This window comes from Siniperca chuatsi, linkage group LG7 (assembly GCF_020085105.1).
Source record: "Siniperca chuatsi isolate FFG_IHB_CAS linkage group LG7, ASM2008510v1, whole genome shotgun sequence".
Classification (NCBI taxonomy): domain Eukaryota; kingdom Metazoa; phylum Chordata; class Actinopteri; order Centrarchiformes; family Sinipercidae; genus Siniperca; species Siniperca chuatsi.
The window spans coordinates 10,937,761-11,226,118 of record NC_058048.1 but is presented as its reverse complement, the minus strand read 5'-3'; the positions used below and the strand labels follow the sequence as shown (position 1 = coordinate 11,226,118).

The 288,358-nt window shown below is 40.4% G+C and overlaps 9 protein-coding genes and 1 long non-coding RNA gene across 25 annotated transcripts in view; 5 read left to right on the top strand and 5 right to left on the bottom strand.

The window, feature by feature from the left end:
* slc33a1 (solute carrier family 33 member 1) overlaps positions 1-3,452 on the top strand; it is a 7,857-nt gene extending 4,405 nt beyond the window's left edge. For all 3 annotated transcript variants that reach the window (XM_044202079.1, XM_044202077.1, XM_044202078.1), the window contains 2 exons: positions 392-607; positions 709-3,452. In XM_044202079.1, coding sequence (XP_044058014.1) covers positions 392-607; positions 709-876 — 384 coding nt within the window. In that variant the 3' untranslated portion in view covers positions 877-3,452. The remainder of the gene's footprint in view (positions 1-391; positions 608-708) is intronic.
* Positions 3,453-3,523: 71 nt separating this feature from the next.
* rps6kb1b (ribosomal protein S6 kinase b, polypeptide 1b) lies at positions 3,524-15,094 on the bottom strand. Of its 2 annotated transcripts, XM_044202080.1 has the most exons (16): positions 14,899-15,094; positions 13,283-13,326; positions 13,063-13,183; positions 11,424-11,492; positions 9,215-9,362; positions 8,919-8,976; positions 8,609-8,709; positions 8,312-8,402; positions 8,054-8,144; positions 7,820-7,927; positions 7,654-7,716; positions 7,276-7,353; positions 6,843-6,950; positions 6,350-6,462; positions 5,232-5,294; positions 3,524-4,963 (listed from the first exon to the last, which is right to left on the bottom strand). In XM_044202080.1, exons 1-16 carry the CDS (start codon positions 14,965-14,967, stop codon positions 4,708-4,710), a joined length of 1,581 nt encoding a protein of 526 aa, XP_044058015.1. In that variant the 5' UTR covers positions 14,968-15,094; the 3' UTR covers positions 3,524-4,707. The 2 variants fall into 2 exon arrangements, with proteins under 2 accessions (XP_044058015.1, XP_044058016.1); XM_044202081.1 differs by lacking the exon at positions 5,232-5,294 and having other exon boundaries at positions 14,899-15,092.
* Positions 15,095-16,275: 1,181 nt separating this feature from the next.
* Positions 16,276-21,469, top strand: tubd1 (tubulin, delta 1). Its single transcript, XM_044201221.1, has 8 exons — positions 16,276-16,602; positions 16,681-16,828; positions 17,493-17,709; positions 17,799-18,030; positions 20,178-20,342; positions 20,529-20,657; positions 20,872-21,055; positions 21,250-21,469. Exons 1-8 carry the CDS (start codon positions 16,452-16,454, stop codon positions 21,353-21,355), a joined length of 1,332 nt encoding a protein of 443 aa, XP_044057156.1. The 5' UTR covers positions 16,276-16,451; the 3' UTR covers positions 21,356-21,469.
* A 1,118-nt stretch (positions 21,470-22,587) lies between these two features.
* On the bottom strand, positions 22,588-38,261 carry vmp1 (vacuole membrane protein 1). 4 transcript variants are annotated; one of them, XM_044201223.1, is made up of 12 exons: positions 38,117-38,261; positions 37,413-37,520; positions 36,936-37,068; positions 36,407-36,497; positions 35,602-35,712; positions 29,903-30,070; positions 29,432-29,563; positions 27,664-27,744; positions 27,345-27,461; positions 26,044-26,105; positions 24,172-24,271; positions 22,588-23,632 (listed from the first exon to the last, which is right to left on the bottom strand). In XM_044201223.1, exons 2-12 carry the CDS (start codon positions 37,489-37,491, stop codon positions 23,489-23,491), a joined length of 1,218 nt encoding a protein of 405 aa, XP_044057158.1. In that variant the 5' UTR covers positions 37,492-37,520; positions 38,117-38,261; the 3' UTR covers positions 22,588-23,488. The 4 variants fall into 4 exon arrangements, with proteins under 4 accessions (XP_044057158.1, XP_044057159.1, XP_044057160.1 ...); XM_044201224.1 differs by having other exon boundaries at positions 37,996-38,152; XM_044201225.1 differs by lacking the exon at positions 38,117-38,261 and adding an exon at positions 37,813-37,943.
* A 707-nt stretch (positions 38,262-38,968) lies between these two features.
* Positions 38,969-50,816, bottom strand: npat (nuclear protein, ataxia-telangiectasia locus). 3 transcript variants are annotated; one of them, XM_044201218.1, is made up of 19 exons: positions 50,716-50,816; positions 50,517-50,631; positions 50,339-50,381; positions 49,997-50,115; positions 49,826-49,886; positions 49,647-49,719; positions 49,440-49,480; positions 48,467-48,709; positions 47,967-48,042; positions 47,065-47,188; positions 46,474-46,565; positions 46,228-46,309; positions 45,968-46,064; positions 45,717-45,833; positions 43,733-45,088; positions 43,076-43,176; positions 42,448-42,541; positions 40,928-42,273; positions 38,969-39,745 (listed from the first exon to the last, which is right to left on the bottom strand). In XM_044201218.1, the coding sequence occupies exons 3-19, from the start codon at positions 50,373-50,375 to the stop codon at positions 39,665-39,667; spliced, it is 4,140 nt and encodes a 1,379-aa protein (XP_044057153.1). In that variant the 5' UTR covers positions 50,376-50,381; positions 50,517-50,631; positions 50,716-50,816; the 3' UTR covers positions 38,969-39,664. The 3 variants fall into 3 exon arrangements, with proteins under 3 accessions (XP_044057153.1, XP_044057154.1, XP_044057155.1); XM_044201219.1 differs by lacking the exon at positions 50,716-50,816 and having other exon boundaries at positions 50,517-50,669; XM_044201220.1 differs by lacking the exons at positions 49,826-49,886; positions 50,339-50,381; positions 50,517-50,631; positions 50,716-50,816.
* On the top strand, positions 50,815-77,957 carry atm (ATM serine/threonine kinase). 5 transcript variants are annotated; one of them, XM_044201214.1, is made up of 63 exons: positions 50,815-50,956; positions 51,280-51,403; positions 51,533-51,651; positions 52,132-52,277; positions 52,534-52,698; positions 52,869-53,034; positions 53,204-53,439; positions 53,936-54,105; positions 54,281-54,459; positions 54,562-54,933; positions 55,046-55,249; positions 55,601-55,702; positions 55,926-56,160; positions 56,243-56,374; positions 56,564-56,689; positions 56,910-56,999; positions 57,127-57,313; positions 58,136-58,329; positions 58,415-58,494; positions 58,581-58,736; positions 59,046-59,121; positions 59,389-59,531; positions 59,655-59,772; positions 59,877-60,047; positions 60,331-60,506; positions 60,682-60,925; positions 61,423-61,538; positions 61,693-61,819; positions 61,984-62,183; positions 62,313-62,487; positions 62,952-63,110; positions 63,263-63,395; positions 63,502-63,597; positions 63,691-63,862; positions 63,973-64,114; positions 64,217-64,393; positions 64,634-64,811; positions 65,012-65,117; positions 65,923-66,081; positions 66,372-66,480; positions 66,834-66,922; positions 67,030-67,132; positions 67,352-67,500; positions 67,630-67,734; positions 67,840-67,959; positions 68,169-68,403; positions 68,572-68,742; positions 68,927-69,046; positions 69,856-70,070; positions 70,269-70,476; positions 70,587-70,712; positions 70,870-71,010; positions 71,678-71,816; positions 72,037-72,119; positions 72,590-72,730; positions 74,363-74,479; positions 74,707-74,856; positions 75,045-75,210; positions 75,647-75,733; positions 76,063-76,177; positions 76,512-76,575; positions 76,676-76,818; positions 77,007-77,957. In XM_044201214.1, the coding sequence occupies exons 2-63, from the start codon at positions 51,332-51,334 to the stop codon at positions 77,185-77,187; spliced, it is 9,276 nt and encodes a 3,091-aa protein (XP_044057149.1). In that variant the 5' UTR covers positions 50,815-50,956; positions 51,280-51,331; the 3' UTR covers positions 77,188-77,957. The 5 variants fall into 5 exon arrangements, 4 of the variants coding, with proteins under 4 accessions (XP_044057149.1, XP_044057151.1, XP_044057152.1 ...); XM_044201215.1 differs by lacking the exons at positions 50,815-50,956; positions 51,280-51,403; positions 51,533-51,651; ... (5 more) ...; positions 54,281-54,459; positions 54,562-54,933 and having other exon boundaries at positions 55,064-55,249; positions 55,624-55,702; XR_006378489.1 differs by lacking the exons at positions 58,136-58,329; positions 58,415-58,494; positions 58,581-58,736; ... (41 more) ...; positions 76,676-76,818; positions 77,007-77,957 and having other exon boundaries at positions 56,564-56,688; positions 56,908-56,999; positions 57,127-57,143.
* A 4,448-nt stretch (positions 77,958-82,405) lies between these two features.
* Positions 82,406-85,182, top strand: LOC122879093. The gene is made up of 2 exons (XR_006378623.1): positions 82,406-82,494; positions 82,834-85,182. It is a non-coding gene; the product is annotated as an uncharacterized LOC122879093 (long non-coding RNA).
* On the bottom strand, positions 84,078-97,651 carry bace2 (beta-secretase 2). The gene is made up of 9 exons (XM_044202808.1): positions 97,057-97,651; positions 92,071-92,159; positions 91,431-91,647; positions 89,285-89,416; positions 88,554-88,688; positions 88,123-88,224; positions 87,549-87,698; positions 87,270-87,438; positions 84,078-86,142 (listed from the first exon to the last, which is right to left on the bottom strand). The coding sequence occupies exons 1-9, from the start codon at positions 97,348-97,350 to the stop codon at positions 85,901-85,903; spliced, it is 1,530 nt and encodes a 509-aa protein (XP_044058743.1). The 5' UTR covers positions 97,351-97,651; the 3' UTR covers positions 84,078-85,900.
* Positions 97,652-112,527: 14,876 nt separating this feature from the next.
* dscamb (Down syndrome cell adhesion molecule b) lies at positions 112,528-238,417 on the top strand. 4 transcript variants are annotated; one of them, XM_044201701.1, is made up of 33 exons: positions 112,528-113,393; positions 132,976-133,293; positions 134,161-134,307; positions 191,452-191,598; positions 192,346-192,624; positions 194,340-194,615; positions 196,154-196,450; positions 197,445-197,717; positions 199,330-199,608; positions 199,875-199,994; positions 202,914-203,093; positions 215,917-216,113; positions 216,523-216,619; positions 216,927-217,055; positions 217,209-217,376; positions 218,232-218,302; positions 218,833-219,076; positions 220,062-220,208; positions 221,253-221,408; positions 221,724-221,863; positions 222,104-222,257; positions 222,370-222,487; positions 222,635-222,801; positions 223,178-223,276; positions 224,203-224,391; positions 224,880-225,170; positions 227,026-227,202; positions 227,693-227,723; positions 227,970-228,085; positions 228,233-228,397; positions 230,482-230,682; positions 231,164-231,466; positions 237,049-238,417. In XM_044201701.1, the coding sequence occupies exons 1-33, from the start codon at positions 113,351-113,353 to the stop codon at positions 237,555-237,557; spliced, it is 6,228 nt and encodes a 2,075-aa protein (XP_044057636.1). In that variant the 5' UTR covers positions 112,528-113,350; the 3' UTR covers positions 237,558-238,417. The 4 variants fall into 4 exon arrangements, with proteins under 4 accessions (XP_044057636.1, XP_044057637.1, XP_044057638.1 ...); XM_044201702.1 differs by having other exon boundaries at positions 112,530-113,393; positions 221,724-221,857; XM_044201703.1 differs by having other exon boundaries at positions 112,530-113,393; positions 228,233-228,382.
* Positions 238,418-251,713: 13,296 nt separating this feature from the next.
* On the bottom strand, positions 251,714-288,039 carry pcp4b (Purkinje cell protein 4b). The gene is made up of 3 exons (XM_044201699.1): positions 287,887-288,039; positions 263,593-263,644; positions 251,714-252,411 (listed from the first exon to the last, which is right to left on the bottom strand). Exons 1-3 carry the CDS (start codon positions 287,893-287,895, stop codon positions 252,281-252,283), a joined length of 192 nt encoding a protein of 63 aa, XP_044057634.1. The 5' UTR covers positions 287,896-288,039; the 3' UTR covers positions 251,714-252,280.
* Positions 288,040-288,358: the final 319 nt, after the last annotated feature.

Genomic DNA, 288,358 nt, shown 5'->3' with positions numbered 1-288,358 from the left:
CACTAGTCTTGTTACTGTCTCATTTTTGTGTATGTACAGGTACATAAAGGCCAACAAGTGTTAACATGGTTTCCTTTTTCTGTCAACCATGTCTCATTTCCTATCTTCTTTTTGTTTTGTTTATATTTTCGGCATATTTTGAGTGAGGGAGGTTACGTTTTCATCTCTGTTAATTTGTCTTTCATTAGGATATGTAGTTTCATTTGGAGATGTAGTTCTTTGGCTCAGGAATAATTGATTATATATGTTCTTTTTCTGGACCATGGATTTTTGCCATCAGGTCATTAGGATCAATACATTAGTTAAAAAAAAAAATTGATGTGATGAGAATGAAGTCTAAATGTCATGGTAAGCATGGTAAAACAAATGTTTCCCATGTTGCTACCCCAAGGTGGCGTTGTACAGTATGTACGTGGCCTGCATGGCCTTCCATGCCAAAGTGAGTGACCCCCTCATCGGCGGGACGTACATGACTCTGCTGAACACAGTCACTAACCTCGGTGGAAACTGGCCCTCCACTGTGGCTCTGTGGATGGTGGATCCCCTGACCTCTAAGGAGTGTCAGGGGGCCGTCGGGCAGAGCTGCGGCTCTCCAGAGGAGACAGGGGTAAGTAAGCAGGGGGAGATGGGGAGAGTGAGGGGAAAATATGCACGTCGGTGTTATGTGATAAATTAACAAATCTTTTGTGTCCGTGTCCCCATCTCCAGCTGTGCGTTAAAGAGGGCGGCGCTTGTGTGACAACATTGGACGGCTACTACGTGGAGTCAGTGGTGTGTGTCGTGATTGGTTTAGCTTGGTGGGTGTGGTTAGGGAAGAAAATGAGGCGGCTGCAGGAACAGAGCCCTGCTGCATGGAGGTGCAGAGCTAATCAGTGATGACACTCTATCATCAGTACCACAGACTCTTTTTTTTTTCCCCCCTGCAGCTCTGCATACTCTGCTCCAACAACGACTGAATGGTGGACATGCTCTTATTTCACTCTCATCCGTCTGGTTTAGTCCCTCTGGTCCTGCTCTAGCTGCTACGTTAAAAACACTCGCTCTCACACTTTCTCACCCCTGTCACCTTGAAGTACATAAAGCTCATGAAAGACACCATTGTCTCTCCGGTGGTAACAAGCCGTCTAATCGTCACTCATGCTAACTGTAACAGTGCCCTGAAAACTGAAACAACCAGTCAGACTAGCAAAGAACTTTTGTAGAAAAATCTAAATATTTTTTTTGTTTTGTTCTGAAACCATATTCTGCTGCTCAAAACAGCCTTACCAAACCAGAGCTGGGTCAAAGAGTATGTTCAAATCGTTTTCTGGGTTTGTTTTAACCTGCTTGGATAGCCAGATTGTAGAATTCTGTGCAGGTTTTGCCTTTTGCCCCAAATAACTTTGAGCTTTAGTAAACTCAGCATTTCAGACTCTGACTTGTTTACCTTCCTGACCAGTCACCGTTTAAACTCTATTAAAAGGATACTTAAGGGAAAAAGGCAAAGCATACAAATGCACTCCTCCAAACTGACTGTATGCACTTGTGTGGACACGATTTCCTACTTGTCTCCAACTATCTGAACTGTCCTGATGCTGTTTAACTCAATCCATCTGTTAATCCAAGTGAGTTAAACCCAGCGTGAAGAATATCTTTCACTTCTCAGATGTGAACCAATTTTTTTTTAATGATAATTTTAAAATATTTTGTTCCTCTGAAGTGATTTGTGATTTGTGCCTTGTTTAGTTTTTCAAAGTCTGTAGAACAACAATTCAAAGCCAACCTTGTTCGAGCTATAGTTAAATAATCAAGGCAGGGAATATTACAGTCATTTGAAGATGAAGTTGTTAAACTGATGAATACTCATTGTGGAACACTGTTTCCGGTAATATACTGTATAGTTTGGTAGATTACACAAAACATGACTGCTTTCATTACTTTAGTTATTTCTCTGTTTTTACATAATTATGAACACATTCCTTATGAAGATTTCAATTTGCACAGTGATTTATGCATAATATAGTATATCCATATATAACAAATATCATCAATGGTTAAATTAACAGAGATGTCTAAAATATTAAAAGTTTTTTGTTGGAGCAATCTTTAATTTTTTTTCAAACTTGCCTTAAATCTGATAATTTTTACCCATTATAGGACTAATTCAAATCTTTAATAGCAATATTAAAAAGTGCAGCTTTTAACTGTTGGAACATCTTGGTTATCAGTGGCACCTGGTTGGTAAGGTATTTTTAAGTTGCAAGAAGAAAAGTAATATTCAAATTATATACATGCATATTTCTTTTTTTTTTTGCATATTTCGCAGCATTTTCCAGTTTTATAGATGCATTATTATTGAGACACATCATATGTGAAAGGCCAATATACTGTATACTTTTAACAAACTATTACAGGAGTCCTAATTTATACACGTTTGCAGTGTAGATCAGAGATCCCTTGGCAGAGCCCATCTGAGTGGGACATTAACACCGGCCTGAAAAGTATGCAAGTGAAAACATACAGTGGATTTCTGGCCCCCAGAACAATTCAGATCCCAGACCAGCAGCCTTGGTGATAAACTTGATAAGCAAATGCTCCGTTTATGTTTTCATATTGTACGTAGAACTTAATGTTACAGTATTTTCTCTAAAGCCAGCATTGAAAATCCAACTGCTCTGTCCAACGTAAATGCTGAAGCACACAATCAGGGTTCATGTAAGGATACGAGAGGATAAGACTTTTTAACTCATTTTGCATAGTTAGATTTCTTGTGCCGACTTTGTGAACTGCACATAAAAGGTCAAGCGTTTTCAGATTACTGTGGTAGCAGCTGTTTTTTTTCTCTTTTGGCCACTGATTCCTGTGAAATGCACAGAAGTCCCTTATGCTGTCATTAAGCTCACACACTGAGTAGCCTCCTACACCTACTAGACTTCATACTACATGACTTTGCTGTGATGTTCATTGGGCCTTTCATGTTAATTTGTGCCAGCACGTCACTGTAATATCACAACACTTCATCCTGAGAGCCTTTTTGCAGCACTACTATGTTTTCTTTGACAGATTAGACTGTGTGACAGTTCATCTCAGCAACATATGCGCTAGTTTTTATAATATTTTAGATTGGGGTTTCAGATCAGTTACTTAAAAAACTGGCTTTTAGGTGGTGAACTATTATTTCAGCTACAGAAGATTCAATGTTTTAAATCTATCGTACAATGTTACCTCAACACTTGAATTGAATTATTAGTGATTTACTTTAATTTTTTTTTTACATCACACAATGATGAGTCCAAATCCCCAGTCATATAAAGGAAAAGGACAGGGTGACCGTGTAGTGAGAAATTTACATATGCTAGCAGCGGTGCTCTATAATGTTCTGATGATGAACGTAATGAACTTAGACATTCATAAGATGCAATGTTGATGAGATTTAAAACAAATCTTATGTAATAAAAAAAGCACACTTCTGAGGTCTCTAGTTGTTTTTCCTGAAACTTTGAATACAGATGATTCTACACCAAAGACACGATGCACTGTTTTGTTTGTTTTTTTTACATTTTATTATAATTTTCCTTGCTTTTCAGGATTTCTAAAATTTCCCTCCTAAACAAGTGAACGCTGATGCAAGAGGCTGTAAGTGTTGTCCCAAGTTTTTGGAGCATTAAACCCCACAACTGCAGACAGTGTCCAGATCAACTGGTGCCACAGTCTCCAATATGAAGTCACTCCAGGGGTCAGGTGGGGTCTGACGTCCTGTCAGCGCCGAGGCCAACAGTCTCTTGGGCGGCCGGAGTGGGCTCACACAAAGCAGCACCGAGATCAGTTTGATGTTTTGGGTGGTGATGGGAAAGTGAGGCGCGTTGCATCAAGCTGAATTATGCCTGGTGATGTGTCGACTAATCCAGTGATACATCCCGCAGTGCAGTAGGCCTGAAGAGCAGATAATTGAAGTATGGTTCCAACATCAAACAAGCCATCCACAACACCAATGCTGAAATTTAAAAGTCAACATGTTTTATTTCTTGTTTAATTTAGGCTCTCTGATTCATCGTTGATTTATAGCACAGTTAATGCATCCATTTTGTAAAACATCGTAAGACATAAAGCTATATTTATCAATACCAGAACCTCTGCTTGTCCGCCGCTCACAATGATGATTTCTTTGATCTTTTTCAATAATAAACCTAATTCATATCATTTCATTCAGAGCCAGGAAGCATTTTTATCTAAGAAGAACTGTCAAAATCTCCCAATGGAAGTAATTTCCTCGCTGGCATTCATTCAAATAGCACAAAGCAGAACTTTGGACGTCATCTTGTACGGAGACTGACTGCATTTGAGAGTAAATCGCTTGCATACTGTGTGATACATTATCGCCTTTGATTTCCTGGTTGCACAAAGGCTATAGCTCCTCAAAAGATTTCCGGTCCTACTAGTCCAGTTCAGAAAGAGAGGTTCAGAAGACAAAGGTCATGAGACCTGAGGTGTCGGAGGAGGAGTGGTGAGACGGCGATGTCGTTGGCAGCACTGAACTGCAGCACGCTGGAGTCCCAGACCCACGCACAAACTCCAGGTTGTGACAGTATATGTAGTGTGCGGATGTGCAATTTTGGATTTTAATTGTCTCTAGCATCCATATCTTTTTGCTTTGTTTCTTAAAAAATATCAACAAAGAAAAAAAAAAAAAGAGTCAAGAAATAAACTCTCCTAAGGAGGCGCGGTGGGTCATAGGTTCATACGTAGATGCTCGGGCCGTTTGGCCACAACGGGATAGGCTTGCTGCTTCATGTGAGCCAGGTTGACCCCGGCAGGCTGACGGATGGGAAGAGGGGCCGAAGCCTCGGAGCTTGTTGTGACGTCCATCTGCTCTGGGGTGGACAGCTCCATGGCCTGGTCCTGAGGTGAATGGAGGACACTTGGTCCTCCGCCGGGGAGGAGGGGGCTCCGGGCCCAGCAGTCCCCCCCTGAGAATTTAACTGGGCTGAAAAGAGAGGAACAGAGGAGGCATTTGTAACATCACAGAAGATTTGTTTTCATGTGGTTTTTTTTTTTGGCTATATTACTGACTATTTCAACAGTCTTCAAGAACCAAAGTCAGCCATGGTGACCGGAACTGACATGTGAAATTTTAGGAGATTTTCAGGATGTGGATTTGAGACCGACAACTCCCCGTGCAGTGCTCGTAAATCCGGACACAACATGCAGGAGAACATGCGCATCTGGCTGTGGGCCAGGCGTCAAACTGTTACCCCTGCCTCTGTTCTTCTCCTCTGGCTCTGTGGACTTGGTCAGTGGCATTTAGCATGGATTTTCTATGAGAAATAAATATTAAGAAAGAATCTTCCATTAAATCACTTCAAATGAGGCGTCTTATTGTTCTGTTGTTACTGATCTCAGGGAATCCAATCCAGGCCCAGATTCTACTATAAGTTTTAACACACCTGCCGATTTTAATATAAGGACTGGTCTTGGCTTTATCCATTTGAATGTACGCAGTTTGATCGCTAAAATGGATACGATTCGTATCTGGGCCCACTCAACTGATGTAATCGTTTTATCTGAAACTTGGCTGAGCAAAACTGTTCTGAATAAGGATATCAGCATTCATGGTTATAATGTATATAGAACTGACCGACCCAAAAGGGGCGGGGGTGTCGCAATCTATATAAAAAATAAGTTTCACGTGAATATGCTTCTCTCTGCATCATTGAGGCAATTTGAGTTTTGAGTTTTTAGTTTTTGATCTTGAGGTCTCTAACACACATATTACTGTTGTTGTCCTTCGGCTGTCAGAGGTGCTCTACCCTCCTTAATGCAGCTGCTATCAGAATAAAATTTTAACGAAATTGTTGTTATTGGAGATCTAAACTGGAACTGGCTACAACCAGTATCTGATGATTTTAAAACCTATTGTGACTCGCTAAATCTCTTTCAGATTGTTGATAGTCTCATCAGGCCTAATCTGAAATGTCCTAAAAAAGCATTTCTAATTGATCTAATCTTAACCAATGTACCTCATAAATACACAGCTGCTTCTGTATTAGCAAATGGCCAGGACACTGTTGAAAAAGAGATTTTTAATCTCAATGAGTCTTTTATTCCTGGTTAAATAAAGATTAAATAAAAATAAAAAAGATGCCATAAGTGGTTGTTGTTAAGGGTGTAGTTGCTACTATGTAAACAAGCAACCCCTCTATGTAACAGATGAAGGCAGCGAATACGTAATTATCACAGCCAGTTTTCTCAATGTCAGGAATTAGACCAAGGCCCACTGTGGGAATATGGGGTTTAGCAGTAAAGGACGTCAACCAGTACGTCATTTCACACGTTTGTCTCTAAAGTGCCTGCTGCAGACACACCGACATACCTGAGAGGTGTTCTTGGGCTGCCCACGATCCGTCGAGGTGAGCGGATTTTTGGCTCAAATGAGAACTTCTCTTTGATGTTTTCCAGGACTGACGGAGCGACGTATGTGAAACCCTACAAGACAAAGGCATCAGAGACAAACACAGGTACGGTTGGTGCTGGTTCGCCTTTGAGGGACAGAGCTAGCGCGAGGAAGAAGTGATCGATTACGGAGTCAGAAGCAGCAGTGTGATCCAGATCTAACTGGCCACAGAGCTCCATCTGACTGGTTTGGTACTGAAAAGCAGATGGTAATAATGGGAAATGCAACATTTCAGTACAAGCTTATCAATCATTCATTTGCAAGAAAAAAGGTCCTGTGATTTCTCACCGTGTTCCTGAAAACATGAACTTTTTGGGACGTTTTCTTTTGTGATCAAGCGACACTGCCTATTTAAAATATCAACGAGTTGTCAAAATTAATAAAAACAAACTAAAGATGGGGAAATTGTTACCAGGAAGGCTTGATTGGCACTCTCACTGAGGGTTGAGTCATCCGGGCTGTCGACTGGTGTCTGACTGGTGAACTTCGAGTCAAACTGACTCACGTCTTCAGCTGATTGCTGCAAGGACAGAAGAGAAGGCAAACGCAGGTGAGGCGGGGCAGCAACATGAGTATATGTGTCAACTAACAACATGCAGGTCTGAAACAAGAGAAGACCTGGGTTCAGTTACTGAAACTTATTCAGTTGGTTTAATCTAGGCAGGCAACTAGAATCAAACCCTATCTGGGGCTCACAAAAAAAAGATTATTCAATTCAATTATGCATTATTTGAGTTGACAGAGATCTAATTTCAATATTTAACATCCTCAAATTTCCCACCTAAAACTACAAGTAGTCGTATCTAATTCAGAATTTCCTTGTGGTCTGCTCCTCTGTTACTCACCAGGAAAGGTTTGAAGGGAGGCTCTACTTTCCGAGCCAACAAATCCTCCCAGTTGATGTGTCGAAAGAAGGGATGAGCCTATGGGGTAACAAATACAAACAGAGTGCTACTGTATGAACAGCTGGTTGCAGCAAAAAAAACAAACAAGCATTACACCCACTTACTTAGCAAACTGCCATTCATAATGTTAAAACGTTGTCTTTTCCCCTCTGGTTATTTTAGCTGCACTGAATATCAGGTAATAACATTTGACTGTATTGCAAGTCATACTCTGTAGGGCATTGTAATTTTGGCATATGATATAAAAGCAGTATATTGGTGCTTAGTGCTCAGTGGTAGAGTTGGCGTGTTGTGTTGTGTCGTCCAGCATGTTCTCACCTGCACCTCTGTGGCATCTCCTGCTCCCGCTCCCAGCCGTGACGAGGCGTTTCTCTTCAGCAACTGTGCACCCAGCAGACAAATGTAAGGAGAATACTTACACAATAACCCCACATTTATTTTGGATAAACACAAGCAGTGTAAGCTTTAAACAAACAGATGATACCCGTTTGAGGAGATCTCTAGCTTCTTGTGTGAGGTAGGGCGGGAGGCTGAGCTTACACTTCAGGATTTTGTCAATGGTCTTTTTTCGGTTTTCACCAGTGAACGGTGGCTACAGCGGGAAGAGAGAGGAAGGGGTTACTCGAACGTTCCAAATCATGATTCATATTTTATAACAGCGCATAATAATAAGAGTGAAGTAGAAAGCTTTTTTATATGTTGTAAATGTTTAACTGACCGCTCCTGTGAGCATGTCGTACATCAGAGCGCCCAAACTCCACCAGTCCACGGCTCTGTTGTGTCCGCTTCTCATCAAGATCTCGGGGGCCCTGCAACAAAGTGAGTGCACATTTCTTACTAATGAACTAATGTTAACCAGTCAACAGTTAGCGTGAAAGAAGAAAGAGAAGCATATTTGTATGTAAGTGTTTCAGAGACATAGTACTGGTGTGATTGAAGGAGGAAGGGCTATATAAATAAAACTGACTTGACTTACATGTATTCGATGGTACCACAGAAAGTGTGGGTGACTGTGCCGTCGTGAATTGACTCTTTACACAGCCCAAAGTCTGTCAACTTTACATGGCCTGGAAGGAAAACAACACAAATTCTCACACCTCTTTGTGGCGGATATACTGTACAAAAACATCTGCATTAAATCATGACATTTGTGCATATGGATGGTTATGATTTAAGGTTAAATACAGAGACCTGTTTTTTTTTTTGGACAAATCATGCAGGAAATGTTTGAATTAATTTCTTCCCATGCACACATGTATACAAACACACACACCTTGGCTGTTGAGCATGATGTTCTCAGGCTTTAGGTCTCTGTAGATGATGCCCTTCTGGTGCAGGTGGCCCAGAGCCATGGAGATCTCTGCTAGGTAGAAACTACACAGAGGAACAAAGAAAATATTTAAATACAATCACCTTCATGCTAAGAAATAGCACTTTATTTCTAAATAAGGATCCACAAGTCTGATACCGATATGACAATTTTAACAGACACCTGCCAGCCAATCACAAACGAGTATTTTCCATGGTGATACTGCCAAGATGACTGCGCATCCCTGTTTGATATGAAGATGAACACCGCTCACCAGGCTGTGTCTTCCATGAAGATGCCCTCCCTCTCCAGCTGCATGAAAAGTTCCCCTCCTGCACAGGTGAACACGTTTATGCCGTTAACATGGGTGACACACATGCAGCACACACACATACATACATTCCTACCACCCCCAAAGGTTAGGCTGTGTAGCTGACCCTCACTACTGACCTCCCTGGAGGAGACAAGCAGAAAGAAGAGGTGCGTATCTAGTCATCATGTTGATGAAAGGTGAGATGCGCGTATTTGGGACCTACTACGTATGTGTATGTGCGCATTTCTTGTACTGACCACTCAGGTACTCCAGGATGAGATACAGCTTTCCTCCAGTCTGGAAGGCGTAGATAAGATCAACTATGAAGGGATGCTTCACTTCCTCCAGGATGTTCCTCTCTGCCTTGGTATGGGCCGTGTCCTTGGCGTTGCGTACAATCATAGCCTGGTGCCCCCCCACCCCGAAGAAGCATAGCAACATTAGTCAAGAGTGGTGAAACACTGGGCATGTTTTGACCAACGCAGATGTGAAATGCTCCAAACAACATTTCCTGTCAACAGGCTGTTTGTCACTGCCTTACGAGCTGCTTGCCTGTTTGTCCTGCATGACTAATAGAGACGTATTCCACTATACAACATTTGAGAGCTGGACTGGGCAATTTAGGCAACTATGTCATGGAGATAGAGGAGTGACAATTCTTAATTATTGCTAAACTAGTTTAATGAATAAATAAAGTTTAACAAGGCAGCTCAAGCTACTTCTACATTTTTATTAGAAGTTATGCTCTGACAGTGACAGTCCTTAATTATTACTCACTCAAAGACATGTAAAGCTTTAAAGCTTTGAAACCATGTTTTTAAAATATATACACATGTGGATTACAATTCTATAGAGTATAATGGTGTCAACAGACTGAGCACTATTGTGGTTATATATGTACAGTGCCCTCTGTTCCTCTCCTCTCTACTGCTCCTGGTTCTGTTTTCTAACCACGTCTGTCAGAGAGCTAACGAGCTGCCTGTCATCAACAATGTTGTCTCAGCTTTGAGTGTTAGAACTACGACAACAGATGGAGCCCAAACAGGCAGACTGCGGCTGTGACAAGACCTTTGATTTCAAGAGTGCAGTAGAAGTCTTTACATTTCTTGATCACTTATTGTTATTATGAATGAGGCATTGTATTCAGCCCCTTCTCACTCGCAAACTGGGATTTTGTTCACTTTTCTGGACGACCAAAAACTGTCAAAAGTAAACTGATTGTCATCCACTACTGCAAAGCCTGTAACTGCTCTAGTATGCTATTGGCCATTACTTCTGTTGTATAATCTGAGCCTGTTTATCAAGCTTCTCAGAATCACTGCAGTTCAACCTCAGAGTAGTTATTTATGAGCCTTCCCACACACGCACACACATCATCAAAGTTCTCATTTAAGAGTAAATGACGTGACTGGTTTATGACACACATAATAATTAAAGATGACTTCTTGTTGTTTTTCTGAAGCAGGAAAAACTAAATTAATTACAGAATACAGTATTATGTCACTTGTATTACAAGATAGTTGCGTGCACAGAAAGACTAAGAATATATCTGACCTAAACGTGTAAATTACACACAATTTACACGTTAGTGAATAATTACATTTTGAGGTAGTATAATGCCAAACATAGCCGTTAAATCCTACATCATTGCTGTTGTCGTTATAGTTGTTCTTAATTAAGTGTGAACTGCAATAACATTTAACCTTGCAGTGGGCCCATTTTTGGACAAAATCTAAATATGAAGAAGTTTTAGTCCTATTCGATCTTTACATTTAAATGTTCTACGTTCTGTATTTGTACAGCTTCTGGAACGTATACTGCATATTTGTCTTATCACTAACCACCTGCTGGAACTCCAAACAGGTTAGGACAGTTCTGCAGCTCTCTGGAAAAGACATGAATAATTTCCTCTTTTGAGATAGTTGATAAAGTGCTCCTAAGCCTAAATGCTGGGCAGCATATGTGTGACTCGGAGAATTTTAAGCAAGTCAGCAGTGATTTCGTACTCTGAGATGCTTCATAAATACGGGCCCTGGGCCTACAGGCATTTATCAAAGCCGTGCTGCACATACAGTAAACGCTTACCACTTTGAAGCTTAATGATTGAAATGACTGGTTGAAATCTGGCAGGTCTTCAACGAGTCACTGGGGTCTTTTTAGCCAATCAAGCAGAAGCAGTGTGAATATCAAGCGGAATCTAATGGGCTGAGGCAGAGAGTTTTAAGTGCCAAGGCTGCAGCAGTGCAACGCAGATGGCAATCTACCAACTAGCAGTGAAATCTTACCCCACCACTGGCTTCAAGGACGGCCATTATTGCAGACAGAAGCATCATAATGTTTATTTGTAATAACAAGCACGCAATTATGTTCATAGGATACAAACTGAGAGCAGCTGTACATCACTCTAATTGAAGTGATTTAAACAGGATTGTGTTTCGGCATTGATGAGGGCAAAAAATTAAGTACCTTTTTTAAAACTTTCATGGCAAATATTTTGCCCAATGCAGCTCCAACAACTTTTCGAACTTGAAAAACCTGCACAGAAGGGAAAATGGTATTTAAAACACTCAAATCAACAGTTGAAAGAATTACAAGTCAAAATAACTCAGTACTTCACATTGTAAAAGGAAATATTCCAAAGTGTGTATTTGTAGGTATGGAAGCGTATACGGGACTATATTCAAATGATAATTCAAATTTGAAAATGAAATACAAACAATGTAATCTGATGTCCATTTATGCAAGCAATGTTTAAATCAAAATGAAATTTTCTAACAATTTGAAAATGAAAACTGCATTTGACATTTCATTTTCAAAGACTTTACCTGCTGTACAGTGGACAAAATTCAAATGCAATAAGTCGTCAGAGTCCTGGTCGGAGCCGCTGTAAATCACCTCGGTACTGTATTCCATGTCGGCCCTGAAAATCTCCTCCTCTCAGCCGTCCGAAGCTCCTGCGCTAACGGTGTAAACAACATCACTCAGCCGGTGCTCTGCGCTCCCAGTCGGGGCAGAGTCAGCTAATGGGACCGCTAACTAGTTAAGCAGCAGTTAGAGGTTACTTTAGCAACAAGTAAGGCTAGCTGTCCATTAGGAAACTCCGTAAATCACCGAGAGCTGAGGCGGAGCAGCCGGGGGACATCAGAGGGAAAACCAGAAAATATTTTCTCCATAAAATATGATCTCTGTGATGCTGCCAATGGAGCTGCTGTGATGCAAGAAACATTTCAGACTCGATCTGACAATAAAGTATCATCATCATCCAGTTTCACCAAAATCAGTGAATAAAGTTATAAAAGTTGTGTGTTTTTGTACAGTAATCTGTGAGGCTTGGTCCCCAGAAACACTGCAGCGCCTATCGTTTTTCAAACCCAATTCTTGTCTCATTTGTGGCCTGATAAACAGTAAATTCATCAAATTCAGTGCACCATATCGCTAGTTTCACCAAAATCAGTGAATACAGTTATATGGTTGTGTTTTTGTACAGTAATGCAGTAGTCAGTGAGGCCCGGCCGCCTTCTCGCCTTTCTGCCACACGTGGACTACACACATGAACAAAGCAGCAGATGTTCAAAGAAGTGACATCCTAACTGAAGACCCGCCGTGATGAGAGCGCTGACAGTTTTCATTTCCATTTCGAGTAAATGCAAAGACTGGGGGCGCTGTTTTGCTTATTGCATTTGAATATTGTCCAAAGTACAGCAGGTTAAGTCTTTGAACGTGACATGTCAAATGCGGTTTTCATTTTCAAATTGTTAGAAAATTTCATTTTGAACAACATTTGAACATTGTCCACTGCACAGCGGGTTACAACTTTGAAAATTAAATGTCCAACAGCTTTTCCATTTTCATTTTAATATAGTCATAGAACGCCCATACAAGTATGTGAAAATGGAAATTGGATTACTGCATTTAAATTTTTTACTCAATTAACACGTACATATGAGCAAAATGATAATGCTGCTGTGGAATTAAATTTTCATTTTCAAGTTTACATTATCATTTGAATATAGTCCCGTATATGCTTCCATATGTAGGAGTATGTGCATGTTAAGTGTACTTTCTCGTTTCTCAAGACTTGCTGCTTCCTGGGTACAACAAGTACCTTTCCATAACCACCTTTCCCCAGGACCCGCAGCAGCTCAAAGCACTCCGGTCTAATGTTCTCCGTCCCCTGATTGACGTTGTCCTCTGATATCTCAATCTTCTCACAGTCGTCCATGTTGCTGCAGAGACACATTGAATGCATTGTGCTCACACTTTCATTTATTCAATCGCAAAATCATACATGAACACAAGCACAGGTGGACATATTGAATACTTACAACTCAAATCCGCTGCACTGGTCCATGATATCATTGATTTGAGCCTGAAAGGAAAAGTAAAAACACGACATAATCACAAGTTGTTAAGCGTTTTTGTTCTGATGAGGAACTGGAGGGACTGTATTAGAGAAAAGGTGCTGCTGAACATCGCTGCTGAACATCCACACCAGCGTCAGAAATTAGTTTGATTTAGCAACTTCTTTTTGTCACTCTTTCCTCAATTTTTTTTTTAAATTTTGATTCAATAAGTCTGTAGGACATTCTGTAATTCCTTTTCTTTCTTGAGTTTAAACACTGAACTACAATGATAGTAAAGCATTTATAATATTTGACATCCTGTACAAATAAATTGCTATAAAACAGGTTAACGACTGCAAATAAATATAGCATCAAGCTTATTCAAATCTCATAAATAAATTTTCTTTAGATGATATCATATAACTACTGAAATAGCTATAACTGCATTACAGTCAATCGACAGAAGATTAATTGGCGACTATTTTAAAAATCCATTAATGATTTGAGTCATTTTTCAAGCAAAAAAGCCAAATATTGTGCTGCTTTTCTCTGTTTTGATGTCATAGTAAACTGAATATTTCTGGGTTTTGGACTGTCTAACAAAACAAGACATCACCTTGGATCCAGGAAAATGTGAAGGGCATTTTTCATTTTCATTTCATAAGCCAAACTAATTGATAAACGGAGAAAATAATTGTCAGATTAATCGATAATGAAAATAACTGTTAATTGGAGCCCAACTTACATTATATCCTACGGTACAATAAGTTTAGCCAAACTATCCGGCTGTTTACGAAAGTGTTTGGCTTCACATTCACACAGGAGCTGTGCTACTAACAAACAACTGCTGCTGTGGTGTAAGAGTCGCCCAATCCATGCAACATGAACATCAACATGATGCAAGATATTTAGCATAAATTGTTTATCTTGATGAAAAATATGTACATGTGTGCGCGCAGATAATTACTGTACACTGAACTGTATGTATCACCTATTCGGTCACTGTACCACTCCTATAATAGCAGCTGATGATGCCCAGAGTTTGACACGCGCATAAAGCTGTGTTTACACATCAGTTAAAGAAGTGTTATTTTATGGTAAATGCAGTGTAAATCTGCAGTAGTGTTGTGCGGCTGCATTTGAGACTCGGTGTGAACAGAAACACACAGGCAGCAGCTTTAGACTCCATACAGTCTCACTCTGTAACAGTCTTGCCAAAATAAACTGTTGCACACCGAGCCACATTTATCACTGCAGCGGCTTTGGCCAAGTAAGACTCTGCTTGCACAACCCCAACATGACAGCGCTGGTGTTTAAGCGTAACACCGTTAACAACGCATGCATTTCATCACTAGCTATCGCTGCTAGTAAAATAAAGACGGAACAAGTGACAGCTCTGTCATGATCGCTCTCAGGCTAACGGCGGCGAGCTAGCATTAGCCTCGGCTAACCCTGTTTGAAAAGGCCCGAGAGCTCCGGCTGCAGGAGAAGGCCCGCGGTGGCTGGCAGGCTACCAGGCTAACAGCTAGCTACTCTGCATGAGGAGTTTCTGCTGTGACAACTCTCGCAGTTACGTTCAACATCTTCCATCAAAGTACCTCCTCAATCTCATCGTCGGAGACATTTTCCTCCGGTTGGTCCAAATCAATGTCAAACACTCCAGCCATGGCAACGCTTCGCTCGGATCGCTCTGTCACAGACCGCAAGAATAGCAAGCGTCCCCCACCTCATGGACAAGCACACACCGCCGCCATAACCGGCTACTACACGGAGCATGCGCACTGCAACACTCCACAAAGGGGCGGTGACCTGAGCGATTTGGTTTTATTTTGTGATAAAACAACAGCGCACACTATATTCACTACAAATAACATATTAAATAAACATCCTCCAATATATTATTCCAAATCCTGGCCCCTATCAAAAGACCTGTATCCAGAATAACTGCCTTACTCTGACTGAGCTACTCCGGTCTCTGGAAACACCTGTAAATACTCAGGGCAGGGCATGCATTCATGCCATATACTGTATAACACAGGTTTCTGCACATACTCTGCTACTACATATCGGAATGTGTTATGTTTGGATGGGTTCTGTTTTGTACTAAAACCATCGTAAAAATACAATTAAATCCACGTTGAGGAAAACAGCTGTTACGTTGTTGACGTTATGTTTTTGATGACATTGTAATCACAAACATCCAAATAACATAATAAAACCAACATTAATAATATTACTACTACTAATAATAATAATAACCCAAAAAAACAGAAAACTAAATAACGAATAATAATAAGAATACTATATCCAATGTAAAGTTATGTATTTACTCATTTTCTTTTGGGAATCAAAAAAGTTGCAACAATTCACCAGATGTGAATAGGAGTTTTATTTAGAAGGTTTTATTTATTTATTTATTGTTTTATTTACGGCGGCAGACAGACAACAGTACGGGCAATCAGGAAATCTGGAATAACGACATTAAGGATAGAATAATAATAATCTAATCCAAAAATCTGTCAGAGTCAGAAATAATCAAGGTAAATGTAGGAAAGAAGATGTTATCTTTTATTGGCTAAGACTAGGACACACAGGACTCAATGCTACCTTGCATACCATGAAAAAGTCAGTGTCAGATAAATGTGGGAAACTCGTAATTGCAAGGAAACTGTTGAACACGTGCTGATGGGATGCAGGAGGCTCAGTGTAGAAAGAGAAAGACTGAAGGCCGGGGAGTGGAGCATCAGAGGTCTGTTAGAGACAGGGGATGAACAGTTACGGGTTCAAAGGGCTTTATTCAAATATGCAAAAGAAACAGGTTTAATATCTAGAATATAAATTCTTTATAGTTAGATTTTGGTTAAAATCATGATGTTACACACTCCGATACAGTAGGTGGCGGCATGCAGGACTTACCTTTAACATTGGTTTGTAGCCCGCCAGTAAAATTAAAGAAGAAGAAGAGGAAGCGGAAGACGAAGAGTATGGGCACCTCTTTCAAACAACATACCATCAGCTCCGTGGACGCAGTCATGAAACCGGACACCCGCAGCGTGAATTCACCGGTGCAGTTCAGACGGTATGCTCTCATACTCTGATCGGAAAACTATCGATCCTTCTGCAAAGTCCTCACCCTTTGCATGCGTGAAAAATGTCCATAGTAACAGTTCAGCTCGGTCAGTGTGGTAACCAGGTGGGTCATGAGCTGTTTGACATCATCTGCAACGATGCTCACGAGGGACAGAGGAAAGCGTACAGCGCTGCCAGCTGTGAGCGGTTCTTCTACCAAACCACACATGGAGGTAAGACACCTGTTCTCTGTTCCCCTTTTCTGGATTAAATATGTTTGCACACCTGTTTACCTGTCTATTATTAACCAGACCCTGTAGCCAGGGCGGTGCTGGTCGACATGGAGCCCAAAGTGATCAACCAGAGTATCAGCAGGGCTGCAAAATCCGGCAGGTGGAGGTATGGAGAAACTTCACACTTCAGCCAGAAGCAGGGCTCTGGAAACAACTGGGCTAGTGGGTAAGGACCATTTAGACTGCTGTTGCTATAGTAACAGGAGCATCACAGTTAAGTGTGTCATTTTGTAATCATGTCAAATCAGTCCCAACTCAATGCCCCCCCCCTCAACCATATCAGGGTTGGTTTGCTCAGTTGTCATGGAGACGGCTCTGTTGCCTTGCAAACTCAGTAGCTGTCATTATTTCATCCATAGCACTTTAAGGACTTATCGTCTCATTATGGATTAATCTGCAGATACTGTCTCTATCAATCGATTTAATCATTTTGTCTAATAAATGCTAGAAAATTGTTTAAAAAAAGAAAAGCCTATTATATTCTGTCAGAGCTCATGTCTTCAAATGTCTTGTTTTGGCTGACCAACAGTCCAACACCCAAAGATATTCAGTTTATTATCTATTTATGACAAAGAAAAGCATCAAATCCTCACATTTGAGAATCTGGAAGCAGCGAAAGTTGTTGCTTGAAAAATAACTGAAAGGACTGCGCTCTGAAATTATGCATCAAAGTTAATTCTTGGGATTGTTTTGTCAAACTTCTATTTCCAGGGTTAAGAATGAACTTTCATGCTTAAATCATGTTAAATGTAACTTGTAATGTGAATGTAGTCATATTGTTTAGAAATAAATGGAAATGGAAGCTGTGCTTCTTGTATCACTGTCATCAGGTTCTGTGTACACGGCCCTCGTCACAGAGATGTGGTGGAGGAACTGGTGAGGCGAGAGGTGGAGCGCTGTGACAGACTGGCTGGACTCATGGCCATGATGAGTGTCGCGGGGGGAACGGGGTCCGGGGTCGGTACCTACGTCACCCAGTGTCTCCGAGACATCTACCCCAAGTCCTTCATCCTCAACCACCTTACCTGGCCGTACGGGACTGGCGAGGTACGGAGACTGCTGTCAAGCGGCTAGTGTTTAATGTTAGTACAGAATAATGTGCTGTTAAACCTTTATTCCTCGTCCCGTCCTTTCAGGTGATCGTTCAGAACTACAACTCTGTGCTGACGCTGGCTCATCTCTACCAGCTGTCAGACGCCATCCTGGTGCACGAGAACGACACGGTGCACAGGATCTGCAGCCAGCTGCTCAACATCAAGCACATCTCTTTCGGGGATGTCAACAGGGTTATTGCTCACCAGCTGGGCAGCGTCCTGCAGCCCGCACTCACTGCTGACTCCCACGGAGTCTACAGCAGAAATCCTGTAGGTGAGAGAGGCCAAGACACACACGCACACACACGGCAGGTTTCCCACAGAGCATGGATTTCCTGGAATATCATTGGATTAGTGGTAGGTGTAGTCTATTTACCAACTTTCAAGAGGCCACATTTTTAAGCCATAGAAGGAACCCTGACACACACACATACACAATGGTCTTCTAGGGTTACATACCATGCACTGAAGTCTCAGGTAAGTTCAAGTAAACTCAGTTAAAAAACAGTGTTAATTAAGTTTTTGTTAACCAGCAATATTACCATGGCGATGATGAAGACGTGATCACTGAAAATTAAGAATATGATCAAATCTACCAGACAAAATTATGAAAAGAAAAGCCACTATGGAAAAAGCTAACAACTTGACTAAAATCACAAAAATCCCTTTAGTCCAACATATAACAATAAGGAAAGTTATTAATAACATGGTTAACGATGCCACTAGTCCCCTTGACATTGTACCAACTTCCTTGTTATTGGTTCCATTGGTCCATACCTGCTCTGGTCTGTGTCTTGGTCCATGTCCCAGCTTATTTCAAAAAGGCTGCTGTTCAACCACTCCTCATAAAACCAAATCTGGACCTTTCTTTGCCCCAGGACTACAAGCCGATTTCTAAGTTACCATTTATAGCTATGGTCTTAGAAAAAGTGGTTGGTGATCAGCTCACAGCTGTCCTAGATGAGCACAGCATTTTTGACAAGTTTCAGTGTGATTTCTGTCGGTTGCATTCAGAAACAGAAACAATGACCTGTTAATGCAGGGTGATGCAGGAGAATGTTCTTTATTGGTATTATTAAATCTCAGTGCATTATATTGTTTGAGAGGCTCTGGCAGTGGGTGGGTATCTCTGGATCAGCTTTGGAGTGGTTATCCTTCTACGTGTCAGACTCATAACTATGTCTCATCAACTGACTCTCTGTTGTGTGTTGTTCCCCAAGGTTCTGTCCTGGGCCCAATGCTGTTTGCATTGTACTTGCTTCCTCTCAGGCAGATAATAAGTAATTTTAAAAGCATCTCCTACCATTGTTATGTAGATCATATTCAATTATACATATCGTTTAAGCCTCAGAATGTTTCAAAGCTGTCTGTTCTACTGAATTGCCTCAACTCTATAATTGGATGGCGGATCATTTTCTACAGAAAAGCACTGACAAAACAGAAGTTCTTATTTCTGCCCCAGATGGCTTTGTCCCAAAGGTGATGGAAAGTCTTGGCCCTTTATCCTCTTCTGTTAAACCTACCCTCCATAATCTAGGTGTTTCCATGGGCCAGACTTTGAGTCGTGACCAGCATGTCAATTGTTTGGTGCGCTCCTGTTTATCTCAGCTGAGAAACATCACTAAACTCAGGCACATTGTGTCGACAGCTGATGATGCCGTGATGGAAATGATTATACACGTGTTTATTTCCTCCCGTCTTGATTACTGCAATTCCCTTTTTACCTGTCTTAGCAAGACTTCCCTGAACCGCTTACAAGTGGTCCCAAATCCTGCTGCCCAGCTTCTGACCAAGATTCTTGTGGTCCCGTTTAGAGCCTTGCATGGTAAGGCACCTGCCTACATTAAAGAGCTACTGCAGCCTTACAATACCAGTAGGAACCTGAGGTCCTCTGATCAGGGTCTGTTGGTTGTTCCTCGCTCCAGGCTCAAGACAAAAGGAGACTGTGCTTTTGAGGTTGTAACTCCTAAACTTTGGAACTCTCTCCCATTGGACTTAAGATCTGTGGACACTGTGGACTCTTAAAAAGCAGCTCAAGACCCATTTGTTTAGATTTTTTTTCGTATAATATTATTATTATTATTATGATGAATGGACATGTTAAATTCCTGAGCTGTCATCTAATCAAAATGCACATCCTGTTGGACAATTCCCATTTTAAGTTAACCTGGATGGACATGGTTTGCCCACTGGTCAATCAAGTTCAAGTCAGCTGCACACCGGGAAATTGAACTCAAGGCACATGTCCTCATTATCTTGGCGTCAAATCATTCTGCCACTGATCCAGCCACACCGATAGGTAGAAAAAGAGTAAAACTGCCAACATCATCACATCAAACCTTCATACGTTCAGTCTTTGCATTGCATGTACTCTGTCGCATCTCAACCCTAATGGTAGCATTATTCTTTAATGTCTCTCAGGTGAGTTGGTGAGCGCCCTTGCATGCCACCCAGAGTACAAGCTCCTCAGTGTGTGTACTATCCCTCAGATGCCCAGTTCCTCCATAGCCTACAGCACGTTCAACTGGCCAGGCCCGCTCAGACACCTGCGACAGATGCTCATCTCCAACACCAAGATGGAGGAAGGCAAGTTTTTTCAAAATCTAATCCATGCACTTCACTTTCAGTTTAGTTTATTATGAGAAGATAATGGCATGTTTATTAAGTTATTGTATGTTCTGAAAGTGGAAGTTGAATCACCCTCACCTGTAATAAGTCACTAATGAAATCGTAAAGCACTTCTGAGGATCCTTGGTGTTCGTCCTGTGTCAGGTATAGACTGGCAGGTGCGAGCACCTGCAGGCTCTGGGGGGACCAGGAGTCTCACAGGACCCAGCTTTAACACCTCTCTGGCCAACCTGCTGATACTGAGAGGGAAAGACGTCTACAGCGCAGAGACAGGTCAGAGAACTGGTTGAAATGTATGGATTTTATTTAAAAAAATAAATAATGGTTTAATCCCTCATTGATTTGACACCTGATAAATCCGTCATGAAGATGCTGTGATGCATATCACACAGAAAATGTCTTAGAATAGCATCGGCAGCTTTCAGTTTTTAATATTCGTAACTCATCAGATGCAGAACAAGGGATGTGAATTATGTCCTGTCCACAGGTGGTTTTGAGGACGCAGCCCTGTACACTTCCTGGCTCTCATCAGAAGCAGCTTTCAGCTTGTGGAAATCCCCAGTGCCTTTTAATAAGTATGAAAAATCTGCCACGCTGGTCAGTAACAGTCAGGCTCTGCTCAGACCTCTGGATAACATGGTGGGAAAAGCCTGGAATATGTTTGCATCCAGGTGAGTCAGTCCTGTTACTCAGAGAAATGCTTAAATATCACTTTCAGGAAAAGGTAAAAAGCATCATAATTTCTTTTTAATACCCTTAGGTTGATGAAGAAATGTTCACCTGGAAACCAGTTATTCAGTTGTTTTGTTTCTGGATTAAATGTCTTAGTCACTTTCCATTCCCATTTTGTTTTCCTCTGTGACAGGGCCTACATCCATCAGTACGTTAAATTTGGGATCTCAGAGGAGGACTTTCTAGACAGCTTTACATCTCTTGAGCAAGTCATCTCCAGCTACAGTCAACTGAGCTAGAAATGGGGAAAAACAAGCACCACCTGGCCTTTGGACTGTATGTAGACAAGAGAATACCATTATAGGGGGACATAAAAAATTAACATGTAAATAAAACAAATTCCTTGCCTTTGACATCTGCAGTGGCAAAGACTGTGGCAATTTCTTTACACCAAAAGTATCATTGGGACACAAGTTCAGTGCCTCTTCAAGAGAAAAATGTAGGCACTATTTTATTAAATTATTATGGACTTTGAGATTTTTTTTGTCAACTGCTGTTTCCAAGGTCAAGAATGAACTGACTCCTTGAAAGTGCTCAGAAAAATGGAAATTTCAACAGTTCCAATTCCATGACAAGTGAGCTTCTTCATCTGCTGAGAAAGATCACGTGATGAAATCGAAAGCGCCAGAACAGCTACTAAATGGACCTTGGGGTTGAGATCAACTGGAGCCATTATAGTTTGAAAATGGGAAAGTGTGTTCAGCAATTTTTAGGAATAGCAGCACTGCACAAAAGTAAAGTGACAAGGACATCAGTCAACATACTTTTCATCACTTTATTGTTCATTCATTTTACATCATAGTATTTCCAGAACTGGGATGATCGGCATAAAATCATAGTGTAACTAAAGAAAGGTCGTCGCATCCACAAATGGACCAGCTGAAGTGCAGTCTTGGCAAGAGCCAAGCAGCACAACTGAAATGCTGAGGACCCACAACTTCAGCCAGCCTACAGACCGCTGTTGCCGTGCTAATGTAACAGCCAACACCAGTCTGATAAGCTAGCTGATGGGGTGGGAAAGTAGTGTTGAGGAGTACACTACCGAGAAGATAGAAGGGGACCTCTATCCATAAAGCTGGAGTCCACCAGAATCTGCCAAGTTATGTTTCAGGCAGGACTTGGGAATCAGGAAGGTAGTCAAATTGTAAAGTCTGAATCAGATTATGAACATTCAGATGAACACCAAAAGGCAAATTTAGCTGCAACTATTAACATAATGCAGATTTTCTTCCAAGATTTGCTAAAAAGTAGTAAAATTAAAAATATGAGTGCTGAGCTGTTCACTTACCTGAAAGATCATTTCTGAGAGAAAATTAAGCATTAGCTCTGTCGTGATGGTTAAATTTTTTTTTACAACAATCCGTAAACATCACAAGATCACAACAGAGCTCATCAGGATCACCATTTAAAAGTTAATTTTGTCCTATAAGAGAATACGAAAAATGACAGACTCAGACTTGGAAACAAGTGCCATGATTTACATGTTTTATAGATGATCTGATCCAAAGTTCAACCTAAATGTACAGAATAGAAATGGGACTAGTTAGCTGAGAGTACAGTGTCACTTTACAAATGATATCACCTGTCCTTTTTTTGTTTTGGTTCAAATTAACTCATGTCCACACAGACCATTGGAATAGAAATACATCTGCGCATTCTGTCAAAAAGATATTAAGATATTTACACAATGTGCAAACCATCAATACCACACCATTTTAAGTTGATATTGCTTTTTTTCTCCACCATTTTAAACTGACAATTCCAGAAACAAAACAAAAAGACAAATTGGTCTTACTGTTTAACACACAAACATGAGGAAAATTAAACCCTGAAAAGAAAGACCATCCATAGCAGTTATCTTGGCAGCACACTGCACAAACAAATCAAGATCCATCCACACATAAATGTTACAAAATTAAATAAAAATCAAGTTTATAAGTCAAGAACTATATTTAAAGGAAGTCAGACCTTCCAGTCTTGCATAAGGCATAACATCTGATGGGCACTGCCCGTACACAGCAGTCACCACCAAACCGCTGTTTTACTTCTGAGGTCAATGAATGGGTTAAATTTAACGTTAAAGTAAAATGTTAAGACCAGCAAGAGAACCAATCGCACTACACACACTTACAGAGTGAGATGAGAGGAAGAACTACAAAACCTGAAGAGGGACAAACAGTAAACAACACATACATCCTCAAAAGCACACACACCAACAAATAGTGCCTGGTGTTTTTGAGCGTTCAGCCTCTGAGAATGGATGGGGGTGAGGTTTGTTGTTAAGTTGTGAGTGGCTGGGGCTGAGTGGAGGGCTCTCAGCAGCAGCAGAACAAACACAGTCACTTGGATGTTTGTACCGCTTTGTCTCGTCATCACTTGGTTTTCTCCTCCGAGTGCCTCTGCTGCTGCAGGCGCTTGGCGTAACTCTGAGCCATGGAGTTGACGATGGAAATGACAAAGTAGCAGACCATGACCAGCACTACCTTCTCAAACACCCACGACAGCCAGTTCTCATCCTGGAAACCCAAAATTAGGGCGCATACATATGTTATTAATTACATCATAAAAGCATACTGTAATATTACTGTTCATGAGCACACAAATCCAGGTATGACAAAAAGGAAATAGAAATATTGTGAATATTGTTGGCATTCTGCATACATGGTATTGAAATATAAAGACAAACTTAACCCATTTGCAGAATTTTAGCTGTGGAGTCTGTGTTTTTTAGCAGACAAAGACTGAAAACTACAGCTAGACTGGTAAAATCCTCTGATATTAGCTTATCGTTAATATGTTTGTATTGGCGCATAAATAAGAAATTGCAGTACAGAAATGCCAAAGATATGTTTGAGGTAACTTAGAAACAGTTTCTCAGTTACATAGTAGGCAATTATATTTTTCAACTAAAATGTCCCACTCAGTACATATCCAATAACCATTTTTGATTTTATGAAACCTTTAAAGTATGACAAAAAGCTTACATACATACATACAGTTGTTAATCTTAACAAATAAATACATTAATAAAGCTAGTAAAGATAACCGCTCTTACCGCTGGTGCACTTCCTCCAGCATGGTGCAGCTTGTTCCTCTGTGCTTCCAGGTACTGACTGAAGGGCTTCTGGAGTGATGGTCCTACTTTGGGCACAGACCTGACATCGCAGCCCCACATACATCCACACAGAATGACAAAGAAAAGAGACAAAAGAGACAGGGAGGAAGAACATTAATTCACTTACCGTTTACGCACCCTTCCTTTGACATGGAACCCAAAACTGAAGCTTTAGACTCTGAACACTAATTCCCTATAAGTGCCTTCATGAAGACTTCTTTCCCTGAACCAAATGTCCTCACTGCAACCAGCATCCTTGCAACAGCTGCTGAAGGCCCCATCCTACATGTGGGTCCCATCTTGGAGCTTCCACCTCCTCTAGTTAGTGCTGTGAGCAGGAGCAGGCAGCAGAGAGGAATGAAGCAGAATCCTTTCAGCCCTCCTTTTATACTAGTTAGCTCTCTATAGGCGACTGTGTCAGCCCCTTCAATCAGGAAGTGAGTCGACATGATGTCATCACCTTTACCACCATTGCTGCCTTCTGGGTGGAAAGCAATCTTATCAGGGCGTGCTCATGTCCTTTTTAGGCAGTGTGGATTAGCTCACCAGGGGGGCAATCATAATGGATACCATTTTATCAATTCATGTCATATAGAGGCCTTGGTGTTGTAGTTTTACCATTTGGTCAGCAGTGGTGCAGATTTCTACATGATGCGAAGTTTATCATTACCATGAAAAGAAAAATATACTGCGGGCTGTAGGCCGTCCCACTGCATAAATTATATTCTGTCCCTGGTCAGGACAAACATGTTGTCTAGACTTGACAAGACTAAAAAAAAAAAAAAAAAAGAAAGAAAAAAGAAAGACAATTTACTAAACAAACGTCAAAAGGGAAGTGGGTAATTGCTGATTTAAAATAAGCCTAACTAGTTTTGACTCATTCTTGTTATCTCTTGCACTACACATGAATATACACACAGCAACTTCCAAAAAAACATCCTCTATCAGAACTGATGCACTGTTTGCACTCATCATAGCGAGTCACCGAGGGCCCTCTGAATTTCATGGGAAAGAACCTTGACTTTTATTTCTAATCAAAATACATGACACTCAGTATGACCATAGAGTCACATCCAAATATGGTCAAAGTTACCACCTGGACATTATATACATGTGAGTGAACATTTAACATTCAATAGATCAATAAAAACTAAGGAGCTCCTATGGACATGTTAGTAGACCATTAAATTAGCATGAAGTCTGACTAAACTCTTTGCTGGCTTTCTTAACATTTTGCCTAATGGCAATTCATGACTTGACTCACAATAAATATTAAGAAATACATTTTTTTTTTTTTTTACTGTGCATAGCTAATTTTACCATCTCAAATCTTTAGTTAAAACCAACAATTGGGATATTACCTCTAATTAAATTGGCTAAATCTGGCATTAGTTAGACATTCAGAGAATTTTTTTTTTGTACATCTATGATTGTTCTTCCCGCCTCAGGGGAGCAATTCTGTCAGTCAAAGCTGAACTTGGTGAGTCAGATCAACATGTTCGGATGGGACCTCACATGCCTGACCACCAATGCTGCAGTGATGGATTGCATTGCGTGTGTGTGTGTGTGTGTGTGTGGGTTGGTGGGTGGGTGGTGGTGGGGGGGCTTTGTGTGGATAATGCATGCATGTAAACCCCTGCAGTGAAAACATTTATTCATACAGGATCCCCAATCAGCGGTCAAAATGCATCTGAGAATGTTTACAAATGCGTTGCCAACCACAAAACCAGGGGAAAGACAATGACTCCACAAAGTACCTGATTAATGCAGTCTCTCTCTCTCTCTCTCTCACACACACACACACACACTTACCCGATGAGTGACACCATTTGCTCCACTATATGCTTGCTGAAGGTAATGATAACAAATAGTTTCTGTAGGAAAACAAGGGAGAGATTAATAAGCTTTAAATGCAGAGGTATACAACACACACAATTTTTGTGTAAAAGTGTTTTACAGGAGGAACAAATAACAAAACAACAAAGTGTCTCTAAGAAACACATATGACAAACAGATAAATCGATAGACATATATTGTGATTTTTAATTTAGCGGCACAGCTGTGGGAAATTGGGGCCACATCTGCCACTGTCCACAGACACACTAATTACAAAACTCAAACCTGGCACTAAGCTAAATTTTGGGCTGCGAGGGGCTTTGTGTGGTTTGCAAAGCGCCAAAGTGGGGGGCAAAACCACAATTTAGTTCTCCGGTCCTGAAACCGATCAGCTTTAAACAGCATGACACATGGCCCCCTGGACAAAATCAGACAGGATATGACACGTGATGTCCAAGAGGTTCAAGGTACAAAAAAGAAAAACATAGGACAAAAAGTCCCCCCTGCAGCCTCTTACCGTCTACTCAATTTCCTTCTCTCATGTCTACCTTCTCACGTCCACTCTACATCCTCCATAACCCCCGCTGCCTGCCGGGTGTGAGATCACTGGCTGATACCACCAAGACATGGATAGGTTCAGACACTCAGCAACTCACCCACAGATGCCTCTCTTACTATAGGCTTATATTAGTCACTAGTGTGGCAGACTCAACAATACACTCCATAATTAACAAGTTTTTTTGAACGAGTGGATTTAAAAAAAAAAAAAAAAAAATCCAAACTCTTGTTAAAGACGCCTTAAAAGCTTCCCTCCTTTCATCTGGAGCCTGTTTATATGGTCTGGATGCATCCCAAAGCTAAAACCAGGATAAGGAATCCCCAAAGGACCAGAGCACCATCAGAAAGAGTTAATGCACAATTAGGAGTTTCTCACAGTCACCAACTCATGATCTAAGCACTAGGTTTGATCTTAGCTCTCCCACATGTTTTGAGGTTGTGGGGATTGAATTAGTGAAGTGAATCAGTCACGAGTGCATATGTACCCTATTTTCTTAAGAGTGGATTTTTTGACATGCATTATTACAATGTGGACAGAGAATTGTGATGACATGAAACTAAAATTGAGTCATATTAGAAGCAAAGACGTTGCAAGTATGGTATGTGCCTGCACGGTTTGTGTTAAAAATGGAAAAACCTTGTGTAATTTGAGGTGAACTGGTCTAGTCCTTTGCTAGTTTCTAACCACCTCTGGTAACCCGTTTAGTTGAGCTACTGACCTGTATATGCATCTTGATGATGGCTTTCCCAATTAGAGTTGCTCCAAAGAAGGTCCAGAAGGGAACCATAAAGTGACCGCAAGTTATTCCAGCCAGGTCGAAGAGAGGATTAGGGATCTGAAACACACAAATGAGACAATATTACTCATTCATAGTCTTATTATAGTCTTAATTTTCTACAATGTACATTTGCATCCACAGTGACAAATGTTTGTGACAAATGAGGAAAGACATCCTGAAGCAACGTTAATCTTTGATCATGCATGTATAAAAATTGCAGGGACATTATAAACAATCTCCAATAAATAAATAAACTTACAGAGGCACAAGCCAAGATCCCAAAAAATCCCACTTTCTGCACCATATGCTGGACTCCCAGTTTTGCTCTTGTGACAAAATCCTGCAAACAGATTTTAGAAAACAATTTAAACACATATTACTGTCGTCAGATATGAATGGGTATGAATTTTTTTTTTTCCCTGAGTTAAAATCCTAAATTTGACTTTCATGACCCATAGTTTGTAAAACCTGCTATACCACACTTCAACACAAATGTTTAAAATACATGGGTGTCTCTAAATACGTCACCCTTTTATTCTTTTCTTAAAATAACATGCTTCCTGCAGATGTGTGGTTTTTAACCAAACACAAGCGTTGTCTGCAATGTTATTACAAGAACCGAGAACCTTGGTGCGAGTACTGTCATAACATACCTGCTATTTCTGAGAACCGTAAAATGCTTTTTTGGTTTGATGACTTGGTGGCATTACAACTGAAAACTGTGGTACAAAAGTGGGTGGGGGCGAAATGTCTATGGTTACATGGTTAAGATCACAGCCGATGCAGGAGTGAGATTAAGAGGCAGTTTCAAAAGATGGCCTCTCATCAATCTCAGTTTTAGAAGCAATTTAAATTTCAGTTTAGTCTTGTCTCCACAATTAAAATACACTTTAGTTTGGATCTTTAAAGCCAACTCATTTTTAGTTAGGTCAATTATTTTTGTAGTCGATATTTGTGGTGACTTATTTTTTTATTCAGAATTTTGTTTTCCTCACGTAGGTATCACAAATTATATATATATATATATATATATATATATATATATATATATATATATATATATATATATATATATATATATATATATATATATAAATCTCATTGAGATTTACTAGTGATAAGTTCTGATTAGTTTTTTTTCATACATCCTGAATACATGAATACATTCCCATGATGATAGATATGTGATGTGAGGCTCCTTAGCCCATTCAGCTGAGGACCAGTGAAGCGAGAATAGGTGATGGAGACAATGTACACAATGTCTCTCATGTCTGTTCTGCTGACTCAGCATCTGATCTCAGTCGTCTCCAGTCATGTGAACTTGGTTCCTGACAGAACTGCCTGTCATTAAAATTAGAGGCCAGTGAAAAGAGAGAAGGAGGGAGACAGAGAGAGAGCGAAGCCCGAGGGATGATTAAAGGGGGAGCTGTGCTCAGGGTGACTCACCCATGAACAGACAGATTTACTGGAAGTGTAAGGAGGGAGGGGCTTCACTGAAGTCACATGGCACTATAAGACCAATCACAGGACAGTGGCTCCATGGTCAGTTGTGCATTATGAAGATGAGCCAAAATCAGATATGATCATATCATACTGGACGGGTGGCAAAGTGTAAACACCTATGTGAATATGGAACCAAATAGAGGTATAGAAACTTCAATATTTGCTGTAGTTGCTGTGTGTTTTCAGTGGAAGGCAGGGGGTTGAATCTGGGCTTAACCTTTCCCACTATATATGACAAAACTGGGGATTTAAAAAAAACAAAAACAAAAACAGTTGCTGTTTTCTTGTGCTTGTGTTCTTTGGAAATTCTTAAACCGAATGAAGTGAAGAATGATACACCATATGTTAAGGTGTCACCTTTTGCCACTTTAAAATCAAATGAAAAGCACATATGAGGTGGGTAATGCTTTTTCAATCTTTATACAAAATATTCTTTGTATTTATGTGTCCATGTACCTGCTAAAAAAAGGAGTTAATATTAGAAATGTTCTTATAACATCTGTGTATGTGTGTGCAACTCTGACCTGAGCATCCTCTGCCTGCTCCAGCATCTCCTCAAACTCCTCATAGTCTTCATCCTCTGGATCAGCTCCTGACTGACGAGCCGCTCTGGCCATGAAATAGGGAGGCAGCTCTCCGATGGCAGTGCCTGCCCCCTACACCAACACAATTTAAAATTTTACATGTCAGCATTTGCTTATTTATTTCCCACATTCACACACAGGCAACTAGTCGTGCCACCATGAACTTTTGAATTTGGTACATGCAACTGCTTTGTGTAAAATAACGCATGCTTCAGCTAAGTGTAAGATACAAGAAGAGCTTTTTAAATTCTATAAGCAATAAAACTTCTCCCCCCCTGGCATAAACATGTTAAAATGAGGGAGTCCCGATTGGACAAGTTTCCAGCTGCCACACTGCTGGCAATGCCAAACATTCTTGCCATTTTTCAGTGTGGATCACTGTATTGTCTGTTTATTCAAACTACTACTCACCCACATGCAGGCCTCCAGGCGAACCTTTGACATGATTGAGAAGAGGGAGATGCTTCCCTCCACCCCTCCACCTTGGGGACAGACAAGCTGGTCAGGGTACGGAGGCTCTGGGAAGTCTGTGGAGCTGCACTCGTATGCTGCCAAGGTTACTGATGCTATGTGAGGTCCCTAAGAGAGAGGTGGGAGAGATGGATAGGATGAGCTGTGTTAATGGACTGGAAAACACTGGGACATATACTGGCACATGCAATAATTTTATCCAACATTTACCATGAAACACTTGTGCCTACATGTGATTGTAAATGTGGCAAATACTGTAGCTTGTGGGAGCTGAGCAATGAGATACAAAATACAAAATCAATCTGCAATTGTCACAGGTAAAATTATATTTTAGATTTTTCTATATATTACAATTATTAGTCTTGGATCTTAACATCTTGAATATTCTCAACAGCAGCAGGAATTTTAAAAGGAGAAAGGTTTAAATATTGTCAGTACCATATGTCATTATTTACTATACTCAGTTGCCAGTTTATTAAGTACACCTAGCCAAAACCAATGAAGTTTGTGGTGCTGTTGAATTGTATTGGAATGACAGGTATTACTAATATTTAGTCTACCCTCATTGATATAAACATGGTGTTGGAAACACTTCTCAGTATACTCAACAACTCAACAGCACCCCAATCTGCAGATTTCAATATGATCATAAAGTTGAATCAACACCTCTCTAAAACATGATAACATTCCTAAACGTATAATTTATTGCAGGGTTGTTGTACTGGGTTAATTTTAGATAGGTGTACCTAATAAATTGGCAACTGAGTGTATATACGCATTTAGTAACTGTGGAACCTTTAACAATGATGTATGATTATATTGCACAGCCCTACATAAGTATTTGTGTTAAATTGAACCTGCTGTTGCACGGTTAAACTAAACTCGTGTGCTAACAGTCATCTGCCCACAGGTACAAACACACACCAACAGTAGCCGAGTCACAGTCTCCCTGACAGGTAGGTATGTCATCATTTATCAGCCACCTGGCCTCAGTAACACTTGGCACACCTGTAACTACAGCACAGCTACTCCATTATGCCTACTTAAGGTGATACAGGCAACACTGACAGTAGATTGACAGCACACAATTAGTCTGTATTGACTGCAACTGCTCCCCCATAGTAACTCTCCACCCCACTCTGAGTATGAGCACACAGGAGGTTTCTTTAGATTACAAAACATAGTCTGTTTCAAACCAAATACAACTTTACTTAATGGAATTTCTTCATGACACGACAAGTCAGCGTTAACAAGAAAAAATTAAGCTATGACTCAAACTCTGAAACCAGGTTCTGATCAGACAGGCAATACTGTGGCCCTGCAGTCAACTTCACTAAAGTCAGCAAAGGAGAACTCTTTGCATACAGAGCAGATAAACCGCTTCTTTGCTAAGTAACTATTCAGCAAGTGGATTTCATCAAATGAAAAAAAAAAAGGTTTATCCCCTTAACAGCATTAAAGAGCTCAGGAAATTTCTCTGCAATCTGCTTTGACATTTTGATCTGTGGATGGCGCAAGAGGGAAAGTTTGTGGGTGTGGTTCCTGTGTGTCACCAAAAATGTTACGATTAATCCTCTAGGGACCATGAACAACCACTGCAAATTTCATGGAAATACAACACTTACTTTTCAAAATACCTTGTGTTGGTTGAGGTTAAATTCTGACCTGATAGTGGCATGCAGTTATCAAAATTAGGAATCATCCTCTGGGCATCGAACAAAATTCATGACGAACTGGGCAGTAATAGTCCAGATATCTTGTTCTAAACCAAAGAGATGGATGGAGAAAAGGGTGGACTGACAGAGTGGTGGATCTACATCATCATCTTTAGCTCCCATCATTACCTAAAAATAAAGTATTTCTGATTCTGATTACAGGGGGGGGGGACTGCAAGAAGCTTTAAATGATTGGTGAGCTTATCAAATAGACAAATCTACAAGTAAAAGCAACAATATATGAGCATGTATTTTCTCTTATTTTACCAACAATACAATGACTAGAGTCCAGCAATTAAGATGCAAGGCATTGACCTCCAAAACACCATGATGAATCATTAAGATCATTCTGGTGAGTGAATCCCCTTTCCAATGAGCCCAATGATCTCATGCTCTCTAAGGAGCTACCTATTAATACTTCAGACTTGAGGTAAATTCAGTGTAACTCTGATGGTGGGACATTTGGTTTTTCTTTCAAACTTAACACTGGGAGTTTCCTGTATATGGCTAACATCAACACTGAGTAGACAGCTGTGATAGGAGCTGGTGCACTGTGAACATGAACTAAGTTTTAGTGAGTAGGGAAACAGGAAATAGTCTCCTAATGAGCAGAGGGCTTACATCATGTGGCCAATTTAAGGCTTTTACTTTTCTGTGAAAAATAAGAGATGGTCACAGGAGCTTAGGAATGCTTTGCGTGGTGCTCTGGATGCAACTGCTCGGGATATGCAGAGTCACACGAAGGGGGAACATTGGCAGCTTGACAGACTGTGTCACTCCATGTATCAACTTTTGTATGGACAACACCATTCTCATTGGAGAGGTATGCTGTTTCCTTAACACCCACACCCTGGATTAACAGCACCCTTGGCCCTTAATAAGAAACATGCCCTTATGGCTTGGGACAGGGAGGGGTTAAGTGGGTCTAAAATGGAAGCTAGAGGCTCCAACAAGAGGATGTTGGAATATAAACTACAGGGGTATAAGATAAAGGATGCCTGGATCGCTAGCTTTGGGCAGATGGCAGGAGAAGTAACAGAGAGGACCTGGGAAAAGACAAGTGAGCTGAACCACATTTTCAACAGGTCTGACTCTGAGTCCTCAACCTCTTCAAAAGCATTGCCCTGCAGCTACAACCCCTTGAACATGCTCATATCGTTGGTCAATTAATAATGTAAAGTTAATGAATATTCAAAGCACCACATTCTCGCTGCTCAGGACACTAGAACCCTCTCATCTTCAACGGCAAAAATGAGACATATGATCTTAAATTTCAAAAGAATGGTTTCTGCTGTAATATGAAGCAGAAAATGAAAAATGATTAGCTTAGACTGGAGGTGGGAGCCAATAAAATTTTGGGAAGAATGATTTCCAATTTAATTGTCTAGACAAAATATTTCCGATTTGAATCATTTCCAAGTGTGCAATGTCAGGTTGAGTAACATCTGACTTTATCATATGAGCCTCCAATAGGCCATCAAATGCTTATAGGACACAAAGGGAAGTTGTTATCAAAAAAGTGGCTTTTAAAATAGTCTCCATTGCAACAGTAAAAGCTGGTTATTGCCAAAAAGAGAGAAAAAAACTGTCTTAACAGATGCCAGGTTGTTCCATGTGGGGGTGATGACAGCGCCTACTCATAGAAAGAAACCTCCCTCACACAGAGAGGGGAGAGAGGATGAGGTCACACCCTCTCAGTATTATCAAACACAAAGAAACACAAGAGTGCACACAAGTACATAGACACACAATATATACAGTATGAGCCACTATTACTATTGCATTACTGTTGGACACAGTATATAAAGTAACTGAAGACTACTAGACAGTCGAAGACAGTGAAACTACTCAAACAAACACATGGTGAGCTGGAAAGCATTAATGAAGGAGTTCACATCAGCTCTGAAAAACAGGAAGGTCGCAGTTACATATTTTTCCATTATTTCATTATAATGGAAATAGTTGACTCAGCTGGACATCTGCACATGTTCTACAAAACAGAAGCCACATCATCATCTTAAACTGGACTATGGTGCAGAATTTCTTCCTCTCTTTCATTTTGCTATGTTCTACTTTTTAACCACAACCAAGACAAATCACACACATTTTGGTGACTGAGTCATACAGTCATTCTGTGATTGCCTGTCAGGGAAAAAGTACTCTTAACTTTTGGTCAGCCTTAGACAAAATGGAACAAGTTTTAAAGAAGCAATGAATATGGAGTATGATGCCATCCTCTAGCAAGTACAGGAATAGACACACATGGGCTTTGAAGAAATGCTGTGAACTAAAGTAAGAGGTAGGGTTGGGTAACTTTCCCTTTTAAACCGATACCAGTACCGGTACCCAACGGTATCTTTTTTCAGTACTTTACTCTCTCCCTAATAACAAATTAAAAAATATAATTTCAGTTGTAAATAATCCAAACTTCTCAATTTCAACATTGTTATTTATGTAGAACATTTTACCTCACTGCCTCACTTAAAGTTTAGTTATTCATGGAGGGTAAGTTAACTTCTCCCTGCGGGCTGCAGGCGTGCCAACGTTAGCTGCGGCTGCTGTGGTGGACTTTCAGAGAATCAAACACAGCACCCTCTTCAGGTTTTAGATATATTTTGTGTTTGACCAGGTGTTTCCTCGGGTTAGACGTGTTGCCCTGGACAGCTTATGCAGTGAGTGTTTTCTACCTCGAGTTTTGAAAAGTGTAAAAAATACTGCCGTAAAGAAGAGCTATCATTAAGTCAGCTTTGATTTTTTACACTGAACCAAACATGGCGGCATAATGCTGCCCCAGTGTGTGATTTAGAGAAAGTACCCCCTCAACGTAGGCGGAGATGATCGTCATAGCGACGCTATTCCAGCAGTTAGGAAACGACCTACGGGAGCTTTACTTTGGTCGTGAGAAGCTGCAGCCTTTATTTGCGGACAAAACCTGTAACCTACACGGTACATTTACTGCAGGACTGACAGCTTCACTGCTCACCTTTTCCTCGGCACCGCTGCATCCACCTTCACTCTGCCGCTCGCTCTCTTGTTCAACCACACGTGTGTCCCTGTGACTTGAACAAGCAGCAGGGATGACGTTGTCTCTCTCTCTCTCTCTCTCTTTCTTTCTTTCTTTCTATACTTTACTCTCTCACCCAGATGCGACATTTGGTACCGATTGCTTTAACGTGAAACGGTACTCGGTATTACCGACGTAATTTGGTCGGTACCCATTAAAAGTACCGAGTTCGGTACCCAATCCTAGTAAGAGGTTTATTTCATACCGGTATGTCTAGAAAAAATAGCTTGTGGTGAATTAGATGTAATTTACATCTGAAAAAACAGCCTGTATATTGTAGATACACACAGGACATCCTGACCCATGCTGAATACAGCCGACTAGATAAGGTGTTTACCAGTTTCTCTTTACAGCGTTATCATTTTGCAGCCTCTTAACTGTTGAGACATGGGCCACATGTGGTACCACCATGACAAAAACAAGTGGATGATTAGATCTGAATGTGGTTTAAGTGGAAATGTACATGTATTTATTGTGTCTACTTTGTATAGCTCCACTATTTCCTGCTCCTTTTTCTGCTATTACAATTACATGCTGCTCATTCAAATTACATTTCAAGACACCCAACTAGGGACACATTTGCATCAACATATGCTCAAAGTTGAGTTAAAATTTATTTAGAGCCAGCATAGTAGATAGCTTCACATTTTTACAAAGATGTGTTAGTTTTTCTTTTTCATCACTTGAGTCTTTTGCTATGTTGCTAATTTCAAAATGGAATATTTGGTGTCTATCTTATTTGAATATTTTTACATGTAAGAATGTTGCTTGTGCATTTTAAATATGTTTATTCTGACTGGAAATAATCAGTGTGTACTGTGTGTACACTTTTGCCAAACCATAAAAATGTGAGCTCTTACCAGATAGAGGAGGAAGGTGTGCAGGCCGGTCCCAAGGCCTACTGAGGACAGGATCCCAAGGCCTACCCAGTAGGCACACCATAGGAACTTCTTCTCCAAGTACTCAACATACTTCAGTGAAGAAAGTAAAATAAAACAGATTAGAAGGCGGAGGACACAGGAAATGCTCATTGAATTGTGTCTGTTTTTTAAAGGCACTTTTTAATTGCTGATAATTACAGTTTGAGTCTTTCATTGTCTGTTTTGGATATAATGTTGCAATGCATTCATATTTATTACACTTTTTACTTATGAGCTCTTTCTCAGTTGTAGTCATAGTATGATTATGGCCAAAAGAATAACTTAACTTTTTCTTTTTTTTTTTTACATTTTTAACCAATATCAGATGTTTTTAGAGGGAAAGATTTTAGTGACATTTTTTAAAATTTCAATTTGCGTTTGTTCTTTCATCTCATCGTATACTTTATATAAATTACCTGTAGTGGGTTTAACATTAGTTCATCATTACAAATGTGAGTAATCTAGGAAGATGTTTATTATATATTGAAGACTGGTGACGCTTTAACTGAACTGTCACACTGCACAGAGGAATTTATAAACTAAACTCTAAGCTAACTGACTGTATGATCAAGGGTTGCTTGACAACAGTGCAGACCTCATTATCTCTCAACACTGCTTTCTTCTAGGAAAGTTTTTAGGTGGACAAAGAGTGACTTATCATTAACCTTTAAACAGGCTGGTTGGTGATGGAGCAATGGTGTTGATTATTAACATCACCAGAAAAAACTAATCAGTCCAGCCTTACTTGTTGGTGTGCTCCCTCAGTGGAGTAGGCGATGGAGAACAGAGAACATAACACCAAAACTAAGAACACTGTGCCTCGTCGTTGCCAAAGCCTGAACAGGAAGGCAAGAAAACAAAATGTCAGTAATGAAACAAGTTCCAAACATACAAACAAAAAAATGTGACATGCTTTCTTATCTCTGTTAACTTTTATTGGAGGGGCATGACATCACAAATGCCAAATATAAGAGAATCCCTAGTGGTTTATGATCACTGCATTTCCCCCGAAAATGTAAATGTTTTCAAACTGCCTATAGTATAAAAGTATGCTCACTATAAGCTTCACAACTCCAGCTTCTCAGGTACAGAGAAATTACTTTCTTATACTTATTTAGGTCAGAGGGTATTGTCTGCTTCACAATTGGAGAGTAATACAGTGTCACAGGAAAAACAAATAGGCCAAAAGGTCACAAGCCTGTGTAAGCACAAACACCCTCGCAAAAGTTGTGCACCAACAAAGGCAGACTAGAAAAACCTGTTTAACTTCATACTTAAACGTCCACTCCTTTAGCTTGATGAGGGTTTCCAGCAGAAAATAATGTAGTGTGGTCACAGGCCTCCTCCATACCACCAGAGACAGGCGATCCTCCTTATCTTTCTGTCGCCGCTCTCTTAGTGAGGAGTCTGGAGTACAAACAGAATTGCAATCACCCTGACACACTGTAATACTTGTATCTACATCAATGATTGCACCCTGTTGAATTGGTAATGCTAAATACATGATACAAGTTTGACATCAGCAAGCTGGTTCTATTATAGGCCAAGTTGTTTGCGCCTCTGAAAACCGAAAGTTACCTAAAATGAATCAGCTTGAGGTTTTTTATGACTTGTTCAAACCATGTGGTGGCAGTTATCATTCTGTGCCATCAGAGATTACCGTTACACAACCTTAACTTTACAGGGACACTTCAGAGATGAGTTAACTTCGACCTGTACATTTAAAAAGTTGAAAGTTTACCAAAACTAACCTGTAGACTTGCCATTCTGTTTGTCTTTAACTCCTGCACGTTTCTGAGGCTGTTCACAGCTTGCTCCATTGGCTGCCATGTCAATCAAGATTTGGCAGGTCAGGCAGTCTAAGGACGAAAGAGAGAGAATGACAAGTTGGTGTCTCTCGTTCAACAGTGTCCTTCCCGCTGTTGTTTCGCTTCCTACTGACCAAGAGAATATGACAGACACTGTGGGACTCAGACAAGTCATGAAATCCTTATCAGTGGCTCTTAAGCAATAAAATATCAGACTGTCAGTGCCAACATTTCGTCAATAAGCCGGCTAACATTCAAATTACTTGGTGAATACAAAGAGAAAATATTATACAAAGAAATAAGGCGAAGGCTTATTACCGACTGCATCACAACAATAACGTACACAGTTAACTGAAATAACCGTTGTTCTGTAGGTCAATCTGTAATAAGATATGATGCCAAATACGTGCACATCATCATCCTCAACATGCTAACCGGTTAGCCAACATGTTAATGGCTAAGCTAGGGACGTTGGCAGTCTCTAAATAAAGATAAAGGCTTTAAAATCAATAACGAGTCGCCTTACTTGTGGGAAGATATGTAAATATGTTCCTTATCGTTGTGCTGTTATAGTAATGAGAAAATACACGCTACACAGAAGGGGGAAAAAAAAGCGATGTTTGTTAAAATGAAATTGGCAGTCGTACCTCTTTCCTGTCCTCTTCACCCGGAAATAAACGCTGGGGGTGTCAAAGTAAAAACTATGTTGCGCCTCAGTCGTGAATAATTTTCTTCAGACAAGTTTGTCAATAACCTGGTATGGTGAGATAATCAGTTGTATAAAAGTACATTTTCTTACGTTGAGGTTCGATTTTTAAGGTTCAACTTATAAACGAGATACTTTTATTGCGAAATTGAAGAGAAGACGTATTTCCGTAAGTTGTTTTGTGGTCCAATCAGAGGTTGCCAGATTTGCCAACAAACTGTGACAATTGCAACACGCTAACCTTGGACTTGCCATATTACTTTATTTTACCACATAATTATAACAGATGTTTTCATCTTTATGGAAATTTCGTATCCTGCATTCATTGAGAATATTAAAGGACAGGGGGACATGAAAGCTAAGAGTTAAAGGGGCAATAGGTTAATTTCCAGCTTGAGTAGTTTTATAAAATCTGCTGAAAATAGCATTGCTCCCAAGTTCCTATGTCAATTCCTAAAAGTGTTGCTCAGTTGTAGTGTCTGCCTTTATATCCATCAGGGGTCAGGGCTGTCTAACTGTGAAATAGGCAAGCATACTTGAAGCACGTTTTGACTTTACTTCACACAGTTGGAAGACAGAGAGCAACAAACACTCAATATATTAAACTACACATGAAATATAAGCCTGGACACAAAAAATATTAGTTTCCATGATCTGTAAGTATAGACGTATCGTTTGTTTTTGTCCCACCCCCCACCCCCACAGAACATATTGGGCTTTTGCACCGACATTCACACATGTGACATTAAATAAAGCCTCTAGGCCTCAGTGCACACTGAGGAAAAACACAAAAGACTGTTTCTTTGTTTTATTACAACATTTGAACAGTTGCAGCCATTTTCACACAGTGTGTCTGATTCTACCAACATCAAAAACACAAAAAACTATAGACATGTATACCACAAAATAGAATCTTCACATTAATTTTTTTATTAACCAGCCTTTTCTGAACATGAAAAACTAAAATAAATGAGAGCTCTTCATTCAGTGTTACTAAAATTACTGGTAGAGACATATTCCAAAATGTATTTTTACATACCAACCAATCAGTCAGTGTAACCTGGATATATCAAACTAGAGTCAAATATTGACCAAGGAAATACTTTGAGTCACCCATTTTAACAACATGCAGCCATTATGTCAAAGTGCCTCAAAACAAATTGTGTTTGTTTTGTTAAGGTACAAAACAATGATGATTAATTAAAACAGAAGTGAGCATGAGAATGAAAAAAAATATATAACAAAGTGCCATGGTTGCTCTACTACTGCTGCATCTAATAGGATTTTATGCAGATCACCCACACTGGAAACTAGTCAACCAAATCAAAGTCTGTCATTGGCTGAAGGACACATTACAGCTTATAAGGTCTCAGGCAAGGTTACTAATAGGAACCATAGGCACTGGTTTAGCAGATGGCTTGTTCTATTCCTGGATAGTAACCTAAGCAGGTAGTGATATCGTAGACCTTTCCTGTTGGTATGTCCAGTTTCACTCATCATAGTGAAGTGAAGACAAGAACTTATCCACGTCCAAGTCATGGGGAAAGCAATCAACAAGTTTCTTCCTTTCCTGCAAATTTAAATCAAAAGTCAGAATTACATGACAAAATATGTATCAAAATTCCTCTTCATTTAATGAGGTAAACTACTTTGATTTTTCATCAGACAGGCAGTCTTCGCATAAACACTTCATTACCATCTAAGTGAAAAGTACTGATACCAAAAGGCAGCTCTGCTGATAAAATCACCACAATTTCTGATCAAGAGAAAAACTACACACTTGTGGCCCCGTGTGGCTGTGATGTTTATTACACACCGAAACACAAAAGTGTTGGATGGATGCAAAATAGAGAGACAACTCAGCTATTCTTAGTTCCTTATGAGTGGGGCAAAAAAAAAAAAAAAAAAAAAAAAAAAAAAAGATTTCCCTGATGGTGGCACCAGAGTAAAGGCCATGTTGTTAACTATGTAAACTGCTTATCCTGTTCAGCGCACCCTGGACAGACTGCCAGTCTATTACAGGACTAACACATATAGACATCCAAACACATTTACACCTACAGGCAACAGAGTTTCCAATGCACCTAACCTTCATGCCTTCAAAAAGGTACTGTGGTCATTTTTAGGACATCTCAGACTCAGCTTGTCAGGCTCAGTTCTAAATTGAAAGACTCAACTTTCATCAGTCTATGCTGTTTTGTCAGGCGTGGAATATTATTAGAATGCTGAACGGAGCGAGTAGTCTCGTAGGTTTGTGGGAGTTGTAAGAACTGTCTGCTTATAATTACAGCTACACCAGCAAGAAATCTAAGTAGAACTGAAACAATTACTCCATTAATTGATTAGCCAAAAGCAGAAAATGAATCGGCAACTATTTTGATAATCGATTAAGCGTTGAAGTAATCTTTCAGTCAAAAATATCAAACATTCTGTTGTTCCAGCTTTTCAAATGTGAAGATATTCAGCTTTCCTTTGTCATATTTGATGGTAAATTGAATATCTTTGGGTTTTAGATAAAATAAGCAATTTGAAGACGTCACCTTGAGCTTTTCAAAATTGTAACAGGCATTTTCCTGACAATTTACAGACCAAACAATTAATCGGAAAAAAATAAGCCCTACATCTAACTGCATCTGAAAACAGAATACTGCTGAAGCACAACTTGTCTATTACAGAAAATCGGGATAGTTTTAACACTGTAATACATTTTAAAAACATACGTCTACTGAATGGCAAATACTTGTGTACTCACCCGGTCTTTCTTTGCTGGTGGACTGGTTGTGGGAGAAGACTGTTTACGTTTCTTCGAGTTCTTTGAGCTTGTGGGCGACTTTTCTCCTACTCCCTCCTGACGCAAACTGTCCTTGAGTGGAGTGCCTGTCCTGGCGATGGCAGCACGTGAAAGAATCATGAGTGTGTGAGCAGCCATGTTGATGCTGTTTTCACTGCCAGCCTCACTGGCTGGGCTGCAGGAGGGGACATCTGGGGTGGTGGGAGGCATTAGATGCTTAGGAGTCCCCTCTCCATCTTTACCCTTCTTCTGTCGGGAAGGAGTCCTGGGACAGTCAGCTGACTCCTCCTGGTTACGGCCAGTCCCAGGGGTCCAGGGAAGACTAAGGTCTGAACTGCCTGCTCCAGGCCTCTTGACTGGGGTGGAAGGAGAGCTGAGCCCCTGGATGTCCTGCAGCATCTCAGCTGCCTGTTTAGCCAGAGAGCTGGTCTTTGAGGGGGCTTTTGTAGCTTTAGAATGAGGATTAGATGTAGGCTGGGTGACAGCTGGAGGGCTAAAGTCTCTTGTTGCTGAAGATGAAGGTGTTGACTGCTGTTGCTGCTCTTGCATGCTACCCTTCATTTCATTCTCCTTGTTAGCGGTCACATTTGGCACCTCCTGAGAGGGAGTCCTCTTTTCTGTACGCCCCTCACGTGATTTGGCAGGAGCTTTTTCTGCAACTTCTTTCCTGCTGCTCTCCTCTTTCTCCTTTCTAGTTCCTGATTTCAGTGCAGAATCAGGGGACAACGATCTAGAACTATGAGAATCCTTAGCTTTTGCTCCATCACCATCCTTATCATGATTTTGTTTCCTGTCAACAGATTGTGATCGCCTTCCTGATTCTGACTTTTTCAAAGTCTCAGGCTGTGAGGCATTAACGCTGCTGGTACTTGCACTTTGAGACTCTTGGTTATGGATGCTATGATCCTGTTTGCGAGAGTCCTTTGTAATAGGATCTTTCTGGTGCTGTTGTGGAGGCATGGACTTCTCTGCCTCCCTCACCAAGACTCCTCCAGTCTGGGGACCTGCTGAGCATCTGACAGGCTGTACCCTCCTCTTGGGCTTGTTGCCACCCAAGATAGTAGGCTTTGTTTGAGTGATCAACTGTGTATTATCTTTCTCAGTCTGCTGGACAGATTGCGATGTAGATGTGTCTGTAGCCAGAGGTTTAGTGGTTCTGATTGTTTTAGCAGTTTGTGGTTTAACTTCTGCAGAAGAGTCAAAACATAAAATTCTTCTATGTCTAGGAACCTTTGCTGCATCCTGCTGGCTTGTGTTTTCAGCTGACACAGGTTGAACCAACTTACCAACCAGATGTTGCTCAGTGCCTGGAATTCAGAGAAATAAGGTCAGAGAAGTAAAGCAGTGGCATTAAAACATTAAGCAGACCAACACCGAGGAAATCCTATCGTAACATTAAGTAAAATGATATTAGATCATGTTCAACCATTATATACTTCTAGCTAGCGGTTAGCAATGCTCCAAGTTAACCTGTAACTTACCAGCAGTTGTAGACCGTTTGATTGCCACTGTGGGAGATTTGGACTTGAAAGTTTCTGACTGCTGTACCGGTACTGGGTTTGGTATGGCAACAAGCTGTAAATATAACAATGTTGATATGTTTTATTTTTCTGGACATTGCTAAAAGTCTACAGCCAATGTGGGTCCCTAGAGGTGGCAATGTTCATTATACCACACACTACACAATTATAAAATCTGGGATGGATTGAAAAACGTACTTACAATTTTGCTACTGTTGGAGCCTTAACAATAGTGGGACTATAAATGCAATGTTTGTTCCGAGAGTGGCACATATTTTTTTGGAAACCAAATTTCATAAATGCTGCCATTAGTTTAGACTTCTTCGTTTAATAAGGTGAAAGCAAGGGTATCCTTCGGGCAGAATGTGCTTATTAAATGTCATGGAAATCTGCCCATTAGATCTCCACATACTTTGTCATGGACCAAAGTGTTGGTGAAAAAGAAATTTTCTCCAAGGGGCAGAATGGTAGATGAAAAGTTGGAGGGTCACCGGAATGATCAGGAATCGTCTTATTATTCTGGTGAAAATGGTAAGAAGGAAATACTTTTTGACTACCAATTTACAAACTGCAGATTAAGTTAGGTTACCTGATTGGACACCATCTGGACATTCCCCAGAGTATTTTGCCCCATAACAGAAACAGGAAGCATCATGGGCTTAACAGGCGATGGTAAAATGAGTGCTGGCCCTGCATGTAAAGAACACACATTTCTTTAATAATACCACCACTAATAAAGCTAATAGTAATGGGCTTGACAGATGGTAGGCAATGAACAACAAAGATGAACACAACATGCCATCTCCTCTGCACCAGGGACAACACACAATGATAATAATAATAATAATAATAAGAAGAAGAAAACAAATCTTGGCTCGGCAGTAGGAAATAACCTGGTGCCAATATATTTATATATAATATACGTTGCAAATGTAAATTAATAGATTTAATGCTTCTGTAATTTTTTTATTAGTTTGTGTATTGCATCATAGAAACAGAACTCCACATTATCACCTGTTCACAAATGGGGCAGAAGCAACACTGTGTAGTGTTTGTCAAGCCCGAAGCCAATCAGAGTGTCCCCTTCACAGTAAGTTTAGAAGACTACGAGTCCAAATAAAATGACAAAACTAAACATTAAAAGCTGCAACTACAAAAATCACAGCCAGCCAGTGATACTAGAGAGAGATTGAGATTAACTTTTGTGTATTAAGATGACCCACTGTTGTAGTCTGTTGTCTCTTACCACTGGAGTAGCTTTGAGGGCGGGTTGGTGTAGTCACCCCATACTGATTGGTGAGCAAAGGCTGTCCCTTTGAGACACCAGCAGACAGTAGCACCTGCCTGGTTTGAGCATCTGTAGTCGGGGGTTCAGTCACAAGGAAATAGCTGGCAGTGGCTCCTTGGAGGGCAGGGTTAGTGGTGTCCAGGGGTAGTTGAATGATGTAGTTTTGCTGGGCCTGTGATGTCCCTATTAATGGGGATGCGACTACAGCCCCAGCCTTACTGCTGAGAGGACTGGCATGTGCCTCAGAGCTTTGTAAGCCACTAACTGCCTGTGCCACCTCATCCAAGTTGGCCTTTGGTGTGCCAGGGCCTCCAAAGGACTTAGCTGGAGAGGAAAGATAGATGGTAGGTATCTTGTTTCCGGAAATGCTAGAAACTGCCTGATTCAAGGCAGTGTCACTGGAAGAAGTGTCATCCTGGTTATCGCTTATGATGATCTTCAAAGAAACTATATTGGAATCAGGTGCAGCCTTGCCTGGGGCGGTGTGGTTGGTGGATGGAGGATCAGGTATTGCATCAACTGGGACACAAGTGGAGAAGGAAGCGGGTGAGGCGGGTGTGGATGAGGCAGGTGTAGCTGTAAGCGTTGCAGAGGTAGAAGCAGATGTGGGTGAGCCAGGTGTTGCTGTCAATGGTGCAGCAGTGGAAGCAGATGTGGAAGAGGCAGATTCAGATGTTACTGAGAGAGTAAACACTGGTTGAGTGTCTCCTCCAGAGTTTGAAATTGACATATGAGGTAGGTCAGCAGTCGGCAGTGGAGTGTTGTTCAGTTCAACTTGTAAAGGGGACAAAAAAGCAGATGGATTACTGGCTGAAGAGGGGGCTGTAGCAGGTTGCTCTTTAGATCCTTGTGCTTGTTTACACCCCTGTTTTTTGTCCACATTAGAGGTCGATGTTGCTTCTGACGCAGCAAATACAGCAGTTGATGAGGGAACTGTGGTTGATTCACTAAGGGCAGTTGTGGTGGAGGTGCTGTCCTTTGTGGCATGCTCCTGAGTGGCCATACTGTCTGAAGGAGGGGGAGGTGTATTCAGCGGTTCATCAATATCTATTGGTGTCACAAAAACACTGAGTGAGGCTTTTTCTTTTCTGTTCGAGTCCACTGCAGCAGATGAGACACCTCGGTGCTCCCCATGACTCACTAATAATCTGGCTGAACTATTTTCAATTCTGGATGCTCTGCCGCTGGGGCCGAGAACCGTTTTCTTTAACAAGGTGGGAGCAGTAGACTTTCTGGTCTTTCGCTCTTGTCCAGCTCTCATCTTCACTGTCATTGGTGTTGTATCCGAAGTATTAGCATCTGTGTGTGTAGTGCCTGAAAAAAAACAACAACATAATAATAATTTGATGAGTATGAAACTTGTGAGAATTAGAATTTGTCGTGCTCTCAACATGCACTACAAAATAGACAAGGAGGAAGCCAAGTGCTAAGTTATGTTGAGATATCAGCAAAAATGATACCTATGTGACTGATTTAAGTATGATACTATGACTGCATACACACATACCTCACATGGAAAGTTGTTTAAACTGGAAAAAGTAATTGCTTTTTGAGAACAAAATCGTAAGTGAATAATTGATTTCGTGAACCTTTAAGCTGCTAGTATGCCTCTTCAGAAGTGCTTGTCGGATGGTCAAATAGCTTTGCCTTCCAGTGTGGCTATGGAACAATTAATTTTGATTTTAGAGTTACTCGGACAACATGTCAAACTAGTTTTGTTCAAAGATAACCAAACCCTTACACCCCTTTCGCCCTCCTTCAGACTTTGAAATTATAAATCTGACAGTATCTGCACTGTTTTCAATGAACATGAAGGTTTTTCTCCCTTCCAAAGTTTGAATTCAAGAAACCTGCCTTGAACTGTGTGAGATGGAAGACAACAATCAAAGGTGACATCTGTGTTTTCTTCTTATGATAGCCTACTATTAGATTGTAAGAATACCTGGATCATCACTCTGAAGGGGTCTGACTGCAGATGAAGGTCCAGCAGTGTCACTCTCTTCTGGACTACTACTAATATCTCCATCCCCTTGTTCTCCATCAGTGAATCTGGTTTTATCTGCAAATAAACATTTATAAAAAGTCTGTTATGAAATGGCTTTCCATTGTGCTTTCATACACAAGTGAAAAGAACAGTTATTCGGAAGCACTCTGCACAACAAACAAAATAAAAGCAAAGTGGGCCATAGTTACTGTAATCAAAGAGGTCATAGAGGGCCTGAAAAGCTGGGTCAGACTCTGTTTGCTCCAAAATGTCATGGATGGCATCGTCACTCATATGGATTTCCCCCTGTAGCGGAGGATATATAGGTCAGGAAATAATGTAACAACACACAGGGGAAATAAGCACAGCTTAATGAAATGATCATGATAAATGTTTATGAGGATCATTTTTGAGGGAAAAAGAAATAAATTATACTGTTATGATATTAGTGTTTATAGTTTTTCAGCACCTGTAATCCCAGGATTTCATCTATTGATGGGTCTGCCTCCATTGTACTTGTAGAGGCCTTTGATGTTTGGGGCAATGGATCACTGATATTAGAGGTGAAACAGAGGAGAAAAATAGTACAGCTTTGTTATAACATACTTCCAGTCATGTTGCAACTTGATTGCCACTGACAAACTCATAAATCATCTATCACAACAACTTAATACTTACGCAGTGAGGCAATGCAGAGTCCAAACTCAACACTTACCTGGCGAGGATTTTGTTGATGTTTTCAGCAAGCTTCTCTTGTAATGATCTGTCCCCCAATATCTTGTCACGTGCATTTTGTATCACAAGTTGCTGTGGAGATTAGCATGTGTTGTGAAGTCACAAAATTTATGAATCATGAAGTTCTACTATCACGTATTGCTTCTAGGAACACAGAGAGGTAATGCTGAAAATAGTCACCTACTATTCTCAGGGCTGAGAGACAACAGATCCTTTTAGCCCTTCCACCCCTGAACTCACATACATACATACATACATACATACATAATATAAATATTAGATTCATGTCCCAGGGAAGCTGACCCTGAACAATGAACCAAAACCAGCTTGAAAAACCAGATCAAACTCTTTAAACATTCTGTGTTAAAGCCTTATTGATCCGTGTCTGAAACATCTTGTCTTTCACCACACTTCATCAAAAATGAAAACACATTTATTTCAGGTGTCCTCCAAAGGTGACAGTCTATAGGTAATTACAGTAAGTCATCATTACATGAGTGATAACGCTTCTTATTTGTTCAAAATGTCTCTGTGTTAAGGAAACCAACACCAAACATTCAGATCTACATACAGGAAAGTTCTCATCGACGGCCTCTTCAGGTTGGGGTTCTGCATTGAGGCCACTGGCCATCATGGCACATCTGCCAGGGCCACTGGATCCACTCGGAGCACCACCTCTCTTCCTGGGCGTGTCCCTGAAAGCAGAAGAAAAGATTATAGAGTTGGCAGCCAACATGCAGATGGCATGGGCAAAAAGTGCAATCTCAAACAAAAACACCACAAACTAAAGCCTCAACATATCATTCAACACATCTCTGACATAAAAACAGAATCAAACATTGAGTTTCACAAAACTTCTTATTGTATTAAATAATAATGTTCTAAGTGTATATGTATATCCATTTTCTTTAAGGATTTTGAATAATCTTCAGTGCCAACATGCTGCTCTATTTAGGTAGATTTTATTGTCATTTGGCCAAGTGCAATCTGACGAGCCAATCAACATTTCTCTCAGTGGACTTTTTATTATGGATGCTGCCATGCTGGTTCACCTAAATGGAACAGAGCTATCATTAAAGTTATTAGTTACACCTGTGCTTTCCCTGCAATCACTTGTCAAAATGTCTGCTGTGAAACTAAGGCCCTGTCCCTGGCACACCTAAACAGAACTGAGCCACTGTAGTTGTTATTAGTTACACCTGTGTTTGACAGATTTAAAGATCAATAGCTGAGTAAAAAGATCACCTCCAACCAAATGTGACAGTTTTTTGTGTTTTATGATACTCAGTCATACAGATACATTGATTACAGCAGATATTTTGACTTGTCATAGTAGGAAAAGTACAGGTGTTACTATAACATTAACGCTGGCTTTGTTCTAGTCAGGTGCCCCAGTAGGTAAGTCATGACAGTGTGACAGTGGACCAGCATGCACAATAACTGTAACATAGCAATAATAATAATCACCCTTACCATTTCCGACGTCCAGGAGACAGTGGGCCTGGATTTAGCCGATGTTCTGAAACAATTATCTGTATAGGGGAATCCCCTGTAATGGACACATTATGTCACACATTATACAAAAGCAAATTTTTTGTCATTGATAATAGCTTGCAAGCATGCAAAGAGCTAATAGAGCCTTGCTAATTCTTTCAAGAGCCATACACAAAATGAAGACAGCTATGGGCTTCAACAGGGAAACTTTTTTTGTTCCAAAGAAAATAGCTCTAACATGACATGGCTTGTTTCAACATATCTACTGTATTAAATCAGCGATGCTATGTCAGCACAGTAGCGAAATGACCACCACTGGTAAGAATGTAAAATAAAAATGAATATTTGTTTTAAATCATAGTGAAATTCTGCCCTTTTTTAAGAAGTAAAAACAAACACAACCTTCTAAACTACCATCTCAACTACCCTATAAATAAAAGAAAAAATATATAGAGTACTGCATGTTTTTTTATACTGACTGGGTGTAGTTAGTAATCGGCTGACATCATGGGTCTGCTGGTGTGGGCCACCGCCAATAGTTGGTCGGGTGTGCGGGGCAGTGTAGCTCATGGGGGTGGAGTGGCTGAGCATGCTGTGGGAGGTGTGTGCAGGGCTCAGGATGGAGCTCGTTTCAGAAACTGATGAGCAGACGACACCACCAGCTGAAGCCATGGTCAAGACCCGCTGTCTGGCCATGTTTGCCACTCCAATGCGTGAACGTGCTGCAATGGAAAAAGGCTGGTAAATAAAAAGGCCTATGTATAAACCCTGAGCAAACACAGAACTCAGACAACCTAAGTATTTCTTTCTTTCTTTCTTTTTTTTTTTTTTTGGCATTTTCATCCTTATTTGCACAGCTGACAGTGACATGGCAGACAGGAAAAAAAAAGAGGGGGCACGCCATGCAAACACAAAGGTCCCCGGCTGGAATAGAACCGGCGATGTTGTGGTTATGTAGAATGTGCTGTAACCATTCGGCTACCATAGCGCTCCCATAAAATATTTCTTAAATCATTGTTTGACTAATGTGTTTAAGAGTGGGTGATAATTTGCACACTCAATGTATTAACAACAGTGTTTCCCACATTTTGCTGGTTGAGGTCTATATGCTGAGACATGAATCACAATAAGCTTCTGATTAGGAAAGCCATTTTTCCAGATTTTTCCAATATGTAGAGCTGCATATGCTGTAAATGCATCATCCTAACAGAATCTTGAAACTTTCAACTGCATCTCCACACATACATTTGAAAGGTACAAATCATAATGCAAAAATCTTGATGGCTGGGTCAAATCTACTTGGGTGGGTGTCGATAAAAATGTATGGGAAACATTGCTATATACTCTGTATATGTTTATGTACCAGTAATGTGCCTTTTGCCGGCAAAGATTTTAGTGAGAGTAAACCACAGAATATTAAATTCAAATGGAAAAAAACAATAGCAGACTTACTTCTTTGAGATGCTGATAATGCGGGGGAGTTCTGCAATGACCTAACGAAAGATAATAAAGGTAGAAAAAAAATGGAACAATATCACTAGTGATGAAGATTCCCCTCAAAGTCAGCTTTGAATAGGAAACACTGAGAATTGAGATTGTGGTCAGTTTCAACTTTAAACAGTAGCAGTGATTTAGATGATGAAACTTGAAGCTCATTACTTGATCTGGTTCAGTGTAAAATCCAGCTTTTTCCACAACGAAGTCATCATGGCAGGTACCTCATGACAAGACTCTGTTGAAGACACTGACAAATTACCAACAGCACAAGCATGACACATGAATAATAATATATCATAAATGGTGCACTTTGTAATAGGAACAATGTCAGATTATCTCACCTTTTGTTTTGGCAGCCACATACTCATTTAAGATGGTTGTTAAGCCTTTCCCAAAGACAGACTGTGTGGAGGGGGGGGGCAATGAATCATAGATGCAACTTGTACCTTTATGTGCATGACATATGCGTAACAGTTTGTGAGAGGGCCTATTAGAGAAAAAGGCATACTTACAAACACACATGCAGGAATAGTCCCATCTTCTGTGGTGTGGTCGGCATACTCTTTCAGGTTTGGGCTTTCATGAATGAAAGCTTGGCTTGTGGAGGACAGTCCCTCTTCTTGGAGGTACCCTGGGGAAGGACATTTACCAACATCCAGTTAGAGAGGAATAGGGGCACAACAAAGTTCAAACGGCAAATGGATAGCTACCCCAAATGCATGTTTATCGTTGGCTTGTCAACAATTAACGACTGTAAGCTTTGAGCCGCCTGTTTACAGTTATAACTAGCTAAGTATCATTGTTGGCTAACGCTACAGCTACAGCTTTGCTTCGTCCGACAACAGTAGACTTACCCAAAACAAGCCGGGCGACGTCGGACGGTAGCAACATGTCTGCCTGTTGGTTGATATAAAGCGCGTAATAGTGAAGAGTTAGTTAACTACATGTCTCAGGAAATGTCTCTACGAAATCAATTAAAAAGCGTCAGCTGTATTATTGTGAGGGAGACGTCCTGAGGACACTGATGCTTACTCAAAAGGCGGGGAACTCAAGCACGCATAACCCGGAAGTTTCAAATAATCTGCCGATTGAAATGTCGGTAGTTGTAGTCCAATCCGAAACGTCAAGCTCCACTACACCCGACAGGCTGTTATATACATATATAAGTTTAATATATTGAATACTTTAATAATAATGCACCCGACAAAACAGTAAGTTTGTTTTAACTCACGTTAACGGACACATCCGGTCCTAGCTATGACCAGGAAGTGATGTGGCCTCTACTGCTGCTGCTGGGGCGGGAAATCCCTGCGAGCTCTACGTGTGCGTGTGTCTGTTAACGCACATTAAGAAAGATGGCAAAGTTGTGAGGAGCCAAGCTGCAGGCTCCACCCTGCATTGTAGCACCTCAGTCAACATCTGCACCTGCATGTGTGACAGCTCCGTAACTACAATCAATACAGCCATCAGAGGTCAGTGAACAGACTGAGAGCTACAGATCGTTCTGTTTGAATGGACGTTTGTGAATCAAGCTCAAAGCTAGTCTTGCACTGTTGTGTTGCTAAAGTAGCTCGTCTAAGTTACGAGGCCAGGCTGACTATAGAGTGATTTGCAGTAGTTAGGTTCACTGATTGGTAGCTACTTAAACTGTCATTTCATGTAAATAGTTTGTCAGGAGTGCTTTGGAGAGGAGAGCTGATATGAGCTCAACCTATATGATTGCTGATTAATTGTAGTGTAGGCATAATGTGGACGAATAACAACATCCTCTCTTGTCAACATCCTGTCGTTGTAGGAAGAATAGTCTACATTGATGAAAGCTGTGCCCTCATGCGCTGTGAAGCACAATGAGTCTGGCTTTTCATGAGCTCCTGGTGTGCTGCAGGGGGCTGGAGAATGACAAAGCTACAGAGAGGAAGGTAATCACAGCTGCATATAAACTGCATTTAAACTATGAAATGAGATGTATTGCACCAAGCCTTTGTCAGCCTCACTGTAGCCAAGTCCTACACTTGTGTGACAGTTGTGTCCTCTCTTCACGCCTCCAGAAAGAAGCTGAACGCTTCAGACGGCTCCTTCGATCTCCAGAGGTTGTGCAGGAGTTGGATCGTACCTCAGGACCCAAAGCTAAAGGCTCCAAGCAACTCACATGGGATGCTGTTTTCAGGTAGTCTGTCTCTGCATATTTGCATTTTTGTACATGCGCAACAGAATGCATATAATGTTATCTAGTGTAATACAGGTCATGTCTTGGTTCGGTGTGATTTTATGCACATTTCTTGCTAATCTTTACTTAAGCTTGAAACCTTGGTGTTAATGTTTGTTTCCATCTTATCAATTTAGTTTCACTTTTGTTTCTTACAAATGAATACCAGCTGACTGCTGGAAACCTCACTGTGCTCAGCAATCAAATAGAAATTTTCCATATTGTTCTTAACAATATAGTGAACATGATGGCTTTCTATATTTAGAATTGCTGATTTATTTCAAGTTTGTTGTGCACGATACTTGCAAATGGTCCTCATGCTAATTGTGTAGTTTATTTTAGTTTTAGTTTTATTAGGTTCAGTTACCTGCCAGAAGAAATGGCCTTGGTAATTAAGCAGTTTCTATTCTGTTTTGCATACTCTCATTTTGTCCATGTCAGATTTCTGCAGCGTTATGTCCAGAAGGAAACAGAAAGCATGCAATCAAGTAAATCCAACGTCACAGCAACGACGCTGGCCACGCGTCAGAAGAAGATGGCTGAAATGTGCAGCTTGATCAAATACTTCATTCGCTACGCAAACAAACGTAAGGACACTGTCTTTGCAAGAACCAGTAGAAGGTTACAATACAGTACAATTTTAGGTTAAATGATTAATGTCATATTACATTAAGGGATGGGGTTTTTTTTCGTACATATGTTTAAATGATATCTTTCGTTACTTCACCTGACTCCTTCATCAGAGTAGAAAACAACAAAAATTGGATCTAACAAAACTTAGTTGAAACATATTGTAGAGAGTGTAGTTACAGTGTCTCTCTCTCTCTCTCTCTCTCTCTGTAGGCGGGCCCCGTCTGAAGTGCAGTGAGCTGCTGAAACATGTGATGGAGGTCCTGCAGAGTTCATACAGCTGTACAGCCTACGGAGAAGATTACACCAGCCTCCTAGTAAAGGACATCCTCTCTGTCCGCAAGTACTGGTGTGACATCACTCTACAGCAGTGGCACAGTCAGTGGGATATTCATCTAAATTAGATACATTTTATATAAATGATATATAGCAACATTTCTATTTGTCATTTTGCATTACACAGTGTTATTACTGTTGTCTGACATTGTAATACCATCTTGCTTAATCACTTTACTGAATCCCCGTTTGTTTATTTGTGTAATCCTTAGGTCTTTTGGACTTGTACTGTGGCTTCTTCAACTCTTCGTCCAAGTCCATCAACCGCGTTTTGGTGAGCAGAGTCATCCACACGGTTGTGCAGGGCTGCTGCATGCAGACTGATGGATTCAACAACACTCTGTTCAGCTTCTTCTCCAAAGCACTGCTAAATGCCAGGTGAAGATTTAAAATTGACTGGATCTGATAATCCCTGTCAACACTATTTTGGTGCTATCATGAAAATTCATCCCAATTAGTTGTGAACACAATGTACACCAGTTAAATAATTAAATGCAGACATGATGCACTTATTGTTTTCTTTTTCGAAATCATATGATCCTGTTAGGCAGGAACACCTGACTGTTCTGGAGCACCTCGTCTCGGCTCTCAACATCTTCTTGAGATCCGCGGCCATGAACTGTCGGATGAGGGTTTGTCACCTGGGAGAGGAGCTTCTGCCTTCTATACTGTATGTCTGGGCGGATATGAGGCCCAGTGCGGCTCTCAAAGAGGAGATTGTGGATTTCTTTAACCTGCAGATTTGTGCCCACCACCCCAAAGGAGCCAAGACGCAAGATACAGGTAGAATGATCTTTCCTTTTTCTTTAAAATTTTTTTGTATCTAGTGGTGCTGACACCTTTGGTTGTCCTTGTATGGTATACAGGTTTTATTGTGGGTTGTATATGGTTCAATATACGGTTCCACTTATTTGACTCTTCAAGCGCTTAATCATCAAAGTTCAAATTGCTCCACCAAGGAAAGATTTCAAGAAGATCAACTGTGTTATCGAGTGATAACTGTGACAAAAATTAAAAATAAATAAAAGGTGACTAAAGATGAATTGTGATGGATTACCTATCTCAAGTAATCTTCGCAAATTTCATTAGCTAAAACACCATAAAACACAATATTATACCATGAAATGATTGAAAACCAGTGGCTGAACCTGGGGTTTGCTTTGGAAAATTGTTGGCAATAATGTAAACGTTTACAGGTAATGAACTAAACCATTTTAAACCACAGGTATGTCCTTAAACAAACAACCAATAGCTAGTTGTTCCCTCTCTCAAATGTTAGGTGCTCATGCTGAGGACTGGACCAGGTGGCGGAATCTGCTGTACAACCTGTATGATGCCTCAATCAGAGAAATTAGCAATATAGGCAGCAGAGGGAAGTACGTCACAGGGGCCCGACACATAGCTGTCAAAGACAATCTCATTGAGCTCACAGCTGACATCTGTCACCAGGTAAAAGAGATCAAGTCTCAAGTATGCATACAGATTTCAAAGTGTTTTTGGATGGATGGATGTACATTTTTATGCAATAATATAGCCAATTTTAGCTAGTTAGCTAATATAAAATGCTGTACATCTCTATACGAATTTTCTGTCTTGAAAACATTATTTCCTTTCTTGCATGTAGCTGTTCAGTGACGATAATGACACCCATGTCTTGGAGGTGACCCAGGCCTCCCTCAGAGCCACCCACATGGGCAGTCCCACTCATGGAACAGCCAGCAAGCGACGGCGAATCGAACTAGGCTGGGAGGTCCTCCGGGACCATCTGCAGCCTCAGCAAAATGATTTTGATGTCATACCATGGTATGAAAATCACAACACAATTGATTTAAGAACACTTTATAGGTAAACAAGTTAGTAAAAATGGCTTGATTGATTTACGTGTAAAGATATTCCTCCCCTCAGGCTGCAGATCACCGCAGTGCTCACCTCTAAGTACCCGTCCATGGTGCCCAGCCAGGAGCTCGTCCTGCTGCTGTCGGTGTTGTACCAGCTCCTGACAGAGCAGCGGAAAGGAGAGAGGGGGCCATATGTGCTGCGCTGTCTGAGGGAGGTGGCCCGGTGTCAGGCCCGCTACCCAGAGAGGGCCCAAATCCACAGGATGGAGCTGGGCAGGCTGTGGGGTCGGGTGTGGGCCCTGGCACTGCGAGGGGTCAGCTCACCCCAGACAGAGGCCCTCAGCCTGGACCTGCTGAGCTCTATTGTCCACGGTGGCCTAATCAATATGGACAGAGAATTTTGGAAGCTCTTCTCTGCATCAGCATGTAAACCATCTCAGTGAGTCTCCGCCATAAATGTAATCTTTGTTACTACTGAAAATGTCTCATCATAATGAATGAGTATGTTTTTGTGTTTACATTTCGTACCTCTTTTTCTCTCTTATCCACAGGGGTGCTGCTCTCTGTCTAGCCCAGGCCCTGCTGAAGTGTCCGGTCCCTAAAAGTCTAATCTCGAGCTCAGGCTGGGACCATGTGGGGGTCACAGAGGGATCTGCATCACCTAACCTGAAGGAGACCCTCATAGCCTGGCTGCTGATGACCGATCAGAGCGATGAGATGGAGGATAGCTCCAGACCTCACCCCATCATTTGCAGGTTGGCACCCTGTTGCATTTCCATGTTAACTGTGTATTTATCTGACTTTGACTGTAGATACCTTTATCCTGATTCAGTACTTGCTTATTTAGGGATGAAAATTGTAATGTCTTGAGACTGTCTGCTTTCATCTTTAAATGATGGGAAGCTCCAGTTACAGACTGGTGTTCTCTGGGAGATGCACTTTGTGCTTCATGTACAGAAGCAAATAATATAAGCTCCAAACATGAATTACACTACTTACTTATTTTTTTTTCTTTTTTAAGCTTTTCTCTTTGTTAAGATATATTTATTTTGCCTTTGATTTTAAGATGAAGTTAAAAAAAAGTTAAATGTATGTCTTGTGTACAGAGACTTTCCTTACAATCTAATAGGGAACATCCTGGTCTCCATGACCTTGAAAGACACGAGAACTGGCCTGAAGTTTCTTCTGGGTACTGAAGGAGTAGAAAGGTGAGGGAAATTATCCTGAGTTCCAAAACCTGCATGATAACGAATCGACCCCCTTACACCCCTTTTTTTGCACAATCCGTGTATCACTTGTTTTTTTGGCATCATTATTAATACACAGCCAGTTAAATTCATGCTACATAATCAACTCCCCCTGTCTTCTATGTACTTAATGCCATACCATTTTGGAATAAAAATAATTCAGTTTTCAATTACTTTTTTAAAGTGCCTTTTTCCAAGAAAAAAACTCATCCAATGTCAAAGACAACCTGGAAGAGATCGAGAGGCTGTACTTGCAGTTCAGCTTCAACACACTGCCCTCAGCGACGCGAGGGACTGACGAGTCAGTGAAGATGACTTCAGCCGATGGCCAATTTTCTGCCGTCCCCGGCCTCAGAAACAAGCTGGAGCAATCCCTGCTTTGTGTTGCGGACAACCTACTCAACTGCTACTCTCCTGATGTGAGTGGAAGATAATGCTTGTGCGTTCATGTGTCTGTGAAGTCGTCACAGTGACGAACTGGTATTTATTTCCCCTCCACAGTCTCAGTCCACCCCTCCAGAGTGTTTGGTGCGCTGTTTCAGTCTGCTGATCGGTGTTCTAGCAGGTTACGTCTCCACTGGGTTTCTGACTGAGGAGGAGGCCTGCTGCTCACAGCTCTTCACTAAAGCCAAGGTATTATTCAGACATCTTTTGGTGTTTAATCATCCCACCCTCTTAAACATTAAAAACATTTCATATATTAGTAATGTTGAAATGTACCCCTACTCCATATTACATACACACACGCGCCCTAAATTACAGTTGAAATGAAATACAGTAAACTTTTAAAATTTAAGGTTGTTTGTGTGTTCTGGTTACCAGGCCCTGGCCCAGGACTTCAGCGGTTTTGTTTCTAGTGTGAAAGTGAAGATGACAGAGGAAGGAGCCATGAGCACACTGAGATCCGTCATGAAGCTCTGCACACAGTCAGCAAGCAGGGAAAAAAAGGTGACAAAAGGCTCCATCATGACAGTATGCATAATTCTGAAAGCATACAGCATTTAGACGAATCTAATCAATTTATGGATAATCCAACCATTTATTCTCTCTGAACTACAGGCTGAACCAACCACGAGGCCAACCATCTGACCACATCCTCTACAGTCCTTGCACAGATTCAAAATGTAGTCTTGTTTTTGGAGTAAATCCCTTCTCCTTTCTTCTGCAGGATAATGTTTGTCCCATCTCCTCCAGTCTGTTCATTATGATTCTGCCGGCCAGTCTCCTCAGTGAACTGGCTGAGATCTGCAAACTGTTAGTAAGTGACATATATAGTACATAGGAGATTTGAGACGTTTGTGGCCTGCGGATAAAAAAGTGAAAATCTTCATTTCAAGAACAGAGAGCTGACTCGCTGAATTAGTTTTGCTTCCTTGTCTCTTCAGTTAAGCAGTGTTTCTAAGAGAGTCAGTGTTGTGGATGAAGACGATCATATGGATGATGACTGGGACATGAGCAGAACTCAACAAGGGGACAACATTGACCTGTTTGACGATGGCGAAGAGTCCCACTGCAGCACCAATGGGACCCAGAGACAGAAGGGAGACAACAGTGACACTTCCTGTGGACCAGGTAAGAAGGGGTCACATGCTCTTTAAATCACAGCACTTTCTTGGGATTAGAAAAAAACTATATAATTTATAGAAACAAAAAGAAAAAAATACCACATAAATTGGACCATTTCCTAAAATCATGTGTCTTATGTTCCTGGCTCCATTTTGTCATTTGGTGTTTTGTTTTCTTAATTTGCATTTAATAGAGTTACTGGTCAAATGTAGAGACACCACACCACATAACTTCAGGATATTTAGCTCACAGCCTCGAACATTTAAAGGCATAACAACTTCAACAATCTAAAACATCAGCAGTAAAGATCAGGTTTTGCTGCTCTTAAGAATCAAAGAGTGGGAGAGTGGCTTCTGTTTTCTACAGTTGCAATTTTGGATGTTTAATAGCCACAGGGGGAGAAATCCATCATATGAGGGCCACCAATATCTCCACTGACAGTAGCTCCAGTAGACTAAAATGCAATTTAGCCACAATCTACAGCTTTGCAGAGTTTTAGTTTTGTAGCGTAACTTCTACTTTGATCAACTGAGCATGACACACCTAGAGCTCGTTTATGTCCACTATATTACACTATGCATTAAGCACCTGTTTTAATATTATCAATGTAGTAAGCAATGGTAGAATCAGTGTGTTTGTTTGATGGTTGTGCTAATACATGTTGATCCAAGACTGCTTACATCAAACAGAGGAAGTTAAAGAAAAAAATGTATGATGTATTGTTTAGGTTGTATAAACCAGACACCAACACAGCCATTTTACGTTAAGTTGCTGATGATCCTATCAGTGCATAACAGGTAAACGAATCATGGTTCTGTCCTCCATCAGGTGCAAAAAGTCTGTTAGCAGACGATCATCTGGCCCACCAGGACCTGGCTCTCCTTGCAGTCTTGGAGTTCCTGTGTGAGTGCGGCTCTGTCCAGCCCATCCACGGCCTTCTCTTCAAACCACAGGAGGTGCGGCGCAGGCTGCTGCTGCTGGTGGAGCAGATCGACTTCAGCAAAGCCCTGCACCTCAGCATGGTGGGTAGCAGCTGCTGTGGAGAGTCATGGTTGCAGTGGCAGTGATGGTTCAGCTGATGAACACTAATATCTGGTTCTCTTCCAGTATCTTGTCCTGTTGAAGAAGCTTCCTGCTGAGGACTCGCTCTCTCCAGAGGAATTCGATTCACTGCTTCGTCCTCTAGCGTAGGGAAATCTTTCCATGACACAAATTAAATCTAATAATGTTTTAATGTATTTCACCTAATCTGTTTGTTGTCCTGTATTTACAGGGACCTGTGTTCCTTGTACCGTCAGGACCAAGACATCTGTGCTGCTGTTCTGCTGGGTTTGTTACCCTCCATCAGGAACCTGGGGAAAACCCACCATGTGCCGGAGGAAATGCGACATGTTCAGGGATCTCTGCTACAAGTGGTGTCTGGATTCTGGTTAGTAGTATATTTTTACAACAGGAACTGATGCAGGGTTTGTCTATAAGAGATTACGTAAACCTAAAATGGAGCCTCAGTCTTCAATGAAGGATGATCACGTGTAAAATGTGCCTCCTCTGGTAGTCGAAGGAAAGCAAAGTCTTGTCAAAAAGTTATTTTGAATTCCATTTTTGAAGATATAGCTATAGTATTAGGCTTTGAAAACATGAATCATGGTTTTCTGTATCCACTCTCAGTCATAATCTATCTACAATTTGTGTGTGATTTACTCTCTGATACTAACTCGACCACTGTGCTGTGTTTCAGTTTCCTGATCCAAACGGGGAAATGCATGGCAGCTGTACGAGCTGCTTTAGTGCAATGTCTGGTTGCCCTGCTGGAGGTAAGCTCTCACAGAGGTTTTCCTGCCTGCAGTTAGGGAATACAGTTGCTATTGTTATTGTATGTATCTGCACAACAATGAAATCATGCATTTTTATCTTTTATATCTCATTCTGAATAAATGACATAAGCCAGGCTCGAGAATAAAAAATGTACCACAAAGTTTCACCCTCTTCTCAGCTTTTCTTTATATCCAGTTGAATATCAATATACTGTTCTTTCTGTTAGCAACTCTTTTTGTATTTTTGACATCTCTCCCCTCTGACAGGCTGACCCGTGTTGTAAGTGGGCAGTCCTAAGCATCAGAGGGCCTGACAGAGAGGAAGATCATCCAGTGTCGGCCATCCTTCCGTCTCACCTCGCAGATGCCCACCACCAAGTCCGCATGCTGGTAGCCATGTCCATAGAGAGGTACGCTTTAGCTGGGAGGCTGACTTTGCACCGCTGATAATGTATCAGAATAAATGTTATAGAAAGTGGATCATTAAGTGGATCATAGATCTGATTGTCCCTATTATTCTCTTGTGTATCCAGGTTGTTTCTGGAGATGAGACCAGAGCAGCCGGATAAGAGAAAGATGCTGCCGCTTAAACACCAGCAGGCAGCTTTTGAGACCATTTACCTGAAGGCTCAGGAAGGAATGAGGCTCCCAGTAAGTTCATTAGGTGTTGTCATAAATCAGGAATAGTTTATTATGTGTGTGTTTTCTGCCTCTGTTTGACTTCCCTAATGCTTCTTTGTGTGGTCCTTTCACAGAAAAGTAGCTCTTCAGAGGACCAGCAGGACGAGTCATTTAACCGCAAGGCCACCCTGTTGAAGAGTTTGTCTGTGATACTGCGCTGTAGCCCAGTCTGTGAAAAACAGTCTCTGTTTGCCCTCTTCCAGTCCTACAAGGAGAACAATATAGAGGAACAGCTCATCAAAAAGGTAACATTCAGGGCCTCGTGCATTGTGGAAATGGAGGTTCAAAATGCTGAATGCAGCTCTAACAATAGAATTTAGACAGGATCAGTGAATCAATGAATACAGTGACATTTTTGTAACGTCCGAAAGCATCGTCCAAATTGCTTGACAAGTGACGCTCGCTATGCATCACTAATCTAATACTTGAGTGAGCTTTTGTGCTTCAGTTGCCCTTTTCCTTGTAAAACGACGAACTACAGAAAGAGTGATGTGAGATGAACTGTTTCTGTCCTTCTTTATGTCACAGATGTTGTGCTGTGTATCCAGAGCGCTGGGCTACAGGAGCGTGAAAACATTTGTCAGTTCCCACCTGTACTACCTGGTAGCTGAGTGGCTCGCGCAGAGACAGTCTGACGATCGCTACACTCTTGGATCTTTCCCCTACACCCTCCTAGACCACAACACAGTCAAAGATTTCTATAAGTAAGGAAATAAACTTCTTCTATTATTTTCATTTCATGTTATTTGATGTTGTGTTGTGGCAACCTTTATTATCCACTCCACTTTCACCATTATGCAGTGATCTTACAGTGAGTAAAACACAATGAAGATTATGTTAACATCCAACATCCCCCCGTTGTCTTGTGTCCCCTTGAAGCTCTTCCTACCAGGTATTGATCCCCCACCTGGTCTTCCTGGATGATTTTGAGCAAGTGAAGTCTATCGGCAGGTATCTTGAGAAGGACTGGAGAGGGTTATTGGCTGACTGTTTCCCCAAGATCATGGTCAACATCCTGCCATACTTTGCCTTGTCTGGCCAGGATGCACAGGTTGCACAGCAGAGAGAGAAGGCCCACAGAGTGTACGACCTGCTCAAAGACGCCAACTGTCTGGGCAAACAGGTAAACACAACTGTATAACATCTGGGGTTAGACTTGTTATTTCATGCATCTTTCTACAGTGAAAAGAGACAGCAAGGGAAAGCAAATTAATGTAGCCACTCTGGGCACATAAAAGTCATTTTGTGTGGACATACAGTACACCTATCTAAATCACATTACAATTATCAGTGTAAGCTACATCTGCAGTGCAAAAGATCAGAGACTTTTGTGACTGTTGTGAGGTTTCCATAATGTACTGTAACATGACATTTGTTGGAGGCCTTTTGCACAATTGTCTCACATATCTTACATTTTCAGAATGTGTTGCCCCTGTCTGAATAAGTTGCTAACCTGTGCGTTGTACATACTAAGATCTGAACAACAAGCTACAGGATCGCAGGCTCAAATGAGTGTGCAGTGTGTGCCACATATGAGTAAAGATACAGTAATTGAATGGCATATTTGCTTTTGTCAACACAAATTGTACTATGTCTGTCCCCATGTTGTCATGTCCCCAGCAAATTGACAACCTGATCCACAGTAACCTGGCAGACATAGTGGTGGAACTGCTGATGACTCTGTATGAAGAAAGTGGAGCTGAAGGGGACAGAGAAGACCTGAAACGCTTTATAGGGTAATGGTAGTGGAAATCTTCCAAGTTTTTTTCTTCATATTAGTTTTCATTTTATTTATTTGTTCATTCATTAATTTCTTTCTTTTCTTTCTATCCATCTGGATTCCAAAGAAAAATGACAGAAAATGACTTAAAACTGTTTAATGCCCCTCAGGGAACTGGACCCCGCACCAAACCCACCATACTTCAGCTCTTATGTCATTAAAGCTACACTGGACTACCTTAGCAAGTGCCACAGTGCAAACCACAAGTCTTTGGTAGCCATTCTGTCAAAAACTCCGGTAAGATGTTTGCGTTATTCCCTGTGTGAAACTACTTTTCTTATCATTGATCAACATTTTTTTGCTCTTGCGTAGTTTTGACTATTATAACCTGTGTAACTGTTTGCGTTTTCCCTATTCTGTCTGATATTGTCATCATTGTCATCCCTTTTTTTGTGCTGTAGATTTCTATCCAGAGGATTCTGCTGGCGGTGTGTGAAAGAGCGGCAGAGACGACCAACAGCTATGAACGTCATCGCATCCTTCTCATGTATCACCTGTTTGTCAACCTGCTGCTCAGAGAGGTGAAGGACAGTCTGGGAGGAGCCTGGGCCTTTGTCCTCAGAGACATCATCTACACACTCATTCACCATATCAACAGCAGGTTGGTGCACACAAATACTCACAGGTAACATACATGTATACATGCAGTATTACACGTACTATGAAGACACAAACCACTCCCATCTTCCCTAGACAAAGTCAAACCAGTTTGTGTTTCTCTCATCCTCAGATCAGTTCAGTGTGATGAGGTCTCTAACCGAAGCCTCTCTCTGTGCTGCGACCTGTTGACCTCTGTGTGTCAGGTGGCTCTGCGGTTCTGTGATGATGCTCTAGACTGCCACCTTCAGGCCATTGTTGGGACTCTCACGGCTCAGGTGGCCAGCCGGCCCGCCATCTCACAGCAGGTAAGTGACAGGGAGTCAATTCATGAATGTTCTGTTTTTCAAGTTTGCAGATTCAATATGAATTATGTCTAATTTATGGAAAATGCAGACAAATGCAACAAAATGATGCATTCAAGACGGTATGCATTATTACAGGTATGTTACCTAGTGTACAAAAGCACCCACTTCCTTGGTTGTAAGAGGACATTGGCTTCTTGAATAAGCATTGTTCTAAATACGATATCCAGACACAAGGTTGGACTGGTTGATAAAACTGTTGAACCAAATGCAGTATGATGTACTTTACATCATTTAAAAAAAAATAAAAAATCTGGGATTTATAGACTCTAGAACTAATTGTTTTCATTATCAAGCTCCCTTAAGACATATAGGTTTTGCATTATTTCTGTTTGAGATAAATATCTGCCTCCTTTCAGCATTTGTGAGCCACACATTTTCATTTTTACTCCTCTCTGGCCCGCTAGGTGCTCAGTCTGTTGCAGTTTCTCGTGATAGAAAATCAACAGAAGTTAAAAGGAGCCATCAGCAGGTTGGAGCCTTTTCCTGACCTTCCTGAATTCAGAGAGCTGCGGTCTGTACGGCACATTCTCAAATATATCACTGGGACCTTTACGCTGAGACAGGTAATGGCCTAACTAATATCCATGTATTATGTATCCAAATAATTTTTTTTGGATGCATATGTAGCTCTGATTCCTCAGTGAATCAGAGGGGTGGAAATTAACAATCCTAAATTTCATTGCTGACCTACATCCTCCATGTTTCCCTTTTACAGGAGATAACCCATTTCCTGTCAGTGACGTCCTGTGACTCCTTACCTCTGACCAGACTTGAGGGGTTGAAGGAGCTGACCAGACAGCTGCACGTGAACAAGGGACAGTTTAGAGAGCTGCTCAAAGAGTGCCACGGTATGATGCCAGATGAGGGAAAAATGGTCTACGCGAACAAAGTTGTGGCATGTTAAATGTCTAATGAGCTTGTTCTAAATGTTCTGTCTCTTTGTCCTCCTTGTAGCTGACCCCACTGACAGTGTGCTGGTGAAGCTGGTTCTCAGCCTGCTGCAGCTCTGTAAGCTAGCAGCCAACCACCCCGGAGGAGCCGACATCCTAGGTATGAAATCAAATAACTACTACGCCGTGTTCTCGGCCATGTCTGGGCAGTTTCATCATATTCAGTTTTTCAATCACAAATCTTTTCCTGCAGAGGCAGCAGGCAGCTGTCTGGGAGAACTGGGTCCTGTGGATTTCTCCACCATCGCCCTGCTTCATGGCAGAGACCCCTTATATGAAAAGGCAGTGTCTCTCTTTGCCTCCACTGAGTCACAGTGTCTTTACATCATCCTCAACTGCATGAACGACGCACTCACTCAACAGCGGTACGGTGAATCCTGGATCTCTGTTTATAAAAGTATGTTGTACATGACTACGGTGGAGGGAGCGGTTTGTATTGATGTTTACTGTGTTCTGTGCTGTGGTTGTCTGCCAGCATTGAGGTGAGGAAGGCAGCCGCTGAGTGTGTGACGAGCATCCTCGCCACTCAGTCTGGAGTGGACTTCTGGGAGCAACACAAAGACAACAGAGACCCCATGCTGGCCTACCTCAATCCCTTTAGAAAGGCCAAGAAGAATGTGGGTTAAGCATGTTTTTGTATCCAAACATTGATTTTGGTGTCGTATTTACAGTATGTATACCACTTATCCAAACAGTAAACAATTTTGATCCTTGATTAGGTGGCAGCTGTGGCTGCTGAGGAGAGTTCAGAGGCCAGGGAGAAGCTGGAGAGTCAGGAGTTTTGGATTCCCCAGGCAGGCAGCCACAAGGCCTGGCTGAAGGCTCTGTGCACCGCCCTGCTCGACAGTGGAGGAGTCAGGAGTGAGGCTCTGCTACTGTCACGACCTCTGTGTCTGGTGAGCACATGGAAGTTACCTTAAGAACGTGTAGTCTTCATAACTGGACTGCCTACATCAGTCGTACTCTGCCTTTCATTTCATTTCTTAAGAGCACGCAGTCCATGTGCTTAAAGTATCCACTTCTTGGATTGTGTTTAATTTCTATATGTGCTTTAGAGCATTTTGTAGCCTTTGTGGTCCATATACTGTACATCAACTAGTTCCGGTCTGCACCTTATTTCCTCCATCTGTCTCAAGGTGTGGGTGGACTGCTGTCAGAGGCTGCTGCCCCTTATCATTCACTCCATCCTTCTGGATGACTCTAATGGTTCGTGGAGGGATTTGCTCTCCTCCCACATTCAGAACTTCTTCAGCTTTTGTTCCAGAAGCGCTCAGGCCTCCAGTCGGTCTGCCACACCTCTCAACTCTGATTCTGGTGAGTTTGAGAGTATGACAAATGATAATGATAATTTATTGTTCTCTTCATCTACTTAACTCCAGTTCAGGGCATTTCTCTGTGGTTTGTGTTCACAATCATATGCCTACATTTCAACAGTGGATGGTAGTGATACCTGTCATCACATTCAGGAATCTGTATGTTTTTGTTTGGGATTTAACATTTATTATTCTTTACAGAGTCAGACACTGCCAGCCAGGGCTTGCACGACAAGACCTCTCTGCGCACCATGCTTGCTGTTATTGACTATCTGAGACACCAGCAGAGACCACTGGAAGCTGATAGGTTTGCAATGTTATTGTAATCAAATATGTGTTAGATAAAAGTAAAATGTGCATTTTCTATTTGGACCTGCTATTTATCTGATTTTCTCATCCTATAGCAGACTGATGTGTCTTCGTTAATGTAGGTGCTAGAGCCCGACCGATATGGGATTTTTGAGATCGATACCGATTTTAGAGAGGAAAAATTCGCCGATTACCAATATGGCCAATATAGTGAATTTCTGAGCCAGAATAAAAATAGTCCTTTTCTTTGTGGATTGTGCAATGATTTTGCACCGATATGACTATGCAAAGGTACTCAGAAGGCTGCGTTCTTAAACATATAACTTTATTAAAGAATATTTAAGTTAAATATTCTTTTAGCATGTTAAATATTTATTATATGTTAAAGTATTTCACAAACTAGTTAGCAACTTACTGTGAAGACATTGCTTGACTCCGTCCGCACCACCGTCTGCTCAGCTGTGATGCACTCTGCTACATGTGCTGCAGTCAGTGCTGACTGAGAGTATTGTAAACAATGGAGTCGGAGCGCCCTCTGCTGGACAAACTACATGATGATGCCATTTCTAAATCACCCAAAGCATCATTTTCTCCATTATATGTTCTGTAAAAAAAAGTTTTCATATCGGTGCATGTCGGAAAACATATACACCGATACCTATATATCTGTGATAGGTCCATATCAGGCCCCACATCTGCCAATAAAATCAGCCAGCCGATAATTCGGTCTAGCTCTAGGTGCATGTAAACTGATATGCAGTGTCTGGAGTGTCTGTGAAATAAACACTGTATCCTTCTTCCAGCAACTCCTGTGGTACGGTATGTGACTCAAATTTCTGGCTGGAGCTGAACTACCTGGAGGTGGCCAAAGCTGCTCAGTCCTGCTCAGCACATTTCACCGCCCTGCTGTACACTGAGATCTATGTCGATAAGATTAAATCTAACATGGAGGAAAGTCGCAGGTATGCAAGGAATGAACCGGAGGACATTTTCCTGCATGGGATTTTAATTCATGTTTAGTTAAGTGTCATTTACATAAGGTTATTTTAATTTCATTACACCTTAAATGTTGAATCTGCACTCTACAATTTTTTTTGCAGTTTTAATGTTTTTTAAATGGGTAATAATCATAATAGCATGCAAAGAATCTCAAAAACTAAATGTATAGATCACTTTTTAACTTTTTTTTAAAAACATTTTTAAATAACAAAAATGTTTCTTTTTGTGATCCATGTATTTACCAAATCTGCAGAACCAAGTCCCGAGCAACACGTAGGATCAATTTTGAAGAGAACAGCCAAAACTTCACCATCTCCAGCCTGACTGAGAAAAGTATGGAAGACACCAAAATCAGTCTGCAGGTCAGTTCTTCATGTCAGATACGTTTTTGCATTAACAAAATTGTTAATCCAAAAATTTAGTAAATTAACAGAAACAAAGCAATTTGCTAATTCAGATTTCTCCTTGATATGTTTCTGAAAAATGTTCGCCCAAAAATAACACAGATTGTTTCTTGCCAAATGTGAGTCCAGTGCAATGATCACCAACTTCAAAACTTGTGACAAATGTGAGTTAGCATGTAAGCTAAATATGCACTGTAATGTACAGGGGTTGGGCACAACAATGTAAATGGCTGTAAAATAGTATACAATCCAGTGCAAAGTCATTCCATCATGTATTAAAATAACTATTTCCACTCATTTTGTCTTTGTAGGAGCTGCTGATTGAGGTGTATCGGAGCATCGGAGAGCCTGATAGTTTGTATGGCTGTGGCGGGGAGACGATGACCAGTCCACTGACAAGGTAGATTAATGAGACCTGCGGACCTGCTCACCATCTTTCACACTGTCACTCGTTCCCTGTGGTCATTATCAGAACTACAAAGCTTGTTTTATCATACTAATTTATAGGATTCGAACATATGAGCATGAAGCTATGTGGGGGAAGGCCCTCACCTCATACGACCTTTACTCCACTCTGCCTGAGGTCACTCGACAAGTGGGAATTGTTGAGGTAAAGTAATGAAAGCTTTTGTTGAAATACACCTGTCTCATCTGAATGATCAGAAAGTGGAGATAGTACGATAAAAAGCATCCCATCCGCTTGATGACGCACTGCAGATTTGCCCTGTTTGCCCAAATAAAATTCTTATGTCTTACATAAGGTATTAATGCTTTCAGTGCAGTGTAATGCAGCCTCTTCAGTGCTGATGTTCCCTCTCCCCATCAACAGGGCCTGCAGAACTTTGGTCTGAGCAGCATCCTTGCCACATACATGAGGGGTCTAGAGAGTGAAGGGGTGGAGTGGGGAGCTGAGCTGAGAGAGCTCCGCTTCCAGGCCGCCTGGAGGAACACGCAGTGGGACTGCGAGCTGCCAGAGAGGTGAGGCCAAGGGGGCATAAACATAGAGCTCTGCAGTGCCTGCTACACAAAACACAACTGTAACCCATCAGAGAATCAGAGGCAATCTCTCACTTAATACCTCTTTTTCCTGCTAATTTGTTGTGTCAGGAGTGAGAAATCCATACCTGGCTACCATGAATCAGTGTTTTGTGCCATGCAAGCACTGAGGGACAAAGAGTTCTCCATATTTGATGAAACTATGAAACAGGCCAGGTATGGTAGACATTTAGAGACTCATAAAATGTCAAGTTTTAACTCTAATTCAGTGCTCCACTGGCAGAGTCATTCACCCATCTATGTGCTTGTGTGTTTCCACAGGGGTGCAGAGGTGGAAGAGCTGTGCAGAGGCAGTCTAGAGGCTGTGTCTTCTCTGTACCCAGCTCTCAGGAACCTGCAGAGCATCAGGGAGCTGGAGAGTGTTAAACAGCTCTTTTCCAGGTAATATCAGTAGTGAAACACACAATAACAATATACAACATAATCATTAACACAGGAAAGAGTGTTGAGGATTTATCGGCAGAGCCAAACTTTTTAAGGCTTTTTTTGCGTGGAAGTCTTGTTCGCTGCCATCTTGGGTTAGGCTGATGGAGATGTCTACTGTAGTGAATTTATTCACATCATTCCTAGTAAATATTTGTTTCTATCAGGCCCTTTTCAGATGTGACTCTGAGGGAAGTTTGCAGCCATTGGCGGCAGCACTCCCAGCTGCTCGCTGACAGTGACTTTGCTTTGGTGGAGCCCATTCTGGCCATCCGCTCTGTGTCGCAGCACACCCTGATGTCGAGGGTGGGAGACCCCGACAGCATCCAGTACCTCAGCTCCATGCTCACCGACCACCTCATGGAGCTCTGCCGGCTGGCTTGCAAGGCTGGGAATACACAGGTAGCGCGTGTGTGTGTGTGTGTGTGTGTGTGTGTGTGTGTGTGTGTGTGTGTGTGTGTGTGTGTGTGTGTGTGGTCAGATTTAAGGCAATGTTTCCTTTTATTTTCCAAGTGAATATGGTCAGACGGGTAACTACAAAGTGCTCACAGTGTTGTGATTCCTGTCCAGCTGGCAGAGCGGGCAGTCTTCCAGATGAAGCAGCAAGGTGGTGGAGGGTCCTGGGCGCCATCCCCTGTGTCGTCATGGCAACTGGAGGAAGCCCAAGTGTTCTGGGCAAAAGGAGAGCAGGGACTGGCCCTGGGCCTGCTGAGACAGATGATAAACAACCTAGAGGAAAAGGTGAGACACAAACACGCAGACTCAACAGCTCTAAAAAAATATGTATATATTGAGCACCTTTGTTGTGTTAAAAAGCTTACTTTAATTATGGAACATCCCTAAATGTTATAATGCTATAATGCAAAATCCAAAACGTCAAGAGGCTTCATTGAATTATTTTCTGTTTTATCTATTTGTTGACCAGGTGGACTTAAATCCTGCTCTGGCCCCGGTCTACACCGAGTGCCTCAGGCTGTGTGGTAACTGGCTGGCTGAGACCTGCCTTGAAAGCCCTGGAGTTATACTGGAGAAGTACCTGGAGAGGGTAAGAGGAAACTAAAAGATAATGTACCAGTTTAACGGACAAGGATTAAGCCTTGTTGCAGTATTTCAGTGGATATCTGCTCAGGAAAACAGCCCAATATATCTGTTTTCATACAAACCGAGGTGTCCAGTTCCTGGAAAACTTGTAAAATGACATAAATGGAGTTGTACATATTTCAGAAAAAAATGGTTTTGTCAGTGCAGAACTAGTGGCAAAAGTCTGTCTCATTCTAACAGGCAAACAGGAATCTAAAAGATCTCAAAATATCTAATATATGTAACTATATGAATCTCTCAAGCACCCTGAAGTACACACACATTCGTGCACATACATCAGGACTCCCTCAGAAAAATGAATGAGTTATTACCCATCAGCCAGGCGGTGTCCGGCCACCGGCGCTCATATACACACACTCACACATGAATTATTTATTTATGTCCAAATAAATAAGGAGTAGGCCCAAAGATATAAATATGAAACTTCTGCACGTTTACAGTTTGTGTCCTCGGGCTACAGCAGATTCATATGGACAAATTTAAATTATTCATGTGTGTGTGTGTGTGTGTGTGTGTGTGTTTGCCTGTACCTGTGTGCTCTGTGGCACCTAATGTAGCGAATGAGGCCACACTGTTTTGTAGTGATGTTTCTTGAGCTTTACTGCATCTAGTGGAACTAGTCCTCTTACATTTTTGCATTGACACCTTTACTTTATATTTTTAATTTCACTGCTTGACTCTAACTTCCTTTTGTCAGAGAAGCTGTTAACTTTTCAAATCTGTAAAAAAATCTTTTCTGTGTTCTTCTACCAGGCAGTGGAGGTGATCAAGGGGGAATCAGGAGTTCAGGACTCCAGGCTGCAGAGTCAGCGGACGGAGGCATTCCTTTCTCTGGCCCGCTTCTCTGACGCTCAGTACCAGAGCATCGACAAATACATGAACTCCTCTGAGTTTGAGAACAAGCAGGCGCTGCTGGAGAAGGCCAAAAAAGAAGTGGACTTGATTAAGGAGCATAATGTGTCCAACAGGTCTGTGTTTTAAAAGCACTGATTTTTCTTACACGACAGGAGGGGAAAACTGGATCCTTCACGTATAAAGATGCCCTTCGTTACTCTACCCCAAAAAACCAATTGGGAGACTTTAGATGGCTAAATAGATACTGTAGATGTGCAGACAGAAAATCCCAGCAAGTCTTTATTCTACTTTCTCTTCCTCTGACTTCACAGGTACACAATAAAGGTGAAGAAAGAGCTGCAGCTGGATGAGACGGCTCTGTCCAACCTGCAGGAAGACAGACAGCGTTTCCTGTGTAAGGCGGTGGAGAATTACATCCAGTGTCTTGAGCAAGGTGAGGAGCACGACACCTGGGTGTTCCGCCTGGCTTCGCTCTGGCTGGAGAATGCCAACGTTAAGGCCGTAAATGACATGATGAAGGTCAGTAAAACAAACCTGAATTTGCTTATTTTTGCATCAGATTTTTGGGTAAAATGGAAAGTCAATGCTTTTAATTTTCTCAGAGCGCCTTCACTTATTTTGTGTTCCAGAAAGGGGTGAAGCAGATCCCTTCCTACAAGTTTCTGCCTCTCATGTATCAGCTGGCCGCTCGCATGGGGACCAAGATGGCAAATGGCATCGCTGAGGATACGGGCTTCCATGATGTCCTCATCGACGTAATGCAACACTTTTTTAATACACATAAACATCAGAATATCATTGGTCCATCTACAAGCCAACTCTAGCAAATACAAAATTTTTGCCTGATACAGTTTACTGCCTTTTCAAGGGAAAAAAACCCACTGCTGCTTCGGTTGTTTTCTCTACTCACAGCTGATCTACCAAGCGTCTCTGCAACACCCTCACCACACACTCTTCATCATCCTCGCCCTGGTGAACGCCAACAAAGATGAGAACTTTTGCAGCAGCCGGCTGTCTAAGAGCGCTCCGCGGCTGACCTCGCAGTTTGACCTGGTGAGCCTTTCACTAGATTACTGTCAGTTTCATGTGTAGCTTGAACGTGACACATTTTCATGATGCAGGAATACAAAGGAAAGTGCATGAGTAGGGCTGGATGATTTGCACAAAGTCCAATATCAGTAATATTTTTGTCCAAAGTGATCGTAAGGTTGGTCTGCTTATTGCTTATCGCCATAGAATTTGTTACCATGAGCTGAGGTGTTCCTGTCTACCTGAGTATTGATTAGTTGCATTACTGTATATATTCAACAAAGACAACATAGTTCAGTTATTAGTAAATGTAATTTCCTCTAGCTTTTATTGCACATATTTATACTGAAATGTTTTGAAATAGATGTTTACTCAGTGTGATTCTGGACTGTAAGGCTCCTACAGGCTGGCAGGCTCTTTGCTGTGTCTTGTTTGCACAAAGCTGCAATTGCAAAGTCTGTTTGTGAATTTCATCACTGGACCCCGGGAATATAAGAGCAGCATTATGAATGTTGCTTTTATAGTCTGTAACAGTTTCGAAATGAACAATTTCCTCTTAAATTAACAATTTAAAGTGCTCTCCTGGATAAAATCATGACATTCATAATGTTTTTATAGCCATTAGTTTCATTCTACAGTGGTTTTATTCTATACAAGTTCTGTTTTACAAGGAAAGCTTTTCGTCGTGCAGGAGCGTTCAGATGTGGCTCGGAAGATCATTAGTGCGATCAGGAAAAAGAGAGGCGAGATGATCCGAGGGATCGAGCGTCTGTGTGATGCCTACATCACTCTGGCCTATATGGACGTCAGCAAGCACAAGACTGAGAAGAGTGAGTAGTCGGACCACAGTGACTTCACAGCATTTCAAGGATTCAGGGATTTCTATCCTTGAAATGTCAAGAAACTTAGGCAGTTAGTTTGCCGGTGTAAAAATCATTTATAGTTTTTTTTTTTTTAGTGCTTTACATGGACAACTCTCTTCTTCTACCCCTAAATGTTGGTATTATATGCCCAGCTGATGTCATCCTTTGTGTCTTTGTTTCATTATAGAGGCTATTCCCATCCCTGCTGATCAGCCCATCATGCAAATCAAAGATCTGGATGAGGTTGTCATCCCCACAATGGAGATCAAGGTGAAAAATTATGGGCATTTTTCAGTTTTCATTATCCTTAATAATTTTAGTTTGGAAGATGAGGATGATGGAGGTGGGATGATCAACTGCAAGAGGAGATTGATTTGATTTAATTTGATTGACCCATTGGATTTTATTTAAAATTAAAATAATGTGGAGATTTCCCTCTGAAAAGCAGGTTTTTATTTCTTTATTTTCGTGTGAAAAAACAAAGATCTGAGATTTTGTGTGTCGGAGTTGCTTGAGCATTGTTGGGAGTAAATGACACATCGTGTGCAGACATCACAAAGTGTGGAACTTTAACTTCACTTCTTGTGATATCAAATCAGTTTTTGATCATTTTGTTCCTGTGCCACACGTTAAACAACAGTTTAACACAAAACTCCTCCAGACCAAATCTGCTCCAATAATGGCACCACATGTACATTTAAATATTTAGCACTCTTTAACAACTGTCTCTGTATAAATAGGTGGATCCATCCGGTTGCTATGACAACCTGGTGACTGTCAGATCCTTCATGCCCCAATATCACCTGGCCGGAGGAGTCAACCTGCCCAAGATCATCGACTGTGTCGGCTCTGACGGCAAGAGCAGGAGACAGCTGGTCAAGGTAAGTGTGCCTCTTATGTGTGTCTTGTTAGAAGCATGCCTTTGATTCTTTGAATAAGTGAGGTCAAGTTTATGTTACAAACATGTGCAAACACACTTGTTTCTGTCAAATATGTGTGTTTTTGACTTTAACAAATCCCCTCTCTTTGAAGCTAAAGCTGCTGTCATGTGTTTCTGACCGGCCCTGGAGGAACCTGCTCACTTTTAACTTCAGTTCTTTTACTTTTCAGTTTGGCTGTTGGTAATAATTAATCTTGTTTCCGTACCAGGACAAATGGCTAACATGCTTTCTTCAAGAGACAGTGTGGGTGTACTTGTACGTGCTACATAGTGAGGACTGAAACACGTTTTTTACCTACAGAGTGAGGACATTTTGGCCGGTCCTCACAACTTCAAAGGGCTGTTTGAAGGTTAAGACTTAACCTTCAAAAGGGTGTGTGTGTGTGTGTGTGTGTGTCTGTGTGTGCGTGTGCGTGTGTGCGTGCGTGTATTAGTGCGTGTATTAGTGCGTGTATTAGTGCAAGTGCAGGAACACTTGTCAGCCACTTAAAGGCTAATAATTCACCATTTAGACACTTGGGAGAGTGTCTAAATGGTGAGATGGAGAGAAATAATGTTTTTTCCGATCATTCACCTCAGTGAATTATATTTTTAGATCAATATTCTATCAATGTGACCCACTGTACATTTTATTAAGCTCACAATTGACACCTACTGAGTCTGTCTTGTGGTTGCTCAATTGTGGGAAAATATTGCCTGCACACTTACTCCATGCCGCAAACGTTTAACAATGACAACGTTTCGATCCTACTCGGATCTTCTTGGGATCAGAATGTTTGAAAAATGAAAATCACACCCATATTTATACGTCATGCACACCAATAGGCTGACAAGCTCTATGATGGCAGGTGTGGTTAACCATCCAAACCGCCAAGGGTGATAAACATCCAAAAACAACAAAGTACATAGAAGGTAACATATAAAAAAACAGCAATACAAAAGCCATACTTCAAAATATCAAACATATATCTTATCTTATAAACATTATATCAGATTCATCATCCCATATGTAATGAATCTATAATGAATCTGTAATGAATCCCCTACGTTCAAAAGTATATTGTATTAAGTTCGAGGAAAAAGAGAAGAAGTCTTAATTTCATGTACAGAAATAGGGTCTTAACCCCTTTCAGAAAAAGTTAGCTAGATCAAATCACAGTAAGGAAAAAACATTTCAAACATTCTGACCCAACGGAGATCCAAGTCGGATCGAAACGTTGTCGTTTTTAAACTTTTGTGACATGGAGTAAGTGTGCATGCTTTGCCTTTTTTCATTGAGGCAGTTTTCTTTTGACTTTGCACCCACATGATGCGCGTATAATTACTCTCCTTCAACTGATATTTTACGGCCCTGAAAAATAGTTGGGAATGCAATGTATCAAAACTAATATAGATTTGAAAAATGGACATAATTTGACAGGATAAGACACTTTAAAAAAAATGACTTTACTGTTGGTAAAAAATGTAAATGGCTAAATATTAAAATGAGGCTCAAAATGAGCTCCTCAATGCTCCTTGGTGCTACAGTATACTACATGTTCTCCAGTGACCTTTGCCCTCTCGGTGTGAACAGGGTCGGGACGACTTGCGGCAGGATGCAGTGATGCAGCAGGTCTTCAGCATGTGCTCCATGCTGCTGCAGCGCAACACGGACACTCGCAAGAGAAAGCTCAACATCAGACGATACAAGGTTACACACATTATTTATTTACTCTGTTACTCTGTTTTTGTATTTAAACCTTTGCTCTTTAATTCAAAGAGAATAATAAATCAGGACTGAGTTGTTCTGTTGCATATTTTCTTTGATCTTTGTGTCATCAACTTGTAATTCCCTTACTTTCATCATCATCAAAGCGGTAAAAAAAACAAAAAAAACTTGCATCACCTGCTTTCTGTCTGACTCATACTTCATCCCAGGTGGTGCCGTTCTCGCAGCGTAGCGGTGTGTTAGAGTGGTGTTCTGGCACGGTGCCTATTGGGGAGTTTCTGGTGGATCCCAATAAAGGAGCCCACAAACGCTTCAGACCCCGGGACTGGACCAACCTAACATGCCGCAAGAAGATGATGGTACTGGTCTTTGTGTTTGAACTGATTTGGCTAAACTGGTCTTAGCCCTGTTTTGTTTAATTTTCTGCACAACTGCAGATCCAATCAGAACTGCGTGTTGAAATTGCACTCTTCATCCCTAAAAAAAAAAAAATAAAGTCAACTAAAAACCTTGTCCTGTTAATCCTTCTGTCATGCTGTCATCACAGGAGGCTCAGAGGCTGCCTTTTGATGAGAAGCTCCAGGCCTACAGCGAGGTGTGCAAGAGCTTCAGGCCGGTCTTCAGGTATTTCTGCATGGAGCGATTCCTGGACCCCGCGGTGTGGATGGAGAAACGGCTGGCTTACACTCGCAGCGTGGCCACCTCCTCTATAGGTACAGCCAGTACTGCATGTTCACCCCAGGTCTTGTACTATAAATACAATACGTCACATACAACATCATATTTTGACACAAAATGAAATCTTTGGGTTTTTAAGTGGGTGTTTGGTTGAAGCAAGACAAGCACGGAGGCAGGCCTGCATTCAGTTAGAAAAGTATGTCTCCTCAAACAATGAACATTTTGTTACCGGAGGTAATTATGTTAATTCTTTACCAGGCTGCCCCTCAGGCCATTTTACGGTATAAAACAGTAGAAATTATGACATGGAGACTTAACAAATTATAACAGTTATGAAAGTCATTTTTCATTTCATTTTAACAAATAATGGTGATATAATGAAACATCTTGGGGATTTGAAATCGTAGATGACCTATCGACTTTCTCCTTTTGATTCAGCCAATGAATTACTTTTCTGTTTTGTGCCCGCAGTTGGCTACATCGTGGGCCTGGGTGACCGACACATCCAGAATATTCTGATCGATGAGCAGACTGCTGAACTGGTGCACATCGATTTAGGTAAAATCTCATTAGTTTTATTTATGTAAGCAGAGAAAGTTTACTCTTCTCTTCAGATAAGGTGAGGCTGTGTAAACAGTTGCTGTGTGTACTGAGCTTTCTGCAACTGTTCTCAAGCAACATGAAGCAGTAAAGTGAGACCTGTTCTACATCTAGAAAAGTTTGATCAAAGTGCATTTGTTGACTTGACAATTAAGGATTCAAATGGAATCATAAATGGACTCTTTAAAGCTCTAAATTCAAAGATCAAGACATTGTGAATAACATGATATAACATGCATCCTAACACGTCCCTCTCTCTGTTTCCTTTTCATGTGTTTGGCGTTCAGGTGTGGCCTTTGAGCAGGGGAAGATCCTCCCCACCCCCGAGACTGTCCCCTTCAGACTGTCCAGAGACATTGTGGACGGGATGGGCATCACTGGAGTGGAGGGAGTTTTCAGGAGGTGAGGAGGAGATCATGGTTGTTCTCTGAAATTGTCAAAAACGTCATTAAATATTTAGAAACAAAGACCAACAGGAAGTCAAGCCTGAGAATGTTTTCATGTGGTGTCCAAAACATACCACACATTTTAAGATTTTTCTACCTTCTGGTCAGCCACTATTTCATGTTTGTGTCATTACAGTGTAAAAATAAACTTGCAGGACCAGTTTTTAAAACATTTTGGTTTGTGGTGCCTTCAAGGACTGAATACATACAATTAAATAAATGTAATTAAATACCACTGCAGTATTTGCTTAACCTTATGTTTTATGGGCTGAACTGTTTTCTCTGGCCAGATGTTGTGAGAAGACTATGGAGGTGATGAGGAGCTCTCAAGAAGCTCTGCTGACTATTGTAGAGGTAAGAATATGCCTCTTAGCTGCTCTTAAATCACTGCCATAGCCATCACCTCATGTTAAGCATTGTTCTGTGTGTTTCTGCGTGTTTATGTGCTGTAAAGGTGCTGCTGTATGACCCTTTGTTCGACTGGACCATGAACCCGTTGAAGGCCTTCTACCTGCAGCATGACGAACAGCAAGAGCTCAACGCAACGCTCAACTCCACTATAGGGGGAGATGACATAGACAACCACCGTAAATCCAGGTGTGTGTGTGTGTGTGTGTGTTACTGTTCCTCCACAGGACTGGGCATGTATGAAAAATCAATTTGATGTAATGTAATTGGTTTTTAATGCTTTCATTTCAAAATAAGAGCCCTTTCAGTGATGTTGTAGAGCTGTTTCCGTCTCTCTTAATGCTCTGTCTCATCACCTTACACTCGTCCTCCTGCAGTGACAGTCAGAGCTTCAACAAAGTGGCGGAGCGGGTGCTGCTGAGGCTGCAGGAGAAGCTGAAGGGGGTGGAGGAGGGTACGGTGCTCAGCGTGGGGGGGCAGGTCAACCTTCTCATCCAACAAGCCATGGACCCCAAAAACCTCAGCAGCCTCTTCCCAGGCTGGCAGGCCTGGGTGTAGACCTGAGAGAAGCAGGTTTACATTCAGTTCCTGCCTCAGGCAACAAGTGTAATGGACTCATTTTCTTTTTCTCCTCTATATGATAAGTAGAGGCAGTTTCTTGGTCTTTGCTTGTGTCAGAGAAACCCCCTTTAACAAGTCAAACTATTTGAAAAAAATGCCACAGATGTTAAAAAATATTGCTTCTTTTTGTCTGTTGTTGAAGGCATAATATCACCACATGGTTTAAGAAAGAAAAATGGACAGACACTATGCAAATGAGCTTTAGAATATAAACATGATATATGATATTCTGGATCAAACTTGAAACAAGTTCCTTGGTTAGTCACCATCGTCAATAAAAGGAAGTTCTCTATTGTTAATTTTTATAAGCCTCAACACCAACAGATCAACAATGAATGTTGTTCCTTTTGAAGTATTCATTTCTGCTAACCATTGCACTTTAACATAAAGTTTGGCAAATTGCATGCAAAACAAACCATACGATCATCCATTTTTTTTGCTGCTGTAATCTGTGATCAGAATTTTAAAAGGCCAATAAATTGTGGCGCTGAAACGGATGAGCCTGGTTTACTGTAAAGAGAATGTGTCTGTATTTTATCCAATGAGATGTGAATGTTTTCAGACTGTTGACTGTTGTAAGAAGTGATTAATTATTGGCAATGAATAACCGACACTCAAAGTTTTGTTATAAATGTCTCAGTTGATATCAGAGTTGTATTTTATCTGACTACTTATTCATTACAAGTTTATTTACAGATATAACTGTGCTCTCTGTCTTCTCTGTCAATCATTGACTCGAGTATTGAAGTTTAATGTGTTTGCCTGTATACAGTTCGTGTAGTGAAGCACCTTTACGTTACATACTCAATGTAACAGTACTCACTCACTCACCCCGCTGACAGTTCAGCACACAACGCTTGTGGGATGTTTATACGAGGTGACGTTCGTTATCGTGCGCAGCAGGGAAACTTTAAACCGATGTGGTGTGAGGATGCAGAGAGCAGAACAGGGCAAACGTGAGAGGAGATGCTAGAGATCTGAATTTGATCTTTCCAGAGAGCAGAGCTGTGAAAAATCTCTCATATAACTTCAATTACTCTTAGAGTGGACATTGATATTGACCAGATTATTTACCTGCAAGACTGATGTTTGAATTATCTCAGGAGGACATTTTGTTCCACTGCATCTGTCAGTCCATTGTAAGATATTGTTGGTTAAATGAACATTAATTTAAAAAAGAAAATGACCACCAATCCGGTAAGTTTTCATTTAAATTGTATTATATTAAAATCACTTCAACAGTATGAATTGCTAATTAAATGACAGGGAGACTGGACTACCTTTGTGTTTGGGAGTGGAGTGGAGGGGATTTTGGGGCCAGATGATGAACATACTGAGGGTTAACATCTGATCGGCTGGGTGGAGGGAGTTTCCTCTTGTCATCTTCACTGATGAAACAAGGACCTGAGTCCAGATACTGTCAGTAAAGCATATGTGGTGAGAATAAAGCTGCTTGTAATGGTGATGGTGATTTAAGGATTTGAGCTTTTTTTTTTCTTGTAAAGTGGTTTCAAACAAGCCAGAAAAATGCCTAAAATCTAAATGTACAGCATTTTAAATACAAAATCATACACAGTTTATTCACTCACATTTCTAAATTCATGATATTTTCAATACTGGTATTATTATAGTCCGAAAAGGAGTTACTCTATTTACATGTATATTTCTATTTTAAGAAGTTCTTCAAACTGATACGAATATAGTGAAGAACTTTGAATAGGAAAGAAAGATTAAGTTCAAGCAAAATATAACTGCATTTATGTTTCAGTGTTTACTGTAGACGTATCAGACGTATAAAATGACCCTTAATTTGGACATTTGTTGAAACAAAAGATGTTCACACACTCATAACTAAATACTTGTAGGCACACTGTAGAACTTTTAATGTTAGAGATACAGATAACATTGATAATTCTAATAAATGATTAATCAGATATACAGAATAAATGGGATAAACTCAGTACTTAATTTTGATTTCCATATTGAATACAAATGTTATTTCTTTAATAGATTCAACTTATTTTATTGTAAATCTCATGCAGCAGTAATTTCTGTCATTCACAGAGATACATTCATATGACTATTTTATATACAGAATTCCTTTTATAATAAAGAACAAAAAACATGTTTTTATATGATTACAATGAGATAAATCTGTCTCAAAAGGTGCGTTTAATAAACACATTCAACAAGTGGGTAAGCTGGGTGTAAATGGGTTTCCAGTCACAGTGTATAGTAGTATACTGTTAAAAATGAGGACTACAAGTACCTGGGAGTACACATGGACAATAAACTGGACTGGACTAAGAACACTCAGGCTGTTTACAGGACGGGCCAGAGCCGCCTCTATTTTCTGAGGAGGCTGAGGTCCTTCAACATCTGCCGGACAATGCTGAGGATGTTCTATGAGTCTGTGGTGGCCAGTGCTATCCTGTATGCTGTTGCATGCTGGGGCAGCAGACTGAGGTTAGCGGACGCCAACAGACTCAACAAATTGATCCGTAAGGCCAGTGACATTGTGGGGGTGGAGCTGGACTCTCTGGTGGTGGTGTCAGAGAGGAGGATGCTGGCCAAACTACATGCCATCTTGGACAGTGTCTCCCACCCGCTCCATGACGGGCCGGTCAAACAAAGGAGCACCTTCAGCGGAAGACTCATCCCACCAAAAAGCACCACAGGAAGTCATTCCTGCCTGCGGCCATCAAACTCTTTAACTCCTCCCACCCTAGGTCACTAAACTGGACATTGATCATTACATCTCTGCAATACTTGAATAACTGTGCAATATCCGTGTAATACTCATGTGCAATATTTAGTTGTTTTGTTTTTTTTCCTATTTATTATTCATACCTCCATTACTGCTGCTGCAATACTACTTATTACTTATATTATTACATTGCATTTATACCGTATTATCATCATCAACCGGTAAACCCACTTGGCACACTTATTTTATTTTATACTTATACCCACCTGGTACATAATTTATTTTCTGACCTGTTTTTAAAGTGTTTTTATAGTGTATTGTATTTTTTTTTTTTTTTTTGCTAGTACTTTCTCCTGTGTGCACTGACGTAAAGACGTTCTGCTGTAACAAAGAGTTTCCCTTCGGGGATCAATTAAGTATTTCTGATTCTGATTCTGAAATGTAAATAGTAATAATATGACAAGTGTAAGAAAATCTGTCAACTTACATCTAGGTACTTCAAGCGAAAGACTTCTTAGGATTTTGTTTTGTCAGTCATCTGTGTAGGCTTTGTTACACTGAGTTTGATCCGGCTGCCCTCTTCACCTGCTTGTAACAAAATGTCAAGTCATTGTTTGTTGTTTGTGCTCAGTGAGGCTGCACAGTTCCAGTTTCCAGTTTCTCCAGATCTACTCGACTTGTTCTCACAGCTGGAGCGACCAGCAGATGCGCGCAAGCTGCCAGCATATTGGATACAGCAGGTAAGATGCTCCCCTACTTAAGTAAAACTTTGAGGTACTTGACCTGATTATTTCCATCAGTTCAGAGGGAAATATTGTACTTTTCATTCCACTTCATTTATCTGAGAGCTTTAGTTACTAGTTACTTTGCCAGTTCAAATTAATAATACAAAATATAATCAACTAATAAATAAATTATGATGTATTATTATAGATCAAGCCACCCAGCAGTATATGAGTTACTGTAGTTACAATTAGCCCCACCTTTCATCAGTGAAGTGATGTGTACACATGAATGCATCTCTAGTTATAATCCAATGATATAATGTAAATAATTCTGAAATGGGCCATTCTGCATAATGAGTACTTTTACTTTTTTTGATGGTAATACTTTTGAATGCAGGACGTTTACTTGTAACAGAGTATTTTTACACTGTGGTACTGCTACTCAGTAAAACATCTGAGTGCTTCTTCCACCACTGCCTGTGTTTCACTGGATTGAAACTCAGACAGTTTTCTTTGTATTCTGACATATGAAGGATGTAAGTGTTTGAATGAAGTTGTATTTTCCATTATGTGTTTTGACAGGGCCACATATTTTAAATTAGGTCAACAGAAGACTGACTCTGATGATGGATTCTTAATAGTGAAGTCTGACTTCAACCCTGAGGCATCCACACAGCTTGTGCTCAGGTTAGTGAACTGGTAGATAGAAACCAGTATAAAATTGTTAATACTGAATCAATATGAACCTAATTCCACCTTTTTTTGCCATCTGCCTTGAAACCCAATAACAGTGCGGTGACATTGTGTTGTACTGGTATGTTATTGCGCATTCTGAAAAAAAGAAATCAACTTAAATCAAGTATTTTTTATTTTTGAAATACACGGGTGGGAATATTATAATAGCTTGAGTTTCCTAGTTAATTTTTGCTTATTTATTTATCTATTTATATTTTCTCCTTTGCAGTCAAGGGGTTACAGGTATATGCTAATAGTGCTTTTGATCTCCTTTATGTTGTGTTCTTGTGCCCACACCAAATTCCATGCAGAAATTAAATTAAATTAAAAAAGCCTTGTGTTCTTCAGATGTTTCCAGGTTTTTTCATGTAGGATACTGTTATCTGTTCCAATTGAACCTATATTTGTCAGTACATGTGAAGCTGTCCAGTCATTTCACCTTTTTAAATGAAACCATCAAAAAAGAGGTAGACCTTTTTAGTTGTCCAGTTAGCTCATAAAGGCCACTTTAATGTACATCTGCCAACATGACAAGACTATAATTATATCTCTCTGTAGGGGCCTGGCCGTGACAGGTCAGCCAGCAGGTTGTGGGCTCCCACCGCTGTGGAGGAGCCGTCATCTTTACTGGATTGTCTCTGCAGCACACTGTGTGGCCAGCTTGAGTCTACTCTCTCTCTCCTGCAGGGCCTCCAGCCCTGGAGACTGGGTAGCGTATGCTGGGATCTTGGATCCTTTAGGCCCTCTGTTTAACGGATTTATCGCACAACTGTTGTATTAGACTGCATTCATTTTAGCTATGTGGACCTAATAAACTGGCAACTGAGTTTGTATCCTTTATATTGTGTATACATCTGTGTTCAGAGAGCTCAGAAGCTGGAAGACTCAACACAATGATGCCTTTTTACAAGTCATAAAGAATCAGTATTTCCCTTTGTAGACTTGTAACAACAGACATATTGTTTTCTTTGGTAGAATCCAGTGATATCGGACCCGCGTGCCTCCCAAATGTTGGTCTGAACATCACTGTTCGTCAGAAGGGCTGGATAACACGATTTGGTCGCACAGCAAATGGAGGTGAGGCAGTTATGGTTATGTGTTGTGAACTGAACAACAAGACATTTGTGAATACAAGATATTTGAAATGAAAGTATTTAAAGATGAAAGCATTAGTGTTCACTGCTGTCTGCTACAGTGTCTACCACTGGGTGGCTCTCATTGACTTACAGTATTACTGTATTACTTGCTAGTGATCTGCCTGTTACCAAATGTATATGAGCAAATACTAAAATTACTTGTATTAAATGAATTCTTTTAATGTTATTTGACAGACTCTGGCTCTCCATACCTGATGGAGGCTCAGGTCTCTGTCATAGATAGTGCAGACTATAACAGCTCTATCTCTTACAATGGCAGGATATCACAGGACATGAGAGACGGAGGCAGTAGTCGACGTGCGCCGTGTAAGATAAACCAGTGAGACACACACTCACAGTCTTTTCTCTTAGAAGTGTGAAAGTGAAATTTAAATACTGAAACCAACACAAATAAAATTATTTTTAATTGATAATGACATGATACACACCCTCATATTAAAACATGTCACAAAGTGCAGTTTGATTGTATAATGAATAAAAGATGGTTGTAATGTGACTGCCGCCACACTGGTCCACTGCCTGCAGGGCTAATATTAGGCATTAGCTGCAAATAGTGATCCTTTAGAACAATGTACTCAAAGAAGTCAGTGTTCACATAAGTAGCAACAAACACTCTTTATAATGAGATATGTTCTGGTACAATTCATTTTTTCTTGCACCAACTGAGCAGCGACATAAAAAGTGTTCCTGTTCTTGAAAGAATTCAAAGCACTTTCATGCTCTTATGTAGCTTGCTTTGAGGAGCAGTCAAACAAGACGTGCGCTTTGTTCTGTACATGGTAACAGCTTTAAACAAGCAGTTCCACTTTGTGACTTGCCACTTTATTAGGTACACCTGTTCAACTGCTCCACTGTGCCACTCCTGTCAGCTAACTGGAAACTGAGGCTGGATTTACAGTAACAATAGCCTACAAGTGTTTACACTGTAGTGTGTGCTTAATCTTAATTATGCCTGTAAAAATGTTAAATTCCATGAAAAGTTTTGACATTAATTGGCCTTTGACCTGTAAACTACATGGTTGGTTTCATTCTTAAGCTAAAAATAGTATTGTCTCGAGCTGAAAGAATTCATGATGTAGCCGACTGACAGAAAATTAATCAGTGACAGTTTTGATAATTGTGTATTTTTACTGTTGGCCAGTCAAAATAAGTTACTTTGGGCTTTGGTCATTTGAAATAGGAATGTTTTATTATTTAACATTGTCTTCATAATTTACAGCACTGATGTAGACTTTGGTTTTTGCCTAAATGCATGTAATAAGCTCCACTGAACAGTGTTTTCATATTATCTCTTAACAGATTTTATGTTTTGTATATTTATGTGGAACGCGTAGCCTTTGTTTTAATCTGTATAACTATGATGATAACATCTGAAGTTTTCATTTCATTAATAGTGATATTTGAGCCATTAAATGGAGATACCATGTGTCAACACAAGATGTCACTCACAAACCACATCAAGCTTGTTCCCACTGACTCCCAGATGATGCTTTGTTCCTGAGCAACCTTTCACAAAAAGAAATTTTATTAATTTAAAACGATTTACATCTTTCATTTGGTCACAAGTAAAGTACAATTTTGGCACGGAAAAATACACTTTTAAATAAGTGAACATTCAAAGATTCAAGTGTACCTTTAAACTTACAGTTTTGGCAGACAGTGACACATTAGACCGATACTCTTGTCAGAACCAACAAGCACATGTTTCAGATTGATTGTGCAGCACAGTCTCAGCAGAGGAGCATGTTTCAGGTACTGCATCACTGACTTTTACATATGAAGCTGTCACTAGTGTAAAGAGACTAACTTTTTATTGCTAACAGGTCAGTCAGCTTTGCTAGAAAGCTAACTGTAGTCCACAGGTACCCAGAAGGATCATGTGTTGTTTCCATTGTGTCAGTTTCAAAAATCCTTTGGCTTCTAATTTAGTGTTTGTATAAAATGTGCAGTATACATATGTACCATTCAACATCTAGTGTCTAAAAAGCAAAGATTTGGAATAATAACAATACAATCACCAATCACATTCAAAGAGATTTAAATATAAAGTTGGACGTATACAGAATTAGTAAAACTACATTAATACAACAAACTGCATAACAGATCGAGAAATACTGATCTTTAGATTTATTACACTTTTGATTGACTGCAAGTGCAATTCAGCAGAGTACGTCTCAAACTGCTGATACTGTATATCAATTTGTATTAGCAGTGAGCTGAGACTTAAGGCACTACAGGCACTGTAAACATGTGTGTAACCTAATATTCTTGCTCTTAACAGTGCTTGTTTGAGCAGCTTTTCCCCTTAACTTCAACACACAGGCATTCATTTCACTCCATAAAAAGACTGAAGTTGAACTTCAAAATATAAGAATGCACTAGAAACATTCCTTCACTGATAACAGTTAAATCTGTTGGTAGCAGATTATCAACTGTAAAGGCAAATTTTAAGATGTTGTATGCCCTTAGAAATTAATAATACAGTTTGCCTGGAAATGAAATCAGCAACTTATAAATTGTTCAAGAATGCACCAATGGTTGTTGAGCATGTGCTGTTTATGTCCTCCCCACCCGCTGTCCTGTGACCGTCTGTAAGGAAGAAACTCCACCCTTAGCTCTTCTCATACTTTTATACATCATTGCTGGTGTGATGTTTAGTGTGCGTCTGGAGTCATTTTGTGATTAAGTGTTTCATACTTCGGTTCAGCCTTCTGTTTGTGTTAGTGATGGCCTACATTTCCCAGAATACCTTTGACAGGCCTAAAAGGAAAAAGCCTGAACTTGATTTGAGCGCTCTCTCAAACGACACTTGAATTGAGTCGGTGTAGGCGGGGAGAGCAACACTGATAGCATACGAGTCTTTCCAGTCCAGAGAAAAGGTAAGTCATACCCATTAATAAAAACTGCCCTGTAGCTACATGGCATTATGGGCTTTTAAAGCTACAGTCATTGGAGAAAGTGCACCTGTTGTTCTTCTATACTGGATGTCTTTCTCTGTGTCACAATGTCTACATATGACATGATATGACCAATTATCAGTAAGAATAAGAAATATACGCTACCAAACAAGACACTGGAACCATAAATGCATCACCAACAGCTGTTTTTAAGAAGTGTTTTTAGGCTGGATTTTCCCTTCCAGAGGCAGTTGATCTGCCTGTGTCTACCTCCGTGGGGCAACCTGATGAGTGCAGTCTAGAGTCAGTCAGACATTCAGAGCCGAGTGTCCCTGTTCGGTGCCGGCCGAGCCTCACCCCTTTCTCCACCACTGTGGGTGGGCTCTGCTTGCTGTCCCCCTGCCTGTTCACCCGCCCATGTCCTCTCAGTCACTTGATGCGGTGGCGGACTAGCGAGGACTCGTCAGTTATCTCGCCGGAGTGGTCTCTGCGTCGGCAGGGCAGGACCAGCAGGAGCAACAGGATGATGAGGACCAAGGCGCAGACCGCCATCAGGGCGTAGGAGATGACCCAAATAAGAGGCTCCTTCAGCGTCCCGCCAGAGCAATTGGCCGCCACGTCTTCTGCAGAGAAGGGCCCTGCGATCTCTGACAGAGCCACTCCATCGCTCACTGCAGAGAAACAACACGGATAGTTGCAGACCTCAGTTAAGGACTGGCTGAATCACATCTGAAGTACAAAGTGCCTGAAAACCCACACCTGGTCATGTAATTATCAATGCACTGGCCAACCCCCCCCCAAAAAAAACAAATAAACCTCATGGCCCTTTAAAAAGTAGCACTAAAGTTTTTTGATTTAAGATTATGTCATATGAGAAAAGATGTTTATGCTTTTGTGACAATGAACAAATGCTTGTTTACAGATATAAATCGTCAACTGTATTACAATAAAGCAACTGAGCAGCAGCATTAAAGTAATTTAAGGTTATCTGCTTTAAATCAAGGACAACTCAACTCAGTTGAGAGTTTTCTCTGTCTAGATTTTACGACCCAGCTGAGGAATTAGAGCTGGCAACCCTACTGTCACAAGCCTGCATCCTTAACCTTCCGCCTACATCTGCTCCAAGTCCGTTTGGTTAATACGGAACAAAAGTGATCTTTGTACTCTAAGATGAGAGTGGGAGGCCTTGCCCAAGCTCATATTTACACAGAACTACAGGGAATTACGGTGTTTAAGGTTTAACATTTGCTGATATTCTCAAGGTCTTTGGTCAGTGAACCTGCAAGTAGTTAAATAGTACATTGCACTTTACGGTTTGCTTTTCTACAAGTTATCAATTAATCAAGGCACTTTACAGACTTCTGGACTGTGACTTTTCTTTCTCTGTTAAAAGTTAAATGTCTTGAAGTCTCGAAGCAATATCATCAGCAACATTTGCTTAGCTGAATATAGATGCAACCATACAAAAGAGATTCAACCTATAGCCCCTTCATAAAGGCTTTAATATTCGCTGCTCTAAACAACTATGAGGGATCCATCTTCCTCTGCATGTTTTACTTACACAAGAACCTTGTAAATAAGTAAATAAAAAAGGTAGAATATTAAGCACACACACAAAATTGTTTACGGAGATTGGCAACACACATTTTATCATAAGGCTAATAAAGATAATATGGGTATAATAATCTGTAGAACTTTATGCACAAATACTCTGTACAACATATCATATCATGTGTCCAAACATTGCAAGTTGACATACTTTTCTGTCTTAGTAACAGTCTTGTATATGCGCCCTCACCTGCACAGCTGCTGAGTGCGAAGCCCAGTCTCTGCTGGGCTCGGTCAAACACCACGTAGAATCCTTCCATAACAGTAGCGCCAATCACCAGGCCGTTAGCTGACGAAGACACTCCGAAACGGAAGCAGTCTAACGTGCCATCCACGTCTGTGATTGGCTGGATGTACAGCTGCAAGACGACAGAAGAATCAGGACCAATAAGTGTTTGTGTGTCTTAGGTTGATAGAGAAGCTCTGGAGAAAGGATGACTTGTTTTCATGTTTATGTTTATCCAGGTACCTGAGGCAGGATGGTGATGCGGAAGGACTGGCTGGTATTCGTGGCCCTTAGGTAGATGGACAACTTGGGGAAAAACCTCCAGGGGGTCTCTCCCTTCATCCAGCATGCAAGCTTAGTGCCTTCCCAGAACCCTGAAGAAAAATCCTGGATCTGAGCCAAAGAGGAAAAAAGACAGAGACAGAGGGAGACATGCAGGACGAAAGACAAACAGAAGGTCAGTACAGCACCAAAACAGGTTTTGCTGTTCTCTTTCATTTCCCCACTTGGGATTAATCTGCAAGGATGCGGGTACATTAATTGAAAATGTTGCTTCCAGGTTCAAATTAACCTTGAATACTGTTTGTGTGCACTTACAAAAGGTGAAAAATGTGTAAAGTAGAATCGGATAAAAAAAAAAAACAACAAAAAAAAAAAAAAAAAAAACATGGGCGCACACACATTTTACAGCAGAAAAACTCATGATCCTTCCTCTAAAAGCTACTACGTCCTTAAACAGTGAGTGTGCTATCCTCCCCTGCATCTCTTTGCTCTGACAACATGTTTCATCATTGTCTGTAGAAAAACGGCAGCATACCAGAGAGCTGCGTGTGATGGCTTCTACCACCGCATTGAAGACGTTGACAGGAAGACGCAGCAGTGTCGTGCCACTGTCAACAATAGCTTTATCCATGTTATACTGTAAGAAAGGGAGATAGAGTGAAGTGCAGTTTCTCAGTTCAACTGGATCCTATGGAGGACCTTGAGCAAACAACAATATAAAATGAGGAAGTCCTTTCACAAGCAGAAAAAAAAAAAACAGATTACATTCCCTTTCAGTCCTGCTACTCAGATTCAGTTTCATTTCTGTGTTGTAACAATCAACTCATCAAGAATGAATGTTATACGACCAGTATTGCTGTTCTGCTTCAAACTTAAAGATATAATTTCCATCCATCTTTGCATGGTGATGAGTGATGTTCAACACTTTGAGATAGTCAGGGAAGCAATGCAGAGTTTGACATTTACCTCTCTGCAGTCCAGGTCCAGATTCTGGTCTCCAACCTCCAGCTTCAAAACCTCCACTTGGTAGTACCACTCCTCTACTATAGGGGTGTACCACACTGACCCCCGGTACAGAGTTGGTTCAACCCCTCCCATGATCTGAGGAAGGAACAAAAATACTTCTTCACTCCTCTGTGGGTCAACAACAATACAGTGAATATCCAACAAGAGTCTAGCAAAGGTTTATCCCTCAAAAATTGTGGCAAGATACATAAACCCACATACACACAAGCACCCTGCCATCTTATCCATCTGTCTGTATCAGAGGGTCACATGATGATGAGATGCAGGGAGTGAGGCACTGAGGCCGTTCGTATAACAGTGACAGACCTGCTCTCAGCAGGATACTATCTTAGCTTAATTAGCTTTACTCTAACTAAACTGGGCCTCCAATGGAGAAACCACATTGACAAGGAGGATATCAGCTATTATGTTCCTAAAATGCACTCAGCTGCGATGTCTGATCCACTAGTGAAGTATTTTATTTTGTCTGAGAAGAGGATCTAAGACACTGCACATGTTAAATAACTATCCACAAACGGTATCACAAAAATGCACAATTAGAGGCAGAGATCATATAAAATATAAAAAGTGTCAAAAGACACTGTTTAGGTCCAACATCTTTACAACCAAACCTTATTTGCTATGTTCACTGGATCAAACTCCTCCCCGGGCAGCCCCTCCTGACTACTCACAAGACTGCCTCCCGCTGGGTCCGCCGTGCTGCTGGCTGACAGTCCAGCACCACACATCTGGAGGGAGAAGATGTCAGGAATTCCCAGCTGTCGCACCAAAGAGTCAAAGAAGGGCTCCATGGACGAATCGGGCTAATTGAGAGACAGGAGATGTGTAATCATTAACTCGTGTTAATCGATTTGAGCTTTTACATATTTATTTTAAACTTTTAGTTTGTGAGATTATCCAGACTGACTTAGTGTACATTTATTTTCTCTTTACCAAAGTATAGACAACCAATAACAAAAGTACAAGTTCAGAAAACAAAAGATCTAAAAGGATGAGAATGTTTTTCTTGATTAGGTAGGCATACATGTTAAAACACTTAAATCATTATCTGTGTGCCTGTGGAGCTCGACAAAGTTATAGACTCGCCTTTAAGATTTGTATTCTTTTACTCTTTTACTAATGTTGCACAGAAAACATATTTTTTTAATGATGTTTTAACACAGATAAAATGTTTTAAAAAAAAAACAAAAAAGGTTGTGATTGAAACAATAGTCTGACCACTGTGTATGAATGTGTGTGTGGACTGGTGTAAGTAGGGATGAGACTGCAGTATGTCCCTTGACAAAGGATGTTCTCTCTCGCCTGTTTTCCTCAGATAGGTTTTCATGTCAGTGCTGTATTATCATGTCATGCATGATAAACAGCCCTCAGGCAAGTTGAACCTGAACACTCAGGGGACACCAGCAACACAAAGTGGTCAGTGTGGCATATCTGCCCCTCAATCACTGGCATTTGAACCCTAAAGGTTGCTGCAGTCAGCACAGGATGAAAGAATGTATTGTGCCGGTTTACACTGACGTCACTCTTGTCCCACCAACAAATTATCAGTGATCATTTCTTTAAGAAAGCCGACACTGCGCGAAGCACCTTGGTGCCTCTGTCACTCAAATTACAAATTTCTTGTAACTGGACAATTTGAGAATGTGTAGTTTTAAAGTCCATTAATTAACCTATGACAAAATTAATTTATTGAATTGGTACAATATGTTGGGTAATGCTTTTGAGTTATTTAACTCTTGTCTAATATTCAGTGTAAAAATGAAATGAAGTAAATTAAACTGGGAAAAAAAAATAAAAAAATTTATTATATATATATATATATATATATATATATATATATATATATATATATATATATATATATATATATATATATATATATATATATAAAAATAAAACTTGATTATGCAAAAAGCATCACGCCCTTGGTTGCTGAAAATAAATCATGAACACGAAACTTCTGTTGTCATGTGAAATGTCCATGACTACATCCAGATAAGATCTCAGTTTGAAAAGTTATTCTGTGCAGTAAAAGAGATGGAACAGTAGGAAGTTATGCAGTACTGCATGATTCCCTTGATAAAATCTGATATTATCAAGTAACTTATTTTTTCCCCTCTGTGCACCCTGCTTTTTCTCATTTGTCTGTTTCTTGCATGTATCTAAACATTTTATAAACTTCATATAAGTTATACATTTACTATAAATATACTGCTTCTACTGTAGTTCTTTGTAGCAAAGAATAACCAACCTACCTTATGATATATTTCACAGCAATCAATACACAAATTCAAAAAACAAGTTATAAAAAGGCGAAGGACGGAATGGCAAAATTGAGTATTTTCCCCATTTCATGAGAAATACTGCATTTAATTTATTTTGGGTCTATAAAATATTTTTCTCCAGACATTTAAAGTAAAGTATGTGAGCCCTAAAACATCAGGGCTAGAGAGAGGTGATTGTATTTATTTATTTTTTTAAAATTGCTTATTAAATAAAAGAGGCTGTGGGAATAAAATAGTCCCCTTGATTTAATCATTGTTGAATTTTACTAATTACTAATCATAAATAAAAAACAAACAAAATTCCATAAATCAGTAATGTGCAGTAATCAGATATCACCACTGTCATATGAAACAGTGCTATTTCACAAATGATTACCCATTGTTCTGATATCTACATTTACTTCTTCACTATTTGAATATGAATATGCCTGGGTCCCAGAAATATTTTTTGTTCTTATTTTTCATTTTGTTTCTGCTTAAACTCCTCTAAGATTTAAGGTGAGATTTAAATCTTAAAAGGCATCTCTCTCACCCGTGCCAGCATGGGATAGGCCAGCCCCAGGATGCCCTGCCAGTTGACCCCAGGAAGGAAGAAGCCGTCAGATGACAGAATGGCAGCTATGTTGATGATGATGGTCCCATTTGGGCCTTTGGGGATGGAGACACGGTCGATGCCCAATTCACCTTCCCAGTTGCCCTGGGTGTACCTGACAGCCACAGTCCGGCCAGCTGACTGGTAGGTACTCGAGCTAAACACAGGGGAGGAAGCCAAGACATGTGAATAGTTACAAAGGCCTGTAGTAAGTAGATAAATAGCAAAATTTGTGTTAATTTAGGACTAGGACTGTAATAAAGGGGCTACATCAAAAGATATATGCAAGACAGGGGAGAACTCTGATAGGACAAAGTTACATTTTTAATGCTAAAACATATACATTTTTTTACATAGCAAATATCATGTAATTCATTCTTGAGTATAGAAATACTAGGAATAGCCATTTTTTCTGTGAAGCTACGATCTCTGATACATTTCATCAATAAATTCTGAGAGAGAGAGTGGGTGAAGAAGATCAGACAAGGTAAAACAAGAACTGAACTAAAGCTTTTTCTATCTATCTAAATATTGGCATGACATTTCCAAGTCGGATTACACAAAGTGTTCAGCCACTCACAGTTCAGTGTTGAAATAGTGAGTAATGAATGGGTGTGGAGCCGCAGCCACGGCAAAGTTACTGCTGCCTGTATCCACCAGGATGTTCAGCTGCAAAACACAAGGCAGAGTTTTCTTTAACACAGTTATCTGCTACAAGCTAACCCCACCCTAACCTACAGAACTCATAAGTCACAGAGTAAAACAATAAATAAAAATACAGCTGTTAAACAGTGTGATACTAAGAAGACTTTAAGCTTTTAAAATTCAACTAAGACATTAAAGACCAGACTTCCATGCCTATCTGAAAGATCCATTTTGGAGTTTTTCAAGACATGCTTAAATCCACTGGTGTGCCTTTTGTCACATATGCATCATAAATGGACATTATCCACAACTTAGCAATGTTGTTTGTGTTTTTTAAAGTCTACAAGCAGCTAAAATGTGTGCTGTGTGGAATTATTACAGTTCATTGGAAAATGAAAGCAACAGATACTGTTTTGTTTGGATGTGGTAGAAACAGGCACTTTTTTAGGCAGCGCTTTGTTGCAGGCTAATTATTCCTTTGAGCAAAGTATTTTACTTAAAACTGATTTAAAGTGTGCACTGTACCGCTGTATTATAATATCATATGTAAACATCATTTTGGGACTGGATTATGAACTTGGATCAGTTACAACAAACCCTGACTGGGGTTTCCCTAATTTCTATAGATACCAGTGTCACACAAACTGGTGTAAAGAGCCATTGAGCGAAAATGACTATGCACCTCTGATATAATTACTCTCTAATGTGTGATCTATGAGTCAAACATGACAGCCTCTAGCTAGTGACATGACCGTATGACCTATCCAGCCATTCTGGTATGTACCACGTGCACAGTGGGGACCAGCTAACAGCAGTTGAGATAATGTTGCCCTCCAGGCATCAAATCAACGAGCAGGAACTAATTAGCCAGCAGACTTCTGTCACCTCCACTACTGAGCAGGGGCAACATTAACACTCACTATCAAGCATTCCTCACCACGACGGGGTCATAAACCTAATGCCCCACAGCCACCTGATGACTCAACAACAAAGAGGTCTATACAGTGGCTCTTCAATGATGTCATATGACACCGTCTATGAAAATACCTCATATAATACATGTATATGTATATAATACATGTATATAATACGATAATAAGTGTTTACTGAGCATGCTCAACTGCACAGGCACAAACAGTAACTGCAACAATCAATCTATCATCACTCCTCTGTGGCTTCCATTGTTTTAGACAGACCAGCAGGAAGTTGCTTAGTTAAAATGTTAAAGTGTTTGACAGGCAAACAACGAATTCCAACAATCACATGAAGAAAGCCACTTCCTCAAGTTCGGTTCCTCGAGCTTATCACACCGAAATCATGTCTAACTGCCGCATGTTCATCAAGTACGTGAAGTCATTATGAAACAATTGGGAGGAAAAAAAATGGAATTATCAACAATGTGTTATCAACCGGTTCAGTCGGGCACGGGAAGCTCCAGTAGGCCCCTCCTTGGCAGTCAGGCTTATCAGTTCCTCCTCATTAAACAGGCCCTGGTCCCATCACTGTGACTGTGCCATCTAAAACACTGCTGCCTTGCAGATGGCATCAGTTATTTACACAAGGCCTGAACCGGCAAAACAGGCCAGATTGGAAAATACTGGAAGCTGTTGGAAGCTGGTGGTGAAGGAGGGGGAGAATGGGGCATTTCCTTATCCCCATACCAGCTATCTTTTCTAGTCACACTATCCTCCCTTAGCTCTGCTGCTGAGCCTCGGGCAAATCTCTTCCTCCCGCTGCTGCGGCAGCCTGCAGTCACCTGCAGTTGAGCGCTCATTGCCTAATTGGCAGTGGCTCCATGGCGGCAACGTACATCTGCTACCTGTTTGTACCAATTAGCAGATGTGAGGCTCTCCAGCCGACACCTCAGCCTGGCTGTGCCATATGCTAACAGATGCGGCAATTAGTGGCTCATTTGAATAGTGCCTCATTTAACACCATGGCCCTGTAATCACATCATCATTTAGTTGGAGTAATATTGAGAGTATAACTCAATAGTATTGAGTTACAGGACATTTTGGCACTGCATAACCCATCTGAACCAAGGCGGATTGAGCTCTGCTGGCATGAATAACTGACATGAAGGATTCACTGTAACTGTGCAGAGAGCACAGGAGTGTAACAGCTGGAATATCAGAGGAGGAATATCACCAGGTGGAACAGTTTCCTCTGTCTATACTGTGCCTTATAACTCATAACTCCCAAGCCATTTAAGAAATTGCAACATACAATTCTGATGCTGTGGTGTCTCTCTGTACCTATCATATCTATAGATATATGATATGATATGTAAATTACATTTTAACATAGCAGAAGATGTGATCGATAAAAACATAGACTGCAACATATTTTCCTCAGAAGCATCATCCATGGATGCAACGAACGTCAATGTTTACATCCTCTTGAGCTTCCTCAGGCTGTGTAGAAAGCACGTCACCTGACACCGGTCCCAAATAAACCTTTTTCACAGCTGTCATTTTGACACATTATTGCAGGAAACACACAGGTGTAACTTATTAACATCCCTCAATATATGTTAACTAAATTAGGCAGCTTGCGCACCTAGCTATGTGGCAAATAGCTGGCAAGCAAATGAAGCGAACAACCTGCGTTTATTTGTCAAAGCGTGTAGCCACACCCGGCCAGAAAAAGAGATCGGCGTCTAATTGGGGCTAGGCTTTTAATTGAAGTTTTGTGGTAGGTAGCTAATATTTATAGCTAATGTTCGCTAAATCTCTCTGGGTAAGGGGTGAAGAGATTTCTGAAGAGTTTTGGTGCAGAGGCAGATTACTAACATTAGCTAGCTTTGCTAATAATGTGCACTTAGAAAGGAAGCATAAAGAAAGGTAAGCTAAGTGCCGATAAAAGTTTGATGTGGTCCCAGCTGTCTCAGTAAGCGTTGCATTGCAGAATTTACATACTGATGTGTGTTTTCTTTTAGATGTTATTTTGCAGATGAACTCTTTGTGGTTTGGGTAGCCAATTTGTATTGCAGAAGATTTGGCTGACATCTCTTCCCAGACAGCCACAGCTTCTTCTCTTGTGCCCCACATTCACTTTCTTGGATACGTGTGAAGGGGGGCGGGGAGGGGTGACAGCCGTTAACAGTAACAAAAATTTCAAATTAGAAATGAGTCAAGTTATTGGCTGCATTTGAAGAAGGACATTTTACATCCAATTACAGTAATGATGTTAACAAATAATCAGACAATGCACAGGCAATTTAGTGATATCCCTACAGTTGTGGTCTTGAAATAAAATCCCTAGTCCTCTTTGTCTGAGACAGAGACAAGACTGAGTAAAAATGCGGTCAATTACGAGACGATACCGAGACCTTCAAAAAGTGGTCTTGAGTCTTGAGACCGGTGTCGAGACAAAGACCGATCTCGAGTACTACAACACTGGCCTGTTCCTTTCCTGCTATGACAAGTGAAAATGTCTGCTGTGACAAATGTGTATTATAAAATCAACAGGTGATGCACCTTTGACACTGTTATTGCTCCTTCCATAAAAAAGGTAATCACATATGTCTGACAAAATAGTGTAGTGTAGCTTAGTGTACCACTTGCTCTCTATGCAGCCTGAGGAAGTTCCACAGGAATAAATGTTGATTTGAATAAATTACAGTCTAAACAAACAACTGTGGTGTTCCATTAGAACAGCAGGTGTTTAGCATATTTTAACAGCTTTAGAGTGGTTGTAAAGTTGTGTGGGAACTATACTCTGACAAATGTTGCAACATTATCCTCTCAGAGGTTGACACAGGGCAGTGGCATGGCAGGCAGTACTGATAAGCGTCTGTGAGCCTGACAAACTGAGCTGTGCCACCCAAGAGTCTTAAAAGCTCTGATCTGTTTAACTTGAGAGGCCCAGGAACAACAGGTCAAGTCACTAATGAGATAATTCACCTTTGGTTTAAGCTCCATTTTAAACACATCTACTTACAACACAATGGCAAAGTGTATCCTTAAACCTACAACACCCTAAAGCATCATGTATTTTTAATAATGACAAGAGAATCCCTCTTCCAACCCTTCTGGGACCATTTAGTCCCCCTTAATCATTAATATGATCTTGTTAGGCACTTTACATAACGAGCAGTATAAAGTGATGCCAATAATTACACAGGCATATTTCCATGCAACCAAAAGAAAATAAGAACCAGGGCTAGTGCTGTTTTGTACAATACTGGGCTGCTCTTTGCTCCCTGAGAGCCTCATAATCCCTGTCAGCTGCCTGGTAAGAAACAGTGGTCTTCACAGGCAGCATCATGTGAGTGCATGTGAGCGGGGGTTTAGTCTACCTACAGACCCCAAGGCTGTAAAGACTTGAGCCAGCTGCTGTACCCCACAGCCATGATACTATCCTGCCATGATGGTCCCAGTCAGGCCTGGAACTAAACAGCTGATTTTATTTAAGGATAGTGATAGTAAAATATGACCCAAGTCGTTTTTTTGCTGTTGGTGTCATACCAAACTATCGTTAAGTATATTAAAAGATCAGATCTTGCATAGTCAAGGCCCTGGGGTGAAACCATAGACTGTATATGGGGGACCATATACACACACACACACACACACACACACAGCCCCTCAGTGGATCACATGGTGGACTGAGCGGCCCCTGTTCACACACAGCAGACACACCAGAGCTGTCTTTAGTGACAGGCAACACGTGACCCTGTGTAAATCCATTGACTAAAAAGTAAAGGTAGAAAACGAAAGAAAGGAAAGGCATGGAAAAGGAGAGGAAAGAAAGGGGTATTTTTAACTTAATTCTGCTCAAAAACCTTAACAATTATACTTAAAACAAACTAAGCCAAATTCTTTTGAATAACCCCTGTACAAATGATACAGATATCAAACCAAAACAACAGATAAACACAGTAACAGAGTCACAGATAAAGTTACATTAGCTACATTACCTTTTGACCAGGGGTACCAATTGACATTTCTATGTAGTAGCCTCTTCCAGAGTCCCCTTGCAAGTTATTTACCATGTCCAGAAAGCTCACTGTACCAGTCGGATCAGAGGCCAAAGAGAGGCCGTTTCCATCAGACGTTAACACGACTCGCCGAAGCGGAGTCAAATCCACATCCGAGGATAAATTGTACTTCCCAAAGTATATTTTGAGTGGTATAGAAAAGTAACAGTTGGACACGCCGAAGTATAAACTTAAAGCAAAAGCCCATATCGAAACAGAAGTAGTGTATGCCATGGTGGTGTCAGTTTCTATAGTGATAACAGGGAAAGTCTGGGACTCCAGCTCCTTGCTCAAAGTTTGCTAACGTTACTTAAGTTTTCAGTTTAGCCATCGTGGAAACGCCGGAGCCGCGGTAACCGCCATGATGGAAACGCTGCCTCTCCACCTTCAAAAAGAAGCTAAACATACTGACATGGTAACAAAGTACGACTGACACTGAAAATAACTATTTGTCTGTCTGCAGTCGATATGTACTTCTCCGAGATGTTTCGCCTCCATCCACTCCTCCAACGGTATCAAGCAAGCTAAAATAGAGAACCTGACTTCCGGTTATATACACTTTCAAATTAAAGGAAACCTAAACGGTTACTTTTTGTAACGTAAAAACAGAGTAGTCATTTTACATAGGCACACGAGCCACATACAGCATTATAGAAAATTAGAAAATCACAAAATGGAGTCACAGACTACACCAGGAAAATCAATGAGGATAAGTCAATGAATAAGTTAACTTTAACGCTTCTAACTCTTACTGAAATGCCTTGTGGTGCTTCCTTCATATTGTAGGGTATAGTGTGTGTTACGTTAACCCTACGCATTTTCTACAAGTTAAATGATACGACACAGTTAAAAAAAAAATTGTTGTTATTTTGACTCACGAAACTCTTTTATTTTGAAGGCAAAGCGGCATGGCCATTGGTGTTTTTTATATGGACTTGACGATGTTTAAAAACTTCCTGAGTGCCTGGTGATTTTAAAGGCAGATTGAGTAGGATTTTCCTAAAAATCAATGTATAGACCTCTCTATACAACCATGGTATAGACTCATACAAAATAATTCCTCTCATTCATCACTTATGACCCACTAGAAGTGTGTGTTGGTGTCTGTATCTGCAGAGAACCTGCCGTCTGCCTGTATTTTCTTATTTTGCTGTGTTCGGGAAGTTTATGGGCGTCAACCTTTGGGCAGTGGGTGTGTATATGGATGTACAATAAGAGAACTGGATAAGGTGCCCCGCTTAGCTGTGTAGCCAATTTTTCGGTATTACAATGACAACTTCCCCAGCGGCCCAAAAATCATTTTCTCCATAGGCCACCATTTGGACACCTCAAACTGCAAACAAGGTCAATTATGACTCTTTCTATTATGAATTTTTGACCCATGAAGGTTTTATATTTGTAAAACTTTCCTCGAGCCAATCCGTGACATCATCACAATGTATAGTCGGGCCGAGCGGGAACTCGTGGGCGGGGCTAGCGGGAGAAACGTCACTGTGCATATGCAATGAGACCGGGAGGTAAACCCGGAAGCTAGAAAATTTTTTGGCTTATGGCAGCAGGGAGCAATTCTAATTGGAAAGAATAGGCGCCATTTTGGGGTCCGGTATCCAGTTTTTACATCTAATACATCCATAGTGTGTAGCCCCCAGCCAATAACAGCGTGTGAGGAAGCTATGAAAATGGCGGACACAGAGCGGAAAAGGGAGGGGCGAACTTTGAACGTTGTGTTTACAAACCGCAATCGACTAATCCTACGCATTCTGCCTTTAACCAACCATGTATGTGAATGACTTCCAACCACAACTTGGATTGATGTGAACACGCTGGACAGATAAGCTTGGGGGTATGTGTCTATTCTTAAAACACTATGACAAAAATTCCACATTGTTCCACAGTTTTTGCTTCGCTTAATGTGTCTGAATTTACAGTGCAAATCCAATTTTCAATGTTGGCCATAGCCTTGTCTTGTTATGGTAGTCAAGTATTTAAAATGTGTTCAGTCACAGAAAAGGAAATTCCCTCATGCTTATATAAGAGATTTCATGTTGCAATCAGCAAACGTTATAATAAAATAACTCAGTTGAGAAGTTAGGTGGGATATTAATCAAGTTGATAGCCCAACAAGGCTGTGAATATTTAAACAACAGTCCTGCATGTTTTCTGTTCATCTCTCACCTGCATTGTACATGTTTTCCAGAAGTGTTTTTTTTTTGTCTTTGTCTTTGTATAGAGATCCTTAAAAGTGGGATTCCTGTGCAGCAGCAAATTTGGTATTTAATGAGATATCCCTGAAAAAGTTTTTAAATACACATTTCATGTTTCTCATACAATTTGCTAATGCTACCAAGACGATTCATGTGTCAAATATGCTATATGGTTTCTCCTTATTTATAATTGTTATACTTGTAGAGTTTTAAAATTGTAAAGACAATGCCCATAGACATCCAATGTATTTGTATTGCTATTGTATAGAGTACAAACCCATTGATATTTCAAAATGCTCAGTATTGCACATTGATTAACTACATAAGCCCATTATGGTGATATTTATAGTTTGTAAGTTATTGAGTTATACAATCCATTAAAATCTATAGAAGCCCATTTAATCGCAATGTATTTATAACACACTACCTGTATGAAGTACAAACTCCTTTTAAGTCTCAAAATGCTCAGATAAGCTCAGTTAAATACTGTAATTTAATTAAAGCCTAATGCAAAGGTGTTTTAACGCCCCCATTTACTCTCCTTGTATGTATAACTTAGCCAATATGAGGAATAATACCAGCTTTCGTATAGATTATAGGTTTAGAAAAGAGAGACCATTACATTTTCCAAGTTAGAAACTCAGAGGTTTTTGTTCTTTGCATGTTTCAGCCAGGACAGTCTCATTTGCTGCGTTGACAGTGCAGAGAAAGCGGTAGAAGATCCCAGTGGCGAGATCAATGTCACAGGCCTTCTCCATGCTGCCTGTTTCACACAGAGACAACCACTGTCTTGCTCTGAATTCCTCAGTCCACAGTTACACTGTCACATGTTCACCCCATCTCCCTCCCTCTCTCTCTGTCTCACTCTCTCATTGAAGTTAATCACTATAGTTACAATAACCTGAATAATGTGGGGAAAGGCTGTGACCACAAAAAAAATCCTCTTTCTGGTGTATTGCCTGTCATGCACTGGGTCTTGTGAATGACCCATTTAAGCACAATTCCTGTTTCTTCTTCCCTGTGACTTTGAAATACTTCCTTGGCCTGAGAGTATAAAAGCAGGGGGAAGCAGGAATGCATCGTTTACTTGTCTGTTATTACCCATGAAACGCTGCAAATCCATTTCATTTCATTTATTTATTTATAAGGATAACGCATATTAATCAACATTTCTGTAACTACAATCCTTTAGCGAGATGATTTGAAACCAATGAAATTTACAGACAGAAGACAACAAGACGCCATGAAGACAGCGACACAGTAAGTATTCTCAAGACAGTGCACAAGCCATGCAGAGCAACAGGAAACATCAAAACATTAGTACAATAATACAACAACAATAACCACAATTCAGTACACGTAACCATGCAAGCAACACATTATAACCATTTCTTGACACATGCAGACATGCAGAGCAGCAATAAGCAATATGACAATCATAATGTTGATCTTTATAAAATGTTAAAAGATGCAATTACAAGTTAGTAAAATGGTAATATCATACACCTATCACATACGCCATGCAGCACAGAGTTGTTAGTCACAACTATAGAAGATGCTAGATCCATTAGTTGATCATGTCTGTTATACTTCTGGGTTAGAGGCTCATGACCTCATTTTTAGGTACCAATAAAATTCTTATGAATCCAGCAACTAGAGGCCTGTGAAGTTGTACACATGTGTTTTCTTCTAGGACATACAGAGCTGCAAATGTGTTTTAAATGAGAATAGATGTCTAATCAATTTAATGTTTTTGTCAAGAAAATATTAATCAGATAGATCAAACAGATTGAATGTAACAGTTGATCCAAAGTGATTTGTCCAAGAAATGTGAAAAATGTCACAATTGCCCCTGCATGACTTTACTTAGTAGCATTTGTTGTTGGTAATATGTTAATAATGCGCCTGTGTTGTATCTGTTCAGTATTTCTAATGTGTCCATGCAGCTTCCTCCTGCAGTTCTTCTGCTGGCCACAACAAGGCACTCCACACCATCCCTGTGCCATTAATCCAATCTGAGGGCGCTGTAGCATCGTCTGTATGTGAGCAAATTAGGCAGCTTAGGAGAGCCAGTGGTCCTACATTTGGCTGTGCAAAGCTCCTTTACTGGGACATTGGTACTTAATCCTCACAGCTCTGATCATTACAGCTGATGAGAGAGAAGGAGAGCACTCCACATTATCTCATATGCACCCACCTTTGCCTTAACAACTGACACACATCTCCACTTGATCACATACATAAGTTCCGCATCTTTAGGTTTTTATTTTGCGGTCGCTCATTATTACAACTATGGATTAGAAATGAATTGTGTAATTTAACACCAGCAGTGTGAGTTGATTTTGAAGCTGCAAAATGAGATTCTACTACTTGATGCAATATCTGTTTTTGTTTGAGTAAGAAATAAGATAATCATGTCCACTAATTAACACAATAGCATGTCCAATGTATTTAACTGTAAAAGTTAAACACATGTCAGTTATTGTATTCCCCAAAAGATAATAGGAAAAACTCCAACAGTAATGAACACGACACTAGTCAACTAATGCTAATGTTGACCAGGCCAGCAACTAATGATTTTCGTTATTAATTAATCTCTTGTTTTTTTTTAGTTTCTGATTAATCTTTTATTCTAGAATGATAAAAAATAGTGAAAAAAGTCAATCACAATTTTCAAGAGCCCAAGGTGACATCTTTAAATGTCTTATTTTGTCCGACCAACAGTCCCAAACCCAAAGATATTCAGTTTACAATGATATAAATCACAGAAAAGCAGCAAGTACTCACATTTGAGTAGCTGGAACCAGAGACTGTTTTGTATTTTGTCTTGATAAATTTCTTAAGTGAATAATAGATTATCAAAACCGTTGCCGATTAATTGCCTGTTGATTGACTAACTGATTAATTGACAAATCATTTCAGCATTACTGCTGATGCGTTTCAGCATAAAGTGAGTTAATCTGTGATTTCTGTTTTAAAGGGCTCATCATGCAATACAATACAATTAGCAGGAAAACAATTACACCTGTACACCTGGAGGAAAAAAGATCCACAATACTAACAGCAAAATAAAACAAACAAAAAACCCCATTCAGAATGTATTTTGAAAACTTAAATGAAACAAAAAAGAAAGAAAGAAACACATACTGTATACAGTCAGTGTTGCTCAACATGAGCAATGCTCTACCAAAACAACAAACTTGATACAATGTAAGCCTGTGATGTCATAAAGATTTAAGTTAAAGAAATAGTTGGACGCTTATTTGCTTTTGCAGAGAGTTAGATGAGAAATACCACCACCGTACGGTAAATATGAAGCTACTGCCAGCAGCTGGTTAGCTTACCTTAGCATAAAGACTGGAAACGGGGGGAAACAAAATACACCCAGCAGCACCTCTAAAGCTCACTAATTACTAACACATTATAACTTGTTTTTGTAATTCATACAAAAACCAGTGTAAAAAAGTTTTTGTTTGTTATATTTTTAGCCAGATTAGCTGTCTCTCCGTTTGCAGTCTTTATGCTACATAAAGCTAAATGCTGGCTGTAACCTTCTATTTACTCTACAGATATGAGAGTGGTATCAATCTTCTCATTTAACTTGAGGCAAGAAAGCAAATGAGTGTATTTCCCAAGATGTCAAACTATTTTCTATCTTTTAAAGTGAGACCAGAAGAGAACACTGTACTACACTGCATTCAGGAAGTTCAGTCAAACATTAGCTAGGTTTACCATAGAAATAGTGTATTACCAAGTCTTGAATTAGCTATCTTGCCTATTCAATTACTCCCGCTCTCTGCCTTTTATAGCGTCACGCAGGGCTGTTACAAGTAGTCCCACAGACAGCCCCAATCACTATAAGGCTGATCAGACATTTGCTGAATCTGTTAGCATTTCCCTGCGATATCGGATGCAGTGTAATTACAGAACAGGCATGACAGAGCTGGATGAGCAGCAAATGGGGATTACATTGGGGCAGGTCATAATGATCAGGTCGGCCACTTGAAGCAAATCTCATTTTGAAATCCAGTCTACCATACTGTTTTATTAGCAGAATGGCTGAGGTCAATTAGCTTTTACTTCAGTACATTCAAATATTTAAAGTGATATAATGTAGCTTGCTTTATGAATTAATTTAGACTGAGCTGAAAAGATGATTTTAATGTTTTTTGTATTTTAAAGAAGATCTCTTGTTTAGTCTGTTTTTGTGTTTCCTCTCTCTCTCTGCATAGCAGGGATTGGCATATAGTTAGCCTGTTCTTCGTAACAAGCTACTTCCCTTGTCTCTCCCTCTGCCAGAGCTGTCAACCTCCAAACAAGGTGTACATATTCACAGCTGCTACTGCAGGAGAGCAGCCCAAATGAGGAGAGCCTGGATAAGATGAGAGGGACGAGCCAGACAACAGGTGCGTGGGTGCATCACTGCTCATTCACTGGTACCGCACTGCATGTTTCCAGCCATATAAAAGACAGCTGGTTTTGATTTATTTTGTTTTTTTTAGATCAATTACTTGTAACTGTATGGGAACTCTCACTGCTTAGACAGGCGGGAGTATGACTAAGGCTGGCTCATGCTAGTCTCGCAGGCTATTCACACTTACTCTTCTCCCCGTGGTGGTAGCGTTGCCTCTCTGCAGTGCATCTGTATCTGTTTGTTCATTCATAGGAAAAGCATTAGTGACACGTGGATGAGTCATAGAGGCTAGCGTCCAAACAGGCCGCAGTGGGAGTCAGGAACCCTGCCACCCTTCTGCTTCTCGCCTCAAGGCACTACTCATACCCTCACCAGTCTCCCTAGTTACTCCCTAGTAACGCTTACATACACACACATATGCTGTCTATGTTTGTTCAAATACCACGAGTCCCACCTGATGTGTTGGGTGCCACAGAGCAGATGTAGCTGTAATAGTCGGCAGGAGAGCAGTGGCTCTCCTCATTATTGAGATGCTGTTTGTCAACATGGTTATGGCACTCTGTACTGGTACCGGTTTAATGCAGGGGTTGTTATAATTATTCACCACATGAAAACTGTGGTGTGTCTTTCACCCTGTGAAAATCCATCTGAGGTCATCCATAACTATTATCTACGGTGGGCCTGAGAGCTCAACGCACTGCAACTTAAGAAAACATGCCAATAGACAAAACACAAGCAAATTAAGAAAAACTCTTCACCAATTTGACACTTGCACAGCATTTAGAAAAAATGCTGCAAATAGAGAAAACACAACCAAATACAAAAACGCTGCAAGTAGCACAGATGACAACAGAAACTGTTTAGTGTCCAGTGGACACTAAAAAAGGATGCACACGGCAGGGACACGGCTGTTGTCCCACCAAAAAGTCGTACTATTTAGCTCATTTTCCAAAATCACTTACAGATAGCTGTATAGCTGTTGTGTCTTGCAGGTGAGACTCCAGTTTGTAATAACTAAAAGAGTAGATGTAGATGTTTACTTTGGTGTAGACATTAGTTTTGTAATTTGGTAAGATATATTTAGGACAAATATACATTTAAGCAACCCATTTTGATGCTTTAGAGTTGATTTCATGCACAAAACTTATACATTGTTTTAATTGTAGAGCAGACAGATGGAGCAGGGTGTGTGTGTGTGTGTGTGTGTGTGTGTGTGTGTGTGTGTGTGTGTGTGTGTGTGTGTGTGTGTGTGTGTGTGTGAATGCAGTATGTGTCACACTCCCCCGGTGACTCCCAGGGGTTATATCAGGTGCAACACCTGGAGTTTGTTTCCTCATTAGGATAGGCATCTCCAAGGTGATAGCCAATTAGAAAAGCTGAACCTGGCTGTTAGGACTCATGAGTGGATAGAGATCAGATACATCTCATCTCTCACAAGCAAATTGCTCTCACAAAAACAGCACATTTGTGATGCTCATTGCAGAGGTAATCCTTATGTATTTCTGTCGTTTTCTCATACACAGAAGAACATTTTCTCACACTCTGCCATGTTTCTTTTTTTCCCACAGCCGGCAGAGTAGAAATTCCACTCTGAAGTAATATTCTCATGAAGGCTGGTGCGCCGATTCACCTTGCGGTGTGGTATTGAGTCTCCTTTGCGCTTGACTGTGTCCCTCTGTTCGTACAGCTATCTATCAGTTTCATAGCATGCAATCTGCATCCTTCCAGCCTCCCACTACCCGCCCACCAGCGCTGTATCTGTTGTGTTCTGCGTGCATGTACTCTGCACGTACAGTGTACACAAGCGCATTGTGTTTTTGCAAAAAGCTCGAGTGTGTGCATGTTTCCTGGCCCCCTCCGTAATAAAACAGAGGGGAGCTCCCAGGCAGATAACACCCACCGCAGAGCTGCCCTGGCAGGGGTAGGAGAGCGTGGAGGGTGCTTTCCTGCTGGCAAGATGCTACTCAGAGAGGGGGAGATAAGGGCCGTGAGGGTGGTAGTGTGGTTGTAGGAAGGACTGAACGAAGGCGGGGAGGAGGTTGGAAGGCGAAGAGGGGGGCCTTCTTCATACATTTTTATGACCACATAGATAAGGTCAGTAGTGTGCCATCGTTACTAGGCAACACTGCGACCCTGAGTTGGATTGAGTTGTGAAGCTGAGAAGTCAGATATTCTTATTACAACAGCCCTGCATCGGTTCTGCTGTGTGCATTTGTTAACAAGCAGCCTGTCTCTGTGTGCCATTCTGAGAGTCAAGGTTGAAAGACGGCTTTAACTGGACGATTAACTGAGGCACTGAAATAATTAGAAGGCCATTGATTGGGTTATTACATAGTTACAGCCATGTTGGATTTGTACCCATATCCGTGCCTGTTCAGATATGTGATGATGGTAATAGTGATGAAAAATGACGGTGGGGTGTTTGATTATATATTTTTAATGATCCAGTTCATGTGGGGATACACTAGACTGTCGGTGTATTGATTTTTCCAGTTTTCAAGCAGAGAATGGGGGAGATGGAGACCAGGCGCATATGCAGCCAGAGTACAAATCACCAAAGCCCACCCTATTCTCTCCCTCCACCTTCACTCCCTTACCCTCTCCACTGCTCCTTTCTCTATCCCCTCTCTTCCATCATCCTCTCAACTCTCCATCCTCACTTCCGTATTTCTGTTACTCCTCCAGCAGCCTTTCATTACGTGCCCCCCCCACTCTCTCTCCTCCTTTCGTTCACTCCCCTGCCTCTCCTCTTCTCTCCTCCCATTTCTGTCCCCTTCAGCGTCCTAGTTTAGCACGTCAAGGTTGGCTACAGATATGCTCCTCTGTGCCTTGGGGCTAACTAATGGGAAACTGGCTGGGGTTGCTGTAGCAGGCTGGGGTGTTGGTATCATGAATTGAGAGGGAGATGGGAAAAGGTTACTGTAGTGCATGTGCTGTGGTCCATTCTGCAGAGTGGAAGTCTTATAGGTTAAAATACAGCATTTAGGAAATGTGGGGCTGTATTACAGAAATGTCTTACCTCTGAAATCCTGTCATATCTGTTGATGGTACTTGAGTTAGGGTCTAAATTAGAATTAGCAATTCAGAGAAACAAATTAAATGCATAGACTTGTTTAATTTCTTGCTGCAAGTTTGATGAGAAGATACCACTAGTGAAGTGGTTGCATGCTCCTTGTGGAGGGCTTCACAAACATGCGCGCACCCACAAAGCCAGAGCGTGTCACTATAAAAGTTTTAACTAACAGCCGTCATATTGGCTTTTCCAGCTTTCTTCTTCTCCAGCAGCCTTTCTGTGTGCTTGCTGTAGACTGCTCCACAGCGCTGTCTACAGTGTCGGAGATCAATGGCAACTCCCATATGAACCAGAGTTTGGCTTGCACGAGTATGTTCACATTAATTGTTGTGGACAGTGCGCACACACGCAGAGGAGATTGCGCGCGTGTCGGTGCACGGAGCACGCTGGAGCCCTCATATGTAAAGCTACAGCCAGCAGCCAGTTAGTTTAGCTTAGCATAAAGACTGAAAACAGGAAGAAACAGCCAGCCTGAAGAAAAATCCACCTACCAGCACCTGTAAAGCTCAGACTTTCCAGACTTTGTGCTAAGCTAAAGTAACTGGCTGCTGGTGGTAGCTTCATATTTGCAAGTTTTCATGTTTCTGTAATATATGAAGACGAATTATGAAGCAGAACATTATTAAAATATTTTAACCACGCCACCAAACAGAGCATGAGTGCAAATTTGATGTGAAGCCAGTCAAACCTCTAACCCTTACTCCTTTCCAGTGACCTCCACAGAAACACATCTCCTCTATTAGTATTTTATCATTAGTCCCTTAAACCCTGTTATAGCAGTCCTAATTTAAAGAGTGTGCATGTGCCTCGATGCTGATTGACCTGCAGGTGTCTTTTTATCCCACTGGGACCAGTATAAGGTAAGAGTACACCACCCTGAACTCTGTTTAGGAGCCACATCACTCTTGCCCTGGCAACATGTAACCTTATACACACTTCTATCAGGAGCCACGAGCGTGGCTTGTCTCTTATCAATGTCATTGTCTTAGCAAACAAAGGGGATCATTATACCGGTGCTGAGAATGTTTCTATTCTGAGTTAATGGGTCGCATAGTGTAAAGGCAACCTGATCCTCCATTGGGTGACGAAGGAGTGAGGCGAGGGCTGACATTTTGCTGATGATAGGCCAGTCTGTGTTTTGTTGTAAGAGACACTGGGCTTCACAGGAGTTGTCAAAACAAGAGGCCCCATCCTGAGGGATTACCCAGCCTGTCTGCACACACGCCAGGGGCAGGGTCGGCCAGAGGGACAGGGAAGGGCGGCGGGGGGGGGACGACACTCTGTGTGGGTTTGTATGAACATGTGTGGTGCCTGAGTGCCCTGCAGAGAGGAAGGTGTTGCGTGGAAGAAGAGACATAGCTGAGGAAAAATGCACTCTATCTTTCTATCATTGTTAATATTTTACATTGACAATGGTTATTAATGGGAATACACGCAGACTTGACCACTGCAGTATTGGAATATGTTTCAATAAATCACAAGAAGCACTTGTGATTTGATTTAGCTTTTGATGTAATTAGTATGACCACTGAAGCACACTGTGTGTTGTTACCTATCTGATCTCAATTCATTAGCTAGGTAGAGCACAGCCCAGGATAAAGCGTATGGTGAAGCTGCATGGTAGCGGTGTTTTAAGCATTTTCTCTGATGTTTAATGGACATTAATGCCCAGGAACACTTAAAGGGACATTTAAAGTACTTCTCAACCTGGGTTACATTCTCATATTTTTGTCCATTATCTATTATTTGGTCATCACATTTTCGGCAAGAGCAACGTCGATGGAGGCAAGTGAGTGAATTCACCTGCAGACATCAACAGCCTTCACACAGACTGATCTGACAATCCAGACAACACACATTATAGTTCTTACATTGCTTTGTTGGGACAAATGAAAATACTACAACTTCCACTGGTATAACTGCTACCACTATTCTGATGAATATCTTTCGTCCTCTTTTTATCAGCCATGATGAAGTTGGCAGTAAAATAAAGAGCACCAAGCATAGATCCTATGCCAATGTGAGTATAACAGTCAGAGAAGTCACGACCTTGGGTGAGCAGTGTTCATGAATCGTCTCATATGTGCTCTACTTCCTTCCTTGTATCCACACACAGACATGGTGGCACATGCAAACACACCCACAGACAGACACGCATGCATGGCCACACAGCAAGGCCAAGACTGTCTGCAGCAGCCCAGGGGCCTCATTGTCACATTCACTTACCACTGTTTAGGCATCATGCTGGGGGGCTGAAATGAACTACACCATGTTCCTCCCCCCTACCCACACAGTAAACTCAAACCCCACCAAAAATCCACTCTACTCATATTCAAAACGTGGCTGTGGACAAACTGAATTATGGTATTTGGGCCATGTAGTTATATGATTATATCATGTAAGATATCTAAATGTTTTCATCCACATATAAATGCCTTATGTATGACCTATTGTTATGAGGATGTATTACACCATGATGGCAAACTATGCTATAAATACGATGAGTTTTACTACAGTATTTAATAGTTTTTCTACTTTGTAATGTTTGTTTAGAGTTCATGAATTATAAATCACAAGATTCTATATGATTTACTGAAGTGATTAAGATACGTGGCTTTCTTGTAATGCAGTTTTACTGTAAGTGTTCCTCCACACTCCACCAAACAGATGAATATCATAATGACATACTGATTAAAAAGCATTATGGGCTTCAGCTTTAACTTCATGTAAGTAAAAAATTTTTGCATTAGCCCTAAAAGGACATAAATATTGGTTTTGCGGTTAAAAAACATATGTGCCTCCTCTACATGCCTTAATATAATCTGTTAGGAGTTACCACTAAATACCTCAGACCACTGGTCACAAGGTCAAGGCTCTTGTCTTCAGATTGAAAATCGAGGTATTGTCTTTCACATCCCAAGTAGCCGGTTCAGTTGTACAGCTGTCTGCTGGGTGTAAGTGATAAACACCAGCACCTGTTTTCCACAAGGATGGAAGTCCCTGTGTGCCACCAACAGAAACATTTGATCTGTGTGTAGCACCACAGTCAGGAGCTATATTGTGCTATGATGCTAACACTGTATGTTTCTTTCTGTTCTTGTTATCTAGGCCTATGTGTCACAGGGATTAGGTTGTACCTTAATGCGTGTGTTATTAAACGCTTCCCTCATAGAGTTGGATATTTTTGGATACAGAGAGGAGGCAATTATTTTTTAATTACAGTTTTTAAGGTGAAAGGGCAATTAACCCTCCTTAACCAAATATTAGACACAATATGGAGATCAAATATGAGTCATGCATACAGTACTGTACTTACTAAGGCACAATTATATTAATTTTTCTCAACCTATAATATCACTAATTTGAGTATGGTATAAACTATCATACACACCTGCTGTCATTTGGTCGTTATAAGGTCATCTGGTCAGTGTTGATGTTACTCTGTGTTTGTTTGCTGTCAAACACACATTGTGAAACTGTGCTTATCCTGGGAAACTCCCACTTATGGAGTGTGTGTACAGTGGTGGGAGTGTGTATATACTGTACACACAATACATAGCCCCCCTGCCAATGTTACCATGGCCTATGTGCTGGGGTGAAAAGAGTCATCGCTCCTCTTTTCTGCTTAAATGACACCAGGCTTGATTTTTCCATTTGTGTTAGCGTTTGTTTTCACATCCCACACAAACAAATGTAACCTTTTGATTTGCATTTCTTTACTTATTCCATTTCTTTTCTCCATTTTTTTTTATTTCAGCTTCTCATAAAATCCTGTTTGCTGAGCTAGATTATACCAATGTCTCACTTCCCCTAAAATGTCAGATGGCACCCTCTAATTCCATGGATCCCCTCTCCCAATCCCTTGAGCCCACAGTCGGATCTTTTTTCCTCCCTTTTTGGGTTTTGTTTGTCTTTGCTGGCTATTAATGTCACCTTCAGTGACAAAAAATCTTCTACCATTTAACATTGCTGAAGGCTGAACCAAGGAAAACTACATGTAGTACTGGTGTGGTGTTTACCTGTAGGGCTTGAATTGGCTTTGCCTTCGGCATCATACTTACATGTAGTCCGTGAACTTGACACAGAAAATAAATTAAAAATGCAGAGGTGCCCTTGAGCAAGGCACTTTACTTTCCCCACTTAAATTGCTCAGTGGCAGTAGAAGATGAAGCCTTCGTAGTATAAATGTACAGTATATACCCAGTGCTGAGAAGCAGAATGTGCATCACAAAGGTCTGATACATTTGCAGCCATGCTGGTATTGCATCCTCCCTCTTAAATGATCATATCTCACAGTCTGCTGCTGCTAATGAACTTACTTGCCCGTCTATGCCAAGAATCCAGCGCTGAAACACAAGCACAGTGCTCCTAATCCACTCTAAATGACAGGCAGGATCTCTGACCCACTGCCCTGATTCACCCATGTTTTTTCCTCAGCGCTACAGAGACTTCAACTTATTTCGGTTTATCTCACGGCTTTGGGAAAAAAGTAAGTAAAATGATCCTCTTACTCAATTAAACACACATTTTGGTGTAACAATAGTTTTAAAAAAATGTCGGCTATTGTTGAATACATGAAACAGAAGTAAAAAAAAAAGAAAAGAGCCATACCATATGAAGGCAAGATAGAACAGTGTGTTCTGGTACAGACTTGTTTGTCTGCTGCACTGGAGTGAACACTGTAAGAGAGACAAGTGGACAGACACTGCAGACAAACAGAAAGACTGGTCAACAGGAAAATGGGCTGATCAAAACACCTGTTTTTAGAACCAGGAAAGGTATGCTTCCATCTTTCCCAAATGAACACACAGAGATTAGATTTATTAACTCATTTAGACAAACATAATTAAACCCAGATATAGACACCTGAACTGAGCATTTATATCACTGTGAATAAAATGAGGGCAGACAGAGTATGTGATCCACACACACCATGTATTATTCTTTCTTTTTTGTATTTATTTTCCTTTGTACACATTCAGAATTGTAAAGATAATTTCCTCAGTCCAGATATAAGCACAGAAAATTAGTATCCTGGGGTAAATAAACAGGATTTCACTTTCACTTTATTCTTTCAAGTGGAATAGAGAATGAGATGCAGACTGCCCTGCTGGTTATATCACGTTCAGTGTAACCCGGCTCTGTGGACAGGCCCACAGGCTTCCACTGCCTACTACAGCTACACCCTTGACTTCAAGGCAGGCATTAAAATGGAGTCGTGGTGGTGGTGGTGGGTGGATTATGGGGTTGACGGAGGCGGTATGGAGTGTGTATGTGTGTGTGCGGGTCTTTGGGGTGGGGGATGCTTTAGTTTAACCCTGTATTTTCTGCAACCACTGACAAAACGTTGCCTTTTATTTCTATTTCCTTTCCCCACAATAGTTGAAGTACTTAAATCAATGTAAAAGTGTGATTCAGTTAAACACTTTTGTAAAAACATGTTCCTCATTCATGCACTTTAATTAACACAAAATATGCGTCATTGGATGTCCTTGTAGATTCCCATTCCTACAGGGAAGTCTCCTCTGTTCTTTTCCATAGGAGAAATAGCCTATTGGCTTAATTCAAGCCAGATCTGATATATATTGCTGTATACTGAGTTCACCTGCAAACCGGCAGACAGCGCTTTCTGTTTGAGCCGGTACATCTCCGTGCGTAAAAATGTTGTCCTAGGTGCCTCGGTGCGTCAGGTGCAGCTCATTTCCTTAATGCAAATGAGACAGTCACTGAGTGCTCTCACACTCTCACCTCCAGTAGTACCTTGCCCTCAGGACCGACCAGTAGCCGCCTCTGCTCCTTTAAGGCAATGAGGAATTAAAGCGTCTGCAGGGGCAGGGAGAGGGTTATTCTGTGTAATGCTCAGAGAGTCAGTGTGGTGCGATTAGAGAGCGGCAGCGGGGAAGATGCGCTTGCTCGCCTCTTGCTGGACGCACAGAGGCGATGAAGATGATCTGACTTCGGAGTCTCAGAAAAAAACCTGTTTTTCATTCTTATTCTACCACCCTCTCCCCTATGTTTGCTTCTTTGCTCTTTTAGTTAAATAACATTTAAATGTTTTCCTCCCCAAGGGTGATCCGTCAGTCTTTTATTTAAGAAATCGGAGCTTCTGACATTTTGTTTTTAAAGATTTAGTTTAGCCATTTTTTTTTTTGCATTCATTTTTTTGTTTCAGGATCCGCTCGTACCCGGCTCTGACTCAGCATCACACACACCTGGGCTTCACCCCTTCAGCATCCTTTTGAATAACAGGGAGAAGCAGCAAGACGCGGAGCAGAGGAGGAGAGTCTGAGCACAGCTCTCCCCAAGACATTCACAGAGGCTCATTTATGTTCCAAGCGCAAAGAGAGGGCTCAGAAAAAAACACCAAGAGTGTAACGAAAAAGTAGATAAGGAGATATTAAAAGTAGAGGCTTGGACCGGTTTGCTTTAAGACAGTGGCAAATGTTTAACCTTACCCCAAGCGCACAGAAGAGAGAGCCAGGGAGGCACCGGTCGGAGGAAGAAGAGAAAGCATAGCTTGGGGGGGATTGAACGGAGCAGGGCATGTGGATATTGGCTTTTATCTTTTTCCAGAGCATCTTGAATGGTAAGTTTCACCGGCTCGTCTTTTTATTATTTTTTTTATTAGTGCTCATTACCTACTGCAGAAGGCAAATCACTGGTGGACAGCTAAGTGACTGGAGAGGGAGGATGGAGGTCACCTGTGACCCACATGAAATGGATTTTATATGGTTGTCAAAAGGCTGACACCCTTGATAGAGGGAGAGAGACGGGCGAGGCATGAATTGCGTTTTAAATCCTTCAAGCTCAAACCAATAGATAAATCTCTGGCCTTCAGATGTACATCCTGAGCCAGATGAAATAAAACGGATAAATTATGTTTGTTTGGGCCTGTATTTAATTAATTGGTTTGATTGTATTGGTTGGATGTGATTTTATAGGTTCAAGTTTTAATTGTTTTTATCCAATTTTTGGAAATTTTGTTTGCATCCAATTAAAATAATTTGTTCTTGTTTTTAGTTGATGCCTAACGATGCTTATTCTGTCACAACCATGTTCCACTGTGGCTCTTAGTAATAAGTGACGTATTTGATATAATGGACATTTGATTTAACCCCTTCACCCTCCCTCACAGAGAGCATGTTTTTCAAAGTTCAAAGTGGCCTAAATCAATATAATGCATTAAAATGATCAATTTATACACATATTTAAGAATCAGTAATTCATATTTTCATTTCGAACATATTTGATGTAAAATATTCAATTGTATATATGGCTCTGTCAGAATGTTTCCAACATCTCTACATCCAGTTTTGGCACACATTTGCAGCTTTATGTTATTTACCTTTAAATATAGTTTGTAGAGAGAAAATTAGCACCATTCTTACACATTGTTTGTGTTAGTTATAAAAAAAAAAAAGTAATGTTTTTAATGAGACGCATTCCACAGTTCCATTTGTCAGGATATGCAAAAGTAGTTCACAAACACACAAAAAATGTGAAATAAATTTTCCATTCAAATAGCTGAAAGTCCCATTCTCCATTCAAATACTGTATTCAAACACCCAGATTTGGTTGTGCGTCTTGTCTGTGTTTTCTTGTACACATGTGTATTTGCGTGAGTGCACAAATGCACCAGTGTACCAATGCACACATGCATGCGGCTGACACCGTGCACGCATATTTGTGTGCTCATATAGTGTATCTATAATCAATAGCAGAAAATTGATACAGTTTATTGCATTCACTTATTGGCCAGAGTCCCTACTACAGGGAGGGATTATGGCTGACTGGGTGTGTACGAAAACAGGGGAAGAAAAAAGGAGAGTCGAAAAAGGAGAGGTAGAAGGAAAAGAAAATGTCTGTAAGAAAACACATCAGGGTAACAAGATGGGGGCATACTGAAACAAAATCAAGCCCGCGGTTGGCTGCATTTCTATTAAAGGGTCAAGAAAAGCTGAATTCACAAAGCAAAAATTTGGGAAGTGGAGATTTACAGGTATGAATACATTAAACCACATCGACCGGCTATGATATGATATGGTGTGTCCCCAAAATGGATTTTCCCTTCTGGCTGGGATGATAAAATAAGGCTTCGAAATGGATTTTTGTTTCTGTGCCGTCGCTTTTTCAGTGCTGAGGCAACCCTCAGTCGGTACCATTTATTGACATTGACTCCATATAAAATGGTATCTCCCTCAGCCCAGCTTGTGCTGAAACTCATAAAGGAACAATAAGGAATCCTCATTAATCATAATCATTTGACTCTGACATTAGATCAACTGCCATGCAAGATTGTGTCCGTTTATTGCATAAGGGATTATTGAGGAGGCCTGTGGCAAACAACTGATAGGGATTAAGCAGTAGACAGCATTGGGTGCAGACATTACACTTTTTGTGTTTGTCATTTGCACTGCAATCATGGAGCTTTTGTCACTTGCTGTTTGCGTTGTCATTTTATTTGATTTCTCCATCACTGTGCAGGAGCAGAGCTATATGACTCTGTCCTCTGCGGTTGGATGTTTTGTTGATTATCATGAAAATGAGGTGTTCATCGGCTGAGCAGGCGTTGTCAGAATGAATGAATGACCTTGTAGATAGAAGCCCGCACAGCAATTGGATTGCAGACAATTCTTGCTGTTTCAGAGTTAGGCCTATCACATGCTCGCTGGCCTGTCTCTATGGTAACCTCCTTAATGGGTGTCAGGGGCTGCGTCCGAAAACGTTCACCCATTCACTCTTCACGAGATGTGTTGTTGTCTGGTGGCAAAAAACAACATCAGACACTCTTCAGATCATTGATAATCCACGGTGGTTATTGGTTAGTGTCTGCTGCTTGTTTACTACTTTCTGCATTGCATGGTGGGATCATTTTTGTCCACTATGTCGGATATAATAATGCTTCTAAGACAAATCGGACACCACTACAAAATGGCAGACCCAGGAAATAGTGGACTATATAGTGAATGATTCAGCACGTGGAATTGGGATTTTGGCTCTTGTCACAAACTGAGTTGACCCAGATGTACTTGATTAGGAGCTAATCACATCCTGTTACATCATTGTGTCCATAGGTGATAAGTGGCCAAATGGCAACCAAGCCTGACTTCAGGGTTTTCTTTTCCGCATTGCATTGTGGTCATGTCACTGTACTTATGTCCGCTTAATTAACTCAGCAACCGATTGAAAAACAAAAAAGGACAACACACACCTGCACAATGTTCACAAAATGTCAAATTTTAATTGCTTTCATCGTGGAAATCATTGCAATTGATTCATCGTTGCAAGTTATATCAAAAGGAAGCAAAAGACAACCACCTTCCTTAGATTACTCTTCTGTCATATTCCAGACATTCAAAAAAGCTTTTAAAAATGTTATATCTGACATGTTCAACAGCCAACAGGCACATTTATTTCTTGTATTCTATTTAATACTTTATGCTTTTGCTATTTCCTGTACCTATGAAAGAATCTATAAATCCAGTCATCAGTAAAGGAGAGGAAACATATTAAATATTTCTCCCTGAAAGCTGCCTCTAGGCAAAACCACAGCAAGCTAAACTGGCCTATTCAAATTCTCATTGCAAAGATATAACGAGACAAGGCTTCTCGCACAGTCCCCACGAAGGCTGCAATGATTTGTAGCCCTGCACGCAGCTTAACCTGATGCTCATGACTTAAAAGGACTTATCTCGTACATCTTCAATAAATGAACATTTACGCAGAGGTCAGAGGATCACGTAATCAAAATTTTATCTCAATTAGCTGTGACATTTCTCGTGGTAACGGCAAGTCCTCTCTGAAATAAGGAAGCTCTTCCAAAGCATCTAGCCGTGTAGCTTACAGTACAGTAAATAGCTGCCAACATCAGTTAGCCTGCCAATTTTACATGACCCCACATTATTAGCAACCTGAAACACTGGATGAAAATGCTACAGGGACTGGAGTGGATAGATAGATTGAACTTGGCTGCGAGTAGAACGGGGGAACCGGGTTTTTGCATGGCAATAAATCTACATGAAGGCAATGAAGGCAGTGCAGTGATGAGACCCCCATTTGTTGGCGCTGCAAGGTGATTCTCAAGCCTGTGTGAAGATGTCCAAAGAGGTGGCCATTCACAGGCTCCGTAAGCCAAAGGGGAGTGAAACCTGACTGGCTGTACGTTTAACAGCCATTAGTCTGTTTACTAATTACCAATTAGGGTTTGGTTGCAGAAGCGGTATCACGGCTCATGAAATTAAATTACCCCATGAAAACACGTAGCGTAGTCAAGTGATAGATCATCTTGTGCCGCCTTACTCTGATATGAATATCTAATGGGCTAAATTAAGTTTACAAACCCACTTAACTCTTGCACACTTGTGTGAGTTATAAGAGGATTTGTTGGGTTACATTCTGAACTCTGTGTGTGATTTCAGTTGAAAAGGCTGCTAATGTTGGGTAATGGATACCCTGATGTGTGATCATAATAGATATCCCCTGTATAATGAGGGCTACTCTACTGTACCCTACCTCCTCGAGCCTGTCTAGCTCTCTAATTAGGAGCAAGCTTTGGCGACTGGTGTGTGTGTGTGTGTGTGTGTGTGTGTGTGTGTGTGTGTGTGTGTGTGTGTGTGTGTGTGTGTGTGCTGCGTTTCACCCAATGTAAAATCTAATTACCGATCACACTGTGTCTGTCTGGATTCCACTGAATCAGAGGTGTAATTGTGCAAGCCCGCGTGTAAATGTCTCTTGCATTAAAATGTTAACGATATCATTTAGCATCTGCAGGGAAGAGCAGAAAAACCCTCAGCACCCAGATAGGTGTTTGATCATGCGTGCAAAGTGAGGGTGTAGTACATCTGGCGGGGGTTTCCCTCTCAGACAGGGTTCTCAGTAGTGAGGATGTTTTTAATTCACTCAGCACCTGTCAAAGTGACATGTTATATTACTGTGCTGCATTGCACAGGTACTGTAGAGGAGGAACAGGTGTAAAAGCTTTATTTGACAGTTTAAAACAGACTAAGTCAAGAATGAGGCACTTTTGCACGATTCTATCTTTCAAAGATTTCAGGAAGAAGAGCTTAGAAGTTTAGAAAATGCCTACTTAAGACATGAGAGATCTTGACCTACAACTTTCTGCAAAACAGTCCCTCAACTCTTTCATTTACCCAAAACTCAAGACTGTTATGTCAAGATGTATAGCCTGGTGTTGATCCATTTAATAAGAATGACTGACTAACCCTGCATGCAATGCTTGCTTAATCTATTGTTACTGAAATTAATTTATGGTATGTAGTGCTTCTTGTTTTGTTCTAACTGTAACAATGTCAAGATTGTGGCCAACCATTAAAAGGTCTGTACTGAGAATACAAAAGTTACAAAGCTTCAGTATCATTAGATTGAATAACACACTACTTACTTATATTCCACAGAAAACAACTTAATAGCAGTTAAAAACACTGTGACACAGGTTGATTATGTTAGGCTGAATTAGGGGTTGGTGATATGGATACAGTCCTCCATCATGGTGCATGGTTTATTTATGTTATCAGTACATACTGTATTGTGAGATAATACATTTTCAGTCTTCAGTTGAGAAAATGTGTACATCCAGAGATATTAAAGGGAAAGGAACATGGCAAAATCTCTGGTGGTTGACAAATATATATCGTTTCATGGTGTATTTCATCATATTGCCCCTGCCCCTAGGTTGAATTTATCATCTATAAAAGAGGTCAGGCCAACAGGACTTTAATATGTGAATTTTCAAATCAACATGAGACAACTCACAGAGCTCCAAAGAGTCCAAATCACCTGAGCCCTATCTGCAGGTGCATCGGTAAACTAACCGACAGGGATATGATTGACAGAATATAGGGGGTTGATAAATGCTGATATGACCCTTATAATGCCTTCTTTCTATTTTTTGCAGTGATGATGAGTTCACTTCAAAGTTCAAGTCATTTTCTTTATTTTGTCTTTCTGCTGTATAAGTAGATGCTTTAAATATGCAGCATTATAATGTTGCATAATGCTGCATGAGCTTTTGTAATTAAATCACACAACATTTAAAGTAGTCTGCAGTCAGTCATGATTACAATCAGAGCACCTGGTTAAGGTTAGGGAAAGATAGTGGTTAAATATTGAAAAGTCAACAGTGACTTAAAGTATGCGACAGTATTGCAGTTACATTTAACCAAAACCACAAGCTTTTCCTAAACTTAACCAAAACCCTTTCGTTATCTAAACCTAACCCCCCCGCAGGACTCAAGATGAATGCGCCGGTATGTCATGTGCTTTGTCCACCATCCACCCTGACCACCTTCCTACGAATTCAGCACAGTACATAAATGTAGCACTTCATTCAATAGAAGAAACTTTGTCACTGTCAATCTGGCCACCAATTACTTCGCCATTGAAACGTAACAGGCAAAACAAATTAGTACTATATAAATGTAATTTCTAGGAGACTGGGTTGCTTGTGAATTGTCTTACATTTAAGCTTCTGGATAGAGCGTAGAGTTTGTGCATGCACACAAGAACCTGTAGTCCATGCAGTGTACCCTCTGCTGGGTGTGTGTGTGTGTGTGTTGTACACTGTGCACTAGGCCCACAGTCCTTGTGGTGAGCTCCCCACCAGAGCTTTTGTTCATTGTGGAAGACAGGTGGCGGAGGTGTGATGAGTTTGCTATCCATCACCCACCAAGACAAACATTCAGCCTGGACCTCATAAATACTGCCTCTTAATCCAGTCCTCCACATACCAGGGCCAGTCTTTGAACTCTGAGGCCCAAGGCTGAATTGATCCCTGCGACTCTGGCCTGGGCATGATGCATGTGCCTGATGTATTGTGGCTCACTAACATGTCTACCACTCTGTCTTTTTCTCTTTCATGCTGCCTTTGAGCTTTGCTTTCTCCTCTCATATTTCATGGATTTCTCTTATTTATGCTGACCTTTTTAAAAAAAAATAATCATACAGCATGTCTCTTCGACCTCTCTGCAGTTTCCCAACCATATATTTTACATCCACATCTCAATCAGATTATTCAAGACTGCATTTCCAGGAGATATTTCACCCTCAAGTCTGCCCATGTTTCTGATGCTCCACAGTCTGAATATTAAAGTAGGCTGTGGGATAACAGAGGAGGCAAAGCTGGATAGACAGAGTGACAGAAAGACAAATGGGTCCAGCTTGGTTTCTTGACACTGCTCTTTATTTTTAAGCCTGGCACAGATGCTAAGATTTAAGACCAAGTTAGTGGCGGTTATTTTTAGCCAGCCATTTTTAAAGCGCTGCCATCTTGTTGGAGTTGAGGTAAGGTGTGTGAGAGTGTGTGTATGTGTATGTGAGATGTGTAAAGTGGGTGCTTTATTGTGTATTTGCGGGCCAGTGCCTATATATGTGGGGAGGCAGAGGGGTTTACAGAGTGTGTGTTCTTGTGTGCATATGTACTTGCCTGTGTGTGTGCATTTAATTGGAGAGCTGGGTTAGGGTGTGACATGGAGTGGAGCCACAGGAGTCTGATTTATGTCCTTCTAGCCACTCATCGATCCCCCGGCCCGGTGTGAGACTGAGTGCATTGTCAATAATCTTAGCACTTTGTGGTATTCCTAGAATTCCCAGGCCTCCTCTGCTCAGACCAAGGTGTGATGCTGCAGTAAGCCATCTTGTCCGAGATCAAATAAGAGGGCACAGGGCCTGGCAGCAGTGCATTTGATTGTAGGGTAGTCTAGTAGTGAATAGATCATTTTGCAGTGGCTGCGCTGTTGAAGGAAATAGAGAATTGGATGCATTGTTCATAAAAAGGGAGGTAATTTGGACAGAGCCCTGCATGGATCCCTAGAAGCATGTAGCTGTTTACATGTTGCTAAGTGTCCCCATAGACTGTTGCCAGGATGAGGTCTATTATGTGTTGCTCTGTGTCTCTCTATCTAGACCATCCATCCCCACAAGTGATTATGCTAATTAGTGTTTGATCAGATGATTAAATTAAAACTCGATTCATCCAAAGTACTAAATGCTCAGAATACATTTGTGTCTGCTTGGCTGCCTGGCTTCACACGGCACGAGTCCCCCGGTGGCCCAGCCACAGGAGCAAAGGATGACCAGAGTGGAGAGAAGACGAGAGGAAAGGGAAGAAACGTACAAAAATGCCCCTCTTTTTTATTCAGGCAGTGGCACAGAGAGAAGGAGGGTTGTAATAAAGCAAGCCAGGGGGCTGAGGAAGAGAGGAGGAGAGATGGAGAGAAACAAGGAAAAGGAGAAAAAAAGCTTGTGTGTGTGTGTGTGATGGGGGGGTACTGAAAGGAGCCTTGCTGTGGTCCCGTAAGTGTTGAATAAACATGCTTGGTTTAGGGAAATGGCTGCAATAAATGTTTAATATGATAAGTCCATAAAGACGGTTAAATGAGTCTGGAGTATTAAAATGAGCATGGCACGCAGCAGTAGCAGTTTTAAAGGGGGGGGGGGCTTATAATGGCAGGCAGAGCTAACAGGATGAGAGCAGCCAGCTGCTGTGACATCAACATTAACACACTCCACCAGCTGCTGGTCACAGACGTCTCCTGGACAAAACAGGGACAGTGGTATATCCTCAAAGGGCCGCTATGGCCTTATAATGGCATTATTAGCTGTACAACATTAGTAGTAAGTGCAGCATATTTGTATAGCTTTTTTTCAAAATAAAGTTCAAAAGTGCTGTAAAAAAGGTAGAAAAAACAACAGCTAGAATAAAAAGAGGACTTGCACTGGTGGCACAATTCAAACCAGTGGCTCATTAAACAGAAAATAGAAAAGGAAAAATGGGATTCAAGAAAAAGAAATTAGGAATATACAGTACAATATATACAACAAACTAAAAGCTGCAAAGCAAGATGCAATATTAAGTATTAATATCAAACAGCTAAATTACTGCGAAATGATCATAAAATGCTCAGTGATGCAACAAGAAAAACTAATACAAGTCAAATAGCAACCCTGTCTCTAGAAATTATTATTATGCAACAGCAAATACGTTTTGTAGGAAACATAATGCCACCTATGATTTCAATCAAACGTTTTTAATGAACGTATCTGACAAGTTCCAAAATGTTGATACTGAATGTATTTGTTTTTCCAACAATATCCGCTCTGGCAATACAAAATCTGCTCATAGTGACTAAAGCACGATTAGCGGTTGTTATAGTTATGTTCAGGCACTCACAGCACTTCACAGAAAAAGTCCAAAGTGACTTGATGTTGGAGACAGGAGATATTTACTTTATTAACATTTTACCAAAGCCACAATCTTTCTGTTACCTTAACCAAAGTGCTTTTGTTGCTGAAGCCTAACCACTCAGGACGCAAACCCCAAGCTCCTGTGTCAAAGTCCTGCATTTTGTACACCCATCATCCACCCAGACCACCTTGCTTGCAGTATTTAAGCGTAGCACTTCCTTCACTTGAAAAAAGGTTGCCAGCAATAACGTTTCCCTCAAAGCTAATAGCTACCACAACATATAAAGTAATTCTGTGGTCTGTCCTCCACTATTATCTATACTGTAGTTTTCAATGATTTATTTTACTTTTTAAAACCCTCTAAAAATATGTAGATTGCGTTGGCTAGTTGATTTTGCCATCGGTCATGTCGTGAAATGAAGAGTGATGCTGAGATTGAAAAGTGGCGGATGGTATGCTGCTCATGTTCCACATACCATTTCCTAATGGAAGGTGCCGCTTCATAGTGGTAGGCCACTGTCAGACTGTCACACCAAATCAAATCAAAACAAGTTCTGCAGTAAATGTATATTTTTACTGTCTTTATTGACAATGTATATATGTAGGCTATATATATATATATATATATATGCTGCTGGATCAAGAGTGGTATGCCGGTAGAAAAACGGCTTATGTCGGTTACTCATTCAAAGTGTTGACTTTGGCCTGTAAGCATGCAGGAGGATAAAATTCTGCGACCAATTGAGATGAGTCACCACCTAATAATCCAGAATATAAAGGCAGGATTTAAGGTGAAAAAGGTATTTTTGCCACCATTTCACAAAGGTGTGCCATGGCGAGCTAACAGGCTCAGGTAACACGAGTGAAATAAGATCCTTGGGGGCCAAAGTGCTGTCAGTGCCAGGTCATTCTCTTCGGCAGCCTCTCATGTCGCAGCTTGTGTACACTGAAACCTCCATGGACATTGCGTTACCTTAGCTGGCATACAGGTGGACAGCAGTCATGTTAAGACACCATCAACAGCAACACTTTTAAAGGCCCTTAACCTTAATATTTGGTGACATAATAAGGTTGGTTGTCCAAAATGTGCTATGTCTACTTGTTAAACTGACGTAAGACCTCCGCCAACAGGCATCTGTACAACGTGAATGCGGCTGCTTAATCGTGTTATCAAGAGAGACCACATATGCTGACCATTAGATTAGTTTGGAGGCGATTCGATTATGTCCACTCAAGTCTCAATCAGACATGTTTAAGTATAATAGTAAATAACAAAAAGCTTCTTTAAGCATAGACATGTCTGATGTCCATTGCTGACTGGCAAACTGGATCAGCAGCTGAACTAATGCTCGTCATCCAAAATATATCATATGATTAAATCATATAGAGAACTCCAGCCATTTAGAGGCAGATGACATTTGTGTTTACCATGTGATCAGTGGTACAACAAGCGTGGGCTGGGCGATGACTCTGTATTTTTGTGTATTTTCTGTTAGTGGAATCATATTGGGATGGTGCAACGAGAAAGTGACAATACATTTCTGTTATCTTAATTGATTACTTAACCTCTTAACCTTCAATTTTCTTGATTATTCCAACAAATTTTTCTTTAACCTTTTCAGCCCCTGTGGACTCACCAATTGTTTCCACACTCTGTGCAGCAAAGCATCGTTCAAATCTTCTCATCTTATTAAAGGTCCCAACATTTCTAAAGATAACAAATTTGTCAGGGTAAATTGCAGCAAAATGTGTAAAAAAAATCATGCAAGACATCTCCATTTGATGCAGAGGTGCATTTGTCTGGACGTAAGCATGATATACTAGCAAAAATGAAGTACTGGAACGAGCAGATGCAGGATATATACAGTATGTGACAAAAATAATATATTTTTATATTTATTTTAAACTTTGAAGCTTTTTAGGGTAAACTAAATTCAGAGTTCAAGGGGTTAAACACCCACATTTTATTGAAACACTCAAAACAAGTTATTAAATACATTTAAAATATCACAATCAGTTTGATTATTTAATGTGACTTTACAAATATAAATTTGATTGTGATAAAAACCAAAAAAGTAACTTCATGGTTGTTGAGATCTCCACCATACAAACATCAGACTGCATTCAAAAGCTACTGCTTTTCTCTTTGGCAGTCTGTGTGTTACTTTCTGTGGCAAACCACCAATGATGCACCTCACAAGAATAAATTAAACATAAAAAATATTTATAAATATATTCGCCTGCTACTGTTTGTCAAAAGGATTAGCATTAGCTTTCTATAAATACTTGGTTTTTAGTCTTGTAATTAGGTTGAAGAGAGGCAACACCACAGCGCTGCTCTCCTCAGTTCTTGGTAAAATTAGAAAATTATTTTAATTAATATGTAAGATTGCAGGTGTTGAAATTTTAAATAATCTGTAATAAGTTCCTTCTAATTGCAAAGGGTGCGGTGGATCAGCAGCAGTTTGAAACCCAAGTCATAGCAAACATACAGTGAATATATGCGACACTTGTAATACTTGTTTTATTGTCATTTATCTGTTATTACAGACATGGGTTTCCCTGCACTTTCTTGTGTGCTGTTAACATCATATTGCAATATCAGATTTGTACAAGTGGAAGTTTTTATTCATCATCAGCAGCAGCAGAGGGAGCTGCTATAGTTTTCTACAGTATAATCTCTCATCAGATCCTCTCTAATGCACTCATCATCAACAGCAGCAGCATAATTTAGACATCAATGTCTTTATCGCTCAGTTTTACTAAAGTAAGAAACAGTCCAGGGTTTCCGGATTCCCCTTGATGAGACAGGCAGCCACTCTGGCCCATTTAAGACATGAAAATAGACCGGGGAGGAGGAGGCTCATCTGCTGTGGGGGCCTCGTTTTAACGATTCCCGCCTCTCCTAGACATCAGAGGACAGATCTGTCGGTGTGGATCAGCAGCTTGCATACAGCCAACCCTTTCTACTGTCACAGTCCTGCTTAATATTCATGAGAGCAAATTGGAAGACAGACATTTAACTTCCGTGCATGGTGTATTGCCTCTGGGCAGATCAGTGGGAATGCTTACTCATACTGGACTGCCTGGCCCCAAATGGTTGTTGCCTGCCTGTCTCACAGCGGCTATATGTTATTTTCAGGTTCATGGCCTCTGGTAGATGGCTAAATTTACTTCAGGATTTTCAACAGTATAAATGAAAAAGAAAATACCTATTTTAGCTGCTGTGAACACAGCTTGATCACATGCTTTGGCACTGCATACATCATACCAATGCTGCTACCCATAAGTCCACAGAGAAGAAATAGGAATTTGTGGAAAATTGCTCTGGCTACTGTGAGTCTTGAATATGAGCGAGCCAGGTATGATCTCCACGTCTCAGGCAGACTTGCCCTGAGGGCACAGAGCAGAGAGCTGCTTTAATTACCCAGGGTTCCCGCTGTCACATTGTCACTGTGAAGCACCCGGTGCCACGCTGCCATACGGTGCTGAGTCCCCCTACCGCAGCGGCAATGACAAGATGCAACACGAGTGCCCTCTGAAATATGGGAAGCTGAATCAATCCCACTGTCTCTCTGATTCTCTCTTTGCCTCTTCTTGTTTGCTCTCTGCTGTTCTCTCTTCTTCCCGTGTCAGAGAGTGTTCAAGTAAAAAGCCAGCGGCTGCATGAAAGATAGAATAATGTAACTATGGAGTGAGAGTTAATAGGTTGTCACCAGTTTCCCGCGTGGTACTGGCACCATTCACTTAACACTGCAGGTACATGAGATGGTGAAAATCACACCAACTCTATGTGACTTATAAGCTTTGATCAGGTGTTCAAGCAGCAGTTTCCCCAAAAATAGTTCAGCTTGAAAATGTGATCTTATGGCAACTTCTTCCTTCTTGTGATTCAGCAAACAGCCAGTTAGTGAATTCATCTTTACCTGCGGTTTGCTCCCATCGGCATTGATTGCACGTTTACTTAAATGAAGCGCCCCAGTGGCTCTGAAAGCACACTGTCATGGTTGGTTACACCCTGTCAAATGATCAGCTCTATTGTGTGAAGGATCACGGTCCTGTGATGATACTGAACCATACATGTTGTTTGTCATATTGTACAGTAACTCTGTGGGAACATTACTGCGGCTGCTTTCCCAAATCGCATTTTAAATAATAAATCATTACAGTGTGAATACTGTGAAAAACAGCTTAATCGAGTTTACACTCGATTTTTGTGATCAATTTTCCAAAATAGTTAGTCTCTTAATATTGAAAAACAGACAACAGATATACTTTTGCCTTATTCTGGTACAAATGACATGATCTGCTTAGGTTTAAGTAATCATTCTGTTCAAAAATTCAGAAATGCCAAGCAGTTACAGTATGTATTTCCAGTACTTTACAGTTATGCACAGTTATGTAACGCATTGTAATGCAGCACTCAATTCAGACGATGTAAGGCCTAAGATTCTGATGCAGATCGCCATAACTGTTGTCTAAGAAATGTTTACATTTTACACACACATTTAATGTCACAAACAAGTACAGCTGCCTGTTGCCTTGTGGAGGATTGCTGGTTCAAACACTGTGCTCTGCAGATGTCAAAGTGCTATTAAGCAAGGCACTGGTTTTTCCAATATCTTCTTGAACTAGTCAACCCTGAACCGTGGATGTGTGTAACTGTATTAATACAGTATGTAGCACACACTCGTCAAAGCTTCAATGGTTAAAAGCTCAGAAGTAGGACTACACCAAGTATTTTATGTGGATAGACAAGAATTATACATTGTTTTTCAAACAAAATACTTGAAAAAAAGCTGTTCTAATCAATAGTTCTGTATGAACAATGGATCCATTGACTATGTGTAAAGTGAAAGGAGTCACTTGTAGTAATAAACCCAGACAACCTCAGCCGTTTATCTAATATGGGACAGGTTTGATATCATGATTGACAGAGGAGCGTTACCGGTCCAGAATAAAAGTAACATGTCACCCGTCACACGTTTCACTGCTCTGATTGGTTGATATAGGCACCAGTCTCACTGAACTCAGATCAAACTGTCAAACTAGGCGGTGCTGATCAAATATGAATCAAGATTCTGTTACTTCATTGCCTATTCCACTGCTTTCAGAAACACATTTTAGTGTACTGTTTAGCTGTAATTTGAGAATGTTTGTGACCAGGCCGTCATTTTTTTCCTGCTTGAAAACGGACCAAGCACCGCCCCAACGTGCATGTGTCGCTCCGTACGTATCGTTGCTCTGATTGGTTGTAGGTCTTTCCAATGGCGTCCAGGGGCATTTTGGTCTGCGCCTGTTGATAACAACCCTTAGAAATTGAAAATGAACTGAGAGGTTCTAGACTAATAAGCCTTTGTGAATTAGTCTGACGATGCCAGGCTACAGTGTTTTGTTTTTTTTGTCCCACAACTTTTGGTTTCGGTTCACTCTTATTGCTCACATCAGCGTTGTTTTCAGCCTCAGCAAGCAGCTGTTTTCAGCCCAAAAACCCACTGTACACTACTTGCTCAGCACCAAACGGCAGACAGACACAGTTAGCGACTAGCTGGTGAACATAGTGGAGCATTTAGCAGCTAAAGAGCCAGATATTTCCCTCAGGAGTTGGTGGAGACCAAAAACGGGGCTAACAGGAGAGTGAAAACTGGACTTACATTCATCAGGTGGCCAGAAACACGACTCCAAATGAATGCTAATGTTGCTCCGCAACTGTTGGATGTGTAAATAAACCACTGTTTGCTAGCAAGTGTGCCATATCGAGTTAAAAGGTAATGATATGTCCATGTTGTTTACAGCTTGTTGCGTTGCCTTGAAGTGACCAATAAAAAATTAAACCAAATTACTGTAGGTAACATTGACAGTACTTTTGTTTTGGAGATGTAGTCCTCTTTGATCTGTTTATGTCTGTCTTTTTTCTAGTATGGAAATAGTTAGCTTCAGATCTCAAAATTCATAAATCAAGGTTTGTGGTAGTTATTGTCTTGTGCTTTTTGTCAGTATATCTACAGTACCTTTGTACTCGCCTCATCACTGCAGAGATTGTGAAACACCACTAGTCTGGATGTAGCTTTGCATGTCCAACTGTGGTCTGAAAACAAACAAAAAAAAAACAATTTAAAAACAAAATACTGCATACATCTTAAGATCTTTAAGAATAAATGGAAAAAGTAATGTACTACGCTACTCGTAACAACATGACACAGAGTCATGCGTTATCCCCACAAATGTTTATACAGTTGGTATTTTTGGTTGGTTGTATTATTTTGAGCATACTAGGCCCCAGAAAAGAAAGATTTAAATGAAACAACTTTTTTCCTTCTTCCCTTCTCCCTGAAGATATCCCATCGGGGGAAAAAATCATAGTCAATTATAGATGCATATAATGCATTATTGAACAGTGTCATTTATTTCACCTTTACGGTTGAGCTCATGAAAAATTATGCCAATTACTTATTTTCTCCCGGGCAATGTAGTAAGTGGTTGGACCCTGAGGCCGTTTGTTGGGGCATGACATTGTGCTCTTTGTGAGGTCTGAGGGGGTGATGTACCTGCGTCACTGGACCATTTGTGGTCTGGCTCCTAAGCTTAGTCAATTAGGAAAACGAGTAGTGCAGTAATATGCACCCTTCCACCAGAGTACATTTCTGTTTTTAATTAAATCAATATCGCTATCACTCAGCCAGTCTAAATTGAGTTGCTCTCACGTACTTTTAATATGTGAAATAGACGAATATCAAAACAGCCATGACATAAATCCTAATCCAATTTCTCCGATGCTTGCACAGAATAGAAGCTTTCCAAGCAACCACACACTTCTTTGATCTACTTCTCTCAGCCATTTGCTATTGTGGCGCTAATGTTCAAAGTATCAATTAACGAAGTACCCAAATTATATTTGCTTAAAACTTTGATGTGTGCCAGTTGTGTCTGCCACTGTTTTTTAGGGGGAAAAAATATTATTTTGCTTTTTGAATTTGTGCAAATTATTTTTGCAAAACAGTCTTTGTCTTCACTTACTAAAATCCCCTCCATATGATCATACAATATCATCAAAGCAGATCTCAGGCAGTATTTTGCTGAGATATTACAATACTATCACATAAGTCAAATTTACAAAGTAAATCACCAGCTCATTTCATATTTCATACACAAAGAAAATGTCTGCTGAATGTAACATCAGTAAAGGTCGTGTGTTTAAATATATAGACATGAGTGATTTCAAAGTGTGTTCTCCTTCTCACTAACCTTGAGCTCTGTCCATGAACAGTCCCCTCATGGCTCCAGTCTGTATTATCAACAGAGCACTGTGAAGATTGATACTCCCTGTGCCAGCTGGAAAAAAGAGAATGAATCAGAATTTAATATGACTTTGATGTATTATTTTCATCTTGGCCGGTGCCACAGACCCACTGAGAACCGAGCAGCCTAACTCACGCATTTTAAAAGATTCAAATTGGCTAAAACTTTTTGATGTAACAGATTGTACAGGAGTGTATACAAAAGTTCCTTTGCTGGGAGCATACATATTGTACTTCTCTAAATTTTATTTAAGTCAAATACTTTAAAGAACCCTTTACTAGACTTTTTAGTAGAAAAAAGTCTAGTAAAATGTTCAGTTTTTCAGTGATTCATAAGAAAATGTTCTGTAAACACCTGTTTCTTCTGGCTGACATTCTTTGTATTGTAGCTGAAACTTATCAATCTGTAATAAACAGAATGATAATGGAAAGCAAAGGTGTCTGACAGACAAACAGACAGACAGATATATAGATAGATAGATAGATAGATAGATAGATAGATAGATAGATAGATAGATAGATAGATAGATAGATAGATAGATAGATAGATAGATAGATAGATAGATAGATAGATAGATAGATAGATAGATAGATAGATAGATAGATAGATAGATAGATAGATGTGGTGTAATGATGGGAAAACTTGCATCGAAGTGCATTCAGAATTGCTAATAAGCATTGCAAGCTGTTCACAGTATTATATCTGGAGACTGAACCTCTAACGTATGCACAGAAATATGTGCAGCAACAGAGGTGCTGATGCATTGTCATCACCTTGTACAATTCACAAATGGAAGTAACAAACAGTTCTGTACCGCAGTGAGTCAGGAATGTGCATTGTTAGCATTTACAAATGAAATCTGCATACACATGGAGACAGACAGCAAGCCGAGTCACATATAGGCAGGTAAACAAATGTGGATGGATTCAGTCATCAGACAGAACCCGCTACGTTTGCTATTCCCAGGCTGCCCTACAGGCCTCATCACAGCTGACATGTTGAAGAAGATGATTATATTCCACTACCAAATTCTGTTGTCGAAAATATAATCTTATATTGTATTATTTTTGCTTTGTAATTATTTTCCATATAACTCCATACAAGTATTGGCTCCACAGCAGCAAAATGTGACGATGACGATTATCTGTAGTGTTGGTTGGAGCTTCTACCAGTCACTCCTTGTGGACGTGTACATTTTTATGCTGCCTGAAACTCTCTTTATCAGTCAGGCCTGACACCTTGATACAAGCTGTACTGCGGTTGTTGACCATAGTGTATGCAGGCTGTAAATGCTGTGCTTGTTTCTTAATTTCTGGCATATAAAGTCAAATAATTTTTTGTTTATTTGAATATTTAAATCCCAGTCAAAGTGTAATTTTGTTACAGGGAGACCAGGTAGGCTACTAAAAACAGCTGTATAAGTAAACACAGTCTCAATGTCAATATAATGACTATATAAAAAAGATTTTATATTAAGTTAAAGTAGGCTATGCATCACTTACACAAATACATCTTAAAAATACATCATTATAATTCCAAGTTTTCATATAAGCAGTGTTATTGTACTGTATGTTAATAACTGCTTCATTGGTAAACGTCATCCCATTCAGGAGCTGCTAACTAGCTAAAACAAAAAGAAAAGCTTCTGGTTTGTTGGTCACTTTCACTTAGCTGACTAATGAATTATAAAATCTAGCAGACATTGTAACACCTGGGATGCTGAATAGAGGTAAAATGTATACACCATTTCTGTTTTTGAATTATTTGCTCGATGCTAATATTAATGTTAGCTAATAATTGCGTTTAAAAAATCCCTGACAAATTAGTATTAGCTAGGTTAAGCTAATGTTAGGCCAAAAAGGTAATTGCATCTAACGAAACAGTGGTGGAAGAAACACTCAGACCCTTTACTTAAGTAAAAGTAGTACTCCACAATGTAAAAATACTCTGTTAAAAGTAAAAGTTACGCATTCAAAACTTTACTTAAGTAAAAGCACAGAATTATTGTCAGCGCATAGATTAATTATCAGAATCACCCCTTTCAGAGGTGAAATTATTTTATATATTATATTACTGGATTATAATTATCATTATTGATGCATTAGCGTGTAAGCAGCATTTAATGTTGCAGCTGGTCCAAGTTCTGTTGGGTAGTTTACTGATTTATTGCACTCCTATAACATTGTTGAACTCACGATAGAGTAAAAATCACATTTCCCTCCAAAACGTGGTAGAGCTGAAAATGGAAATACTCAAGTAAAGTTCAAGTACCTCAAAATTGTACTTAAGTACAGTACTTAAGTAAATGTAGCCTACTATGTTACTTTCCTCCAATGCAGCTAAATATTGCCTTTTTGCTTGCAAAGCAACAAAAGTGGACACCCGCTAATTCAAACTGAGGAGAGGCACACCGAAATCTCAGATAATCATAAAGAAAACAATATAAATAAATGTTGTGTTATATGTTTTCATAGCCATCATTAAAATCTTTCACAACACAATAATGCATATGGCCAGACATCAATTATTGGACAATGCCCTCTCACTCCGCAGAATAGGTTTCTCAGTGCATGTGCCAGTGTCTGTAACACAGAGAGTACAGAGTTGTTTGCATTTCAGAAATGGTGCAAAACGCTGCAGTATTGATCTTTAGTGTGCTAATAATTTTGAATGAGCATTGCTAATTTGTAATAACAGATGAGTGTTGTGTGGATGTGCATGTGTACATGAGCAGGTCATTGGAGTGTCTCACTGCTCGTTGAGAGCCGCTGGAGCAGAGAAAAGGATGGAAACGTCTGCAATTTGAAACCTTGTTAGGAATTTATGAAGTGCTAAAATGTTTTCTCCCCAGGGAGGGTCCAAGCCAGCTGCCAGTGCCACTGTAAGCCACTTAGTGCAGAGCCTCTGGGCTTGTCACCAGGCTGAGATGGCAAGCGAGATACACACACACTAACAAACACTGTGCATACAAGCATTTTCCCCTGAAATAAAAAAATACAAACAGACTCTCTCTCTCAAACATAGAACTTCAGATTGCAAACATGTGCAGGCTTCATCACTCTGAAATCAAACAGCTGTAGATTACTGTGGAGCTAATTGGTCCAACATTGACATTTATTACCCTCCTCTCTCTTCTTTAGGGAATACTCCTGCACAAACTGCATTTAACGTCATTCTCTTTACTGTGATGTTGGCTTGAATTAAAGCTTCAACGTGATCAAGGCAACTGTCCTTATTTTATAATTGATAGTAGTTTATGTTAATTTAATTTTCCCAAGGTCCCAGGGATGGGAATACATTGATGAATCCAAAACTACTGATCACGATCCATAAATAGAAGCACTTACAGCGAATGACTTTAGAGGAATACTAATTGTGCTTTCTCATTTTTGACATTTGAAATAAACATTTTCATACTCAAATACCAGACAATCAAAATTCCTAAAAAGGGCAAAAAGTACAATTTTTGCAAATGTTTTTATCATCTCAAGGTCTTTTGTCCAGATTACATTCAATATGTTTTTTCCAAACTTTATTTACAGGAAAAGTGATCCATATACAATGAAATACCAATACAAAAAATGCACGGATCTTAAAAACAATGCTACAGCATATAAAATACAATACATAGTTGTAACAGTACACATTATGTGTTTCCTCTTTTGCAGTTTTCAGTGAGGATCTACATTCCAGCTTATACTTTGTCAATGCATCTTTGCAAGAGGTAGTATTTGCCAGCACCACAGGGACCTCGGTGCCCTGTCCTGCTGGTGGTGCCCCGCCTGCCTCTCTGCGCTGGTATCTGGCGACCGGAGAGGAGATCTACGATGTCCCGGGCATCCGCCATGTCCACCCCAATGGAACTCTCCAGATCTTCAACTTCCTGCCATCCAGCTTCAGCAAGCTGATCCACGACAACACGTACTACTGCACTGCCGAGAACCCTTCTGGCAAGATTAGGAGTCAGGATGTCCACATCAAAGCTGGTGAGTCCACAGAGAAGGGCTTGGTGTAGCAGGAGTACTTGTAATAATGGTGGTGAGAGCAAGAGAAAAATTGGTATTGGCTGCACTAGAAGAAGATTTGAAAGACACAGTTGTAGTAAAGGTAGTGGTAGTGCGTGTAGTTGTAATAGTACTAGCTTTTTGTAATAGTACAGTGGTTAAATTCAAACACTTGAAAGACAAATGAATGTGACCGTATAAATGTGTGTAATACAAATTAATTAAGTGTATAAGTCATGCATCTTTGACAAAGAGCAAAAGCTCAAAGCGACTGGAGCATGATTTTAATTAATGATCTCAGTCTGATGGATGGATGTCTTGCTCCAGGTAGGTGATCGGAAAGATCGCAGAGAGCATGTATGTTAAAAATATTGAAAGGCTTAAGGATGTCTGAGACACTGAATTCATTTTGACTACTTGAGTGAACTGTTCAAATTGCACTTAAATCACAATGATGGACAATGTGGTGGTTCTCACCACAACGTCCACTTTTAGCTTTATCACATGATCAGCAAACAGAGTTGTCATGGAATTGTAGATTTAAATTTTTTCAGAGGACTTTACATTTATGTAATAGACATTATCTTGCTTATCATTTTGTTTTTCCAGTATAATTTTGCATACACCAAAATGCAATCGTAGTATTGGTACTGATGCCAGAGTCAACTCCCTATGCCCCCTGGTGCTGTCAGGGAGTCAGTTTGCTCAGGGACACTTCTGCAGGTTTGAAGTTTTCCTAGATGAGAGCTTGATCTTGTCCCCCACAAAGAAAAAAAGTATACAGTAACGCAATTGGTCTCTTATGAATGAGACTTGTCATGTATGTCTTGTTTTTTTCTTGTTCAATAGTCTCACGGGAACCCTACACAGTCAGAGTGGCTGACCAGAAGGCTATGAGAGGCAGTGTAGCCGTCTTCAAGTGCATTATCCCTGCTTCTGTTGAGGCCTATGTCACTGTTGTATCATGGGAGAAGGACACAGTTTCACTCAGCTCAGGTAAGAGAAGTAATACTTCAATACTTTGTACACAGTATAACTGGGTACTTCAATACAGAGCTTTTAATGCTCAAATAAATCTGCAGACACAACCTGTTAAAAAACAAGTCTCTTGTAATATGTGAAGGTAAAATGCCAGTGTTAATGTTAAAATGACAGTGTTTGTAACTTTCTAAAAGGTATTTTAGTTATTATATTTGTTTTCATATTTGAAAACCCTTTTGTGTTAAAGACGAGATGAAATGTTTGACAGAGGGAAAGGTGTGTTGCTTTTTTTTGGCTATTTATCGCAGCCCCCTCCTTGCTCTGCTCTTTGGACACTATGTTCTGGTTCACTGTGAGTCATCTTCTTACCTGTTTACTGTCGTAGTCTGCTATTACCGGGGCTCTGCAGCTCTGCACAGCTCTGTCCTCTCACTAGATAGAGTATGTTGATAACTGTCACATTGAATCACTGAGCTTCTCTCTCCTATACACACCCATTTTGAGTCCAGCAAGGGGTAAAGTGGAACAGTTTACATAGCATCATTGACCTAGTTACCCTCCTTATTTGAATCCAGGGGCACAGCATGATAACGCAAGACACCAGAACATTCTGCGGGTTGGATTTTTTCTCAAGTTAAATGGAATGCTTATCTCTTGATTGCTCCATGTACTGCCCGCTGGCTGATTTCGCTTCATACTGGGGCGTTCAGGGACCTGTAAGTGAGCACTTGATGTAATTTGACTGAGGGCAGAATCTGGGACGGTGTTTTGGTGGCATTTTAAATGTGTCTGCTCGAGCATGAAGATGTGTCTTCTGATCCATGCCAGCGACTTATTTACTCGAGGTTACTCGAGGTTACTCGAGTTACTCGCTGTGAGCCGCTGGTTGAAGACATTGCCTAATGTCACAGAGAGCGGGCAAATATGCACTGTGCAGATATGATTACGTTCTGTAAATGAAATTAATCATGTAGACAAAACTCAGAGATGATGTTTATCTCAACTGTGGCTAAAAAAAGGGTCCATTATGAGGATAAAATGCTTTGACAAATCTCCTCTACATCTTTTTCAAAAGCAGAGTAAATACAGTAAAAACCATCTCTTCATGTATGGACTGTGAATTGTACGTGTGTGTGTGTGCCATTCCTGTATACTGAAAAACCAATCATTGCCAATCATTTCTTAAATCAGCTCTTATTGTACTGTCTACAATGATGTCTTTCATTTTTTTTACAGCAGGTCTGTCAGCATATAGAATATGCAGTGAAGTTTTGATGGATTATATTGTATGCTCTGTGTTCTTTTGAGTTCTTTCGCAAGCATTCAAAAGAACAACGATATTGGATTGTCCGTGTTTACTCCAATAAGTATTGCAGCAGGCGAGTGCTGTCAAAAGCATGAGCACACTGTCAAAATCACTGCTGCTCCCTGATAAATATTTGATGGTCGATTCTGATGCATGAGTGGATTCACCTCACACTGTTATGGAGAGGGTATGTTTACTCTAGGAGCGAGGGTTAGAAGGGTGTGTGTGCGAGTGTGTTTGTGCGTGAGCGAAAAGCGAGCACGTGCGGGAGAGAGACCACAACAGATACCAACAGGGCTTGACAATGGCAACTGGGTGCAGTTTGACCCAGCCTAGTTTTCCGACTCCTTCTCCATCCCCTCTTTTCTTTTTTGTCTTTTTTTTTGAATTTTTCATGAAAGAAGACTTGGTCTCAGTGGACACAAAATAAAGCTATCCCACAGCTGCACTGAATTATTAATCTCAGGTTTTTGTTGGGAACGGTAACATCAAGCGCACTTCCCTACCCTTGCATTGTGCATCAGAATGTGAGGAAGAACAGTCGAGGCTTGAGATATGTCTCTTAGTAGAGAAGCAAAATAACTAGGATGGTGTTCTTGAAAAATTTTGGTGGATGATGTCACTTGATTATTAAGCAAATGTTGATGAACATCCACATGTTTAGATACCCTGAAACATCTAAACCTTTGATCACTACTGATTATGTGTCGAGTGTGTCTGCTTGTTTAATGTCGCCAGGTGTAAATGTGCTTTTTAAGATCAGTAACTTGGGCATAGAGAGGACACTGGCTTAAATCACGGCTGCTGAAATCTTTGAATATCCAGTCATTCACATTAGGGTCAAAAATAGATGCATAATTACAGACTAGGGCCTGTCTTAATTAATCAGCTGTGATTGAAAAGTTAATTACAATATGAATTACCTCTCAGAATGAGGACTGCTTAGTAGTCATTTGAAGCGGCCTGTTTTCAATGTGAATGAGCATGACGCAAGCTCACTGGGTCTTAATGTTGCCACTAACATACCATTAACCTGTCATGAATTTTAAAATGGATCTCGCAGCACAAGCTTTCAAATGCCCGGCTCCGATCGCCTCCTCGCTGCTTTTGATAAACAATTGACAGAGCTAATAGAGAGATGAAAGAGGCAAAAAGAAAGAAAGTAGAGGAGGGAGGGGAGGAGTTGAGCTGTGTCCCACTGTGTTGTGCCAGGATTTCACATGGTGGGCCTTTATTTTAACACATGTGTGCACTGGTGTTGTCACATGTACCTTTGTGTATCAGTGTGCACATGCTCATGTCTGTGTAGTTTTTTTTAACATGCATCCTGTGTGTTTTGCGTGTCAAGTGGCCATGCTTTTGAAAAGGGATGGAGCTGGGATGGGGTGTGTTTTTGTGTTTCTCCATCTACCTTTTGTCTCTGATCATTCATGATATGAGGCAGCGTAATGAGCTGGGCCGCCTTGGTTGCAGAGAAGAGCTTCGACGAAACCAGGGCTTAGATATTGAATGAGCTGCACACAACATGTTGTCACTGAGACCTTGCACTCTACTTTAAGATGCGTGCAGTTGTATGTTGTAGAATCTGAGCATACATTCTGTGTCTACTTGCAGTGACATTTTGGCTGTTCGAGTTCTCCTAATGTCCAGCATTAGTTGCAATCTATCAGCTCAGAGCTGCCGCAGATTATTTTCCTCTGTATCTAGCATGTACAATTGTGTGTACATGTCCTACCCAGTGAGTTCTTATTGGCTTTTCTTACCTTCTATGGATGTAGAAGCAACATTTGCATGGAGTCAACATAATCTCTGTAGCAAATGATACACACAGTGCCTCTCTCAGAGCTTTTTATGCATGTGTCAACATTTGCATCCATTCAAATCTTGTTCTGTAAGTGTAGGCATCTTGCAAATACTGGAGACCAGTCAGAGATTTTGGCATGCCGGATGGCTTTATGTCAATTTGGGATTTTTATTGCAATATTTTTGCATCCATACTTTGATTTGTCTGGTATTTAGTTTGTTCGTTCAGCAAAAACAGACAATAACATGTCTGTGCATTTTATTTATGAACAATTTCTCAATTGATTTTCCAGAGAACATATTTTATCATGATATATATTGATATTGTGATATAAAATTACATATAACATGATATTGGATTTTATCCATATCGCCCACCACTAGTTGGACTTAACTCACTGTAAGTGTAGAGAGGTGAGTTTTCTATTTTTGTATGTACGGTACATAGGATATCTGTTTTGAATTACATGTTTTAACAACAATATCAGATGCTGACATGACTTGTTTATGTTGCATTCACATTGGAAACAGAGTCACAGTCAGATAGATCAGTAAGTGCCTCTTCTTCCCCCTTCTCTCTTCCACTTTTCCTTCTCACCATTTGCTTAGTTTTCTTATTTTGTTTCCTTTTATTTTCTCTTCTCTTCTCTTCTCTTCTCTTCTCTTCTCTTCTCTTCTCTTCTCTTCTCTTCTCTTCTCTTCTCTTCTCTTCTCTTCTCCGTCCTCCACTCCTTTCCATCCTCCTCCGCTGGCCTTGACTATCGGCCTTCTCTCCTCTCTTCTCATCTCATTGCATAACCTGCTTGGCAAAGCGCCCCAGTCAATTTCCTCCTGCGTGGAAAATGCTGTATTTTTTTTTTTTTGCTTTATGCAAATAAGTCCCTCCAATACTCACAACATCAGTAAAAAAAATCTCCATTACATTTTTCAGTCACATTCATGTCAGCCGCTTCCCAGCTGTGCGTTTAGCATTTAAGTGATGAAAGTGCCTCTGCACTCTCGCATTCTGCTCACTCCTCTCTCATGGGTTCTTGTGAGTGCTTATAGAGGCTAATTAAACAGTTTGCTTGCTAATAGAATCACAGTCTTAACCAGCCACCAGCTCAGTCGCTGGAATGTTAAGGATGTCTTCAAAAAGGCTACTGTAGGTGTTTGGTTTACAGGATCACTGCACAGCAGGACTTTATCATGCCAGTGATGTGCCACTGCCTCCATTTTTCACTGAGATTGACAGTGAGGGCACTGAGAGGCAGGCAGTGACAGCGCTGTAAATTCAACACGCCCAAAGTCAGGCCAACCTTGAAAGGAGGGCACAGTGGTAGAAATGAGCTTGGGAGGAAAGAAGATGCAAGGAAATGTAGAGGAGGAGAGGTTAGATTAGAGGAAAGGAAGTGAGCTGGATAGACAAGAGAATGAGAAGGAGGAGATTTGAAAGGTAGAGAGGAGGAGAGTGGGCAAGGCTTTTTCTTTGGTAAACAAGGGACTGCGTCACATTAGCCACATGATCTTGTCCCTGTCTTCTTCCCCTTCCCACTTTCCTTCCTCACTCATTCTCTCCAGATTTCTGCCTCTCCTTACACAAACATGGTTTGTTGGTATTGTTGTTCAGGGGCTGGAAAGCGCCTGGAGTTCGTGATCCCTGCATGTAACCACATAACAATTCAGAGGTAGATCTAGATATTAATATGTGCAAATGTACCATACACATATGTGTCTGAGTGTTTGTTTGTGGGTGCATGGATGTGTTTTAATGCACGCTACTCCACCCATCCTGCAGTGAAACCCTATGAAAACAACACAGCCTATCATTCCGCCCCTCACACACACACACACACACACAAATCAGCAGTTAGTGAAATGCTGACCCTTGTCTTTCACTGCACCCCTTTTCCCAGTCCACTCACACACAGCTGCCTGAAAGCTAAGGGAGATGGGGGTGCTTATTGTTTGTACAATGTGTTTGTGTGTCTGTACACATGCTGTAATTGTGCATTTATTTTAATTGAAATGTATATTCATTGTCTATACTTGTAAGTGACAGTGTGCAAAGTGTGATGCTGTCAAGTAGGAGGTGTTTTGGGAGTTGGGGGTGGGGGGCACTCTCCTGAAAGAAATAAAAAAAGGGCAAAGAAAAGAAAATCAATAGTTGTGTGCATTAATCATTCTGCTGCCACAGAGAATTATATGAACATGAGCTGAAGGATGCATTTTGTGCATTTGCAACATATGAGTGCTGTGTGAAGGGGAGTTTGGGGAATTGGAAGAGGACGAGACAAGACCCTTTTAGTGAGAAGTGAGGTTAGAGCAGAGATAGTTGGGGGGTGTTTTCTTCATCTATTGTGTGCACAGTGAGTCTCTGTTGCCTTTTGTAGAAGACTAAATCCACTGTCTTTTATAAAGCTCGTTTTAGGATAGAATTCGTTCTTCTGTGTTGTTTTGAAAGCTTTGATGTAACATCTTTTGAAATAGCTGAGATTGCATTTTTATTGTAAAGCTTTTATAATATTATGTGGTTTCGGGATGGTATGGCTCACATTTTTTGTCTTTTTACATTATTATTTTGGTTTCACATCTTCCCTCTGCTATGAGATTTGCCATTTTGAAAAAAGAAACCTAGCTCTCCTCTGACTTTCTGTTTGAGCTGTTTGAAGTCTCCATCTTAGCTGTGGTGAAGGCTTGAGGATGTGATACATATTTGATAAGGATCGATCGAAGGGTTACTGAGACAGAGATGGAGGGAAATCGATCTTGGACTGGGCTTCCCAAAAGCATCTTAAACCTAAGGTCATCTTTGGAGCGTCCTTCTGGCTCAGAGGCTGAGGCACAGACTTGTAATTTGTGTGAATATACAACGCACATTTTAATTTTGCCTTGCTTTCACATTCTCTTTTATAATACATCAGCAGAACAATCTAATGAAGTAGAAATACCAGAAGGAGGGCTGATCTCGGCTCTCAGATTTGTTTAATACTTTATCTAAGGTGTATGTATTATATTATGCTGTCTACTGACATCCTAATCACTATGCACATTAAACAATAAAGCAATGTGTTTAGTGACGGGAGACTGAACAGCAGACAACGTTCTGGCACGGTGGTTGTTATTCCCAGCTGATACTCCATACGGATAGACAAAATCAACAACTGTTGAAGCGGGCACTCTTCCATCAGTGTTTACTAATAAACAGTAGCAATATGGCAGCCATTAGGCTGTTTAGGCAGGGAATGATTAGGGTGGTGATGGCTGGGCGCATTGGGAGACTGAACATGCTCTCATCTTTAATAGGCAATTTGGCATTCCTGTGATGGGGATGCATTTTTGTTTTCGACTTGGATTGAAGGCAAAAGCTTAAAAAAGCACTGTTTTGTCATTATACTGCAGGAATCTGGTTTACAGTAATGTCCTGAATTTGTTTTATAGTTTTGGGGTGTCTGTGCATGACTCATGCATATGAAATCCATTCAAACTCCAAGTGTAGAATATCAAGACTACATTTAATTTAACTCTCTTGTGGATCTTACACAGTTTGTTATGAAAACAGTACATTACCGGGGGAAAATTAGGACTATACATTTATAGCCAATGTAATACAGTAATAGTTAGAGTTAATATGATGACTCGTTCACAGAAAAGTATGTAGAAGTAGAAATATGTGTGTATAGTTGAGTAAAGCCCAGTTAGCGGAACAGGTCCATCCTGCCAGAGTGTATGGATTACTGTAGCGCAACACTGTGTTGAAAATGGACTGGAGCCGGGCCAGAACTAGCCTGGCATCAGGCCAAGACACAGATTAGTAATAAGCATGGTGTGAGCTAATTACAGCCGGAACAAGCAATTAATTTCTGTTTATAAACTCTCCTGGATGTGTGCTGCTGGATGACTACGGCTGTGTAGCTGCAAACTCCCTCTCTTCATGTGTGTGTCTGCATGTGACAGGTGGCGTGGTTCGTGGAGGAACCTTCCCATATGTTCCCAGCTGAAGCGCTGGGGGAAATGGAGACAAACTGGTGTGCTCAATCAAATCCCATAATGCAACAGTGTCTGATCCCATCTTAAAAGTGACTGATTAGAGTAAAAAAGGCACTTAATAACTCAAATCACTCTGCTGACCTAATAGGGATTTTTCACTCCATTTTTTCTTTAATGTCTTCCATCCAATCAAGGATTAATTCATGGTCTTATTCTGCTCGCAGGGTGGTAAATCTGGAAAAATACAGTAAATCACAGTGAGCCTCTTTAAACTTTCACACAGAGCCTTGGTGCCTGTGCCCCCCTGCTGGGCATCTGTAACACTGATTAGACATGATCATGGTTTTAGAGCACCTGCTGGACACCAATCAGAAGAAGAGATCTAATTGAGTGCTTTTATCACAAAATACGTTATGGATCTATACATTATAGATGTGTCTCAGAACATGTTATCTTAAAATGGGAAAGCCACAATAAAGTTCAGTTTACTCATCACAAAGAGTACTATACAGCCTGTGCCTTTATAACAAAATGACATGCACTGAACAAGCAGGGACACTACTGAGTTGCCTTATGGAAATTGTAGGATCCAGTGTTTTGGGGGCTTGAACCATACTGGGAAGAACTAAAAGTGAGTGTAATTTTGACAAATAAAAAAAAATCTCCTATAAGTCCTCTGACTTTATGGAAAACCAAATACGTAATTGGAGTGGCCCTTTATTTGTACTATTTCATGATATAAATATAGTATATATCATTTTATATTTTGGAAGCAAAAAAATGCAGGAACTTGACTCAAACTTGACTGTATCATTTTTGTCAACCAGAAAAAGAAGAGAGAAAGAAAAGAAAAGAAGAAGAAGAGAAAAAGATTAAAATCCTACCAATGTTTGCTCCCAGATATTTGGAGAATATTATTTTTGTATGCTGGACTGCTCTTGTTGGTGAAATTAGCACTTTTAGTACAAAATGACAATGAAATATACTTAACTAAATTATTTCCTTTCGAGAGTACAGGTTGACTTTCTATATTTAAACTAAAATACCTGAATGGAAGACAAAACTGACCAGTGTACTCAAAGCCATCCCATCGGTTGGGTGAAATGGTTGAAATCAGTGTCAGGATATTAATAAAAATATTTTTCCAATATTGATATATATTATTAAATGTATGTATATATATATATATATATATATATATATATATATACATATATATATATATATATATATATATATATATATATATATATATATATATATAGAGAGAGAGAGAGAGAGAGAGTAATAATAAATAACATTTTTACACAGTCTTGCTACATCATATTTGTTTCACAATCCATCATCCAGATTGACTTCCTCAGTAGCAAATGACCAGCTGACTTCACTGCAAGGTGACCCTCTATCTTTTTCTTGATGTATGAGGCATCAAGCATCATTATTTTTCTTCAAGGCTCGTTTTCTCTCCTCTTGCCTCTTCTTTGGCATAAGCCTTGAGAACACACACAGACAAACGCAGTCACTGAGTACACTTGCAGCCTGTCTTTGACCTCACCTTGCCATTGCACAGCCAACGACTAAGATCCAAACAACACCCAGACTCCCTACAGGCTGCTGCTAAGTGGCTGTGGTGAAAACAAGGGGGCTGGATGGGCGACAGGCAGTCAGTTCCTGTCATCACCTGACTGTCTATTAGATGATCAGAGCTGATCATGTGAGGCTATATGTCTGATACATTTATGATTATGTTATTATGATGTTATTATAATGAACCTATAATAAAAATATCAGAATCAAGTATGTGAACACACACAAGGAATTTGACTCTGTGTTTTTGTTGCTGTGAATGTACTTACACAGAATAGAAATACAGCTAAAAAACAAGTACAAAACAAAGCAAAACAAAGCTAAACATATGTCATTTCATTTAATATGTCTATGAAATGTAAGAGGACGCGTCGTGCAGAAACATTAAAGGAGGAATGATGTAAATCTCAGGCTTTGCGCCGAGTGTGGCCAGTCGAACTGTCATTTGCGGCAGTGGCGTCACGAGGTGACAACCACGAGCAGAGTGGCCTTTTGACAGACGCAGCCTGCAATCTTCACATCAGCGTAGGAGTTGAGCCAGCCAATCAGAGCCGAGCGCCCATTGCTGCACACGCTTATCACCTGCGAACAGCTGCTGTTGCCCCTCCGAGGGAGCGAGTGAAGAGGGAAGGAAAGAAAGAGCAAGAATAAATGGTGTGGCTGAGACAGAGGGTTATTTGTGTTGAGTCGTAGCACATTCGTGCTTGCATCTTTCTTTTATACAATTTCAGAGGTGTGTGCGTGTTTGAAGACGTATTTTTCTGGTTACCATAATCCACATTTGTCATTTAAGGGAATGAGAATCATTGTGTTGTGATTAGTGCTGCATCAGCCCGGCAATAGTTAAAATGTGATTCAGAGTGGAAACATGCTTTGTAGCCCTTGTGAAACGAGAAGGGAGTGAGAGAGAGGGAGAGATAAGCTCAATCTGAATTGATTTTCCTGTTACTTTCTGCTGTACTTGAGTTTCCATAGCAACGTGGTCAGGTTCCCTCGGCCTCCTAGGGCAAGTGTAATTGTTGTCTGTTTCTCCCAGCCAAACTCTCTATTTCTCTCTCTTTCTCTCCTTTCCTTCCTCTGTCTATTTCCTCTCAACAATGGAAACATGGTGTAGATGAGATTCCTATTGGACCTTTATACAGATGGCTGAGATACTTTTAAGCACTTTCACCAACCAGCCACTTCAAAAGGCATAACAGATCTTAATGCTTATTGTTAAGCAATAGAAAGTTTATGTTTGTCCAACCAATGTGGTTGAAAAATATGGCTTGATTCTAGAAGAAGAAGATTTTTTTTTCTATTTTTATCTAATAGGTTAAGGGCTACAAGTAATGACTGTTTTCATTATTAATTAATCTACATTGAAACATGCACAATTCCCAAAGCTCAAAGTGACATATTCAAATATCTTGTTTTGTCCAACAAAACCCAAAGATATTCCGTTTACTATAATTTAAGCCAAGATAAAGTAGTAAATCGTCACATTTAAGAACCTGGAACTGGATACTGTTATTCTGGTATCTGGTAATGGTATTTTTGCTCAACTTGTGCTTTGATAAGTAATTAACTGATTATCAAAATAGTTGATAATGTCGACTAATTCATTGACTAATCGTTTCAGCTTTAAATAGGTTAAATTAAATTAATTAATTCATTCTGTGGAGGGAGTGGGTTTCTATTATTTATGATGCTTGTGATTTATGACTGTGTCTCAGTGCTAGTCACTGCATTACAGTTTTGGCCATATGCTAAAAAAATCTTTGCAGTTACAAAATATAATGCTGCTGTTGCCCCTGGCTGATTATCACAGCACAAGATCTGCTGAATCACATGAAACTGCCACGCTCTCACATAGTGTTATGCACATAGTGGCTTAGCACAAATGTACAGTATAACGAGGAAGAGTTGAACAATATTTAGCTCAAAATGTGTAAAATGTTCTTGGGCACATTTCAGAAGTCACAGATAGAGAATATCAGATCAAGGATAATGATACAGCAGAAATCCATTTTGGTTCTAATAAAACTGTATTGCAGAACTTTGGATATAATCAATGAAAACTGCTGTGTCACAGCTTTTGCAGGGATTTGATCGTAAGCACAAAATGTGTGTGGAAGAAGAGATTTTCAATAAGGCCTCCTGGCTGAGACGCAGACAGGAAGAGAGAGGAAAAGGAGGCTAGAATAATCCTAAATTGAGTTTGCCACACATATAAAGATGTCGGGTGGACCCTTTTTTTTATCTGAATTACCAGCTCTCTTCCTGACTCCAATGATACACTGCTGTGCGCATAACAAGGCATTCACAGCTGTTTGGAGCCTAATGGCTCAAAGAGGCCTTGCCTGCTCAGCAAGAAGAGATAGGATGCATCTTGGTTCTGCGATTAGGACTGCTGATCTAGAAATACTTACATTATGGCTTTCAGGTCATTACCGAAGAAAAATGGTCAAAAAGATCCAGGTGACAGAGCCTAGATCAGCACTATGACCCTGAGCAATGTGCAGTATATTAGAAAGAAAGGACTGGGGAGTATCTGAACAAGACAGAAAAAGGTTGATACTAAAATCTTATTCCTGAAAACATACTTGTTGATATCAAATTGAAAGTGGAATGTTTTGAGAAGTTAAAATAATTCTTCACTTGTAAAGCAAATATGGCAACATGTCTTAGTGTTTATATATGACTGCATAAAATGTAAGTGGATATCTTTACCTGGAAATTGTTCTACTGTTGCACTCACGGTGCATTTCTCTGGATCTGTCAGTTAGCTGCCTAAAATGTAAATGTATTCTGTGCTGTATTTCAAGTAAGCTCCTGTATCTGTGATAGCCTTGGACCTGTCCCAATCTGCTCTGTGTTTTCCTGCTCCAGATCAATGCTAATTAATACACATATCCCCCAGGGACAGCGGGGAGGCCATGCAGAGAATCAGAAATCGCCATCATAGGCTAGGCTTGATCTGGACTATATATGGGAAAGAAACCTTCTGAAATATTTGCATACAGGAAGTAGTCAAAGCTTCAACTCACGTGTGCCGGGCATCACTCATAAACTAAAGCTCTCTCATGGATGCTAGGTGGACGATCAGTGCTCGTCCAGTGGCATACTTGCATGCTGATTGGTTATTTAGGTGGTGGCAGTGCTTGTCTAAACATGTGCTTCAATGCAAATCCAGTTCAGCTGAAGTTCAGCTGCCCTCTTGTTTAAACAGCCATATTACAATAAAACATACACCTAAATACAGAGGTGAGGACACTTGTGGTTTACTGTCCAATAAGATGATTGATACAGAATGGCTGTGCCCATACATAGACTACAGTGTAAGTGTGTGAGACCTTCTGGTTTTGTGCTTGTTTTGTTTCTCGTTCTCCTCTTTCCTCTCCATCTCCCTCTGAAATGCACTGTTGAAACAAGTAAAAAAGAAAAAGAAAATGGGAGACATGTTTTTGTGCATGCCTAGCGGACAGATAGGCGCTGCATAACTAGCAGTTTCCTCTGAAGTAGGGAGAAATCTATTTGCTTGTAGAAGCTGCTTGCATAATCCTTTAGTTACACTTGCCAGCTGTGAGCAAAGATACGGCGCTGTGGGATTTGGCATGAATATCATTGGGAGGACAAAGAAATGAAACTGATAAGTGTCTGTGCACAGTCCTTTGCATAATCCAGGATAACCCGTAATCTGAGTTCTTTAAAATCACGCCCAAAGAGATGTGGTGAGAAACCATTAATGAGAACATACTGTTTGGAAAATTTGGTTTGTCCAAAAATAACTCCAGCATTTGAGCTACTCTGAAATCAGAGATCAGGCTTGATTTGGTTTTAGATGTTTTTTACCATCAAATTTTGAGGCAGAGATATGCCGCTGAACAACTATCTGTGAATTTATTATTTATAGAGAGAAATGTACTATAGGATTTCTCATGACCATACTTTGTATGCCACATTTCCATACGTACAGTACAGTCTGGCCTTGTTTTGGTTAACACCCATATGAAAGGATTTTATTCTTACTGAACCCCCCCTCTCTCTCTGCTGCATATCCTTCTTCCCTTCTCCATCAGTCCACAGTATGCACAGCAATAAAGAAAAAACACATCACTCAACAGCTTTCAATACATCTGTCCTTTCTCTCTCCAGCTCTCGTGTGTTTGTTTGCTCAGCCTCCTTTGCCCTGGCGCCTGCGTTTTATACCTCTCAATGTGTCGGATGGTAATAGACAGTTGCTGAAAGATAGCATGAAATACCAGCATGCTACGGTGTGTGGACCCCATATTGTATAATACACAGAGCTCTCATGTCCACAAGTCCAAAGACAGTAATGAAACAATCCCAAGTAAAATGATTTAATTATTTTTTCCTTCATTGGCAAGGTTTGTGAAAATCATTTGATGTATCGCACATATCAATCATAATATAGCTCCATCACATCCCTAAAAGCTCAATATAACAATGCATAAGAAACATAAAGAATATTTTGTCAGCAAAAGTAAAATTATAATTGCCATAATTACTTTATATATACAACTTTTACCTAAATTAGAAGAGTACTTATGAACAATTAGGCTTGTTGTTTAAAAATGAATTAAATGAAAAAGACATTATTCTATATTTTTGTTATTGTCAACACTTACCAATAGACAAAACAGTAGACATTAGTTTGTCTCTCAGTACCTTCTGACTTCCTTACCCTGTCTGTGGCTCCAAGTCCATTGGTTCCTACTGATCTTTAAAAAAACAAATATATGTGAATATATGGTTTCATTTTTATTATATTTCATAAAACAGCTATGCACTGTACATTTTAGCAAACGTCAGTCAAACAGGAGTAAGTAGTTCTTTTGTTGGGGACTATTTTCAGCTGTGGAATAATACATGTTTGTTGCACTAGTGAGTATTTATGGCAGCAGGACTGTACAGTATATTTGGGATCGACTGAAAATACACTACAGTGCTCATGTTCAACGTAATAAAGGAATGTGTTTTAAATTGTTTTTTAAGAATAATGGAGCTCTATGGCACAGAGGAATAAGATACACAGGCAATACTTAGTTGGTTGGTTTTGGTGTTTTCATACGATTTGTTGACAATAAAAAAATATCCAATATTGCCAGCCTTATCCTTTAAGTCAAACACTGTTACTTGAAAATTTGCTCAGCCAGTAACTGTAACTGTCCCAACTGTTAAGAAAGTGTCCACCTGAATAGTGTGTGTCCAAATCAAAGCAGATCTGAATTCTTGATGTTTTTCCTCTTTGGCCTGTGTCTGTGTCTACAGCATGTCTCTCATGCCCAAATAACATTAACATTTCATTATCCAGGGGAAACAATAGAAATGTACAAAAAAAGGGGAAATCTACGCATCCAGGAGGGCTAAAATATTGATGTGGTTGTGAGGTAAATGGCTCCGAATCTGAGCAAGAGGCTGAAAATGGGAGCTATAAGGAGAGTGAGCAAGGCAAAGAGGGAAAGACATCACTTGTAAAGCTGGGCTCTGAGGGGCTTGGCCGCATAATCAATGAAGTGAAGTGTGTGTTGTATCTGTGGCGTCGAGTCGGCTTCACAGAAGCCAATCCTATTTTTACAGGGAAGACAGGTCTGTTGCTATGCTCTTTGAGAAGGTCTCCTGCAGCTTGAAAAAGACAGGGAGCATCCACTCAGGGGTCGTATCACACCTCAAGAGTGAACAGAAGAAAAAAGAGCGGTCAAAATGAGAAGAGCTGCCTCTGCTAGGTGACACACTCAATTGATTATTGATGATTTGATCCATTATACACTCAAAAGAACGTGTTGACACCAGCAGAAATAGACTTTGTATTTATTCATTTCTTTTTAGGCAGAGGTGTGAATGCAGTGAGACACATGCTGTCTGGCAAAAGAAGAGGTGCACATGAGGAGTGTTTTTTAACTATTTATTAACGATTTCATTATTTACAATTTAATTATTTACTTCCCAAATTCCAAACTAAAAGAAGTAGATTGTTCAATCGGCATGTTAAAAAGATTGTAATTTAATAAAAGTAAACAACAAAATCACATTATTGAGTTTCAGTGAAATCATCTGATGCTAGACCATCACTGCAATGTCTCCTTGTAAGCTTTGTCCCAAAGAAAAGATAACATTTGTCTGTGTTATTTAGTGGTAAACACGCAGATAAATTCATGCTTACATGAACAAAGTTACTGTACAGACAAGATTATCGTTCCCAAACAAGTCAATCAGATTGTCTTCGGGCCGTGTTTTTTATGTCGTTTTGTCCAGATGTCGTCTATTAGACGTCAGATTAAGAAGAGTGGTGTTGGATTAGCCAATCCAGAGCCAGAATCATTTTAGATTAGATTATAATATATGGACATCTGGGTCGCTGCAATGGCTCTGCTCAAGCAAAATAACATTAAGTCAGTGTTACACAGCTAGACAGTACACAGACTGTAATCAGCAGCAAGGCAGAAGGAAGATGGCATTAGGACATAGATGGATGAAAAATCTTTTGGTTTTACAACTTCCCAATCACAGTATGGCGACAGACTGCACAACAAAAGCAGTGCTGCTCCTAACTGTCCGTATAAAGTCAAAATTACAAGGCAAGATAGAAGGTGCGTGTGTCATCTGAATGTACATAGACCAGAAACTCTGAGCTTGTTTGTGTGTGTGTGTGTGTGTGTGTGTGTAAAGAAGGTGATCAGGCCTCCAGTGCAGACAGCCCTGTCTGCTAATAATAATGGTTATTTTCTCCTCCTCTCTCTCTCTCTCTCTCTCTCTGCTCAGCGTTTGTGCCCAGGCCTCCTGGCAGATAGATGTGCAGAGATTATACCTTCTAATTGTTTCTAGTGTCGGTGGGCCGGTGTACTTCAATGTAGTTTAGTGCTGTGTAGACTGGTTTTCATCTAGTGTGAATCTGTAATAATGATGGTAATGACTTTAGAATGGTATGTTTGCAGTATGGCAGTGAAGTGTACTAAAGCATGTAAAATATAAGTGGAGTGGTCAGGAGAGACTAAACAGGAAGAATATATTGCTCCCATTAGTCATTACTTTCATACCAAATTTAACTTCAACTAATTGTTGATGCATCAAATCTACATTTTTAACACATTTGTTAGTTCTGGCGGAAAAGAGGTGGGAAAAATGTAACAAATGTTTAATGTTAGACACAGAGTTACCTGAGACTGGTAACGACTGACTGGTAGCCAGTTAACTAAAATATAACCCTCAAAGGGCGCCAGGATGACTTGTATGTAACTTAACAAGATCTTTATTATGGATGGTAGGGAATGATTGATGCTGGATTTTTGAAACATATAGGGAACTGATATTTGAGAGTTATTTAGCATAAATATCTAACATAAACATTTTTGATAAGGACTCAGTGTTGTTATATGTACTGAGCAGGATATGTTACAGTTGAAAAATCCCTGGTCAACAAACTATGTAATGGCAGCACTGTTTGTAATTGACCTCATGTCTTTGGTGTTACTGTAATTTCTTGTTACTTACATAAATACAGTATGTGCCAATACCAATATATTTGAGATAAGCTAATATTGGCAATATATCAGTCTGGCTTGGACTCTAATAGGGAGAAGCAACAAAGTTCATACTATCTACCACTGGAGAAATGTAGTTTAAATTAGAAAAGGTACAGCATCTTCCAGCATATCACTTTTTTAAGGATTTAAGTCAGGTGACACTAGGCTGGGTAAACAATTTCCAATACTAGTACAGAAACAATACTTAGGTTTCTGTACCAGTACCTTGACAAGATGTTTTTACGACGCCTTACTCTGAAAATTGTTTTTCTACTAAACCTTTTTTTATTTCAGAAAAAAAGCCAAAGTTCTCAAATGTTAAATGCTGACTGAACACACGCAACTGAACAAGAACTTAAAATTCAGTTTAAAATTGGCAAAATTATGATTAAGTCAAAGAATAAGTAAACAAGATTATGAATCTGACTGGACATTTAATGCCAACTTTCAGTACTCGACAGTTTTTGATATTCTGCACTACAGATACATTTCGGTCAGCATATTGAAGCCACATACTGTATGTATCAACACAAACATGTTAGCTTTATGTGCTGCCTCTGTGTTTTTTAAAGCGTCAGGAGTAGTATACTCTGCATATGAATGAATCAAGCAGAACAAATACCTGACACAACCCATATGATAACTGATGAAGTTGTTAATGTGTGACATTATTGGAGGTGACAGTGTGATCTGGTCTCTGGATGATGATGCAGTGGGCCTGGCTATGGGAAGGCATCTCTATCTCAGCCGTTTGCATCAGTGGCTTTTCTGTCTCTCTGACAATCTGCAGAGAAACAAAAGAAAATGATCTGAAAATGAAATATGACGTGTCATTTTTTTGTGTTTGCTGCACATTTCGCAAAGGGTCCCATGATCCCCGTCTGCAGGAAAATGACGCCTGCATGCACGCACACACATATGCACAAAGTGTGTCTGCTGTATGTCATTTGTGCATACAGTACGTGTGTGACAGTCCGCCTTGCCCTGTGAAAGTGTATCTATGTGAGTGTGTGATCCTAGTTGCATTTGTCACTCTTTTTTCCTGGGGTGTGTGTGTGTCATGTCTGATTAAAGTTAACCCCTTTGAGGTGGCTGGTGCACCCCTCTGCTGTGTCCCCCATCCTCCTCTATCTCTCCTTCCCTTCTCCCTCCACTCCTCCACCCTTCTATCACTCCATCCCTGTTCTCCTTCCTCCTGGCACTCTGACAGCACAGGAGAACATGCTCCCTCAAGGTCCTACCCTCCCTTTCCAGCTCCCGCGGGTGGCGTTTCCTTGGAAACAGTGTCAGAGTTGACTGGGTGGGTGCAGATAGATGGCTGCCCTTTATCGGACTACACCACTGGTCCATTAAAAACAACCAGACTGGACCTGTGAGCACACTCGCACCCCTCTGTTCCCACCCCGAATGGACCGTTCCACCTGCCACGCGTGAATATTAGCTCGACCCAGGCTGAGGGTGTGTGTGCTCTCTTGTTCTGTGTGTATATTGAATGTCTTTGTTTATTACTGCTTATGTGCAGTGTGTGTGTGTGTGTGTGTGTGTGTGTGTGTGTGTGTGAGAGAGAGACTGATCGGAAATATCTCTCATTGAATTGGACATATTTGGGGAGAAATTCTGTGCAAGTGTCTTCCTTCCTCTGTGTCCTTGGTAGAGAAACAAAATGGAGACTGGTCTTTTCTCTGCTTTGTCTCCCTCCTCTCAAAATGATGTAGCAAAGAAACCTAGATGCCTCCACAGCTAGCAATTGTGAGAGTGAATTTGATCTATCATTTTAAACAGCTGTATTACTCTTCCAAATATATGACTACAGTTATTGTCTGTTGAATTATTTAAATGCAAACAGCTGCAATTGGTGTCGAGGCCACACATCAGCAGGGAGCAACATGAACAAACCAAACCTGATGCACAATTTCTTAATTTAAATAGGAGCTCATTGTTGGATGTGGCTATAATTGCTGGCAATATTAAAGCAATCTACCATACAGTAGACATTGAAAAACTATTATATATAGTATGAGCTTTATTTTAGAGTGAACACAGTGCTGTTACATGATTTAACATAGTCTAAACACTAAACACATTCAGACACAGTACATGTATGCTAAAGTTGTGGAGTGTGACTATTAAAATAAAAATGTATACTTTTTGAAACTGTAGTTATTATTTTTTCAAATATGATGCATAAAGCTGTGTTATAGATCACATTACAGTAGTTGCATTATTAGTGGAAAACGCAGTGTTTTACTAGTTCTCACAAACTTTTCCAGCTGTAAAACTAGAATGAGTCTCATGTTTGTCAAAACTGGTGTGATGAAAATGACAAAAATGACATTCCTCATGTTACCTTTTATGTGTTAGCATTACTGCTTTTTCAGAAATGAATCACTGACCTGCAGTCTTTTCAACCTGTTGAGCTGTTTCACTCAGATAGGACACACGGGAAATTAATTTGATAGTATTGTTTTGGCTGATTTAAAGGAATACACACAGTGGTTTCAGTTTTACTAAGGTCCAAAAGTCCTAGCCATCACTGGAGGGTCTGTGGTCCTCTCCTGGAGAATTTTAGCAATTTAAAATCTATTTTCTAAATGTTTCCATATATTTCAATGATATAGAAGCATTTCAAATGTACAGTGTAAAGTGAAAGTCCTTCTCAACAGTATATTATCCTTTATCATCCGTGGAACTCTTCTGCAGTCAAGTAACTTTGCCCTGAAAGGCTGTCGAAAACTGCAGTCAAGCAAGGTATATTCATAGAAATGTTCTTTTAGTAAGCTACCTTCCAAAGGAGACAGAGCCACAGTTTTGAAGCAGTTTTTTTTTGTAACTCTGGCAAAAAATGATCACAAAAACAATAATATTGTAATATCATATTAATAACACAACAAACATCATTAAAATCTTTCAAAATTAACTGTGCTCAAACATGTAATTGCCAAATTCATAAACACATGTAAATGAATAATAAAGAAATACTACCAATCATATCAAATTTTAGTTTTTCCCCCCCCAAAGTTATCACATTGTTAAATATATTTTACTAACAAACATCTTCACATTGCTATTTTCACTCCTACTTAATGGCTACTCTATCAAATGTTTGACATCTTATCAAAATATCCAGACAGTTTTGAGCCAGATGCAGTCCTTGGCTCGTGAACAGTGGGAGATAGTGTATGTAGTCATGAGTAAACATCTGCACATGTTGGTTTATTGTTTATTTAGCAGGGACAATGCACAATACATGTATTGTACCAGATATAGCTAAAAGCAAATTTTTATCTGCACGTGTGTGTGTCTGTGTTTGCATATGTGTGGTTGAACTCACAGCAACTGTAATAGTTTTGCTAATCGCTAAGAAAGTCTACATTTAATGTTTTTTTTGCCATATTTGATAGTCAACATATGAGAGAGTGGTGACAGGAAATGCATTCTTTTTTATGGCTAACCAGCTAATTGTATATATTTATCATATACACAGCAGTGTTGACCTCTGCTTGCACACACACACACACACACACACACACACACATGCAGTATTATGTATTTAAAGTAATTACCTCAGGCCTGATCCAGACTGAGTTTAGTAGCATGTGATAATCCATGTAGGCAGCATATGGGAGGAGGGGAATTAGAAGTCCAGAAGAAAATAAAGAAATTAAAGTGTCCTGGTGGCTGAACATTAGGCTTCTCCATGACACTTCAAGGGTGGGTTGTTAGGAGTGTGTGCGTGTCTGTGAGTGCATGTTTGCGTGTGTGTGTGTAGGAGAAGGAGTGAGATGATCTGTAACTGTGATGGGAGATTTTCTGCGTACATGCATCGTGTGTGATCAGCAGTGAGGATGGAGGAAGAGGTAAAGGAGGATGTTGCATGCCAAATAAATGAGTATCAGACAGATGGTGTAATTAATGACATCACTGGAAATGGAGCGTGAGGCTTTATGCTGTAAGTAAAAAGGGTCATCATAATATCATCAGAGGAAACCTCAGCCGCTTGATAACGAGAGGATGAAAAAAATCAGCTCCATATTGTCAGAATCACATACTAATTTGGATAACCTCCCCCACAGAGACTTTGTAAATTGATTGAACTGCCACAGAGCCAGTACTTTCGACAAATTCTCATCCAATTTCACCTCTTGTTTTTTTGGCACCAGGGTATCTTTCCCTGGTTGATTTGCATCAATAAAACTCAGTAAGCAAGGCATTGTAATGCCTAATTGGGTGGTAATGAGCTGTCGCATTATGCAGAGTGCTGAGGTTCAAGCTTATTAGTTGCTTGGTTGCCCATAACATTTTCCTGTCTTCCCTCTGCTACTTCAGTGTTGCACGATTGTCAATGCAATCTCCCTTTCTCTCTCACCTCCTTTTCTCCCTCTCTGCTTCACCCCCGCAGTTCTAAAAATAGTCTTCTATTATCCAGGAGTCCGGGGCCATGTACAGTGAGGCAGCAATCAGCATGGCGACCATGCACATCAAGATTCACAATAGCTGTCATTCTGCTAACGCTAGCTAATATAATTCTCTCTACATTACTCAGAGCCCTGCTGGACTGAGCGGAGGGTTATATTACAGGCTAATCTGAATTAAAGGTCTGCCTTTAAAAAAAAATGTTAATACAATTCCCTGAGGTCCAAAAAACTGTTTAGCAGAAAATACCTCACAAAACCAGCATTTTGGCGCCTGCCTAGTCCTTTTGTCTCTCCCACAGAGATGGCTGTTTTCCCTGTCGCTTTAAATGCAGATGTGCCACTGCTCAAAACTGCCTCCCGTCCAGAAGCATGTGCAGAGGCAAGGGACGTTCAACTCTACCTGGCTACAGTAAACTGTGCAGTAAGACTCTGCATGTTTAGGGTGTAACTGCTGTACTTACTGTACATGGTAAGGATTAGCTATTTAGCGGCACTTGTTAATCCTTATGCCCTACAGTTCTCCTTGGAAAGTTATATATGGGCCTATAGGCAACATCACCTCCTCTGGGCCAGTGCAAAGTGATGACCCAATGGTAACCAGACTTTGCTATGTCCTAGGCACGGGCTTGCTGGGTGTTCAGCCTGAAAACAGCACTGCCCTGAAAATCCAAGGGTGAAATAGTTTTCATCCCCAGGTAAACTGTGAAATTACAGTGGTCAAGTTGTGAATTCTATTCTACAGGAAATAAGAAGTTTTCCGCAGTATTGGACTTCCTGGAAATACTTCCAGTCCTAATTAGACACAAAGACATTGTGTCCTCCATTGAGGGCGCAGGTTAAAGCACAATGCTGGACTAATGCTTCTGAATCAAATAATATTGATAGATGTTAAATAACTACAAAAAAAGGATGAATTAGCTGGATGAAGAGCAGGGTGCTCGTAAGTCAACCATTTCCTAAGCCAGAAGACTCCAGCCAACAAACTGGACATTTCTCTTGGGGCACCATCCTGCTGCCTCTTGGGGCCTGCAATTAGCACTGTAGGAAGGAGGGTGTTTGTGTGTTAGGGTGGCAGTGGAAGGTGGAGGGGGTGAGGGGTGGTGGGACTGTGTGAAACATTTTCATCTTTCAATCTGAACGCAGTGAGGAAGAAAAACGTGCCCTGAGGCAACTGTTGACATTGTGTTCAGAGCCGCTCTGTGCTGAGCTCCTGTTCAGTATTGTTATAATGTATTTATATAACGCTGCTAAACGGCGAGACCTGTTCCACATTCATCTACATAAAACAGTACTGTATTGCCTAAGGGTGGAAGTAGACATGCGCGCACACACACACACACACACATATACCCGCAGATGAGATCGTTAAGCAAAGCCCTCCCATTGCTACCCCCAACCCCTCAACACGCCCTGCATTCGCTGTTGATCCTCCTGCTCACTTGTCACTCGTGATTGCCAAAAAGCAAGGCACCATATGCCATTCTGTTTGCAAGTGCGACCACCCCCTGTGTCTTCTTTAATACACACACGCACAGGAACACTCAGACACTGACGCACACACCTACATTTAATGAACACCCATATGCACACATACACACTACAGACACAATTTTCCTGTTGCAGTCAAAGACAACGACAAAGTGCAATTCCCCTCAGCAAACGACTCTCAGATGATGAAAGTGAACGTTTTCCGCCTCTGATTTTTGATGTGCAGCGTGGATGTGATCAGAGAGGCCTCACATTGCCACCCTCTCTCTTTTTTCTCTGTCTCTGCATTATGCAGTCTGTTCTATCCCCCCTGCTGTAACAGGAAACACTCACACTAGACAAGAGCAAACAGTTTCCAGCTGCTTGCTAATTCTTGATCTGTTAGTTGGGCTAGCAGGTGATTTCTGGGGAAACGGTGACTTTTACCTCAAGTGTCAATGGAGGGTCAAATCAATCTGATTTTTCTCCTGTCCTTTTCCTGTAAAGCTGTTGTGTTGCGTGGGGGAAATAGTGGATTCTTTTAACCAATATTACTGGCCTTTCCAGCTTTATTCCCAGTTGACAGTTTCTGCAGGATAAATCTTTTTACATGTTGTCACATTCTAAAACAAGCTATTAAGAAACATCTGGCTGTGTTAGACTGACATTGTTCTTCTGTCATTATTCTTCATAAACTGGTGGTTCATCATTATCGCGCTGACTGGCTGAATGACAGCAGTCACTGATTAACATATTGACTCTAATTGACTGTCTGGCTGGCCATCTAAATGACTGACTTAAGTGGAGACTTACCGACTGGCTGGCTGACCGTCTTACTAGCTAACACAGCCACATGGTCGGTTAACTCACTCACTAATTAACTGACTGACCCACGAAATTCCTGACTCTCTGCCGACTTGCAGACTGACCAACTGACAATCACCCTGACTCATCTGTCACCAGATGTGTTTTCATCACTGTGGAAAGGGAACCCCTGCCCCTGATATCAGCACCATGACTTTCCATTTTTTCCCATTAGCTCTGATATGGAAAGAAATGAAGAGATATGAAAAGAGTCTGGGCTGTATGTGTGTGTGTGTGTGTGTGTGTGTGTGTGTGTGTGTGTGTGTGTGTTTATTCAAATGGAAGAGACAAACCATCCAGTCTGTTTCATCCTTATTGACTAAGGTCTATCTATCTTGTTGCATTTGTCTATAATGTGCAATCAGTGTAGAAAGGATTCGGAACAAGTTGCTGATATTGAGCTGCTGCCTGATTTGCACATTCAATTTCTTACTCACATCCAGGCTGCAAATTTTTTTTCCATCAGCCTCGTCTCTCCTTTATCTACATCTGTCCTTCATGATTCAAATGGACGTCACAGGTGAAATCAATAAGGGATGATTCATCTGTTTTTTAAACCACTTGTCTTGTTCATAGTTGTAGGAGGCTAGAACCTATCACAAATTTAACGTTTCCAATTCATCTGACCTGCATGTCTTCAGATTGTGGGAGGAAACCAAGCGCCCATAGGGGAGGACATACACATTTTCATTCACATGCATCTAGATTTGTATCAGTGATTTACATTCTCTGGGAATATTTGTTGGCAGTACAGGAAGTAGGTGTGACATTTATATAATACAGCAAAAAGTATGGGTGTGGAGGTCAACAAGGTGAAAGTGTTTGCCTTTGACACACACAGCAGACTTCAAGTCCCATCTCTGACAAGTCAATATAGAATTTTAATATTTATTTTTAAAATATTTGTAGTTATTCACAACAACATTCTTTTTCTAACTTAAACACACTAGTTTTAGTTACTGAAAAAAAAGAGAAAATAAGAAATTAAAAATTTTAATATTTACATTGAATGACCTATCTGCAAAAATTACTAGTAGTTAACATCTTGCAGAGGCAGCATGTTAATTATGAACGTTGTTTCTGATCTGTTGATTATCCTTAATCCTGGCATCTTTATTTTGCTAATGCGGAATAATTGCTTATAAGTTGATGGAGAAGATATTTGTGAATGTGTAAGTGTGTGCACAGTATGTGTTTGGACATATGCTTGTGTGCATGTATGTGTGTATGTGTGTATGTGAATGTAACTACGTGTGCTTGTGTGTAGTGACTCATAAACCACGGCAATGAAAGCCGCCCGTGACAGCTGCTACATAATCAGATTACTATTGCTTCAATTTGGGCATGTTTGTGTGTGTGTGTGTGTGTGTGTGTGTGTGTGTGTGTGTGTGTGTGTGTGTGTGTTAATGTCTGATCATTTGGACTGGACCCAGCTCTGTTAGTATTGGTGGGCCCGTCAGCATATGTGGCAAGAACACATTCATTCAGTGTGATCCTGTTACCACCTCTGTGCTTTAGATAGTCCAAAGACAGGGTCACTGCTCCAGTGTGTGTGTGTGTGTGTGTGTGTGTGTGTACACGTATGCGTATGCTACATGTTTGTAGGTGCAGGTTGGATCACAGAAGGTATCTGAACCAGAACAGCAGAGCTTAAAAGGAAGCGTAGCGTGTCAGTGTGTCACACAAGCTGTGCTTTTACATATTCTGCTCTATTTAGTACAGGCACACCAACCTTCTCATCTTTTCCTTTCATCTTTCATTTTCTACATTCCTCCTCTCTCTCCGACTCTTGTTGAATTCTCTGAAGATAATTAACGTTGAAAAGGACATTTTTTAGCAAAGTCCTCCAAATGCTTTTTGGCTTTCCCTTGGGGCCATCTGATCCCATCTAATTTTTTATGCATTAATGTAGATTTTTTAAAGTTCTATCCTTTCAGTAACATAATTTCTTTTTTACTGCTGAGTTCAGTATGCTTGTATCTAGACTGTACATGCACATATAATTGAATTCTTGTCAGGGTATGAGTCACGTACCTGCATGTGCAGCAGAAATGTACTTTTTTACACAAAGTATTGATGATTGATCAATGCACACACTATCTGTTTTTCTTTGAGAAACCAACAGTATAACAACAAGGTCATCAACAGTGCATTATGAGTGTTAGGGGCTCAGTACCTTTCTTCAAAGCGCCTCAGCATTGTTGCAGGGCATCATAGATCTAATGCCAACTACCGTCCAGCTGCCATGTCTGACCTGGAATACACCCTGCTGTCGGAAACGGAAATTGAACCAGTGACCTCAGTCAAACTATATTTTTAGGCCAGCTGGTTGCCCCTGTGTGTGTTTTACCCCTGGTACTGTGTCCACCACAAGGGCATTTTGTCACATCCCAGCTGGTCTTATCAGAGACTTGCAGAGCTACGTGGCGTTGGAAAGGTCATCCGCACCACAGGAGGCAGCATCCACACTGCAGAGTCCCCACAGTGCTGTTTGCTCTGTCTCTTCGACTCCTTGCAGGCCTCTAAAAATGGTGTTGACCGTCTTTCTTTGGTTTCTGGTTTATCTGTGTTTTGGGCATGTGTTTTCACAAGTGATGTCGAGGTCAGAGGTCGATGTCACAGTCTCAGGGCTGCAATGACATTTCCTCTTCTTTATTTCAGTCCCTGAGCAGGAAGCAGAGACAGAGAGTGAGTAAGACAGACAGAGAGGAAGGGATGCACAGAATGTCCTCAACTTCCTCATTATCTCCTTGGCTGCTTGTGCCCTCATGTAGAGCTGGCTCACTCTGCTTCATTACTGTAAGGAGACTATCTTAAGGGAGGAATGGCAGGCTTCCAGTTGGCTCTATCAATCTGTCAATCACTCCAGTCTAATCTTAGCTCTGCCCCTCAGTGCTGCCCATCATTTCCTGGCACTGTGGAGCAGTGAGCAGATTCTGTGTGCCTAATTCCCCTGAAATAGATAAGGACTTTAATGGATGGCCTACTCAATTATGCAATGATGTTTTGTTGTCTTGTACCTTGTTGTTTGCTGTGGTGCTCCATACTGCGCAACTCTGGTCTGTCCTGTTGTATCTTTCCATTTTTGCCTCTTCTCTTCTGCAAACATATATCAACTTAACCGCTTCAGTGTATTTTTTAGACAAAATAAGATATTTTAAGATAAATAAGATACTACTACTATACGACTTCCCAGACTTTATTGTGCAGTGAAAAGCTTCATGAAATAGCCACCTTCAGGGACATATACTGTACAATACACATATGATAACGAATACTGTTGAATAGCTTCTTGCAATCACACACATACACATCTGCACACACATATAACACTGCTCTGCCACTCTGCCCGTCATTCTCTGCTGTTGTCACAGTAACCATCTCACCTTCCCTTCACAGTCCCGCCCTAATGAGACCACTGGAGGACAGAGAGAGACAGAGAGAGTAGCAAGGGGGTGGAAGAGAGATGTAGTCACAGAGAAAAGCACAGATTTATCACAGGGAAGATAGCCAGCATGGAGGCAGAATTGCCATTGTCGTGTATCTGCTCTTTGCACACAAAAAACCCTCTCTGCCGACTGGTCAGGATCCTTCGAGAAACAAATGCCACTGCCCTGCCAGCAACATCTGCTGATTACACTGTGTGCTCGTGACCACACCACAAGTTGAGTTTGCTGCCTGGGCATTTCCATATAAATCCAATAACATTATCGTTAATAGATAAATACCCTGCACTGCATGATTTGTGACCGCAAACACAGATTAAAATTCAATTAAAGGTAAAAGTGTGCGTGGGTGCTGCCTGTTCTGCTTTGCTGAGTGGCTCCATTTAAACCCAATAAATCACATTTAGTAATTATATCTGATCTTTGTGTATGTCATAAGACTGAAAATGTGCATTCAGTTGATGGCAGCCAAATTAAAATAAAACTGAGTTTTAATATCACGATTATATTATATGACTGTGATCAATGTTAAAAAAAACAAATAGATATGGCATGTAGATGTATGTAGAAAGAGAGGACAAGGCAGAGCAGACCAGTAGTATGATGTTAACATCTGTTCCTTTATGTACTGTTAAAGTCTCTCCGTCTGCTGAGGCACCATAAAAGGCCTAAACGAAGTGAACGAGGTCCCTGGGCTCGGCACAGATTGGCAATTATACACCTCAACATTTCAGGAGACCTTTAGTGGTTCAGACCTGAGTATTTCATCTGGGAAAACACATCTGCCAAATGTTAATAGGCAGGCCTCTTGGAATATGAGTGTGTGCAACAGGAGAAGAGGCTCTTGGTATGTGTACAGTGTATGTGCTTGTCAGGGAGCAAATATAAGGTGTATAAGTGTGACTTAATTGTGTATATATGTGTTTGATGTCTGATGGCTGTCTTGGCACTTCCTGTACCTTTTTACTGGTGTTTTATTGGTTCTTATTGGCGATTAGCCAAGGTTCAATTGAGGCCCATTTACAAGGAGTACTAATTGCTTGCTTTGTTAACTAACATCTCACTGGGGCAGTGATTAACAGAGTCAGTCAGATAGTGTCACATTTAACTGAACAATGTTCCAGAACTTCACAAATTTCTAAAGGCCCTTCACACACATGGCCCACGCCCACAGGTGTGTTCACTTATATTGCCTGATTAGACCTCTTAGGACTGTGTGGGCATGTATAGACTGTGCCTAGGGTTGGGTACCGTTCACATTTGAACCAATACCAGTACCCGTATCCAACGGTACCTTTTTTCAGTACTTTACTCTCTCTGTAATAACAAAAATGTAATTTCAACATTGTTATTTATGTAGAACATTTTACCTCACTGCCTCACTTAAAGTTTAGTTATTCATGGGGGTAAGTTAACTTCTCCCTGCGGGCTGCAGGCGTGCCAACGTTAGCTGCGGCTGCTGTGGTGGACTTTCAGAGAATCAAACACAGCACCCTCTTCAGGTTTTAGATATATTTTGTGTTTGACCAGGTGTTTCCTCGGGTTAGACGTGTTGCCCTGGACAGCTTATGCAGTGAGTGTTTTCTGCCTCGAGTTTTGAAAAGTGTAACCACACTTGCAACCGCTTTCAGCCCGCCATTGCCGTGACTCAGTAGCGCTTTTTACAAAGAGATCCCGCAATACTGCCGTAAAGAAGAGCTGTCATTACGTCGGCTTTGCTTTTTTACACTGAACCAAACATGGCGGCATAATGCTGCCCCAGTGTGTGATTTAGATAGTGAAAAGGGACATACGGGAGCTTTACTTTGGTCTTGAGAAGCTGCAGCCTTTATTCGCTGACAAACTGTAACCTACACTGTACATTTACTGCAGGATTGACAGCTTCACTGCTCACCTTTTCCTCGGCACCGCTGCATTCACCTTCACTCTGCCACTCGCTCTCTCTTGTTCAAACACACACTCACTATACACACACATGTGTGTCCCTGTGACTTGAACAAGCAGCAGGGGTGACGTAGTTAAGTTATTTGTATTTATGTTTATTCAGGAGACATTTGTGTCATTAATGTCTGTCTCATAACTTTCTGCAAACCATGCCTCTTTGGTGGAGCAGTTTATACTCAGGCAGAACAGGGTTATGTAGAGACACAGATAATAGACTATGCTAGTGTTGTCTGTTTTGGACTCTCCACTCTCCTTCGAAGGTCAGCACTGTCAAGATGGTTTGCTATTGGCCAGCTGCGCAAATTTGCGTGTCAAAGTTCACCAAAGTTTTCCGTGGTGCGAAAGATTTGCGTGGATTTACTTCACCCTCACAACTCTGCTGGTCTCTCTGATTTCATGGAAAATGATTTCTCAGTTTTAAATGCTGGTATACTGTATATTGTATTCTAGTGTGGTGGTGTAAGTACAGCAGCAATGCAGCAAGCTCATTTATTCTCTGGGACAGTGACTACAATCTCTGGTGCAGGCACCTTTTTTCACACCTACACATACTACAATATATGCAGATAGACAACTTATATTCTCATGTTACAGGTACACATGGTTGTATTATTTTATTGACTTTAAATCATGTGTCTCTTCACCTCCACTACCACTGAGTGATTTGTGCAGACAAAAAACATACAACACACACATTCGCATCATCTGCGTGATGAATGATGAATACCCTGCCATTGCTCCAGCCCTTACAGTCCTCACCCTGTGATACTGTTCGCTCCCAATCAACTTCCCTTGTCAATATTTACTATCGTCTGCCTCCGCCGTTTCATCAGCTGCCTTTGCTGTGCTCCCCGTCAACTTAATTAGTCACATCTCTCGGTTTAATTACATCAAGTGGAAGGAAGTTGCAATCTCAAGTAGATCAAATTAAGCCCTATGCAAATCCTGGAGTGTCTCGTTCCCGGTCTCTGTGGCAACAATGTCTCTATCGCTCTTATTTCTGCTGGGAGGAGTGACGCGAGGCTTGTCATCAGTCGCTAAATGAAATCTTACACTGGAAATCACCCCTATTAGGCTGGTTAAGTGGTTGACTGTCTGTTTAAGTTCCCAGTGAGAAGTGACTAATTCCCCCCCCCCCGTGTGTGTGTTTGTGTGTGAGAGAGAGAGGGAGAAGAAAGACAAGTCAAAACATTTTTGAGGCAAAAAGTCACTTCACTTCATTTAGATTATCTAGTGTTGACACTCAACCCACAGTGTATGATACTAATCAACCTCATCATCATGACGCATCCTTTAAATGTGCTGATTTTCAATTCTACTAATAAATTACTAATACAACATTTTTAATCCGAATTTGAGTTGGTCTTTGTTTGAGGCTAGAAGTAGGATAAAGTTTATAGTTACTCTAAGGTCATCTAGGTATCAAAACTGGTCTAACAAACTAAAATGATACCAGTCTGTACAATTCATTGTTAGCAATTTTTGGTGGTCAAAATCTACACTTGTTCATGTGACATCAATATAAATAAAAAGCCAATGTCCCACAGAACCTGACCTCCTTTAATACTGTAAGTCGTCTTTTAGTCGTTTTTTCTGATGGCACTGAAACTCCAACAAAGTCCTGAATCTGTCACAGAACTTTTTTACCCCAAAGTGTGAAATTGTGACAGGAGCAAGCCAGTGTAACGTGACCTTTGCTTCATGTACACCATCCCACAAAGCAGCCTTTAATTAATACGCCTTGGCGAATGAAAACTGTGACCTTGTGGCGTGTGGATTTCTCTCAACAGCCCCATTCACTCCATCATTAAAATTCCAGCCAGGGTCTTATTTCCACCTCATGAGCCCCTGCCCTTCCTCTCTCTCGCTTTCTCCCTTTCCATTCTTCTGTCCTCTCTCCACACACGAGAAATGCATAAACCATGTGATACCGGCACATACAGCCTTGCCTGACAGTTATGAGAGGATAAAAGTGAATTTGGGAAGGGCAGTTGCTATGAGGATCCTTCCTACCCATCATCCATGCCATGCTGTGCTGAATCTTAAAAAGTTTCATGACAAAGGCAGCGTATGATGAGGATAATACTTGTAATTGTTCTTTTAAATTATGGAATTTTTTGTCATGTGCACAATATGATGTTTGGACTTAACTTCTTAGCTTGCTTTGCCTTTTTGTGCAAGTAAAGAAAACTGTAACATATACATACATATACATAAACCCCAGATATGAAGAATTTATATCTAAACAAATCCAAATATCAGGAGGCACCAGATAGCTTCTGTGCAGTAATTATTCTGGATTACATTTAATTTACCTTGCTTACATTGGACTAAAGTATGCCATGTAAAGGATTTGTAAATGTACATGTATGGGGCTTTAATCTCCTACACATGCTTTGCATTAACAGCAGCATTTTCATTTATTCCTTATTCATTTGTAGAGGCTGTTTTGTGTTTTGGTGGACATGTGGTCCTCTATAATCCCATCACATGAAACAACTGGCCATTGTTCACTGGTAACCTTGATGATCACCAAACATTAAATAATGCATTATGAGGTCAGCTGTACAAAACACTTCAGGGGGCCAGCCGTATTTCTGTGTACCACACATAGCACCAGAGATGTAGTGGAGGGTAAAACTGGCTAAACTCAGTTTACAATCAAAAAAACAGTGATAGACATAACAATCATAGCAGTCGAATCTAAAGCCTCATTATCATGGTCAATGTTTATATAAACTTTTCCTAAACAGTATTTACAAAGTACATTACAGAATAAAATGATGAACTTAGTAAAAGAAATACAAACTTTGACTAAACAAGATCAAGAAATTATCCTCTCTGTGACCATGAAAATATAAACTTCAGTACAAGATAATGTAATTTATTTCAATAGTCCTGCAGTAGCTTTAATATTTTGTTGTCCTATATATGTAAATTAGGGTAGATCAAAACACACTTACAGGGCTGCAAAAATACTGAGATCATGAGTACTGCATGCCATTTTATGGATAAGATGAGTTTTTTGGGTAGAAAAATGACTAATCAGTAGGCTTCTATGTATATATATTAGTATTTGATCATTTCCACACACATTTCTTAAAAAAAGTTTTTATGTCAAAGTTACAAACAATGTGCGCATGGAAGCGAAGAAAGCAGCCAAAACTGAACTATAATTATATCTGTGACCATTTTCTTTCAACCACATCAAACTGACTGTACAGTTGCTGCATATCTTTTGAAGACGATACATTTTCCATATTCATTTACAGTTAACATGATGGTAGCAAATTACATGTAATATCCAGCTGTTTTCGCCAGGTTCCTTTTTTCCCTTCTAATCAATGATATCAGTGCATTAAGGAATACTATGATCACTACAAGCTTGTATATTAAATCTTATGGTCTTTCTATGGGAGTATAGTTTAGACTGAAGTAAAATCCTTTTCTTCTTGTGTAGTAGTGTAGCATTGGTTGACACTAAATGGCTCCATTAACGATCAAATAGAGGTAATTTGTGTCACAATCTGACAGCAGTGACAGGCTGCATCTGGCTGCACCCACTCTATGTATTCAGATGAGCCAGGAGAGGCTGAGGGAGGGTAGACAAGGAAGGAGGAAGGGAGGCAGACAGGGGAAGAGGAGAGAGCGTGTTCAGCTTTCTCAGACAGCTGGTGATGTGCAGCTGTCTAGGAGGCTGGATTACTCCCTAAAGTCTGCCCTCAGAGGGAGAGGCAAGAGGGAGGAGAAAAGAGCGAGAAAGAGAAATAAATAGAAATGAAGACTGAAATGGGGACTGAAATGGGGACAGAGAAGGAGAGGGATGAAGACTGTGAAACAAAAGGGATTTGGGCAGGCGAAGGCGAGGAAAGCAGTACAGAACAAAAGAGAGACAGATGTAAGTTATTGAGATGGAGGAAGAGAGTGAGAAAGACATGAGAGAGGGAGAATGATGGGGAAGATCATCAGAGATGAACAGCAGACAGAGGAGAGATCAAAACTCATCAAATCAACCCTGCAGATCATAATGAATACTTTTAACCTTCTGCATTTAAATGTTTTTAAATTGTATTTCAGTGAAATTACGCTTTGTTACAGCAAATTCATAGTCAGTTATATCAGTGTTCTTATAGTTTTCACTGAGATATTACCAGGATATTACCTTTGTTATTACCATGGAATTAACCCAGTATTAACCTGTTGTTACCAAGATATTATTCCTTTATTACATTGTTGTTGCCCAGCTGCAATCTAAAGCACTACCTCTTTATGTTACTCCATCATGTCTGTGATAAAATGTAACACATTGAACAATCATTCCAGGATAAATTGACCATCACAAGTACAATACAGTGGTAACGTGCATTTGAGATTGAAAGCTCATTCTTGATCTAGGAAACAGCAGTTTACAAAAACAAGGTCCATTAGTAGCTGTTCTGGAGCTTTCAGTTGTATCACACAATCTTCCTCAGCAGATGGAGTTGCCCAGTTGTCATGGAAATGTAGATGTTGAGCTTCGTGCTGTCCTTCTGCTGTGTATGCGAGGTTTTGTTTTCTTCAGATCTTGCATGTCAGTGAAAATGTCTTCCCCAGAAATACCAACTGAAACACTGGCCTACATGAAGTCTGATTCTGAATATTACTCTTCACCATCTCACCAGAAACATTTCCTGTGCCTTTGTTGTCAGTTAAGATTTTGAATCTGATCAAAGTGAACATGATATTCTCTCTAGCTCAGAACATAATAGAGGAGTGTGCGAGGTCAGTACCGGCTGGAGATCAGTAGCAGATGCTGCCAAAGAACAGGAGCTGTAGCTAGCTGGCTGGCAGGCTGGTATAATAATCAGACTGTCTTCTGCCCATGTGTTCCCCTCAGACTGAACTAATATAGTTTTTGCTGGGTAATGATACTGCGACGCAAGCTCACATTCCCCCGTAATTGATCCTGCTGGCTACCGCCACACACTAACGAGCTAAACGAGGAGGAAAGCCCTCCTAGCAACTGGAGGGTGAGAGAGGTGGAGAGACACAGACAGAGAAAGAGAGAAAAGAGGGATGGTTTACACAAGCAAATAAATGCATGAGTCAAACTAAGGTAAATGACGGAGAAAAGCTTCTAATACAAAGACAATGAGATTTTGATCCGTTGCTATGACGGCGGCAGGCTGTAAGGAGATCAAAGCAGGTAGTGTAAAATGGTTGAAGAGTGCAGGAGCTGCTTGAATATTCACTTTCTTTTTTCTCTCTATTCCAGAGAGAATGAGCAGAGAGAGAAAGAGAGCAGTGCGGACAGAGCACCAGTGCACGCTACCTCTTTCATCTTTGACAACATCCACGGGGGGATTGGGCTATTGTGAATTTGGAGTGAAATATTTCAAAGGGCTGTTGGAGTAGAGCTAGGGCTGGGCTTCTTGGCTGGGCTCAGGCTGTGTTTCAGAGAGATGAAACACACCTGGTTCCCAGCCTGTCCTCTGATTAGACAAGGTTTTGTTGCCGATGCCATGGGCACTCACTGATTAATCTGATCTTTATTTAATGACTGACTGATAGAAACAGATAATATTCTTCAAGCACATTTGTATCTGGCAAAGCCGTCAAAGGCAGACCTTTTGTTTTTAAAAGAACTTGTCATTGTTAACCTTTTTTTTTTTTAAAGGTTAAGCCTTTCATATTTATTCACATTATTTGTTTTCAGATGCAGTGAGGAACAGTTTGTGTTAATCTGATTTTTGATCAGTCGATCTCAGTGTCCAAGGTTGCATCCTTTCGATTTAGCTTAATTTAGTGTTGATAGATGTTGAGCACATGATAATGGTGTTTTTCAGCAGAAAATTACATGATCGATATGCTTTATCCTGTATAAATATACATCATCATACATCATACATGGTCATGTTGTATCCTATATCTAAACCTTTCTCTCTCTTTTTCTGTTTCATGCTTTCATTGTCTCTCTCTTGGATACAGGTAAGTCTTTTTGATATTCTAAAGTGAAAAATGTTGATTTGGTGTCCACAGAATGGGCTAATATCTGCACAATGTGAGAACTGCACTGGTGGTTCTCCCTTGGCTTTTAATCAATATCTCTCAGATATACACTGCTAATACTGTAGCAAATGAGGGGAAAGAGACAAACGAGCTAAACTCAGCAAAGCGTAAACAATGCCCATTTTGAAAGAGTGGGTGCAGGAGAAAGGCCCTAACTGTGTGTAGGTTTGTGTGTGTTTTTCTCTGCACGTGTGTGTGTGTGTGTGTGTGTACACAAGCAATTGCGTGCATGCGCCGACTGTTGTCTGCCGAAACGGAGATGGAAGCTGCTGAATATTCATGCGTCTGTGCTCGGTTGGGGCCGAGAGATAAGACGTTTATGTTCTGGCAGCCAGAGAGGGAAAGAGGGTTTGTGTGTTTGTGTGTGTGTGTGTGTGTGTGTGTGTGTGTGTGTGTGTGTGTGTGTGTGTGTGTGTGTGTGTGTGTGAATGCGAGTGGGGGTGGTGGGCCAATGGGCGCGGCAGAGATGTGTCGACATCAGTGGTTTAATGGTTTGAATCTAACTTGGGCCAATTAAAAGGCATGCCACGTGCACCGGGGTGGGCTCCCATTCATTTCGGGGGAAATTGAGGTTGAAATGAGCCATTGTTGGGCCACGTGGCCACTGTGCATACTGAGCGGCAGGCCTGCAGTGGCTCTCCAAAACGGTGGATAGAGGACAGAGGAGAGTCTTTGACTGTGGACAAGGAGAGGCAGTGTTTGCTTTGAGAAAGAGAGGAAGGAGAGAGGAAGGGATGCACACAGAGAGACAGGAGCGAGGGATGGAGACAGATGCGGAGAGACAGAGGAAAAGAGGAAGAAGTAGGGAGAGAATGACAAGAGGCTGGAGAAGAAGGCACAGAAAGAATGACATATATAAGAAAATATGAGAGAAATGGACAAAGAAAGTAGAGAGAAGCATGGATGATGAAAGAGGCGGGTGATATAAAAGATGTAAGGAGACAGAGAGAAAGACACAGAAGAAAACGATGTGCACTGATATCAAAAGACAGGGAGACAAGAGACAGAGAGCAGAAAGAGAGAACCATATGGATGCATAGATCCAGGGCTGTGGATGGGGGTTGCCTGGCTGGTTGGTACACTAGCTCTTGCCCTCCTGATGTCAGCTGTGGAAGTGCTGACTGAGATCTAGGCACACACACACACACACACACACACACACACACACACACACACACACACACACAGAGAGAGAGAGAGAGAGAAAATGCCTGCCAAGACAATGCCTGAAAATTGTACATCACAGCATATCAAGCAAATGTGTGTGCGCATGTGTTTTCGGTGTCATAGACGAGGAGCACCAAAATAACAGATGCCCTATCAGATCCCATACCCAGATAGCACAGTTCCTGTCCGTGCCATCACTCTCTATCTTCATCGGTTTACAAAATCATTCCCAGATGAGCGCATGTCTCTGACTGCTAACAAGCCCCTTGTCAAATAAAACAACCTAACATTTTTTCATCATCATGAGTCCTCAGCATCCAAATCCAGATTTGAGCTGCCAGCGGCGATTATGTCACAACACTGTCCAATCGAGAAACAGATCCACACCGCTCGATGTGTATCACTTCCTGTTTTGCCCCCCCTCCATGATTGGATGATACAGTAGCGCGTATCCCTTAGAGGCTCAGAGCCATGGCGGCCGTGGAAGGAGTCTACATGTGACCTTTGCTTAATGTCAGACGTCACAGACTTTTATGTCACCCCCGGATGACAACGTGACATGACAGGAATCTTTAGTGACTTTTTTTCCCCAGAGTGTGTGTGTGGAAGGAATGCAGGGTCTCATCAAGGATATTTCAGAGCAGCGGGGCAACATTAATTATCCTTGTGAGGGGTCTTGATGGAAGAAGGGAAGTCGTACACAAGCAGGAGTGACTGTGTTCTTATATTAGTGTATATGTTTGTGTGTGTGTGACCCTGAGGGCTACCGTAGAGAGCACTGACAGAGGACAGGGGAGATATCTAGGGTGATTTCATCTCCTCTGCCAGACACACACATCAGTTTGAACTTTCAGCATCTCAGAGGTTTTTGTTTTTCTTCTTTTTGATATGCACCTCTTTGACGAAAGCCTACTAGATACAAAGCACTTTGCTCAAAGCACGTACAAAGGCCCTCTATTACTGCAGCAGCACAGCTATTGAGTGTGTTTGGTGAGCAAAATGGACACAGTGAAGTCTACAGAAGTTAAAAAAAAACCCAGCATTAATATTTCAAACTTGAAAACTTTGAGAGAAGAGACTGAGGGCAGGAGGAGCAGACATGACACAAGCGGGAGTGAAAAAGGTGGATATTATATCAAAACTGAACAGCACTTAGGAATTTGTTTATGTTATTATAACAGTTGTCATGTAGAAAGATGGATGACAAAGCTTACTGAGACACTATTACCTTTGTATAATGGAACATTTTCTCAAACTTTAATGTACAAAGTTACTATTGATAGACCTTTAATGGAAGCTTCATGGCTAATATGGTTGTTACATTTCTGAAGAAGTGATAAAATTAGCAAATTTAGCTTGGCTGTCAGTGAAATAGCGAACATTTTATGAAAGGAGCAATTTCCTTGTCGCATACTGTGATGTTTCATCTGTATCACAGGCTTGTCCTGTCTGAATCTCCTACTATGAGAGAGGGCAGGTCCAGTCAGGAAAGAATAGTTGTAAGTAGGGATGTAACGATACACTCAACTCACGATTTGATACGATTCACAAGTTCACAATACAATTTTCTCGCGTTTTTTTTTAACAGAATGAGCTGCAGATAAATTATGGCAAATATTCCTTTATTTATATAAACTGTGCAAAACAACATATGTGTCCTCTTATCAAAAGTGCAACTGAAATTGTATTTTATCTTAAATAACAAAAAATATATAAAAAATAAAAATTGGATTTTTAAAACAAATCCCACATCAAAATAACTAAATAAATAGAAAATAAAATCTCTTCAAAAAATAAATTAAGACTTGCATGTGCAGCTTGGAATTTACATGTTTTTTTAAAGGAAAATTAACATGTCAACATTCTCAGGCAGAAGCTGAGATCTCTGCAAAGTCACAATGTCCCCTGCGGTTGAAAAAACCCTTTCACTAGGGACAGAGGTGGCACGTGTGGTGAGGTATGCCTTTGCTAGAGGAGAAAGCAGTGGGCACATCTTACCATTCTCCTTCTACCACTTGAGTCAGCTTGTGAGGAAAATAGGTGTTTCACTTCTGTACCTAACAATTTATCCCACTCATGTGATTGAAATGTGCTGCCCCTGCAGGTTCAGTGAAAATCCCTTCTAGGAGATCTTCCAATGGCGTCATCTTGGGAGGAGGTTGTTGCAGCTCAGCTTCTGCTGTGTCTGCCCGGTCAGCAGGCTGCTCTGCTGCAGGTGTGGGGACACTGGTACCTATTCCTCCCTCATCTGTTTCCCCCACAGGGAAGTTAGTCTGTAAACAGCAGGGAAAGAAATAACTAAGTAAATCGGTATAACATGAGGCAGAGGTCTCATCTTATCACAGAAGCAACACGCAAAAAAAGCATGCAGGTGCTTTCAGAGAAAGTGCCTCTGAGGAAATACCTCTTTATATACAATAAACAATAAACGTGTTATTATTATTAGATAGAGGGAGATAGTAAAATATATACCTGGTTGTGCCGCTGCACAGCTTTCTGCTTCAGCCTGTGAACACATCCTGGCACATCCTGGTCTTGCTCTAGCTGAGGTAGAGTGCAGAATCTGGGGTCTACTACAGTGACACTCCAGCAGGTGGTTGTATTCCCCAGCGTATCTGTCTGACAGGTTGCTGAAGATAGCTTTCTTCATGATGCTCACGGTGGGGGAGTCTTCTTTATTGAGTACCATGCTTTGCTCGATCATGTGCTTTAAGGGCACAATGAGAGACACAGTTGGGCTTTTTTTCGTCACTCAACACGGTGGTGGCTGTCTTCAGAGGTTTAAGAAGTTTCACAATATCCTCAGCATCACGGATGTCTGAGTTATCCAGTGTGTCGATTTCACAGGCATGGTGAACTATCTTAGCAAGGTATGCCAACATACTGAAATGAAGATCAACTTTAGATAAAACAGATGGATGTAAACAAGTCTGTGTTCTGTTGTAGACTGTGAATGTACAGGAAGATGTGGAGTCACGGGAAACCAAAATGCTGCCACATTGCTGACTCAAAGCTGGTCGGTCCATCCTCTATTTCAAAATTACTTACCATGCCTCTCGTTCCATCTGAACAATCAACCAACAACTGAATGTGACGTTGCACAAGTGAAATCAAAAGTAGATTATGCCCCATGCCGTTTAAAAATTGCATCGCGATTCATTTTTTATCTCAACCGGTTTTAATCTTTACACATTTATATCGACTTTTTAAAGGATTCACGATGCATCGTTACATCCCTAGTTGTTAAGTGGGCATGTTTGCAGTTCATGGGGACTTGATCTAACATTGTCATCTGTTTCCTGGAACTCTGATACTCCTGCCCTTCTCCTCTATTCCCTTTCTTCACATTTTCTGACTTGCTCTTTCTCTCTTTGTTGTTTTCCTCCCTCTGCAAACACTGACTTTTATTAGTGCCTGCATATAACAAAACAGACACACTCTCCCACCATGTCTTCCCCTCCTTTACACAACATGACCTGCTCTCTCAGGTAAATTAGGGCCTGAGGCGAGTGTGTAATGCAGAAGAAGTTTCTGACCCTTTTACATGCTTTAGTGAGCTATTTCCCATAATGAACAACAGGGCTGCATTGTGAAATGGGTTTTATTGTTGCTCCTGTTGCTTAATATCGAAGCACAGATATGATAATTTTGCTGGGGGCCAAATCTGTCAGAAGTGTGATATGCAGTTGTGTGGGTTATTTCAAATTGCCATGCACTCTAGGCCAGATTTAGCCTAGATTCTTAACAGGATCATTCATCTTGGTTCTCTCTGTTATTGCTCACTAAAGTCTGAAGAGGAAATAGTATTGATGCAAAGATTTTTTTAATGAATGACATAGCATTTTTATTACGTCCAGCAATAATGAGATTTCTTGGCACATATTAACAAAAACTGTATATTTTGCATCACAGAATGGTATCTTTCAATGCGATAAAACTGCACACAAGCGAGGTTGCATAGGCTGGTATGCAGAAAATCTTTTATTAGCTGTTTGGCTAAATGCAAAATAATATTAGGACAGTTTTGCATCACAGCTAGTATGTTGTGATCTTAACAGGACTGCAAATATGCTGATTTTTTTTCCAAATGCTTTTAAAAGGGCAGCCATCAATAATGCTATATTCTCCAATCTCAGTTTAATTTATGACGAATGCTGTCAATGCTTTTGATAGCATGTCTTTTCTCAGTGAAACAATCGATAGACAGATTTATATTCTGTTCTTTATGGTACTTTACGGCACTTAGGCAAAGATGTAGTGGAGGGTAAACCCACCACAACTTGAAATATGTTTTGTTTACCTCTTCGTGTTACAGAGACAATATTGCATACAGTTCTTCAAGTGCGATTGTGTTTTTAGTTGTTTGTTTGTCTTGTGATGACCAGTGACTGGGATACATAATTTATCCACACATGAGTTGCTATTATGCCACAGCTCCGAGACAGAACAGCATCTTACTAACTGAAGACTCAAGCTATTTTCCATTCATATATATCTTTGACATGGATTTGAAAATAATGGACGATTGTGTCAGAGATTGTGTTGTGTATTGCAGGAGATTGACCCACAGCTTGATACTGGAGATATTTGAGCAGAGTGTGTGGACGGATCGATGGTATTGTGGTATTGTTGTAGCTTAGGGCAGACTTGCTGGGTATGACATTGTGTGTGTGTGTGTGTGTGTGTGTCTGTAAAGACCAAGATGTCTGCATGCTGAATCCTTCCTGCATTTGCTGACAGGTGGGCTTAACCGGCATGTTTTTCGTGAAGTCTGGGACTTCACAGGGAGGGAACATTACTGATAAAAAAAGCATGGTTGATATCCACCAATTTTCCAATATGAGTAGAATTCTGTAAATGCAAGGCTAAGAGATGCATTAATTTATTTTACATTTAAGGTTATAATAGGCCTTTTTCAAAGCAGACATTTTGACTTGTCATAGTAGGAAAAGCACAGGTGTTACTAATAACATTAACGATGGCTCTGTTCAATTCAAGTGTCCCAGTAATTCATGACAGTGTGACAGAGAGCCAGCATGCACAACACCAGGACCCTGAAACTGAGGCAGCTAAATGGAATTCTCTATCATTACTTTTATTATTTAGACCTGTGCTTTTCCTACTGTGACATGAAAAAGGTTTATCCTTAAGACTTTCATGGAATAGTATCCATGTTTTATATTATTTATGGCCGACAGTTCATTGTTACTTACAGAGTAACTGCTAAAAGCGTGTTTTTTGCACATGTAACTTTAGACAGAACTCGGGGACTCGTAGTATCGAAATGCACTTGCTGTTACTGCCAGCAGCCAAAGGTGTTGCCAAACCAACCAGGACTGACATCTTAAGGATTATAACTTTATTGCATTTTGATATAGCAAGATGATATTGCACAATAGGCCTAAATCTGTAAGTTCAGAAAAACTATAATTTTCATACTAGAGAAAAATATGGCCACTTGGTGTGAAGCACACAGCTTCGGTTTTCATGCAGTCTTAAAATGCTTAGTGCATATCAAACTTTATTGCACTGAAAATACAATTGTGGTCAGAAGCAGTATAGCTTACTCTGCAGAGCTACATCTTCTATAAATCGCTAATGTGGATTCCCTTCAGAAAAATGCTCAATGAGATGGATTAGAGGGTCAAGATCTTGGCATCGGTTGTCTCCCCGGCAACGGGTGAGGCCTGAAGTCCTGTCTCATTAGTGCATTTTTTACCCTTGCTACCCTGCACCCTTGCAGAATTAATGTAATGACGCTGAGCGCTTCAGTTGTGTCATTTTAAGAGGTTTGTGAGCGTCCACTAGTCCACATCTCAGTGTTAGAGCTGAAGGGAGCTGTCAGCAGTTCTCAGTCGTGATTAATGTACAGTAGCTGCTGGACAAAACACACATTTTTTCTTGTGGTTTGTTGCTCATGTGTTTATTTTTATACGTTTTTTTGAATCTACTGTATGTGCATTGAGTATTTATAGTGTGTGCTTGCATGTCAGTGTGTAACACTGCAGCACATCCAGGTGCAGTCTGTCTTTATTACACTGTATGTGTACATCAGTATGTCATAGTATGTGTGCTTTAGCCTGTGCAGAGCAACCCAAGGAATCGATTATTGAGGGGGCCTGACAGCTCTGCTCGCCGGATGCAGTAGAATACATACTGTAGCAAGGGAGCGCCATCAGTTGCCCTGACAACACCAGCGCCTGTCAACACCTCCGTCTTAATGGTGACAAATTGTACTTATTACATCAGCGTTAATTCCCCCCGATCTCCCTCAGATGAAGATACTTAGCCCCGCGCTGATCAAATTGTGTCAGCATAATTACTGGGAACAGAACCCTATTAAAAACCAGGGCCTCAGACGCACTGTCCAGACTCATCCACAGGCCTATCACTCAACATGCATCTCTGCGTAGGAAGTAAAGGAGGGGGGGATAGAGGGTAGAGGAAGGCAGGGGGATGGGAAAATGAGGGGGATGGGGAAGGAGGGAGGGAGAATGTTATTCTGAAGCCGTTGTATGCACAAAGACTGCTGAAGTCGTCCACCTTTAACATTTTTTGACTGATGCACTAGTGCTGCATCCTCAAGAGAAATGTCTTAAAAAATCCTGCAATAGTCATAAAGGGTAACTGAAGGATATTCAAACAACTTATTAAAACTTTCTTAACCAAAAATTACAACAATATGTAGAGGTAACGTTTGGATATATCCTTACATCAGCAAGAAATAACGATAATTAATTACAAAACGTCAAAAAGATCTTTGAAGTGGCTATAATTGACACTTTTATATTAACATGACTACTACTAACAATGACTACTTGTATGTAAAAGTGGTCGCTTGTAGTGATTAACCCACAAAGAATTATCACCCAACTCTTCCCCTCAGCTCTGCAGAGCATTTTAGTGTCTTTCAGCTCATTCATGGGCGACTGTGGCTTAGTGGTAGAGCGGGTCGTCCACCAATCGGAAGGTCGGTGGTTTGATCCCAGCTTCACCTCGGCCCACATGTCGAAGCGTCCTTGGGCAAGACACTAAACCCCAAATTGCTCCAGAGGGCTGTGCCTTCTGTGTGTGAATGATTAGTTACTTTGATGAGCAGTTCTGCTATCAGTGTGTGAATGAGATATATAGTTGAAGAGCTTTGAGTAGTCAGAAAGGCGCTATATAAGTACAGTCCATTTACCATTATTTTGGTTTTAAGGCCCGCAACTTTAATGTTTTGGTTAATTCTCGCTGCTTGTGGTTTTCATCTTCAGCACAAGAACATAGTGGAGCATTTAGCAGCTAAAGGGCCCTATATTTCCCTCAGGAGTTAATGGAGACCAAAAACAGAGCTTAAAGGAGAGTGAATATTGTACTTAATATATTCGCCAGGTGACCAAAAACATGACTCCAAATTAATGTTGCTCCATAACTGCTGGATGTGTAAGATATGTGAAGGTTGCGTTTAGGTTGTGTCAGTGTTGTGCTTACAGCTTGTTTTTGCTGCTTGCAGCTATTATTGTAAGTATTGCTTGCATTCTGAATTGGACATTTGTAAGTTAGTTATTAATTAATTATAAATAATCATGGTCAGATCTACGAATATGTAACACTAGAAAGCTGTACACCTAGGGGATTGAATATTGCCAAAATCACATTCTCCTTTCCCCCAGAGTGAGAGGAAATCATTGTTTGATGGAACAATTTAATTTATCTGTTGGGGAGAGGAGTTCTATTGGGAAGTCAGATGAGGAAACATGTGGGCCCCTCGGGGGGAGAAGTCAGTAAATGTGGACTATACAAAAACAAATGATTAAAATTTGAAATTTCATTAAAGCTTCAGCCTAGTTTTACAATAACTGCAATTACCATAAGCAATTTTCACAGCTCTATAGATATGGATTTAGCATTGCCAGTAGCTCAACAGTGAATTAAGTCTCTCTCTCTCTCAGTGTGTTGGTCCTGAATGGTGCTGGAATGGAATTCACAAATTAGTGTCGTCTGATGGAAATGTGCTAATTGCTGTTGTTAAGCTGCTGCAATAATTAGGTTATGATGGCAGACTGCTACACATGTTGCACACACACACACACACATACATACACACACACACACACACACACACACACACAACTGAACAGGCCAAAGCCAACATCCTTTCTCCAGTATTGTTGAAATAGAAGGCTAGATTTAATTACTCATTTTACTATCCATCTGTGAGTATAATTTTCCAGACATAGAGTCAAACACAGAGTGCAACAGCTGACAACAGTTTCTCCTGCTGGGTTAGAGAGATGTTTTTTAAGGAGACTGTAGTGTAGTAACGCTAAGTAAATGATTAGATTAGTTAGGTGGCCATTTGGCTGTGGAAATATGTGTGCAGCAAGATGACAGAGACAAAGCAGGAAGATAAAGGTTGGTGTAGCATGAGCTGGTATCTTCTTCCTCCTTGTGATCTTTCTTTTCAACAGATAAACATAAATTTTGTAGCAACGTAGGTAGAGTGATAGTAGTGGACCTACTTGAACATCTCTTTTGAGCTCCAACATTTTGTTCTCGTATTCTTTCTATACAGGTGACAAGTCTACTAAGACACAGGAGCCCAATATGAATTAGAAAACAGGATTGAAATATGTCTCTGCTGTCTCATCAGACCTTGGTTCCTCTGTCTTCAGATTAAAACAACTTTTTAAATTGCACTGCATGGCTAAAAGCATGTGGCAGATGACCATATCATCATGTTCGAGTTATTCGTTGCACATTTTAGTAATTTATTACTGCATTAAAAGCAGGCAGCGTTTAAAAGCAGGAGACTCGCTCTCCCTTTTCCACACAGATTCCCCAAACTAATTAACCATCATTGTCATTCATTAAAGTTCTCTGTCGCTACGACGGATTTCAGTCTATCAGATTCCAGAGAGGCCATGTATGAGCGTAGATCCAAAGGGAAAAAACTTACAGGACTTAGGAATCTACAGGTGACAGGTAGCTGATTTGTATAGACATACAATCTACTGTGATGTAGGCTACCACGCGATCAAATAAATTGTTTCATCCTTGATGATCTCACTCTGTTGATTTCGCATGTGCTGCTGATTTATTGCCTTTTTCAGCCACTCGTCTCTGTCGCCCCAGAACTGAAGCGAGAGTGTGTGTGTGTGTGTGTGTGTGTGTGTGTGTGTGTGTGTGTGTGTGTGTGTGTGAGACAGAGAGAATGGGTGTGCGTCTGACAACTTACGGTGTCCCGGACACCAATGCGTCAGAAAAGATGAATCACTGTCAGGTCAACAAAGATTTGTGTATGTAGGTAAAGCTTAGTATCGTGTCTTTTATTATTTATTATTTTATGCCTACAAAAGTGTTTTTGGAGTGGCCTCGTCAAAGTCCTGTTCCTAGTTGAAATGATGAAGTGGTTCATGCTCAAAAGCCTTCTAGTCTCTCTGAATGAATGTCAGATACCAAATAATAGGTGCTATTTGTTTTCAGTCATCACTCCTAAAGCCAATGCAACAAGCTATTATATCAATATAATATATTTAAAAATCTGCATTGTTGGTATTCACAGCATACTGCAGTTACTACTAACATGGCAAAACAACTACTTCTGCCACAGTGCTGACTTGCTCAACACTTCATGTGAATAACTTTGAGAAAAAAACATGTGGAAGCAGGTGAAACATGCTGTTTATCTTACTGAAACACAGCTTAGCTGGTTTGGACGAGTGGTTATTGTTTCCTGATAATATCATGTCTATCCTGCTGCCTTAAACTTGTGTTGTTGTTTTGATGCTGCTGTCCAGACATTCTTCAATGCATAGACCTGCTTAGCAACATGCTGTTTAATGGCCCTGGGCTTCAGCAGAGATTACTGGATTGCAAACCTCATCAAAGACATCAACAACCCCCAGACTCTTTAACCTTGGAGACCTGACTCTCCTTTTCAGCAATTTTTGTGATGTGTGTGTGTGTGTGAGTGCGTGCATGCAGCCAAGCTCAGTGAGCTACTATACATTAATGTAAAATTAATCCTCTCTCCACGTGCTCTTGTACGAATGTGCTCTCCCGTCACGATATAAACCGTCTCTTCACACAGGTTCAGTGCTGCCCTTCCTTTAGCTCCGTCACTGTAGCGTATTGTTGTTCCACATCCCTGAAGCAATAGAAAACCTCTATGTAGCCGTTGCTTTGGACTGAGCTAGATAGTGATGTTATTGGCAGCATGCATTGCAGGGCTATCATCTATGAGTCATTCCTCATTTTACACTCCTTTCACAAATTTCAGCGTTCAGTAATGTGTGAAAATATTTACAAAACTATATTTAAAAGGCTGGTTCCAAATTATGATACAATTCCTGCAATAACATCCAGTTCGTATTACCTCACAGTGCATTTATTTACTGTGAAAATTTACATAAAGACTAAGCCATTTTGCAATGTCCCTAAATATATTAATTACACTTCTATAGAAAGAAAAATAATAAAATGTAACAACAATGATCAAATTACTATTCTAATGTTCTTTTACATATTAGTTATCATAATAAATCTTTCTTTACTGTACATGATTACATGCCTTTGTGTCCACTAAATCTGCTATTGGTCCTGGTACCTCAATATACAATAGGAAACTGACCAGTACCAGGAGCGAGCAAATACTCTGAAATGGAGGATGTCCCATGATTTATTAAAATGACATCTTTCACTTGTTCAATGGTTTATTAAATATGAATTGTTCATCTCATGGCAGTTGGACATTTTTTGCATGGATTACAGTGCACAAATTATTTATGATAAATGAAAACCCATTTTTAATTTAAAACAATCGGTTGTTTAACAAGAACAGTCACTGCATTTCATTCTGTCTGCCTTTTTCAAAACTGTTTCTTGTTTGAAAATACCTCTGAAAAAATAAATAAATGGGGGAAAATGGTGTTTAAATGGAAAGATACAATGAAAAACAGCTTCTTATTCTCTCGTATTGATCCAAAGAGCATTCAACGTCAGAAATTACATATCTCTAAAATCTAAAAGTCTCAGCATATCATTACATACAGCAGGTGCTCTTTTTATTATATGATGATGCATTTTATTGTGGACAGCTTGGTGTCTTGTTATAGTTTTAATTTGTATTTGTCTTTCCATTTTATCTTTGTCTTTTTTTACATTTGCAATTTCTTAGTAAGTCTTCTTTTTCTTTAAAATCTCTGTAAGATTAATTTGGTTGGGGTTTTTTGGGGGTTTATTTCCCCAAAAAATTATCAAAGCACATTCAGGAAATTTAATATTTAAAAGGATTTTATAATATACAACTAAATGTGTAACAAAGGTGAAATATAGCTTTGGGGTCAACGTCTAGGTAAAGGTAGGTGTTTACTTGATGTGGGCGTTTTAGACTGCAGGATTTCATTGCAGTGTTCTGACACAGCCAACCACTTTTTAGCATTCAGGACACAGAGGGAGAGACAGGGAGGGGGAGAAAAGAGAGAGAGCAAGCAGTGGAGGGAGAAGAAGCAGAAGAGGAAGTCGAATGAGCCAAACAGGAACACAGAGGTTTTTCAGGCTGAATAAGAGACAGAGAGTCTGTTAGCATTCCAGGTCTGATGCCAAAACTTAACTGAACCAAGGATGCCTTTTTTACTGGGGCTTCAATGGCAGCTCTGTCATTTACTTGTATTCCTAAAATCTATTCACACAGCAGGTGCATTGAGAGAAAGAGATTTTTATAGGTGACATTTACAGGTGCTGAAGGCCTCTTCATTTGACCTGGTAGTATTAATAGTATTAGCTTAAATATTTTTTTGTGGTCCATCATAATCTGCACCCTATTGTTTTTTCTTTGCTGTCTCAAAACAATGTGGATTTTTTTTTTTTTTTGAGTGGAGTTTGAGTCAGCCCACAGAAAAATAACACTGAAACACTGTAAAATTACCTTTATATTTTAACTGCTAACTGCTAACTATATGATGTAGAATTGCTTTTTTTCTTCAGATTTCCTGCCTCAAGACAAATCCACTGCACTCCACTTTGTAGAGAGAATTTCATGCTAAATCCATTTTCATTGTTTTCCCCACCAAGTTATTAGAATCACCCTGAAATTTTAGACATGACAAACTGCCTACTTAACAGCAGGGTTTAAAATCTAAATTGTTTGGCTGTGACACACAAACAAAGCTGGCGATGGTGAAGACATGCAAACAAACTACCCATATTTACATGTTTGGGATTAAGTGCAACAGACCACATTTGCTTAAGATCCAGAGTGTCTCCAACAGATCAGCCATGCAAAAGGACCTTAGTTGTACTTTTTCCTATAAAATCACTCACTCACCACTAGCTTTGTAAGACTTGGTGCACTGCTAGACAAGAAACTCTTACATTTCCTAATTTAACATTTTAGCTTCTCAGATTACACCTTTACAAGTTGCCCAGTGCTTCCACACAAGACCAGGAATTATGGCCCATCCTTACGTACACTTAACTAATGGCTAGTGAACAGTGAACAGTGCAATCAAAGTTTAGGAAACTTATCCAAGTTAACTGTCTTAAAGGAACAGTTTGACATTTTGGGAAATACACTTATTCGCTTTCTGGTGGTCAGATAGCTGAGAAGATTGATACCACTTTCATGTCTGTCCATCTAATACAAGGCTACTGCCAGCAGCCAGTTAGCTTAGCCTAGCACAAACACCTGAAACAGGGGGAAATAGCTAGTCTGGCTCTTTCTAAAGGTAACATAATCTGCCTACCAGCACCTCTAAAACTCACTAATTAAAACGTGACATCTTATTTGTTCAATCTTTACAAAAACCTAAGTGTAACAATTATCGTTAAAGATGATTTCACTTCATTTTTGTCCTGTGGTAGTGAAAAGTCAAGACAGGGTTTCTGTGTTGGTTTAATCTGACTTACATTGAGCACATTTTTAGTTGTGCACAATGAATTACAGAAAATGCTTAAGTGCGTACAGTACCCACAGAGTTCTACACTTACCCCAATCTACTGAATTATTATTATCACCCTGTAGTAACCTACCAGACTAGCCAACTGATAGTCTTCCCAATGGAAAATCTCACTTGGCAGCCCATCTACATATGTGTAATGACTGCGACACATGGTACTGGGTGCAAATACGTGGTACACATACATGAACTGTGGCACAGATAGGAGCCAGCAGCAAAACATCTATCATAGTGCTGCAGATAACCGTAACAACAAAATATGACATTGAAGGTTGACTTTTCTTCCTATTTTCATTTAATCAAAAATATTGTGTTTCATTTTTGTTTCATAAACTGCTACTTTCTCCTGGTGTTGAGTATCATGTTGTTCTTCCATTACTGTACTGTGGCATCAGAGAGGGTTGTATCCACTGATTTAAGAGTATTGCTGTAATTTGTCTTTTATTGATTCCAGAGACAGTGTGTTAATTAAATGAATCCAAGAGAGAGCCAGTGTCTGTATACACCCAATGGTCTGCTGTGTACAGTAGCTCAGTATGACACCTACAGTATACTGCAAGGTTCAGGTAGTATGGTTGTCAACAGGGAGTGCAGCAGGATTGGTAGATTTTAGAACCTTGGGCCCAAACTCATCTCTCTCATTCACCATGCTCACCAGAGAGCCAGGGTTACCCAAACTGCAAACAACTGAGGATCCAGCCACCTATCCCAATTGCAGCCGTCCTCGTGCACAAATTTACGGACTTCAATTTATTGACTTCAAGGTTTCGTTTAGATGCTCCACGACACTGTCGGTCTGAGGATGGTAAACACTGGTCCGAACTGACTTGATGCCCAATAATTCATAAAGTTCTCTCAATGTGTTTGACATAAACAAGGTGCCCTGGTCAGTCAGGAGCTCTTTCGGGATCCCGACTTGGGAGATGACCTAAAACAGTGCCTGTGCCATGCACTTTGCAGAGATGGTGCGCAGAGATACTGCTTTGGGATATCACGTTGCATAGTCCACCGGAACTAACACAAAGCGATATCTGCGTGCACTCTGGTTAAATGGCCCAATGAAGTCCATGCCAATACGCTCGAACGGGACCTCCATCACTCTCGGGATGGCTGGTTGATTAACCATCTGACATTCAGGGCAAAACGCACACCAGCGGTGCACATCTCCCTGAATCCCAGGCCAATAGATACAGGCCATTATCCAGTCTAGTGTCTTATTAAACCCCATATGCCTGGCCATTGGGTTATAATGAGCCTGGAAACTGTTTCCTGGGTGCATTTCAGTACTAATACCTGTCTAATTTCCTCTCCTGTCTGAGTGTCACCACCCATTCTGTACAGTTTGTCCCTAATCAAAGAGAATTGCAGATATGACCATCAATCTTTATCACTTGGTCAAAGGCAAAGTATAGAGTATCGTCACAAGACTGCTGAAGTGGAAAATCGTCTGTGGAGGGTAGCACGGGAGCCTGTGGCGCAACTCTCGCAGAGCTGGCGCCCCCTCCCTGTCTGCAGCGTCGGACAAACTTACTTCACTGCTGAGCACAGCACACATATCCTATGTCACTGTCGGTTGTGAACACACCCCCACACACTGCCCCACTAATCTATCAAACCCAGGACAATCCATGCCCAAAATCAGGGGGTGCGTCAGACAGGAGCTAACCGCAGCCTTAATGCTGTGCTTTTTCCCGATATCGAATTTCCACCAGCACTATAGGGAATCTGTGAACATCCCCATGCACACATTTAATATTCACCCATGCTGCCTCCACCAAAGCCCCAGGTTGAACCAGGTTCTGGTGGATTATAGACTGCGTACAGCCCAAATCCACCATTTCTTGGTGTATACCCCCTTGGATCCTTACTGGAACGCTGTAGGTCCAACCTGGAAACGGGGGAGGGTGTTGGAGAGCCAGCAACCAGACCAGCCTCCATCAGACACTTGCAGTGTCAGCAGTGGCCAGACTGCCCATATCTCTAACATGCCTGCCCCAGCGCTCAAGGAGCCCCCTGTGGGTCAAGAGCAGCATCAGTAATGGCTGGACCCTGTGGTGGAGACAAAACAGAAGGAGGGTTAGAGCGGGGAAGAGGGAGAGGACGGGTTGGTGTAGGGTGCTGGGCCGAGGGTGGACCGTCTGTCCTCTTCCAGGGTACCGGAGTTGGTTGGGCGGCTGCCGGGGGTCGGCCCTCAGACATCTGGCCTCTGGGATGGACAGCAAGATAATCTTCCGCTAGGGCGAAAGCTGCCACCAGGTCCACAGGCAGTGGCACCGCACCCACTCTGAAGCCCCGGCCGGGAGTTCCTCCACGAATTGCTCCAATACAACCTGCTCCAGCATTCGCCCCTTGCCAGTTGTCTCTCCTGGCTGCAGCCATCTAGTTGCCGCGTCTTTCAGCTGCTGAGCTTAGACAAAGGGGTGGTCAGTGGGGCCTAGCTTGGCGCTCTGAAACCAGTGACGGTGATCTTCCATGGAAAAACCCATCCTATTCAGAACAGCTTTTCTAACGATCAGGAAGCTTCCCCATGAGATGGCTGGGAGGCCGCATGCCATCGCGTTGCCTCAAACATGTCTGGGTCCACCGACATCTTGTATAGAGCGATGCTGGAGAGGGAGGGAGGTGGGGAAGATGTTGTCGTGGCTCCCGACCAGGACAGCAGACTTCCCAGCAGCTGAGTCTGGCTCTTTTATCAACTCCAGCTACCGCCTATTCACCACCGCTTGCTCCCGGTGCATCGCCACTATCTCCCCCAGCATCTGTGCCAGGACAGTCACTGGTTGAAGTTGTGGTGCCTCCGTCATCTTCTCCTGTTTGCTTGTTTCAAGGTCTGTTGGGCGCCAGTTGTAACTGTGGCTACTGCAAGTTCTTTGGCACAATCAGAGGCGCGGGAGTTCGTTCACAAACAATGTTTTTATTTGCTTCTACTGCTCATACACATGTTCCACAATCACACACAAGGCACTCAACCACAGTACCGTTAGTCCGCCAGTCTTGCTCGCGCTGGTTGAGATCATCTCCTTTCCAACACAGTTCAATACAGGAGTCTAGGTTCCACTGACAGTCAGCCTGTCTCTGTCTGTGTGTCAAGCAGCCCCAAGGGCCAGCATGCTACTACATATAAATGGGAGAGCATAATGAGACAATGAGTCTCAGCTGTGTCAATTAGCTCTCTCTGGCACTGCTCACCTGAGCCACTCCCCCACCTCTCCCTCTCTGCAGCTGACTGCTTCACCATGCCCACCTCCACAGTACTCATTTCAGTTTCTCTGCATGTAGCCATGCAGCCCTGAGGAGCTCTGTGGTGGAGAGTTCAGTGCTGCGATCTGACCTCAATCAGCTCAGATTAAAGCTGTGATCAGACATCTGGACCCCCGTGCCCTGTTTCGCGATGCAACGTACCCCTGACTCTGAGCAGGCACAAATTAGTATTAGAACACATTGTTCACTCGTCTGACATTACCACCACGGGAGTCAAGGCAGTGTTTCCTCTGTAATGTTTTTGTAGTACTATAGGATTGTATCAGCATCTCTGCAAAGATAAAAACAGTAAATGGTAGTATTGTTCTGTGAGGGACCACCGCTGCTGAATTAACTGAAAAAGATGGAGCTGCAGAGAGGCTCTGTATCCAGGTTAACAGCACACCAACAGCATTTCTTAAGTAAAATTTGAGCTGAAAATCAATCGGATAGGTGGTGCATTTTTTCAACAGTTGCGGTGTACAGTGAGCCTATGATAGACAGCTATCTTTTTTAAATTTTAATTTAATGTCTGAACTGACTCAGAGTTGAAGTGGGCCAAAGAAGTTACCACACAGACCCAGAACATTCATAAGCCCATTTATCATCTCTCTGTCTCTGCTGACCCGACTAGAACTGTCTGACTCACAGTGTACTGAGAGTCAGTCCCACCTTCCTCTTTAAACAATAACAACTCTGACTCACCAACTCACCCTTTATATAAGAGATTACTCTAAACATTTTCAACCTGTTACAATCAAACTGTACTCACATATTGTACATAGTATACATAGTGTCAGATAGATTAATTAATCTGAGAAAGTTCATCTTGTTGAATAATGCAGCTTTTGCACTTATCTTGCGAAATATCTCAACATCGACTGGATGGATTTGCACAAAATTTTGTAACGACATTTATGGTTCTCAGTTGAAGAATCCTGTGACTTTTCATATAGTGCCACCATTAAGTTCACATTTGTAGATTTGAGGGAAATGTTTCAATAACTGTTGGATGGATTGCCATGAAATTTGGTTCAGACATTCTTATTCCCCTCAGGATGAATTCTTCATCATCTGGTCAAAATTTTAATTTGTCCAATATTTTGGTTTATGACTCAATACCCGCAAAACTAACGACCCTCTCATCAGCCTCAGCTGTACTTTGTTGTTAATAGTGATAATTAGCAAATGGTAGCATGCTAACATGCTGAGCTAAGATGTTGACCATTATACCTGCTAAACATCAACATGTTAGCATCGCTGTGCAGCTTCACAGCCTCATAGAGCCGTTAGCATGGCTGTAGACACAGAGTCTTATTATGTCTATAGTGTAGGTTTTTTTTACCATTTTCTGCCAGCAGATCACCAGCATCACACAGTCTTCTTTTTCAGGTGGCTCCAGATGCCAAAAAATAGGTTTATTATTGGTAATATGCCAGGAATATGAACCACTTGCAACCAGATTTGACTACAGATGTTGATTTTGCATGAGCGATTGGAATAAACACATAATTTGCTCTAGTTACTGACTTGCAGATTGTGAGCTAAGATCTGACCAGCTCGGCTCTCATTTAAATCACAGTGACTTCAGAGCGTCTGTTGGCAGTGAGGATGCTGTGACACTAGCTCATCTGTACGTCGAGGCTTATTTAGCCTGCTGAGAGTGAGAGCTCGCTGTTCGTATTAGATTCTGTCTCTGGCAAAGTGGGGATGATTAGATAAAGTGTGCCTGGTGGAGAGGAGCACTTTTTCACTTTACAGTAGCAGTGCGTGTGAATGAATGGAGGGAAGGGTTCAACTCTCTGACAACAACTCAGAAATCTCTATCCAGGGGATTTTTAATGCATCTGGGAACCGAGGCCTCAATTACTGACTTAATTAATCCATAGCAGTTTATATGCTACACTGTACTACACTACCCGTTTACAATTCTTACATTTTAGTGTTTAAAGGACATTGTGCATAGTTTCTAACTTGACATACTGTCATTGTGGAGAGGAATTACTCCTAAATGCTGATGCGGTGAGCTAGTTAAAGACAAAGCAGTGGAATTAAAGGGAGCAGGTTGTAGAGAAGAAATACATTAAAATACAATTCAATACAATAGAGCTCTCATTTTGAATCCCCTCTCTACTGTAGCATCCCCTCTGTCTGTACTTTATTCTGTCATAACACAATAACTGAGCTCTGACGTCTTAAAAGGCATTGCAGGAGCATAGAGGTGCTTGAAGAGAAAATTGCAGCAGCTCACAGCGGCTGGAGTGAAATACCATTTTGTCTCACTCAAGATGGATTCCACAGTGAGATTTCAGAGGACCAGTACAGAATCAAAATGGAGAAGCCTGAAGGGAGGAGACAAAAAATGGGAAAGAGGCAGTGTGTGTGGAATGGACAGCTTTGGAAGAGATGTCTGAATTTTGTTTTTGCTGCTGCTTGGTAATGTATAATTTTCAGGGTTTTCACCTTTTTCAGATAAAGTGTTATTTATTGGTAAAGTATTTCTAGTCTTTTTCTTGCTTTTGTGGTACAGATCACAGCCACATGCGACCAGTAATAAAAAAGGAATTTAATATTTTAAAACATAAGAAGCATTAATAAAAAATACTGAAATGCAAAGCCATACAAAGAAAAATGAAATGAAAAAATGACCTCTCCCTCTCAGTGTACAAATGTAGCTAAAAAGCAAAGGGCCATGATCATAAACAGTAATGATTTTTTTCTGAATCTGGCCTCCTCAACCTCTGAGAAGATTTCCTCCCACCAATCGTCTCACATACTGGCATGCATGGCTGCCGGCATCTGTACACACACACTACACAGTCACACCCTCCCTCCCTCTCTTTGTATATTCCACTTGCTGGTTGCCCATCTCACAGCCCTGTATGTAAACCAGTGAAACCCCTTCAGGACATCATATCCATGGAATCTGTTGTCGGTTCTATTTAGGTCAACGCTTACAATAGCTGTGCAAATTCTTTTTTCTTCTCCCGCCTCTCTCTGTATTCCCCCTGTTTGCTTAACCCCACAAGGTTGGTTTTCCTTTGCATGTATAAACATCAAAAATGCATATAAAATGTAAGCATATTAAGCATGCTTTGCTTCCTTCATACATATTAGTCTCAAGTGGAATATTAAAACATGTAGTGGTTTGATGTTAACATTAGTGTAGCATGTAGAAGAAAATTACATTTAGGTTATTTCTCATTAATATTTGTTCAGCTAATTGGTTTGGACTGTGCCATTATTTAAACAAGTCTGTCTGGTAAAATTGTAATTCAACACAGCACTGCAGCCTAGCACTGTAACATGAAATGTAGGAGAAACACTGCAATTTTAATTTGACATAGCCCAAAGTTGTTTTCTCTCTGATCTATAGGGGTTGATGTTATGTGACCTATGGGAAGTGGCATCTAATTTGTGAACCCACACAGAAAAGTGAAGCCTCTGCACCTGCTGGTCCATGCATTTTTCATAGGATCTTGAAATGTCTACTTGAAAGGCCATTTTGACTAAAACAATAAATATTAAAACTGGACCAGTTTAACATGAATAGGCAGAAATATGTGGCATTCATCTCTTCAGAACCTTTGCTAATGTTTGCTGTTGTTTGACTACCCTCTTTTTATCATAAATCTAAACAACACACCATACATATTAACTTTCTGTTTTAGAGAAAAATCACAAGAAAACCCACAGCCCTTGAACTCCTTGTTCAACTTAAATGAATTACCCACTGCTAATCTGCTTTAGCTGGCTTCCACACAGCCCCAGTTGGTTCTACTTTTGGATAAATCGCTGATATGACTGCCTTCAGACACAGGGTGCAATCAAAATCAAATATGCAGAGAGAATTTCTGCTAATCTAAGCTGTCAAGATTACTCAAACAATAATGGAAAAAATGTAACTATAATCAGAGTCACCCAGGACTATACTGGTGTTGTTGCCATTTCTCTAAGTTTCTCATTTTCTTTATATTCTCCATTCAGGTATCTGTGCAGAGTCCAAGTAGTTAGATATGCAGGTATATTTTTAAAATACAGAACAAGCCATTTGCTGCCATTCATTCTTGTACATTATGAAAATAAACTTCCACAGATACAAATTGCCCAAGCTTGATAATCCATCACAGTAAACACAAAGCCTTCAGTTGTTTTTGTCGAAGTTTCCCCATTAATCGTTATTTCATAGTGCCAAGTTTTCATATTAATGTGCACATTATGTTGCGATCTGCTCACTGTCAATCAAATGGCACACATAGGAAGAAATAGAAACCTCCTCCAGGAAATAATCCCTCATGAAACATGTCACCTTACAAACTATATTGTCAAATCCAAGTCTTCTTGTTATTTGTATTAGCTTAGTGAGTAGGACATTTAAAGATAGCAAAATATATGTTGTGTGAAATGATGAAAAATAAGTAAATGTTTTTGCTCTTTATGTTGTTCCACTTTACATTTTGTATTTACACACAATATGCATGGCGAAATCAGAAGGAAGGGATGCTAAGTAGATGTAGGCTTTTTTTTAAATGTGACAAACTGTAATGTGCACTGCAGTATTTTCTTTAAATCTGTGAACGCCACTGTACAATATTTTTCTTCTGGACCCTGTCAACATTACCTGTAGCTGTTGCAGGGATGTTTCTCCTCGGGCCTTTAAGGCTTCCTAAGCTGCCTCTGTCTTAGCATGCCCACCACTGTGCAGTGGAGACAATCTCCCGTAAATTGCTTTTTCGATCAGTTTTGACATCAATCTGCTCTCATGGGAATGTGGGCATTCATGTGATGGCAGAGAGGAAGGGTTCTTTCCTTATGGATGTTGACAACCCCACTCAGCCTGGTTTGATCTGCAGAATTAACATAATATTACTGTACATACTGAACTGGCTGTTACAGCCAAAGAGGGACTGGCTTTCCATACCAGACATTGGTGCCAGTTAGGTTACTGCAACAGCATAAGCCAAAGGCAAGACAATAAAAGCTGTTACAGGTCAAAGATTTGATATGCAGATCTGAATCATGAATGCAATTTGTGCATTTTAAATTAATGGATACATTGTGTGTTGCATTATCTGGAATTTACAGTATTAGTCCAAATATTGGTGAGTTTAGCTGTAGAAGTTCATGTCTCACTACACACCAAATCTCTTGTAGTTACTGTTTATTTAAATAGATAAATTAGTTATTTTTGCTCCCGTAAACTCTCTTGTCTCATGTAGAAATAAAGAATAACTCCTAATGGCTTTGTGTGCTGTGAGATTCAAACTTCTACACATTTGCTGTGCACTATACAAGCACCCCATGGAGAAAGAAATCCTTCAGTTGTGGCGGAGTGAATAAATTCTTTATACTGTAAAAGTTGTTTTGATTCTACATAACAACCACACAACTGCTGCCTTTCATGTGTTTCCTCTCGCTCTTCTCTCGCTTTTCCAGGACAAAGATATCTCATCACATCCACGGGAGCCTTGTATATTCTGGATGTCCTGCCTGAGGATGGGCTGAATAACTATCGCTGCACCACACGCCACCGCTACACCGGTGAGACTCGTCAGAGCAACAGCGCGCGTCTCATCGTGTCAGGTCAGTACTGCATTCACACTGGAATCAATTTAATTGCAAAGGCCATACATTGTTTTCTTACCCATCACTTAACAGAGTTTGCAATATATACTGACACAGATGGAAACAATGGTACACAGACAACAGGACAAATATAGAGGTAGATAATGTATTGGATACTTACTGTAGAATATGCCATAGATCATCCTTACATATACTTACACTTTTAAGTTGGATTTGGCATTTTAAAGCTGCAGACAGCAAAAATTATTTCCACCGTTAAAATGTTACCCCCTATGAATTATAGGTCCGCCTCAGAAATTTTGATTGATTTGCAGGATTGTATAGCAAGACCAGTGAACTGGTATGTTTATGGTCGGTCCAATCCTGTCATGCAGACTGATCCACTCTAAGGTCAATTATGAATTATGCAGTCCTTCTTCAGGCCAGTCAGTAACAAGTAAACAACCATTGCGGGCTGTACTGTTGTGTAGGTTCTGTATTGCCATTTAACATGTTTTGCATTTGGCATGTAGGTGGATAAATGGATGGAGAGAAAAGGAGCAATCCACCGTCTCTGATTTGATTGTGGGGGACAATGAAATCCCTCCAGAAATTTTAGGAACACACTGTTTCTCTCTGCTTTGCCTCACGTAACAAAATATACAGTGAACTGAATCTTGACCCCCAGAATCAATATTGGATTACACTGTCAAGCGCCTGGCAACGCTCACCACTAATTAACACTAAATTCTCTGCTCCTTCCAGACCCCACCAATGCTGAGCCAGGCATCTTGGATGGCTTTGACCACCGAGAGGTGATGATTAATCATCGGGTGGAGCTGCCCTGTAAGGCTTCAGGCTACCCAACACCCAAATACCGCTGGCTGAAGGACAACAGCCCTTTGGAGCCTGACAGTCGCTTCCGCCAGACCACCACAGGTTTGCTGATAGAGAGCGCACAGCCCAGTGACTTCGGGACGTACGTATGTGAAGTGTGGAACAGTTATGGCAACGCTGAGGTCATGGGGCGCCTGTATGTCAAGCGTAAGTCTTTTATTAAATGGAGCGGAACCTCTGTATTATCTGTATATTGGTCATTCACAGAAAGCAGAAAGTTGCTGTAGTTAGGTGTAACTATATAAACTAGTGCTGAAACATTTAGTCAATTAATTGATTAGTTTATCAACAAAACTAATCAAGAATAGCTTTGATTATCAGTTAATCGTTAGTCATTTATCAAGCAAAAATGCCAAACATTTGCTGCTTTGCTGGGAACTGTGATGGGCATTTGCCACTATTTTCTGACATTTTTTAGTCTACATGATGAATCAATTAATCAAAAAAATATACAACAGATTCAACAGATTAACTATAAATAAAAGCATTTTGTTGATGTGAGTGGATGGAAAATGGTTCAATTGAGAAATGGAAGAACTAAAGAACCGACATCATGTGCAATACATACTCAGTGTTACATGGTTGTTTATATGTATGAATTATGTTAAAATTCCAGTCATGCCAAATGCCAAATGTGAAAACAGTCACTGGCATTTGTGACAGTGTTGGTGTTGGTGAGTAGCATGAAAAAGTGGACATGACATATCAACTCAGCTTGATAATCTGTAGCTGTTGGCGTGTACATCTACACGGAGATACAGGAAAACATTCGCCAACAGTTGCGTTAAAGTGATAACTTGAGAGTGATAAAAATAAATTAAGTACCAAGTGGGTATAAGTCTAAAATAAAATAAGTGTGAAGTACAAAGTGGGTTTACCAGTTGATGATAATAATATGGTATAAAGTAATAGTGCATGAACTGCCAAGTTAAGTGTAGCTTATTTATAATGAGACGGAGGATATTGCACAGCAGTAATATAGGTATGAATAAATATCAATAAATAGTGAATTATAAACTTAAAAGGGTGTATTGCATAGGAGTATTAACACAGGATATTGCACAATTATCTCAAGTATTGCAGAGATGTAATGATCAATGTCCAGTTTAATGACTTAGGGTCATATAGACTGACACTTACAGGGAGGAGTTGAAGAGTTTGATCAATTGCAAGAGTGCGCATGCATATTTAGAAAGTGTAGGGTTTGTAGTTTGCTAATGTTAATCAATCAAGCAGTTTACTGGAGGGCCACAGTATCAGAGCCTCATGGAGATTATTGTCAAATCAAGTCTGCCTTAGTTTAGAAAAACAAAAACAATCCAAAAATAGAAAAACTATATCCAGAATCAGTATCAAGTGTCAAGGCTGCAGCTAATGAGTATTTTCATTATTGATTAATCTGCTGATTATGTAAGAAATTAATCGATAAATTGTTTGGTCTAAAAATTGTCTGAAAATAGTGAAAAATGTCACAATTATCAGAGTCAAAGGTGACGTCCGACCAACAGTCCAAAAGGTATTAAGTTCAAGAAAAACAACTAATATTACATTTTAAGAGGATGGAACCAGTGAATTTTTGAAATTTTTTCTTAAAAAGTTATAAAAATGATTAATCGATTATAACTGGAATTGCTGCCAACTAGTCACTAGTCATTCGACTACTCGATTAATCGACTAATTGTTTCAACTCTAATCCAGAGATAGTGGTTACAATCATTTGCTCTGATATCTTATGTAGCCATGCTGCTCAAATCCCACCTGAACTTCTTCTACTATCTTCCCAACTGTGCCTTCCTATCAGCCTTACTGCCATTTAAAAAATTGCTCTTTTAAAAACATTTCTCTTATTTTTGTGTGCTTAGAGCCCTTGAAAGCAGTGATCAGCCCCCGGAAGGTGAAAGGCAGCGTGGGTAGCAAGGTGTCTCTGTCCTGTAGCGTGAGTGGGTCAGACGAGTATGAGCTGTCATGGTACCGCAACGGAGAGATCATCTACCCTGGCAACAATGTTCGTTTCACTGGGCTCAACCGGGAAAACCTCATCATGGAGGGAATGTCGAAGAGTGACGGCGGAGCCTACCAGTGCTTCGCTAGGAAGGGCAAGATGTCCGCACAGGACTTTGTGCAAGTCATCCTTGAAGGTAAAATGTGTGCATGTGATCTGTAGGGTGGCGCACGCACACAAATGCTGACCAAAAACCACACTGTAGCAGCTGTCTTATGCATAATCAGTGAGGAAACAGAAACAGATTGAGTTCTTGGAGATCAATATAGGGTTTATGTGTTAATGGCATCCTGCTGTGACTCTCTGCAATAGGCTGCCATTAGAACGATCAACCCAGACTTCACAAACACATACAAAAATACACGCTCACACACACACACTCTTGAATCCAATAGCTTACCTTGGCAGCGTTGCTCAGGCAACTGTCTCCTATGGCCAGGGAGCTGTAAAAAGAAGATATTGATAATCTATAATCATGTGGAACAGATCTAGATTATCAGAAAGCAGCAGCAGGGAGACAGACATTTCAAAAACCAACTGCTCTCTGTGCCTGGGAGGAAAGCTCCTGGATCACTGTTCATAATGAAAGGCACAGAATGGTGAACAAAAAAATGTTTTTTTTGACAAAGATTTCGCCCTGACAGCAAATAGCACATGTTCTCTCACTCACAAACACTAGTGTGAAAATGTTGGTGAAAAAGAATAAGTAAATAAGGGAGGGATAAGAGGTGTCTCTCAAGTCACCATACCTAACCTTACCAAGATGAATAAAAAGCAAGAAATTGCTTTAGAAACATGTTTGATCATCCTGTCAGAATTTGCCATATGGTCCAATTGTAGCCTTAACAGGAGAGCACTCAATATTAGGGCATGCAGTCAATATGCCCAAACTCATTGCACGCACTTTTTACTTGCAGAGAGAACTCATTTTAGATGAAAGCGTCTGCAAATCAATAAATGTAAATGTGATGTAAATGTAACTCCTCCAACAATTTGAAAGAAAGAAACCAGAACAAAGAACAGTTCAAGTGAAAACAGGCTGATGACAGGCTGTTGCTAGGTCAAAATAAAACAGTCCACTGGGTTTGTATATTGGAATTAATGCAATTTCATTGTTTACTCAAATGGCTCTTTTTAGCTCGAATAATAGATGGGAAATCCTCAGCAATCATCTTGTTGTTTTGTCGTTTTGGGCCTGGGAATTGTTTTAGATCCAGCTTTTCTCCCTATGCTCGCCCACACTTTCTCTGACTGATAAAGCAACAATTACTCAACCTGTTCACACATTTCTAACTGCCAAAGCTAGAGGCTTTAACTGATCATTAAACGAAACATTTCACTCTGTACAAAGTGGAACTATCACAGACCGAAGTCATCTTAATAACAAAGTCAGTCTCAGTTTTGATAATTCTGCCATTCATAGAACATGAAGATACTGTCGGCAGTTGGAGACTTGACCCTGGTTGGTCGTTGGTCAGCCAGGTGTACTGCAGGATAATTATGATATAAGTGTGCCACTATACCTGGCTAACTTTAAAACAGACTGTGGATCAATGCTTTTCTAAAATATTGTTATGCTGATGATGATCACTAACGTGGTCACAGTTTGACATCTCTTATATTCACCATTGCATACCTTTCCCCCACCCTGTTCTACCTCGTCCCCCACCACAGATGGTACTCCAAAGATCCTGTCCTCCTTCAGTGAGAAGGTGGTGAACCCGAACGAGCCTGTCTTCCTGGTCTGCAACGTCAAGGGCACGCCCCCTCCCAGGTGCACCTGGTCGCTGGACGACGACCCCGTCATCAAAGACAGCCACCACCACCTGGGCCACTACGAGACCCATGAGGGCCACGTGGTCAGCCAGCTCAATGTCACACACACCCAGGTGCAGGATGGCGGGGTGTACCGGTGCACGTGCAGCAACTCAGCAGGGGTCGTGTACCACCAGGCTCGAATAAACGTAAGAGGTGCTTGTCAAATCAGCTCCTCCAAGAACAACAATACACATACTTGTCTGTCTCTCTGTATGTCTGTCTCTGTCTCTCTGTCCAGCTGGCTGTCTGCCATTTGCAGTACATGAGCACTAGTTGTTGTTTGGGTCTGAAAACTTAGATTTTTCGCTTTTGATGATTTGTTACTTTTTTTGTACGTTTGTTTTTCCTCTGCCATTTTTGCTTTTTTACTCTGCTCCTTTTTAAGGATTTTTAATACTGTAGCCTCGTCTTTTTCTCTCCAAATTATTACTGTGCTTTTCCCACATGCCTGTATTTTTAGGTCAAATGAATTATCCTGGTTTGCTGCACATAAGCGTATCTGGATATTGGGTTCCAAAATGGGCTGGTTTGTAAATAGCCAGAAGAAAAATATATTTCTTCTTTTTGCATGAATACATTTATCTGTGGTTTGCTTGTGTGTGTAAGTGAGTGTTAATGTGTGTCTGTGTCTGCGTGTGCTAACTCAAGCAGCCAATTCAACTCTTCACGATCAGATGTTAAAGCGATTACTCTGTTTCCATTTTATGAGACACAGAATGTATTACTGTTACGTGGGTGAGCAGCAAGAACAGAGTTATAAGTATCAGTAGTACAGTGTTATTTAAATTATCTGTTTTCCCTCAGATGGTTAGCGCACTTTAATCTGCTTGTCATTTCACTGCCTCCCACTTAGAGTTAAGCCTAAGATTCTGTGGTAAAACAAACAAGAAAAGCTTTAAACAACAGTTCCTTTGCATATCTAAGTATTTTGGTGGCGGGTACCCTATGTGACGCTGCAGAGAGAAATGTTATCTGTTTTAGTAGCAACCTTTCCTTGTTTAGATACTAGATATATTTGGAACGTCTGAAATATAGTTTTATTTACACAAACACCAAAAATAAAGCAACCTTTACTGCTCCTGTGATTGATCACTATGCACTGAATGTCTTTAAAGAGGGTCCTTTCCCATTCTCTGTCCCTTTTTAGGCCGCGCCAGCATTCGTCCAATGAAAAACATCACAGCGATTGCTGGACGGGATGCTTTCGTTCACTGCCGTGTGATTGGCTACCCTTACTACTCCATAAAGTGGTACAAAAACTCGGCACTGCTACCATTCAACCACCGACAGCGAGCATTTGAGAACAACGGCACGCTGAAGCTGACCAACGTGCAGCAGGTGGATGCTGGCGAGTATAACTGCAAGGTGATGGTCCAACCCAACAAGATGGACTCCCAGAGTGTCCATCTTCGTGTGAGAGGTAAGTCCAAGTTTGGTACAAAGTTTGGTTGAGCTAAATATGCTGCACAACCTTATTTATTCAACCTTGAGCTTTAAAGGTCCATTGTGTAACATTTAGGAGGAACTATTATAAGTATGTTTTCATTAGTGTATAATTGCCTGAAAATAAGAATTGTTGTGTTTTCATTACCTTAGAATAAGCCGTTTTTAGCTACAGAGGGTCCCCTTCTATGGAGGTCGCCATGTTGCACCGCCATGTTTCTACAGTAGCCCAGAATGGACAAACCAAACACTGGCTTCAGATAGGGCCTTTCACATTTTTCACGAGTGTCGCAGCCACCGTAGTTTCTTCTACACGCTTGGAAGGGGAGGGTGAGGCGAGCGTTATTCAAATGGTTGCAAAATGCAATTTCACCGCTAGATGCCTCTAAATCCTACACACTGGGCCATCAACTACTTTTACTAAGCTTGCCTTGAAACCTTGCAGGAAATGTTGTCAACATACCATGCAGCTGGTCAAAAAATTGTTTTGATAGTATATTTTCTATTGGTAATATACTACAAAAGATGAATATGTAAAAACTATTACTCAAAAGCTCAATTTTGTTCTTGAAACTTAACACTTTCCTTTGTTAAGTGCAAGGGTAGATTTTTTGGTTTTTACAGCTTCAGACGGACAGATATACAGTGGCATACAGATTCAATGATTCAATTCCCTCTGTACAATATAGCTAGGTTGTTGTCACTATATTACCCTTCCAGTAGAGCGAGGGAAACAGAGGGGGAGAGAGAGTGAGAACTAAAGGGAGAGTGATGATATAAAGCAACACTTCCCAGTGGTGCTATAGTGAGCGAGTGCATTTGTTAATTTACTCTGCTCATGCTTAAAATGCGGATGTGTCTTTGGGGATCCCTGGAGTCCATTATCTCCACTTTGTTGTGAATTAAATAAGGTGCTAAAGTGCTGTTTATTTCAGTGTTATTTGAACTCACCGGACACTCAAACACAGATGACTTGTGTGATGGCTGGAGATTTCTCAGAGAATAGAACACAGGCAATTTGAATAGATCTTATTGTATAACTGTGTCGTTATAATATTAAGCAGCAACATTGACTTTGAACACTTGTCTTTTTTCTGGATACAAGCTATTTCTGTAATCAGGGCTTTAGATTGGTGGAGAAAATAGTAGATTAATGTAATAGCCAGGCCTGGAGATAGGTAATAATATAGGTTAGTAGATCAATAGATGATTATTGATTGCCAAACAGAAAAAGTTCTAATTGACTTAGATCTCTTTTTCCAAACAACCTGAATGAGTCATCTCAAAGTTATTTTTTTGTTCTTTTTCTGTGTGCTCTTGTAGCTTCTTGTGCTGAAAGGACAAAATGTTCCAGTCTGAGAGTGATGGGGAACTATTACAGAATGCTTTGCTATTCAGGTCTTTTATGTTCCGTCAGTAACCTCTTTAAAGCAAGACAGTTAGATAGATAGAAGATTGTAGGATTACTCTGAGAAAAGGACACAGTACCTGCCATAAAATCCAGGGAATTAAGATGGTCTTTGAAACTCACGACTGAAAATCACATTTGATCTTTGTGTCTCTTTCTCTCTATCCTCCTCTTTCTGCAGTCCCTCCCTACATTCAGCCCTTTGAGTTCCAGCGTTTCACCATCGGCCAACGTGTCTTCATCCCCTGCGTGGTCATGTCAGGCGACCGGCCGCTGGACATCACCTGGCAGAAAGATGGACGGCCAATCCCCGCCAGCCTGGGTGTGACTGTGGACAACATCGACTTCACCAGCTCACTGCGAATCTCCAACCTGACACCTGACCACAATGGCAACTACACCTGCATTGCCCGCAACGAGGCTGCTGCCGTGGAGCACCAGAGTCAGCTCATTGTTAGAGGTGAGAAAGCACTAAGGAACATATTATGTATCTGATGGCACCTAGTGGACTACTTTAATCTGTAGTATGTGTGCAGTTTTTATTTTAAGCAATCCCTACAGTACTAAACTTCATTTATTAGTTTCTCCTGTCTGGCAGAAGGTAAAATTGACTGGTGTAGTGTTTGACTGGTATGAAAACCTGCATACACATGCCATGGTATAATAAAGACACCAAATGCCATGTATCAATGTCAAATGTTACTTTGTGTTTATGTGTATGTGCAGTTCCTCCTCAGTTTGTGGTTCAGCCTGAGGATCAAGATGGGATCTATGGGAAAACTGTGACTCTGAACTGCTCAGCTGAAGGCTACCCACCACCCACCATTGTATGGGAACACTCTAAAGGTACATTAAGCACAGCATGCATTACCCACTGCAAGTGAACGTGCCAGCTACAAAGGAATTATCATTTTCATGAAGTGCCTGTAAAACAATCCACCATGAATGTCTCATGTCAACCAAGGTCCATCATTCAAGGTAATTAAACCCAGATTTAATTGATATAGTGTTATAATTTACACTCACTTTAACCCTCACAAGACCAACTGCAGTCACATAACTGTCTTGAGTTGTTCAACTCCTTAAACACTTAGAAGTTGTAAACATGAAAAACTTTCTTATCTCTACTGTCCATCCCATTTGACATGAACGCAGCATTAGGAGTTCAGTTTTTTTGTATTGCTAAATGACCACTGCTCATCTAAAGGAGACATACAGAACAACTCACTGCAGCAATGAACACATACAGTACAGAAACAAATAGTAATATAGATTAAAGTTCACAGCAATATGATTGTTTTATCTTGAGTCTCGATGGTGTTTCTGGTCTTTTTTGAACTGCTGTGTTAAATTAAAGGTTGCAGCCTTTAGGTTTGGTCGCTCTCTTTGTCCATTTTTTAATCAGTAGAAGTTCTTTCCATACATGCTTACTGTACATGTGAAAGGGAAATCCATAATCAAAAAAGGAATGATGATTGACCTGTGAAGGATTTGAATTTGCATAAGTTATATTTTTGTTTTACTTAACATATAATGATAATTTTGCCAGCTACAGTGTGGTTTTGTGTGTAGCTATCTGGGCCACACCTCGGCCTCAGGTTGTGTTCCTTAAAGCAACTGTGTGTGAAGGTGAGCGCTGTACACAGCTGGTATGGCAGTAGTAGTGTTTTTGCAGGTGAGTGGGTTTCATTTGCTTCATCCACAGCCAGGGCATATGTGCATGAATGCACAGACAAACAAACACACACACACACACACACACACATCTGCACTGTAAACATGGGCTGGGGGCTTGCAGGGTTTCCACCTGTATCATTAGAGAATCATCAGAGAGAGAGACAAAAACAGACAGACAGATACACAGAGGCAGAGATAGAGCGTTAGCAGACAGACACGCAGAGCGGTGGCAGCTGAGTTCAGCCACTTGAGCAGGGCAGATGAAGAGGGGCCCCAGGTGTTTGCTCCATCATCCATATAACCAGGGATGAAAGCTTCACCAACAGAAGGACAACAACCAATGAGGAGTGGTGCGTAAGTGTGAGTGTGCGTGTGTGCGTGCTAGGCCCCATGATCAAAGGAATGAAAGAAGCAGATCTGTTTTTCACCCTTTGATTGGATTTGTGTGTGTGTAAGACAAGCAGGCCTCATGCCTGATTAGTGTCTGACCAGTCCTGATCAGTGTTTTTTGGGGCCTTTGTCACATATTTTTGCCTCAGTTTTTCACATCTTTCCTGTTGCTCTGTAATGTGTTGTTGCACAGAATAACCGTCAGAGCAAAGAGGCAATGAAAATCACTTCAAAATGTATCCAGGGTAGGTGGCTTGGGAGGCTATCGTCTAATTTGTTGTAAACCAGAGTGCAGTTTGTCCAGAGAATGGCTGTCTGGCATGCTTTTACTGCAACAGAAGTAGCTAAGAGCCAGATGAGTGTCTCTGGGAGATATGGAACAGTAAGTAAAGGTCAGCTTCTATTAGCATAACGACTAGCACCATTTGGATATGCAAAATCCATAATTCAAGGAAGAACACATCTCCCTCCCCTTCTCTCTCTCTCTGTCAGAGCCAGGGGAGCAGAAGTCACTACTTGACCCTTTGCTAGCCACGACCACTTGACTGCATTTTAATTAAAAAGCAAAAACCCACAGCTCACTAAATTGCCTAATCTCTACATGCTAACTTTAACACGAGCTAATGCAACGTCTGGCTCAGTTCACACATGTGTTTAATACTACATGAGCAAGGTGAAATACTGTGCTTTCATCACTATAAGAGCAGACCGCTCTAAAGCCTTATAATTCAGTGTCAGTGACATTTCCTACAGATTTAAGGCTGCCATTGCAGAATGAGATACTGTATTGTTTGACAATAGAACAAGAGTGATTATATCATTTTCTATTAAAAAGATAGGTATTAATGACTTACAGGTAGCAGGCCAGAATATGTCAAAGATGCCAAGTTCAATTATTTCAACGATGCTTCGGTAATAGATATCAAATGTCAGTCGTATTGGACTTTTGAGAATTAAGAAAATACGTGCAAAGCATTATTTTACTTGTTCTCAAACCAGACAAATCCATGCCTTTAGGATTAGTCTGTCCGCAACTTAGATTACATCAAAATGTGTTTTAAGGCCATTTACTGTATGTAGTTGTTATAACTATTTCTACTGGATCTATTAACTCAACAAACATAAAAACAAAGTTAACACACAGGATTAAATAGTCAGAAAAAAATCCTCATCTAGCTACAGTTAACATCCTTGAATCTCACTGGCCTGTCCCAGTGTTGAAGGCCAGCAGCAATGCAAAGCCTCTCTGCTCTCCTTCTGCCTGTTGTTCCTCTGCGCCAATCTCCTGTCTTGTTAAACATGAGCATTATGTCTGTTGTGATTGCATCACACCGGCAGCTCGGCCTGCTTCACTGTGCTCAGCAGCTGTTTGGTGGTTTAAGGATTTAGGACTGGTGTTAAGAAACATGTTTACAATCCTCCCTAAATCTGACAGGCTTTGTCATCAAATCTGTAAACACAGACGCATGGTCAAATGAATGCACACACACACACACACACACACACACTGACACACTGGAGGTCAGCTTACTACCCAGTACTGTGTTCGCATTATACATTTTTTTCTCTAATGAACATTACAGATCAATATTAAGTAACAAACTATATAAGGAGTTGGATATTAAATGTTTATTTTCTCATTATTTACAGTGTTGTTTCTACTCCATGTCTTTCTCTCTTTCCTTTGTCTTTTCTCAGGTGCGGGGGTCCCCCAGTTTCAGCCCATCCCACTGAACAGCGGCTCACGTGTCCAGCTGCTGAGCAACGGTTCACTGCTGATCAAACACGTGCTGGAGGATGACAGCGGCTTCTACCTGTGTAAAGTCAGCAACGATGTGGGAGCTGATGTCAGCAAGTCCATGTACCTCACCGTCAAAAGTAAGAGCCTACGTCTGATGCACAATCAATAAGAGCTGATGGGCAGTAATCATTGTGTATTTTAATGTCTGGGTTGGTGCACCGACAAGCAGCCGTTAAAAAGGATTCCCAGCTGCGGGAATTTACAGATAGCTCCTCTTAAAGTTGATCGGCCAGACATTAATTTTGTAAAAAAAAAAAAATGGAAGGAAGGGAGATGCACATCAGCAGATTCAATAGACAAGCTGCGTAAGTCTGAGAGTTACAGATTCTGGTCATAATCCTTCCAAAGCAACACCTCACTGGCCATAATAGCTTGTGATGAGTTTCAGATGAATAAAAAACACTTTATAAGCTAAACAAAGCATTAAAGGGGTGATGATCCTGACTTGACATGAGGTGAATTTGAAGGTAAATCTGCATCAAACTTACTAGGAAAGATGACAAAAACCAGATCTTTAGTACATCTGTTGAAATAGTGGAGGCTAGTGTCCATGCTCATAGTAACACTCAAGGACCAGGAGTTAATGAGCATTATTCTGTTATTCCTGCATTGTTATTGTGCGTATTGCTGTTTCTTCTACTGAGTATATGTAAGCATGTTTCTATTTTTGTGTGGGTACATGTGTGTTTTCACTGCTCTCTTCAGTGGTTGGCATGTTAGTGTCCCCGACTGCAGGTCTCCTGCCTCCAGTGAGCATTAGCATGTAGCCCCCTATGGTGTTCATGGTGCTTAGATGCGAGTGGGGCTTATTTTCCCTGTGCTAATGTTAGCAAACTGGAGCACGAGGACCCCGCTGACGGGCAGCCCTCTCTCTATCTCCTCTTCTTTATCTCTCCTCATCAGCCTAAAGTCTGATATATAGAACACAAATATGAAAAACATGTACATATACAAGAACCTGACTGCAGTTACAAGAAACACACATGACACTTTTTAAGTGAGTCCGATGGGATGGAAGTTATAACTGACCCTGACCTCTGACCTCTCTGTAAAAAAGGATGCCAACAAAATGATTTGTGTAGAACTCTCCTTCTGGATAAATCATCACTTGTTATCATTAATATCAGCTGGCATGTCATGGATATTCATGTGTCACTGTAATTAAGCCTCGCAGTGTACAAGGTTGGTGCTGCCACTGTGTGAAGCTGTCAGTGCTACAGCAGCTGGCTCAGAGATAAACATGCTCTCTGTGTTTTCATAGGTCAGATTGCTGACTGTAGCACCCAGTTGCTATGCAGCAAGTTGACCTATGGCTGCACTAACCTTTTTTCTTCCATTTTTTACCAAGCAGAAAGCAAACACTGCAGCTGCAGCAGTAGACTCTCAGTAGCATGTCTAACTCCAAACACGAAACATCGATTTTTAAGGCATTTTTAAAATATATTTTACTAAAGAAAACCACAAGCAAACAAGTTTCTTGTGACATGGAGGGTGTTTTATCCTATATAACTCAAAAATACATCTAATAAATTGGAACTTCATATGTTCATGGTATGCTTGCACTGTATTTAGTGTATTTAACTCCATTACACCAATATGAGTCCTTTAGAGTGAAAGAGAAGACTCACCATGAACAGTTAGAGTGAGATGATATAGATCAGTAATCCAATCAGCAGTGTTGTTGCACTCAACTATAACACAGATCTTCCCCTTTTCTCTTCTCCCTGACCTTTTTGTTTTTGGTCCCTTTGTGAGGTCATCTTGCTGTGACACCAGTCATCTCCATCCCTACAAAACACTGAGATAGCTAAGATGTTGTCTATGCTATGGTATTGTAGGGGGACAGTGGTAGCAATGCACATGTGTCATGCAGGAGTTTATGAGCCCTGTAAAGCCTGCTGCTGTGGCCTACTTTCTGCTGCTCCACTGCCTTGACACCAATCACACTGCTCCACCCTGCTGAGATCCCCCTGCCGTTGGACTTATGTGTGTGTGTGTGTGTGTGTGTGTGTGTGTGTGTGTGTGTGCGTGTGTTTGGAGGTGATGAACAACAAAATACCTATATAGGACTCACTAGAAAGAGCAGTGGTTTATGTATATATAGTTTTGTTGGTGTGCATCTTGTAGTGATGTGGAACATGAGTATATGAGAAAGATTGCATGCATAGTTTCAGTTTCATTGATCTTTGTAGTCACTTGTATCATCTATCATAGTAGAGGAGAGAGAGAGGGTTGACCCACGCTAACTATGCTGTACTCGGCTCCATCTAAGGGAATTTTGACAGCTTTAGTGCTAAATAATGTAAGCTTACTTCTCATAACTAGTTGTTTCATTAACATGAACCATGATAACATTATTTACAGCTTTTATTATTTATATCAATGAAATGTTCTTCCCCTTAAGATGAATTTACATTTTTGACATTTTTACATTTAATTTCATGAAAATTAGTTATGAGTTGTCAGTTTTCATTCAAATGAAATTTGTATTCTTACCACAAGTTGAACATGGTTGTGTACATAATGAGTGGAGTAGGATAGTGGATGTTTTTTCAATGAACAAGTAGTGCATTGCTGACAATTAATTGTTCCCTAGTGTGTTATATACACATTGACTCATCATTGACTCACATCATTTCTGATTCTGATTCTGACTCCATACAGTAACAATTCTTACTGCTGAAAAAAATATCATATGAAAGCTTTTTTTATAACATTTATTTTTGATCTGTAACTATTGAACAATTCTGACACACCTGCACAAAGCCTCCTTTTCTAACCCTACGAGTCCCTTCAGGAAATATACAATCGTACAGTTGCAATAATTAATGCAATTACTTAATTAATTCAACCAATCCTGGTGGTATTGCCAAGAGCTTGTAATTTTGTCTAGTTCTTGCGATACTTCTGGAAAGCAGAACAAACCTGAAATATTTTCTACATTTTAACAATCACCTAACTTTCCCCACAAAAAGTTATCTTATTCAGAGCCACTGCTATCTGATTAAATTTGCTGCTAAATGCAGAATTATTTATGTGTTTATTGTACTGAGCCTTTTTTGCATATAATTGTGGTTGTTTGAAGAACACCTGCTGTTAAAACTTTGAATATCATTATTACTCTTTTACTATTCCATTTTGCAGTTATCTAGGAGTTCACACTTTTTTCCTGCAGCCTTGCGCTATTAATCACCAAATACCACAAATAGCACAACATACCAATATTTTTAGTAAATCTGCTGCAAGTTTACTAATTTTTTGCTACAGTTATCATAAAAATCTCTAACCTTAATGCTTTAGTGTCTAGTTGGGTATTTTCCCAATCTCCACAACCCATTCACAGCTAAAACAATTGGCAAGACTTCATGCCAACGTCATGCACATTTTTATTAATACTGCAGCTAACATCATGCTAACAATGCCTTCATGACATCACCAGAATATGTCATCACTAGTAACATTGAATATGGATTAAACACATGTGAGTACAACTCTCTTTTTTACACTCTGTCCATTTACTCCTGAATTACATTTCTCTTGCAGTGTCATTTAAAACCAAGTCATTTATGATTCAGTTAGCACTGACGTGTCATCTTCACAGCTAGAATAATTCACATTAGAGGAAACAGCTGTAAGTTCTTTGGGCCTGTGATAATACTCTGTGTTGTCCTTCCTCTGCTGCCATTGGCTGCTCAGTCGTTACATGCTGGCTCAGCCACATGCTTGTCACTCATCGACAGATCGCATTTCATGCCCTTTAAACCCCAAACTGTACTTGTACACTAAGATGCTTTCTGTAAAAGTGTACTTACTCGCATGAGTGGTTTGGAAAAGGGAGACCATTACTGTGCTTATATTCACCAACACCATCACGTCCATTTCTCAGTGTTTGTGTGTGCAATTGTGCACGATTACACATTTCTTTTCATTTCATTTTAAGCATACAGTATGATTGTTATCATACATACTGTAGGTGTATTTTACGTCTTGCACATGTTTTTGCAAACACGTCTATTTTTATCTGTGTATCCATTCATGGTGCATTGTGTTCATTCTGCTTTCATGCAGCGTGTGCAATATGTGTGTGTGTGTGTGTGTGTGTGTGTGTGCGTGTGTGTGTTATGAGACGCTGGAACTCTTGAGTGCATTTCAGCCTCATTTAAATCCGTCAATACTTCAATTAGAAGCCGACGAAGGGGCTCATGGGAAGAGCAGTATGCATGTCTCTCTGCTTTATTTGCACTCTCTGGCTGTCTTTGCTTCTTACATTTCTAGCAATGAGAGAAAGATTAAAAAGATAAATAACACATTATTTGTTTCATTTTATACCCTTGTTCATTTGCTGGCAGCTGTGTGTGTCCTCCAAGTGTCTAAATCCCCCATTGCCAACAACAAAGCATACATTTATTTACCATTTACAGATCATTTTTTAGCTTCATTGAATTACTCTACTAACAAAATCCCAGATGGATATTAAAGTACCCCATCATATATTTAAATCGTTATTGTATACATCAATCTGCGCTGCTCCTCCGTGTGTCTCTGTGCATGTTTTGCTTGTTAGTCCTCTTTCTAAATCACAGTGTCAACACAGTGAATCCTGTAAAGTGACAAAAAAGAATTGTTCCGCTTGTATAATAGCAGAACCTTTTTTGGTGCTTTAGAGAACTAAAGATCTTTTTAATGTATGAAATGTTACAGAGCAACTCAATTAAAAAATATACAGTGAACAATAATTTAATAAGGTGTTCCTCAATTTAATTAGCTTAGTCTTAATTTTATGACCATGACCAAGCAAGATTTAAGCATAACTCATCAGCCCTGCAACTAATGATTGATTAGTCTGCCAATTATTTTCTTGATCAATCCATTAATCTCTGAGTCCATGAAATGTCAAGAAGTAGTAAGAAAAAATAACATCACAAGATGGCTACATTTTATCCAAAGCGCTTTGCAAGGTTTTGCCGCTCATTCACCCATTCACACACAGACTCACACACCAATGACAGCAAGCTACCATGTTGGGTGCTGGCCAACCATCGGGAGCAATTTGGGGTTCAGCATCTGCCCAAGGACACTTCGACAGAAGGAGGTGGGGACTGAACCGCCAACCCTGTGATCAGTGGACGACGACCCTCTCTACCTCTTGAGCCACAGTCGCCCCGCCAACAATTTCACAGAGACCAAGTCTTCAAATGTCTTGTGTTGTCTGACCAATAGTCCAAAACCCAAATATATTCAATTTACTATTGTGAAGATAAACATTCATAACTATTAGAAAACCTAGTTCAAAAAACAGCTAATTTTGCTGTTTCTCAAGACTGTGTAGGCGTGGCAGATCACATTTTGATTGACATCTCCCTCGGTATGATTGACATCTCCCTGGCTCCACCTATGTCAACAATATTTCATGGCAACAGTCACTCACAGCAATGGTGCAAGCGATAATCAGCACAGTCCAGCCCTACATGTTTGAGCCGTCTGATTTGGAATCAGAGGACGAAGCAGAAGCCCTGCCATCTGAAAATTTCATCAGTTGGTCACTGAACAAAGTTACAAAATGCTTTGCTATCCATATTATTCTTGAGTTGAATAGTTACCATACACATGCAAAGTTAGCTAAGATGCCCCTATTTGTTCTGAATGAATGAATCAATGCAATGTAAAATGATGGCTCTGTAGCATTAGCTAGTGCCATACAACTGCTGACAATATGATCTGTGACCAGCACTAAACCCCTTGCGGCCGAAACTAGACAACCGCGGCCGACACCCAACACCCGCGGCTGCCAATTATCACCTGAGCACAACATTCACATTGGGTGTAAATAGCCGAATGGCTGCTTGTGACCATCAAATATATGATCAATTGTAGGCGATAGCTAGGCTAGCTAATTGCAAAAGGCTAAAAGTAGAGACGAGCTGGCTCAGACTCAAAGAGGCAGATTGAGCGGAAGCCGAGAGATTTTGTTGCAACTGTTTATGTGGCAAAACCAATCCCCCCAGGAAGTACGCTGGGCTTTGAAGCCAATTTGACATAGCGGCCAAACCGTGGACTTACAACTTCCTATAGCTATAGGAAGATCTGGGTAATTTTATACTGGGAAGTCGAACGTTTTTGGCTTCAAGCACCACTGAGCAGCTGTCATAGGAATGAATGGAGCCCCGCCTCCGACGTTGTATCCAGTTCTCTTTATACATCTCTTGGAAAAACTGACGTGGATTTTTTATGATTGGTTCATGGAATTAATTGCGTAATTTACGTAATAAATATGAGAGCATAATCACGCACAAATCAAACCCAATATCAGGAAGGTTTACAAAAACTTAAATGATAATATTTCAAATTTGAATTGAAACTAATTTCTAATACTTTTTAGATGCTTACTATTATGTACATAAGACCATAAATTACATGGTTAGAAGGCTATTGTGGATTTATGTTTCCAGCTCCTTTAACCCAAATCTTTTAGCATCATATTATGTACAGTATGTAGCCATCAAGTGCATATTTAAGACACCTTTTACAGGGTTCTCATTTTAAAACGAGTCAGCTGGAAACATTAAAAGGTCAGTCAGAGACATTGTATTCAACCATTAATAGAGTCAACGATAGCTGAATTAGCTAGCTAGCTACAACTGATAAAATCTGCCAGCGACAGTTGTTATTGTAACCGGCTAAATCGATGGTCGCTGGTTAGAAATGAAAAGCTGATTTTGTCTACCTCTGTCTGAAATAAAGGATCCATTGTTTCAAAGATTACCCAAAAAAATCTGAGTGGTAAATCACCCCAGTTATCATTGTGAACTGCATTATGTGCCGCCGAGAACAAAAAACATACCAACATGAACGATTAATTGCCTATGAAATAGTTAACTTACCAATTAATTTTCTCTTTCTCGATTAATCAACTAATTGTTTTAGCTCTAATTTCATCTGCAAATGCTTAGACAGTTTCACCACCAAGGTAATTTGGTAACTTGGAGTTAAGAAGTGCCGGTGTCCAAACAAAAGATGTTGTGCGAAACCAACATTGGTTCAAATGGTGCTTCTGCTTCTACATAATTTAACCCATGTGTCTCCTCCACACTGCTCAGTGACAGAAAGTCAGACATGATGAGGGGAACCAGACATTGTGGTCAAAGGAGTAGAAAGGATCCACCTCTCTAGGTTTCTTCCCCTATCTTATACCTCCCTCACCTCCTGTCTGCACCTTTTTGTCTGTGCCCTCCCTTTCCCTCCCTCTCTACCCCCTCAGCTTTCTCTTTCTCCCTTGTCTCCTCTCTTCCCACTCACACTTTCTCCTCTACCTGCCCGTGTTTTATTACCAGGCCCCTGTAATATCTCTGGATATTAAAAAATATTCATCAACCAAGCAATTATGGGCTATCAAAAAGAATAGGTTTAGCCCGGGGCCCTGCGAGTGCTGCACGGTAGATGCATAGAGATGAGATGAGGAGGAAGCGAGTGAGTAGCCTCACCTCAGCTCGGGCCACTGAAGCACAACCTAGATTGGTGAAGATTGTACAACATTTTAGATACTGCAGTCTACATCACATTGTAGCAATCTTGAATACATGAACATGCACAATTAGCATGTTTCATTCACACACACACACACACACACACACACACACACACACACACACACACACACATACAAAGTCAGAGACAGCTTGAAACATCTCCAAATGCACACTGATGTATTCATATATCCATATTCATATACAAGAACATAATGTACACACACCTACACAGACAAGCATGCGCTCATACAAACAAATGTAAATTATACTCTAATATACACATAATTTCATACAGAAGCATGTACACACAGACACACTCACACACATATCCTTGTGTGTTGTCATTGTGTGCCCTTTCTCAAGCTCTTTGGATGAGCAAACACAAGCTTTGTCGATGTTAACTTGCACTGCCAAGGCCTCAGATTTAGATGGAGAAAATAGCCCCTGTTAAGGAGCAATAACATTTAGAGAAGGGGCTGAAAAGAGTCTTTTAATAGGACTCACTTAAAATTCATATTTGCTATGCAAAATAAATCAGCGATTTCCTGTGCGGGGGCAGTGGGAAAGGGGATGATGGTGTGGGGAGCGAGGGAGAGGGAGGGGCTGCGAGTGAATAAGAGATGAGGTTTAAACGTTGCCAGTCCCAAGTCTGACACATTCCATCATGTCGGGGGTGGGTGGGGGTTGAGGGTGTACGCACATGCACACAAGCAAACAGGCCTCGCATATGCACGCAAACACACACACACACACAAGTAGCACCCACTTTTGATTTTTGTTGGCTGCATCAAAGAAGGAATTGTACTGTGAGAAAAAAGAGAAACAGTCTGTGTTTATTTGTTTGTGTGGGGTTTACTGTATGTGGGATTGGTGTTTGTGTGTCAATGTGCTTGTTAAATTTATAAAAATTTGAGTGATACAGCGGCATGGCTGATATTATTGTCAGATATACAGATATACTGGTATCAGTGTAAAGACATTTCAAAGACAGTGTTGCCCCTATCAAGCACTTACAAGTTATTTTTAGCCAGGCTAGCGGCTCTAGGGATGGCAATGTTGGTCTGTCCATCTGTCCGTCTGCACTTTAGTGAAATATCTCAACAACTATTGGATGGGCTGCCATGAAATTGGTACAGACATTCATGGTGCCCAGACGATGAATCCTGCTGACTTCGGTGACCCCCTGACTTTAGCAAATGATGGCCCGCTAACACACGAAACTAAGATGGTGAACATAATAAATACTATAACTGCTTAAAATCAGAATGTTCTTCGTCAATGTGAGCATTTTAGCATGCTGACATTAGCATTTAGCTCAAAGCACCGCTGTGACTAAGTACAGCCTCTCAGAGCTGCTTGAGTAGCTTCAGACTCTCAGTCTTATTTAAATTCTCAAACACTGATGTCAGTATCAGACTGAAAAATTCAGAATAGGTCAGACTCTAATACAAATGTGTGCTCCTACAATGTAGATACATCTATATACAGTATGTACCATTGAAATTATAAATAACAAAAGAGCAAGACGGTGTAGTCCCTCATTTGTCCAGGAGTGTTCCATCGTAGAAAAGGTTTCAGTCGTAGTCATCTGGACACTGTTTTCAGAATCAAGACGTTTCGGCTCCCATCTGGAAGTCATTCTCAATTGCGAAAATGGTCTGAGAACTCAGAAATTTAAGCTACTCTGTGTTGCTTAAGCCCTGCCCTCAGGAAGGAGTCTTCCTGAGTGTCTGCTGTTTGCCCTGCCTTGTTTCACTTGAAACTGACCTTCTTTTGTTTCCATGATGGCCCAGTAATCAGGCCTATTGTTTTCTGGCTGCACCTCCCTCATCAATGTTAAGTACCTGATTAGCATACGATTGGCTTGACCAAGGTGTTAATACACTGTGGCAAACAGTTGTAGCTTTTAGATGCAAATGCACAGCGCTCTGCAATCCCGAGTTAGCGTGTCGTCAAAAAGCTACAAACCACACTGTATACCACAGTGTATTAACACCTTGGTCAAGCCAATCGTATGCTAATCAGGTACTTAACAGTGATGAGGGAGGTGCAGCCAGAAAACAATAGGCCTGATTACTGGGCCATCATGGAAACAAAAGAAGGTCAGTTTCAAGTGAAACTAGGCAGGGTAAACAACAGACACTCAGGAAGACTCCTTCCTGAGGGCAGGGCTTAAGCAACACAGAGTAGCTTAAATTTCTGAGTTCTCAGACCATTTTCACAATTGAGAATTACTTCATGGGAGCTGAAACGTCTTGATTTTGAAAAGAGCAAGAAACAATTTGTAGCATTTTTCAGCCTGGTTGTGCTGCAGAATGTGTGAGGTTTACCACATCAGGGTAATTCAAACACACAAGTACAGTATAATAAATGATTCATTATAAATTCAAGTACTTTAATTGACTTGTGATTGTCTAACCTTCCTGGCACTCCTAGTATGAGCAAACTGGCTCCTGTGAAGCCAAAACAAATGATTACAAAGTTATCTACAAACACTGTTTGACCCAGGGGAATACTGTATGTGTGAGCATGTGTGTATTTCTAAATAGTGCTTTCTGTTGTTTCTGTGTGTCATTGCTTCTGTTTTGGTTTGTGTTTGTTTGTGCACATGCATCCCTATGATTTTTTTATCTTGTCACTGTGTCTACAATTGCATATTGTACACGTGTGCAAGGTCTGTATCTCTGTATTTGTCTTTGTGTATTTCTGAATGTGCATGGGTGTGTGCGTGCCTCTGTCATTACTTGTGCATGTCTGTATATGTTTGAAAGCGCGTGTGTCTGTGTGAGACAACAGCACGGCCAGCGGACTTGTCTGCTGCGTATGAATAATCAAAGTGGTCTCTCTCATCATTAAATCATCGCTGTCCTGGTGGGAGCCTGAGGAGGGAGATGGAGTGAGAGAGCGAGGGAGAGGGAGAGGGAGAGGGATCATAGTTAGCGCTGCAGGGGTACATGCTCTCTCTCTCTCCTCCATCGTGTAGTGTGGCTGAGATGTGTCATGAGCACAAGTCTTTTCTGCTCTCTGTGCTCGCCCACTTAGCTCCTCCAGACACAGCCGATCTCAGACACACACATTTATACATATGCACGCAGAGTATAACACTCATACTCATGCACACAGACACATTATTCAGCAGTGTACAGACATTCACACACTGACTCAAACACACATATTGCATCTCTTCTTGGAAGAGAAGGCCTCCAACCGATAATACACAAGTATCTAGCTACCACTACTTTTCTTTCCAATGACACAGTATTCACCATATTAACAATGGATCAAATGGTTATGTGTAATGTAAAAGGAGTCACCGGTAATGACAAACCCATGGAGACACTGCTGTTCACTTAAGCTCTACGTAGCTTTAAAGCGTCTTTCAGTTCATTGTTTTGGTTTTCTGGACCTTGACTTTACTGTTTTGATTCACTCTCATCAATGTAATTTAAAGCCACAGCGAAAAATCGTTAAAACCCACCGTACACTACCTGCCCAGCACTGAACACCAGACAAGTTAGTGACTAGCTGGTGAACATAGTGGAGCATTAAATAGCTGAAGAGCCAGCTATTTCCCTCAGGAGCTGGTGGAAATCAAATCAGATCTAAAAGGAGAGTGAATTTTGGACAAACATTTATCAGTTGGACACAAACAGGACTGTGAGTGATAATGTTGCTCTGTAACTGCTGGATGTATAAATAAGCAACTGTTTGATAACATGTTTGCCATATCAACTTCATAGGGTGATAATATGTCAGTGTTGTGTTTATAGCTTGGTTCCACTGCCCCCAAGTAGCCAAAATGTCAATGAATGTAGCTTTAAGTAATTTATTAACCGAATTTGGTTAAACTGGTGTAAACTGAGTGTCTTTGGGTTTGGGTTCTTGGTCAGATAAAACTAACAATTTGAAGAGTCTCTTTTGGCTCTGGGAAAATGTGAATGACGTTTTTCGTTGTATTCTGACATTTTATAAACAAAACGATTATGTGATTAAAATATGTAAAAAACAATCAATAGATTGATCAATAATATAAAATAATCGTTAGTTGTGGCCTTAGTTTAATATAGTGTCTTCCGAGATTGTTATCTGCTAACAAATAAATTCCTGCAAAGAATTATAATCTGGTTTAAAGTTATTTTAAAAATAAAATAAATAATATAAAACTAGACTATTATAGTGGCCATTGTAATTTCACTTTATTCTGCATTGTAAGGGGGACATTATTGGATTTGTTGATGTTGAAATATGTTCTACTCAATATTTTCTCAGTTACTGTAGTTCAAAATTGGATGCCTATGCATTTCTTTCATAGAGCTTTGAATGGATTCCCATGATCATTTACTCCTACAAGTTTCAATGTGCTTTGAGTCACTCAGATCACAAACCTGGCAACAGTCAGATAATTCAAATTGTTTTACCTTCATTATAACATCTATATTAATTAAGATAATGTCCATAATGTCCACATTAATACATAATACATAATCATTCAGTCCACTCAAACTGCAGAAGTTAATATGGTGTATTCCAATTCAGGAGCTTCACACTTTAGAGATAATTATACTGTGAATATCACCTGAAAGTCTCAGTAGAGAGAAAAAGACAGAATGAAAGAAAGTGTGAGTATGAGAATAGTGTGAGTACAGACTGTGAGTAGTCTGGGTGAGAGACATTTACAACAGATACTCGTTCTGCTGAATGATACACACACACACACACACACAAGGGCATGTGTTGCTAATGAGCCTGGTGTGCGGTTACGGCGTAGAGCCAGACCGGCTCCACGCTCAGACCGATGGGAGTTCAGTCAGGAGTCACCACTTTCTTCTCCGTTCCTCCGCCTCATCCTCAGAAAGCTGCATGTTACCGTTTGCTGTCATTATCAAAGCAGGCGCAGGCTTACCTGAAGGGCTCCATTTCAATCTCTAAGTATTGTGAGAGACAGGTAGACTCAAACATGAGTTCATGATGGTCCCTGGAGTGTTTAAATGGTTGTCATAATTGTCAGAGAAAAAGAGGAAAGGAGCTTTCTCAGTATAAGACAAGAAACACAGTTAGAGAATGCATATGTGCTGTGTTTTTCAAATATAATTTGATTTCTTGTATTTTGGAATAAAAGGATTAACACATGGCACTATGAAAGCAATTATTTCCATGGAAGGGGATGTAGATATACTGTTAAAAAGGGTTATGTTTGATATTACTCTATTGTCTTCTCTATTATCAACATATTCAACAACAAATGTGCAGAAAATGGCAAAGACCTGAATGTTTTAACTGATATCATCGTCTTATTTTCATTCCATTTTCCCCTGTTCTCTCTATTGTTGCTCTTCCTTCACTCTTCCCCTAAACTTCTGTCCCCTCTATCCAGTTCCAGCCATGATCACCTCCTACCCCAACACCACTCTGGCTACGCAGGGCGAGGAGAAGAAGATGAGCTGCATCGCACATGGGGAGAAACCCATCATGGTGCGCTGGGAGAAAGAAGAACGCATTATCAACCCAGAGACCAGCCGATACGTGGTCACCGTCAAAGAGGTGGCCGACGAAGTCATCTCTACGCTGGTGGTGAGCGCTCAGTTTCACTGTAATGCAAACATATTTTCAATCTAATTTTGGGGAGCGCACAACAGTAATTTCTGTCTATTCAGACAGATGGAAAGCAGAGAGGAAGAAAGAGTAGGGAAGGCATAGTAAAAAAATATCTGGCTCAAATACACTCACATAATCTTAAAATCTTCAAGTAGAGTATAAAATATTAAAGACCTCGCTCTCAGTTCAATTTAATGGTTATTAAAACACAGTATGAACGAGTACATGTGTAACGCAGTATTGTAAAATTGCAAGAAATATGTGCCTTGAGATAATTTAGAAGTTAAGTGTCCCACATGTTAGGACACTGCCCATCCTCCTTTTTACAGAATCACTAAGGATGAAACATAATTTTATGCCCTGCATATGGTGTGTCTCTCTGTAGATTATGCCTACTGTTCGTGAGGACTCAGGTTTCTTCTCCTGTCATGCCATCAACTCCTTCGGTGAGGACCGAGGCATCATACAGCTGACAGTGCAAGGTAAGCTCCCCCTCATCTCAGAGTCAGTTCAACTCATGCTAGGTGCTTTTTCAGTGGGTCTGTTTGGAAGAAGACAAAATTCCCTCCAGGAGTAGTAAAGTTTTCTATCATTTATTACCTAATTCATTCATTTATTCATTTAATTGCTGCACAGTGTGACTCCTGCTCTTTGCAGTTCTATCCATAATCTCTCACTGGGGAAATCACAGACAGAGGAAAACCGATACATCTGTCTGGTCTGCTTGCCTCCCAGTTCTATTTCAGGGCTACCACTATAACACTCAGTTGTTTTCACACTTTTCCTCAGAACCACCCGACCCTCCAGAGGTGGAGATCCGGGAGGTTAAAGATCGGACCATAGCTCTCCGCTGGACCATGGGCTTTGATGGCAACAGCCCCATCACAGGATATGATATTGAGTGCAAGAACAAATCAGGTAGACACAAGTTCAAGAAATAACTCATGTCAATGTAACTATGTGTAAATTGTCTGTAACAATTACTCAAAAGTGGCAGAAATCCAGAAACAAGAAATGATAAATGTTGCTTTCCATTGCTAAGAGTCTATTTTCCGCCTTTGTTTCTGCTAGCATCATGGCTATCAGCCCAGGTAACGAAAGATGTGTCACCGCAACTCAACCAGGCCACTATTATTGACCTCCACCCTTCCTCCACTTACAACATCCGCATGGTCGCCAAGAACATTATTGGCAACAGCAACCCAAGCAACGAGCTCACCATCACTACTGATGAAGCAGGTTAGTGAACTTCTCATGAGCATGACACTAAGTCCCGTAGAAACACTGTCACTGTTTTCTCTAATTTGAGTGTAAAGTTCATAGTAAAATTAGCTGCTCAGAACTAACATTATTACTGAAAAGGATATTAACACTGCAAACAGCGAGGGAGTAGATCAAACCGCAGTGCAGCTGAAATAATTTTTCCTAGAACATAAAATAAAACACTCTTTGAAAGTGTTCATTTGGCTGTTATTAACTTTACACTGCCACCATAATTTATTTTTTTATATTTTAACTCAGCTCTGTAGAGAATTGACTCTGTCTGATTACTGGTTTGGAAAGAAACTCCTCAGCTATGGTGTCCAAATCCCTCCTGGCCCTCAAACCTGTTGAGTCATCTTGCACATAATTATTTTATGGTTGTTTTAAATGGAGGTCATCATCTTTTACATCTGAAGAAACAGATCAGTGCACTGTTGCTTTCAGTCGGCTCTATCAGTGTTCACTTATCTTCTATTGCCTATAATGATCCCCCCACAGGCGTACCAACACATTAAAAGGCCCCATTTTACTGGATTCATTGCTAAAATAAAGTCATAAACTTCAAATTAAATAAAACATGTATCAATTTTTCACATTATTTTAAAGGTTAAAGTTGATGATGTTTCAAGTTTATTTTAAATTACTATTAAGCTGAGGTGGAAACGGCGAGGCACTTGAATGAGGAAGACCATGAAGGAAAACACATTCTTAACTCAACAGCACCATCTAGTGAAATTTAATGGGATGAAAAGTGAATTGCTCTAACAATGGCGGATCATTTCTTCCAAACACAAGCATGCTGTAATATTGAATGATGTGCTTTATTTACAGCTCCTGACGGCCCACCACAGGATGTCATTCTGGAGCCCACCTCCCCACAGAGCATCAAAGTTTCCTGGAAGGTAAAGTCCAAACTTTATGTATAACTATGAGCTGCGGCACCGATATGTATACCAGCATGTAGACTATTCTATAATGTACATCTCTTTACTGTTTATTTTTGTTTTAGAATTTTATTTGAATCCCAAAAAGGCTAGCAGTGACTTTGTGAAGGCTAATCGGGATCTGAATAAAGAATGAATAAATAACATTATTAAAGTAGCACAAAATACTGTATATGGTTAAAGGCATTACAAGGAGCAAAAGTAACTTTTAACGTATGTGTACAACTATAAGTTATGGCTTGTTTTATGACCTGTGGTAGTTTGATTGTTTATAAATATATGACATTGACAGAAGATGAGTAATGAGATTTCACATGTACTAAGTCAAGCTGCATAACCTTGCATAAACATCCAATATCAATGTCGTGTTTTATGAGTGGTTTGCTTTAGTATTTAATATTTAATGTTTGAATAGTTTGGGTAAAAGTTACCACAGCTCAGGAGTTATGGTCTTCTCACCGTTTTCTCTCCTGTTCCTCGTCTCGCAGCCTCCCCAGAAGCACTTGCAGAACGGTGTGATCCGGGGCTACCAGGTGGGCTACAGGGAGTACAGCCCTGGTGGGAGCCACCAGTTCACCATCATCAGCGTGGACACCACAGGAGACACCACAGAGAGCATCACGCTGGACAACCTGAAGAAGTTCACTCAGTACAGCGTGGTGGTGCAGGCTGCTAACAGGGCAGGCACCGGGCCATCCTCACAGCAGGTGGTCAGCAAAACCCTGGAGGATGGTAAGGAGGGGGTGTGGGTGGATCTGATGTGTTATATACGATGTGTTTCTGTAAATGTCCAAGGGTCTAAGTCCATGTGTCCATCCTGAGGACCTTGTTTATAGTTTACTTGGTTATCACTTGAAGTTAGTATAACCTTTTATTTTATGTGGACTACTTGCTGTTTGACTTGATATTTTGGACTGAATGACCAAATTTGACCCTTCTACTGAGGCCTTTTAGATGCAATGGCTCTGTGAGGCCTCCCTCTACTGGACATATGTTGAATTACATCACAAGCCAAACAAACAAATGCTTGATCGTCAGTACTATTCTACCAAAATCTCTGATTATGGCGGAATTGTATACTGATTTAACAAAATATGAAGAGTCCCTTCTTGTTTTTGAAGCCCTTCTCATTAAAAAAAACTCGATTCACAATAAAATAATACATGGGATGGGTTGTTTTTTTTTCTTTTCTTTAACTAAATGTACCTGCTTCACAAAAATACCAAATATTTCTATCATACTGAACTAGAAATGTGATGTAGTGACTGTAATAATCTTTTGCATTTTATAACATTAATATATCTAGGGTTTTTTTAGATCTTTTCACTCCGAATAATCTCGGAGAGAGAGTTTGAGGATGCATTTGTCATTATTTATGAAATATTAAGCAACTAAAACATTCAACCATTTTAGAATTAAACACTACTTTTCACTAATGTCTCCTTTGCTGATTAAAAGATTTGGTTCTCTCAATAAAGAAGAAAAAGAGGATGTGATTATAGTTTCATTGTTAGACGTGGTACCAAAATGATTCATGTATCTAAACAGATGTTCCAGATGTAATATGGTATCAGCAGGTCTTTTTTAAACTCATTTGTGGTAGTCAGTGAATTGCCTACATGAGGGTACTTGCCCAGACAGTCACTGGTGTTGCCACTCCGTAAGCCTCCATTAAGCCTCCACTCCAACACTTTTTCTCCCCTCGTGTTTCTCTTAGTGCCGTCTCGGCCTCCTGAAAATGTCCTGGCTGTGGCAAAGTCTCCAGAGGTCATCTCGCTCTCCTGGATGCCTCTGCCCAGAGAGGCTCTCAATGGAAACCTGCAGGGATACAGAGTCATCTACTGGGCTAACCTGCCCGATGGAGGTATTAACATCAACACACCCAAACACTGACATCGGTTATAGACCAATGCAGTTTACTCACCATTTAAGTCAATACTTTAAGCCACTTGATTTGTCATTAATGCTGGGTTTGTTTTTCATTGCTGTTGCTTGTTGTCATGGTTCATCCACCAGGGGAAGCTGTGGTATTGTCATACTGTAATATTCTGTAGTGAGTTTCAGAGGTGGTGTAACTTAGATAATTGTGTGTGTGTGTGTGTGTTTTTCTTCATATAATGTTTTACAAAATTCTTGGATATAAACAGTTATTTCTTGATAAATGACCAAGACCTCAGTAAGGGACAGTTGTGTCTCATTTACCACTCTATCTACTGTATATCTGACTCGTCCTATTTGAGGTTAATGAGACACTATTATCATTTTTACATATTTTTCAAATTTTAGGTGTAATTTTCACTTACAGTATTCATTTTTGCATTTTAATTTACATGCTTGATAAACAATATCTGATTTTCACATGAGCCACATTACAGTATGAGATGAGATGACTGATTTTCTGATGCTGATCAGCAGTGGAAATACTGCATTGCACAGAGGGAATATTTGCGGTTCCTGTTTTTTTTCCCTTGAATGTATACCCTGCTGTATAGCAGTGATCCAACCTGCAGTCTGGCTGGACTCCATCAATAATTCACAATCCAATAACTCAGTGAGGCCCATGCCCTCAGCTCTGAGCTACAGGACATGAGGGAGTAGAGGAGAGGAGAGAGGAATCAGAGCAAAAATGAAAAGTAAAATCCCTCAATACCTGTTTTTTTGGGTTAAAACACACATTATGCAGAGGAGTGCTTCCCATACATGATCTATACTGTACATTCAGAACATTCTCAGTCGATTCTCTCAGAAGACTGGAGTACAATTTTAGTTTTCCTCACAGGTAACCAATATGTTGATAACTTCTCAACGCTGAAGTAACTGTTGTTGGTATTAGTATTCACAATGATCACACTAAGCTGCACCATACCACTGTAGTGTGTTTATTAACGTGTCTCCTCTCCTGTGTCAGAATTGGGAGAAATCAGGAACGTGACCACCAGTCAGCCGTCTCTGGAGCTGGACAGTTTGGAGAAGTACACCAACTACAGCATCCAGGTCTTAGCTTTCACCAACGCTGGAGATGGTGTCCGCAGTGAACAGATTTACGTCCGCACTAAAGAGGATGGTATGATACATTACCAGAAATAACAGAGATAGCACAGTTAAATTTCTGTACAACCCATACTGTAAATCTTACGCAGCAGAAAAACATCTATAAAAGGACTTCTTTCTAACTAGTGTTTGCTTTTACCGTTATCATTTTCATAATTTAACCTCAATGCTTATTCAGCTTCTAACTCGTGAATCATGTTGGATTAGGTGGTCAGCTAAATTTCTCAAAATGTTAACATACAGAGATTATTCTACATATAGCAATACAAACTAAAACTACATATGCATGCATATTCTCTGAACCCTACACTGCTCTCTTCTTCCCCAGTTCCTGGTCCTCCAGCGGGGGTTAAGGCTGCAGCCTCCAGCAGCTCTGTGGTGTTTGTCTCCTGGCTGCCTCCGCTCAAACTTAACGGCATCATCAGGAAATACATCGTCTTCTGCTCTAACCTGCATCCGATGGTAATAGCATTTGTATACCAAAAGATGTTCAGTGATCCTTTTTTTTTAACAAAAAAGTTTGTCACAGCCAAATTTAATTCAAGCATTAAAACATGGCAGAATGAAGTGATTTATACTGGTACCCATACTGAACATAGGCACACCCATTCTGCTACGTGAAGCTTTGAATCAAACCATCTCAATGTTTTCTGGACACTGCTGCTACCCAATGATACATTAATTATTTCTCCTCTCTCCGTTTTACAGGTGATGAGTGAGTTTGAGGCATCCCCAGATGCATATTTCTACAGGATCCCCAATCTGGCTCGAAATAGACAGTACAGTATCTGGGTGGTGGCTGTGACGGCTGCTGGTCATGGCAACAACAGTGAGAAGATCACAGTGGAGCCTTTGGCCAAAGGTACACCACCCTCACCAGCCTTTGACATTGTTTAGATTCATACAGTTATTGTCACCCAAAAGCGTCCTCCATTTAGACCACCAACAAAGTCATGTGTTTGTGTTGTTTTTAGCTCCAGCCAGGATTCTGACTTTCAATGGGACAGTGACCACTCCCTGGATGAAAGATATTGTTTTACCATGCAAGGCTGTTGGAGACCCTCCTCCTACCATCAAGTGGCTCAAGGGAAAGTAAGTTTCACACAAACAATCATGTTGTACTGCTCAGTACAGATAGAATATCAAGCTTTCAAGGATATCGTGGCAATGTAATGGCTTTTCATCATGACCTACAGTATTCATTTTCATTTCATTCATTTTTCAACATTGTTTCTCCAGCACTAATGGAACTCCTACACCTGTCCTGGTGGATGGTCGTCGTAGTGTCCATGGCAACGGCAGCTTCATCATCCGCACAGTGAAAGCAGAGGATTCTGGGAACTACAGCTGTGTGGCCAGCAACAACTGGGGGTCAGATGAGATCACACTCAACCTGCAGGTCCAAGGCAAGCAGTCTTAGGAAACATACAAGAGCCATAATGTTGCACTTTCTTTATCACAATGAACACATCCAGTTTGACAGAAGTTAAAGCGTATATGGGCCTGGAACCTGGAACAGCTGCAATGTTATATAATATTTTTCAGCCCATCAGATCTCTAAGCACAAAGGTTTCTGCTCCCTACCTTTCATAAAGCTCAGGTTAAAAAAATCATCATCATCCTCAACACATGGTCATTCCACCTTGGCCAAGAGTGTGGTCCAAGTGTGCCAACATGGGTTATCATGTTGCTATTAAACATCAGGCATTGACTCTTGACAGAGAGACATGAGGCAGTCTAAAACACATACTAACCATGCAGTGAATTTTTGTTTGTCCTCAGTCCCTCCTGACCAGCCACGCCTCACAGTTACCAAGACTACCACCACATCAATCACGTTGTCATGGATACCTGGAGACAACGGAGGGAGCTCCATCAGAGGTGAGAGCGACACAGTGGCACACACACACACACACATACAACAAATGAATCTGAAACAGCACAGTGGACAGTTTAGTGACAACTTAATGTGATGTACACGTACGCAAATATGCTTCAACTACATACATTATCCTTTATATAAAAAGAATCACCTCCCTTCAGCTTCCCTATGATAACCAATGTCACCTCTTCCATTACTCTGGTCTAATATTCCTGTTTTTGTTCCTGTTTCTCATTATCTGGTGTTTGGGCTGAATACTCGAGTCCTAAAAGATAGATTAAAAAGCAGCAGGGAAGATTAGGTCTGTTTAACTGAAAGATTAAAGCGCTCCATCTTAAAGAAAGCGCAATCACAGAGAGACGATTTGTGGTGATTTATCATTGCTCCTAATTATGGGGCTCCTGTCTGTAGAGTTGTAGTCACTAAAAAAGCCATGTCCATGATACCTTCTCTGTGATATTTGTTTTGCTTCACTGCTCACAGCGTCATCCATCACCAAAATACACACACACCTAAGCTTACAATTGTCTATTTTTAGCCAGGCTTGCAGCATGCTCTAGGGAAGGCAATGTTGGTTGGTTGGTCGGTCGGTCAGCCTGTTCAGCTACAGTTGTATGATAGGCAGACTTGGTCTTGTGTAAGCTTTTACCAAATGTTTCATTAAACAGTTACCTTGAATAAAGGACTGAATCTGATGTGAGGTATCCATGTTGTCTTACATCCATTAATAATTTAAAGGTGCACTCAAAATGTAAGTGCATTCATAAAGAGATTTCTACAGATAAAAATAGACTTGTGAAAATATTTCCATTTAAATGATTGTATTATAGAAAATACATATAATTTATGCGTAAATAAAGGTAAATTTTTCTGTATAATTACTTTTAGAATTTCCTGTCTCCTTCATCTTTCTCTTCTCTTGCAGGTTACATCCTGCAGTACTCAGAGGACAACAGTGAGCAGTGGGGCAGTTTTCCCATCAGCCCCAGTGAACGTTCGTACCGACTGGAGAACCTGAAATGTGGCACCTGGTACAAATTCACCCTGACGGCCCAGAATGCAGTGGGGCCCGGGCGCATCAGTGAGATCATTGAAGCTAAGACCCATGGGAAAGGTAAGGAGTGCCACGCTAGGGAGTTGAATGTGTTTGCTACATTTTGAGTTTTGAGTCTCAGAATCAGACAAAATGCAGTTCTGTTATAACAACTAATCATGTTGTCTAAGATCCTTCAAAGAAACTTCTTCTGGGAGTCATGTTCCCATACCTATATTGCAGTTTTTCTCTAATAACTCAAGAGGTAGAATGAATGAAAGTAGGTAAGGGAATATTTTCTTTTCTCACACTGAAATTTGATGACATGATACGATTTTGTTTTCATTGATCTTAAAAACTCATAACTCAAACCTCCTGTAGAACCCACTAAATTGTGGCAAATTTCATGGGGGAAAAAAACCCTGTAACTCATATTCCTTAGAGCTGACTGACTTGTATTCATGTATTATATGTCCACAAAGGTTTCCATGTTGGTCGACTGTGAAACTTTTTGTCAAAATCCTAAACGGTGAAATGTTGATCATCTTTTCTTTCTATCTTCTCCTCAGAACCGCAGTTTGCCAAAGAACATGAACTCTTCACCAGCATCAACTCCACCAGGGCTAGGCTCAATCTGGTTGGCTGGAACAACGGCGGCTGTCCAATCACCTCCTTCATACTGGAGTACCGAGCAGTGGACTCAGCCACCTGGACCACTGCCCAGCGCACATCGCTGACCAAGAGCTACATCCTGTACGACTTGCAGGAGGCGACCTGGTACGAACTGCAGATGAAGGTCACCAATAGCGCCGGCTCAGCAGAAAAGAGGATCACCTTTGCTACTCTCAATGCTGACGGAAGTGAGTTTGGATTAAACAGATTGTCACAGAGTTGCACAGATATAGAGGATCATTGGATCAGGATGGGATAGAAGTTTTAGTAGCAACTCAGGGGTAATTTAAGAATGTTTAAAAAATAATAAAACGTCCCTACAAATTGAAAATAGGGCCAAACATGTCTAATCAGTTTACAGATAACATGAATGTCATGGAACAGGAAACAAGTATACAGACCAACAAAAAGGGTTTGGAGGGCAGTCTTGTTTCTTCTTCTTTTTGTGTTCTGTGATATCAGATCTTATCCAGTTTAAGCTGTTGTGAGACAGTGTTACAGTAACTCTCTAACAAAAATTTAGTAAGTTTTAAGTAGGGCACCACCATGTTTCAAATCAACACACAATCAGAAGAAGGAGGGTTGAGGGCAAAGGGAAGAAATCAGACAGAGCATAAGACTGAAATGACTGAATTTTTAATCATTACAACATCAGTTAAAACAGTGTTGCACCCTTTACTGCGACTGTTCAGGGCAGCAGTGTTTCAGCATGAAGTGCCACTCTGCAGCTCTGCCTACAGTACAGTATGTGCTTTAAGAGTTGTGAATAAGACAGTTTTGTCAACCTTTGAACAAATTGACAGGTATTCTGACGGCTCAGCTGAGTGATAAAAACGGAGACGGTCTTCAGATTCTCCACGGGCCATGGTGTAGCTTTATTTGCCTTGGGCTACACATTGTATCAGTCATACACAAAGGAAGTGTATAAGCTGTAAAGAAGGATAGGAGGTGGTGGGAGCTCTGTGGTGCGCTCCAGACTATTCATTAATTTCCTTTGAAAGGTTTTGCTGAGACGTATAAGCTGCCTGTCAGGATGTTATGTGTGAGTGGATGTGCTTTTGCGTGTGTGTGTGTGTGTGTGTGTGGGCATGTTTGTGCGGATGCTATTGTTAGTTTGACAGTGGGTCTATAGCTCAGCTCAGCTGCTGAGCAGCAGCCCAGGAGAATAACAGCACATATTCGGTCTCCTACAAACCTGGTGTCCCAGCTTCGATCAGCCAGAGGCTTTTCTACTATGACCAAGGAGAAAAATATATTTTAACTGTGAAATTAGGGAAAGGGAAGGCATTAGGAAACTTTCACAAATTTTAAAGCAGTTAGAGATCCAATTCCTGTGAACAACCAAATAGTCAAGCAATATCAATAAAGTAGGGGTGGGTTTGAATCAGTGGGGTTTCTCCCATAGTTCAAAAGAAATTAAGGTCAGGTGAACTGGAGACTTAAAATTGCCTGTAGATGTGAATGTGTTTATCTGTCTATATCTTACATGTTGGTCATCTCTTTGATGAACCCAGTGTGTGCTGAGAGGCTCCAGACTGCTGCAACCCTGTTCAAAAAATGGATGGATGGATGGATGGCTAATTATACTAATAATATTAATAATAATAATTATATATACAAAGTTCAAGTTAGAGGCTAATAAATGACCTAAATTATCTTTCTAATGTATTTAGAACAGCCAGAATTGTTTTTTAAATTGTGTAGCTCAACCAGAAGAAATGCAGCTTAAAGGATTCCTAGTGTTTTCTTTGAGAGATCAAGGATTACAACAAAGTCTGCACATTAAAAGCATGCATGGGGAAATCAATATTCAACTCCTAAGCATGTTTCATCCCTATAATCTTTGACTGTGCTGCATAAAAATTATTTTTCTTCCACCCTTTACTGGCAGGAATAATTGTTTTTTAACATTGTTGTTTTGGTGTTGCAAAAAAGGAGCAGATCAGTGTGGTTTTGAACAAATGTTTTACATAAACAGGGGGAAAAAACATCAAAACTAATCATTAATTCCTCATAAATGTCTGAATGTGTTTATTATCCAAGGTACCATTCCTCCCTTGCTGAAGACAGGCGACCCCATCTCAGACAATATGTCAGGCAGTGGAGGTCTGAAGATGGTGGTGACCATCACCTCTGTTCTTGTGGTAGCCGTGCTGGTCTTTATCATGCTTATGGTGCTAAAGAGGAGGAGGAGGGAGCAGAGGCTCAAGAGACTCAGAGGTGGGTTGTAGATAAAATGATGGCTTATTTTGTATGACGTGCATCTCATAAAGAAAAAATGCACTTTATCTGAGTAACAGAAAGAAGACCCTAAGAAGTCCCTAAGCACATTCGCATACTGTATACACACATGTTGAAATACCTACACACATCTAGTCTTTCCAGTCTGAGCCTAACATGCCTGTGTGCAAACATGCTCACCTATAAGCACACAGACAAAAAAAAGCAATACATTCAGAGTGCCCTGCAATTAATATCGTTCCACGCTTAAGTGTATCTGAACCGAGAAATACTGAGGCTAAACTTTACTTTTATAATTAAGAAACTTCAATAACTGTCTCTTCAGGTCAAACACCTCCATGTTCATTTATCCAACTCTCAAACATCTCTAAGTGGAATTGACAGTGATTGTACAGTATATTCACTGCTGTAGCTTATCAATTAGGACAGCACTATTATGGTATTAACTACCTTTTTGCTGACTTCACAGATGCCAAAAGCCTGGCAGAAATGCTGATGAGGTATGTATGCTTAATTTCAATTTACGCTGGCTGTTTCCCTTTAAGCAGCGAACATAAATCACACTGTAGCCTGGAGTTACAGTGCCCATCAGTTAAAATCAAATATATTGCTCACAGGATATGCTGTCCCTCTTTGCCTTCTTACAGCTACTTATCAACTTAAATTGAACTGAATTAGCATTTCTGCGATACAATGCAAAATCACACAGCTGAAAAGTAATGCATTTTTCTCATTAACCTCCTCAGTAAGAACACACGGACTCCAGACACAGTGAACAAGCAGCAGCAGACATTAAGAATGCACATCGACATCCCCAGAGCCCAGCTCCTCATCGAGGAGAGGGACACCATGGAGACAATCGGTAAGATACTTGAAGTAAGACATTGTGCTCATCAGTCACCATATTCTTTATGCTTAGGACTGACAGCATTTTTTTCTATCTCTGTCTTTTGTTCCTTCCTGCTTTCCCTGCTTTCCCTCTTCTCTCCGTTATTTTTCTGTCTCTTAGATGACAGGTCCACCGTGCTGTTGACAGACAATGACTTTGGGGAGACAAATAAGCAAAAAACCTCCACAGTGACCCACACAGTCCACTACCAGTCTTTGTCCCAGGCCACTGGACCGCTGGTGGACGTGTCCGATGCTAGGCCTGGAACCAGTGAGTCCCACCACCGTTAGTGCTCAACATTTATTTCCTTTACTACTAATATTAATAGTACTGCTAGTCCTGTGTTACTAACATCATGTTGAAAAAGTGTCTTGTGGCTAAAGCAGGGGTTTTGTTTTTATTTGGTTACTCTGCAGCCATGAATCTTGAACTGCTAATTTTCCTCCTGAATCTACATAGCTATATTCTCGTAGATGGATGTCACTTTCAATTAAATTTGTCTCAGCACCATAAAATATAAACACTGGTAATAGCATTTCATTGCACATTCATCTGAATTACATGCAAGGCAAATAGCTTTTCCAGCTTGTCTTAGTTTAACTATAGACTGCCGTCATATAACATGTGAGCCGACTTCCAGCAGTGAGATTACAAAGACTCAGCAGCCGTGCTGCAGAGCAGCCTCTGGGCTTCTGGTGTTTGAGCTCCACTGAAGCAGAACTGATGAAGAGTAGCGATCTCGCTGCCTCTTCTTGACACATCCTCACCTGATTGCCCTGCTCCAACTGGCCAGTTGGACCTGAGTGCACACATGCACATACAGACATGGACACGCACACACTGATTAGTGATGCACTGAAATGATTTTGTGCAGACAGTGCAAAAAAGTTATATTTTCCCACCCAAATTGGCAATACAGATTCAGATATTATTACTAATATTCACTTTTGATAGCTTTAGTACAGATAGACTTGGAGGTTATCTTTTGCTGATTGAATGGTTCAAAATTTAAGCATAAAATATCAGTTCAACAATCTGCCGAATATCACCAGAAAAAAAAAAACGTTTCCCATGAACATACCGAGCTTTGTGAGTATGTTTGTTATCTGCCATCACCAACAGTATGCCCACTTATCAGGGCATCTGTAACACACACTCACACAGACACACACACACACACACACACAGCACAGTATAATATAAACACACACACAAGGACATAATGTAAAATGCACAGAACAATATCATACTCATCACAATCACACACACATACATTTACATACAAGCATATAGTCATATGATTGGTTCATTTAACATGGCCAGTGGGGCATGAACCCAGTTTGCTGACTCATCCCTTTTTGGCCAAACACCTCCATCCCCGCTGATAGAATTACTTTCTGACCTACTTCAATTACCAGCACCATTCTTCTCTGCACAGATCCAATCCAGGCCTTTTCTAAAGGGTCTCATTCTGATTTGGCCCAGCAGTGCAGAGAGCAGCAGCCTGTCTGGGTCAGGCTGAATATGATACTATTTATATGTCTGTATGGAGACAGTTGGAGCTTAAGATTGATGATAATGTCATTGTACAGAGCTGTGGGATGGTAATGTTCAGTGCTCACATAAGGATAGACTGTAGATTTGTACCACAACACAGCAGGAAAGACTTGTATTTCCCCTCTTGTTCTTCGATTCCAGCTACAAATCACGTTGTTTTTGGTTACTGATGAGCCACATCTAAACAGCTGTTTGGATGTGAGCAGTCACTGTATGAATGAGCCAAAAACAGGGTCAACTCTTAACTTTGTCCTGCAACTGAAGGTGGGGAAATTCCTTGATTGGTCTGTGGCAAATGTGTGGGCTTGAATTTGTTTATTTGATGCCATCCCCAAAGACTTCATTTTTTTATTGTGTAAAATAATTTCTTTTCATTCTATTATTGACAGAGTAATATGAAAATTAAATACTCTCTTGGAGACTAATGCAATTCTCATAATTAGATTTTAAAGACAAATCTGAAAGAAATCTGAAAGACAATTTATACTATCCAGTCCCAAGTACACATAGACTCTTTCAGTTAACACTGATGTATGCTTATGAATGGAATAATGTTTTATGTTTTATGTCAAGCACTAATATCTAATTACTCACATAATAGAAGCTCTCAGACTTGAATGAGTTCAGATCCCAGACCAAGAGAGTAATTCTAAATATCTAAATTTATCAAAACAAAATGATCCAGTCAGACTGAAGTGCTACAGTAGTTAATCTGTGTCAGAGGACTTAGGCTTAAATTGATTACACTGAAAAATAGAGTAGCTGTTATTAGCGCTGTTCATCAGCAATTTGTCCTGGTCTCTCCTCACTAGATCCCACTGCCAGACGCACTGCCAAAGCTGGTCCTGCCGCGGCACGGAGCCGCTACGCCAGCCAGTGGACCCTGAACCGGCCGCACCCCACCAGCTCCTCACACACCCTGACCACTGACTGGAGACTCCCCACCCCACGTGCCACTGGATCTGTGGACAAGGAGAGCGACAGCTACAGTGTCAGCCCCTCACAGGATACAGGTAGAGTAGAGCAGGGTGGAGGGTGACCATGACAGCTATCCAGAAACAACATGGACTCACAGCCTTTTTTTTATAATAAAGGTTAGAAAGTCGGGGGAAGTGACAGAAATCATGTTGCTTTTGTGAGATTTTCAAGTGTGAAGGTGATCTGCATGGCTCTCACATTGGCTTCTGTGCAATCCAAAATATACTGGCAGTAGTTTTTCCATTTGAAAGTGCAACTTTGGGGCGTACTCCTGGCTGATGCTTCCAGGGTGTGAATCCAACTTAAACCTACGCCATTTCCCTCTATCTCTCACATACTTTTTTATCTATCACTGTACTGTATTAAATAAAACTAAAACACCCCAACAACCATATAAAAACACCACATAAGTTAAATTTCACCTGTATTTTAAAAAGTCTAGTACTGCACTCAATCTTGTATTTCTAAAGGAATAATTAAACTTGTGTATCGTGATGTGTAACATTTGTTTATCAGATCGTGCACGGAGCAGCATGGTATCAACAGAGAGCGCATCCTCCACCTATGAGGAGCTGGCCAGAGCCTATGAGCACGCCAAGATGGAAGAGCAGCTCCGCCACGCCAAGTTCACCATCACCGAGTGCTTCATCTCTGACACCTCATCCGAACAGATGACAGCAGGGACCAACGACTACACTGACAGCCTGACCTCAAGCACGCCATCTGAGTCGGGCATCTGCCGCTTTACCGCTTCGCCGCCCAAACCTCAGGATGTCAGTCGGGTCATGAACATGGCCGTGCCCAAAGCGCACAGACCTGGTGAGGAAGTGGAGTTTACCACACAACTCATTCAACCTTGTGTTTCCCCTACAATCACTTAGCAGCCCCTCTGTCTCTTTTCCCCTCCAGCAGTACCTAATATGTCTATATTAATGTTTATTTTCAGCAAACCAGTTTAGGATTGCTACAGAGTAATGATAGTTGTAAAAGATAAATATGTAGAGAAATCACTACTTCCTGAACGATGATGAGAAAACCACATGATATATTTGACCAAATATCACTGTCCAAAGAAAAGTGAGAAAAGCTTAAAGTTACAGTGTACAGTATTTTCTGCAATGTGATGAATGTACGAGTGAAACAGAAGACGTGAGGAGGGTATAGTTACAAAAGGGATTTAAATGAAATCAAATGAGCCGACTCCCATCGTCCACTTAAAGGAGCCAGTCCATAGAGCTGTCGCATTCGGGACGTACACAATTTTAATTGAAAAAAAAAAATCAGAAACACATTTAGCATATAACAAAAGATAACTGAACAATTAACACGGGGACATTTATATTTAATTTGTCTTAAACGCTTTTATGTAATCCATTTATTTTCTCTGGTGTCACACATTTTCTTTTGGCAGAACAAATATCAATAATTTGATTTCTTAGTTTCAAGCTGTTTTTGTCAGTCAAGTTGTAAGAAACTAAATGGTATCACTTTTTATTAGTTTGTTGTCTGTGGAATCCCCTCAATTAACTTATAACGACACTGTTAATGGCCACCTTGGCCAACTTCTATTTTAATTAAACTCTGATCAGCCTTCAACCCTGGGATGCATCCCATTAGTCATCAGTCTAGTCGTGAACAAGGATTATGAGATGCAGTTCCTCCAATAGCACCCCGGGGATGACTTTTATTGTAAGAAAACAGAAAAACTACATGAAGGCTCTGTCTCAAAAGCCTTTCATTACATCTGCAGTTTGAGGAAAGCTGCTGTGCTGTCCTGTTCCCTCCTCTCAGGCTGTAGTCTTATCTTACTGTGACCCTCTGCTCCTCCGGGTAGCCCTGCGGCTCAATTACGTGTTCTGGCAGAGCATCCCGACGGGCTGCTGACCACACACAGAAGCGCAGACATTCAAACAGACAGACACCCTTCTCCCTGACACATGTACACAGCTCATCCATCACCTCACTCTGCTGCCATGTCATACTGTGTCTGGGGCCACCTATAATTAGCGCTGTTGGAGGTGTCCCATCCATGTGTGTGCGTGTGTGCACGAGGGTACACGGTCCCAGAATCCTCAGTTTGACCAGACAAGAGTTGAGGCCATCAGATCTGCTTCTTAAGTTTCAGGCCTCATTATGTTTTGAACGTTTGTGCACAGGACGGCAGACTGATATCACCAGTTCACAAGGGAGGGAGGGCAACTGAAGGCTATCTGTCAACCTAACCTGAAACTATTGTCACTCAGTACAAAACAGCACTTTACGCCCACAGTGGAGACCGTTCGGTGTAATACCAGACTCTTAGCCTTTCAGGCTGGTGTCGCATCGCTGAGTGCTAGACTAGGGTGTCAGTTACTTTGGTGGATACATAATAGGCATAAGAATCAAGCTGTGTTGCTTCTACAGTTTCCTGGTGGGTTGTCGACTATTTGTTACGAGTTGTATTGTGACATTGCACAAAAGAAGCAATATGCACTCATATAGAAAGTGCGGTTTGAGCAGGAAAATTGGAAGCTCATTTCTCAGATCGTGAGTGAGTCAGGCCCAAATGTGTATTATATATTTTCATTAGTGTTTTCAGCTCTCTTAGCTGCGTCAAATGTTATGTATTTCAGCTGACTCTACAGTCAATGAACTGTAAAATTTAAAGGAATGGGGTTTTCTGAGAGGCCCACAGCAACTCTGAAACCTAATCTAAACCTAAGTAACCAGATACAGTGAGGGGCAGTTGGATTTTTAATATTATTGACATATTATATTAATCACTGGATCTCAAGGGCTTAAAAGATAATAATAAGCTAAGATAATAAGCCTTTGTAAATAGCTGCTCTGACTAATGTTCATCATTATTGTAAGAATTTGTTTGCATATGAAAAGGTCAACCGTGAATTTCTTGTTAACCAATCCAACCATGGTAACACTGCATGGTCAAAAGCATGTGGAAACACAAATATTACGCCCATATGTGATTATTGAACGCCTGTTGACTAGCTAGTTGCTAACTTTTTATGGCAGTTGCTTGATGCTGAACAGGTAGTGTACAGCGGGTTTTTAGAACTTTTTTGCTGAAAACAGCTGCCTGCTGTGGCAGGGAACAAGGTTGATGCGAGTGGTGAGACTAAACTAGTTGCGGGCCGTAAAACCAAAAGCTGAAAGATGCTAAAACGCTCCATAGAGCTGAGGGGAACTGCAGAGTTGGGTGATAATTCTCTGTGGCTTCATTAATACTAGTGAGCCCTTTCACATTACATATAGTCCTTTGACCCAATGCTCATATTAAAATACTGAGTGCAGCTTTAAAATAACCCTCAGCTGGAACAGAGGGGAGTAGCCCAAACCATGAAAAACAGTCTCAGACCAAAAGTACACAAAAGTATGTGGACAAGGAGAGTCCATCTACTTTTTACTATGAGACAACACAGTTATGGCTATCAATTAATCACTTTTCATCTTCATAGTATGAGATGAACTAAAAAATGGTCGCTCCACACTTGTAAATTCTAAGTAGAGTGTATTACAGTATTAATCTATTGAAACCCAGTCTCAGTGCAGAGGTCAGTTTGACTGACAGCTGGTGTATGACCCAGCTTCAACCCCATCTCTGTCTCTATTACATCTCACTGACCTCAACTGACCTCACCTATCCATCGCAAAGGTCAAAGGCAGAGGGAGAGCTTCTCATTCATCTCTCTGTCTCATCTCATTTCATGTGACCAGCCTCACCTGACAAAGTGGTTATGCAAGTTAACAGTTTATTTATTTGTGCTCTTCTTCTTCAGTGCCTCGTGAGAGCAAATCCATTAGGCCCGTGTCTCATTACAGCTTGTCCCTCAGCACTTTGCTCATAAAACTTTTATAGCAGTGCTGGTAATTACAGGCCTACATGCAGTAGTCAGCTTATGATACAGGCCTGTAAATATGTTGTGTGTATGTGTGTCCCTGAATAAAACACACAAAATAGAAATGCGGTTCGGAGAATATGAAGACATCACCCTTCACAACAATGCGGACTGAGCTGAAGATGCAACAGACACTTGCACAGATTAATGGCTTGGCAGAGACTTGCTGTTGTGTTCTGGTCACACATACTGTCCCATTACTGTACAATCTGCTATTTACAGGCTGATGAATTTTCAAACTATATTTCTAATGAGCTCCCACAGAAACACTTAAAACTACATTTAATTCAATAAACACTCCTAGCCATTCATCATCTATACTGGCACTAATAGGGCTTATTATAAAACATAGTAAATTATGCATTCTCCCTGTGAGCTGGCAGGGAGTGTGTGTGTGTCCATACGGTATATACTTAACATTTGTGCACGTGTGGGCTGTGTACATGTGGGTGCGTCGTCACGTGTGGGAGAGAGAACACGTGTTGAAAAGTGATTTTAGTACACCTGTAAACGCTTGTTGCTCTCTGGTCCTCTGAAAGATGAATGTGAAGATGAACGCTTCAGCAGTCATGAAAAAATACAGACAGATCCTCAGCTCATCAAGCGCTGAATCTCCAGTGCAGCCCAGTAGATCTGGCAACCCAACACCCTTTAGTGAGGGACTAATTTGCTCTGTTAAATATGTAATCCAATCAGTAAAAGGGATACAATAGCAGTAGAGGTACCTTAAACTCACTGAACTGAATCAAAGTGTCTCTCCCTCTCTTTCCCTACCTTTTATCTAACACTCCAGACACTTATTTAAAGATTGAAGAGACAGCTTTTAATCTTTTTATCACTCAGCTAAGGTATTAAATCTGACCTGGTTTATCTTGCTACGGGCGTTTACAAGTTATTCTGTCTCCTAATAAGACTCCAGTTCTTCCTCTCCTACAGTGCAAGCAGCAGAGAGGGAGGTTTGATAACTACTGAATGCAAGCAAGAATTGATGTAGTATATATAGGCCGGTAGCTGAGACATAGCTTCATCACGGTAAGAAAAGATAACTCAAGAACTTAATGCTTGCATCAGTCCCTGACAATGATAGCAAAGATAACACTGAATTATATTCAGCTCCCTATTACATTATATTCTGCACATTTTTCCTGATGGCAACTTTTAAATTAAATAGATTCACACTTGGTGAAAATTGGTATTACATTAAAATAATAGTTATGTGAATCATAATCCCAGAAGGGCCCGAGGTGAGCAAATGTAACAGCGTGAATGCAAGTTAAATATGGATTTTCAACTCTCTGTGCAGTTAATTTAAACAGAGAGGAAGGAATAATACAAACGGAGTCTGTGGAGAGACTCTGACTTGTTGAGAGCACATACTGTACACGGAGGGGACCCTAGAGAACTCCTGCACTGTCTCTGGGAGCGAGCGGAGACTCTCTGGAACCAAGCTGACCCCATCTGCAAAAAGCAACAGTTGAGGGGGTGAGGCCTCTGTAGTCTGGCAATACTGTGTGATCATGTTTGCAGTCATACTGTATTGGATATTTCTTACAGTCAGAATACAAGCTTATCTGAAGGCATTTAAAAATACATCAAGTCCTTATTGTTTTTTTTTAAATAATCCTGCAAATGTGACATGCCAGTGTTTAAAGTTTTAAGTGTTTATATCTTGAACAGAGGGGAATGACAAAAATGACACACATATGATTTTTTGTAATATTATTTACATGCAGTTGACAGTAAATTAAAGCTGTACTTATCAATATTTTTATACAGCATGAACAATTGACTACATGTAATGTGACAGTTGTAGATAATTATCACCCAAATCTGCAGTTCCCCTCAGCACACAGAACTTTTTAGCATCTTTCAGCTCATTGTTTTGGTTTTACGACCCACAACTTTAGTGTCTTCTTTCACTTCCACCACTCTCATCAGGTTTTCAGCAGTTTTCAGCAAAAAAAAAAAAAACGTTACAGAAAACACTGTACACCACTTGCCGAGCACCTAACAGCAGACAGACAAAGTTAGTGACTAGCTGGTGAAGAGTCTGATACTTCATTCAGGAGTTGGTAGAGACCAAAAACAGAGCTAAAAGGAGAGTGAATATTAGACTTGCATTCATTTGTCAGATGTACAGAGTCCCTAAGTCTGAGCTCCAAGTCTGCTGGATGTGTAAATAAGAAACTGTTTCCGAGCATGTTCACTGTAACTACTTTGTAAGTTGATAATCTGTCAACGTTACATGATCACAGTGTACTATAGGCTTAATTTTTCTGCCATCTGTTGAAATCAATCACTAACATTCACCCATATCAACTTTAAAAGGTGATATGTCATAGTTGTCTTTACAGCTAGTTCCACTGCCCCTAAGTGGCCAAAAAAATCAATCAACGCTGCTTTAAAGTATTTTCATTATCGTCCAACAACACGTCACATCGCTGTGCACAGAGATAAACTGTAATTTAACTAAATCTTAATTGTCACCTTTGTGTTCCCTCCCAGGAGGAGAGCTGGTCCACTTGCCGCCTTACCTCCGTATGGACTTCCTGTTGAACCGTGGCGTGCCACTGGCAGCACGAGGTGGAGGGGTCAGCAGCAGCAGTGGTAGCAGCAGCAGTGGAGGAGGAGCAGGAGCAAGCGGTGCTGGTGCTACAGGGGAAACAAGAGGAGGGGGAGGAGGTGGAGGAGGAGCCATGGGCCAGACCTGCCTGGAACCCCAGAGAAGCCGTACTCTGAAGAGGCCACCTCCCATGGAGCCCACCCCCATGGAAGTGCCCTCACCCAGGGAGGTGCAGCAGTGGCAGCCAGGAACTGCCTCCACACTCCCCCATAGGGATGTCCGGGAGAGGGGAGAGGCCCGGGGTGAGGTCCGGGCGGAGGTCTCCTCCTCAGGAGACCTAGCCCAAGCACAGGCTGCCAAGCTCAGCACTTCCCAGGAGTCACTGCTGGACTCCAGAGGACATCTGAAACAGAGCAACAACCCCTATGCCAAGTCTTACACTCTGGTATAACACTGGGACACACACCGGACTGCTTCAGGCAACAGGACTACCGCAGACACACTGGAGGAGGAAGGACAAGAGACAGACGACAGGCACAGGATGGACAGTTTTCCACAACAGAAATTGTTGTATATAGAGCCGTTTCCGACATGCGTCTGAAGTGGATGCTTTTCTTTGAGTCTGTCTTTCTTTCTTTCACTCTTTTCTTTCTTTCCTCTCTCGCTCTTCTCTGTTGCTTTCACACTTTTCATTCTCTCACACCTTGTTCCTCTTCTGATGAATTTTCTCTCACAGTTTTTATTTTCTACTTGAGTATTCTTTTATTCTAAAGTGACAACATATGAGGATTGCCAAAATGATTTATTTAAAATTTGAGAAAGAGAAAAAATACTATTGAATTTATATCAAGGACAATTATAGTCATTATTATTATTACTATTATTATTATATAAAAACAGAAAATATCTAAAAAATTAGACGGGAAAGGAAGAAAGACTCTGGAGCACTCTGCAGGAGAACATTGCTTTCTTAATTTATTTTTATTTTATTGTCGCAGTGTGATGAAATCTGTGATTGGGCAACTGAGGGGGGTTTTAGGAACTATGAAGAGCCAATAGAGGAGAAGAAGAGTGACGCCAGACATGACCGCCAATGCTGACCAATCGTAATGTTTTTCAACCTTTCTGATGACTGCATGGCGACTGATCAAATGACAATTAATAGGAATGGCTGGAAATCCAAAAAAAAAAGAGAATTTTTGTCACACTATGAAATTATACAATGTGAATATATATAAAGAGATCACTTTTATTTGTGGATATTATGGGGAAAATGATTTGGTTAATAAAGTCCTTAGTCATGTTTGCACACATCTGACTTTGATTCTTGTTGCTTGAGCCCAACATCCTTCACTGTTCCTGTTCCTTCTGTCCTTCTGCTCTCCTTTGCCCCACCTTCTATAACCCACATTCCTCTCATACTTTCCATTCAGACCTGTCATTTACAGAAAAACACAGTAGTTCTTGTTGGTAAGATCTGAAATGGACCATACTCAAATCTAAGCCAGATAATTAACCGTTCAATTTACCACCAGGAATCCTGCTGAAAACTGGGATGTGGTTAATATCAAATTAACTTTGGTGAAGTAATTTTGATTGAAGTCAGTGGTTCCCAACGTTTTTAGCTTGCGTCCACTGAAAACAAAGCAATATCTACATGGGTTTAATGGGGTGTATATATGAGTAATATTTCCCTTCTCAGATTGTTAAATTTGAGAAATATTTTTTAGAGGCCTAAAGAGGTAAAACTCTCCAATATTTCACAAGAAAATAGCATAGAAAGAACTCAAAAATTAAACATAATTTTGTGTTGCAGAATCTATTTTTTATTGTATTCTTTCCTGTTAATCATGTCACGATCGCTCAGATTTGTGTTGTGACTGCTTTGTATGGGAACCACTGATGTAAATGATTAATTTAGAGGATTAGAGCTTTTTGTTTTTGCAGTAGTTTGGGTCAGAATACATCAGTTTTTCTTTCAGCACTGCTTTCTCTGTTCTGTTTCTGTTAAACTCACTGTTTTCCCCTCTTTTTTCTTTTTCCCCATTTCACCAACTCACTCTTCTCTACACTGATTGATCTGATGAATAACTAAACTAAGGTCATGTGAACATGTGAATCCATTTTCACATATTAGTGATAGTAGCCAGAATTTTCCCTAGTACGACCTGTCAATCATTGTTGACCCTCTTGCCCGAAGGTTGTGTTGTCAAAGAGTCAAACCGCTAAAAGTGCACCATCCAGTATATTTAAAACCTTATATCCCACAACCATTAATGTGTTATTTGTGACCTTATTAGATGACAAATCTCTTGCTGGAATATGGAAAGTTAAAGGGTCACTTGACGTCAATTTACTAGTCATTCTGGAAGAGTCTGAGAAAATAACCCTGGTGATGCCATTTTCAGCCTGAGCTTGTAACCTAGAGTGCACATTTTCATCAGAAAGCCTCAGTTACAAACTGGGGGCATGGAGGAGTCTAATGAAAGATGCCATTGAGTTGCATTATGGGAAGTGTATAGCATCCAGTGTTTTGGAGCTTGAGGGACTAAAAGTCAGGATTTCTTTGCCTTTTCTACACTGATTTTGACCATTATTTTAAAAATCTGTCTCTCACAAGTCCTCCGACTCTATGGAGGTCAGAATCAGATTCAGAATCAGAAATACTTTATTGAGCCCCGAAGGGAAACTCTTTGTTACAGCAGCTCGCCTTTACGTCAGTGCACACAGGAGAAAGTACTAGCAAAAAATATAATACAATACACTATAAAAACAGGTCAGAAAATAAATTAAGTACCAGGTGGGTATAAGTATAAAATAAAATAAGTGTGAAGTACCAAGTGGGTTTACCGGTTGATGATGATAATACAGTATAATAATACAATGTAATAATATAAGTAATAAGTAGTGCTGAATGTACTGTCAAGTTAAGTGTAGCTTATTGAGATTAAGATATTGCACAGCAGTATTCGAGGTATGAATAATATCAATATCAATAAATAGGAACAACTAAATATTGCACAGGAGTAATTGCACAATTATTTCAAGTACGGCAGAGATGTAATGATCAATGTCCAGTTTAGTGACCTGGGGTCATACAGACTAAAACTTAGAGGGAGGAGTTCAAGAGTTTGATGGACACAGGCAGGAATGACTTCCTGTGGCGCTCTGTGGTGCTTTTTGGTGGGATGAGTCTTCCGCTGAAGGTACTCCTTTGCTTGACCAGGTGCAATACTAAATCACTAAAGTGCTCTTAACAAGATAATATCTGTCACTTAGAGATAAAACAACATATACTTTACATTTCCCTGCAGATAATTTAGCTTGGGATGCTGTTTGCAATAACATTTTAACAATAGTTTTCATTTATAAAAAGCAGACTTGGCTTTTGTTTAATAGTGACAAAAAAGTGGGAAAATGGATTCAGCAATAAGCTTCTAAGATGGCTTGTTTGAAGGGTTTATTTTGAAGACTTTTATGATTGACAGTCATAATATCAACCTACTACACAAACTGAGCTCAAGCACACAAATATATAAAAATAATAAACAAACTTGTCATGCTTACTGAGGAGGATTATTCCTGCGTAGAAGTGGTTTTCATGCGTAAATGAATTGCAGCAAATGGAAGGTTGGTGAGAGAAGATTACTCCAACTCTCCTGGCTGCGTCCACACACCACACAGGAAGCATGTAAAGGTGAAGAACAACCTCGACAAGGCACAAACATGAACCAACGCCCTTATACAAGACAGTAAAAACAGGTTTGTATTGATGCAGCTGTGTCTTGTTTTTGAACAACAGATGGCGCTGTGCAGTCACTAAATTGAGTACATTTGCTGCTTACAAGGAGTGAGCTTGTGGACTTGAGCAGGTGGAAAGGGATGGTTCACCACCAAAACTATTTGTGACAACCTGGAGAGAGACATCAAGGGCAACCCGGCAGTCTGTTCCAGTGTGTGTCTGCCATTTGCAGGAGCACACCACCCTGAACATGGTGAATTATTCATGCCAGCGCTGACACTGGAACCTAGATCAGGTTTACAATGTCACGCTGATCCCCACAGCACCTGAGAATGTGGATGAGACAGCAGAGGCAGGGAAAAGATTGCATGCACACAGTTAGATATGCATATAAATACACACTCACTATAATAATCTTTATAATAATCATTATCTGTTGTCTTTTATCTCCAGTGTCTGTGTCAGATAGAGGAAGCAAATGTCATGGAACAAAAATCATCTACTGCATGTTTGACTGTTGTGCCAGGAAAAGTTCATGCAGTTACTATTAATAAAGCATTAATAAGAAATGGTCACACATAGATGTCAAATTTGCTGTGGGTGAATGACAATAATATCAGGGGGTTTTTAATCACTGGTGTGTGGTAGTATAATGAAGATAGATAGCCCACCTGCACACTGAGAAGACTTTATGACTGTGCAGTTGCCCTCATACATTACGAAGAAGCAGGATTGAGTGTGTGACTCACCTCCTGGCTGCAGGCCATTATCACAGCTCCCACCGCGCTCAGCAGCCGGAAGGAAACTGGGAGCAGGAGGTTTCAAATGTAATAAGATTGTAAATTGGCCCCCAACCTTTTTGTCTGATGAAATTTGTTCATCTGAAGTGATTTTAAGGTGTAATGTCATAAGACTATTGATTATATAAAAGTGGATAGGCCTACTGTTACAATACTGTTTTTCTTACAATTGAATTGTCAATGTTTAGGTCTGTTTGGTCAAGTTTGCATTTGTGCTATACTATAGTTACCTCTTGGAGTGGCAGAAGCTGGACGTTTCAACCATTGATCTATTACTTTTACAGTAACTATTTCATCAATTTATCCATTTCTTTTAGCTTTTTCATTTATCCACTACTTTAACTAACTTTTTAAACTGTTTATCCATTACTTTTAGCTATCTACCATTTAGCTAATCTTTTACTTTTAGCTATTTCAACCATTTAGCCATAAGCTGTTTCAGCTATTTATCCACTACTTGGCTTTTTCATTTATTCAATACATTTTGAGAACTATTTCAACAAATTTTAGATAACTATTTCACCAGTTATCCATTACTTTTAGTTGTCTATTTAACCTTTTGTCCAAAACTTTTAGCTTAACTATCTATTTCAACCATTTATGCATTACGTTTTTGCGCACTCTCAATTGCAACACCTAGGTTTTGGTTCCATATATGGCTATATTTTCAAAATTAAATAGTAACTTCTTCTTTTTTTTGAGCTACCATCTTTCCTCGTTACCTGCTAACTGCAGAAGTACAACTGGGAATTGCTGAGATAGTGTGATTGCTAATTTTCGAAAGAAGTGCTCATCTGCTAAGGCATTAGTCCACAGAGAATACTGTGACGTGCAATATCAGTGAGCAGAAGCAGGTTAGGAAAAGACCAGTGCCCTCCCAACTGGATTTCATAATGAGGTGCCTGAAGAGTTGGCAGGAGACATGGGGGTAATTTAGAGAGCATGAAACGGAAGGACTTTCCCCCTGTGTTCACACAACACTCCCCTCATCAGTCACACCCTCACTTCTCTGTGGCCTCCCAAGAACATGATGCTATGTTTATCTCTCTTTCAGACCCATTATTTTTCTTCTCTACTCTGTTTTGACCTCCATCTCTCTTCTCTGTCTGTGTCTCAGATTGCTCTATTGATCCAGCAGCTCATCCATCCTTGTTCTCAGTGAAGGACTTGAGGAGCGCAGGATGTTTCTGACAAGAAAATTGTTTCCCATGAGTTTCTTTTGTTAGATAAGAGATAGATAAGGGCAAACTGACATGTTCATGACAGCTAACTGGTTACTGATTTTTCCCAAGGATTAAGGCTGTGGATTTATGGCTAATGTATATCCTGCAGTATTTACAAATGTTAGTACAGATAGAAAAGTGACATTTAATTGCTGTTGCAGAACTTTCATTTGAGATTGATGGTCAAGGAAAGACATTCACAGCTGTATAGCTACAACCCTTTTAAATATTTCTGCTTTTATAAGAGCTTCCCTTCCAGGTCAGGTAACCAGTTTACAATTTTTTGAGCTCTCTGCTATCTATTGCATGTCTTAGTCCTACAAAGGCATCTTGATTTACAGACAAATACAGATAATAAACAGCAAAATACTTGATCATCTGGTGGGTTATTTTAAAAAGAAGCTAATTATTCAGAGTGGAGACAAAGGTTTTTACACGCAACTTGATTATTTCAAGATTAATTTAGCCAACCCTGCCATTCATATTACATTCTGTAGATTCAAATACATTGTGTGCAATCAAAGTAATCCAAAGGGAACTTTACATCATTGAACTGAAGTAATTGCAATGTAAGACATTAAATGTTAAATGTTTGGACAATGTTGATGTCTGAAGGACAGACGTGCAGTGACTGGCAGGCACATCGTCCTCTTTATGTGTCCCATGTTGATGACCACAATTAAATGATGTAGAGCCTTATTAAGAGAGGTTGATGTCTAAAGGGTCTGTTAATTATACTTGTAATTGGTCATAGATGATTGGACACCGACCCGGAGTCTGTTGAATGCATTGTATCACAGAAGCAGAACCTATTGTAGCATGCTACATAATAAGGAGTTAGCGTTTGATCTTTAATAAAAGCTGTGTGTGGAGCAGGGCTCTAATACAACCAGCGTCCAGGGTTTGAATCTCACTACAGCCACTGTATTCACTCCTTTGTAATGTGCTTTAGATAAGCTTCCACCAACTGCCTCACTGTATGTTGTGCTCACACAACTGATTTGAGCTTAAGCTGTCAACAGAGGGACTTAGAGAGTAACCTATGTAGCTGGTATCTTGAAGCAAAAGTCTACTTTTCAGTAGGACTGTAACACTGGCAAACTAAATAAGAGTAAATCTTGCATCATATTTCATCATTCAACAATGATGGATGCAAGAGAGGTGTTTTGTCTCCTCAGTAATCTGCTTGTACGCTCACTGTGTGTCACTAATTGTCTGAAGAGTCTCCTCATCCGCTAAAGTCAGTGTCTTGAGTAAGGTAACACAATGTTACTTCACCTCACTGTCCCCTGCGAAACTTGTCATGCAATACATAATTACATAATTGCATAAAATATATAAAAATATACAAAATCCTCCCAGAAACAGCAACCATCGGGATGGCTTCTTTCAGTTAAATAATCACACATAATTAGCAGGAGTGACATACATGAGGGCTATGCCTACAATATCTCTCGTAGTACCTTGGTTAAATAGTACTGGCCTGTACCTTTGTAGTTTCTTCTAACCTATCGAGATACAGTATTACACTCAGATAGTTGTTAACTAACAAATAAATATTACATACTGCATGTGGAACTGTTAATGTAGTCTTTCTACTGATTTCCATAATAAAGGGAGGATTTTTATTTCCATAAAAACAACAGAGAAGGATGTGGCTTTACCTAATGTTTATTTTTTTCATTAAAGCAGATTGCCTGTAATAGACAGATGAAACCGTTCTGACGTTTTGAGTCCTGCTGTGACTGTGCATATTATTTTCTGACCAATGACGGAGGAAAAATGGGACATTATTTGGAAATTTCCTGACCTTCAGGTTAATCCACAGAGTCTGACAATTGTCTTCCAAATGTTTATATATTTCATGACTTTTTAATTTTCCCTCAAAAGAATGAATTCAACTGCTGAAAGGTTTGCAGGAAGATGCAGTACCTTCTGTAAGACACAGTTTTGCATCCAAGCTGTATTTTTTGACAATATATTCAGCAATATTTTGGATGTATTCCTTAGGGAGTTTGGTCCACAGTGACTCAATAGCATCATGCAGCTCCTGCAATTTTCTATCCTAAGGTGCTCTTTTGGGTTATGATCTGTGCAGGCCATTGGGATAAACTGCAGTCACGTGGTCCTCGAGCCATCCTGAGATGATGACGTGGTGTATTATCCTGCCCGAAGTATCCACTGGAAAAAAAGGGAAGATTGGAGCCATGAAGAGATGCGCCTACTCATCTACAATGCTGAACGTGCTGACAGAAGTAAAAGCTAACCTGCTGCTTTAACCCGTCTGCTTTGAGGTTCAAAAGGTTGTGCGGTGAGAAATGTCATACTGAGCTGTTATGTGAGTACTTCTCTGTCAGCTGGCCTGAGCAAATCTGACCATTCTCCTTTGACCTTTGTCATGCTATTTTATAATATTCACTGACTGCACAGTAGAAGACATGGGTTATTGCCACAGCCATGTATCATTACAGTACATAGCTTTGATACAAGCACTCTACAAGGACTTACCACACATTTGAGCCCATCAGAACCACAACACCCAAACACACTTACAACTTACCGCCTTTGAGGGTCTTTGCTTTCTTTAAATGAACAGGTCCATGTTACCATGTTACGTCCCTGGTTCGAATCCAGCCCGGGACCTCCAGCCTGTTGAATGTTGTTTCCTGTCTATATATCAACTGTCTCTATCCAATGAATAACTGAATCAATAATGAAGAACTAATAAATATATATGCTGCATACTGTTTATTTACAGAGATGTTTGCTCAAGAACATTGCACATAACCTGTGGTTTGTTTCTTTGCTCTCTGCTCATGCTGTTAGTAAGTAATACTTATCATATTGCATTATAGAGCATGATAAATATATTTACAAGTTGTACATATTGAATCATGTCTCTGTAGACGACATCACTCTTGACAGGATCAGCTGATAACTGTTCTGTTGTACTGTACCTCATTGCTTTCAATAGAGCAGCTCAAGTTTGAGGCTGCTGTCACTTTACTGACAATATTGTTGCCAAGAACATATTTGGGAAATATAGTACAAACACAGCACAGCCATCACAAGTCCAGAGTTGATACTCAGCTGTCAGATGACAAATAGCAGATAGGAAATGTATTAACCCTAAAGTAGATAGGCTATCATTTTTTTAAAAGTGTTTGCAGTGGGTGGCTGTGGCTTAGAGGTAGAGTGTGTCGTCCTCTAAATGGAAGGTCGGCGGTTCGATCGATCGGCTTCCCCCAGGCCACATGTTGAAGTGTCCTTAGGCAAGATGCTGAACCCCAAATTGCTCACAGCCTTCGGTGTATGAATGTGTGTGAATGACATGTTGTGTAAAGTGCTTTGAGTGGTTGGAAGATTAGAAAGGCACCATACACGTACTGAATATCTAATATTCACTACATTTGTCACTTGAGACAAGGAGGACCTTATATAAAATATCAGATGGTTGATATTAAGTTCAAGAAAAAAGCTATTGATGCTAACTACATAGGGATCTACTTCTGGCCAAAGTCAGAGTGACATGAGAATAAGACCCAAGTTGAAAACTCCCAGAATTTTCCTTTAACCATCACCATTGGACAGTCCAGATAGTGTGCTCACCCCACTATACTGTGTACTCTACACTCAAGAGAAACTGAGTTGAACTTCAAATATATTTTTAAAATAAAACCGAAAAGATGTTACATAGAGCTTCTGTTGCATTATGAATTACTTTAGATCTGTAAACTCCAATAGTTATTATTGGAGGCTGATATGAAGACAAGAAGAATAGCACAAAGGTGTGTTTCATGTAAAACTATTAAAACCAACTCCTCAGGCACCTGTCTGTGTTTCTGACAACAAGTATGGAGTTTTAATCAGCTTTCAGAGTGACAGTAGGCATTTTGCTTTGTTCTGCACTGTGAGAAGATCTGTGGATCTACGGAGGGCCAAGGCACCAGCGACCCCGGTTTCCATCCAGGGGGTCAGTGTGGACATTGTGGAGGACTACAAGTACCTGGGAGTACACTTGGATAACAAACTGGACTGGACCAAGAACACTCAAGCTGTTTACAGGAAGGGCCAGAGCCGCCTCTATTTTCTGAGGAGGCTGAGGTCCTTCAACATCTGCCGGACAATGCTGAAGATGTTCTATGAGTCTGTGGTGGCCAGTGCTATCCTGTATGCTGTTGCATGCTGGGGCAGCAGGTTGAAGGTAGCGGACGCCAACAGACTCAACAAACTGATCCGTAAGGCCAGTGACATTGTGGGGGTGGAGCTGGACTCTCTGGCGGTGGTGTCAGAGAGGAGGATGCTGGCCAAACTACATGCCATCTTGGACAGTGTCTCCCACCCGCTCCAGGACGTGCTGGTCAAGCAAAGGAGCACAATGTTTAGGTCTGTTTGGTCAATGGAATAATTGTGCAATATTCTGTGTACTACTCCCGTGCAATATTAGTTTTCCCATGTTAGTTTTTCTTATTTATTGTTATTGATATTATATACCTCTATTACTCTCGACAGTACATGCACCTCTGCTTATTACTTATTACTTGTTTTATTACATTGTATTATTATACTGTAATATCATCATCAACCGGTAAACCCACTTGGTACTTCACACTTAGTTTATTTTATACTTATACCCACCTGATACTTAATTTATTTTCTGACCTGTTTTTATAGTGTTTTATAGTGTATCATATTGTTTGCTAGTACTTTCTCCTGTGTGCACTGACGTAAAGGCGAGCTACTGTAACAAAGAGTTTCCCTACGGGGATCAATAAAGTATTTCTGATTCTGATTCTGATTCTGAAGTAAGTTTTGATTTAATCCATGAACACTCAATTCCCTGTCTCCTCGCTGCAGGAGATTTATCGGGAAGAACTTGATTGTGCAAAGGTCAAAGAAGTCAACTTTAGAGGCAAAATGCTGTAGCCAACACAGAGAGGAGAGATTTACTTGGTGTACAATGAAGTGAAAGTCTTCTGTCATTTGCACACACAGTTGGCTGTTATTTTTGACAGTGAAATTCCTCACACCACGCTTGCAGGCCTACTCACTCGTTCATTAGATCAAATTCATGTTACTGTTAGTGTGACAGGTTACTAATGACTATTGTAAATTTAATGAATCAGACCTAGTGGAATCATCAATCTCTCCAACTACAGGGACCGTGAGTCTACAGTGTTACAGAAAATACCCTTGGCTTAACCAACAAATCAAATGGTAAGTCTTCCATGGTATTGTAAAACCTGTACATACACTATATGTATGAAAAGAACCCATATGAGCAGATTTGCTTTTCATTTTCAAGGAAATAAGTTTAAATGCATGCGCGAGTGGATGTAGGCAGCAGTGTGTGAACCAATCACCAAAATGTCAGTTTTCATAAGAACACGGATGATTAATTATTATCAATAACCACATGGTGTGAAATTGATTTTTGTAGCTGTCCAGACATAATCAAAGTAAACAGTAATACGCCATAAACACTGAATTCATCTTTGCCTTCTAAACAGTAGTGGAATAGGGCAAAGATAATTTGATGGACTTTATAGCTACACTGCCTTCACATGTTACTTTTACTGACTCCGAGGGGTAAAGAAAGTGGAGCACCCACCATTGATTATTCTGCTGTCTGCAGGACTGACGTTCGTCCATAGGCAGAACAGAAGGCACGCAATGAGTTTTACAGTCTCATTCTCAGTGCAAGTGGAAATTTTCTCCATAATACAGTTTCAGTGCATTTATCAACATACCATTATCCCCCGAATAGTTGATCTCTGTCCCAAAAATGGTCATTCTTGCTGTATTTACTCAGACTATGAATGAGTGCTGGTCTGCTATGTCTAAAGCACAAGCTAAGTTGCCTCTGTTGACTTTAAAGGGAAAGTTATACAAAATAAGTACAGTATTTTAAATAATAAATGATTAATAAATATTTTTCCTCTTACCTGTAGTGCTGTTTATCCATCTAGATTGTTTTGGTGTGAGTTGCTAAGTTTTGGAGATATCAGCCATAGATATGTCTGCATTTTTTTAATTTAATGGAACTATATGGCACTCGGCTTGTGATGCTCAAAGCGCCAAAACAACATCAACATCTCTTTCCAGAAATCATGACCTGGTTACTCAAGATAATCCACAGACCTTGTTGTGAGCAGTTTTACGCAGAAATTATAATTCCTACGTGAAACTGACCCTTTAAAACCCCACTCCAAACATTAACTTCAAAATAGTACAACTCTGTCTGGAGACCGTGGTGCTGTAATCTATCTCCAATTTCAGGTGAGAGAAGTACACCTGCCAGTCGTACACCAGAGACAAAGTAAGCACCCAGAGGTGATGACACAGTTCACTGTCAACCTCCCAATCTGCCTCTCAGCTGGAAGCTGCACAGAGAAGAGGAGAGGAGAGGAAATGAGAGAAGAGGGGCTTGTCATTGAGCAAGATCAGAAGAAAGTCTCTGTATGTTAATATTATGATTTATATTATAATTCTGTTACTACACACTCACACTCACACTCAAATACAAGGAAGAGAGTAGCAAAGCCTTAGGAGAGGGCTGTTACTCTCTGTGGGCCTTTGGATGACTTGGTAGGATCATTTTTAGTAGTCATCTGGGTGAAAAATAAAACAAGCAGGCAAACAAACAAGGAACCGCAGGGAGACTATTATTTCCACGAGACCGTGACCTTCACTGGAAATCTAAAGGTCACTGCACTGTCGCCTTTTAAGGAGGAAGACTATGGCACCAAGCCTGCTTCATATTGAATTGTTAGCAGGAAATTCAGACATAAGCATTGAACAATAATGTCACTGAGACTTTTGACAGTTCTTTAATGTAAATTTAGACTGTAATGGGCGCACTTTATTTTACTGTTTTGTACTGCAAACCATCTGGCTGTGGACATGAAGGAAGGGTGCACTTGTCATGGCAGTGTAATCCTCTCAGGCTTACAAAGCTGATCTGCTGTGAGGATCAATTCCCTGGGGCGCAAAGGTCATCACTGACCTTGATATAATACAGTTCAGTCCAGTGTCATGATCCCGATTGTAAGAAAATCAGTGCAACTTCTTCTTAACCTTTGACAGTTTAAATTCCTGGCATACTTGACACTCTTCAGTGTCTTATAAAGTGTAAAACGACTTTTTCTAGATTGGGTTATAGTCACTTATGTGTTGTTTAACTGCTGGTTCAAAGTTTTCATTGGAGCAGAATTCTTATTAAGAGTGATATGGTATGCAAACCTGAAACACCTCTTTGTTATTAAGGTACCACCACAGTTAAACTTGTAATGCAAAGTGGAGCACCTTATCATTTTTTTTTTAAACAGCGCATGGGGCATTATTAAAAACCTTGGCATAAAAACCCCCCTGCAGATATAAATAAGTTACATTCATTCCACTACTGTGGAAACAAGACAGCAATGCTAGCAGCTCTGTGAGGCTGCACTCTACTTAGGCACAACGTCAGCATGCTAACATACTCAGAGTGGCAATACTAATATCCTGATGTTTAGTAGGCTATCTTTTTTCCAATTAGCACTAAATACAAAGTACATCTGAGGCTGATGGGTTTTGCAGGTATTTGATCATAAACCAAAGTATTGGATAAATTTAACATAAACATAAATATCTGGACCAAATTTCATCCAATGGCAATCCATCCAATACCTGTGAAGACTTTTCACTCAAAATTACAAATGTCAACCTCATGGTGGCACTAGAGGAAAGGTCAGAGATCACCACAATGAGTAGGATTCATCTTCTGGGATGTACAAGTCTGCACAAATTTTTGTGCCAGTCCATCTAATACATCTTGAGCTATTTCACTGGATAAGTGAAATCTTTTACCTGCTGGTAATGAAACGTCAGGTAATCACCAAAGTCAGTAGGATTCATTATCTAGGGACCATTAATGTCTGTACAAAATTTCACGGCAATCCATCCTATAGTTGTTGAGACATTTCAGTCTGGACCAAAGTGGTGGACTGACCACCAGACAGACCAACATTGCCATCCATATAGAGCCATGACTACAAATGAACTCTGCTGTCCAAAATAGTACACAAAATATAGACAGATTTCTCGCTAGAAAACTAGCAAATGATGTGTTTCTACATGACATAAGATATATTATGCTATGCTCTTTGTTTGAAATATAAGAATTTACCTTCAGGCTGTAGCACAGACAGTGTTTTTCCCAGTGTTTGATGTTTCCTCATGCAGACTAACGAGGGAGACCACATAATGTGCCTGAGCAGTAAAATGATGGAAGCATTGTGCTATTCTGTGATCAACTTTAAAAGGAGTAAGGCTTGTTTGTGACAGCTGCCTCGCAGCCCAAATCTTGGCCGCCCAGTCATTTACACATAGCAGAAGGAAAGTCAAACAAAGTAGCAGCTGGGCAACTAATTCACGAATCAGATGCCAATGTTTCATCAGATTACCTTTTTTTTTTAAACTCAAGAAAGGCCGAAATAGCCTTTTCAAATCATTCTGTACTCCATGATGACATATCAACCTATAATCCTGAACTAAAATATACAATATTTATGCAGGTGTATGTTGTTTAAAGTGCCTAAAGCTAACTTGAGTTGGACTCAGTCAGTCAGTTAGCCTGGCTCTACATGGAGAAGGTCATCAAGCTGAGAAGGGAATAGATTCAGCCGAGCTTATTCTGATTTGGTTTCTATTTATAGTTTGTCATCAGAATATGTAAGTCCCTCCGCTATCCCTGCAGAGTGTATATTAATGCAATATATTAGACATACTGCAGCAATTCAGCAGCCACTCTTTATATGTAGTTGTTTGTCAAATGTTGGTATTTACATGCACTGCACACAAGTTCCACACAGAGTCTTTATTTATTCAATGTACATTGATACACACAGCTTGATAGTACCATGCAGGTAAGAAAAATGCCTCTAGGTCAAATATTCTGTTCAGGATGGAAAGCTCTAGGCTAAGTTTCCTAAAAACAACCTTCACTCTATCATCAGCTTTTGCTCAATCTACTCACAATACAGGTGTTTTTGGGAAAAGTAGTCCTATGCAGTACAGAAAGAGATGGTGCAGGTATAACTGAGGCTGGGATAAGTACAAAAACATATTCTAACACAAACATCAGCTAGACTTCATGATATGTGGAACAGGACAGAAACCAGACCTTTATAACTCTTTCTGTTACTTATTTATTGACACAGCAGTTAAATAATAAATAATAGTAATTACAATAATAGGATAATGAAAATTCACAGACATGTCATATGATTAACAGGCTATTGCATTCCCCCCCATCACAACCCCTGGAGTTCCAACAGGTATGAATTTGTTTACATGCAAATGTCACACCATCGTCACCGTGCTTCCACCTGCCGTCTCTACACACAGTGGCAGAACAGTGTGGCGCTCACTAGGACTTCTCATCACGCTTCTTCTTCTGGAACTTCCTGAACTGGGACTGAATGGCGACGGCCGCCTTCTCAGTCTCCGGGTCGCCCATGTCGATGTCAAAGTCCTCTGGGACGTCCGTCTTGGACGCATCTGGAAGGAAAAGGAAATGATGGGTGTGACTCACAGCAGTGTACAAAGACTGATCTGAGTCAAATGGCCGAGTCCCTTAGCAACCGTAACTAGGCCCAACGTCCACATACACAGAGATTTTTAGCGTAGGCTACTATCTGTTAGAAACACTTGTAGCTTATACAGGAGTTTCACTACAGCCTATGATCACAACCTGAGGGACAATATCAACACCTGTAGATATCTTCTATCATACAGGATTTACACATGATTGCAGCAATACCTTCCTGGGCCAGGGCAACAATATCAACGCATTAGCCTACAGTATGTAGCTCAATGGCATGTACGCAAGCACATACTGCCCCACCTCCACCAATACTATGATTCAGATTCTTCCATCAATTATACACACACACACACACACACACACACACACATAATAAATAATAATATACGTAACCTGTATTTCCCATCATACAGGATTTCCACCATATCACACATCCTGGCATAGAGACGCAATGATACAATAGCCTAATCTTTTCCTAAAACAACCGATGTCTGAAGTGTGGGTAGTGAAGAGACAGTCAACGAAAGAGAGAGCTCAGCTGCAAGTCGTGAACAGCTGTTTCTATGCGCTGATTTGATGAGAGTTGTTCATAAGTTCAGCAGCTTTATGTTGTTGTTATTTAGTCTTTCTGAGGCTATTGCATGGTTAAATCAATAAATTTTATTTTATGGAAAAATTGCCCCCTCGCAATTTTTAACAGCCCCCTCACTCACTTCATCCTGGCCTGATTTGTATGGTTAGTTAAAAGTATGGTTGAAATCATAGACTGTAGACTATAAAGATGGATGACACGTCTCCACTTCGTCCCACTGCACAAAAATGAAGCCAAAAGACTCAATAGTCTGCGCAGTAGTGATTGGAGTTGGAGCCATGGTATCGAGGTCCCGCCCATACACCCGGCCAACTCAATTGCGAGCAGAGCTCAGCTGTCAATCATGACATGAAACCCCCTTTTTATAGCATCAAATAACTAATTAAAACCAAAATTATCAGAAAAATTAACACTTGAACATGCATCGGCGTGATAAGAACTACCTAAAATGACAGAAACCATCTTTGGGAAAAACTGATTTGACGTGTACTTTGAGTTTTTAGTTTGGCTCATGTCCCATCAGCTAACATGGAGGGGGCGGGGTTTATGATCTATACTGCAGCAAGCCACCAGGGGGCGATTGAAATGTTTTGGCTTCACTTTTGGGGAGCTGTCATGTCGTCCATCTTTATATACAGTCTACGGTTGAAATAGATAGGTAAAAACTAGGGGCTGCTAAACCGGTATCCCACCCGCCACTGGGTCTCGGCCATCTGCTTTGGTGTCGAACACAAATGGAGATGGGGGTGGGCAGTTGAACAGGTGGCTGTCGCAGGGCTGTGGCTCTCTGCATCAGTGTCATGCCGATGCTCAGATACTCTTGGATGCTGGTCTGGTGTAAGTCGAGGTGGGACAGCTGAACTAGTAGTAGTGGTTGCATCATCCTCGGGCTCTTTGCTAGCGAGCCGACGTGGTACGCCGTCCTGCCCTGACAATGGCCCGTCTGCCTGCGCAGAGAGCAGCTGCGCACATGCCCTTTGGATCAGGTTGTGGGTTGCCAGGTTGCGGTGACAGATATGTTGAAATTGTATGTAGTTTCTTGCAAGATTTTTCATTTACAAAACATTAATATGCTGTTTCTTTATTTCCATCAGCTGGTAAGGATGGTGACTTTTTGCCTGAAGCAGCAGCTTTAGCCTCAGTCATTTAGCACAACATCATGTATGTACAGTAGCCATAAATTGCATATTTAAGGTCCCTTTTACGGGTTTTCATTTTAAAACTAGTCAGCTGAGGACATTAAAAAAACGGAAGGGAAAGCTTGACAGACGTAGCATCTGTAACTAAGGGGGTGGGACTTAGCGAATGGTCAATTTATATGCTGTGCTCTAAGGCTTAGAATATTACAATAATAACTAGTATTTTTGAAAGTATGCACTTACCAGAGGAAAAGACACTTTAAAAATACAGTATAATTTGTGACTATACACTGCATGATTTCAAGCAGTACAATATTGTTCTATATAAGGTTTGAAACATGACTAACACTCTTAAATGACACTATCTGATTTGACAAATTTACAAGTACTCATTGGCTGATACTCTCAGAAAACTAATCCATCTCAACATCAATACTGTCACAGTAAACCACAAGCTCTTCTTTAGTGAGTTTAGAAAACTGTAATATAATGTAGTGTTAGTAAAATGTCTACTGGCGTTCCACGTAAACCCCATCCCTCATTATAATAGTGGAGCAGAGTTCCTATGAGGGAGCCTGAGCAGTTGTTTCCCAGGTCAAATGCCAAAGCATGAATTGATCTCCAGTTCTTATTCCTTTCTGGAGCTCAGCCATCACTGACCAAGAGGACACGACTGTAATCCCACTAAAAACTGATACATGCTGGTTTCAGCAAGCATTAGGAAAGAAGAGTGTTTTTGTCTCCTGGTCAATGAAGTCCTAAAGAACGTACAGAAGATTATTGAACCTATTAGATAAGAGAATTTACTCATGATCTAAGGAAATGTTTTACCTCTCTACCTGGACATAATGTGATTATATTGTGACTTGCCCTGGTTTTAAACAGGAAATGTGTAATGTACAGTATATGAATGCTAGTATTTTAAATATGCACAACATGCACTTCAACATGTATACATGCATGTAACATGTAAATATGTGTGGGGGGGGGTTACGCTATGAAGGCTTGTTTACATAATGTTGAATTGAAGGTTAACATGAAAGCTTTATCATTATTCACAAATTATTTCTATGATGCAGGCGAATAAAAGCAAAATAATATTATTTTTCAAAGTAAGAAACATTTCATTAATAACTAAAATGTTGTAGTAAAATACTTTATACATCCAGGACCACTAAATCAGTTATACACAAGAAAAGAATAGCAATAAAGCAACAAGCAAAACAGCCCAATCAGTCATGGTGTTACTGATGTAGCATGGAAATATGCTGCTGAAAGGAGAGCAACAGAGCTGAAGGCTATAATGAAGCAGGGATATTCAGGACTTTGAGAGGTTACGACAAGCTAACATTTACCTAAGCAAGTTTCATCGTGGCTCTAACGTCTGCCTGCGACAGTTTATGTCACCAAGAATAACAATCACATGTCTCTTTGGCCCAGGGAAAATTGTTATCCTAGCTCTGCTTTTGCAATATAAAGCATCATTACGACGGACTTGATCACAAAATTGGTTCTTTACATGCTGTATAGGCTACTGTTTACATACTGTTAATGTAAGATTCCTTTCATTGTCAGTCCCCCGTTTAGCCTTTACCAATCCGCACTGACTAAGAATGAAACCTAACCATCAGTTAGCTGTTTTAGCTATTCCATTTCTCAGCCTTGCAACACTCCTGCAAAGGACTTATCTGCTTGAATTTGATCAGCAGAGGTAACTGTGGAGAAACACACATGACAAACAGCGAGGGGGGGGGGTGACTGTGCAGCTAATCCTTGGGTTCCCTTGGGGCTGAGCTTGAGTACCTCTGTCTTGCCGTTCAAGGAGGAAACACTAACTGCTGTGTCAAGCCGAGCTTTGAATCCTGCATTAATTGATATTGAATTTTCCAATGCTCTAATGCTGTTTTCAACCCAGCAGCATTAGCTATTGAGCTGTGCCCTCCACCATGTCGACACCAGACATGTTCATAATGTTTGTACTACAAGCTGGTGACATTTTTCTTTTAAAAGATGACTGGATTGTCAAGAGTGGAGGCACAGGCAGGATGTGAACTGGTGCTGCCTTCAAGTGCTAGAAGGAATACTGTAATTGTGACAACAAAGAGCATGTTCAGCTCAACAAAGTAATAAAAGAAGTCAAGTTTTCTTTATTTTAATCATAGATATAGACCATTTATAGCAAATGCTGAAACAGTTAAGGGGTCAGTATGCTTCAACCAAACTTAAACCTTTGTGCAACCTTTGTCCTGATGCAGGAGCAACTTCAGTGTTCTGCCTGAACCAACACTACTGTATGCTTCATGTGTATGTCTGAAGGGGAAATTGAGGTTTCATTAGCATTAATGAAAAAAGTGTTTCTTTTCACAATTTTACATGCCTATTCTTAGTTTTCTAACGCAATTTTCTTGTTTCAATCATGAGTTTGATTTCTAAAATGCAAACACCAGTCAGTGACAATACATATTACTTTGGCATCCATCTCATTTTCATGACAGTCGTATAAACAACTTTGACATTTTTAACATTCATTGTAAAGTAGTGTTTATTCCATGTTGTTTATCAGTACAATAGTCAGCAATATCAGTTTAGTTCTCAATTATGTAAGTGCTGGACATGTTTTTGTAATCATATTAACCAATTAAGTCCAGTTTAATATTTCAGAGGAATCACATGCATTCATCTGACAGAACCATATCATCATCTTGACGAAGACTTTGAGTCCTGAGGGAAGATTTTCATCAGTTTTTATAAGACAGGAGTCGATGGCTGAATGTGACAATGATGGATCATTCTCCTCACTTTGAGGATTCATCTCCTCCTCCACACACACACACACACACACTATCAAATCTGATTATCAAACCTATTACCTCTGGCAGCACTTTCAGCATTCCTGTCTTCACCTAATGGGAATGTAATATCTGCTGTCAGAGTGCCATTCTGGATCATCTTGACCGTGCTTTCAGCGAATGTATTTATTCATGGTGTTGGTGTGTGGCAACTGCTGAAATAGAAGCCTTCATGCTACTAGGTCTGAGGCTCAATAGATTCACTTTCTTAAGACATGGAATGTGATGGAATGGAAGATTCCATTAGATGGAATGTGTTCCTAAGTGACATGATAAGACCATCCTCGGTTGGCTGTCTTTCAAAATGTCTTTTGAAAGCTGCTCTGAAGCCCAGTGAAAGCTGGAACGTCTTATTGATTTCACTGCTTAAAACCAGTTGAGCCATGAGAGGGATTTGTGGAAGTAGAGGACGAGACGCATTAAAGAAGGACTTTTAGACCTTGAGACAAGAGAGCCAGATTGTGCAAAGTAAAGTGAAACTCAGTATTAAAGTGTTTACACAGTATGTGGACATCTGTTTGAGCTTAAGGCGCTGCAGTGTGTGATGTATTTGTAACTAAAATGTTCCTTGCTGCACACTTGCACTTTAAGGTGCAAATTTACAGTAGCACCTATGTTCCTCTTACAGACCCAAAGGCAGCACCAGATTTTTGGCTCCATTAAAAAGAAAAAAAATACACTTTATTAATTACTACTTTTTTCCCAAGCTACAAGTTTTTTTCTGAGAACAATTATTTTAGCAGTTTGCCATGTAATTATAGTTTGCAGAAATAAGGCTTGAAGGCCGGGGGTGACAGCTGACAGCTCAGAGAGTGACTGCTCTTTGACAGTTATTGTATACCTGCAACAAAGGAAGTGCTCTAAAATGGCAAAATACTGCTTTCAGTGCTAAATGAATCAGCTGATTTATCAGTCAATTTGCATAAGATTTGAAGATAACTATCTTGATTATCAATGAATCATTTCAGTTATTTATCAAGTAAAAAGCAAAACATTTGGTGACGATTTGCTCCTTTTCTAACTTTAATATCATTATACATTTAGTACCTTTGTTTATTTTTTTACTGTTTATCCTACAAAGAACAATTTTTAAACATCAGTTTGGTCTCTGGTGATGGACATTCGTCATGTTCAACATTTAAATTGCCAAACAATTATCATTTTAAGTGAAAGAAATTAAGCTTGCATTATTAAAGAAAACTGTTGTTATGATAAGATTATGATAACAAAATGAGTAATTAGTGCAACTCTATAGTTCATACTATACATTGGGGATGCTTTACATTGCATGTATCATTTACTTACATCTGCATTTGTGTTTCAAATTACACCATCACAGGGAGGTTTTGGGAAGCCCCTAGAGAAGTTTTGATTGCCTGATTTTGTTTTCCTTTAGACTCAGGAATCCAGCATTCAGTGAAATTGCAATCTGTTCTTTGGACTCACAGGTTACCAATCTAAGTATGTTTCTCGCCTGTGTTAAGAAGCTTGTGGATTACCTACTGTATGATGAACGTTCCCACATTAAGAAAATACAAACACTGCAGACATAATTCAAAATCATCAGCATGTTTAACAAGTGAATGTGACTGAAAATGAAACAATTACAGTAAGTGGATCCCAGTATGAGAGACACGACCTGCGTTACACGGGAGGAGCAGTGTCTCCCTGCAAATGAATCTCTGCACAAAAAGGACAAAACATGCATCTTATACATCATGGACTGACCTCCGAGTTCAATATCTTAGATGTGTGCGGGAAAACGGCCATTTCATCTTTTCTGAGGTAAAAAAAGGAAGGAAGGAAAAAAGGAAGTAAAATCCCTGGATGTTTCCATTTCACTAAATTAAACAAAAAGAATAAACCAATCTTACAGGATTATTCATGTGTTCACTGTCTGGTGCTGTTGTACCAGGCACTTGCAAGCAATTGTGATTGTCAATAACTCTACATTTTCACACAAAAAGCCAAGGCTGAGTTTTTCATTTTATTTTACTTCCCATCCACCTTGTCATGTTACTTCTCAAAAAGCAATTTGAGTCGTATTACAGGTACAGATTTGTCAGGAGTGAGGCAGTGCTGTTACTCCAGAGGCCATAACATGTAGGGATTAAACATTCACCATTCAAAGCTGAAGGATGTGGACTCAGAGCCATCTTGCATGTTTTCAAAAGATATATGAGTGTTTGAGCGCGTGTATGGTGTAAAAGTGTGTATACTTATGTGTGTACGAATGTGTGTGTGTGTGTGTGTGTGTGTGTGTGTGCATACTGTGCCTGCCAGTGTTTGTGTGTCTATAGTTGAAAGTCAGTGTGTGGAAGTCAGGAAAATATCAAAGACCCCTAAGGCCTTGAAACACCGGAGAGGCAGCAAAGCGTGAGAGAGAGCACAGCAATCAATACACAAATACACATGAAGGACTGGTTCTGTATTGATTGCTACTGTGTGCTTGGTTTTTTCACTGTGTGTCAAGTTTTATGTTGCTTTGGGGAGGAAGCGTCTGTGTAACCTACTTGGACGCATATTTAAAAAAAAATTTAAAAACAGAAAACGTGGGATGTTCAAAGACCGACAGAGGAAATGTGTGGTTTCAGCTCTTTCTACCACTAATGCTAGACTGCTTCTGAAACAGCGACACGGTGTGCATTTACTAACAATATCTAAAAGAATAAGACAAATTCATTATGGCTATAATTGAGTACTGTAAAGCTAATTAAAAAGTGAATAGAAAATGGGTCATCTTCACTTTGAGAGCTTGTCGCCAAGCTAATTATGAAAGGATGACTTTGATCTCTAAGGTGAGCCAATTTGAAATTACGCCTGTGCCTGTTTGAACTGGGGTGGGGGATGCTGTTGGCGGAGCAGTTTCCACATTTTTCTTAAACAATACTCTGCAAGCTTAACACTTACATATAGAAATGGAGCAGTTTTTGTCTGTGAAGTCCCGCATCAATAAGCAGATGACTATTTCATATATGTTAGCATCACACCAAAGGATTACCAAGTGCTATCCTTTACTGTTCCTGTCAGCGTGGTTTGTTTGTGTGATGTAAAGCTGTAGTAAGCCCGTGCTTCCCCAGCTGTTGCAGTGACAGGGACAGTCTGTGAACATATAGAGCATATGGCTCAAATACACAACATCTGGACTTTAACCATGTCAACCAATTTCACAGAAGACAACCAAAAGGGGCAAAAGACTGAGCCTGTGAAGCTGTTTGAATCAGTCATGGAAAATAACAAAGTACATTAACTCAAGTACAGCATGTAAGTACAGTGTTGTTCTTGTGTATTTTCATTTTAGGCTTTTATTTCACTACATTTCAGAGGGAAATATTGTATGTTACTACATTTTTGTGACAGCTATAGTTACTAGTTACTTTGCAGATTATGATTTTAAATACAAATCATATCATAGGCTTATCACAAGCTGCATTGTTGTATGATGCATTGTTAAAACTACTAAACAGTATATACTGTAAATTCTGTAATAAAGAGTCTGAAATAGCTTAACACTACAAAAACAAAGAAAGGCTAGTCGCTAATAAAGGGCAGGTAAAAAACATTGAGGAGAGGTGGAATTTCCTGTACTTTGATAGCTCACATGGTAGAATCAATATAATGTACATTTCCACAGCACAAGTCCATCAAAACAACAACAGTCATTCCATACTCTCAAATCTGCTGCTATGAGTTAATTGCAGTTTTCATTCACTCATTTATTCATTCACATTCACAGTTGCTTTGACTCTATTCTTTTTTGAGAGCTGTTAAGTTTCTGTCTATAAAACTCAACACTTTCTGCAGATTTGTCTAATTAAAAGCCTCGAAAGAATGGGAGGGATTTTATCCTTTGAGTTGCTGGAAAATCTTTAATGTGAAACATTATATTCCTTCCTATACAGGAAGTGGTGAGTTTCCCTGAGAGTAGCTTAATAGTGCTCGAAAAATGGCAAAATGAATGTGACAGGAAATAATTAGTGATTGATAATAGTATTGCTGTTAGAGAAAATCATAGCAGTTTTGAGGTGGCGTTAACAACAAATTAAAATATAAGCAAATCAGGAAACAGGGAGGCCTGTATTTAAAATCTGATTATAAAACACAGGAAATCAGACATACAGGCCTGTCTCTTATATAGGAATTTTTCAAATAAAGGCCTGGTTGTCTCTACACTAAATAATTGAGAATTTACACTAAAGTAGTAAAAAGTTTTTTAAAAAAAGTCCACCTCAACAAGCCATAACATGAAAGTGCTTCTCAAACATCAATGCATCAGTAATAATAATGCAATAATTCAATACATCAAACTATATAACATGGTGAAAGGAGGCTTTTTATGTAATGAGCACCTTTATTTTTGACACTGTAGGTATATTTTGCTGTTAATTGTTGAATTATCATTTCCTTATATATTTTTACACTTTTGTGTCTACGAAGAATGAACATCATCAAAAACAACACTGAACATCCCCTGACTTTGAACATCTCCAATACAATTTGTATTTTGTGTCTCAAAGGAAAAAGTTTGATTCAATTGACTCAATTCACTTGATAAACACTTGTGCCATTATCTTTACAATAAACACTTGCATCCTCCAGCTTCCCTATTATTGCTGTTATCAGGTGAACAGCCTTTGATGCATCACTGAGGTCCATCACAGTTGCATGTACTAGTACCTACCCAGTTCAAAATGAGTTCCAACAAATATGAATACATCTCTCTGTGGCTGTCCTTGAGCCTGTGAGAGGTTGTCTCTAAAGACTGTGCTCTGCTGTGTGCTGAGGGTATGCAGAGTGGGCGAGAGTCAATAGCAACGTTATTCCCTCCTCACCCACTCTAAGAGCTCTCTCTCCCCCAATCTCTATCTACATTGAGAGGCACACTTCAAACATGCTGGGAAAGCAGTTTTTCCAGGCATCAAATTAATTGTCAAGGTCAAACAACGAAGGAGTGCTTTGTGTGTGTGTGTGTGTGTACTGCAGGCTGTGTACTTTACTTCACTTTCGCTTTTCATTAAGTGAATAGAAAGGTAGACCTACAGGCAGTGAAAAATAAGTCTCCTTCAACACAGTGTTTTAACTCAGCCACCTGCTTGAGGTAATCTGGATCCCATTAATTGCTGTTGGTGAATAATGTTGCTGAATGGTGACTCTTTGTAATAGGGTGGTTTATTTTTTTCAAACCAGGTCAGTGACTCCGTGAGGCATGGATTAAAGCTTCCTTTAATCACAATAATGTGGCATTTTTTTCTAACAGGCCGGTTACTGGCTGTTTAAGGCACGTCTACATCTCTGTTAGACTGCATAAACATAGAAGATTATTTGTTACTCTTTGAGATGGACTGTTTAAGAAATGAAAACGTCAAACAAGATTATTATCTTTAGTAAAGCTATAACATTCCTTCTTTAATACATTTTTGCTTCCAATTCAACTGTGATGTGGTGCTGAGTCAGGGCAACACACCAAATAACTGCCATGATTTAGAGGAGTTGAAAGCAGGAAGGATATTAGATTCTCGTTGAAGCCTTTATTTGCTTTGCTGTAATAGGTTTAATGACAGAAAGCTAAAAAATAAACATGATTTGTAATGCACTTGGTGCATGGATCTTTAGTTCCCCCAGGACAGAAATGATACAGGCAGTCTATCTCCGTTCAGGGAGGCAATCATCAGAGAGTTGGATTTCCAGAAGCTGATGGTCATCTCAGTTTTGCCTCCTGGTGTCTGTATTATTTTACTCAGCTGAGTCAGAACATTAAAGCTGAGAGCAACCCTCAGTCAAGAGATTTATAAGACAACTGTAAAGCGGTACAGTATATAACCTCTGTGAAAACACATCAAACTATTAGCAGAGGTGATTTGCTATCAGGCAGGACACATGCTAAACATTCATACATTGTACTGTATTTTTGTTTTGAACAGCGAGTCATTACTGGTGACCAATAATGTACAAGCTCAGAATAAATGGCACAGATCTAGAGCTCATGCAGTCCTGACTCGAGGGTATCACATATAACAGAGATGAAGAAAACTGGTTAAAAAAAATTCAAATGCTTCTTATGAAATGTTCTCCATGTCATGTAAATTATGACATGACACCCTGAACTCTTGTCAGATCGTGATGAGATCTGACGGAAAGCCCTGAGGACAAGTTGTATGTGTGTGTGTGTGTGTGTGTGTGTGTGTGTGCGCGCGCATGTGTGTGTGTGTGTGTGGATTCTGATGGCAGCTATCCTTCAGACCCTGTTACAGTCAATCATGTGACATGTGGCTTTTAAAGCTCGTTTTAAGCACATGGGCCCACAGGTACTATAAACAGTGGTCCTCTTACCACCCCTCCATCTCATCCTTTCAATCATTCTCTGTCTTTCATTCTGTCTCCTTCTAACACACTGTTAAGTTGTCCAGTTGTTTTATTTTTGGAAAATGGTGCAAAAGTCCAAATTTAAAAGGCCTCATTTAGGCACTGTTAAAATTAGTCTTAAACACTGCTGATGCAAGTAAAAGTGAATGTTTTGAAAATAAATGTCATAATGTACAAGTTCCTTTTTTTTACCTTGTCCTCCAGATGTCTTGTTGTTGCCAGCAGCTGCTCCAGATCCTTGTCTCTGCAACGCAAAAACAACAAAACAGAAAAAGTGAATAAGATGGACATTTCTTTTCACAGTACATTTTCTTCAAACTGAAATCCACCAGACTTCAGCACAACAATAGACGATTCCCCACAATCATGTCATTACATCCAAATGAGTTGAATATGTGCCACTGCTCTGTGCCCTTTACTAATTAAGCCTTGTCCTCATGATTGTTCTGACATCTACTGGGGGCTAAGCTGCCACCTAATCTGCTAGCATGCTCTCTGAAGCCTCCACACTGGAGTATTTTAGCCAGTGGGGTGTGTCCCCTTTTTCTGACCACATGAGCTGAGGGCAGAGGAGACCCTGCAGGCTGAGGACCCTGTGACAGTAAAAAGGCCCTAAAGACAATATACAGTATGACCAGGAGTGAAACAATGCCCAAGTTGTTGCTGTTTACTACAGATTGGCACTGTGACACTACAGAGGACAGAAAAATACTGTCATGACGCAAAGCAAATGACCCAGTTCGCACTGTATTTATGTTTTATTGTGCTCATTTTGCAGAGTGACGAAAGTGGAAATGATCCAAAGCCAGAGAGTTATGTAAGCTGTCAGATGCATCATCATGTGTGTTTGCTTAGTTTTTTCAGAATATATATAAGGGCTACATAAAACCACACATCATGCATACTGTCAAGTAGTACTATCAAGTCAATGAGCAATAAACAATGTTTCTTTAATCATTAAAGATTATAGTGAAAGTGTATGTAAATCATTTTACGCACCCTTTATTTATGAAAACATTTATGAAACAATGTACCCAGTGGTCTCAATGTATGCTACTAAAAATATACTCTAAATAACACATTGATAATATTCATATGTTCTGCATATATGAAGGGTTTCATTAAAAAATAGCGTAAAGCCATGAGAGAAAATCACATCTCAAACTACCCAACTGTGAGAATTCATACTCATTATACAGTGTTGGTTCGTCTTGGTCACATGGTAATAATCACATTCACACTCTCCTTTAAATTCACTCCACATCACAAGATACTGAGGTGAGACTGATGGATGAAAACCACCTACGGTACAAAAGAACCAAGCATCTCCTCTACACAGCCTGAAAGTCTCACCAGCTACTGTATACTCTCTTGCTCAACAAATTACTTTTCAGATGTGATGTTGCATAACGGTACATAGCCACACTTAGCTGCTATAACATAATCATTACACTCTTACATACTAATGCAGCAATATTTATCTAAATGTCAACTTTCATTTTCCTACAGCCATTTATTTGCCACGCCATATTACCTCTGTATTCCAAACCCACGCACTTTCCTCTTATTAAACTGCAAATAGGCGCCGATCTCCAGAGAAATAACACACAGAGGCTGTTAATGTATGTCTCCCCCATTTCTTCTGGCATGCCATGTGAGTTTGTCAATGTGCATTTAAAAACAGAGTAAACACAAGGGAGCCTAAAGAGTTTCACCTCATGCTGAGATACCTACCGTCTGACTCTGCCAACATGAATGTTAAACTGATGCTGTAATTTTTTTTAAATGCTTAAAAAAGTATATAAAAGCTGACATTTAAAAAACACCAATATAAGCTATATAGCATGTTGAATTAAAATCCCTCTAGGCTAAGGTCTGCAGGGTTCAGGCAGGTGCCGACAGCATTAGAGGCGTGAAAAGGGTAAAGCAGATATCGCGTTAGAGAGGAGTACAGGAGTGACACTCACTCACAATGAGCAGATTAGGCAAAGCTACTCTTAGAACCATATTATTGTGCTGCTTTTCAGATGCAGCAGAGCAAAAGTGAGGAGGGATATTGCAGGGAATGATAAAGGAGAAGAAAAGGCGCAAGGATGGATTGAGGAAAGGTAGTAAGGAGAAAGGGCTGTGGTGAAGTTACATCAAAAGCGTCTTATTAATCACACAGTATTAAGGTGGCACTGGGGAGACGTCATGTTCTGCTGATATTTAGTAAAAAATTGACTGGAATTCTATGAATGTGAATTTTCTTATGGCTATAAAAGGTTTTCTTACAATTACCTATGTTCAATAATTCTACACATACAGTAGTTGTTCAATAATTGTTGAAAAATAATTGTCAAATTATGCCTCATATCAAGTAATTTTTGTCTGTAATGTATGTCCTTAAAGTCTTGTTTTCTTTAAGGGAATCATTTTGGGAATTTCACTTTTACGCTCTTGCTGAAAGTTAAAGTGGTCATATTATGCTCATTTTCATGTTTTTAATTTTACTTTGGGGTTGTACCAGAATAGGTTTAGATGGTTTCATTTTCAAAAAACACCATATTTTTTCTCATACTGCACATTGCTGCAGCATCTCTTTTCCCCCTGTGCTGTAACTGTGCACTGTCTCTACATCACAGTAACAACTTTATGCCCATTGACTGCCTGGAAGGTATCTAACATTATTTTAATTTCATATTTAGGTGTACTTGTGAAAACTGCTCAATTTGTGCATTATGACGCGTGTTTCATAGTGACGTAGATACGTTACGGAAGTAAAGGCTGGACTACAATCTAGCTGTTTTCAGGCAGTTCAGGAGCAGTGTTTTCTGTGGAAGAGGGTAACTCCATTTGTGGTGGACTTTGGGCTTTTTCATATGACCACTAATATGACCACTTTAAGATGAGAAGATGGATACTACTCTCATGTCTGTCTATAGATTGGTTCCCTGGAAATCTCATAGCCACAGTGAAATAAAAAAAACTGGAAATAAGTAAAATTACTGTTTCGAGGTAAATATGTATGCAACACTCATTCTGGCATTTCCAAAGCTTTCTATTTTTTATCACATACCACCTTTGATAGACTATAGACTTTGATAGCATCTCACTAATGACGCTGCTCGGAAACCTGTCTATTAAATATATATATATATATATATATGAAATTGATTTTAGGGCTCAATTACAGAAATTAAAGACTTGATAAAAGAGAGATTTTAGAGAAAGACTTTGGTGCAAACCATTCATCACAGAGTTCAGTGCTAATGCAGCTAAAAACCTGATAGCATCAAATGATCCTTTTGTTTGTTGCTCCTCCATATCAGCCCATGCTAATTAATTCGGCATTAGCTTCCACTGTTATAACTCATGTCCCTAGGCCTGTGTTTGGCACCGCCTTGGTGGCCCATTTGTCTTCACAGCCCCGACCAAAGAGCAGGTGGAATTCAGTGGAGAGAAGAAATGCAAAAACTCCAAACTCCAACACTTAGTCACTGCCACAAACCTCACAAAAACATTCAGTATGTACATACATTTAAAAGCGGAGGAAATACTCCCCTATGGAAACTCCCAGAAACTGTCCAAACCAGATAGTGAGTTAAAATTGATTAATAATATTTTTGCCATGTTTATGATTTCCATCTGAAACCACACACGATGGAAGAGGATGATGAAGGCTTGAGAGTCCCCATCCAATGAATGTGTGTCAATTTGAACCTGTCCGTGTTTGTGCAGGAAAATAAATGTCTCATGAAATTATTGCAGGAATTACATTGTCACTCTTCTCATCATCAACTCGCACAGTTTATTGCCAGCTGACAGACAGGTTGTCAACTTGTGCTTTCATATGTACAGCCTGGGTGGGAGCTGTGATTTTTTTTTTTGTAGTGAAGAAGGAATGGAGGATGAGTAGAGGAGAGCAGGATCAATACCTCCCTCTGCAGTTAAGATGTACTTATACAAACATTGGCATTGGGAAGATAAATGACCAGAATCAATTCTCTGACTGCCTCCTCTTGTCTGGAGAAAAAAACAGAAAATATGGGCAGAGAGGGAGAGTTAGGACTGCAGCAGTTAGGCTTCCAGTCTTTGTGGTCGAATACGTTTCTAGAGCTTGCTAGTGACCAAAAACCAAATTATAAGACCTTGAAATGCTTATTAGCTTTCTTGCCAAGAGTTAAATGAGAAGAACGATACCACTCTCATGTGTGCTCGTTAAATATGAAGCTACAGTTTGCCTGTGTTTGTGTTTCTGTGCCAGGTGAATACACCTTTGGAGGTGCTGGTAGGCTCTTTTTTTTTTAACCTTTGGACAGATTCAAGTTGGCTGTTTCTAGTGTTTATGCTAAGCTAAGCTAGCCATAACCTGATTTTAACTTCATATTTAATGGACAGATATGAGAGTGGTATCAATCTTCTCATCTAACTCACAGCAAGAAAGTGAATAGGCACACTTCCTAAATATAGAACTATTCCTTTGATGTTTGATACATGGCAATACTTGAGTATAAGAGACAGAAAGACATAAAATTACATAAGATAAAATGGGTTATATTTTGTATATTTCCTCTACCAGTGCTGGAATGGGGAACTCATGTGTAATACTTATTATACTGTTCATATTTTTTGTCTTGTTAAAGGTTTGTTTTTTCCTTAGTGTTCTTATCATCAGCGGTTGACAAGACCTGGGAGTATTTTACATTTTGTAAAATCTGTGAAGGAAAAGTGTTATATAAGTAAAATGTATAATTGTATTGTATTTCAATCAAGCATTTCATATGGATTGATTTTTTTATTCCATCTTGAACAAATTCAGGGGGAAAGGACTAGGGAGTTGGCACGCTAACAAAACAGATAAAGGAAATGGTTTCATTTAGGTAGTTGTATCTGGCTGCCTCCTGTGGGGATTTAGCTCCAGCTACTTTCACTGCAACCTTTTCACAGCTGTTCCCCCGCTCGTTCAAAGGTTTCCCATTTGGTCATGTCAGAAGGGTTTCCATGCTTTAATAGCTGAGGAGTCGAGAAGGCATCGTGCTATGTGTCCTCTTTTCTGAGCTTCTCTTTCTGCATTATTAATCCAATGCTTTCAATGAATTTCAAACAGCGTGTGCTGTGCTTTGATGCTGTGGAGAGGGATAGGTGGTGGTGTTGGTGAGGGGCGGGGGTTGAAGCGTCCTTGCAAGCTCAGAGCACAATACACCCGCACCTTTTGGGAAGAAATTTAAATTGGGGCTGTTCTTTGATGCAATTTGGAATTTTGGTTTTTTTTTTAAAAAGTACTTGAAGTATGTGAGATATGAGCGTACAACACTGCAGTTTATGTTTACCTGTCAGGCTAATCAGAATAATACCTGTTCTGTCTTTCATTTGTCTGTCAGGAAAAACCCAGAAGTGAAACGGCTTATCAAATTGCTTTGTGGTGTTTAACATTACAGTCACACCGCTGAGACCCCCCCGCAGCTCCAAACAAATATCAGAGCCAGATAGGAGCACAGTTTTGTTCTTCCCTATTACTAATCCCAGTTCAAAGAGAAGAACTGATTCTCTCCATTAAATAGCCATGAAATGAACTGGTGCCTGTGTAGGAACTGCAGTAGCTGCTCCTTCACAACACACTAATGTGGCACCCAAAAACCAGTACTAGCTGAGTGAGAGAGAGGAGACCATCAGTCCACATTGCACTGCATCAACGCTCTCAAACCAAACTGCCCTCAAGCTTTTCTGGTTAAGTTATTTATCTTTGCTTTTGGAGATAATGTTGATGTAACATTGCAGCACTGTTGCAAAAAGATTGAGATTGTATTACACACAGAGACAACTGCAAAGGCTACTATATATGGTTTGTCTTTGCATCATTTAACATTCCCATAGGCCTATAAGAAGATTCAAAGGCATGAAAAACCAGCTTGATCCATATCTTACAGACCAATGTTCTTCATGTTCTGATTGTTACTGTTCTATTTTAAGCCTAGAACAAAAGATACATTCATACCCGAGTCACCTTCCTCTCATTCTCGTTGTATTGTTAATACTGGTAGTTATACTGTTAAACCGAGTTTATACTGTAGCTTGATGGGCATTGAGGTGGAAATTATAATTTGCCGACTAAGTTGTTAATTTTCTCTTTTTTTTAAGCAAACCAATTGGCATCACAGTTCAAATGGACATCAGCAACCATAAATGGTGACGTTAATCCGCTAACAAATGGGGTCATACCGAACAATTATTTTCATTATCCAGTTAATCTGCTGATAATTTTCTCAATTAATCAATTATTTAGTCTAGAAAATGTGAGAAAATAGTGAAAAGTGTCCATCAAAGTTTCCTAAAACCCAAAATGATGTCCAATAATTGCTTGTTTTGTCCACCTCACACTCCAAAACCTAAAGATTTTTAGTTTAATATTACATAAGACAAAGGAAAGCAGCAAATCCTCACAATTTAAAAGAACGTACTAGGGAATGTTTGGCTTTTTTAATAAAAAAATAACAAATGATTAATCGATTATCAAAATAGTTGCCATTTATTTTTCTGTCAGTTGACTAATTGAGTAATTGAAAAATCATTTCAGCTGTAACAAAAGTTCAGTCTGATGCTACTTTGAAATTTTTTAATGAGTTCAGTATAAAAATTTAAAAGCACTATTAAGCAATAAGGTTAATAGCTTAATGACCACCTATCTGGCTTTCAGTAAGTATTTAAACGGCAAGTAAGATATTGCATATTATGACTGAGCTGACAATGGTGCTTTTAGTCAACAGTGAGGGGAGCTCAAATGCAAAAGGCTAACATTATTGACACTAATATTTCAGTATACTATGTTCAGCTGGAAGATTCTGTGTTAAAGAATCATTTGTTCATATACTGACTATATATACCTCTAGAGCATGCTTGAAATGTTTTCATAAAACCAATGGTTGTAAAGTTTCATCCAACCAACAACACAATTAGAGTTATGAGGTTTGTACATGACAGCAATGCTGTATGGCACCATTAGAAACCTTTAAATCTTTCCTCTGAGATAACATCACTGTAGATGTAAGCGCTGCTCGGCCATGATAATCACGATGTTATGCTCAGAACTTGGCTTAAACACAAGACGTGACTTGAGGTCATTTTGATTATGGCGAGAGTTCTCAGCCCAGTGCAGAGGTGATGAGAAACTATAACACTCCCGAGGGCAGTGGAGAGAGGAGGAACCATTACGGCCGAGCAGCTCTGGGGCCAAGCCAAGTGTAAATTGCAATAACAGCAGCTCAACGTGGGAGATTACTGAGGGAGAAAGGGGCTATCCTCACTCTGCAGATGAACACGCACATGAAAACACGTACAGTAACACTGGTGAACAAATCAGCACACCTGTGGCACACACAAGCACACACAGACACACTGTGAGAAGAAGAAAGAAGAGGATGAGGAACCAATCAAGCAGAGAGGAAAAAAAACTGTAATTAGATGATGTTGACAAGGGAGATGAAGAGCAGAGAGGTACATATTGTGCCTCTCATTATTGTGATTAACTGACTCAGAGGGACATAAGGTCAACAAACAGTGTTTTGATGTGTGTGTTTTTATGTGCAGTTGGGTGAAATACACACACACACAAACAGCAGAGCCACTGTAGCATACTGCCTGCAAACTCCACAGTGGCTGCATCAGAATTTGTGCCTCCAGGCTTTCAATTAGCATACTTCAAGGGGGAAACATAAACACACACACACATATACAAGAATACAGGAACACTCTCGCAAACATCGGGTGAGTCAAGCAGAATAACAGAAGATTCAGTGTGCATATACTTTAAAGACATTTGCAAATCAGAGAAATGTAAATATATTTTTTCTCTGATTGAGCATTCAGAGGGGAGAGAGTGAGGCTGTTTTCAGAGAGAATCCTTTAAAATGTCCACCTCCTTTCATTCTGCTGAGAGCAAGCCTTTATTTCCCTCACTCAGAGCCAAACTTGGTTATCTGCCCCCAGAATAGGATGCCGGAGGCAAGCTGTCTCTTTGCACCCGACTTTTGTATAATTTTTCAGCTCATCTGTGGTACACACGAGTGAAAATTGCAGGACCAGTGTGTAAGATTTAGGGAGATCTATTGGCAGAACATGGCAGAAATGGCATATACTGTAATATTCAAAAGAAATTTTCATTAGTGTAAAATCCCCTGAAAATAAGAATCGTGTTTTTGTTACCTTGAGCCCTTGAATGAACCCTTTATATCTACAGAAGGAGGGGGTCCTCTCATGTTGCACCGCCATGTTTCTACAGTAGCCCTGAACGGACAAACCAAACACTGGCTCCAGATAGGGCCTTTTGTGTTTTACGCGAGTTTCACAACCCCTGTAGGTACAGTAAAGATGGCTTTAGCCAGCTGCCGGTTAGCTTAGCTAGGATAAAGACTGAAAACGGGGAAACAGCTAGCCTGGCTCTGTTCAAAGGTTTAAAAAATCCACCTACCAACATCTCTTAAGCTCAGTCATTAACACATTATGTCTTGGTGGTGGTTTTTCAGGGGGTTATGTGCTGGACTATTTATTGGCAGACCACAGTGACTTCCTGGAGTCTCACCATGTTGATTAAATGTCTTGGCTGCACTTGTGCATAGCAACATATCAGCACTTTGATTTATCACACTGATGTGGAGGGATACATGTGGGGGCAAAGATGCCTTGTTTCCATAACAGTGGCATGTCAGCATCATACAAAGTGCTATGTAACTCTGCTGCTGCTGCCTCTAAGGTGACGTTTAGCGTATGGAGGATGCTGCTCTGCTGAAAGCCTGCACAGTTAAGCACTGTTTCCCTTTTGACTCTCTAACCTCCCTCTCCTCCTGCCTCTTCAGCGCTTCAGAAATCAGCCTGCTCATCCTCACTGTGCAGGCAGTGGGAGTGAGGTGCGAGTGTGTGTCTGTGTGTGCTCTTTACTATGTTTGTGTTCGTGTGTGTGTGTGTGTGTGTGTGCACAGTTGAGTGCTACAGACCACTCATCTGTATGAGCTGCATTGGCAGTTACATAAACCATATTGTCATACAGGCTACAGGGCATTCTGAAACACTGCCAAATCAGTGCAGGGTCAATAACTCCCTACTGCAGATTTTTTGGATTTTCTTTCCTCTGTTGGGCATCGAGTACACGTCTGGTTGAAAGTGAGGAGGAAGTAGGTGGGTTCTTACTGTTGCGGTGCAGCACAGAGGTCAGTAATTACCATGAAACATAATTACTGACTTTCCCCAGGACCTTAGACCTTTTTACTCTGAAAAGACAGACAGTAGTTTGACCACGGTAATTAGAACATAAAGAATGTCGTTTGAAAGCCACAGAGAAGCATGAATTAAGGTTGAAATGTATCGAAACTGCCAGCTCAGATATGCACCTGGCACTAATGCCAAAATCCACCTCTGCACTCAGAGCCTGCAGGCCCTTGCACTCAAAAAACTGGCATGCCATTTAGTTTGATTTCTCTAATTAAATCATTTGAGAACAAATGAAATGCTGAAATGCTCTTATGCCTTTGCCTGTGGGTTTTACGGAAATAATACATTTTTCAGCACAAGGGATCCTGTTAATCCCCATGCTGAGTGTAGGTGTGGGAATGACACGGAGATCAAGGTAGGTTGGTATCTTATACTATCTACAAGTCAAGTGTGGAGATGGATTGTCTCCTCAGCGGCGCCTTGGGGGCAGGTAGAGCGAGTCAGAGCAGCTGATTTTCTTGTCATAAACATCAGCTGTTTGACTGTGACTGGCGACGCTGGGACCTTGGCACGGTCTGTTTGGCGAAAGGCAAGACACAGAAACTCAGCTGCACACTTCTCATTTCCTCTGTGGCAGCCAGGACTTCTTGAGGTGACACTCTACTGAAGTGAACAATTGTCGGGGTCTGACATTGAAGATGGTCTCCCTCATACAAACACTTCTGTTTTCATATTAACTGTATTTTTGCAAAGCAGTTGCACCTACTCTACTGCTCTCTTTCTCATACGAACAACTGCAGCCGTTGTCAAGCCACCTCCACACAATGTACATGCCTGTCAGTGTGTGAGACATGCATTCAGTTGTTTTTGCTTCCTTTGTATTTCTCCGAGGTTCAGGCTGAGAAGGGCTTTTGGTAAAATTATGAGTCTAAGCAAAAAGCAGGCCAACTGTCATGCAACCAAGGAGCCATCGCCAGAAAAACTCTGATCAAATCGTTTACAATGACTCACAAACTTCTTTCTTCTTTTTTTTTTTAAATCTAACATTATTTGGGAGGATTTTTGCAATGCAGCAGTAAAACTCTCGGCTCACATAATGTGGTCGACACCAAGCCAAGAAGTACTAATGCCTTCATGCCCCAGAAAAGCCTGAAATCACAAAACTACAAATGACCTCTAGAATAAAAAATCATTTGTTTTCATCTTAATACAGCTGGTGCTGTGGTAAAAAAAAAAAAAAACTTTGATTCACAGCAATTTCCACTGAGAAAAGTGATGAGGGAATGAGAGAGAGGAGGGGAGGGGGAAGAAACACATTACAGCTCCTCTTCAAATTATTCTTTCAAACTCCCATCTGTTACACAACTTAATGAGCCTTGAAATTGGCGAGATCACATTTTTCAGCGTTTCTTTCATTAGTGTGGGTGTCGCAAATCTCTGGGGATTGGTTTCCTCACTTTGGGATTGTACAGCGTGCTGACACACAGCGCATTGCAGTGATGAAAGGAGCAACAAACTAACCATCAGGCCAGTAAATAGATGAGAGAGAACCCAGGGATCAGCCAGGGTTTTGGTTCAATCAGCTAGCTGATTTACAGAAGCTGTGCAGCGGGTTAAAGTACTGCGACAGATTTCTTAATCGTGCTGTGAGTGAGAATCTGTTCTTCACTAAATCACAATAAAAACAATCTACCAATGAGGTGAGATAGTAACACTTGTTTTCACAGTAAGTTCCCTCGGTTCAAGAACGAAAGAAAGGGAGACAGACATCAAGATTTCAGTTGATTTAAAGGAATAGTTTGACATTTTGGGAAATATGCTTATCTGAGGGTTAGATGAGAAGCAGCCATTCAGTAGCCGTTAAACATTGCTAAGCTTAGCTTAGCAAAAACACTGGAAACACGGGAAAACAGCGGTAACAAAAGGTAATAAAATCCGCCTACCAGCACCTTTCAAAGCTCTGTAATTAACACATTATATCTTGCTTTTACATTCAAAGTCCAAAAATGTATCATATTGGACAGTTCCTTTACGATTAGAAGAACTTATTTTCCAGCGAAAACAAGTGAAACTACCTCTATCACCTCCCAGTTTTAGGAGCTTTGATTAGAGAAAAATTACATTTCAAGACCCAATATGAGACTTAATTGAGGTTAATAATTGAAATCAATGATTTGCTGTTTTTTCATGGATCCTCTGGCGAACTGAATAAAAACTAAATTTCACACAAAATTTCAACAAGACTACGTCGAAGTGTATTGCTGGACCGGGTATGGTTAATGTGCTCCTGAGGACATAACTGAGGACTTTCTGCGCCTCACTGTAAAGCTTTGATTATGCTCAACGCAGTGTCCCATGCGCGTGGTCGTGCACCTCCCAATTTTTGAGACTACGTGCCCACTGCAATATTTCAGAATATCATTCATTCAGTTACATAACATTTCTAACCACTATAACTGTTAGAGCATACATTCTAATACTGATAATAGGAAAGCAGAAGGCTAAACAACAGTTTAAGCACATATTATAATAAGTCACATTCTTATACATATCATTTTGCCACATGGTAAACAAGGTATTAAATTCATGGATGAATAATTCAGTTGTTATATGTCGTACATATATCGACATCGTAGTTGGGCTATTCTACAAGAAAACGTGTGGTTAGTTAGAAGTTAGCCTGATTACTGACCAATTTGACACTTGATTTTATATTAATTCACATTTGGTTTAGCAAAGAGTGTGAAAGTCTCATACATAGAGGGAACGACTGTTCCTTTAGTTTTAATTTGATTGGCATTTATTCAGTCTTACAAGTAAGATTCCAGTCTTTGTCCTTTGGGGGAGATGTTTTGCTGATTATTTGGTAGGTTTTGTTTTTCCTTGTCGTTGTAGTCATTTGAATTAGAAGAAAGAGTCTTCGCTATTCCCACCTCTGCTGTTAATCTCATTATCATGACAAGACCCATATCTCCAAAGGGAGTCAGATAGTCTCAGTACCAGGTCTGGAAGGTGTCGGAGTGACACTTTTACTCGTTGATGAGTGCTAAGTCACTTATATATCCAGGGAAAGTCAAGGAAGGATGTTTATTCAAATCCTAGAGGAATTTTGCAAGGCCAACAGTTCCTGCCTTTTGGCCTTCTCAAAACACTCAGCTCCAGTCCTTTTGTCTGGATGATGAAATTTGAAGATAGAGGGACTGATCCCTACAAATAGAAAGTTTGAACAGTTACATGACAACTCAGCAAACTCCACCTGCTAATGAAGATAAGTATGACTAGGTCAAAAGCTCTAGAACAAGCGACATAAGTGGATCTAGAGTTGATTGTTTTGTCAACAACATGTTATCAAGACTATCACTACTACTACTACAGCTAAATCTTATCTTAACGGTTCCATGCATTGACTGAGCCCAATAAGACTCTGGTGCGTGACATCATGGATTTGATGTAGCTCTGCCCGACCTTTGTCTCCCATCTCTGTGTGCTGCTTCAAAAATCTCAAAGTGTTGGTTCTTCTTCCTCATGAAAAATTTTATTTTAATTCAGAAAACTGAAGTTGTTGTCAGATGGTGGTTTCCTGTAGCTTCTTGGCTTAACTCTGTTGCGTGGGACATGCATCTCGCTATTTGTAGCAGATGAGAATGATAAAATCAATATTGTGGATCCTGAAAGCTTCTTAGTTTGTTAATCTGTAATAGCTGATTCATAAGCATGGCTGGCATAATGCGATGATTGATGTTTTGGCTTCAGCTACTTCATCTGGCTCAGCAACACTGACCATTTTGGGCTCGAGAGCTAAGACCCAGAAAGACTAGCTTGTTTAGAGGCAGGCCAGCTTGTTGGCAGCCGACTCTGTTGCTCCGATCCAATGCCAAGCGCCCATCAGCTGCGAGGGGGGTCCACGTGACACAGAAAGCGCTCGCTACGTAACCAGGCGACCCAGATAACGCTCCAGTCTACTTTTGTGGGCCAAGCAGCAGGAGAGCAGCTTTGCAAATGAACTGAAAAGAGCAAGGTGTTCAAATTAAGACCCTAATTACGAGGAATGATGAATCTGTCCTCTGCTTGTGCTGTCCCACCAGAGATTGTCAGATAGAAACATCTCATAGAACAACTTCCCAGGGAAGAGATAGCCAGGTATTTGATGTGATAATAATGTGAGGAATGAGGATCAACTCATAGTCTGGATACTGTTGAACTAATTGATCCTTTCTCCATGCCCAGTGGATTACTAAACACCACACAATTTGAAGTGCATAGCTTAGTAATTACAATCAAAGTAGCGTGGTGGATGAAAACGAAGGGTGAGGAATTGGGAAAATAATTTAATAATACTGTTCATTCGTTTCTGAGGTTATTTTAAGACTTGGCAGCTTGCAGAGTCCAAGAGTTCCCTGCCACATTCAGTGGCCATTAAGAATTTAAAAAAGCAAAAGTAGGCCACAGACAATTCAAGCAGAAAGAACATAAGGCCAAACCGTCTCTTCTTTCTGTTCTTCAACCGTAGGGCAGAGACAAATGAGTCGTTGGACTTCCAGTGAGAGGAGGAACTGTAGAAGCCACCAGCTTAGGGTTATGAGCAGAACATCAAGGGTTCGCTCCAATAAACTTCTGTGAAGAGGAAATGACAGAAGCAACTAAAAGCTGCAGGAAACCTTCAGACAGGCTGCTCCAAATTTCCTCTACCTCTTCCTTTTTGGACTTATAAAGCAAACTAATCAAACTATTCAACACCATTTGGTTTTAAATGCTTCCTCTTGTGTTTAAATGTGGTTCTGAGGCACTCTTATAAAACAATTCCTCAAAAGCTGCAATGAATTTCTAGTGACATCTGCAGAGGGCATGTGTTGGCTTCCGGCTTGTGTCTGCCTCGACGAGAGGGGTTTCTGACATTTGCTTTGAGGAAAGACAGTGATAGAAAAGACCTGCAGGGCATGAGGGTCCTGCAGAATTTAAAAAGAAGGAGTTTCACTGAAACACAGTTAAAGGTCATTAAGCACTAGCAATGAACTGATTTTGAGTTGTTTATTTCACTGTTTGTGTCTTAGTGTTCAGTAGGAATGGACCCAGAGCCGTTTGGTATCAATATCCAAGAGCATAACCAGTAGCATATGGATCTACTGGGCAGTCAGGAGGCAGGTCAGTCCCAGATTAATTAAGTGCTGAGTTGCAATGACAGACGTTCACTGTCAGCTCATGATTTATGTCCGCTTGTCAAGTAAATCGACCTCAGTGCCAACTGCTACAAATCTCCGTCCACATTGCCAGTTTGTCTAACATCCAAAGAGACACAATGTTAACTTTGAGCAGCAGGTTTTCTTTTCCACTTGAGCTCCTTTAGAAATGAACACAGCAGTTAGGCTCCATTTAGTCCATAATGGGAAGAGCACAGAATACCATCAATAAAACTACAACTTTTTACCCTAACCAGTCCAGCACAGTCCTGCAGAAAGCTAATACAACTGTCCTGACCTTCTCTATAAGTGGTCATATAAAGAGATACAGCCCACTGCCTACTGAGAGAAACATACTTACATTTTGTTAAATTCTGTAGTTCAGTAAATTGAAGTATTTGCAATAAGCTGATTTTTTTTTTTATTTAACCAGGATATGTCCCATTGAGATTAAAAATCTATTTTTAAGGTAGGTCCTCGCCAAAATAGGCAGCAGCACCAGATAGAAACAAGTGATAATATGAGTTTAAATGTTGTTCAACAACTTTAACCAAGCAGTTACATTATTAATATATTAATATTATTAATATTACAAATGACGAAAGTGTGCACGCGCCCTGCTGACGAAATAGTACAAATCAGCATTGTCACATCCCAAGCATTGGAAAAGACAAAAACACACCTGACAGTATGTGTTGTTTGAAGATTTGTAACTGCTCACCCAATTACAAGTTAAAATTTTGACTATCTTCAATTAATTTGATAGTAAGCAAATGATTAATCTTGATTTTAATCATACAGTTTATTTCAACCCCATGATGAACCTGGCTCCTTAAGACCAAGTCTAAGCTTTGGAAGACTCTGTATTCTTAATCTTTACAGTAAAAACAGGCTTCTAATACAATAACAAACTAGACATTAGAAGTACCTCAGTTTAGGTATTAAATCAAATCAAATCAAGCTCCAGCCTGGTTCAGAAAGCTCACCATCTGTTCTGCACTCAAAGTGTCTGGTTGTGGTTGTCAGTGCATCCCAAAACAGAAGAGTAAATTCTCTTTATGACTTAAGCCTTAACATTACCAGAACATCTCACAATTAAGCTCTACATCCCAGCTGCCATATTAAGTCTCCATAGAGATCCATCTATACCATTTGTAAAATCCTATTTAACTAAAGCAGATTGACAACAAGAACACAGTCTAATTTTACACATATTTACTTCAGAAACTGAGGTTTCACTGACCTGCTCAAGAGCACATTGATAGTGATGACTGAGAGAATAAAACAGGTTACACACTCGTGTGACTCTGCCAAGATTTTTCGATTTGTCCAGATATCTAAACTGGGGACCCTGCAGTCACAAACCTGTTTCTCTAACCTCCTTACTTATTAGATTGGCCCACAGACCCCTGCAGTCCCTTAAGTGTTATTTTCAGCCCTTAAATCTGTGGAGTGTGATGCTGTAATGATTTTGTGGGAGGTAAATTTGCAGCGTACAGCAGTAATGTCGCTCTGCTAATTCAGCCCTTCCCCACCTTCTCAACTTGTAAGGTGAATGACTGAAACATACACACTGGCACACACACATGGTGCACTATTGCTGACATTTGTGATTTACGCAACTGTGTTGCACGCACAGAGCATAGATGACAAAGATTATTTTTTTACACAGAGATGATGTCTATTTCATACATTAACACATTTTATGGTTATCAAACTGTCCCTTCACATCCCAATCTGTTGTGTTACAATTTGAATACCAATGTAGAATCTTAATGTCTCAATTTTTGATAATTTCTTCAGTATTTTAAATTTGTGATCATTTTTCATCCAAGTGAAAAACAGAAACTTACAGAGATTTTTTTTTTTGCATACTTGTAGTTTAATCTGACAGCAAGTCATTCATCAACCGCAGGATGAAAAAGAGCTCGGTAAACACCTTCCAAAGCACTTCACCAAAGCAACAGGCTTAATAAAGATGTCAATTTATTTTATTGATTCACTTTACTTTGCAATCCGTGAAACTGAGGAGCAGGGGCCCATCAGCCCTGTGTACGCAGCTGGTGAATTTATGGCTGCATAATAATCAGACAACAGCGAAACATGCATTACAAAAACTGTTTTCATCCCAGTCACTTAACCACCCAGAGTGTAATAGTTTCACTGTGTGTTCGGCACCAATCCAAGTGATTTATAGCGCTGCGGTTGAGTAAATTACCATTCATATCTTCTTTGCTGTTGATAAAGATCGTGTTGGTTGATGGAGTGTTTGTTGATTAGACTCAAGAGAGAAACTAAACCTGATATGAATCAACATGGAGATAATGAATATGCTAATAGCATTAGATTGTTGTGATTGTTTAACAATGGAAATAAGAGGATTATTTTAGTTGTTTAAATATGCTTTTAAAGCTTTTAATTTGAAAATAATTTTTAAAGAACTATTATCTTGTATAGTAGACTGCTATGCTAATGCTATGCTTTGACTTTCTCTGACTTTCTATTATTTATTCACTGATCTATATCATTTTTTTTCAGTAACATAAAGGGAGCTACAAAACAAAATCTCATTATACAACCCTATGTTGTAAAATGATCAATAAATATATCTTGTATGTTGTATGCTAGTGACAAGGTATGAGGTAATTTATCATTTTACAACACAAGGTAGTATAATGAAATGAAAGTTTGTAGTCCATGTAATACATGTATCATGCTACACACATAGAAAACAGATCATTAAATTCATATTAAAATAGTGTAACATATATATAAATATACATTATATAGATATACTGTATACATACACGCATTACACCCAGGAAATAAATCTGTAGTGCATTTTTTAAATTTGTGTCTGGTGGAATATAAACAGCAGAAAGAGATTGTGATGATAACATGGTTTCCATCTTCACATAAAAAGTTCGAAATTTGTGACACCGTGTCCATCCACTTTGCCTGCGTTTGAGCACCAAGCATCATCGATGTAAACACAGAGTCCTCCTCCTGTCATCTTGCTGGAGTCTTGCGCTCTGTCAGCTCGGAACGCAGTCCGCCAGTCAAGGACGATGGAGCAGGTCTCTGTAATGATGTGGGCACAACAGTCTCTGATTCCCATTGCTTGGCCAGCCTGAGTCCATTTTCGTCCAGGCCGGACATTAGCCAGGAGCAGCCTTAAGTCCAAGCTGGGCCAGCATGGCTCCTATCCCGGCTGTCTTTCCTCTCCTCCTGGGTGATCACAGCAGCCGCCATCGTGCCTGCCTGGTCCGGTTGATGGCTCAAGGTCCGCTGATCTTTAATCCAAACCCCGGTTTCCTTTTCTGATGACGATGATGTATTACTGTCATAGGTAATACATGTTTCAGCAATAAAAAAAAATAACAGAAAAAAAACAAGAATGTAGGCTAGCTAGCTGATCCAGTCGATTTGAACAATCAGACATCATTCAATTATGTTTCAGCAACAAAGCCAAAAAAAATATAGCAAAGGTTGAAGGAGCTACTGGCCACTGCATCTACATGCACAGCCATTGGTTAAAGGTTTTTTTGTTTCAATTTGGAGAAATAAGTTACAGAATCGTGATGTGATGTTGTAAAATTTTATAATATATATTAAACAGCACTGCACTGTATGTTTTAAATAAATAGAAGTAAAAGAGGAGAGTGTGACATTAATGAGAAATGAGAAACAACTTTTGAGTACCTTTAACTTTTTAATTAATTAAAAGTTTTTTTCTTCACACAAGACTAGCTTAGCTAGCTGATGCTAACCTCAGCAGGTATAATGTTTACCATGTTCAACTTTTTATCTTAGTGTTTTAGCATGCTAACATTTGCTAAACACAAAGTACAGCTGAGGCTGATGGGGATGTCATTAATTTTGCAGGTATTTGATCAGAAACCAAAGTATTGGACAAATTAATTATTAACAAATAAAAATTTTGACCTAATGATGGCACTATAGGAAAAGTTAAGGGAGTCACCAAAGTTATTTCAATCATCCCGAGGGGACATAAATGTGTGTACTAAATTGTATCAATCCATCAAAGTGGTGGACTGACCGACCAACAGCCATTGCCATCCATAGAGCCATGTCACAAATGTGGCTACAACTTACCAAACAGATGTAACTGTCCATCACATTAAAACTACTTTTACAGAAGTCAGATTACCCCTGTGTACCATTAGGATGAAAAACAATCTCTCCAAATGTGGTCCATCTGCCTGTTGGACAGCGAACAAGAATCTGGCTGACAACATTGGAGGCCATGACACAGCAGATCTACACAATCCACAAAAGTCCCCTAATCCAGCAGTACATGCTCTAAAGCTGCTTAATATCTGAATGTTGGGGCAGACCAGTTCCTGTTGTAGGTTTACCAATCTGGAGAGACTAGAAAGGACTTATCTTTTAGCTTTTGCTAAGCGTAAATGCTGAATTCTACCATCAGGTCCAGCATGCATTGCAAGGATTGAGCACCTCATGCTACTCTTGGTAAAAACCTGCTGATGTCAGTTTCTAAATGGGATGGAGAACAAATGCTTGAACTCTGAGATGAAAAGTGTTGAGAGCACCAAAAGAGACAGGGAAAAAGCATTCTCCAAAGTAATTCATCATATCTACCCCAGATAATGAGCACAAATGAAAATGGATGCCATCACTCCCACTGCTTTAATAAACATGATGCATCCAACTGCAGCAGAAAGTGCATGTCATTTGGTCTGGAGATATTAAGATAGTTGATTTACCACAACACCTGATGCACCTACCCAACACCTACCCAAAGCTCAGTGTTGGGTCTCCTGAGTAACATAAAACAATCAAATCTGAGGACTGGGAGGGTGATAATGTGTGAAGATGTCAGTCCAGCATTACAGGAGATGACTGGAGGACGGCAATTCACTCCCTCAAAACATGTGATGGTATTTATTCAAAGTGTTGCATGAGGAGAAAATCATTTGGTCAAACATAACAAAGCTAAAGGGAGATCTACTGCAGACGAGTTCAGGAACTGAGAGATTCTCACTACAACATGTATAACAAGCAGTGCAATAGGCATCTCGCTAAGTAGTCAAGTCAAGTTCAAGTTCTTTATTGGCATATGCACAACAATTACAGTGAAGGAGTCGTCGACAATGAAATATATATGTATAGGTATAGAAAAAAAAGGCACGTAAAGTCAAGTAAAATCTAATTAGTATGTAAGACATAAAATAGTGCAAAACCTACAATATATGAATAAAATATAATATAATATTAAATAAAATATAATATAATACTGTGGTAGACAAGTGTACAGTAAAATGTATAAACTATAATGTAACCAGGTTGTGCAGTAATGTAGTAAATGTTTATACATACATAGACAGGTATGCACATATATATATATATATATATATATATATATATATATATATATATATATATATATATATGTATATATACTGTGGTGTGTACGTAGGTATAAACAGGTAATAATAAATATACATACTGAGATGTAAACAGGTGAAACCAGGTGAGTAAGCAGGTGGAACCAGTGCAGTAGCGTATGTATGTACAGTACCAGTAAGTATAGTATAAGTATGGCAGTAATATAAGGTAGTATAAAGTGCAAAGGTGTGTAGTAAGCACAGGTCAAGTCCTAAAACCTGTGAAGCTCTTTAGAGTTACCTGATTTGTGCTGACTATTAATGTGATGACCTCATCATTACATCCTTGGTCGGGGTTATTTCAGTCAAAGTACTTAGAGAAACTCCAGTCTCTGCTTAAAGTGGATTAAACAGCTTTTTCTGTCAAATTTATGTTGCCTGTCCATGGGCTGTTGAATTCAGCAAAGTTCAAAGTAAGGCAGGGCTAATTCAGAGTCGCCTGAATATTGCGTATGATTACTCACTGCAGTCATCCACATAACCAAAGGCTTTTTTTTAATCATTAAAAACTCTAAATCTCCAAAGAAGCTGGTACTTGTAGTAATGATCTGGCAACCAATCAAGGCTAAGTTTATGCAAATTTCTAATCAAGTTCATTAGCATTTGTGTCCATTCCCAGCTGGGCAAACTTAGGTCATAAAAATTAATGGTTGGGGGACAAAACTCATATCAGTTCTCAAATGCACAGATTGCTACACAGACACATACATACGACTTTCCTTATATGTTTATAAACATATTTTTTACATACGCTCCACATCTGTGTTGGTACATTGAGTTACAGCAGTACGTAACAACGCTCCTTTGATGTTAATTAGCACAGAGCAGAATATGGATGGGAGGTGCCAAGGTAAGATCAATAAGATCTAAGATCTAATCTTTGACTTAATTTAGAAACCGTCAAAGTTCAAAGTCTGAACTGAGCACTGCTTCTTCTTGCACTCACCAACACTGACGGAGTTGATGTGACAGTGACAGAAAAAAATGATTCTTACAGGAAGTCGCAGAAACTACAGCTTGGCTGCTGTCATATGAGCTTTTTTTGGCTTGAAGACGGCATAGTTATGAGTCAGTGACTGCTGGAAAATAACAGCATGTGTGCGATTTTGTAGTCCGAAAATACCTGTGAGTCAACATGAGTTCAAGCATTCTTGGAAAATGTTCCATGAAATGTGCAGTAACTCTTTACAGTGGCTCTTTCTGTGCAAAGTTACCTAACCTATAGAAACTCACCGACCACCCACAGGCAACTGAAAGCTTCCAATGATTTGTGGATGTCTCCTTATTAGCTGGAAACGCTCCTGCTGCATGATCCTGCTGTCTTTGCATTCATCGTTAGTGTTTTGAACAAATGACAGGATATCGCTTTGTTAGAAAAGGTTGATGTTTCTGTATGGTTTGCTTTGGGTTTGATTTAAGTTGTTTCTTTTAAAAGCCCAAGCACAGGGGTAATCAATATCATTAATTATGGCTACATTACATTCAGGTGTGCCACTTCTCCGGCTGGCTCACCGGTCAGGCTTATGCTGCGTTCATGTCATATCGATAATTACTGACACGTACCAAACACGTAAGCCCTCAAAAGTTGTTAATTTACAAGGCTAACAGCGAGGATAACCATCTTGGAATAATGCGTTCCCAGGGAGGTTTTCCTGTTCTCACCATTCCATCGACATTGAGTGAATGCAGCATTACTCCGACAATGCAATCATTAACGTTATTAGTAACACCTGTTCTGTAAAAAGGCCTATTCATCGAGGGTTTGTGGAGTTTTATTTAATTCCTGCTTCACATATCTACATATCACAATGTTGCTCTGTAATCTGGGAGAATCAAAAACATGTCAAATCTGTGAACACAACAGCACAGAGAGGGAGCGAGCGCAAACAGCAAGCTGTAGTTTAAGACCTCAGGAAGTTGAAGACTGACTGTCATGATGGTTAGTAACCCTGTCAGTAGCTTAAACTCTACTCTGAGTATAACAAAAAAGTATTAAAGTGCCCAAGTCAGCCATTTTCCACCATCTGGACAGTTTTTCAGTCTGTCTTGTCGGCTTGTTCATTCTTCCTTGACATGAACACACTGACAGAAGTCAGAAGCTTTAGGGACTTGTTCCGTTGGATTTTTAAAGCTATTTTATTTTTTTAAGTTGTTGATTTGGTTCATTTACCAAGAGATGGAGAGAAGGAGCAAAATGTAAAACCGTGTAACAGTATTACCTTAGAGTTCTGAGCATTTATGTGTAGATACGGGGGAGAAAAAGGGAGGTAGAGTGAACAAGGGGAGTGAGTGCGGTGGGGATGAGGGATGGAGCGCTGCAGTGCTGACCACTGCGAGATTCATCCATCCAGAACATGCTGAGTTGCTCTGCCTCGGTTACTGGCTTCAAGACCAGTTTGGAGACTGAATATGTTCATGACTTTGATTGAGAACAATTCCACTCTGCACAGAACTTGACGAAATATATCAACTCATCAGGAAAATCATTTCACATCCCCTCCACCGCGTCCTCCTCCTCCTCACATTCGTACCAGGGCCATGTTCTCCCTAAAATTACATCTCTTTTAATCAACAGGAGATGGCAGCTTCTCTTTACTTTGCACATTATTACCAAACAAAAGGCTCAGGTGATTTCGCTGCTGGCGAGAGATTCAATTATTCAAAAGCTGTTTTAGCTCCTGTTGTGTGTGCACCCTGACTTCATCTTTTATTGAGGAGGCCGGCGAATGATTTGTTATAAACAGCTTGCAGGGACGTACGGTAATGTCTGCCACCGATCCATTTGAGGAAATGACAGACCGCATACCCACTAGACTGCAGGATTGAACTCAGCTGCCTTTTTAACCTGAAGGCTGCTGTTGGTGTGTTTGGACATTTTTTACCTGAGTACTTCTGAGTTTGAAGAGCCAGCTCTGAGGAGGTTTACTGCTGCTGTTATACACACTGTGGAACCAAATGACTCTTAACAACTTATCCTTTGAGCTTACATTTACACCTGTGTTTTCCCAACGTCAGCACATATTTGCATGTAAGCACATATACTTTTAAAAAGTAAATATATTCTCACATACACGAGCACAAACAAGAATATTCCCAGAACTGCATTTAAAGGTTCGAAAATAAGAAAGTCCTTGCTTCAGTTAATGCTCTGCTCTCTGTCCTACTGTACTAATATTCAGCAGAATACAGCACTATAAATGTGTGTGATAAAGTGTCAAAGCAGAATTTCAGAGCAAGGCAAAGTCATTGATGTTCAATCTCCCCTCTTTTCAAGTGTCACAACAACAAGCTGCAGCAGTGACAAGCACAATTTAGCAGATTTTCACAAAAATAGATTTAAAAAATTGCCGTATGTACCGTTTGGTATTATTGTTGGTATTATTTTCAGTCATACTGTAATATTAATAACTGAGATTGGATGGAAACTGAACTGCAATTTACAACTTGCACTGACTGATTTATCTGGAAGTGAGTTGTCCCCATCCCTGCAGCGTAGAACTGAGAGGTGTTTGCTGAACATCTTTGATATCCCACAATCTGCTGACGGGTCTGAATATTTAAAACACTGACAACCAGGTGTCACTTGGATGCAGATGAATCTTATGACAGTGTCACTCAACTGACAAACAAAAGAAAAAGTCAGTCTGTTGAGAAAAAATAAAGATCAGAGCATCAGCTCTTTGGGGTACTCATGTCAAGGCTGCATCACTATTATATATATATATCTATATGGTAAAATATACCCTCTACTGGCATTTTATAACATGCATGATATTTCCCAAATTAGTGAAACAACTACCCAAACTTAAAATACTAGTAGTGATTTAGCAGAATACTCCAGGGCATTCAGTAATGAACTTTAGAGTTTGTGCAGAATAAAAACTCTGTTAAAAAGAGCTATTAATATCCTCCTCCCTCCACTTTCAAATGAAAGGAGCTGGAACATCTGTGACTGCTGTGGGAAAACCTAACAGCAGTTTTCCATTGCAAGCTGTAACCCCCCTTGTGGTCTTAGATAAACTGGTTTATTTATACTGAGAGATAAACTAACAGTAATATACAGTATAGTTGGTACAGTCACCTGAGTGTATATCCATCTGCACTGCCACAAGTGCTATCAACCACATATCAACAGAAGCAATATCCCTACAATATAAGATACTTTAAATTACTATGTTCTTCCGTTTTGTGAGAGAGTTCTCTGATAATTAAGAAAACTGTTCACTTCTGTCACAACAGGCTTCTAAACCTGTTCACAGTGAGCTCAATTGTGTCCCTTATAGTTTTTGTCAAAGCAGCAGTATAGTTAAAATCATGTCTGAACGTGGAGTAGGTCTGAACCATTGTAGTGAAAAATGAATGCCGTTATCTATAGTAAATCCACTATAGTGTCGCTTCAGGTGGAGCAGCCCACAGCACATTGATGCGCCCTGGTGTTCCCTACACTGATGCTGTTCGGCGCACTTTGACAGAGCAGCTGTGCAGCATCTGACACTCTGTAATGATTCATATCCGCGCTGCAACAGTAAATGTCGGATGAGAAATCTCATCAGTTAAGATAAATCCGTCGACAACAGCAGCTCGCCTGGATGTTAAATCTCTCATACATGATGTTTCTCTCTGCGCATTAGCGCAATGATCGTGCGTAATTGGGTTAATCCCGACGTTTCTTTGTTTAAAACATAAAATAGTCCTACCTCGCTCATGATGGACGGTAACGTCGAGGTTTCTGGGCTGTTTCCAGTGCGTGAGTTGCGGAGTGAGAAGTTTCACCAACAGTGGTCTTTAAAAGAGTGGCTCGCCGCGGACAGAGAAGCTTTATAAAGTGTTAAGCCCAACTCCTCCGTGTCATCACGTCACCAATAAACCAATAGGAATGCCGTGGGCAAACGTGTCTCCCAAGTCACCACCCAACTCCTTCAAATATTCATACGCTGTGTAAGCCCTTTTCATCATGATCAGCCAAACGGAGCTTCTCTCTCCTGTTGATGAACACCCGCTCATAAATGTGAGAGTTGGGAGGCATTTCATGCACCAGTCATCGTGTCATTAATAGAAAGTGTTATTTCACTACATGTACCATTGTGACTTCCACCTGAGTGTGTGCACTGTGAGTGGATTTGAGCTTCACAACAAAAGCTCTAAAGTAAAATTATGTTTTGCCTTTTT

Coding starts and splice junctions, on each gene's coding strand:
- rps6kb1b (XM_044202080.1), bottom strand. CDS start 14,967: ATGGCTGGAGTGTTTGACATTGATTTGGACCAACCGGAGGAAAATGTC. Junction 6,463..6,842: donor GTGCCAATCAAGCCTTCCTG/GTAACAATTTCC, acceptor TTTGTCTTGTAG/GGTTTCACATACGTCGCTCC. Junction 5,295..6,349: donor AGCCCAAGAACACCTCTCAG/GTATGTCGGTGT, acceptor TATTTCTCATAG/AAAATCCATGCTAAATGCCA.
- tubd1 (XM_044201221.1), top strand. CDS start 16,452: ATGTCCATAGTAACAGTTCAGCTCGGTCAGTGTGGTAACCAGGTGGGT. Junction 17,710..17,798: donor GGCCGTACGGGACTGGCGAG/GTACGGAGACTG, acceptor CCGTCCTTTCAG/GTGATCGTTCAGAACTACAA. Junction 20,343..20,528: donor CAACACCAAGATGGAGGAAG/GCAAGTTTTTTC, acceptor GTCCTGTGTCAG/GTATAGACTGGCAGGTGCGA.
- vmp1 (XM_044201223.1), bottom strand. CDS start 37,491: ATGGCAGCCAATGGAGCAAGCTGTGAACAGCCTCAGAAACGTGCAGGA. Junction 27,462..27,663: donor GGATCTTGGCTTGTGCCTCT/GTAAGTTTATTT, acceptor TGTGTGTTTCAG/ATCCCTAATCCTCTCTTCGA. Junction 24,272..26,043: donor CAAATGGTGTCACTCATCGG/GTAAGTGTGTGT, acceptor CTGCGATGTCAG/GTCTGTGCCCAAAGTAGGAC.
- npat (XM_044201218.1), bottom strand. CDS start 50,375: ATGTTGCTACCGTCCGACGTCGCCCGGCTTGTTTTGG. Junction 50,116..50,338: donor CGTCGCCCGGCTTGTTTTGG/GTAAGTCTACTG, acceptor GTCCTTCCCCAG/GGTACCTCCAAGAAGAGGGA. Junction 42,542..43,075: donor TCCAGATGGTGTCCAATCAG/GTAACCTAACTT, acceptor TTATATTTACAG/CTTGTTGCCATACCAAACCC.
- atm (XM_044201214.1), top strand. CDS start 51,332: ATGAGTCTGGCTTTTCATGAGCTCCTGGTGTGCTGCAGGGGGCTGGAG. Junction 52,278..52,533: donor CATTCGCTACGCAAACAAAC/GTAAGGACACTG, acceptor CTCTCTCTGTAG/GCGGGCCCCGTCTGAAGTGC. Junction 60,507..60,681: donor ACAGTCAAAGATTTCTATAA/GTAAGGAAATAA, acceptor GTCCCCTTGAAG/CTCTTCCTACCAGGTATTGA.
- bace2 (XM_044202808.1), bottom strand. CDS start 97,350: ATGGCATACACTACTTCTGTTTCGATATGGGCTTTTGCTTTAAGTTTA. Junction 91,648..92,070: donor CACTATTTCAACACTGAACT/GTGAGTGGCTGA, acceptor CCCTGTGTTTAG/CTCGAGTACCTACCAGTCAG. Junction 89,417..91,430: donor CCTATCCCATGCTGGCACGG/GTGAGAGAGATG, acceptor TCTCTCAATTAG/CCCGATTCGTCCATGGAGCC.
- dscamb (XM_044201701.1), top strand. CDS start 113,351: ATGTGGATATTGGCTTTTATCTTTTTCCAGAGCATCTTGAATG. Junction 191,599..192,345: donor CGCGCGTCTCATCGTGTCAG/GTCAGTACTGCA, acceptor TGCTCCTTCCAG/ACCCCACCAATGCTGAGCCA. Junction 231,467..237,048: donor GCCCAAAGCGCACAGACCTG/GTGAGGAAGTGG, acceptor GTTCCCTCCCAG/GAGGAGAGCTGGTCCACTTG.
- pcp4b (XM_044201699.1), bottom strand. Junction 252,412..263,592: donor CAAGACATCTGGAGGACAAG/GTAAAAAAAAGG, acceptor TTTTCCTTCCAG/ATGCGTCCAAGACGGACGTC.